Genomic DNA, 288,358 nt, shown 5'->3' on the forward strand with positions numbered 1-288,358 from the left:
CTTCTTCAGGGATTCTTTGTGCCACGGACTCTCCACCGCTACAACCTGCCAAGGCCTCAGGGACTCTTTCCTGTGGACGACCAGACCTTCCGTGACGCGCCGGCGCTGCACAGCTCCCTTCATCGGGCATCGACAAGACAAAGGTGAGCTGCCAGCGCTCGCCTCTCAGTGCTCCATCGCCATCATCATAGCCCTCGTACGTTACCTCCTCTAATACGTAAGCTGAAATCCTTAAAGAATTACAAGCTATCAGGGCAGAAATACTAACCTTGAAGCAAGAAAATGTAGCATTGAGACGCGAAAACAGCCTCCTAAAACAACAACTGCACACTAGTCCCGCTACCCCCTCTGTGCAATCAGAGCAGCAATCAACTCCGGCCTCCCAGGAGAGGTTTCCACTCCCCCACCAATTAAGCGGAAAGCCACGGCTAACCCTACTACCTCCGACACTACACCCACCCTAACAGACGATCGTTTCGCAGGGATCAAGGCGGCATGCAAGACAGCTCTCGCGCGGCAGAAAGAAGAATACTTACAGCTCCACCAAATTCTCTTAGCCAACCAGGCAGCCATGCAGGCCACCATTGAATCTCTTCGTGCTGAAATACACAGCTGCATGCGGGGAATCGTCGCCACTACCAGCGACCACACTTTGCCGCAAAATACCCCCCTTCCACCTAGTGAGTTTTACAATGAATAAGCGGGACGCCGAGTGTTCTGTTTGGCAGTGGAATTGCAGAGGCTTTACTCGCAAACGCCCCAACCTGCAATTACTTCTCTCCACTGAACAAAAAGCCCCTGTTGCAATAGCACTACAAGAACCTGGACCTAACGTCAAGTTGATGGGCTATCAGGCCTTCCAATCTCCGGATAACCCATACACTGCAGTATTGGTTCAACGTAATATTCCCGGTGAACACTCACAATTTGACAGCATTGATATTCCACATGATTTGGTTGTCCTCAACCCCCACCCCCCCAAGCGCAAAGCCTCCCGATTGTATATTCTCAACGTGTACAGTAGCCCCCGTGCGCACTCACACAAATTAAAGCAAATTTTTCACCTTGCTATTCAAGCTTCGCAACCTCACCCTTTGCTTGTGTTAGGTGATTTCAATGCCCCCCACACAGCCTGGGGTTACACACACACTACCCGCAAGGGCCGTCTCTTATGGGAGCTCACCCAGGGTCAGCGCTTTACAATCGAGTCCGACCCCTCCACCCCTACAAGAATTAGCAATAGCGTGCAAAAAGATACTTCCCCGGACCTTACTTTCTCACGCGGGATCCCAGAAGTTAAATGGCTCTGCACACCACATTCGCTCGGCAGCGACCACTTCATCATACGGCTCGATCTACGCCTCCAATCTGAAATCTTGCGCCGACCCCGACAGAAATACCTGACAGATTGGGATACCTTTAGGAAAACCTGTGCAGTGTCAGAGTCCCCTGAAATATCCTCTGAATCGTATCATACCTGGGTCAGCCAAATTCTCGATAACAAACGCACTCACGACAATCCCGTAGACCCCGAAATACCTGCGGAATTAGTAGATGCCCGCCTGTATCATCTGTGGGACGCTTATCGCAGCATACAGCGTAGATGGCGTAAGCAGAAACATAATAAGCGCCTTAAAGTTAGGTTAGCCTCTCTCGCTGCAACGATAGAGACTTATACCTTTGAACTTGCTCGTGCTCAATGGGGCCAGGTATGTGAACAGATGAAAGGTAATCTCAGCATGAGGCGTACTTGGTCCCAACACATGTTGGATCCCAGTCACTCGCGAATAGCTACTAATAATCGGCTTATGAAAATTATTCAACAATTTCCCGGTGAAGATACACAACTCCTAGACCGTCTTCGTACTCTCTACATAGCTGACGGGGATACCATGGAGCTGCCGTCATACACGGGCGATAATAATCCGGACTTAGACAGAGAAATCTCCGAAACGGAGGTCAGAGCGGCACTCATGAAGATTAGGCCTGGATCAGCTCCTGGGCAAGATGGTGTAACCAATAAACTCCTTCGAAATTTAGACAACTCCATCTACATCCTCACACAGTACTATAATCTCTATTGGACCACAGGCACTTTGCCTCCGTCATGGAAGCACGCTAAAATAACTCTAATACCTAAACCGGGCAAACCATTGAAATTGGAGTATCTCCGCCCAATATCACTCACTTCATGTCTAGGGAAAGTTCTTGAGCACATCATCCATGCCCGCTTAGTTCAACATCTTACCAAAACCAATGCACTTCCCCACACCATGCTAGGCTTCAGGCAGGGTCTTTCGACACAGGATCTCCTTTTGCAACTTCAACATGAGATCATTATCCCGGCGTGCAAAGTAGATACAGCTGCTATTCTAGCACTAGATCTCACCAAAGCCTTCGACAGAGTTTCACACCGAGCTATACTCCAAAATCTGGCAATGTGTAACCCCGGGCAACGGGTTTATACTTATATTAAAGAATTCCTTACTAATCGTACTGCCGTGATTCACATAGGTGATTTAGTATCGGACACCATTCACATACCCTCCTTTGGTACCCCTCAAGGTGCAGTCCTTTCTCCTCTCCTCTTTAATCTGGTCCTCCTTAATCTCCCTAAGCGTTTAGCTCAAATTCCACATCTTAGACATAGTCTATATGCTGATGAGGTGCGCCGAAGGTAGTGATGCACAAATTGAGGAGGCGCTTCAGTCAGGCACAGACATCGTCGTAGCAGAAGCGGCACTGGCCGGTCTTGAATGCTCCCCAAGTAAAGGGGTATTCACACGAGAGAGAAATCCGCCGTTTCGCTCCTAGGAGTGCGCGCCACGTGACCCCTACGTCACGGTTTCTCTCCGGCGCACCGCCTCCGATGGGAGATCGGAGCTTCTGCTCGCGAGCTACAAACACTCCGACGCTCGGCGGCGGAGGAGGCGGGATTTCGTCTGCTCGTCGGGCAGCTGGCCGCGGCGGAAGTTCTAGAGCGGTTGCAGGCACTCTATTTTTATCGCTTCTTAATAAATCGGTCGCGAAAATGCGTGGCGCACATGACAGGCGCCGCTGAGGGAGCCGCGTATACCACCAGCACGGGCGCTTGGCGAGCGGCGGCCGCGGCCGCGAAGTGGCGCAGGCCGGCGCCGGTAGCTCGAGCGACAGCTTGTTATTGCTCCCCAAGGCGCACACAAAGCTGCGTATACGAGAAATGGGGTAACGATGTGATGGAAAGTTGCTTTAAAAATCGTCACCTGAGCCGCTTGCCAGAGCGCCGATCGAATATTCGCCGCAGTGTTAAGCCTAACATCAGTATGCGGGCCTTTAGGTGGGCGGCCGGCTGCTACCACGTCGCGCGCCGTTCTCTGCGCGCGGCAGCACCTGCATCGCGTCGACGACCAATTTTTGGTCGGTTGACAAGATCAGTACGTATGAGCTTAACAGAAATGGCCGCCGTCGCAGAATCGGCGGTGCTACGGCAGCTCTGCTTTAGAGATAGGCGACTGCAAACAGTGATGTCCGTCCGAAAGTCGCATCCTCCGTGTGAGCGAAGGAGCTGGCCGAGCGGAACTCCGCCTGCGGTGACGTCACGACCTCCCTCGGATTTCTCCGCTGAAACGCTCCGTCGTGTGAATACCCCTCAAGTCGGAGCTCTTGACCCTCCCTGCCCACCGCCGGTCACGCTACACTCCAGACGTAACTATACGAATACAAAATAATCCCATACCATGTGTCCCTATTCTTAAAGTCCTCGGTTTGACCATACAGCGCAACAGAGCCAATACGCGATATATCTCTCAACTCACCTCACATGTCAACCAAACTATTGGCCTCATCCGTCGCATAACAGCTCGAAACAAAGGAATGACGGAATTTGAGCGCCTCCGGCTGGTTCAAGCATTCGTGCTCAGTCGCCTGACATACACCCTCCCGTACCTTAACCCAAGTAAAACGGAGCTGTCTAAAATCAACTGCCTCATACGAAAAATATACAAAGCGGCGCTTTTATACTCCCTCAAAGTACTTCCACTGCCAAACTGGAATGCCTCGGCATTTACAACACAGCTGAAGAGCTCATAGAAGCCCATTCTGTCAGTCAACTTTCCCGCCTTTCTACTACTTCTACTGGCAGATACATCCTAGAGTCGATCGGGCTTCATGCATCGATTGTTACTGACTCCAAAGTCTACATCCCACGCGACTTGCACAATCTCCTGCTTGTGCGGCCGATTCCCCGCAATATGCACCCGGAGCACAATATTAAACGCCGTGAACATCGCGCACGCGTCTTAGCCCGCAAATACCCCATGGGCCAGTCCACCGCCTATGTGGATGCCCCGAGTTATACCCATCACAACGCCTACGCAGTCACCGCCATCTTTGATCCGAAAGCAACCTCTTACCATTCACTCACTATCCGAACGCGCTCCCCTGCCACTGCGGAAGAGGCGGCTATTGCACTAGCGCTCACTCATCGGCCTACCCCAACAATTGTTATCTCCGATTCGAAAACGGCCATTCGAAATTTCGCCCGGGGGATTATTTCCCCGCAGGCTCTCAAAATTCTCCTTCAAAATTCTCCCACTTCCCATGCGGAGTTGATTTGGACTCCTGCCCATGCGGGGCTGGAAGGAAACGAAGCGGCTAACTTTGCAGCTCGAGAGCTCACCCACCGAGCTGCGCCAGGTCGCACCCCTTCCCATGGAGCCCAATCAACCCGCGACAGCCTCCTGACTTTCCAAGAAATTACCTGCCACTACCGCCTCTCTCGCCGGCGCTACCCTCCACCCCATTGGTCACTCTCTATTACCGAGGAACGGTGCTGGCGCCTTCTCCAAACCAACACCCTCCCCTGTCGCGCCAGACTACATGCAATTTATCCATCTGTATTTCCCTCTCCCCAATGTCCTGACTGTGGAGCCCACGAAACAGTTGCTCATATAATTTGGCAATGCCCTCAAAACTCATTCCCTCTCATCTCTTGTGTGGATCACTGGGAGGCGGCGTTAGGCAGCTCGGATCCGCGGGTCCAACAAGGACTCGCTGAACGAGCAGCCCAGGTCACCGGCGCCCTCCAAGCGCTGGTCACCACTCGTCGTTGAACCAACAGCTCCAGAATAAAGTGCTTTCTCTCTCACTCTCTCCGAGGCGGCATTTCCTTCACTTCTCGTGCGGCGTGTCATTTCTCGCGCGTGGTCGTGCGCCGTCTCGTTCCCGTTCACTCCCAGATGCGCTAAAGTCCATATGATCTGGATCTGTAACTGCGGCCGGTGGCGGAGTAGAACCGCGGGGATCGCAGCGTGGCCGTTCCGGCCTGGAAGTGCCGGCAGGCCTGTTGGCTGCCCGTCACTACAGTAGTAGCCTGGGTAGATGAGATGGCAAGTGCGATTGCCGCATCTTCAGCTTCAGCTGGTCAGAGTGTTTTGACAGAGGCAGGCCTGTCCTCCTTGGGTGGGGCTTACTGGCAACGTGAACGCTGGACAGGAGGAGTATGCGGCCGCGTCTGTGAGGACCGCGTCATCTTGACTGTACTGTCGTGAGATGGCCTCCACGCGAGCCTTAAGCCGTCCACTGTGGTGTTCAGGCTGCATATCACGCGGCAAGGGTTCGGGGGAGGGGCTCTAGAAGTGGGCCATTGTAGCCCGGTGTATTTATTCCCAGTCCTGAGAGAACCTGGCGGCCCGCGTTGGTGAGAGAAAGCCGTTGGTATTGAGATGTCCTTCAACTAGTTCAGTCAACGTATTGTGGATATCGAGTTGAAGGAGTACCCGAGTGGACGTGTTTGTGAGTAGGCACAGTGCGCGCTTCCATGATCTTTGGATTATTGTATTGACGCTTTCTTCTTCATGCTTGTTGAGCAGAGCATATGGGTCTGCATACGTGATGCGGGAAGTAATGAAGGCGTGCACGAGACGTAGCCCCGCATTCTCCCCGAAGCCGCGCCTCTTCGTGATGATTCAGCGCAGCATATGGGGCACCTGGTTCGTAGTGTGCTTCAGCCGGGTTATGAGGGGGAGTTCCGTTTATCTTGCTGGAAGTCCATCCCAAGTATCTTGATTTGAGGAGTGGATAGTGTGGCCCTCGAGGTGTATTTTGACCGGTGGAGGTGGGTCACGCTTGGTCTTCCTGGTTTGACCACGAGGAGCTCAGACTATTGCGGGGTGCACGAGAGTCCGCAGTATTTGGCGTACTGCTGTATGCGACCCATTCTACTTGGGGGTGCCGCAACGTTCGGCGGCCCCTGCCCACCCGGTAGCTGACATTCAGTCCCACAGGCACTGACATTTTCTTACATATATTAGAGACAGTTCATCATCATTATCATCAATAGAATACTGAGGTCCACTGCAGGACGAACGCCTCTCCCATTGACCTCCAACCGCTCCTCTACTGCGCTGCCCGATTCCATTCTTTGCTGCCGAATTTCCACATTTCATCCCTCCATCCTGTTATTGGCCTTCCCCTTCTTCTAGACCCGTCTCTTGGCATCCACTCTGTCACCATGGTGGTCCACCGGTTGTCATTTCTCACTACATGGCCAGCCAAAGTCTATTTCTTTTTCTTTATTTCAGCTATGATGCCTTCTACTCAAGTCTGTCCCCTGATCCAGGAAGCCGGTTTTACTCCTTCGTTCCACATCCCGTTGAGCTAGCTGTGCCACTATTCGCGTCTGTGCTACTATTCCCGTCTGTGCGCAGGGGGCTCTTTCACCGCCCCCTGCGCAGAGCCTTCTGTACAGTTACTGCGCAAGGGTAAAGCCTTCTATAGAAGGCTCTGCCCCTGCGCACACACCTGGAAATCTGCAACCAGCTGCTCCCCACCCTCTCCCCCCGGATGCCCTCACCACTGTGCTAATCTGCCCGCTGTCGCTGCCGTCTTATCAAGCTTCTGGGCATTCTGCCGTCTTATCAAGCTTCTGGGCAAGCTTCTGGGCATTTAAAAGTGACGACGTCTGCGTGCTGGCCACACTCTAGAAAGCGATCTGAGGCTGCGAAGCTGCCTTGGTTTTGCCGCTAGAGAAGCACCCTGCCTTGTCACAGGTAAAGACAAAATCCTTTGTTTATTGCCTGTTGAGTCACTTGCTGACGCCACCTCAGATCGCTCCTGATGGTATGGCGCGTACTTCTGCCTCCTCAGCTAAGGATTTTTAAAAGTTTAAGAATTCTATGGAAAAACAACTGCGTTCTCTTACTGATGAGTTGAAGGCTTTGAAGGCTGTCACTGTGTGCGATTCAGCTGAATTGAAAAAAAAGCTACAAGGTGATTTTTCGGAACTCGAAACATCTGTTGGATTCATGAGCGAGACACTTGATGCTTCTAAAGCCGAAAATGCGAGCCTGGTTGTGAAGAACAATGAACTAATCGCAAAAAATGATGCTCTCGAACGCAAGGTTGCTCAACTCGATCAGTACTCACGCGCGAACAACCTTGAAATCAGAGGTGTTCCCGTTACTAAAGATGATGATAACACGGGATATTACACCTGCTCGGCAACGATATCGAGCGCGCCCGCTGATGAAAGAGGAAATTGACACTGCCCTTAGAGTACCAACTCGAAAGACGAACGAAATGAACATAGTTATCAGATTCTGCTCCCGTGACAAGCGACCAGAATTTCTCGCCAAAGCCCGGAAGAACCGCCCAACTACAACTAGTCTCGAATTCCCTGAAACACTGCAGAAGCCAGTATACGTCAATGAGCATCTAAAGGCGGAAAACAAGGTTCCTTTTCTAAGGTGCACTTGCTCTAAAAAGCAGCATTACTGGCCTTATCTGTGGACCGAAAGTGGCATCATCAAGACAAGGAAACCTGCCGTGGGCCCTGTCTTTCGCATCTTTCGCGAAAATGATCTCAATGTCTTTTCGTCATAGTCCTCAATCAGTCAACTCTATTGCTTCCTAAGAAGCTAAATCAAATGTAACTTGCGGGAACGGATTTTCAGCTGTCCACTTTAATGCTCGCCGCTTGCGTAAAAACTATGATGATATCGCGACTTTTCTTTAATCTTTAGATCATTCATTTTTCACAGTCTGCTTCTCTGAAACTTGGCTCAGCCCGGCAGGTAAGAATTTGTATATCCCAGGCTATTCACGTGATTACGGTTACCCGTCTGATGCCCGTTTTGGTAGCACCGCTGTTTGTGTAGGAAACGATATTAGTTACCGTAGACGCCACGATCTAAAGAGTAATCGCAAACTGTGAATGCGTATTGGTTGAACTTGATTCTATCTATTCATCTCGAAATCATAAGAAAGCTGTTTGGGATGTATTTATCGGTCCCCTTCTTCTGACATTTCACAATTCTGCCGTGCTTTCTCTATCATTCTTGATAAATTTTGGCGTTCAAAAAAAGACGTAGTCATTTTAGGTGATTTAAATGACAACCTACTTGATTGTAATAGTTCTAGTACTTTGAAATACATAAGCTATTTTTGTAGTTACGGATTGCAGTCATTGCTTTCTGCTCCCACCCGCTGTCCTCCTAGTCACGGCCCTCATACGTTACTAGACCACATTCTTTCAAATTTGCCAATTTCTCCCAATGCTGATGTAATTAAATTTTTCCTTACAGATCATTACCCGATATTCTTGTTTTTCAAGCTGTCAAATCATACCACATCAAAAACCATGAATTGAACCGCGTTTTTGCGAAGGAAACATTCATTGACATTATTTCTAGTAGGGAATGGTCTCGTATTCTTAGTTTATGTGATACTGAAGACGCTTTAGATGAGTTATCGAACGTTGTGATTGCGGCAGTTGATGAAAGAACTACCTGCTGTTCTTCTAAAAGAAAATACAGTTTTGCCCATTCTCCTTGGCTTACTGATTCTCTTCTGTGCTCATTACGTAAAAAAGAGAACTTGTATAAGAAAACTAAACTCCAACCTTTCAATGAAAGACTGAGAAAACGATACTGAATATATTATATACTTTCTTCAGTAGTAAAAAAAGCAAAACGAATTTATTTTAAAAAATAAATTCAACAGTCTAACAACAACACTGCTCAGTGACTTCCTGAACGCGAGGAACCGTCCAAATAACGTATTGTCCTTGTGTTATAACAGCTTTGTTTGTATACAGGCTCTGTCGGCATTTCGAATGCCTTTAGTGACCATTTTTCCAAAATGTTCTGCAACACTCATACACCTCATGATATCCATCGTTATGAGAGGTGCGCATAATCGTTCTTCTTCGTCCAACCTGCCCCAGTGAAATCGAATCGATAATTTCTTTGTTAAAAACAGCAGGTCCTGGCCTTGATGGCAATTATTGCAAGCATATTAAGTTCGTTAGCGCGATTTTGTCACCAGTCCTCAAATTGAACCTGGTCTTTAAAACTTCCATTTTTCCGTTGCAATCAAAGGTTACGAAGGTTATATACCTATATTTCAACAAGACGACCCTTCACTCTCCCAATAATTATAGACCCACTGCAATTCTTCCGTTTTTTGATGAAAGTCTAGAAAAAGTAATCGAAGTTCGACTGACCAATTATTTTAACAAATTTACTGTTGTGTCCCTTTGTAAATTTGGCTTCAGGCAAGCACTATCTGCTGACCTTGCCATCGCTTGCTTCACTAGTATGGCAAAGTCTGTGGTCGATCACGGTGACGTGCTGGGACTGTTTTCATCGACTTCAGCAAAGCTTTCAACACAATTTATCATCACATTTTGTTCTTGAAATTAGAATCTTATGGTATTTCAGGACCCCATTATCGCTCCTGGAAAGTTTCTTGAGTAATAGATCCCAAGTCGTCTATGTCAATAACTCCAATTTTGTCGTTTTTATTGTTAACAAAGGTGTCCCGCAAGGCTCCATCTTAGGCCTTTTGTTATTCTTAATTTTTATTAATGATTTCCCTTCGTGCCTTCATCACTCCAGTTGTTTTGTGTACGCAGCATTCCATCGTAATCAACTTACTTTGATGTGCAATTTCCAGAATGACTTGTTGGTCATCCGAGAATTGTGCAATTGCAACCGGCTCTTTATAAATGTTAATAAAACTGTTTTTGTTCCGTTTCACTCCCCTCAAAAACATGTTGCTCGTCTCTAATTTATACATCAACGCTGACTGCATTCCGTCATCTGATCATGTGTGCTTTCTTTTTATTATTGTGGATAGCCATCTCAAATTCAAAACAAAACATTTTTTGGTTGAACTCTGGAACTGCCATATCAAACGTCAATGCGCCGTGTAAGTCATAGGCGCGATTTGTTCAGTTTTAAATTCGTGCTTTGTATATATATAAAGCCTTTCAGAGGACGGAAAGGCGTCCAGATGACGGGATACTGATGTGAGTTTCTTGCAAAGTTGGTATGTCTTTATATAGAGCAAGCGTAGTTTTCTCCCATCCACCTAAACAAGACGCAAAGTAGGCTTTGGGGGAAGGGGGGATATAGGTCCGCGGCCGGCAAGCAAACCATCCACAGATGTCAATCGGCTACACTGAGCACGTAAAAGAAGAAGGAGCAGCCTTTATAGAGATAAAAGGGGCTCCAGGCCATCAGGGGAAAAAGCGAGGGTGGAATACTTGTTTTGTGTTATCTGAATAGTCGAACAAAGAGGTAGGTGCGCACGGCCCCAAAATTCACACTACCGAGTCTTCGGATACCGCTCGTACTGTCTGTTACGGTGTGTCCAGTAGTGGATAATCACAGGGTCGCGTAGGGGTTTCCCGGAAAATAAGGGGGGAGTGGGAAATGGAATGCGCAATGCACTCTAAAAATTCCCCGCATTTCCCCGAGGGGAAGAATGTGAAAGTGCGAATGCACGAGTTGAATTTGCGCGGTTCGGTAATGTTCGCGAAAGAGAGATCACACACACACACACACAACTACAAAGAAAGAAAGATGCATTTATTCACAGACACCTATTTGTGTTGTCGTTGTACTTGATTGCTTGAGCGGATCTCAGCTTTGAAATTTCGTGTCAGTACTCCTTTAAGCAGGTGCATTAGCCCTTCTCACGCCCGATTCTTGGCCAATCCCCCACGTGGGTACGTGCCATGTCAGCGGCCAGGCAGCGCGCGCCCATCTCCCCCCGTTGCCAAGGAAGACGAGGAGATTCCTGGCCAGTCCCCCACGTGGGTATGTACCATGTCAGCGGCCAGGCTGCGCGCGCCCATCTCCACGTGCGCGGACATCGCCGGTGGACGCAGGTTCAGGGTCGCTTAAGAAGTGCATTGCACTTAAAAAAGGGGAAAACGACCGCTAGGTGGTTCGGTGTGGATGGCTGCCACATCGGCTCCGCCTTTGTGCTTTCTTAAGTGCGGACAAAGTGCCTTGAGACAACAAGGTATTTATAGGCGTGTTCCTGAAGTCATCGGGAGCGCATTTGTGCCATCCATTGGACAATTGGACCATCTGGGACTTTTCTACGGGCGTCGAAAATCTCAGGGCGGCTAAGCCTAACCGAAGCCACGGCGCCGCTGCCTCCTTCGTCGCGCGGGCCTGCAATGGCGGGCCTGCAGCCGGGGAGGCCGCCTGATGCAGCTGGTGCGTCGTCGCGGTCGACAATGCCTGTGTCGCAGCCGCGCCTCGCCATGGCGCAAACCAGTTCTCCTAACAGCGTTGACCGAAGCTCCACCGTGCCAAGAAATGAGTCGGCTGACCAAGATGACCTTATGGACCAAGACCAATCACAAGAGAATGCAAGAAACGACCTCCCTCACCCAACATGGCAACGAGCACCTCCCAACACAGCCAATGCCATCTCCAGAACGGACCGGGTAAGTCGCCCTCGCTTGACCCTCGCGCTTAGACCACTGACAAGGTTCAGCGTTCGTGACATTCCTAAATGTGCCTTTGCACATTTGATAGGTATAAATGCTCCACAAACTTTCCTAGCCGAAATCGCATCGCACAAGTATGACCTTGCAGGCAATTGCGCACTCATCACTGTGTATGACCAAGAGCACGCCCGGCGCATTTCCCAGACTACATCGATGCAGATACGCCATAACGGAAAAGTAGTCTCTGTCCCCGTAGAAGTCAAAACGTCGCAACATCGGCCCAACACCACTCGGGGCGTCATAGAAGTGGAACCGGAGGAATCTAATGAGGAAATACAACGTTGGATCCGATGTGAGCAAGCAGAGGTGATCCACGTACAGAGGATAGGCAAGACTAACAGAGCAGTCATCACATTCGACTCTCCCACCCTCCCCAAGGTGGTAAAATACTATATGGCAATAGTCAAAGTCACAGCTTACCACCCCAAACGCATGGTATGCTACAATTGCCATCAAATAGGCCACATGGCCAAACACTGCCCTCACGCCACGGTATGTCGAACGTGCGGCAGAAGCCATCCAGATACTTCTGAATGTGGCCCTACCGTGTACTGTGTAGCCTGTAAAGACGTCGGACACATCTCCGTCAGTTCGAAATGCCCGAGCCGTCTCCCAGCTAAGACCAATTTACCGGCCAACGACATCGCTCGCGGAGTATCGTGGGCAAACAGAATTGCACAAAGTGCGGGGTATAGCTCCATGCGAGGCGCCTCCAGTAACCTTCCTGCCTCAGACCTCCGACACGCGCAACAAATCAACCTTCAAAACGACAATTCCCTGAGCTCAGAAGTACTGACACAACTGGCATCCCTTCGTCAAGAAGTACAACAGCTACGAAAAGAAAACCAGGAACTAAAGAAGGCACTGGCAGAACGGAATTCCCAAGCGTCGACGCCACAAGAAACAGGGCAGCCCAAGGGCTCTACCCGTCGCAGCAGGAGCCAAAGTAAGAAACTAACACCTACATCGCAACCAAGAATTGAACCAGAACTAATGCAAGTGCTCAACATAATACGATCGGACATTTACAAGGAACGAGCTTCTCGGCAAGACGAAATAGGAAAGATTCGTATTCTTTTCGAGAGTTTCATGAAAGAGACGTCCTCCATGATCGAGTATATCACTAATAAACTACCAGATAAAGAGGAACCACCACGAAAGGTTCCCCCAAGAAACAACCCTACTCCTACGCAAAAATGAACACTCTCAACATATTACAATGGAATTGCCGTAGCTACGTTACATGTTCGGCAATCTTACATCAAAAAGTACAGCAAATTCGCCCCCTCTTCGTACTCCTGCAAGAAACTCGATGTGTTCCGACTATACGCGGTTACGTCACATTTTCTGACCCAGCCATTACTAATGCACGTAAAAGAACCATTAATGTCTCCAGTAACCCTACACCTTCGGCGCCGGGATACGCAATACTCCTGGCCAGAAGTGATATTGCTTGTAAACAAATCCGTTTAGCTGGTCTTACTTCAAAGCGACATGAGGTGATATTAGTGCATGCTCTTCTTCCATCCGGGAAGCCGATACTGGTGGCATCAGTGTACTACACACCAGTTAACAGTTCTGCATTTCAACCTTCATTCCAATGGCTGACAGATGTCATAAATCGGTATCCTAATGTCCCTATCGTGATAGGAGGTGATTTCAATGCTAGAAACACAGCTTGGGGGTACACTGATTCAAACAAGCGGGGTCGTGAAGTCGAAGAAGTTACGTCTATGAACAACCTCGCTCTCTTGAATGATCTCACGGTGGCTACTCGAGTTGGAGCACACCCCTCACAACGAGACACGACACCTGACCTCACCTTCGCGTCTCATGGAGTAGCATCAGGGTGGAAAATATACGATACCACGTGGGGCAGCGACCATTTTCCTATTGCGATTACGCTCAAAGGGCGACAGAAAATTCCAAATAAAACTTTACAAGTTACCAACTGGAACAGCTTCCGTGCAATACTAAATGAATCATCGGAGATGTCCACAGATTTTACGTCCTTCGTTCAGACAATCCGGTCTGCAGCAGAGATGTCGCAGGAAGCGGTCACCTGCTCTGAAGACACACCGGCGCTTGATGGTCACCTTGCCAACTTATGGAAAAGAGCTAAGGACCTGACATGCAGATACCGACAACTTGGCAAAAGACACTGCGACCTGATAAAACTTCGCAAGCAATTTAAAATTATTCGGGATTATCAGAAGCAGCTTGCATATGACAACTGGCAGGAACTGTGCTGCCAAATGGGGAAAGAGCGAGGCCTCTCTCGGCTTTGGGGCATCTATAGAAGCATGGCTGGAAAGGGAAAGAAACGGTCGCCGCTTCTCGCCACCCTAACGCTTAGTGCGCCTCCGGACCACGTAGAAAAAAACATTATTACAACCTTCTTCCCATCAGCTACTTCTACTCCCACTGATTATTTACCTCAAATTACGGTAAATAACCCGGACCCTTCTCTGGACACTCCTTTCACGCCTGCGGAACTTCGGGCTGCAATACGGCAAAGCAAAACGAAATCGGCACCAGGGCATGACGGCATAACGTGGCAACATATACGCAACTTGGATGAACCGCAACTTGAACATCTGCTCAGTTTAATTAACGACTCCTGGCAATCGGGGGATATCCCGGAAACCTTTAAGCATACTTTGATCAATCTCATCCCAAAGCCTGGCAAAGACCCCTCAGAAGTAACCAACCTGCGACCGATCTCTCTTACCCCTACTCTGTGTAAATTGATGGAACGACTAATAAACAACCGAATGCAATATTACCTGGAACATGTGAAGGCTTGGTTTCATCCAGCACAAACAGGATTCCGACCGAACCTTGGTACGCATGACTGCCTCTGGCTACTTAGAAGAGTAATCAACCGACAAGCGAATCGCCGTGATCTTCCAGACTATGTCCTCACTGTCGACCTCCGCAAGGCCTTTGACAGAGTCGACCAGGCGGCCATACTGAACGCTCTTGCCCAGGCGTTCCCCAGTGTGCGTGCACAAAACTGGATACGCAGCTTCCTCAAAAATCGGCCGGTTCAGCTCTGTGGCTCACTGCCCGGATGGGCACCAAATACATACTACAACAAGAGGGGAGTCCCACAGGGATCTGTACTGGGCCCCGTACTTTTTAACATAGTTATGGCCCAGCTCGCAAAGGCATTGGAGAAAGAAACGTCAACTCGGTTCGCAATATACGCCGACGATATTACTATTTGGACCGAAGGCAGTGACTACCACACTAAGCAGGACATGATTACAGAACTACAAGCTGCGGTGAACACACTCGAGGATGTTTTACCCAATCTAGGCCTTGAACTAGCCCCAGAGAAAACAGAGCTTCTGGTTGTGACAAACTCCAAAGCAAACGCGCACACGGAGGATGCCATTCTGCATATCGGCGGAAGGGTCATAGAGGCAGCGAGAGGATCAGTTCGACTCCTTGGCCTTCCCCTCTGTAGCAGTGGCAGTCCCAAGGCTTGGTTGTCACAATTAAGACAAAAATGGAAACAGATGCTCGCACTAATTGTTCGTTTGTCCAATAAGTACGGCGGAGCAAATCAACGTGCATGCCTCTCCATGGCTCGAGCTGTCGCGGTTGGCACAATGACATATGGCGCTCCCATTTATGAACTTAACAAGACAAACCTTAAAACTCTCCGTGCTCTACATAGAGCTACTCTGAGAGCAATTACCGGCCTTCCAAAACACACCCAAATCGACGCCCTCGAGCGTGCTGTCCCCATCCCTCCAATAGACAGTATTATGCACGGTACGCGATGTCAGGCTGAGGCTAAACGCAGCCTCACAAGACAGGGCATTGAACTTATGGCATGGGACGCCCAGAAGCCTCCCCCGGAAGTGCCTCTGCCGACTGTGTTGGCACCTTGGACGTTCACAGACAATGTCCTAGGACACAGTTCCAGAGCGATACCACAAACCAAGTGCCATGCAAGAAAACGGCGAATTCGGCACCTACAGGACATCAAACTCAAAGGGGAAGTTGACATTTTCACAGATGCAAGCATTACATCGAGTACTGTTGGCACCGCATGGATATGCCCGGAACAAACATCTTTAAATGGCAGCTCTACACTCCACTATAATAATGCCACAAGTCTGGAAGGTGAATTGCACGCTATAAATAATGCACTTAGTCATCTATGCTACGATCTCGACACCCGACCCCCTGGACACGTGCGTATCCTCACAGATTCGTTTGAGGCTGTACAAGAACTCCGGAAGCCTTTCTCATCCAACCCAATAGTGAACTCTATTTTGCTGCAAATGGAACTCCTCAGAGGACAGGGTGTACAAGGCCGAATTGACTGGACGCCGGGCCATGAAGACACGAACACAGGAAATCGGGCTGCCCACGAGGCAGCGCAGGAGAGCATCGCTCGTTCCTCTCCACCGAACTCCTCGTTGTCCTCTTCCACGCCCCCGGCTCTTCTCCTGCTCCGACTTAAGAAGGCACGACAACAGGAACAACGGATGGCCTCCCCCACAGGTTACTTGTTCAATGTCGGCACGCAACCAAGAGCGGCTGAAGTGTTCATAAATAAGTTTTGTGCTGACGCTGCGTATACTCCACATATAATTCAGAAATGGACCCGCAGACCTGAAGGACGGGAACATTGCCCTTATTGCAATATGGGCGTCAAATCTGATTTACACCATCTAATTTGGTCATGCGTATACTTCCAAAAGCATCGAACTCAGCTTCTATCCCGCCACACTCCGTTTACCTTCCCTGATATATCAGACAACATAGACCGCGGTGAGCTTCTTTCGGAGCTTGCTAGCTTCGCAATTAAGAGTGGTCTGGCGCGAGTCGTCTAGCAGGGCGACGCCTAACCCGTCACACTGACTCAAAAACTGTGAAGTGTGAATAAGTTTGAAATGTGAATTAAGTGTGAAATGTGAGCTGAGTGTGAACCAAGTGTGAACTGTGAAGTGCGAAGTGCGAACTAAGATCATATTCTATATACCCCCCTTCCCATCCCAACCCCAATCACCCCCTCATTGGCTATGGCCTTCCTTTCAAATAAAAGATTCAACTAACTAACTAACTTAAAAAAGTCCTTGTTCCGTACCGCGCGCAACCTTTCGGCTGCTATCGAAAGGCTATCGAACCGCTATCGAAACACAGAACACAAGCAAGGAGCTTTGCGCCGGTCTTCAGTGTCTAGCATGCATAATAATGCGAACGGCAATTAAATTTCAGAGTTCGATATCTGGGTGTACGAATTCGCTAGAAGAATTCTGCCAAAGGAAACTGCGTGGAAACATGATTGCGTCCAACTTTTCAATACAAACTGGCCTTCTTACTGCAGCCACTAAAAAAATAATTATTCAATTTTAGTTAACTAAGCCACCGACATCAATAATTCCCTCCTAATTATGTGTCCCCCTGGGTGCATAACCTCAAGGTAGAAATGGTCTTCACGTAAATGTAAGCACCTAATTTTAAAAAAACCTGTCGACCTAATTTTGATCACCCTTTATATGTCCGGTGCGTGCAGCTGTACTGCTCTACTCTACTGTCCAGGTCTACAGCACGCAACGCATATCCACATCTCATTCACTTTTGATAGCAATTTGCACATTCGCTCGAACTGTGATGGTGCTTTCCTCCTCGCCATTTTGTGCGTCTGTGCTTCGTACTTTCTGTTGTGTTACACCGAATGCCAAACAATAAGAACACTACACGACCACTCAGGCCTCAAAAGTGTCAGCAATGGGTGGACACCAATGGCCGCTCGTAAAACTAGGCGGAGGCACTTCGTGCGCTGGTCATCTTCGTTCTTCATTCCGACGAAGCAACCACATCGTTCCTGGACCCCAATCTTTCTCCACATTGCCCTATACCGATCCTCTCCCCAAATCTTTTGCACAGCATGGAATAGGCGGAGAATTTGTAATAAACGTTTCAAATACGCAAACAAACGAAATAAATATTTGGACAATATTTACCAGCCCTTTCGTGATCGCTAACCTAAGTAGTCGTCCTATATTCTGGCCGACTTATATTCAAATCAATACTTTACATTTAACGCATGCGGTAAAACTAGCGAACGGAAGTTAAATGTTACAAGAGCTTGCTACTTCAGAAAAATTAAAGAAACATGAAAAAGAAGGGCCCATCTCCCCGCGAGGGGGACTCGAGTAAATGCGTCGCATAGGGGGTGGGTGTATTGCGTTAACGTTTAGTGTTTGGGGAGTTTGTGGTAGTGAATGCGTTGTATCAGCAGCTTCTTGACGTAGTTTGAACGAGTCAAGGATATAAGGCGCGTTCGTAGCCTTTCATTCTGTGTCGGTTTTGTGGCGCAGTGGGAAGAGCACCATGTACCTCGCGTTCCGCCCACAGGTAGTGAATGCGTTGTATCAACAGCTTCTTGACGTAGTTTGAATGAGTCAAGGATATAAGGCGCGTTCGTAGCCTTTGATTCTGTGTCGGCTTTGTGGCGCAGTGGGTAGAGCACCATGTCCCTTGCGTTCCGCCCGCAGGGTCGTGGGATCGAAACCAGGTGCCGGTAAGTATTATTTTTTTATATAGTGTAGGGGGAGGGGTGCGGACCTGTTGTTGAGAGCGAGGAGGGTAGCGTGATGCGGGAGAGGAGGAGTGGGGGAGAGGGCGCACCTGGAACGTCTGTTGCGGACGCCGAGGCACGCCGACAACGCAGGGTGACATCGTGAGTTAAAGAAATGCTCTGCATTTAAAAAAATGTTAAAGAACACCCGAGTATAAAACCGGCATTGGAAGAGGGCAGATGCAGTCACGGAAGTATGACAATGACATTGTGATGAAGCCGTTTACCGACCGATAAAATCGAATTGTGAAGCTATTTTACGGTGCGAAAGAAACACATTGCGGGTCCACTTTCCAGTAAGATGCAAATAGTACAAACGGAAGTTAGAGCAGTAACCACAGATGAGGTAAACGCTCCACTGAAAAAAAAAATCACCAAAAGAAACGCCCACAGAGAATGCCGTAAGTGTAAATCTTTTGGGAGATGGAGGAACTGGGGAAGCCTAAAGCGTTACACCCAGAATGCTACTGAACCATAAAGATAGCAACAGCATTAAGTAATACACCAAAGTACAGATAAAATATGGTGTCAAAAAGCTGAGCTTGGCAGCTTCGCATTAATCTGGTGAAGCGCAAGCAAAATAACCAAGATCGCTGGCAACGACATACGCGCGCAAGTACCAATTTCCAGAAAATGCTGCTTTGATGAGTCGTCGGAAATTAATGTTATTAATCTTTATCAACAAAGGGGAAAATGTACAATGTAGTCGCAATTTTTTACAATAAGGCGTAAGGGCGTTAGAACGCGGACTATGACGACAGGTGACAGGGCGACACTTGGCACACACACATACCTATTTACGCATTAAGGAAGAAACATATGCGGTGATTATTAAAAGGGGCTGGATCCGTTATTAAAAGAGCCTTTGTGTATTAAAAGTCGTTAAGTAAAAGGTCCGTTCTGACGTCGCAATGCTCACACTTTGTGACATTCAATTTCGTAGATATGACTTTTTTGACCAGGGCAAGAACCCTGGCGGTTCCCTAAACAATCCTGGCGGTGTCACCTTTGTCTAAAAGTTAGCGCCTGTGTTGTGTCTTTCTTTCTGTCCTCGTCTTCTGCGCTGCGAAATTATGACTACGATAAAGTCGACTGTTATCGACATCACTGCGCGCAACGTTGCCTTTCTTTCCGTGACTTCAGTTTGCAGTAATGCTTGTACTGCTCCCATCGAGCTCCAGGTAACACGGCCCCCTCTTCCCGCAGCAAATAAATGTGCGTAATGCAACACAAAGCAACAAAAGACACTTCTACAAAACACTCGGTTGCTGAAAAGTCACTATTCTTGCGTATATTATGCGCGTTGTGCAGAATATTTCACGCGTGCTGAACAGTTCGAGTGGGTTAAGATAGGTACACCCAGCGTCCGGCAGCCTGACCTACCTACGTCGAACAATGAAGCTCCGACAAGCCAAGCATCACCCAATTCCTTGCCTACACAAGTCAGCGGATCCAACAGCTCAACCGAGCGACCACTTTGATAATGATTGGCATTCCTACATTTTATCCCGCCTCAATCGAACATGCTGCGGCCACTGCACACTCATACATTGGAGATTTTCTAACTTGTCTTCAAGCTATTATGTGTGCAGATGTTAAATCTCAGCCTATTGCTTTGGGAGACCAGGGCATACCTCAATGTTCAGTTCTTTCTTCACTCATTTTGAATCTCGCCCTCATGGATTTGCCCCACAAACTTCACACCACCTCTCACATACATGACGCACTTTACGCAGACATCACCATATGAACGAACATCGACTCCATGGGAAACATTCAAGACTACCTTCAGCAGGCTACCAGCGTCGTTCACAACTATGCCTTCTCCATGGGACTTCAATGCTCTCCCCGAAAATCTGAACTCATCATCATGCGTAAACATCAACCCGCTCCACAGAGGAAGCAGTCTCCATCTATTTCGATGGCCGCACTATACGGCCCAGCTCCTCACTTAATCAAATCAAATCAAATCAAACTTTATTTTCCTTGAGAATACAAGGAGGGAGCAGTCACAAATACCTGCACTACATGGCAGATTGAGGAGGCAGCTGTCCCTACATTCGACAGCAACTGGCGACACGAGTTTGTCATGCCAAAAAAAAAGAACACTTAGAAAATAGGTGTACAGATCGGAATCGGAAAATACAATAGGAATTGGGAGTGTAAAAAAGTGCACTAAACGAGAAAAAAAAAAACGAAACAAAGAAAGAAAGACACAGGTACGGGATATTAGCACAATCGCAAAGTCTGAATCGTAAATCGCCATTAATGTGTTGACGGGACACTTGACGTGTAGATATACATTACGGGGCAAGCATAATAAAAAACAAGAACAGTCGTCATGTTTCCTTAATTATGAAAAGAAACATGCATATAAAAATATAAACAACATCGGCGTTAACAGGCTAATAGGCGTTTGCAAGAATACAGTCACGCAAGGAGAAAGATGCACAAATTTAAATCCATCACTGAAACATAGTTATCACAGGACGTAAAGAATACAAATTACGGGGTACACAGATGCCGCAACCGTGCATTGTTATACAAAAAATTAAAAACTAAAGGAATAAAATTAAACGGATAATTCTCACAAGTGTCGCTTGAAGAGGCGTAAAAGGTGTACTTCAGCTACATTTAGCTTATTTAAAAGGACACGTAGGTTAAATGTGAATGAATGTAAACCATAGTTGTTTTTTGGAGTGGGCGTGTACCATGCATTTGTGAAACGTGTGTTGTACAGAATATGATTTTTTCGTAATATGGATAACTCAGCATAAAATGGGCTACTGATTTTAACTGCATTTTTATATGTTTGTGTTTTTAGTATTTAGGCCTTGTCATCCAGGTCAATACACGCAACAATAAAAGCTTTCTAAGGCGTTTAACAAAGTCTCCCACGTGCTTCGACGCGTTTTTAACCGCCGCCTTGGCATCAAGGAAAAAGGCATGGTCCGACTGGTCCAAGCTCTCCTCATCTCACGTGTCACTTATGTCACACCTTACCTTATCCTCACCAAAAGTGACAGGGACACCATTGACCGCTACACACGCGCAGCATTCAAACAAGTGCTGAACCTTTCTATGAACGCCTCCACGGCCTGTCTTTTAGAATTGGGTCTCCACAGCACGGTGTCAGAACTTATTGAAGGCCATTTACTTCGTCAACGTTTCCGTGTCGCGTAAACACCTGCGGGCCTAGACCTCCTGAAAACGCTCCTCGTCCAATGTCAGTCCACTGCCTCTCAGCCCTTCAAAGATGACTGGAGAAGCCTTATCCATGTTCGCCCCCTTGCCAAAAAATATGCACACTGACCTACATCCCGGCCGCCGTAAAGCGCGAATCCAAGCGCACGAGACCATCTATGAAAAGGATGCAGACGTGTCCAGTGCGGACGCTGGCACCTACCCCAACGGTCAGCATAGTAGCCGTAGTCACCACGAAGTCCACACCAGTAATTTCTGCAACAATCGAGACGTTGTCAACATGGATTGCGGAAGAGCGCGCCATCGCATTATCCCTCATTCACACGAAGAATCCAGTCATTATCACAGATTCTCAAGCAGCCTGCAGAAGCTTCCTAGCCGGGAGGATGGCCCGCTCAACTTTAAGCAGCATCAACCCTACCGGAAAGTCACCCTCATCTGCACTCCTCGCCATTCCTCACGGACGGGCGATAACTTTTCTCACCAGCAAGCCTGCGCCTTGTTACCCACTGAACATCTCACACATCGCTCTCGAAATTTACCCGGCACCCCTACTTGCTCGTTCTGCGGAGGTTACCCAAACATATTCCACACAATATGGGCCTGTGATCGACATCCAAAGTTGACCCGCATCCCGAATTCAACTCTGGCATCCTGGGAGGCAAGTCTGGCTGACCCCTGCGCTGCGACACACCTTCGGCTGACGTCCAGAGCGGAGGAAGCCATGTCCACAGCCTCCCAAGACAGTGCCCTGAACTAAGGGTGTTTAGGAAAATAAAGTTTACTTCCTTTGTTCCTTGTCCCTCCAGGCTACTAAGGATACCACACCGTCCATCTATCTAGTTACTTTCCAATATATCACTCAGGGTTCGCCAAGTCGAGCCAAGGGTGGGACACGTCGTCGCTCTTGGCTCCTTCGGTTTTGGTGATTTTACGTGTATCAGCCTTGGAACTGCTGCCCAGCTTGCTGTGACCCTCTCGAGAGACCCCACCTCACCGACCGGTCAGTGACGACGCCCGAGGCGCTGATGCGGCCCTCGGGCCAGCGTTGCCTCGTCGTCGCCTATAGCGTCCGCCGGCACCGCCGGCCCCAGATAGGCGCGCCGCGGTTGCTATGACAACATGGACGCGACGCTGCAGCGCGACAGCATGGAGACTTATACTACTGCCGTTCGACATCTTGCTGCGCCGGATCCGATGGAGGAACAACCAACTACCGTAACGGGTAACGGTGGTCTGAGTGGCTCTAAGAGGCGAGCATGTGAGCAACCATTGGGAGTGCCTGCTACGTCGACTCAGGGCACATTTGTTCGTAAACGTGACAGTGCATCTGCAGTGCCTGTGGTGGCGCCCGGGGTATCGCCGCTTTACAAAGTGGCGATTAAATTATGAGAGTGTTTCAACGTGACGACTCTGCCAAACCGGGTCCTTCAAGCCACCCTGGACTCCTGCTTCCGAACCAATTGGTTTCAAGGTTTCGCCACTCACCGTCTCACCAACACCATCTCCGTGTGGGTGCGTTCGCTAGCAGATGTTGACCGCTTTTGCTGCCTGAAAGAGATCCCCCTGCCTGCCCGTACTGTGGTGGGGGTTCAAGCGTACCTAATTTCGGGCTCTGACTTTCGAAGGTATGTAGTCTTCGTCTTCAGCGTCGACCCAGACGAGTCACCGGAAACCCTCGCGGCTACGATATCATGCACGTCTCACAAGATCTTGCAAGCCCGATACATGGGTAGCGGCCGAACATGCCTAGTCACCCTTCAGGGCCCGGCTTTTTCCCCAGCTCGCATCACATATTATGGTGGTATCCTGCGATTCCGCCCGTAGAAGTCAGGCGTGATCTATTGCTACCGGTGTTTTCGACCCGGCCATATGCGTTCCTCATGCCCGCAGCCTGAACAAGAAACAGAAAACTCGCAAGAAGCTGTTAAATATAAATGTGAAAGGACAACCACGATGTTACGTCCAAGGAGTGCCCCGTTAAGCGCAAGGATGAAGCTGCTCGTCGCCAGAATACTCGTGACCGCAAATTGAGACAGCAAGACACGTCCGATGGTGTGGTTGCGACGTCTAACCGATACGCTGTTTTGACACCCACCGATGAAGAGACGTTCCCTCCGTTAAGCCTGGAGACCGAGCCCGAGGACACCCTTACGTATAAGGAAGTACTCAAGCGGGGCAAGACACGCCGGAATAGTAAGGAACACCTGCATGAGCCAGCACTGCAAGCTTCTGGGGAGCTGGAAGAAGTCGAAAAGCGTCTCAGTACGCTTCAGGAGGAAGTACGACGTCTTCGCGCCAACGGAGAATTTTGCTCACCCGCTTGTCTGAACGGTCAGCGACCGCTGATAATCGATCTTTTGCTGCTGCTACGCCTGCCTTACTTGCGCCACCACCATCTGCCAAGCTATCTCCGATCGAGCTCCTCAATTTCGTGGCGCAGCAACCGCAACATCTGTCATCGGTTTTGCTGGCACACCTTCCATCGATGCAATGATTCAGAGGGTCTACAAGTGTGTGATGCAGCGGAACTGTAGAGCACTGACAAGCAAGGTGGGGGAGCTTCGCTACCGTATCATTATCGGGAGACTCCCTGCCTAGGCCTTGCTCCTACAACAAACTAATTCACTTCCGAATTTGCCTGGATTCAACGCCTATGGTTCACCTAGTATTTTGGATCGTCGGTGCAGTGCTGTGTCTCACCCACCCGGCAAAGCCGTAGTCCATGTCGCCAACTGTTACCCGCAGACTCCGGTTAACCTAGAACCGTGGTACATTGACTCTCAGGAAGTAGTGGTAGTTTTAGTGAGCCTTCCTCACAGTAAGGTAATACTAGTGTCCCGCTACGTGCGCCCGCACAGCGGGAGTTCTGTGTTGCGACTAGGTTGGATTCAGCATCTCCTCCGCGCGCTCCCAGGGTGCGCTGTGCTGGTCGGCGGATATTTCGATGCACCGCATCCCACATGGGGATATCTGTACTCTAGCGCCCGAGGAGCGATACTGTTGGACGCGATCGCGGATGCGCATTTCGCTCTCCTCAATTCTGTGGACACCCCAACCCGTCGACAGGAGCATCCGCGGAGCCCTTCATACTACCCCGACCTTTCGTGGTGGCTTGGAGCGCGGACAGTGTCTTGGGACCAGGAGCCGGACTGCTGGGGAAGTGGCCACTATCCCATTCGCCTCGGTTTAGCTCCGGATATAAAGCGCTCAAACAGACGCCAGTGCTTTGTCACAGTCTGGGACTTGTTTCGGAAGGGTCTAAACACGTCCGTCTGTGAAGAAACCTCGGATCCGCTGCGTGTGCTATGTACCGCGCTTCGGGATGCCATGCGCACTTTCTGGGTAGAAGAGAACAAGCCTGCACCAGACCTCCATCTTCTAAACCTGTTGGCAGCTCGACGTAGAGCGGAACTGGCGGCCAATAAACAGCCCACAAATCCGGAATAACGGACTTCGTTGCACCGCCTCACTGCAGCCGTGCGCCGTCATGAAAAATCGCTATCCCGTCAACGGTGGTTGGACTGGCGTGCCTCACTAGGCCGATCTTATACCTGCGCGTATGTATGGCGCGCTTTTCGTCATATGGAGCGTGGTGGCCGCCCCCAAGACCCAGCAGCCGCGGCCTGCCTTGCCTCTGGACGCACTCCGAGCCATTGTGCTCCAGATGTGGCCAAGCAGTTCTTTCCAAAGTACGACCAAGCTCCACCAGCATTTGTCAGCCTACCTACTCTTCCACCGGAGGCTGGGTCGCTCCCAAGCCAGGAAGATCTTGACGGGATACAGGCTCAATTTACCATGGCTGAGTTTCTTGCAGTTATTGATAAGGCTAAACTGCGCACAGCGCCGGGGCCAGATGGTGTGACATATGAAGTGTTTAAGAACATGGACAGTCCCAGTGTGCAGTGGTTACTTGACTGGCTCAATACTGTCTGGGCGAAGTGGTACCTATCCCAAAACCTGGGAAGCCCCTAGACCAGTTGAGTAACCTCCGTCCTATCGCACTGACATCCACTCTGTGCAAGCTACTTGAGCGGATGCTCGCCACGCGCCTTTCCTGGTGGCTGGAACGATACGGATGGCATCACCCAGCTCAGATTGGGTTTCGTCCACACCTGGGAACAGATGGCCTGGGCCATATGTCATCTATGGTGCTTTTAGGTGCAGGTCACGTAAGATCTGTACGATCTTGGCCATGGACGTTGAAAAGGCGTGTGGCAACGTGAGCCACTCAGCTATAATCAGTATTCTGCAGAGACTCCGCCTTCCGCCAGCAGTGTGCCACTTTGTCAAATCCTTCCTTCACAACCGCTCGTTCTCTATCCTCATAGGCAAGGAACGCGTGGGACACTGTTTCAGAGCGAGGCGTGCCTCAGGGCTCCGTACTGCCTCCTGTTCTGTTCAACGTGGCACTATTACCCTTGGCGTGGCAGCTGGATACCATACCGGACACGTTTTTCCTCGTTTATGCGAACGATATCACTGTGTGGTCGGTGCACGAAAAGTTGTCTCGTCAAGAAGCAGGTCTACAGCCTGCCGTGGACATTACCTCACAGTGGTGTTCGCTTATTGGCCTGAAGCTGTCTCCGCAAGAAAACATTTACATGTCTGTCACAAATCGTAAGGGTCGAGAACGGCTGTCGCGGACACCGATATCCCTGTTCTTGAATGGTGAACCACTTGCCGCCACTGATCATATGCGTATACTAGGACTGGAAATCAGTGCAGCTGGGTCGGCATCCTCATGGGTCCGCTCCACCCGACAAAAGGCCACCAGAATGTTACACTTGTTCCGCCGTATTGGCCAGAAGTGAGGGGGTTCCTGCTCTCGAGTCATGCGTTCGCTAGTGCGTGCAATCTTCCAGCATCGACTCGTTTACCAAGCCCAGTTCCAACACCTTACCTTGCGCGAATGGGATCGCTTAGAAACTGCAAATAGAGAAGCAATGTGAGTTATCACCGGACTCCCTCGCATGACCTCTATACCGACACTTCAAGCCGAAGCGCAACTGAACACGCTGGATTAAATCGTACATCAGCGTCGATCGGCTCGTCGTTTAAAAATTCAATCGATTCCCGCCGCGGCAGCACTGGCACACTACTACGATCGTGCTTCGCCTCTGCTACCTCGCTTAGCGGAGCCCCCTCCATGGCAGCGACCTCAAGCTACGGACAACCGGCCTCTAGGCTGCATTAAAAGCATTGACTACAAGAGAAGCAGGCCAACCCACCGCTCCCTTTTGACTCGCCAGAGAGCCTTCAAGCGCATGCCGACGCAGGGGTTGCCGATGGCATCCTCCACACAAGCCTTGTCGGCCCCACTATGCCATCCATCAACCAAACATGCTCGTATTTCACAGAGGCGACTCTTCCTTCTGTGTTGGCGGAGCTGATTGCCATTCGTGATGGCCTGTGTGCTTTAGCTTCTGAGCTCGGCGCTGCCGCACCACCGCGCTTGGTATTATACACCGATTCCACTCAGGCTGCTCGAGAGCTCCAGCGCGTCAACAGTACACTCTGGGCATTACATGCGAGGTGCACCAGATACTCCAATCATTCCCGTGCCCTGTTCGCGTCCTCTGGACCCGCCGGAGCACGACCACGCACGTTCTCGCCGACTCGGCCGCTCACCCGCAGCAAGTGGTGTACCCACTCCCATTTCTGCAGGTCTCACTGGAAGACACCCTACTCATCAAGGAAGATATTGTTCGGCGCTCCACGCGTGCCCTTCTCCCTCCGCGTGGGTCTGACCTTCCTTGCGGCTTAGCCCGCCGTGAAGAGGTCGTGCTTCGAAGAATCCGCCTGGGCGTCGTGCTGACGCCTGCTGTGCGAGCAAAGTGGACTTCTAGTCTTGCAGATCCCTCCCCGACCTGCCCCTACTGCCCTGCCCGACCTGCCCCTACTGCCCTGCCCCTACTGCCCTATTGCTGAGGCGACATTGGAACACTTGCTAGGGACGTGTCCTGGGCTTCAATCAACCCGAGCTCGACACATGGGGCCCACAGGACATCTCCCAGGCCGACCTCCCGATATTCATCGGTGGGCGCACGGTCCACTTTACAAGAAACAGTTGGAATTCATTTCCGAAACTGGACTGCATAGTTTTCTATAGTGCGCCCGCCTCACATTGTGTCTTTCTTTCTTTCTTTTTTTTTGATTTCGTTCGTTGTCGTACCCCTGTCCTGTTTTATCCATTGTTCTCCTGTTACCTATGCCCTGTGGCAAAACGGCGCAATAAAAAAAAATTAGTGTATTTTCTTTACCTAAGGCAACAAGAACCTTTCGAATATTGTTCTTATAGCACAGAAATTTTGCTATAAAACCGTTCAGTCTTTCCAATTCCTTTCGTGTAATTGTTATCTGATTGCTATTGATATCTGCCCGCCTAGGTGCCTTCCCGAATTTTTAGTCAATGCTTATTTCCCTGACTGAGGGCTAATTACTACCGGTCCTATTGATCTTGCTCTTTCATCCTTTCAGCGCAGTATCGTAGTTGCGAAAGACTAATTATCACCATGTTAGTTGCCCCTCCCCCGCCCCGCCCCCCCCCCCCCCCCCCAAAAAAAAAAAAACAGACACGTGCGGCTGCCGTTTCTACACTGGACAGCGGAAAATACAGGATCTGTCCCTACAGTTCCTGGGATGATTTTTTGCAGTCGGCAACGCCCCCTGGGGAGGCGGGGCTTCGGGCGGAGAAGTTAGTGGAGGACCTAAGCTTCGAACGGAGACGGGTCTCAGTTGCCCGCGGACAGTTGTTGAGGCAGATCACGCTCCGCGCGGGGGTATTTATGCACCCCTGTCGAGAAGAAAAATGAACCTTTTTTTGGAGCAGCGTTATGCAATCAAGTTTTGTGTGAAACCGGGTAAAAACGAGGCGGAGACGCTCCAAATACTTCGGACAGCCTTCGCTGACGACGTGATAAAACAAAGGCAAACTTGCACGTAGCACAAGAGGTTCCGGGAAGGTCGAATTTGTCAACGACGGCGACCGCTTGGGACGCCCGTTGACGTCACAAACGAACGACTCAGTGCAAAAAGTGCTTCAATTTTTAAACAAGCACCGGCGCATAAGTGTTCGGATGATCGAAGAGGAGTGTGGAATCCCCAAAGCAATCGTTCATTGGATTTTAACGGGGGATCTAAATGAGGAACGACAGCGTTAAAATGGTGAAAAATGTTCTGAAGAGTCAGTTGAACGAAGAGCGTTAGTGGAAGTGCCAGGAATTTCATGAACGCTATGAAACAGGTTCAGAATTTTTGGGCAGAGCGATTAAAGGGGACGAGAATAAAATATCCCTGAAAGGAACATGGCATGGGACGCTGGACACAGTAATATCAGCTGCGACGACCAAACGGAAGAAGGTTCCGGTTGAAGGCTTCCAGGATGCCTTTAATGATTGGGTGGAGCATTGGCAAGGCTGCATCGAAGCAGAGGAAGAATATTTGAAAAGGTATGAAAAGATCGGAAATTGATATAAAAATATTTTTAAACAGAAAATTCTAGAAAGTTTTGGGACAGACCTTGTATTTTGGTTTGCTTCAACATCGGCAATGTGACACTCTTTCGGCGACAAACGCATTCCTTTTTCGATTTATATGTTCAAAGGGCGGATTATTAACGCATTGGAATACCTTATTTTTTCCTACCAGCAGCGACCGTGCGCCGGTTGTCTTCTTTATAGCTGTCTCCCTAAGCGCAACCCGTCGTGTAGCAGGCACATAAGTATCTAATCAAGCAAAAAACACGGTTATCCCACTCCTCCTTGCCGAATTATCCTATAAGTAGGACTACAAATGTAACAAGCCTTAACAAAAATCTCCATGGAAACATTTAGTTTTGTGGTCCTTTAACCAAGAAAGACGAAATAAGTTCTTGGTGGAATCAGGAGTGCGCTAGGGACCATCGTCCGCAGAAGACGGCATGAAAAAATGTATTGTCAGAGCCCTGATAACACGGCGAATTTTAAAATAAAATTATTCGTTCTCTTTTCCTCTCAAATAGTACTCCGCAGTTTCCCGCTGAACCACATCAGCAGCGAAGCATGAACACTATAAAATTAGCTTCTCCTCGCTTTCGGAATAGAACAAACCAGCGTGCGCCGTTGGCGTTCCTAGTAAACCGGAAAAGTATTGACAATCGCAGTAATGATGTGTCAATTGTAGAGACCCGGGTGAAATTTTTGATTTGCCTAAAAAATTTGCCCGGGGCTTACAAAAACCTATACTTCTACCCTTTATTCAATGGTTCTTGAAAATGACGCAGTTTCAGACGTATCCACTTCACAATGAAGAAATGGTTGATGTAGTAATGCGCCTCCTAAAATCCTCTCCGGGCCCTGCTGGTATATTTAGTCTCTCCATAAAGCTTCTTTTCATGAATTACCTCATGACCTGTTAAATATTGTGATACTTCCTTGGAGTTATTCTGGGCAGATTAGTCCTGTCGCTTTGACTACCAACTGAGTTAAATTGATGGCAATAATTTTGCACGGCCATTCACTCGTTTCTCTCCGAGAAAGATCCACATCAAATCCATTTCCGGCCAGGATGTTCGATGTGTTTGACTCAAACTGACTTTGAGCGTTGAATTCTGTGCTGCGGTAAAAATAAACGGGTTCGCGCACTGTTCACACTGGACATTGCAAAAACATATCAGGGCGTGTAATTTAGCATTCTCAGTGCCAAACGCCATGATTGTTAGCTGCCCACAATGATCATTTCCTAGATAAGGCAACATTTATTTGACCAACAGTCTTGTTTTGTTCCTAATATTGTTTCCATTCACCGACCGGACAGCAGAAATATGGAGTTCCGCAAGGATCGATTCTCTATTGATCTTTTTTGATATGTTGATGAACTCAATTCCAATCGGTCAGAACGTTTTTTATGTATACCCTGATGATATTGCCTTGTTCTCTGCTGCGCTAATCCACGACTTGAATGTAGACTTACAAGCGTACTTGGGTTTCTGCTAAAGGTCGATTTAAACCGAGCTTGTCTTTCACTGTTGTTAAAGCGGGGCCTGCTACTCCCAGTAATCTCGCCTTTAGCCTTTCTGGTGACTTATCGGGAGGGGATCATTCTTAAGGCAAAGCCTTCGAAATACGATAGTGCGCTTGACTGGCACCCACACATAACTCACATTGCGACAAAAGGGGAACGCGCTCCTGCATTTTTCCGCAGATTAGCCGCAGAAAATTTAAAATGAGGAGGGAACCCTTACTTTTTATTTGCGGCAAATATGTGCTTGCCATGCGTCTGGTTTTTATTTCAGCTTTTAATAGTGCAGACTATTGTGAGAACTTTAAAAACTCCCCTGAGCCAATTTAATTCGATGGCTCAGCCTGCATTGTTTTCCAACACTCCAAGGAATCCGTTCAGTTGCCCTCCACGCGTATATGCCCAGAGCTCACTTTCGCCGCTCAGCATCAATCTTACGGAAATATTTGGCATGTCTTCTGAGATCCTTTCTGCCCCTATGACTTTCGATAGCGTTTTCCCAAGTAAAACCAAAATGATTTCAACACAGTTACTAATGGGTTTGCTGCACCGCCCAATTGGCGAGCTTGTATTTTCATGCGGTAGCTGTCACATCTGCATCGCAAAGTGCGGAGAGTGCGGGCGTGGGAATTTTCAGACAGCATAGCTGATGGCTTTCCAACCTTTTACCTGACTTCACTCCAATTTTTCAAGGTAATTTTTTAGTTGCCGCTGTCAGAATGTTATCTACCCATTTTTGAAATGTTGCGCTTATTTCTGATCCCATATCCGTTTGTTCCGTTCTAAGACCTGCAAAAAATTACTGCTGCAGAAACTACCTGTAAAAAATTACTATTTATTTTTATGCTTGGCTCTCTCATTCCTTCGCATTCACGTGAAATCCACCTCATTCGCGTTTCAGGCCAGCTGATCTATGGCTCAATAAAATTTAAGGACTGATACCACGGTCACATCAACTTTAGTGGCTCTCTGGTGGACCTCTGTCCTGTTCCGTCTCTCTTGGCTGGAGCAACGTTCCCCAAATACAAACGTCTAGGGGTAATACAGAAAAATGATATCACCTTCTTTGACGACTATGGCCATTTAGCTCATACTCTGGATTCATGGATTTCAGTACCGCCAGTGAAAGGTCACATAAACCAGCAGTAGATGGAGAATACTCCAGCTTAACGTTCATCTACATCGTGTTCACATCACTTGTTATCGTTGAGGTGAAAGAAAAACCATCAACCATTTTTTAACACCGAAGCTTTTTAGCAAATCATAAAATGGTGTCCCCAGTTAAAAATGCCAAGAAATTGCCGAGCGTACGCAAGTGAGCGCGGGCACCGCGGCGACCGCCCAGCGTCCCCGGCGCACCTTTGTATAGCCAACATACCCACATATGAAGATTGAGCAAGATTGGAAGAAAAAAACTGCAGCGTTTGCCGTACAGTGGAAACACTTGCTCGGAACGAGAAAAAGTCCAGCGTTCGCCGTATACGTGTGGCAACAGTTGCTCGGAGCGAGAAAGACACGTCATAGCGTCCGCCCTTTCAAGGGGATGTCAAATGATTATCGCTTCCAAAAAAAGAGAGAAAGAAGCTCACATTTATAGCAACAATGATGGAATAAAGGTCATTGCGGCAGCGAAGAAGCAAATCGGCTGCATTCGTGGGCTGCATTCGTGGACCAACCTTTGTGATAGTCGGGAAAGTTCTGTACAGCTTCCCTACTTTCAAGTCTTGCGCGTTAGTGTGAGCGCCCTGTACTTTTTTGTATATTGCCGCAGTTTTGTCTTGATTAGAAAGCTTTACCTATCCGCTAAGATGAAACCTACCGAGCCGCTCCTGGGTAGGTTAAACTTACGAAATTCAACTTACGCAGCAGATTCAAGCCCTCGGCCTTACTTTTTGTGATGCCTGCCCTGCGTTGGTTTGGGACCACTTCCCTGGGATTCTGTAACGGAGGTGCGGTTGCCATGCACGCGAGTATTTTAAAGGTTGGGTGCCTACCCTTGGAACCCCTGAAAAAATTGGTTTCTACCCCATTGACATGAATGACATTAATAAATAATTCTTTCTCGATTCTGTGTAATGGCATCGTCATTTTATGATTGCAATTCTACACACATTTTTATAGTGGTATCAGGCTACCTAAGCTACCTAATTTTTTTGGCAATCCTGCAAGCGGGAATTGCAGTGAGTGCAAGGTCAACGGCAACAACGACGTCAGAAAACAGTGACAAGTCAACACAAAAAGAAAATTGTTGTTATGCTGTACATCCACGGTGTGTCACACAAAGTGAAGAGAGTTGCCGAGTGGGTGAATCTTCAGGTGCTGCTATCTACCCCGCAAAAGTTGTCAAGGCTGTGTAAAATAAATAGGACCAATTCTAAACTGGATAGTGTTTGCCCCGTAAATCACCACACGAGATTTGTTGATTGTGTTGCAGCGGTTATCTACAAGATCCCCCTTTCATGTGACAAGAATTACGTAGAGCAGACCGGCCGCTGTCTGAATAACAGGTTGCGGGAGCATAATAATGTAACGCGCGGTTTTGAGGGGAATCTCAGCCGGCATTGTCGTTGGTGCGACCAGGCAGATTGTAAGCCATTGTTTGACGAGTGCGTTGTTGTCAGCCGTCATGGTCGTGTACTTACCCGAGAGATTATCGAAGCAGCTGTAATAGGAAGCAAATGAGATAAGTGCATAAGTGTCTGTTCATTCCATTGCCAAAAATGAGATTAGTTATTCGAGCACTCAATTGTGAATATTTCCATGACTGAACGTTTTCTTTTCATTTACTAACAGTCTACCAACAGCGGGTCTTAATTTGTTGTGTACAGGTGGCTGTTTTGCAGCTATAGTATCTGCCATGACGTTGCGATAGAATGTATATTTAAGTTTGTTTCTTTTTAAAATTAGTTGAAAGTCAGCGCTTGTTAGCAGTTCCTCTTCTTGTCGGCCCTGGTCTATTTTCCCGCTGTGAGGCTCTCTGATTACTGTTTTCTCACCATTGTCCAAGCTTCACAGTTCTCTAAATAATATACATACAAATATATGCACGCTGGTCTTGCCATTTGTCAACAGTATGTTGCACCTAGAGCGTACCTGCTTTGATACGGGAAGATTTCTTAGATGACAGAATTTTGTTGTTTTGCATGGGTCAGGGGGCCGTATATGCAGGCTAATTACACTGGGAGGAATTCAGAAAGCATTTTTCGCGCAAAATATAGGTGAACAATATTACACGGCTTCCTTGTTTGTTTGGTATTCGAGCTCAACGTGACCAGTTAGGGCAGTTTCATAAGTGCTGCGATTGCTCAAGCATAATTCATGTTGCAGGCTTGGAAATTTAGCGTACCCACTAGCCAGAGGTCGACGGACTCACTCATGAGTCCACTCACTCAGACTCATTTGGACTCAAACTCACGCGTGAGTTTGAGTTTGAGTGAGCGCGAGGCTAGTATGGCATGGTGAGTTTGAGCTTGAGTGAGTTTGAGCCCGATTGAGTTTGAGTACGCCTGAGGCCGAGTGAGGTCTGAGTCCATTTTGAGTTTGAGTACATTTTGAGTTTTGCGTACATTTTGAGTTTGAGTACATTTTTAATTATGAATACATTTTGAGTTTTGAGTACACTTTGAGTTTGACTTAATTTTGAGTTTTGAGTACATTTTGAGTGTTGAGTACATTTTAAGTTTTGAGTACATGTTGAGTTTTGAGTAGATGTTGAGTTTTGAGTACATGTTGAGTTTGAGTATATTTTGAGTTTGAGTCCATTTACGAGTTTTGAGTCCATTTTGAGTTCTGAGTACATGTGTGTGTTTGCTGTTACGTTTCATATCTGGCATTGGGCTCGCAATTCAGGTTACCTGCGGGTACGGCAGCGATCGCGATGCGCATGATCGGTTGGTGGGGAGGGGGTGGGGTGTGTGATTTAGCAGCTGGGCGTATGAATGGTAATCGACTGGTGAGGTCATAAAAAAGGGTTATTCCTCTTTATGGAACCTGTAAGAAGGTGGGAGAGGGTGGTGGGAAAGCACACGGCGACGCCGCCAGCACGACACCGCGAGGGAGGAACTCCGGACCGCATTCCAGTGACTCGGTGTACCAAGCCACAAGCTGGAAGACTTCCTGTTCCCCACGGGATCGGACGCTTTACGACGGGAGGTCTTCCAGCACCTCCCCAACTTCCTAGTTGTGATAGGATTAGTGCAGCGCTTGTAGCCGTCGCGCCTTGGACGAAAAGAACGCGACATAGACTGTGCCCCACTCTCTTCCTTCCTTCCTCTTTCTCTCTTCCTACCCTTTGAAACCCCTCTTCGCTTCCCTGGACGGGGTTGTATGAGGGTGAACTCCCCGACTGAGTTCAATAATATCCCCAGTTCTTTTCTCTTCCCTTCTTTCTTAATAAATCACTACCACTACCACCACCGCTTGCTTGCTGGTTGTTCGCCTGCTTCTGTTAACGGTTTGATATTCTAGGGTCAGAAACGAAGGGTGAGCCCTGTGGGAAGGAGGGGGCGGCGGCTGTCCCCTCCGCTGTTTCAAATGAGTTATCAACTGAATTGACTGGGCGACGCCAGTTTAGATAGAATAATGACCGCATTTTGTAATAGATTGGGTGACATTCAAACTGATGTCGCTAAGGCGTATAAGGTACCAAGTTAAATGTCCCGATTGGCGGAGTAACGCGAGGTAAATTGAAAAATGCTTCCTGTGTATAGTAATTAGGCAGTCGTAATAAGTGATAGATTGGGTTAAAATCCAAAATGATGCCGCGAGGGCGTGTGGGGAATCATATTCAAGGTCTATATGAGGGGAATCACGTGGGGCAAAAATGCGTTATGTTTATAGCATGACCTCGTCACGGATAGTCATAGATTGGGTTAAAGTTCAAATTCATAGCGCTAGGGCGTGTGGCGTATGAAATTAAAGGTCTCGATAAGGAGAATTACGTGGGACAAATGCAAAAATGCTTCCTGACTATTATCACGACATATTCACGGTGGGTCATACACTTGGTTAAAATTAAAAATGGCGCCACTAGGGTGTGGGGGCATCAAATTGAAGGTTGCAATGAGGGAAATCACGTAGGACAAAAATGCGGTGTGGCTATATCATGAGATAGTCATTGTTATGCATTGTATGGGTTAGCATTCAAATTGATGCCACTAGGACGTGTTGGGTATCAAATTAATGGTCTCGATGAGGGGAATCACGTGGGGCAAATACAATAATGCTTCCTGGTTATTTTCATGAGATAATCATGGGGAGTCTTGTATTGGGTTAAAATTCGATGAGACCCCGCTAGGGCGTGTAGGGTATCAAATCTACGGTCTTGATGAAGGGAATCACGTAAGACAAATAAAAATTGGATTCATGGTTCTAATCATGAGATAGTCATGATGAGTCATAGATCGGGATAATATTCAAGGGCGGCGGCTAAAGCATGTGGGGTATCAAATTGAAGGTTTCAGTTTGGGGGAATCCCGTGAGGCATATAAATAATGCGTACTGCCTACAGTCAAAAGAGTCATGGTTTGTCAGATTTGATTAAAATTCCAAATGATCCTGCTAGGGTGTGTGGGGTATCAAATAAAAGGTCTCGTTGAGGGGAATCACTTGGGACAAATATAAAAATGCTTTCTGGTTATAGTTAGGAGATAGTCGTGGTGAGTCATGGATTGAGTAAAATTCAGTGACGCCACTAGTGCTTGTTGGGTATTAAGGTAAAGGTCTCGATGAGGGAAATCGCGTGGAATAAATAACAAAACGCGTCCGCCTTATCATCGTAATATAGTCACGGCTAGTCATAGATTGGATTAAAATGGAAAGTGATGCCAATAGGGTGTGTAGGGTATCAAAATATTTGTATTGATGAAGGAAGGTGGATCGGATGCAACCATCGGAAATCATGGCACTGAATAATGACCAGTAAGTAAAAAAGTCTTATCAGTGCCCTATAGATATAATTGTGCTCGTTAATTGTTAGCACGCCATCTTGAAAACGTGGTTGGTTCGACACATTACAGCACTCAACATCCGTCAAGATGTCTGCGTTCCGATGAAACAGCTTAGGAACCATTGCGCTGAAATGCCTCCTACGTACCGCTCAGAAGTAAGTGGGTTGACGCAATCAGTGAATGCCTCCGATCGCGCGCGCCGTCATGCAAATTTCCAAGCATGGCTTGCTGCTGTCGCTGCGCGAACGTGTCGACATTTGTTACGTGCTCCCATACCTCATTCGTAGTTGGTTGTAAAACAAGGACATCAAATACTCTTTTACTGTGCAGGTCATAGACGTACATGCTCATAAAAATAAAATATTTGCCACCGCATAACACTATTTCCTGCTGCCAAACAGGGGCAACTTATTTGACAGACAAAGATTGCACGGCCGCTTGCTTGCTTAAAAGAACCTTAGCGTTTGAGCGGCGGGTGGGAACCACGAACAGCTATTTCCTGACCCGACCGGGCGTTCTCCGCCACCGCGACGCTTTTATTTCGCTTTCGGCTCGACTTTTCCGCATGCCCGATCTGCAGCATAGGTATCCAGATGATTTTTGTCGGCTTCCCATCGATGAAATCAACAGAATACCCCCAGAGAACAGAAACGTGCGATAGGGATTGAGCATGAGGGTGAATAAGCAGCGCTTCCAGAAGCAGCGTACGACAGTACGTATTCTGGCAAATTTGCTTGGTTCGAAGTATTTTCGATGAAGCATGACGACCTATTCACGGTGACAGTTAAGGGGCGCAGGAAATTTGTGCAGCGAATAGATTCCGCGCGTGCAGACACTTCTTTTTTATTGTGGTGCACTTCACACGTTTCTTGCATGAGCACTTTGCCCTAACACTGATTGTTGGTGCAGCCAACAACGGCGTAATCACGCCCGGACGAGTAGCTTGTGAACATCACCAAGTAAAGGTAATGACGACAACCTGCCTACAATTAAGAAAAATCAACAGGGGGTAAGTCCGGCGTCCTGCTGGCACGGTGAAACGTACCCAAACAGGTAACCCCCGTCAGGGCAAAGCGCGTGTGGGGTGGCCCACCGCCTTAACGGGTTGGGAACGGAATTTATGGGTAAATCTGACAGCTCTCGGTCGCTTTGAACGTTGTCCTTAGAGCACTGTTTAACCTGTCGCTGCTGACGTACCGAATAAATGACACTTAGCGATTTTCGATGCCGCCTGGACGTCTGATATCCACGCGCGGCAGGGAGCAACACCGTGGGACTGCGACGTCGTCTGCTCGCCCCGCAGTCCCCAAGAAATGCCGGCCAGGTGGCGCCTCGATCGTTAGAAAATGGCTGACCCGGAAAAATTCGGGTCTATACAAGTTATACAAGCGCGGTACAGTGAGCAGTGGGCGGCTGCGAATGTTGACCATTTCCGACATTTAAAAAAGTTTCCCCGTTCCATCTTGCCCCTGGGGCTGTCCACCAGCGTTGTTTTGGTGGCGACGCGGGCTTTTTTCCAGAAATTGCGGGCCCCAGGGTTTCGACCAAGCCACGTCTTAAAGATGGCCTGGTCAAATGCCGAAGCGCGATTGATCACTCTGAAGCACCAGATGGGGCCCGTTTTTTTGAATACTGTCACGAAGCCAAATACGACCTCGTTGTCTTGAAGGAAAACAAGTTTATCGGAGCGAACTCCCTTGTGCTCCCCTAACAACTCAAGAATACAGTCGGCGAAGCAGCAGTCAACAAAGTGACGTGCGTAGGTGAGTGTCGGCGAGTCGAATGCCGCGGCGTCTGCTCTGCAGGAATTTATCTTTTGGCGCGAGTGTTTCTTGATCCCTCGAGTTCATACAGAACACTGTAGGTCAAAGAAGATTATTCTAGGCTGTTGACGTTAGTTCCAAACGCACTCCATATCAAAAGAGATACCACGCGCCGCATAAAAATAAAGAATGGAACACGGGCTTCAGTTGCCACATGAATAACACAGATAACACACGCCGGCGCAGCCGGTCGGCCAAAACATAAACAATCCCAATGCACGGTTCGCGGTACTATTGTAAGCGCCTTGGGTACTTGGTGAAGTAGAACGTTTATTCTATGACACAGCCATCTCCGAACACTGGTACAGGCACTAACGATGATCAATCCAGAAGTAGACGAAGTGTTCCTCGATGTGTTTGATGATGGGGATGATGTGGAAGTGAAATAAATGAGTTTCCACGCTTCGAAGCTTCGCGCTTACAGTATTGCCGTCGTTCAAAGCTAAAGTCGCCATTACTAAGCAGCATGTGCTTGCTTTAACTACACGGGAATCCCGACATGGAAACAAATAATTATACAGACCCCATGAGCTTACGACGCAACTCCTGATTTTTACTCATGAGGTGACTGCACATAATGATCTTATGATGCGGTCATTGCCTGGTTTAAATTTGCTCCCTCAAACCCTTCCCTTTGACACCGCAATTCCTTTTTTGCTACCATTCTAGCATCTGCGATGAATTTGCGCAGCTTATCTTCTTATAGCTAGTACTGACCAGCCAGCGGGATGCCCTTTTTATCTTCCCTACATGACTTTATTCATCAAAACCTTTATTTGGATACTCCACACACCCTGGCGGCATTTATTTGAATATAAACCTAATTTTTTTGTTGCCTTCTGCGAAGGCGATTGTAGGGGTCGGTGTCCTAGAATAGTCGACTGTGACCGGTTGATTGTCCAATCAGTTGAGCTCGGCGGCCAAAACACGTCTCAGCTGGAAGACTATAGTGCCCGCAAAAGGACTAAAGTGTAAGCGGCCCTGCTCCTTTCCCCCCTTTTTTTGCCCGCCTTCTGTTCCATCCCCTGCACACCCCTTCCCCAGTGTCGAGTAGCAAATCCGGGCTCCAAGCCTGGATAACCTCTCGGCCTTTCCGTTCCCTTTTCTCTCTCTGTTTCTTAACCTAATTTATGACTTACCACTACTATCCCATGAGGTTAATGAGGAAGAATCTTTTATTTGTCCCAAGTGATTCCCCTGACCAAGGCATTCAATTTGATACTGCACTCCCCATGGCGGCATCACTTTAATTTATAACCCAATCGATCACTCACCATGACTATGTCATGATTAAGACCAGGAGGAATTGTTATTTGTCTCATGTGATTTCCCTCATTGATACCGTCTATTTGACACCCCAAACGCCATAGCGGCACATCACTGTGAATGTTAACCATATATACGACTCACCATTACTGTGTAACGATTATAAGCAGGAAGCCATTCTTTTTGTCCCACGTGAATCCCCTCACCGAGATCTTTCTATTTGGTCTAGTGAGCAAAACATTGTGGTCGGCGGTGACTTCAACTAACATCATGTCAGCTAACGCTTTAAAACAGACACCTGTGGCTGGAGTTTCTTAGACTGGACATCCAAGAATAGTCTTCTTTGTTTCAACACGGGCAGTTCGACATTTTTTCAGAGGCAAATGCCCTCAGTCCTGGATTTAACGTTTGCAAAGGAGGTGTATCGGTCTTTTTGTGGAGTACAGTAGATTTTCCCGCGAGTGGCGATTATATCCAAGTAGTTTCTAAATAGCGCTTACCCCAAACACACCGCAAGTGGTATTGGGGACGTTGGATAATTAAGAAGTTATAAGAAAAAATTGCGTTTAGCCCTTATATCTATGCCGAATGAGTGTAAGAAAAATAGGGCTGTGAAGGTAATAGTCGTATTGAAAACCTCCCTAAAAAGTCGGAATTTCCTGTAGCTTCAGCCAAGAAAGATCGTCTAAGCCCTTTGTGGAATCAGGACTGCGCTAGAGATTATCGGCGAAATTAAAGTGGCGTGGAAGGAGTTTATACATAATCACAGTACTGCTAACTGGTCAAATTTTAAATTTAACTCCGCTGTTTTCCGCCGAACTATCTCTACGGCGAAGCAATTGCATCATTCGCGGTTCTTCTACATGCTTTCAGAAACAAAAATTCCGCCCGCTCTCTTTGCTTTCTTGCGCAACCGCAAGAGTTTCGATAACAGAACTAACGATGCTTCAATTGTGGGAAAGCCTGGTGAAATCTTGAATTCGCTCGAAAGGTTTGTCCAGGAATTACAAATCAGATTCTGCTCTACTCTATCACCAATGGCCGTGAAAGTGTCCCAGTTTTAGACTTCTCCAAAGCCACCACGGGAGAGATGGGGGATGTGATTATGCGGCTGCCAGTAGCCTCCCCGATGCCAAGTGGTGGTGTGGTGGTGGAAAAACATTTATTGAAGCGAAAGAGGTTCGCGCTTGAAAGCGGGAGAAGCCCTCAGTCCAGGGTCCATGCGGTGGTTGCGGTTCTGCGTGCCCGGTCCATCAACTGTCGCTGGTCCTCAGGGTCCGAACGGCACAGCGCGGCCTCCCACTGTTCGAGGGTGGGGGTGCGAATAATGGGGGCTGCTGGTGTGTTTTGGCAAGCCTACGTGGTGTGTTACAGTGTTGGATGTTCGCTGCAGTGTGGGCATGTTGGTGGATACATTGTGGGGTGTATGATGTGCAGGAAGCTAAGGTGGGGGTATGTGTTTGTCTGTCTTACTCCCACGTTGAAACTTCCGTTGGAGAAGTTTCCCACCTGCACACCCATCCCTCAGTTAGCGGAATTAGGTGGTCTGGTGTCTCCTACAGATCCACTCGTATCCAAGCCCACTTGTGTATAGCTATTGCTACCCAGGGCGCTACTCCCCCGAGTGTCATAGATGTCAGGAATGAGTCGACCTGGCGCACATGTTATGGCAATGTCCGCAGGCGATCACACATGATCGCACAATCACTTAAAGTGAGCAGTGGGAGACCGTGCTACTCAGCTGCTGCCCTGAAGATCAACTCTGGGCCGTTGAAGTGGCTGAGGACGCTGCCAGAGCCCAAGGGCTCACGGCCGACGACTACGCATCCGTGTTGGCAAACTGAATAGTTTATTCTCTCTCTCTCTCACGAGGAGTTACTAGTGACATTACGCTACGACTCCTCTGTGACACGTTTAGAGAAGGCAATGCCTTTTACCAGATATCTAAGCGCGTGTAAAGGAGATTGTAAGCGCTTGCGAATCCCGTATTTCTGGCTGAATGATGATGATTATTATAATTTAGGGTTCGTCTTTTGAATATGGGTAACGGATAATGCCCTCTACTCTGCATAATTCTGCTACTGATGTTTATGTTTTGAAATGTGAGGCTGCTGATGTATACACTTTTGATTAACGCTGCAACTCGCTTTGGTTGTGACATCGCGATTACCTCCCGTCCCTTGCTCGTTCCGCCAGCAAAACTGAAATGATTTTTAACTAATGTACAGTTCACAGCCATTAAAACTCTTCATTACTTTTTCAAAACCGAGGTTTTCTGGGAAGCAGACTGGCTAATTCCTAGCTGGGTGGACATTTCCGCATTTCATTACTACGTGCTCGAGTGTTTCGGCATCTTTGCCACAGCATACACAAGCCTTGTCCTGTAGGGTGTATTGTCTAAACACTCAGTTTGGGTTAGCCACCTGGCGCCTCCGGGAGTAACTTAGCAATTATGTCTGGTACCTTTCGGCCCCCTGATACTTCGCAGCCGCTGCAGTCGCTGCGGCCGTTTCTGACTGCAAGCTTGCAACTCAGAAGTTACAACTACCCCGCTCAAAGCCTCAAGGGCGCGAAAAGGTTGACGTTTAAAGAGATTTGTTGCGTTCAAACTGTCTTCTGTCCAGGAGAATTGATAGAAGCACGAGTAGTACACGTGTTTACCCGTCTCGCTTTAAGCAGACGGGACTGAGGTGGAGTTACGGGCGAGGACCTCGAGGCTAGAACGTTAGTGGCAATGGACACGGGAGGCCATGCTGAAAAGATAGAGGTGGGTACTACCACTAATTTTCACCACGCCGTGACAACCTTGATTAATAACAATAAAACGAAACATTTGTCGTTGCAATCACGCGGAGAAAGCATTTGCAATTTACACAAATGGAGCAATCGGTTCGCTTTGCGCTTCGCACCTGATGCATGCCTCATTTTTCTTTCACTAGTGGCGCATGCCCGTCTCCCTCAAGTGGTAATTGCTGGGTGGTATTTGCTAGCAATGACGCCTGGAATTTTAATTCTGGCAGCTCAACGCATGGCGCAGTAATGAGCTGACGTGCTTGGAAGCTATACTCGGGGGTTCACAATTGCTCCGTGGACCATGGACATGGTACCGACGCTGAAATTGCGTTTGTCAGTGAAGGCTGGCGGCATTGTATCGGATCGTAAGTTCTGTTACCCTTGCGAGGAGGTGCCGTTGTCATTATTATCCTTTAGCGCAGAGTGTACGTATGCGGCTAGCTTATTCGTTCAGCGTGTAATGTATTGTGTTTGTTTATCGCTGTTTTCCCACTAGATATAATTGTTCCTTACTGCAAGGTTTGGGCACCGAAGCGCGGCCTAGTGGATTGTTCTGGATATGTTTAACGTGGACTGGAATACCGGAAGTACGGGTTGCGTGGACTCATTCACTTTAATACAAACAAATTAGGGCCGATACTCCACTGTAGGGGATTGAAAACCATGCACGTACCGACTACACAGGAACTTGTATCATGGCTGCCAGCCCAACTCCTGCACCCTTAAAGGGGCACTGACACAAAAATTTTGCATCTTGTTTTTTTTGTTGCGATAAGTAGCTAGTGATCTATTTATAACCTGTAGAAACCTCATTTGCTTCAGCGTGCGACGGTTGTTTAATTAGAGGCATTGTCAATGCGGCCAGTCGCAGTTTCGGTTTCAGCGAGTGCCGCGAAACGATGGATTTTGTGGATTTTGTGTGAACAAGGCTGACCACGTGACCGTCGGAGGGATATCACAGAGCAGAGCCGCCGTAGCACTGTCGAATCCGCATCGACGGCAGTTTCTGCGAATGCCCCCACGTACTGATCTCGTGAGGCGCTTAATTAAAAAGCGACCGTGGATGTGACGCAGGCGCTGCGAGTGCAAATGCTACCGCGGCTAAAGAACGACACGCGACGCTCGAGACGGTGGGTGGCAAGACGCGCGCTGGGAGCAGCCGGCCGGTCTGCCTACAGGTCCGCCTACAGATGTGTTCGGCTCAGCACTGCGGCGGATATTCGAGTGCCGCTCTCGTAAGCGGTGCCGATGACAATTTTTAATGCAACCCGCCATCGCATCATTAACTCCTTTCTCATGTAAGCCACCATGGTCGGGACTTGGGGACAATTTCGTGCAGCGGTAACAAGCTATCACTCGAGCTACTTGCGCCGGCCTGGGCCACTTCGCGGCCGTGGCCGCCGCCTGCACAGCGACCGTGCGGCTAGCTCAGTAAGCTTTTCGTGCCTCCGCGCGTTTTCGCATCCAATGGTAATTAACAGTAATAGAAACAGAGTCCCTGGAATCGCTGTAGAACTTTGGTCCCGGCCAGCTGCCCGATTAGCTGACGAAATCACGGCGCCTCCGCCGCCAACGATCGGGTCGTTCGTTCTCGAGAGCAGAAGCTCCGCCCTCCGGCCCTCCGATTGGAGCGGCGAGCCGGGCGAGCCGGCTAAAAACGCCGGTAGTGCGGAAGCGGCAAACACAAACTCGTGACGTGTTTGGATGTTGTTTATTTACAATTGCGCGTGGTCCTCTGCTGGCTGCTCGGTTGCGTTTCGCACACTTCAAAATTGATTTTAAATATGTTCTAGGCTGTATTCGCCACTGATATTTTGCAGATGATGTATATGTGTTCCCACCAATCTATCTCCGAAGTTATCTCGCCTTCAAAATTTTGTGTCAGTGCCCCTTTAATTTGAAAGCAGGCTGCCTCCACATCGTCGGCTGCCGGGAAGATGTAGAATCTCTTTGAAGAGGTCACAACCGCACCGGTATCCGCTGCCATAGTCTCTGCTTTTAAAAAACGCATGTCAATTTTCCTTGGTAGGAGTCATCGTCATGTCTTGTGCTTCACGAGCGCATGCATTGCTTCTTTGTCTTCTCTCTTACCACTCAACGTCCCACTAAACAGACTTCGACGGTCGCTCCTCTCCCCCTTGACGCTCAAATCTTGTACTTGGGAGGGAGTCGATGGATCACACACACAGCATCCATAGTTGAATCGCAATCGTAGCGATTTATTTTCAGGCAGTTCCTTCGTATTGCACTGAACGGCTTGAGCTGAACACGTGGCAAGAAAATATCTAGCTAATGCCTGCTTTACGCGCCATGTGGTGCTGTTCTATCCTAAGAACAGGAGAAAGACTTGTGTGCTCTGGAACAAGTGGTGTGATCGCTACGCGAAACTATCGCGAATCGACCAGACATACTAGGGGAGCTCGTCGCGACTGGCCGAGGTTGCAGTGTCTCCAGCAGCCTGACCACATGCGGGGTTGCCTGTTTATTAAAGACAACAGTCTTTCTTGAGCTACCAAAACGCGGATATGTTGCTGTGTCTGTCTGTCTGTGTGTCTGTCTGTGTGTCTGTCTGTCTGTCTGTCTGTCTGTCTGTGTATGAATGTCTTTCTGTCCCTCCCTTCAGCCGCCCGGCGAAACCTTAAATAAATTCATGAACAAGAGGTACATAAAGGCAGAACCTTTACAAACTATTCAATGTGGAAGCCTGCGTCATATTTCTTAATATTGTTGGACAAAAAGTAAACGGTGTACATATCTGGGGCGAAAATAGAAACACGACTGATACATCTAGTGTTTCGAAATTAAAAATAGATGTGGGCTTGATTTTTTCGAATAGCACACATAAAAAACGCGTTAGAACAATGCCTTACGCAAAAAAACATGGCAAACATATCGAGCTCGAGCTTCGAGCTTGCGGCGGCACACCGAACACAACAATAACGCGAGGTCCCAACAGGTGGCGCACGAGAAAATTAAATGAGGATTTGCTCAAAAATTGAATTAAATTCACCAAACCTTCATCCTGTTTATTACGGCAGGAGCAGATGGGATGCCAATAACGTAAGGTTGGGCGGCCCCGGGGGGGGGGGGGGGGGGGGGAGGGGGGGAGGCAGTTGCGTCGGAGCGGCGGCAGAAGACTATAGTCTTTCGACGACACATGCAGCGAAGAGGGCAGGTGGTGGGGCCAGACGATATCGCTCATACCCACTCAGGGGGATTTGCCAGAAAAGGGGCGTTCACCGAAAGAAACTATATACTCAGTACGTAAAGATAAACATTTAACGAATGACATTAAAATAGGCGTTTAGGGGGGAAGTGTAAACGGAAAATAAACTGCCCGAACATGAAATGTAGCTCCAGAAAGTGTTGGAACCAATATAACTCAAAACTAAAAAAAGGGAGTGGGGAAACATGAGAAGTGTGCAAAGAAATAGAACAAGAAGAGTAGTTGGTGAAGGGGAGGCAGTGGGCGGGACGGCACTGACATCAGAGATCATAAACGCTGGGATGTTTTTGAGAGAAGCCCGGCAAAGCCATCTGGAGGCTGGCATGGGAGACGGCCAGATTCCGAAATTATGATGATGATAATGATGATGATGATGATGTTTGAATTTTACTGGCGCAAGGCCAACTAAGGGCAAAGAGCGCAAAACGAAAGTTAAATTGTGAGAGTGACATGACAGTAGAAGTAAAGCATTTAAGTAAACATAAACGAAGTAAAACACAATCTAATGAAGATGACTGGTGTAAAGGGCCAGGTTGTCATGATGCATGACAAGAAACGAGCTGTACGAATTTTACATCGGTAAGAAACTCAAAAACGCGTTCGATTGAAAACATGGGCTCGTCTCCTAAAAATATGATGGGTGTTGTGGAATATGTCGTATGTACAGCTGTTGGAAGTGTTTGCGTCGTGTTGTATCAAGTGCCTTGCATCGAATGAGTATGCGGATTGCGGGCAGGCCCTCTCCACACCCGCTGCACATGGGTCTTGAGGGTCCAGTGAGCAGGTAGAGTGTGTTATATGTGTTTGGCCTATCCGTAAGCTTGCCAAGACAACTTCTGTGTGTCCGTTGTGTGTCGTCCCAAGTGTGGTGTTACAATGTGTAGTTTGTTCTCTAGTCTGTTCACTCCAATGTTTTTGCCATGTTTCACGTAGCTGTTGTTTTATGTGTGGCTTGAGGTCGGCGTAGGGTTAACTCGCCTACCAATGAGAGCGTACTGGAGAACGATGCTGAGTTAAAAGGAACAGATAACAGTACTCCAACAGAGGTATCACAATTTGTCCACGATTAGAGAAAGGAATTGTACAGTTTGCACATTAGCGTAGATAAGAAAGGTTGCTTCAAAGGTCGATGCATTGTCCTTCCGGGATCGGCGTTATCAAGTAGATAGCGCAACAGCGACGGCTGCTTCCGAAGAATGGCCACTTCATATGCCCAGAGTTGCATAAAGGCTCGTGCGAGGTCAATCGACTGCGAAGGCATGACGAGTACATGTGCCGGTTTTGATAAGTTTTCACATATTTAAATGATTGATTGATTGATTGTGGGGTTTAACGCGCCGACGCAACGCAGGCGATGAGGCGCGCCGTAGTGGAGGGCTCCGGATTAATTTTGACCACCTGGGGATCTTTATCGTGCGCCGAAATCTCGTACACACGGGCGTTTTTGCTTTTCACCTCCATCAGAAAAGCGGCCGCCGCGGCCGGGAATCGAACCCGCGACCTCGTGCTCAGCAGCGCAACGCCTTAGCCACTGAGCCACCGCGGCGGGTACATATTTAAATGAACGGAAATGGCCTAAAAAATGGCAGCATCTCCACCCCGTGGATGATGGCGAGGATGCGGAGTACGGGGACTTGAAATGACATCCAAGTTGCGCCCCGAGTAACATCCGATTTGATCCCCGACCGTCATTAGATTTGAGCCATGAGTTGCACCTTGATTATTCCCTAAATGAAACTGCAACTCACGGCTCAAATAGAATTTCACTTGATTTCGCTTGATGGCGGTGTGCGCACGGATGGACGTGGACGGACATTGGGAGGTCCTAAGCTACTCCGCACCGTTACAGGCGACGAAGTAAGGCGTTTGACTGTCTGGTACTAACTCACGGTCGTAGATCAATGGGTAAGACGACTGACACTAGTCTGGTCTACCAGACACAGGCTCGAATCCTGCCGGTGCCTGTGTGATTTTTTGTAATTGTAAATGCTATGCGCACGGACGCGGACGGACATTGTGCGGTCGTAAGGTACTCCGCACCGAAAATAAAAAAGGCTGGTCGAGCTGGCAGATATGTAGCAGTGTGGTTTACCTGTGTACATTGAATTTCGCACACCTAACTAATGAATCTATACTAAGCACTAAATTTTTTGGCGCTGGGCGGTATTCCAGATAGTGATCGGCACAGTCGATAGTGTTTGGGGCGACCGTTATACATTTCATTCCGGCAGTCGCAGGTCGGAATGCGAGCGCGGCGGATGTGGCGATCTTGGGGATTAAACGTAGCAACACCTGAGGGAGGTGCTGCCCCTACACAGCAGTCTTACGGTACGCTGGCTCTGATTGTCGCTGGCTGCTATGGGCAGGTTGCTATAGTATCTGTGAAGCCGGTCGTAATCTGTTCTGAAGATATGCGAAGCAGATAGCTATGCATCATCCTCCAAAACCACAAACCGAATAAATGTACCAGACAGACAACATACCTTTTTGTGGCGCCTAAAAAGAACAAGCATGCAAAACAACATCCTGATAAGGCATATGCCCCGTTAGTAGGGGCGCCAATTCACAGATCCTCGTACGCCGATGGATCGTTCGCCTGGTAGTGTTCAACGCGCATGGTTGCGGTCTTTATTTTGAATTAAAAGAACCAGAATGTCACCACTGTGCCCTACATAATAACAGAAACAGTTATCAACAGCCCAGCGACGAATTCTTTCGAGGACTGCGTGCCTGAGATAACGTCCCAGAACAGTATCAGTGACAAAATTGCTAATCCTTTTTTCAAGCCACAAAGACATAATCTTCTGATAAGATCTTTACAGCGGTCAAATATGTTGCGCGACAAAGACAATTGGGGAAGATACGGTACTTATCCAGTCATGACGTTTTTTTTTAATTTTCACAGGGTGATACGAAGTGGCACTCATTCAGGCAGCTGATGGTAGTGCAGACCGTCAAACGCTGGGAGATTGGCGGTTGAGACATCGCTCATAGCATTGAGCATTGCAGCCACCGAATTTTGTATTATCGCCGGAGCGTCGACCACTGGGTGGCTCAGCGCTTTATCACTGTATAAAGCGGCAAAACGGTCGACGCTATATCGCACAGTTCGAATGGGCAGAACGCAGCAGCCAGTGTAATGCCCGTCTGCTAGGGTGTTGCCAAAAACGCGGTGCAACCGCTTTCCGCTTGTAATCAGCCGCATATCTTCATTGCCGCGAAGAAGGGGCGCGAGAAATCGCTGTGACCACCCGACAATGAAGAAAGGCGGTTGGTTATCAGCGGAAAAGGGTTGTGTAGCGATTGCGCGAACAGCCTAGCAGACGGCTGTTGCACTGGCGCCTTCGTTCTACGCATGCGTACTGTTCGATATACCGTGGCTCGTTTTGCCGCTGTCTACGTTGATAAGACGGTGAGTCACCCGCCGGTCGAAGCTCCCGCGATATCATTAAAAAACTTCAGAGGCTGTACATGGCTTTATTTTCAGCAGCTGGGTTCCACAGCAAGAGGCATATTTATAAATAAGCACAGTGGAAATTTCCCTTAGCAGAATTCAGAGAGCGGTTGTACTTTTGCCATCTGTTGCAAACCCATTAAGCCTGATGGGTAAGACGTGCCTTGCCGAGATATGCTACCAAGCGGTTTTCGCTCCCGTCTCTCTACTCCGTGCCGCGTTACGGCCATTTTTTGCTGATTGTACTGTCTTAACAACTTCATCTTGCATTCATTGGCAACTAGAACTAGCGCAGCTATCAGAGTCACGTCCTTACGCTAAGAAATCATTTGAACGAAGCCGAGCTGCTCAGTTTTTCCCGGAGTAGAAATGGGCGAAGTTCTTGCACCCTCAGGAATTCCAAAGGCTCGAATTGAGGCAAAGCCCCCCATAATGCGCCAACAGGAAACTGGGCTGGCCACTGCAATACTGACCGCAACCCGGTGTAAAAGCTCTCCTATCTCTTACTACGTCGTAAACAAATTGAGGGCCACCAGTCCCTCCAGCGGACCTGAGAAACACAAGCTGCATAAAAAAACAGCACGCTATCTTATCAGGTGCTTGAAAGGCCTTCTTCGGACCTACCACTTGGCTAGGCAGCCCAGGCCAGTTCGGGCCTATTTGTTCTTCGCCCTTCGCACTTGCAGTGACATCGTTTTCACGTGTTATGCATTGTTCAGCATGCAGCTCCGTACATTGTGACCTCAGCAGAGAAGGCCAACAAAAAAAGAAAAAAAACCGTCGTGATGCAGCGCTTCAGGCTCCTCACCTCCGTGTAACTTTTGAGCGCTGCTGCTATCAGATGGTGGTTTCGCGTGTGGGCCCCATATCCCGGGGAAATCATACTGGGGGTGCTGCCTGCACGAAAAGACAACTTACGCTATGAACGGACATCTCCCTGACCATCTCTGCTGCAACGGCAACCTATCCGATGCTGTGAGTCATAAACGTATGCTCGTAGTGTTCACAAAAGAGCGCATGCATCACACCTTTGATAGAACGTTCGCTTGAACACTAAGGTGCATGTAATGCAGTCACAACTCAAAGTCCCAGTACTAATGAACAGCTTATAGTGCCAATGATTATGTTCGCGCTCCCCACTGCAGGCGTGAATGCATCAAATAAGAATTTCTTGAATAATTAGAGGTCGGTGTAAGTACTAAACACTGTTAATCTGCCAAAAAAGTCTGAGCTTAGCTGATGAACATACCTGTCTTGCGCTTTTTGTTCCCACTATTTCTGTTGTGATGTGTTATATATTTGGTTTTTCTTCCAGTGCCCAAAATGTTTGGTACATTCTTGTACCGCCACAGAACATGACCATACCGCGAGACGCGGGCCATGTTTAGGTGCCAGGCCGCAGCTTTTTTCCACAGTCCTCCCTTTATTGTCACTCTTGTTAAAGAGTAACATAGACCTTTCATTGGGGGATTGGTAGATTGATTGAAACAGGCAGAGCATGAAACAAGCTTTTACGAGTTCCGAAACGTCAAAAGATTGTTCAATATAGTAGTGTCAATGTTAGTTCGGTTACGTGTGCATAAAAAGAGGCAAATAGTATTCACGTTTTACTGGGACATGTCACGTCAGGATATCACGTAATAATGACTCTGTAATCAATTCTAAAATGTCAGAAATTAGTAAAGCACATGTACAGTCATGAACAAATAGAATCGAAATGAGAAATTATGAATAGCAACACAAAAATGGCGCATTTTATTTTCACACAAGCTAAATGGTCGCATGGCTCCATAACAGAAGCGAGATTTAGGAATAGGATTTTAAAAATATAACACCACTGGGTCATTATGTAATCTCCGCTAACTATATTCTTCAATTTTACGTGATCTGGTTTATATTCCCGTGTTCACGTTTACATTGTCCATAACTATACCTAGTATCTGTATATACAGTTAAACCTGGATATAACGTGTGAAAAATTGACAAATTCGAAATTTTCCGTTGCATGCATGCTTTCATTACATGCAGGTTTCGACTTCAGGCTCGCGTGAATGGAGCAGAAAATAAACTAAAATGCAAGACAGCAGTGATGCTAAACTCCCCCTTCCTAAATTTATTTCATAGTGAAAAACTGCGTGAGTTGCGCTTGCTGCTTTACCACGAACTTAGTCACTACACGGCACTCCAAGGAAACAAGGTGACTTACTCCGCGTCCACAAGAGTTAACCTAAGTATCACTTTTGCCTGTCGATATTTTGGTGCCTTAACTTGTTTCAAGGGGAGAGAGAGATATATATATAGAGAAAAAATATGTTTATTTCTCCAGCAGGACAAATTTATGCTGCAAGGGCGCCTTTTCGCGAACTTGAGGCTGCTTTGTGCACCCTCAAAATTGTTGAGGGTGTTAGCTGGGATACTGTGCCCGGCGGCGACAGTCTTCTTTCTCGCCGGCGGAGGCGGCACTTCAAAATGCAAGCTCGTCTTGAAGAGAGGAACTTTGCATTTTCTGGAAGCAGAACTCATCACCAACAAGCGGGAACCACAGATAGCGGTTGAGACGCGTGACTGCGTGTCGACAAACCTAATCGACATCGCACTCACACCGTAAACGCGCGGTAGTTTGCGGTGCAGGCAAATTTCGCTAAATTAGTTCATTTTCGCATCCGAATTTAAAAACAAGTGCAAAAACTATGGCTATTTAGGGTAGCGAATTCGTTGCATCAAGGTTAACCATCAGAACGCCTTCGTTATATAGAGGTTGCGAGTACTTGGGTTTCTATGGTGCTGGCAATGGGGAATTAGAAACCTTTGTTAAATGCAGGAATTCGTTACATAGAAGTTCGTTACATCCAGGTATAACTGTAAAGGCAAACGTCAATGCGAATTGATCGAGAAACATTGTCGCCCGTGAAATGAGCGCAGACTGCTTTGCTACATAAATACGCATAAGTATAAGTGCCGCGAAATAGATGTCAAAGATTCCTGCGAACTTCTCGCGTTATACGTGTTTATAATTCTAAAGACGAAGGGTAATATTTGCTGCCAGCAGGATATTTCGCCAGCGCGTTCACCTGCTCGGTTATAATTAAGGCATATTACGGTGTTGGGTGGGCGCAAAATATGCTGCGATAAGGTAATGAGAGAGAGAGGCTGAGAAAGAAGGCTTTCTATGAAGAAATTGGAGCAGCTTGCACTAGCAGTACAAAGCTGAAGAAACAACAGAGCTGGGGGTCGACCTAGCTTCTGCACAGACTGACAGAGCATCCCAGGAAAGAGGGAGCAGAAAGAGCAGGTCTGTGCACTGTCCTGGTACGGTGAGCGGCAACCCAAGACTGTCACCCTCGACATAAACGGCAGCCAAGATGTCGTCGCCGTCGACCGAGTCAAGCCCGTTTGCGTCGCCTCCCTCCGATCCATCCAGGGCTTCCCCGACTCAACAACTCCGCTCCGGAATTTCCAAGCTCAACCGATCAAAAACGTCATCTAGGCAACGCAACGGCCTCCAGCTCTACGAGATGGGCACTGTAGCGACCGGCGCGCCACGGGTCCGCCGCGCCGAAGACGATGAGGGCGGGAGCTCCTCACGTGACGCAAGCCACGCGCAAGCCTGGAAGACGCCGGGCACTCCTCACGTGCAGTCGGTATTTTTTTTGCTAAAGTTGCTGCGCGAATGTCGGGCCGGGTGGCTCGCGCCGGGGGAGTTTTGAAGACGATAGTCTTTCTTGGGCTACTCAAACGCAGAAATGTTGGCCTGTCTGTTTGTCTGTCTGTCTGTGACTGGATTCAGCCACCCGGCCAAAGTGATTCAAGGTCTGCGCTATAGTCTTATATACTCGCAGCCAAATCTGAACGTCTAAGTGTTCATACTTGTCAACATTCTTGAACAAGAACAAGGCATTACGGAAATATCAGAGAACCAACTAATACAGAAGTGATATTTGCAGTGTTCCTTTATAAAAAACCATAGATGCTTGATTTTTGCGAAATGAAATACTACATCCACTGCAAAAAAAATGCACTCCGCCGTCACCTGCTGTCGCCCGCGCCACTGTAGCTTCTTGCGGCATTTTAAGAAATTAAGGGGCAACAGTTACGAAAGGTTCCGCTAGATAGGTTCCACGTTCTGCTTGGAACGCACGTGGATTAGGGCAACGTGGTTCTATAAACGTTGAAGTGGGGCGCCTTGAATCACGGGCGTCCCCGCCGTACGTCAGCGCTGGCATAGAGGCACCCGGCCTGGAGGAGTGGAACGCGGTAAATTTAAATCGGCTTGAGCAAACTTTTAGCGTGGTTACCTTGAAAGGAGAACGACGGAGGAGGAACAGCATGACACGTGAGCGGGAAAGCGAAGGGAGGCATTTTCTTGGCCAATGTCGACAAAGACTGTCGTCTTCTATCGATATTTGCAACCAAAGGAGCAGCTACGCGGCAAATTTTTTCTAGGTATTTATTTTGCTAACGCCGACGGACCAAGAGCAAACTTAAAAAGCTCTGCTGTTAAAAAGGGGTGCATTCGTTGGATGCGTAGCAGGTTGCCCTCCTAGGAAAGACAGAGTTTCAAATACGCGTCTGAAAGAGGTGGCAAATAAATCCGATTGTATTGGTGTACGAAATGATGCAAAACACAGAAACAATCAAAAAGCAAGCAAAGACGCCATACCCGGAAAGAACGTCTACAGTCACGCGCGGCTTGTTAGAACAGCGTTTTAGGTCATAATATATAAACTAACCGCTTATACTTAGTAGCGTTAAACCCCATTCTTCTAACAGCGCTAAAATGACGGGAACTAAGAAGAATGATGCGCTAGAGCCTTGAAGGACAGGTTGCCAGGTTACTACAAGCAGGTTTTCCGTCCTTGTCAGTTGTAGATGCGTGCGAGGAAGCTTTCAAAGCATTTAAATCACCCCTACAATGTGACAAGTTTAGGGACGCGAGGATGGAAATGATTGTAATACCGCACGCTCGTGGGCTTTCCCATCGTATGAAGAAGATAGGCATAAAGTATAATGCAAATGTTCCTTTTCCGAAAAAAATGGACTAAACAGAGTTTTTCCCACTGTTGAGCGCATGTACAAAGAGAAAACCAAAATGAAAGCTCCGCAAAAAAATGTGATATGAAGCTACTCCCGTTTGTTGATTGCAATAAAAAAGGGGTCGTGTATCAGATACCATTGAATTGTGATCGCGTGTACGTGGGGCAGTCGGGGAGGTGTGAGGGGGAGGGGAGACTCAGAGAGCATCTGTCGTCACTAAAAAAAAGTAGGCCTTGCAGCCACTTGTCACTTCATTGCAAAAAATGCAAGTGTACCCCGTCCTCTAATGACACAACGATACTATACGAACACAGCAATGAAACAAGAGAAGTGGTGGAAGTTTTCCACATTAAGAGGTTGGGAGAGGACTGCATAAGCCACTCATCCTTATGCATGTCAGATAAAGAAGTTAGTTTACTGGTGTCTGGTTTGTGAGAGGGAAAGGGCGAACGAACAATATTGCAGTTTTTTTTATCGATGCACGCATTCATTGCACATGACCAGATCTATGTGTATATGAGTGCTCTTATTCATTGAGTAAATTTTAGTTGATAATCAGCACCTGTGTTTGTGTTTCTTTCCTTTTGCCCGTTACTTTATCGCTGTTAGAATAATGCAAACGTACCAAATAACCCGACTTTCGTTACTGCCTAAATCTCAATCACCCGGCCGTGGTGGCTCGGGGACTAGGGCGTTGTGGTGCTGATCCCATCGTCGCAGGTTCGATCCCTGCCGCTGTGGCTGTTCTTACAGTGGTGGAAAAAAGCGAAAACGCCCCTGTGTCGAAACGTCGACTTACGTAAGAATTTACCTGTGGTCAAAATTATTCCGCAGCCTATACGGCACGCCTCATAGGGCAGGTATAGCTTCGGATACCGCAAAAGCTCGAGAATTTTCTAAACTAGCGAAATCCTCGGAAACTTTCTGCGGGGCAAAAAGATTTTAACGGCACGTGGGCGAAAGAAGTTTATATCAAATACTAAGCAGGAAAATGTATGCTCAGACTAAAGATTGGTGTATATTGGGATACAACAATGGATCAGAGATAACCCTGCCGCAGTCTCGTTGGCAGAAAAGGTAAAGTATAGGGCCTGTAAGTGGCCTAATTAAACTATTTTTCTATTTTTAAACAGTCATCACAGATATCGAGCCCGTCCGTAGTGGTGCCTTCTCGGGTGCACCTCTATGAAACGTAGAAGTGGGCACGGCTTGCATCTGCTGCCATAATAATGAAGGTTATCAGGTAAGACAGGGTGTGTAATAATATAAAATATGATGTGGAATGTAAGGGTACACCAATACACTATTGTTTATGAACCTAATGAAATTAAGTGTTCTTGAGCTCCATCCAAGCGCTGGCTTTTATGATTAATGAAAACGTTATGGGGGCTGTTGGATTTTATTTTTCTGTCACGGTCACATACATTTTCGTATCATTTTTTAAATCTTCCCTAACAACAGCAACATTAAAGATGGGGTGGAAATCTCAGAAATTTTCCATAAATCTCTGATGACGCAGTTACTCCTGCAAATTGAACTGAACCCCAAGCAGAAAAACTCACTCGGAAAAGCACATGTTAAAAATGTCCATAGAACGAAGCCACATTGTGCGCTGACGTACCTGGTACGTTTTTTTTAACAGCTGTTGAGTGCACTGCTGTGCTGTAATTTATGTTGTTCATTGGGAAAACCAGTTTCATTGGTAAATTGGATGTAGAAGTAGTGTTAAAATCTCACAAGCTGTAATGTACGGCCCGCCACCACAGCGCGGCAAAAAGAAGCTAGGAAAAGAAGGGTGATGCACCATGGCGACCCTGCGAGAGTGGATGCGCAGTGAAGCTTTGGAAAACCACAACATCTGCTGATGGGCGCATGCTGTGCACCATTGCTTTCGAGTAATGGCTGTAGCAATCGCTTTTTTGTCTAAGTTCAATCTATACTCAATCAGTGCCATGTGTTTGTTGATTGCAAGTTGTCAAAGACCAAAGCCGGAAACAAGTCCTTGCCGCGTTTTGGAATGCCAACATTAAAGTCGCCGACAATAACCGCTCCTGTGTCTCGTTCTCCTCCAAGTCACGTAAACTGGTGGGCGTGGAAATGCCGATGTCTGTTGCATTCTGCAGGGGTGAAGCGAATATTAGCATTCCGTAATTGGTGCTTACAAAACTCATAGGCCCAGTCGAAAGCATTGGTTCCTGTCTACAGAGGCGAAAACACGCTCACGTAACTTCTTCAAAACGTGCGCTGCTCCTCTAAATACGCATACACATTCAAGGAGCACAGAGGGCCGGCGAACGGAAATTTATACGCAACCACTAGCCTACGCAACCACAAGTACTCCTACAAATGTCAAGATTTGCTACAGAGAGTGATAGTTTCCTTGAATCAATATGAGGCTTCACAGCCCGGATAGTCAATTGCGAACAGTTCACACGCATAGTATGAACCATTTAGTTACTATACCCTCACACTACATGCACAGAATTATTCTAGACCGCTTTAGCCCTCATGTGGCCTACTACAGCTCGACAAAGCTACACATACGAACCACATATCACCTCGAATGTGCCCAAGAGTTCCATTAGGTGAACAATTTTGACATGTGTAAACGTTGTATCGATGCTTGAAGTTGCAAGGTTAGCTTTATATGTATCATATTCTTAGATGTGTGCTTATGGAAGTGTTTTTTGGAATGGTAACGTCACCCAGAATAGAAGTAAGCCTCTAAAACAGGAACACAAAAACCAGCCTTTCTTTGCGGTAATTTGTTTTACATGAAAAAAAGTAGGGCGGCGCTGAAAGCGTTATATCAAGTTTCGCTTCACGTACTCTTTGTACAGCCGCAGTTGAAAGTCGATGCCCGCACGGTTGTGGGTGGCGCCGTGGCATCCAGGGCCGAGAAGCTGCACTCGGTGGGCCGCTTCCTGTGGGACCACCCGGAGACCCGCTTCGAGGAGCACAAGGCGCACGATGCGCTCTGCGATTTCCTGGAAAGCGAGGGCTTCGAGGTTCAGCGGCACTACGTCCTCCAGACCGCCTTCCGAGCAGAATATGGAGGTTAGCATCCAAGGTGCACGGATGAGTGGAAGATTACAGCTTTCCGAATAGCATAAAACTCTGGTTACGATTAATAATTTTCGTGGCTTCTCGGCAGCTAGACAGCTGCTTGTGAAGGACCCAATTGAGCGTTTGGGGTTGACTTTATCGGGTCCACTTATATTATCTATTGGCGCAATAAATTTCGGGTATGCAATATATATATATATATATAAGGTTAGTAGAGACAGAGACAAACGAGAAAGACGTAGAAAATAGAAATAAGTTTACTGACGTTTCCCGGAGAGGACTCTATTTTCTACGTCTTTCTCGTTTGTCTCTGTCTCTACTAACGTTATTTATATATATATATATATAATTGTATTCAAGCTTTTCTTTCAGCTGCAGGTCGGTTGAATTCCCGAAGGGTAAGAATTAATGGGTAATTCGGGTTTTAATAATAACGAAGTTTCATTTTACGGCCTCGCTCCTTCTGGTAATTATTTAGCATTTTGAGGTCCTCGCGAATTTCAGATGTTTATTTAGCCCTGGCAAGTGCCCGCTTGTGTGTACGTGTCAAAAGCTTTGAAGGTATCATCATCATCATCATCATCGTCATCATCAACCGAGTGCAGTGACAAACGATCTGCTTCGCTCAGAAAAGGGTGACTTCAAGTGGATGAGACAGCAATGTGTGCGAATCTGGAGCTGTCTGCGCCCCTACCGTAGTCCTTTTTTTTGTTTTAGGATGCGTCAAGGTGGCGGAAGCGCGACGCCGCCTTTTTTGTATCTTTTGGATGTGTCCCCGCTTGCAGTCGTCCGTGTGTAGCGTAAAATGGAATGTGAAACGAATGCAGAAGACAGTAGGCAGGAACATAGCATAAAAAAATTCACCCCACCTCCCCGATGGGAATCGTGAGGAAATGCGAATGCACCGGGATCGGCCCGGCGCGGCTGCCGCTTGGTCTCGGCCTCGCGCCTCTTCACCTGAGGATCGACCGAGCGAACGGGAGAGTGGGGCGAGCGTCGAGAGGAGAAGCACCGAAGCACCGCGCCTACCCTCGCCTACACTCTCCCACACACGCGGGAGCTCCGGCGAGCTCCCGCGATGTGAGCGCCCTCACACGCCCGAGCGCGCTCCTCCTCTCCACTGACTCGCCGCTGATCCGCCCGCACCACCTGCTCCGGTTGCTAGGGGAGAGGAGGAGCGCGCGCGCTCGCAGCTGTTGCTATGGGAGAAGGGGTGAGAGCGGAGAGATAACACCTGCGGGCGCGTGGACGCCGCACGGCGCCTGACATGGCTCGACTAAGAAATGCATTCGCATTTAAAAGCAATGCCAGCAAGAGAACAAAAACTGTGCAAACTACAACGATGGGGGGGGGGGGTAGTCCAGGAGGGAGAAGAAGGCGATGCGAACGCATTCATACCCACTCACCAATAGGCACGTTGGGAACGAAAAAGAGACGCCGACCAGTCCAAACAAAACGTACTGACGTTTCGGCTTCCAGCACGGCAGCCTTGTTCACAATAAATGCATCACAAGAAGTGGGTCGTTTAAGTGGGCTTCAGTAATCGCTGCAAAGAGCGTGCGTGATCGGGTTTAGATTTCCGTCCTTACGATTGACTGTGTTAGATGTGGTCTGAATGATTAGAGATTAGATGCTGTCACTTTTTTCTGTTGCGACGATTCTTGCATTTTCCCAATCAATCTTGTGGTATTCACGACGGCGTGTTCCGCTAAAGCATTGTTGCGGACGTTCTTATTCTTTATGTCACGTGCGTGCTGCTGCAAACGATTCTTATAATTCCCTGATTCCCCGATATACACGCCGCTGCAGTCTGCACAAGGTATCTCGTATACCACACCGGGGAAGCGCTGCTTGGGCAAGCCGTCCTTGACTCTCACGAGCTCATGGCGCATCTTTTTGACTGGAACGTGGGCCACCGGCACGTCATATTCCCGTAGGACACGTGCTAAACATTCACTTGTTCCTGGAAGGTAGGGCACAGGAGCTCGCTTCATCGGGGCAGGAAACGCGTCCAGTTGTCCCCGTCGGGTCAGTTAGCGTTCCGTTGCGCTTATAAAGTGCCTCGGGTAACCTCAGCTAGCCAGGTCGTCCCGTACCTTTGCCCAACGTTTATAGAACCAAGGTCTGATTTTGGGTCCTTGTTGTCGGGTTCAAAGTATGAATACTACTCTACTACTGCACACCGAACATGTACACCCGCCCGATTTTTTTGTCAGTATCAGGGGAGCGTCGACCGTTCGGTTGATCAGCGCCATATGACGGAGAGACAAGGCAATCAGAACGAGGGTTGCCGCGTGCGCACTAAGCACTGGTGGCGGCAGCCCTAGTATACTAGGCTCTTCCAGGAACTGAGCGCAGCCCCGAATCGTTTCGTTCGCTTATCACAGTGCTTTGCATATACTGGCCGTCTTTGTTCTCGAAAAGGTCCGTTGTGCTACTACTTAGTAAATCGCCAGTAGCGCAGATTTCGAGATTTGCACGTGGAATGCTCAGGCTGCTGCTTTCAGTGACTTTCACTTGCCCGCTTTGCACAGTTAGCGGCTGCTCGGCAGGCAGTGTGATAAGCGAAGGAAAAAAATGGGGGCAGCGTTCCGCTCTTGGAACAGCCTAGCAGACGATGGCCGCCGCAACAATTGCTTAGTGCGGATGCGGCTACTCTCGCCAAGTTTGCCATGTCACTCTATTATATGGCGCAGGTCACGAGAATGGTCGACGTTCCCGTGACATTGATAAAGCATTGGGCAGGGGTACATTCTCATCCCAACCCGCTCCCACTGCGGCGATTCCGCGTTTAAGTAAGACCAATGACATCAAAGTCAAAGTTAACGAAGCCTGCGTTACAGTTCTCTCTGACGCAGCATTCGAAGAATATGCCCATATGATCTTAATAGCCCGTGAACGGTCACGTAAATAGGCCCATACCGCGAAACAGAGCTCAAGTTTGCTTAGGGTACAACAAAATTGAAGTCACGTTATCTTGTATTGACCACATGACCGTAGTTCGCCTCATTTGCGATCCGGCCTTCTCCTCCGATTGCAGCCGGCTTTCCTGTGGTGGCACTGCTCTGCGAATACGACGCCCTTCCCGGTCTTGGCCATGCGTGCGGGCACAACCTCATTGCCGAAAGTGCGCTGGCTGCAGCGGTTGCCGTGCAAGAGCTTATGAACTCCCACGAACGGCTGTTCCCCGGGTCTCCTCTGCAGGGAAAAGTGAGTATAGTCTTGGCAATGCCTTGAAATGCCATGTGTACGATAAAGAAATGCTTGTTCCAGTTCTTTACTTCACTTCAGAATATCGCTCTATGGCGGAATTGGCCGCTACAAGGCTCCGGCTATGGCCGAGTGATTGAGTGCGCGTATTGGGAGCTTCACATTTAGTCCGAATACCGAGACCCGACAAAAACGTCCTAGTTGCGAGAATTGAATACAGGCTGTATTGAGTCCGAGCTGACATTTCCAAGCAAAATTTTAACACGGCACAAAGCTATGAAAGAAAGATAATTCAGTGATTGTGTGGCGTCAAGTGCAGATCGACGTAAACCGTTCCTCACGTCATGGAGGTGTCAGGCGTTCAAGCAGACAAAACCAGGAGCGTATCTGCTCACATTGCTGAAAATGCTGTAGAAAGAGGCCTTTTGTGGTCTCTGCCAGGTAAATGTCTCTCTTTTATCCTCCGCCCACCTCTCAGTCTCTTCCCCTTCCGTCTCGCTCCTCCCAGGAAAAACACGGAGGAGGTTCACTACAGTCAATTCAATTTTCCCGTGTTCCACTGCTCACACCAATCTACTCGAACCTTGTGTTACTGTTGAACTTGGAACACGGCCACGAGGCCCAGGTTCGCGCGTGCTTTTTTGTAGTTCTGACTGAAAATATTGTTTTCGAAGCGTATTTGTTATTCAAGCATTTATTCCTAATTAAAAGAACACTGCGAGTACCAGTGTGCATTGATGTTATATCTCAAGTATGTACAAAGTATGTTTCCAGACTGAGAGGATCTGAACGGTTTTGGCTATTTAACCTTCTCGTTCAAGGATACTTTTAAGTTTTGAAGTAGGCCAGACAAAGAGGACAGACCAAGATTTTCGGGTTAAACAGTCCAAGAAATACTATCGTCTCTAATACCGCTGGGCATTGTAGATCGAGTGCCTCAGCATCGATTATGTAACTTTGAAAGCTATTCTCAGGCCATGGCTTTCACCCTCATCTCAGCAGTGGGCGCGAGCTGCCTTAGTTGATTATCATCAAATATAGTCGTCACCGACCCTTATGAATATATGAAAATGGTGATGTTTTCATGTCAACCGGTCTTTTCATGTTACACACTTAAAACCAGACGACAACCCCTTTTTTTACATTCCAAAGTTTCCTACTCGCTTCCGTTCTACTCCATTTTGTGGGGACGTAATACCCTCCGCTCGGGGACCGGAGGCGCTGATGACGCCCCTTGCTTACTGGGGAGAGGGTATCCTCGTGCGCCTCCCTCCTCTCGCTACCGGGGAGACTCGGGATGCGCGCGAGCGATCAGCCGGCAAGACAGACATAGGAAGGCGCAGCATTCGGTATGTCATTCATTCTGGGCTACCCATCCTCTTAACGCAGTATGTAGGCGAACACAGACCACCCGACTTTGCTTTCTTTTAATAAAGAGCTCTCTCTCTCTCTCCTTTCAAACGGCATCTCAAACGACAGCCAACTTTGCCCATAACATATTCCCAGAATTAATCTCCCCGACTTTATTTCCACAATTCACATCGCGAAAATATGTGCTGTGAGGCGTCGGAACCTACAATTTCCCAAAATAAGGCCTGACCTGAAAGCTGTCTTTGAGACTTAGCCCAACTCTACAACAGATTCATAAATGGTGCCTGGTAGCAGACCAGCCGCTTTAAAAGAGCAACATTGTGGTTATAAGCGTCATGCGCAAGAGTAATGCCTTAGCAACGGACGAGACAGCGCATGGGTAGAACGGCGAAAACCAGAACTGAGAAGGTGAACCCACAGTTTGAAGGGCGCAGTAGAGGGAGCAGTTTCCCTTTTCTGCCATGGGCCTCCATTATAGCCGGTGGAAAACTGGTAGGCGGCCATGGATTTTTATTGAGGAAACGGTCCGTGATTCCGCTACCGAATCGTTACAAGAAAGTGTCATTTTGCTTGAGTGTCTACTCATCCACGGGTGTATCTTACGACGAACACGATTGTGCGCCGGATTCATTTTTCTCGTAAACGTCACATGATGCGACCCTCCCGTGACACACACGAGGTTACCGAGGAGCGCGTCTGGAAAGTATGCTGCCGATAATGTAACGCTGTTACCTGAGCCCACCCTACAAACGTTTTCTCGGATCTAGCAAAGGCCGTTTAAAAAACTGTCATCAGATTTCAGGGAATATCAGACTTCCAGGTGGTCTAAATCATTCCACGGACATCCGCTGCACAGAGCCTGACAAGCCCAAGTGCAGCTTCACCGCGGAAAGCACATAACTGAACAGGTTTCATAGAAGACGGAAAAATAGGAATTGGTGAAAGGCCATTTCAGACGGCAGCAGTCGTCCTTACTGGCCACTACACCTAAGTGGTTTTGTTGTTGTGCCTACATTCAATTTTAACCTGAATTTACCACACTGTTGAGCCTAACGACATGTCAAAATTGTAAAACTTGTACGTCCACCTGTGTGTGCCGATTGTCGACGTTTTCTGATTCGAAGTCCACAACGCAGGAGCTAGGTGCACATTTGTGAAGCTAAAATCATAAAGTCGAACTAGTTCAGGGATGCTAGCTCAACTAGCACATCTGAGGCCTCAGTTTAATTTCTATCCAGCCCTCAATTTACGTAATTTTTACTGCGAAACAGTATATGTCTCACCCCTCCCCCCTTTTCATACGCGTGAAGCCGATTTGGCGCCGCGCCGGGGCTTCTCCTCGCCACCGCCGACTATTCTTTCAGAATGGTTATCACAACGGCTGTTCCCCTCGTCACCACCGATGCCTTTTTCACAAGTTGCGCAGTGGGCTGGCAGCGGCCGTAGCGTTGTTATCCGATGATTGTGGAGAATCAAGAGCAGCGCCAATTGGTGTAAAAACGCACGAAATCCGCCGTCACCGCGGCCGCTGAGAATGTAGCCGCGGGCGTGGCCGCCTCCAATTCGAACTCGCCCATTAGCTGCGGGTCCCTGCCGGTGAAACAACTGGCCCCATTGGAACGCCGGCGTGAGCACATAATTCTTCTTTAGCTTGAAAGCCATTCAGAGCGACATTGTCGCGTCGGCGGCCCTCGTTGACCGGCTAGTCATAGGTCTTGTGGCGGACGAATAATGATATATAAAGTATAAAGTCTGTCTCTTTTTGCCGGTGTGTTTCACGCCTAATTATGCGCCAATGCCCGGTTGCGGGTTTAGGCGTGTACGGCTTGTTTTTGGAGGGAGGTGGAATGCACGCACAATAGGGCTTAATGCGGCTACCCGTTGTGGTGGTGGGACATTTAAACGTGGGAGCCTCATTACTCAGTGCGTCCTGTCAGCTGTCCTCCGCAACCGAAGGGTTTGGGTCCGGGTTGGTGTGTTGCACAGACAATAAGAGCCTACGACTTGGCAGCGAATGGGACAGGCAATTGTGTGTTCGCTAGAATAAGAGTCGATCGAGGCCATCCAGGTGTTAACTCGCTTTTTGTCGGACGCAAGGCGTTTGCTTGGACAAAGAAGAGTAGAAGCTTAAGAAGCGTCAGCCCGCACAGAAGCGTGAATGGGCCTGAAAACAACGGAAAGCCGCTGCCACCGCCGCTGTGGCCTCAAGTTATAACTTGTCGAGTAGCTGCGAATCCCTCTCGTATTAACAGCAACTGGCCCGTTTGGAACGCCGACCTGGGACAATATCACTTGTTCAGCTTGAAGTGCTTTCAGAGCGAAATGCTCGACAGTGTCTTTCACTTCTAAGCACCCGCTCATGACCGGTTGGCAGTTTATGCGTGCAGGGGTTGGGAGTGAAGAGAGGGGGGTGGGGGCGGGCACGCGCCGCTAAAGGTTTTATACACTTACTAATGACATGCTTGTGTTAGTGCGAGGTTTAGACGTGGCCGTCGAATAGTTCAATGAGACTGGCGCGGTATCATAAGAGGTAGAGTGTGTTGGGTTGGTGTGTTACATAAACAGTAGATGCCTACGACGTGGGAGGGAGAGACAGCTACGCTCGTTCGCTAGGATAAAGCTCGGGACTTTCTAAATTTCGTTCAGGTAATAGGCTAGGGAGTATGATCAGTTGTAAATGACAAACAAGCGTGTTTTGTTTTGTGCACTCAGTGGAGGGCGTGCAGCTTCGCAGGTCATCCGTTTTCACAGAGTAGAAGGGCACTTTTTTTTTCGACTCATTACTTATTCTGTTTGCGTCTTCCGCAAGTTTATGCGCCGTTTTGCTGCACGAGACGGCGGTGGCGCACGCTGGCTTCTTTACCTAATAGGCCACATAATTTTCTCGCATTATTATAGCAAAATGGGGCGACAACAACTGGGGAGGGAGAAAGGCCTATTAACTATTAGGAATTTGCCCCCACGTGAGAACTAGCAAACGCTCAACGGCGACCACTCTTCCTTAAAAGGAGGCACCACGGCCGCGCGCTAAGATGGCATCTCTCGCCGACTGATAGCTGTCGCCAGAAGTCTGCTAAGTTAATAAAACATAGCCCTGAGCGGGTGTGGTAGATTAGTCGTGACGGCTCCTTGGAAGTCGTTCATGGCCGAGGCACTTGTTTCGAGTGCGACGTGGTGAGGAGCCGGGCCTGATAATATTATGGAATGAAAGGAAAAGACGCTATAGATAACACTTCAAGCTGTTCGAAAGGGAAGGAAGTGCTTTCGTCGATAGAGATAAGCAGTGTCACGAGAATTTTAACCCAACATCTAAACCCTTTTACAAGCGGTGTCAGCAAAATCAGTCCTGATATCCATGTTCTGTATAATCACTCCGGATATTCCTGTTGCATATCTGATCGCCTTTAGTTCTATGGTCGTTTGAAGCCGCTGTCAGATGCGCGTGGGCGTGCATGTGTTTAAAGAGCTTTTCCACAAGTGGACCGCAACACATTTCGGGCGTGATCCGTGATTGATTGTAGGGTTTAACGTGCCGACGCAACGCAGGTGATCAGGCGCGCCGTAGTGGAGGGCTCCGGATTAATTTTGACCACCTGGGGTTCTTTGACGTGCGCCGAAACTTCGTACACACGGGCGCTTCTGCTTTTCGCCTCCATCAGAAAAGCGGCCGCCGCAGTAGGGAATCGAACCCGCGACTTCGTGTTCAGCAGCGCAACGCATTAGCCGCTGAGCCACCGCGGCGGGTGTCAGATCCCTATTGAAGGGCATCTTTATGTAAAGGGCGTTTCAGGCTAACTGATAAACAAAAAAAAAAGGCTTTCCGAGGTAAGATTGTTCATGCGCTAAGTCATCAAGGGCTAATGCTGGTGCTGTAAAACGGGTTCCAAGTGTTAATTAGGGGTATAATAACTAGAATATGTTAATTAACTTTTTATATATAGCAGATAGGCATCTGATTGTACTGTGGAGATTGTAGAGGATTGTCAGTCAAACCGATCAGCATCATTCGATTTATGAAAATTTAATTGCTTCTAAAACTAGGGGCGCAGAATTTCAGTCCTCCGGAAGCGCGCAACTCTATCCCGGCGGCTTCAATGCACTGCAAACCCATGCCAACGTGTTCATGTCATTCAGAGGTTTACACGTCACACGCCCGCCGTGATTGATCTTTGGCTAGAGCGGAAAGTGTTACGTCGTGGGCCACGAAGCATGCCCAAGTAATATAAAAGAAAATAAAAAGTGAAATTGATAATATAGTAACCTACAAACACGTGCTATTAGATGCCTTTAGAGCGGATCAGCATCGGCTGTTTTATCCTTCCCTCCACGCAACATAGCTGCAGCGGCGTATGGCATTTTTTGACTACTCAGAAAGTCGACATGGTTATTGCATACGTGAACGCGAATAGAAGCTTCAATGTAGCCGCGCGTCTGTATGCGGAACGACACCCTGGTCGTCGCGTACTATCACTTCCTACGTTCAAAGCGGTGTTCAACCGCTTTCGCACCGGCGGTGCGCTACCTCCTCCAAGAAGAAGGCGTTTTCATGTTCTTAGCGAAAATTGCAAGACCGGCCACTTAGCGCGTGTCAACTGGAAGCTACACGCGAGCGTAAGCAAAATGGCTGATACAGGTCAAGCCAATGTCGATTCAGTTTGGAGAGTGTTGTCGAAACACCCGTTTTATCCGCATCGCCTATCGCTGCACCAGGCACTCACGGACAGCTACTTCCAGCGGAGGCTATACTTCTGCAACTGGTGTGACCAAGATGAAAAGTTTCTGAATAATATGCCTCGAATCCACCAGGCGCTGTTCGACAGAGGTGCTGGAGTCAACTTATACAAAGCGCACTATAGAAAACACGCGCTGGCTGCAAGAGTACAGGCACCAATGGCAATGGTATGGAAAACTGTATGTTTGGGCTACGCTTTTTAAAAGAAACAGGAAAGGCGAGCGCTACACTCTGCATTCCAAAGGAAGTGGTTGGGGAGTTTGCGTGGAAACTTGCACACAGCGTTTTGCGTTCCTCGGGAGCAGATGCGCTCGCATCGAGGCACCATCTGTGCCAACACGATGGAGCGCCACTACATTCGCTTTCTGCTGCTGTGCGGTTTATTAATGTGAACTATTACTCGCAGTGTATTGGACGCGGCGGGCCCATTCCCCAGCCACCGAGGTCGCCAGATTTGACGCAAGTGAATTTTTTACATTCGGGCACATAATAAGTGAAGTGTACCAAACAGCTCCAACGAGCCTCCAGGATATATCTCAAGGAAGGAATCACCAGAGCGCTAGCCAACGTTCCAGAGGACATGCTAGTGCGTTCTGCACGCTCAGTGAAAGATCGCTCGCAGTTATGTATTAGCTACGAGCGAAACATTTAGAGCATTTCAGCTACTCAGCGTTCCTCCTGAAATAAAGTTTCATGTCTGCACCGAAGTGTTTGTTTGGCTGCGATGAGAGAGGTCAGTACCGAAGTTGAGGAGTGCTAATGCCGTAAAACCGTTACAAAAGCTACCTCAGCGGTTTCACAAAGCAAAACGCTTTCGCATCGGGCAATCCATTCGCGGGGTCGCATGTCGAGGCCGCACTCCGTGCTCGTAATGAAAAGTCGCATTTTGGAGGGCCAGGAGGTTCCAGCGGATGATGAGCACGAAGCTGCTTGCCTCTGTTTGGGCGGTAGAAAACGAGCGGGATGCGTGTGACGCGCAAAGCGCCGAGTGACATCAGCGCGTGGGCGTGGCTTTACGGCGCTTAGTTGTCGCACGGAGCCCGTTGCGCGCATCGGGAGAGCGGAAGTTGGGAGCGCTGTAGATCTGCACGCAATTAAAATTTCGCAAGTGTAACAGTCGACACCGGATGGACTCCTGATTCTCTAAATTTTCTTCATTACAATCCAACATCTAACTAGAATAATTGAAAAGGAAATTAACAAATTCTAGTTGTTATTCCCCTAATAACACAGAACCCGTTTTATAGCGCCCACCTGATCACATCGCGCAAGAAAAACAATTTTACCTCCGAAAGCCTATTTCATAAAATTACTTTGTCTTCCCTGAAACATCCAGTAGGTGGGGGTACAGGGATTTTTTCTTTTGTGCGCGCAATGACCCTATAACGGCGGCAATGCCAACTTTATCGCGAATGCTCAGCAGGAAACTGCAGTAACTTCCGTTTTCTCAAATCTTGGAAAATAATTGCTAGAATTTGTCACCAGGACAAGTTTATTGTTGCTTCGAGTGTAATTACCCGGTCATATTTAGTTTCCTTTACAGTAGTAAACATTACGGAATTTCGTCCACTGTAATACACGGGCATTGCGGGAGGAATAAGGTCACCGAAAACGGCTGTAACTGTTCTTTTGTCAAACTTTTCCACACTTTTTATGACAATCGGCCGCTAAGATGGATGTATAATTACGCCAAGTCTCATTTACTTGTTTTAATGAGGTAGCAGACAGTTAAGTGCGAAAGAATTCATGTCTCCCTTCTATTCGTGGTTCTCTGCGGGAGGGCACCGGACAGCCCTACGTTTGTCTGCTGGGATAAAGCTAGTCCTTCTAAGTTCCATTGGGTAACGACGGAACCATGGTCACTACCGCCACCAAATGACGCGAAAATTGGCGACCTGTATAATCCTTAGCTGTGTGCGTAATTTCTATTTTACACAGCTTCAGTGGTCCTCCACCTTCGCAGATTGAAATGACTGTCAATATTTAACTGGGCATTAGTTTATTTTCTTCTATAAGCATTAATCCAAGGCGTAATACTAGTTATAAGAACGCTTATACTCTTAAGTTAGTAGTTATAGGTTGACTCAAATATCCCTACGGGTCCTTCACGCAAACGTGGACATGCATTCGACATGGAAGCAGTTTTAAAAGTTAAGAAGTCTCGTCAATGCATTCGTTTTGTGCAACCATTCTTTTACCTGTTTTTTGGCCGGATGGGGGAGTGTAGTGACAGACACAAAGAGACAGACAGCAAGACACGGCCGGACAGACGGACGGACGGACGGACAGACAAACAGACAGACAGCTAGACAAACAAACAGACAGACAGACAGACAGACAGACAGACAGACAGACAGACAGACAGACAGACAGACAGACAGACAGACAGACAGACAGGCGGGCCACAATATTTTCATTTCGGAAGCACGAACACGACTTTCTTTTACAACACAGCTTAAGACCTTCACGCTCACGGCCCCAGTATGTCTACTGGTGGGTAAGACCACACGGATGAATAGAGTTTTAGCCTCGTGGTGTGTTACTAAGACGTCGCTGTTAGTTTGAAATCTACGGTCGTTTAGGGCCAAGGTCCCCACATTTCGGACTCATGGTTCAACAGCTCATTCTTCCTTCGATGCTGCCCAAGTGATGCTAGCTGAGCATAGGCAAAGAACAGTAGAGCAAGAAGCACGATAAAAAAGGACTTTCAAGTTAAGCAACGTCCATGCTACAAGTTGTTTTTTGGTTCTAACTCGCGTGTGTTGTCTTACCGCAACAATAAATGTTTAGAATAAAACACGGCACGAGCTTTCCTATTCATGGTTGAGTCTTTGTAAACACCAACGACTTTACCAAAGCTCGGCAATGCTTTGAAGTAAAGGAAGGTGCATCTTATATTTTATATTTATATTTCTCGCTGTTTGCAGGTCGTAGTGCTCGGAACACCTGGTGAAGAAGGTGGAATGGGGAAGGAGCTCCTGTTACGGGCCGGAGCTTTCAACGACGTAGAAGCGGCGCTCATGGTTCACCCAGAGAACAGGACCGTTCTGCACCTTGGTCTGTCCGCAAGATGCACGGTCGGTGGCAGAGCACAAACGGCGTTGCAGAAACGAATTTTTTCTATATCATTTTCACAAATGTAGCAATAAGGCCCTGGAACAATAACAGCGAAATGTTTACCCTCGCACAGCTCGGTAAAAAGGTTTTCTAAAACAAAGTTGTGCAACTACGACCATTGTCACCGTAATGTGCAACGTATGCGGAATTTGATTGAGTGTTTCGAAGCATGACAATAAGATTCGAGCAGTCATACCTTTATGGGAATAAAATCCGCAACAGAGCTGCAGTACTCTCCTATTCTGCAGTGTGGCGTGGTCGAAGCTGAACAGATGTGGGCTCCTTAGAGCGGCACATAATGCCCCTATACGCCTCTTAATACGCAATAGAAGTGACCGCCTTCGGTGCTGGAGGATAGCCGCCGGCAGTGCCACAGCGAATGCTTGTGATTTCGGATTAGGAAGTGCAGTGGGGCCATGGCACGGCACTGTGCACTTACTGATCACTTCATTTTTTAATCCCTGCGCTGATACTGTCCACTCAGACGATCACTCGCACAGAGAAAAATGCAATCATTTGTTGACTACTGCTAAGCGATTTTAACAGCGGAGCTATTTTTGGTCGAGTCTTTTCGTCCGTCGGCTGTAGGTCGTGCGTCACGCAAAGGTAGGAGCAGGCACCCAGAACAGCCGGCGACCTCTTTCGGTGGGTCTAGAAAACGCCTCGCCGGAGGTTCCAAAACCCACCGATAGAGGGCCCGGTGCTCTCGCAAAGGCGAGTTCCTCTCCATCCCACTAGTGGAGGGAGATGGGGGCAGCTTCCCACCGCTCACGTTGGGCTGCCGATTCCCTTGCGGTAGACGACAGTTGATATTTGAGCAGACACAAGAGAACCACATCTCTGCTGTTTCAATAGATTTCACAATGGGTGGAACTGGGCTTAATTTTCTATGCATATGGCGTCAAAGAATGAGGATATTCGTGAACGAATTTTGCTTGTTGCGCGCAGGTTGAAGTTGTCTTCGCTGCCCCCGACACGGAGGCAGGCAAGGCACTGAGTGCAATGGACGCCGCCGTTCTGGCTTGGACCAACCTGTCTCTCTTGAGAGCACGCCTTGATCAAGAATCTCGAATGCATGGTAAGGGTACTTCTAATAGCTTCTGTTTTCTGTTTAGTTAGCAGCTTATTACTATAGTCGGGTCTTCTGAGTGCCGGCAGTTTTTGAGGTGGGTTATCGGTTTTTTAAAGGAAGACAGAATATTGTAGAAAAATGGCTTGTGGGTGGATTGTACAGTAGACTGCCGACAAAAGGAACTTCAAGGGGCCGAAAAAATGTGTTCCCATTAGCAGGAATTCCGTTTATTCAGACAGATATGCAAATGTGCAAATTTATGTGCGCACACATTCTTAGTACAATTTCATAAAACTCTAAACACTAGAAGGTGCATGTACCTTATAGTTTTTCTGAAAGCAAGAAAATAACATGAGGTTTATGCGCAAAATTCGCAAAGTTTACTTCGCCCAAATTAGTCAGTGTGCACTAAAAAATGTATCAAATATTTTTTGTTTGTTATCTTCCAACTGCGTCTTCAAAGTCGTTTTTACATGGCCATTAAACTGTGGACTAGGTTTTAGATCCTTCTGCCTTCCGAAAAAAAAATGTCTTAGATACTGCACAGCTGACTGTGCTCCTTCAGGTGTGGTATCATCTGGGATAGCTATCTCTTCATATCCACTTTCCGCCTCATCTTCCTCGTCTGCCTCTTCATCATCGCACACGCTTCTGTTGGGGCCCGAATCAAGAAGTTGGCCACGGCGGCCGTTTTTCCGATGGAGGCGAAAAGCAAAAACGCTGGTGTGTACGAGATTTCGGCTCACGAAGATCCCCAGGTAGTCAAAATTAATCCTGAGCCCTCCACTACGGCGCGACTTATCGCCTGCGTTGCGTCGGCGCGTTGAACACTACAATCAATCAATCAATCAATCAATCAATCAATCAATCAATCAATCAATCAATCAATCAATCAATCAATCAATCAATCAATCAATCAATCAATCAATCAATCAATCAATCAATCAATCAATCATCCCGCAGCTTCTCCTTGTCGTTCGGGATCCTCGTGAAGCTGCTTTTCGGAACACCGTGCGTCGTCGCGAGTGTCGTCTTCGTGTAAGAGCCACTTCTGATGTAATGAATGGTGCACGTCTTGTTTTCTAACGTAAGCGCACGATGTACACGCTTCTGTGCCGCCACTGAAACTGAGGCTAGCGGCCTCAACTTCGCGAGTGCTGACGAGCCACCGAATTTAGAAGACTGCAACGTTGTAATGGAGCACAAATAGCACCACGATGGCATGAACGAGGCGGCAGGAGTAGGCCTTGCGACTTGAATCGAGATCGAACGACGAGAACAAGAACTGCGATGTCGTATTCGCCGCGCTAACACGGCTGGCTACTAGCGAGGTGAGGTTTACGAGGTCAACGAGGCTAAGAACAACGAAACAGCCGAAACCGAAAAAAGCCGATGCTCATGCAAAGGGTACGACAAGAAGTTTTATCTTAGGTTTTCTTTACACGGAGACGCAGAAATTTTAGTCCGCATAACTGAAATGTTTTTTACGTTATCTGAATACAAACCCAACCAACTTAAAGGCTGCTGCTCCGCTTAAGCGGCAATTCCGTTTAAGCAGTTTACGCTTATTCTACTGTATAGCGTATAACAAGATATTTCTCATCTGTGTAAATGGAGTATATATAGAACCTGACCTCGTTTGTAGTGGTCGTAAGATGAGGAAGAATACTTGTATTTTGCGGCGAAATCGGCAAGTACCACAGTGAACTCATATATGTTCATGTAAGCGTGTAGGGCTGTTTTGTTCCTAAAGATTTTGAGATAAAAGCACGCAATTTATGATTTTTTATGGACATGTTATAAAATGATGTCACCATTCATTGCATTTCCTCTTTCCGACTATGGAAGGATTGCCGCCATACCGACGTCAGCTAATGAACAGTAAAAACGGCGTGACAAACAGAAAAATCAGAGGACGTCTAAGCACTTCTGATGGGTTGTGAATGCGGAACTATGCATGTCCAGCTGAACGCCTTCTGTGGCCTCGCATTGTCGACGGGCTTTTGAATCTTGCCGCTGAATATATGCTTTGGCTTGCGATCCGCCTTAACGCTTTCGAAGGAGCGCTACTACTCACCTGCCTTGGCATGTTACCACCGTTGGAACAAAACATGTTGTTCCTTTCTTCAGGCCATATGCCCTTTTTGGGTATAGACCAGTAATCGGCCCAGCAATTAGCATTGGGGGTATAAAGCGCCCGCTCTAAAGAAATTTACGTTTACATAACGTGGAAAAGCAAAAGCTTAGAAGGATAGTGCGCGCCGCGTTACACCTAGACGTGGTGGGACGCGAGTAGAACAGTGCACACAGGTGGCCGCAGATCCCTGAGTCCAGGGAAGCTCTGGGGTGTGCCAGTCTGCTTGATGACGTAATTCGCGCCGCAAAACGAAGACCCGAAAGCGAAGAAAGAGGAGAAACGCGGTGTAGAAGAAAACTAGCTGGCAGCAATTTGCGCCAAAATATGAAGAAACGAAAGCGAAGAAAGATGAAAATACGATGTTAGCGGTGAACAAGTCGCGAATAAGTATCGACAGGCTTTCTCCTTTATTGCAAAACACCTAAAGACTTGTGTGCCCCAAGGAGTATCTTTTTGGTAATAATACACGTTATGCTCGACGCGTTCCTTAGATTGCGCATTTAAAAGTTGAAAACCAATCTGCAAACAAGTCGCCGCTAGTGAAACGGACCTCGCAGCGAGCCTTTCAGGATTGTAGTGTGGTTCCCATTTCGCATTCACCAACTAACTATACAAACCCAGCGCACTAGAACTCTCACTAGTGGTTCCTCTTAAGTGCTGGCACAAACACACTGCTGTTCATCCTCTGGGGGTTCAGTAGCAGGTCCACCTTGGCGCAACCAAAGTAATAAATGTTGACCGCGTGCACCTCACACTCTTTATGCAGGAGTCATAATGCAAACCGAAGCGACTAATGAACTGGAGGTTCTGCGCAGCCGGCTTCAGTTCAGCGTGCGGTCGTCGAGCACCAAGCGGCTATTGAACATTCGCCGTGACCTAGAGGCCTGCATGGAGGCGGCAGCAAGGGCTACGGGATGCCAGGTCAGCGTGACTGATCGTGGCTCCATCTGCAAGCACATGAATCTGAATGAACCTCTGATCAGGCTTTATCAACGACACGCCGAGACGTACGGTAGGTATTTAAGGAGCTCGGAGGGAGGGAGGGAGGGCGCGGGATCGCGCGGGACGGTATTGAGAGCAGGTAATGCTACACAAATTTTAATTATTGAATTAAACGCAAAAAACAAGAATAAAGAAATCGGGCGGTACAAAATCACTTGTTTATTTTTCAAAAGGCAGAATTGGGTGCTGCGTTCTGTTTGAAGTTCTTAAAAACCGCCGTTGTTTTTGCAGTGGACGCTGAGGTAAAGAGTATACAAATTAAAAACAGATGTGTGATCCGCTGAGATTTGAACCCTTGTCTTCGCAGTAGCGTGACACGTCAGCGTGACGCCACATCAGCAGAAGAAAAGAGGCTGGTCGATGTAATTTCCTTTAAAAGAGACAGAAACGATACCGATGAAAGAAAAAGACAGCAATACGTTGTACCAGTAAAAAAGCTGTCAATAACTATCGTAGGGCTGGAGCTCTCAAAGCACAAATGCAGTAAATGCTTGGTTGAAATGGTGCGAAACTGTACGTATACTTACTCAGAGCTATGCATATCGTGCAGGAATGATATTTGAGGACGCTGAAAGCGCACGTACGGTGCTCACGGGATCCTCCTCCGACGTGGGAAATGTGTCTCACCGGCTGCCGACCCTCCACCCGACGTTCCGCATAGAGTCCACGGTTATGAACCACACGGAGGAGTTTTGCCGCGTCGCTGGTACCAGGGAATCCCAAGAGACTGCTTTGGACGTGGGGAAGGCGCTAGCCCTGACTGCGTACGACCTACTGCGCAATCGAAGACTGCTGGAAGCGGCCTGGGACTACTTTGAAGGCTGCTCTGTCGGTGTTCCGTTGTGCAAACACACCCAACGCGGCGATAAAGGAGTGAACACTGTCTGACATGGAAATACAAGCTCATTTAAGTGGCGGTGTGTCATAAATCTGCCACTACAGCTTCCTTATTGCAATCACAAAATAAAATGTTGGCGGGCCTCCGGGTTAAAGTTATTTCCACTTGTCACGCGTTAATGTCGCCATCCTGAGGACTCTTTGCTAAAATGAATAATGAAGTGAAGGTCACAATTTACCCCCTAACACAATGAAGGGCTGCGCCAAACGCTAGTGGGAAGCTGCATGACGGCAGGGCATTCCCGTGGATAGTTACACTCAGTGGTGGATCAGAGCACACTATAGAGTAGAGCAACACCGCTGATCTTCTTTCGGAAGAAAGTCACGGTATACCTTCTCATGAGAGACAAAAATGGGTTGCGAATTCCTCAGCCACTGGTCATGCAACTTTAGTCGTAACTACGTCCTTCAAAGAAACATCAGTTCTCAATTTTGTGGATGTGTAAATACGGACTTCCACATCCGGACACAACATTTGTCTGGTGATGAACGCCGGCCGCGACGGCCCCACCTTCAAAAAATACCGGCAGGCGAAGGGACACCCTAAACACTGCGCGTTCCACTTCTCGTGCCGAACTACCACAAATATGCTACGAACTTCTACACAAAAAGAACGAAAAATGCATTGCAGGCGAAGGTGAGCCTTAGTAATTATGCGATATGTACTTAATCCTAACCTAACTGTGACCGTGATAGCTACGAGCTTGCAAAGAACAGCGCAATATATGGAAAAGAAAATATAGGGTTGACACATGAAATTAGTCTGTGTAGATACAGTACAACGCCAGGAATGTAGATATGCCGGTCTCAGTAGAAGCTTGCAAGCGTCTGCAGAGAATTGAAAAGTCTGTGAAATGGCACTGCAAGACGCTATGTATTTGCATCTTACGACCAGAAATGTCGCAAATCCTGAAAGGTGAAAACAAAATGGGACGACAAATTTTTGTTCTGACAAGACAGGTAAATAAGCGCTGGAGAAAACGTTGTGGCGGAACGTAAGCTTTTTCTTAAGATGTCAGAGCGGGTGCGTGGGTGGCAGCTGTGACAGCGTACCGACGGCCTCTTCGTCAAGTGTCTCGCACACTGCAGGTTCCCAAGCAATAGCCGTCATTCTGCCTGACACTTCGCATGTAGATTACGGGCACGGCGTCTTCGGTCAGGAAAGACGCGTCACCGGAAGCAAGCCTGCATCGGCGCCAGCCCCCTACGAGCCTGTATAAACGCCCAGCGACCGTCAGAGGGGGGCCATTCGCCTGCTGTGACAGCGTACCGACGGCCACCTGAAACAGTGTCTCTCGCATCGCAGGTGGGTGTATGGAAATTTCGCAACTACGTAGCTTTTTTTTGCCGCTGTTGCAGTTGCCAAAACAATGTTTTGTGTTTCTTGCCTTATGTTTCTTGATACAAGATGTACCAAAAACACGCGTGTAAATGACAGGGAGTCTAGAATCAAATTCGTGAACTCCGAACGAAACTAAAAGACATAAAGGAAAGCATAAATTTCTTTAACAAGGCTTTGGAAGACATGAAGAAGTTCAGTATTGGCCACGAAGAGAAAATGAACCTTCTTCGTTGGCGTGATCGCCACGCATGCACACCGGTCCGTTGAATACCTCTCAATCATATAATATCTCATTGGAATATTCTCCACTGGACTGGAGCAAGTGCCGGATCATCTCCGAAGGCCGTCTACGAATTTGGAGTGACCTCGGATCATTTTTCGGGTTTTTACGACCAAAAGTCGTGTTCCAGGATGGGAGACTGACCTTGGCCTAACGCCGAATTCTACCTTTTTGGCCAGCGCCGGCCCCGTTGAAGACCTTACCATGCGATACCAAGCGATGGAGGATGGGCGGAGTCACCCTGTATAACAGCGCAATCAAGGTGAGCCACGGAAACGTATTTTCCGAGCGGCTGGATGTCTCAAACTCAGTCAAGTAGTACCTCTGGCTTTACACCGACTACTAAGCTAAACATTCGATTCCCGGCCGCGGCGGCCGCTTTTCTGATTGAGGCGAAAAGCAAAAACGCCCGTGTGTACGAGATTTCGGCGCACGATAAAGATCCCCAGGTGTTCAAAATTAATCCGGAGCCCTCCACTACGGCGCGCCTCATCGCCTGCGTTGCGTCGGCGCGTTAAACCGCAGAATCAATCAATTACTAAGCTAAACAGGAGATATCACACTGGAAGAAGCAGCAGGCATGATGGCGACGATCGAGCCTTTCAAGGATATCCTGGGAATCACTAGCGACAACACTAACACCATCAGAAGCTACCTAATATCATTCAACTAAGCTTCAAACAAGTGAACCACACCGTCAACGTGTATGCCTCAGCGGCTCGTGCAACGTCCAATGGGGTCATCCACTGTGTGGAAACAGGGAGCCCTAGAGCAGCTCCTCATAGGGCCGCAAGGATATAACACACTCAGGAACCTATGAGCCTCGGTGGTGCAGTCCACAGCTGTAAACCGCACCACCCCAAATCTCAGATCTGCCATACATGCCTAACACTAGAAGAGAGAGCAAATGTGTGTACCCGCTCAACCCTCGCCAGGTGCCCCAATCGCGGCCATTCCAACAAGGACGAGGTTCATACGTGCATCATCAAGTGTGTCATCAGCTTCGGACCACACCGATAGGATGACGCCACATGCCACAAGAAACTCGTAGCAGACGCTGTTGTAAGTAAACAAGTCTATCTGGAACGTCTCAACATCGGCGAGCACGCTACGGGAACACTGGAACGGGCTACCTGCACTGGGGATTTGGCGCCACTGGAAAAAGATGTACCGAGCTACAGGAAACACGAAAACGCACAACAGAGAACACAAAAACAACTTCAAGACCCATTTCGCACACTTCGGGGAGAAACTACACCGCCACCGCACAAGGAATCAAAGCCCAAGTAACCCAAACTACCGAAGAAGGTGAGTCAGCCACTCTCTCACAACATTCACCGTACATACAGGGACGCCCGTACTCCACGAACAAGTCCCACAATCCCAATATATATAACTCGCGAGCATACCAGCAAACGTAGAATCACAACCAGCACGTCCCCCTAGCGCTCAACCCATGGAAAGTACTTCTATGAATACATCATCCGAGGATAGAGAAGATACCGGCCCTAAAACAAGCGAAGTCGTACAGAGAACGAACAAACACACGTTCCCTCCGAAGAAGTGACTCGCACCTTCCAGGTAGTGAAGAAATATGTTACGAAATGCAGCTTATGAAACAACAAACAACAGAAACCAATCACACTGTGAAATGAAGAATAGAAACTTATGCAAAGGAACTCTTCCAACGTATCTAACAGCAAATGCAGGCACTGAAGTTCGAACTCGATGCCATCATGCAGAAACATAATGTACAGTAAAAACACAATGTCTGTACTAAATGGAACTGCAGAGGTTTCAGACAAAAACAACAATTTCATTCTTGGACAGGAAAGCTCCAAATCCGCCCAGACACAATCGCCTTTCAAGAACCAGGGAGGAACCCGAAACTGTATGGCTACCCTACACACCAAGTAAGTCCCACAACAGCCTTTCGTATGCGAAAGCGAAAAGATCTTCTGGCGTCACAAGGGGACGCGGCTGGAATTAGCATCACCTTAACAATAGGAACAGGAAAAGAGTGTTTATACGTTACAAATGTCTATAGTCCCCAAAAGACGACCTGAGCGTGATCGGTACCTGTCTGCACCACCTCAACTCGAAGCGAAAACACATTATCATAGGCAAATTTAATGCACCATATACAGCGTGGGTATATACAAATAACACCAGAAACGGTCAGCGCCTCCTGTAGATGATTGAAGATCGGCAGTATATTCTCCATAATGACCTGAAAGAACCCACACGACTATGTAACTCGGTGGACAGAGATACAACCCCAGATCTTACGTTCTGCTCAAAAGGCATAGGCATACAATGGTAGCACACCCAAGAGTACCTTAAGAGCAGTAAACCCAATCATCAGCCCAATAGTCTGAGACACCACCTTTCCCTCATTCGCAACGAGGCATACAAGAAGGTGCAGCACTATCTCCCACTCTGTTCAACCTTGCAGCCCTTAAAATTCACAGGGCGGTCAAACAGGTGGAAGACGTACATCACCTCATGTACGCAGTCGACATCTCCCTATGAATCAAGAGAGGCTCCCCTGGACATTTTCAAACACAACTACAAGAGGCACTGAATAAAACCCAAGAATAAGCCGAAACAATTGGCCTGACATGCTCCACAGAAAAACGGAGCTACTCATGATCACCAACAAAAGATGAAAGCCACCCCCCCATTTAGCTTACACTGCAAGGCACAGTCATCCCTACCTCGTCAACTATCAAGATACTTGGCCAACATTTTCAGAATGATGGTGGGTGCCACACCACTATAAACTGGATTCTAAAACAAGAACAATTACCCCAGCTTATGAAACGTGCCTCCAATAGGGAGAGAGGACTTAAAGAAATAGAGTGTTCGCTCTCACCTGGGCACGCGCCGGCGCCAGTGCGTCTGCCGCGGCTATGACGCAACACAATCCAACACAATCCACTTTAATCCAATCCAATCTAAATTTTATCCAATCCAATCCAAGCAAAGCCAAGCCAATCCAATCGAATCCAATTCAATGCCCCTCGCGAGAGAGTGTTCGCTATCGGAGTGAAGAGGGGGTGAGCGGAGGAGAGTGCGGACGCCGACGAAGACGACGGACGTACGCAGGAAGGACAGGGCCACCGACAAGAGATGCTCTCAGCGTCGCATCTAATAATTCATTGGACTGATTCTCCGCAGATTCATTTAAGCATTTACTGCTGGTCGGAGAAAGCCGGTTGCGCACTGCTCGCTCCAACTTTTTACCACCGAGCTGTTGAAGCATTCTTCTGTTCGTGCGGATGTGGCGAGGAGGCAAGCAGCTAACGAGCAGGTGTTGGGAGTGCGCTCCTCCAGGAATAAGTCGGCTGGGGAGATACTGGGAATCGGTCCCGGGACCTTCACGGCGTCAAGCCGGCCACCTAACCACTGGGCTATTCGAGAGGTCCGAAGGGTACGAGGTCGCTAACGGGGAACAATACCATGGGCACCCAATTCGAAAGAAAACAAAAATACGTTTTCTATGCACATGGGAAGGGTGTGTAATAAAAAAAATTTGTACAAGTGCGGCACGCACACACACAGCTTGCTGGCGCCGCATCTTTTCAAAGTGCTACGAGTTGTGCCGCGCCTCCGCCAGATGGCGCCACGGGTCCCGCGATCGAGAGAAGGGGAAGTGAAACATCCCCCTCGCGAGGGGCACGATCAAATGCAGAGCATTTCCGGGGGTGCACGCCGTTAAGTAGTTTGCGTTACGTTAATGTTGTTGCACTTGTGGCAACTGCTGACGAGCGCTCGTCAGCAGTAATTTGAATGAGTCAACGATATAAGGCGCGTTCGTAGCGTCCCATTCTGTGTCGGCTTTGTGGCGCGGTGGGTAGAGCACCATGTACATTGCGTTCCGCCCGCACGGTCGAGGGATCGAAACCGGGCGCCGGGTAGTATTTTTTTTATATAGTAGGGACAACGACGGTGCGGACTACGGACGTCAACGCGGGTGACATCGTGAGTTACTGAAATGCTCTGCATTTAAAAAACCTACTCCGCCTTAAGGAAGCAATCATCACATCTCGCAGAAGATATTTTAATCCTTATACAAATGTCAGCAAGACCCAACTGCAGAAATTGAATACTGTATTAGGATAAGCCGCAAGGATATATTTAGGACTACCGATAACCACCTGTAATAAGGCCACCGAGGACATGGGCATCGCAGCCACATTAGAGAAAATTGTGTCAGTCCACAACTACAACCAACATAGGAGACTGAGGCCAAGCAAGGCCGGGATACCACTTCTGCAATGGATGGGCTACGATTCCCAAACAACGGTGGACGAGTACTGCAGGTTACAGCCCGTAGACCGGCAGCAGTTATAGATAGCACACATTCCCGGTAATATGGACCCCACTAGACGCGCAGAACCAAGAGCCATCAGGGGTAAATACTTCAACAAGAAAACCGGAAAGGGTACACTAGCAAATGCATGTATACATGAACGCGGCGGGAAACAGCACCTCGTGGGCTGTCCCGTACAAAACGGGACTCAACAGAACCTACATAGAAGGCAGCAAACAGTCCAACGCAGCAGAAGAATCAGAACTAAACGCAATTGGCAAGCTCTTATCCACCTCTCCCAACCAGCCCATCCTCTCAATATCTATACCCGACAACAACGGGGCAAGTCGACTGTTAGACTCCGCTCATATATCCCGCTCGGTGGCACACGTATTCAAACATATTAAAAGAACAGTGAAGCTGTACTGGATTCCTAGGTCACACCGGGGTACTGGGAAAAGGAAAGGCTAATCAGCTTGCCCGTGATCCCATTAGAAGCGACGAGATAGTAGCCTGTCACCGTGTGCCTACTCGAGAAGCTGCAAAAAAAGCACTGTTGTCGTGCAGTTCAAAAGCAGGTAATAAAGAGACGCTCATCTTGAGGTGGCGGGAAAAAAGTGCGTGAAAAATAGCCAGGTTTGAAATCGAATCAACCAACCTGCTCTGCATTAAATCCGAAAATGACCTGGAGAGATTTGTCTTTACGCGTCGCAGTTTCTTTACAGCTTCTTGACCGGTAGCATTCATTATCAGGAATACTGCTCGCCTACAGACGCCATAGCAACCGGAACCACCTTGAAGACTTCATCTTCCATTCATATAACTGCCACTCACCCGCTACCCCTCTCTTAAGGAAGACCAAATCAAAATATTTTAGACGAATTCAAGCTTCTTAACACCAAGCTGGACTTTGCGCTCACCGATAGACTGGTTACAAGATTTCAAGGATAGTTGTACGTCGTCCACATAGATTGACCAGAGCATTGATGGTGACAGTGCCTCCCTAAGGGAATTCATTTTCACATGAACAGGGTGCAGCTCGAAACTCTACCTTGCGGCACGCCATTTTCCTACCCGTGAGCCCTAGAGAGTGCAGTTCCACCTCTTACGCGAAAGTTTCTCTCCTCCATGTAACTGGCAAGCGTGTTTATTATGTTACCCGACATGCCAAACGTTTTCATGTCCTTGAGATTGCCATATCGCCAAGCAGTATCATACGCTTTTTTAAGATAAAATATCGATATACAGTACTGGTTGTAGAGGAAAGTATCTCTGATATATGACTGTAATGCTACGAGTTGATCATTGGTAGATCGCCGTACCCTGAAGCCTGCCTGGCAGCGTTCGAGAAGACCATTGTACTGCTCTAAGAAGTACACAAGTCTCCTGTTTAGCATCTTCTCGAGGGGATTTCACAGCCGGCTTGTGAGGGCGATGGGTCGATAACTGGCAGGAGAAGTTGTGTCCTCCCCTCCTTCAGGAAAGCCACTACTATGGCCTCCCTCCAAGACCTTAGAACGTGCCTTAAAAGCCATATTTGTTGTAGAGGTGTATGTGTTCAAGTGTGTGCGTGCAAGTGTTGTATCATAGCGTATGTAATGTCTCGACCTGGAGATGAAGGCTTACAATTGATCAGAGCCATCTTGAACTTATAAATTAAAAACGGTGAGTTATACGGGGTGTCGGACTTGTTATTAACCCGCAAGTACTTATTTTGATCGTTAGTTTTGTGTTCAATAAAAGTGTTTGTGTAGTGTACATAACTGGACAGTGTTGTGCAAGTTTGTTGGCGTAGTGTTCGAGTGTTTCCCCAGTTGTGCTGATTAGGGGCACGCTGTGTATCTTTACCTTTCAGCTCACGTATTCGCGTCCAGACTTTGTGTGTGCCAGTGCATGAGTTTACAGATTGTCAGATTCGGCGGAATTCTTTAAACGATACTGTGCTTTATACACCCAAAATCCAAACTACACACAATGAACAAAATAACGGGGAACTAATAAACAATGGGGAACCGCAACAAAGCAATATAGGAAACGGTCAACAGTTCGAACAACCGCGAAAGAGTCAAAGTCGGGAAATGAAAAAAGTCACACTACGTGTTCGCTGCTGGAACGGGGTTGCCCCACACGCTCTAGAAGCACTGCCATGTTGTTACGGTGTTGCAAGGTCCACGTGACGTGTCGTGGCCCCAGTGATAGAGTGCGCTCCGAGGTAGCGGGCGAAGCTGTCTCGGGGCTTTGCTGTTTTTACCGATGTCCAACGATCCGCCCTGCTTGCCGAGATGTCCTGGAGGTTGCGTTTATGGATAACCTCTTGGGGCACAGTATGGGTCCGGACGTCCGACCACCGTGCACCCCTGTTACGCTCCATCCCCCAACACCCTGTTCTTCTTCATGGGGTCGCTTCTCTTTCGGCAAAACCGCGGCCACCATGATCAACTAACTGTTGGTTGGTTGTTTGTACCCTTAAATCATGGGTATACCCACACGGGGGATTGGCCAGGAAGCTGCCTGTAATGATTAGGCTGTGACCCGGTTTATTTTGGAGAGACAGAAAAAAGAGAGTGAAGTAAGTGAAAAAGATTTAGAGAAGAAAAAAATCATTATTATAACATGATTGTCAGGAAAAAAAATCTAGAATGAAGACATAGCTTTCCAGCAGGGTATCCGACGTTTTTTCTTCGTCCGTGCTGGCACCTTGCGATTGGCAGGCTCGTGAGTGTGGGGTAAGTGACCTCGCTAGACGACGATGATTATGGTACTGTCTGAGTGGCTGGAATGTTCCTCGTAGCGCGCGTCTTGGTTATCGTGGTCGTGTTCTTTTTTCACTTTACTTCACGTGAGGATGTGAGGCAGGTGCGCCAACTGTCTCGTTTTGCCTCACAGCAGATGCGCTTCCGCAGTGTTTTGGCCCGTCTGAAAGATATAATCTTATCGGGCGTCGGTACCGGCGAAGGACACCTCCCGCCTTGCTCTGGGCCTCTCGCGCTCGCTTGAAATCCTCGTTCCGCCAGGGCTTCCTTGGTTGCGGGGAGCACCAGAGACCTGGGGAATAGACTTTTCGGTGGCGTCGAAGATGTCAGCCGTTTGGAGTTGGACAGCCTCTTCAACGTGTAAATGTTTTATAGACGTTTGGTGAAGTTTAGATGTGTGTGTAAATGTATTCCAGTTTGCTCTTGCCTCATTGAATCTTTTATGGGAAGGGGAACTATTTATGCCTTTGCCTATGTACGTTAAAGTGGTACAAAAGTGGTCACTACTATGTGGGTTCGTGTCCACGCTCCACAGAAGAGATCGACAGAGAACTGCAGACCAAACAACCAAGACAAGGTGTGAATAAGTGTTGTGTCCTATGCTATGGCATACAGGCTGTTTTCTGTTCGACAGGATGCTCCTGATGATGTTAGCATCTTTTCAATAAGGCGACCTCAGGAATTTCTGAGGGAGGAGCCCCAAAGAGAGTTATGCCCATTAAGGTAGCCTATGTGAATGAAAGAATTGGGTAGGTGATCCACCAGCCCCTCGAACTCAGAACTCAATAGCGGGAAGTCAGGAGGTATGTAAAGGGAGCATACAGTTATTAACATATTAAATATTATAGTGCAAATTGCTGCAGCCTCAAGGACGGTGTTCAAAATGATGGTACTATAGTAAAAGCTAGTAATTCACCAATAAATAATTTGAATTTTTGGATAATTCTAACAAAGTGTCGTTGTCCGGCTATGCTTCATAAAGCCCCATGTATTAAAAATCTCATAAATTTGAAAGCCAATTCATTCCGCCGCGGATAACTGGAACTGCGCGCCGCCATAACTAGCTTGCAGCGGCTGTCTATGGATGGCGCCGGGTTGGTAAAAACTGGATTCGAACGCCACTTCAGTCCGCCAAGGATAATTCGAACTGCGCGCGGCCATAACTAGATTGCAGCCCTGTCGAAAAATGGCGTTGGGTCAAGAAAAATCGCGAATTGTTTCCGTCACTGTGCCTTTCATGACGGTAATGCTGCGACACGGAGATTGGTGAAGTTGTGGAGGAGGCTCCCGTTCATGTGCGTGCGGTGCTCGGGGATACCGATTTTGGCGACTACGCGAATGTCGGAAACTGCGCCGCTGTCTGCGGGGCAGTCAAAGATGACAAAAATATCGCCAAAGCCTTCGCCGAAGGCGAACCTGCCATGGACGTTGGCGACCCGAGTGAAGATGATGAGGCGGAGGTATGACCTTCATTGTCCACAATGCACCTCCTTGATTATCAGTCCCAGATCGTCCACGGACTGCCAGAGACGCGATCCGGTGCTCGATTTTCCCATGTATTCCTATTGGACTTCAGGACTGGTAAATCGAGAAGGCCCAATAATCGAAGGACTCAGTCACGCCCGACTGCTCTTCAGATTCAAAATGAGACAAGAAGCAAAGAACCATAACCGATTCCTTTTATAAATAAAGGTAGCACATGGAGGTGCTCCTGATTTTCTTTTTTGTCAACTGTTGCCGTTTTTAAGCCCATTTCGTTAGTTCTAATTTCGGTTAATTTGAAATCGGTAGATGCCCCCGTGAAATCCAAATTAACCAGCTTTTGCTGCATTTGTGCATAATTTCCGGGTGACAATGGCCACACCGCCGGAGGAGTGTGTGCAGCCATCCCTATCCTTTCTGAAAAACATGTCACTATTTAAGAAGTTTGTCTGTTTGATATTAAGATGTGTTTCTTGGAGACACATCACACTTGGCTGCTTAGAGCGGAAAATCTCATAAGAATCATCGAGATTTTTAAGAATTCGTCTACAATTCCATTGAAGGATATTTTCCTCCGCATTATTTAGTCCGGAGGAACCGTGATATGTGAATGTTTATGTGTCGTCTTTCGGGGCTAGGACTCTCGGAGGGACTTTTCTTACCTTCTATACTGACCTCAACGCTGCAGCCCGTTTCCTTCGATGCGATGCAGCCCGGAACGGCTCGACGTCCATGTCGTCCGAGGTCCTGGGGGTGCCTGGCGGATCGGGCCCCCTGGACTTGGCAACCGTTATGGTGTGCTTTGCCTGCGCTGCCACTGCCGAGGGCGTCGAGAGCGCCACAGATGGCACATGCAGTGTGGCGGGGGTGGGAGCGCTGCGGCTTCCTCCACGTTCATCGTCTCAGCACCCTTCGATGTTTTGGGGGCCGGGGAAGCAGAGAGGGGTGAAGCGGTCCCTTCGGTGCTTGTTTCCACCGCAACCGCTGCGGGCTTGCCCTGTGGTGTGATGGCGAGTTGGGCTGCCAGAGATAACAACCCAGCGGAGGGCGGGGCGGTGTCAGGTCGTCTCGCTAGCTTGAGTCTCCGCCAAAATCAGACGCAGCTTCGGCCCCCGGCGAGCTGCATCGGCGTACCCTCCCAAAGGGAAAGAACAGATCTTCTTCGCGCCTCTGGGAACTGAAGTTTTTCAGTGATCTTAACGATGATCTGCTTGTCCTGCTTAAACTTTTCACATTTTTGAGAGTAGGCCGCGTGGGGTTCCCGACAGTTGGCACAGATGAAGACTTGCGATTCGCAGTTGTCAGATGGGTGGTCATGCTGGGCGCCCTTTCCACTAGTCGGTCGCCCACGGCAAGAGCTAGTACCAATGCAAAACCTCTGGCACTTATACCAACGCCGCGAGTTAGGGATGTATGTCCGCACTGAACATCGAATGAATCCTTCGTTAATGAATTGATGGAGTGTGGACCGGTCAAAGGTTAATATCAGGTGTTTGGTAGAGACTTCTTTGTTTTCTGAGTATGCTTATGCGCCTCACTGATACTACGCGCTGACTTTGCAGGCCCTCGAGGACATCGGTTTCGGTTTCGTTTCTGAGGCGTGACCCTGATGTCAAGATCTGCGATGTGTGTCTGGCTGAAGAGATATGTTGCCTGCTGCTTGGTATTGACTCCCACCTGCAGTTTTCCAGTTCTCTGTTTCTTTGCTTTGTAGGACTTCGATTATTCCTTCTATGAATTTCGCGATCAAGAACACGGGCAGTGATGCAACAGGCTTTTCTTTTTCAACAGATTGAATTATCAAGAAGCGGGGATACTTGTCAGGCTTCGGAGAAGGAATTGTTGGTAGGGGCGGAAATGATACTTCGGTGCAGACCCTTTTCAGGGCCCTACCAGGCGGGGGGGGGGATGTTCGGTTTACCATATGGCATAGGAAAAGCAGGGGAAGGGGGTACTTTCTCTTGTAACCTTGCCCTGATAGTCACAGAGGTACCGGAGCTCCCTGCCTGCAAAACAGACTGGGAGCCCATCGCCCGGACCTGCACCATGCCTCCGACCGCCACCGTTCGTGCTTTCTTGCCCTCCACCTATGAGCTTATGCTTGGGGGCTCGGGACCCACTGTGTCACCAATACCGTCATCATGATTACTCAATGTGCCCCGTGCGGGGAAACGTATGTAATAAATGGGGAAGCCCCTTACTTCATGCAACATGGGCCTGCCCTATCATCGGGTGTTTAGTGAACACCGCCACAAATACCTTGGCTCTAGGGGAGGCAGCTCTGGCTAGCTCCAAATGTGGCATTCAGGACTTGATACTTCGAGCCCTGAGTGGAGCAGAAGGCTCTGGGGCCCTGGAAGGAGGTCACCATCCCTAGGACAAGCGCGACCGCCATTTTTAATAAACGTTTTTCTCTCCCTTTCGCTCCTGGAAATTCGGGCGATTGCTTACGGCATTTTCGGTGGCCTTCACTAAACCACGAGTCGAAAAGATTTTATCTTTTTCTCGGCACCATGGAGTAGTCTATTTCCGTTTTCATGATTGCGCTGCGGATCAGTCAAGGCATTGGTGCCTACTCGGAAGCGCACCCTTAGGCTGTTAGGGCATTTTTGAAGCAATAAACGTCCATTGTTAAGTGGTCTGGTTGAAAGCGAAGTCTTGAGTTCGTTACCTCCGCGCGCACTCGAAACACAGAAATCGCCAAAACTGTACGTAGATGATCAGACATAGAAGAGGTTGATGCACAGCGATGACGAATGCGAATCGGAAGTGCCAGAATAAATTTTCTTTTGCCCTGTTTATATTTTTAAGCAACAAGTTCAGGTGGAAAAAGATAATTTTATCAAATGTGCAATTTTACTCATGGCAGTATTACCTTTAATGAACAGTGCCCTTATCGAGCAACAGCCAATAGGATAGCCACCGTTGTAATGACGCATTTAAATCTGTGAATAATGATAGAAGGTGATAAGAGTGTCATTAGTTTTATTGCATCTTTGATAGCCATTTACGGAATTACCGCTTCTTGTGCACGTCTGCTTCGTTCCGGTATTCCTGTAAGCCTACAATGAAACGTCTCGCCGGTTTATTAGCGCTGTCAAAGCGTGCTGCAAGGTCCCGTTAGGACGAAAGATTTCATTCATTCATTCATTCATTCATTCATTCATTCATTCATTCATTCATTCACAAAAGAGGACATTACAGGTCATAACATATTTCTTGATTTTGTTGCGAGGAGCAGCTCAAAGTTATACATAAAAATGAAATGCGCATGCGTGCAATGCGCACCCGAAAAATTGAAAAATTGTACGTAAGACATTTCAAGCGGCATTCTTGCACCGCCCCGGAAACTTTCATCTAAAAACAAGTATGGCAGCTTCATTCTATCAACCAAAAGAACACACGCACACAAAAACGGAGCGAAATTCATTTATCACTACCCTTGAAGAAAAATCCGTTGTACATTCCGTTCAAATGATGTACGCGAGGAACAACCTCAGGCAACTAATGCCAGGCAACAATACACTCAAACAAGATATTCCAATCTTCATTCTAGGAATATTCCATTCTGGGAAAAATCGTCGTCGTAATTCTCCGGTAAAGGAAATGGCCGCCGCCGTAACGAGTGAATAAAACACAATGCGATGTGCAAAGGGATTCGAACCCAACGAACCCCACAGTAGAAGCCCAGTGCGCCATCACTGACTTAGCGTGCGGTGCACCAACAGTTGCCACCGTTGTTACCTTCTTCATGGCACATACCCACTTGGGGTAAAGAACCCGGAGCATCGGCGCACTAACGTGCTTGCGTCCCAGAACAAACAAACCTATCAATAGAAAACGTACAACCTTCAGAACAGCGCGTGCAGAGTGACACCTGCACGTGCTGGCACAAGACTTGAAAGGTGCATAAACCCCGTTTTTGGGAAGCGGTGACGTTTGTCAGTCAGCTTGCTGACGTAATTCGCACAGTAAGATGAAGAAGCGGAATCCGGGAGACGCAAACACGCTGTACCAGACATGAACCCGGTCAAAACATTTCGCGCCAAAATATAAACAAAGAAACGCGAAAAGAACACGCAATGTCCACGTAAAAGTAAAGAAGTATTAGATGCGAACGCATCTCATTCACTCGCCTTGTCCCTGCATCCATCCGGCGTTGTCGGCGTCCACCCCTCCCCCATTCTCCTCGCCGCGCCGACCCCCTCTCCTCTCCGATAGCGAACACTCTCTCGCGAGGGGCATTGGATTGGATTCGATTGGCTTGGCTTGGCTTGGCTTCGCTTGAATTGGCTTGGCTTGGATTGGATTTGGATTGGAATAAAGTGGATTGTGTTGGATTGTGTTGCGTCATAGCCGCTGCAGACGCACTGGCGCCGGCGCATCCCCTCACCGTTATGCGCCCTATAAAACGCGGTGCCTGCGCCGCTCCGCTCCATCGTTCCAGCGCCGTTCCCCCGCTGTCCAACGCTGCAACGTGAACCCCGTATGCGTCGCATCTACACAGGAGTTCCCGCGAGGGGAAGTGGGAGTTTTTTTACAAGTATAGCCAGGTTTTCGCCTTCAATACTGGTAAGCAGACATTAGAGCCCTAAGAATTGGTTTTTTGTCTTTGCAGATGCTGCCGCTTTCTGTACCGCGCAGCAACCAAGGTTTTCCGCAGCATATAACACAATTATCGCGGCATCTCCCTCAGAAACACTGGGAATGGGAACTGCGACAGTCCAATGCCACTGCTGCGGGAAGCTGAAATCCTTAATAGCGTTAATAAGGATAAAAAAGGTGTGAAGAAGTGACCAGCTTCGTTTCTATTCACCGCAGAAACTGTTATTTTACGCTGTTTGTATTATTGCTGAAGCGTCATTAGTTCGTCCCAAACGAAGCGCCTACGTAGCACATTTTATTACTGTTTCCATACCAGTTTCCGTACATTTTCCCTACCCCTTAGGCAATTAAACTGGCCCTAACCCCGCCGCTAGCAACGCGCCTTAATCCTTTTCTGAATAAAGTATTTCTCCCTCTCGCTGAAGGACGCCGATTACACGCTGCAGCGGAATAATTTTAGTCTGGAGTAAAGGGAAGTCGCTTCGGGAACCTGCGTATGCCGGCGTTGTGGGTTGCTCTTTACGTTGCTGCCAGACCTAGCCGAGAACTTCGGTTGCGAATTTTATTTAGGTTTCGCAAAATATAATTTCCCTCGGACTTTTCCGATCATGTATGAAATTTTCTACAGAATCCGTTATGTTCGTCTTTGCTTTGTCTTAGAACATTGTCCTGGATTGGTGACCCTGAACTACGTCCGATCTCCCTAACTGGGTGGGTGCTGTTATCCTTATATGTGGAAACTAGAAGGTCAATGTTTTCTTCTGATTAACCAAGCAAAATCTTTCCCGTACTTTATTTTTACAACGCGATTTATTGTACTTCCTTTCCGCCCTTTGTGAAGATCATACTGCCATGGCGCCTCAGTTACGGAAAAACGGAGAAAAAAAAATTCCTGCAAAGTGTCAGCATAATGATGATGCGAATTAGAAGTTGAAGCCGGCAGCCCCCACTGTGCCTGTTTGGAACAGCATCGGCGACTTTCACGGCATGGACCTCTTCTATCGGCATCCCCCTAACAACCGCAACTTCCTACTCAGCGAGTCGTTCGACTGCTTCGACGGCTTCGGGCACGGTAGCTTTCAGAAGCGTACGCTGCTCATCTGCATCGTCAGCGTGATTGTTGTCGGCAGCCACAGCTACCTGCAGTCTGTCATCGCCGGGGACGTCGACCACTGGTGTGGGCGACCACCGCACTCTAACATGTCGGCGCAAGCTTGGAAAAACGAGGCCATCCCGCTCGAAGCCGATGGACAACTAAGCCGATGTCAGTACGAGATTCCCGAGGAAACCAACAACAGCCGCACAATCGCTTGCAAATATTGGGAATACGACGAAGACCAGGCGATGACCACCCTGCGAAGTACATGGGACCTGGTCTGCGGCCGACAGGAGCTGTTTCGAATGGCTCTCCTGACTGAAAGAGTGGCTTCGGTGGTGTTTGGAGTCACCGCAGGGTCCGTTTCCGACAGGTTCGGTCGTATGCCTATTCTACTGGCAGCAGTTTCTGTACTTCTGGTGTCAACGATGAGCAGCTGCTTCGCGCGTAGCTACCCATATTACGTCGTGGGTAGGTTCTTCGCACAAGGCAGCGCCACAGCTACGTATCTAATCAATGGCATTATGCTCTTCGAGGTGACAACCCACGGAAACCGGCCGATACATGTCGTGCTTGCAGGAGTAGTTGCCTCTGTGGTGTTCGACTTGTGGGTTGTGATGATAAATGCAGGAAAGGCAAGTTGGCGAGTTAAGCAAGGAATTTTTATATCGCCAACGTTCCTCATGCTAACCACATTTTTCTCTCCACTGGAATCACCACGCTGGCTGGTAGCGAAAGGACGACTTGAAGAGGCAGAAGAAGTCATGCTTGCTGCCGCAGAGCTGAATAACTTTCCTCTGCAAAGCGCCGCTTGTGTAGTGGAAGACCTAAGAAAACAAGCGGAAAAGTTACCCGACTTCACGCTTACTGAAACCGAATCTATGCTAGGTGGTGTTTCCATTCGAAAACGTGCAGTTTCAGCATTCGCTCTCTACTTCTGCATCGCTTATGCCGTGCGTGTAGTGCTTTTCCTCGTGGTGACGAGAGCGAGTTATGTAGTCCAGTGGGCCGCCTTCGCCGCTACCGTGCTAAGCTTTCCACCGATGCTGCACCTGCTCAAGACGGTCCCAATGCTTAAATATATGAGGACGTGTTTTGCAGCCCTCGGAACACTTACCTGTTTACTGAGCCTCCTAATCGCGGCCGAACTCGTCATCATAAGCGACGCTTTTCTTGTTGCTGCAAAAGCGCTGGCCACTACAGTAAACATTGTCTTTATAGTGTATACACAGGAGCTATTCCCGACAGCCGTACGTGGCACAGCTTGTGGTTGGATCCTCGGATTCGGTGCACTGGGCTCTCTATGCGCTGACTTTAGCGTGAGACTGGAGGACGGAAAACGCATAGACGTGGCCTTGGCCGTCGCCGGAAGTCTTCTTTATGCCTCAATGCTTGGTCGGCTGGGCCTGCCGAGGAACACGACAGTTGAGTGCGCGAAGATGACCGCTAAGCGCGCCTCCGTTTACACAAGGAAAATGTTGGAACACATGAAGAGGACGCTGGAAAAATCGGGCACGTCTAGGTCTCATGCGACCAGTTCTCTAGGCTGCAAGACGCCGGTTTCTATGAACGATTAAATTTAATCGCCGGGACCGGCGAAATGAGTTTGTGTGGTGTTAAGGACGATTTTTTCGGATTTTTTTTCGGATCCTCATTTCAAGCATACACGATCAGCACTATACTCTCTTTGAAACAATAATAAACACTGTCCTTAGGGCAGAAACTTCCTCCTGTGCCCGAGAGTATCCTAATGCATGCCTTAAATGTCCTTCTCCGCAGCGAATTTCTAAAGGAACATACCGTTCCGGCTAACGTGTATTTTACAAATTGAAGGAAATAAGCTTCGAGCTGTGGCGAGTTAGTACTTCTGATAATGTGATGTGCTCTTCTCGACTAGTGAAAATGAATGCTACAATAAAGTTCAGTGTTTTAGTTGCAATATCTTCAAATCCGAACCCAGAAAATGTGATTCACAGTCTATCGAAATTGCTGGCTGGCATGCAGGGGAACTCCCCGCAAAATCACGATCCAAGTCTGAAGGTACGGCTGCATTGCACTTGCGTATCTTCAGGGCAAAACTAATCATCACCTTTTAAAAATTGCCCCAGTTACTGTTGCCGTAATAAAAAAATTCCCCGCATTTCCCCGAGGGGAAGAATGTGAAAGTGCGAATGCAGGAGTTGAATTTGCGCAGTTCGGTAATGTTCGCGAAAGAGAGATCACACACACACACACAACTACAAAGAAAGAAAGATGCATTTATTCACAGACCCCTATTTGTGTTGTAGTTGTACTTGATTGCTAGAGCGGATCTCAGCTTTGAAATTTCGTGTCAGTACTCCTTTAAGCGGGTGCATTAGCCCTTCTCACGCCCGATTCCTGGCCAATCCCCCACGTGGGTATGTGCCATGCACAGACACATATTTGTGTTGTCGTTGTACTTGATTGCTAGAGCGGATCTCAGCTTTGAAATTTCGTGTCAGTACTCCTTTAAGCGGGTGCATTTGCCCTTCTCACGCCCGATTCTTGGCCAATCGCCCTAAGTGGGTATGTGCTAAAGAAATTAGGAACTCTTCTTGGCCAATCGCCCTAAGTGGGTATGTGGTGCGGACGAACGGACGGCGGTGGACGCGTGATTCAGATTACTTGGCCAATCGCGCTAAGTGGGCATGTGCTAAAGAAATTAGGAACTCTTCTTGGCCAATCGCCCTAAGTGGGTATGTGGTGCGGACGGACGGACGGCGGTGGACGCGTGATTCAGATTACTTGGCCAATCGCCCTAAGTGGGTATGTGCAAAAGAAATTAGGAAGTCTTCCTGGCCAGTCGCCCTAAGTGGGTATGTGGTGCGGACGGACGGACGGCGGTGGACGCGTGATTCAGGGTCGCTTAAGAAGTGCATTCGCACTTAAAACTTCTGCGCTTATATTATACATTGGCTTTTTACGTCCCGCGGTTACGGTCATAAAAACCGGTCTGCTTTCGCCAAACAGCCGGCTGTCCAACACCCGAGATAGGAGAGAGAGCGGCAAAATCAACTGCCTTGGCAGACCGGCCGTCGCCAAATTAAAAGGTTCGACTATAGTTGGATTTTTGGTGGCGCACGGTCAACTAGGGCAACGAACGCCAAACCACTTGCTATGCGAGAGATGTTTAGATAGATAATAAAATCGATAATGAAGACGAAAATTACGTTCAAATAAAGACAATGAAGATGGCTGGTGTAGAGGGCTAGGTATTGATTACGGGCAGAGGTCGGCGAACTCGCTCATGAGTCCACTCACTCAGACTCATTTGGACTCAAACTCATGCGTCAGTTTGAGTTTGAGTGAGCGCGAGGCTAGTGTGGCATGGTGAGTTTGAGCTTGAGTGAGTTTGAGCCGAGTGATGCCGACTGAGTTTGAGTCCGATTGAGTTTGAGTACGCCTGAGACCTAGTGAATTCTGAGTCCATTTTGAGTTCTGAGTACATTTAGAGTTTGAGTCTATTTTGAAGTCTGAATAAATTTTGAGTTTTAGTCCATTTTGAGTTCTGAGTACATTTTGAGTTTAAGTGCATTTTGAGTTCTGAGTGCATTTTGAGTTTGAGGCCATTTTGAGTTCTGAGTACACTTTGAGTTTGAGTACATTTTGAGTTGTGAGTACATTTTGAGTTTGAGTCCATTTTGAGTTCTGAGTACAAGTTGACTTGAGTTCATTTTGTGTTCTGAGTACATTTTGAGTTTGAGTCCATTTTGAGTTTGAGTCCATTTTGAGTTCTGAGTACATTTTGAGTTTGAGTCCATTTTGAGTTCTGAGTACATTTTGAGTTTGAGTACATTTTGAGTTTGATTACATATTGAGTTTTGAGTTCATTTTGAGTTCTGAGTACATATGAGTTTTGAGTCCATTTTGAGTTTGAGTACATATGAGTAGCCTAGCAGGCAGCTATGTTTGGCTGTTAAGTTTCATGCGTCACTGTGGGCTCGGAATTCAGGTTACCTGCGGTTACGGCACCAATCGCGATCTCCATGATCGGTTAAGAGGGAGGGGGTGTCTGATTTTTTTTAGTTTCTTGTTGAATTTTCATGGCCATAAGCACTTGTTGTATACCTAATTTTCGCGGCTGGGCGCGTGAGTGATAATAGACTGGTGAGGTCATAAAAAAGGGTTGTCTTAACTTTTCCTCCTGACGGATCCACTAAGAGCGTGGGAAAGGGTGGTGGGAAAGCACACGGCGACGCTGGCGTGCTGGTTGTTCGCCTGCTGCTGTTAACGGCTTGATATACTAGGGGTCACAAAGGAAGAGGTGAGAGCCGAGGGGAAATGGGGTTGGGGGCTGTCCTTTCTGCTGTTTCAAATGAATTAGCTGAATTGACTGGGGAGCGCCCCTTAAGATAGAGTAATGACCACATTAGATTGGGTGAAAAGTGAAACTGATGAGGCTAAGGCGTGTAAGGTATCCAATGAAAGGTCCGGATTAACGGAATCAAGCGGGGTAAAAAAAAATGCTTCCTGATTGTAGTCATCAGGCAGTCATAATGAGTCATAGATTCGGGTAAAATTCAAAATGACGCTGCGTGCCCTCGCAGGAGAATCAAATTCAACAAGGTCTCGATGTGGAAAATCATTCGGGACGAAAATGAGTTATGGATATATCATGACGTATTCATGGTAAGTCATAGATTCGGTTAAAATTCAAGTTCATGACGCTAGGGCGTGTTGCGTATCAAATTAAAGGTCTCGATGAGGGTAATCACGTGCTTCCTGATTATTATCATGACATAGTCAAAATGGGTCATAAATTAGGTTAAAATTCACAATGATGCCACTGGGTCTCTGGTGCATCAAATTGAAGGTTCTGATAAGGGAAATCACGTGGGACAAAAATGTGGTAGGGCTATATCATGAGATAGTCATGGTTAGTCATTGATTGGTTTATATTTCAAATTTATTCTGCTAGGATGTCATGGGTATCAAATTAATGGTCTTGATTAGCGGAATCACGTGGGAGAAATACAAAAATGCTTCCTGGTTATAACCATTAGATTGTCATGGCGAGTCTTATATTGGGGTAAAATTCGAAGTGACCCCACTGGGGCGTGTAGGGTATCAAATTTACGGTCTTGACGATGGGAATCACGTGGTACAAATAAAAAAGGCTTCGTAGTTCGAATCATGAGATAGTCATTATGAGTCATAAATTGGGTTAAATTCAAGGTGAGGCCCCTGAAGCATGTGGGGCATCAAATTGAAGGTTCCAGTTAGGGGAATCACGTCGGACACCTAAATAATGCGTCCTGGTTACAGACATGAGAGTCATAGTTATTTTGACTGGTATGAATTCCATATGACCCTGCTAGGGTGTGTGGGGTATCAAATTAAAGGTCTCGTCGAGGAGGATCACGTGGAACAAATATAAAATGCTTTCTGGTTATAATTATGAGGATATACCAAAAGGTATACAGCAAAAGGTACACACTCACACGCTCACTCACACTCTCACTCTCACTCAAACTCCCACTCACTCTCACACTCTCACACACTCACACTCTCACTCACACTCACACTCTCACTCCACTCAAACTAACACTCTCACTCTCACTCAACTCACACTCACACTCACACACACTCACACTCACTCTCACTCTCACTCCACTCACACTCACACTCTCATTCACACTCAACTCACACTCAACTCACGCTCACACTCACACTCACACTCTCACTCTCACACTCTCCCTCACACTCACAGTCACACTCTCACTCTCACTCACACTCACACTCACACTCTCACTCTCACTCACACTCACACTCTCACTATCACTCTCACTCACACTCGCATTCGCATTCGCACTCGCATTCACCCTCTCACTCTCACACACACTCTCACTCTCACTCACACGCACACTCTCAATCTCACTCTCACTCTCACACTCACACTCTAACTCTCAAACTCTCACTCTCACTCTCACTCACACTCTCACTCTCACTCACAGTCTCACTCTCACTCACACTCTCACTTACACTCACACTCTCACTCTCACACTATCACTCTTATTCTCACTCTCACTCTCACTCACACCCGCACCCACACTCTCACTCTCACTCTCACTCACACTCATACTCACACTCATACTCTCACTCATACTCTCTCTTACCCTCACTCACACTCACACACTCACACTCACACTCTCACACACTCATACTCACACTCTCACTCACACTCTCACTCTCACTCAGTCACACTCTCACTCAGTCACACTCACACTCACTCTCACTCACACCCACACTCTCACTCTCACTCTCAGTCACACACTCACACTCTCACTCTCACTCACACTCACACTCACACTCACACTCTCACTCTCACTCACACTATCACTAACTCTCACTCACGCTCTCACTCTCACACTCTCACTCTTACTCTTACACTCACTCTCACTCACTCTCACTCCACTCACACTCACACTCACACTCTCACTCTCACTTACACTCTCACTCATACTCACACTCAACTCACACTCTCACTCACAACCATACTCACACTCACACTCTCACTCTCAGTCACACACTCACACTCTCACTCACACTCTCACTCTCACTCACACTATCACTCTCACTCACTCTCACACTCACACTCTCACTCTCACACTCACACTCTCACTCTCAATCTTACTCTCACTCACTTTCACACCCACACTCTCACTCTCACTCTCACTCTCACTCACACTCACACTCTCACACACACACTCTCACTCTCACTCTCAGTCACACTCTCACTCTCAGTCACACTCACACTCACACTACACTCACACTCACACTCACACTCTCACACTCCCCCTCACACTCACACTCACAGTCACACTCTCACTCTCACTCTCACTCACACTCTCACTCACACTCACACTCTCACTCACACTCACACTCTCACACACACTCACCCTCTCGCTCTCACTCTCCCTCAAGTCACACTCACACTCTCATTATCACTCTCACTCACACTCGCTTCGCACTCGCACTCACACTCTCACACTCTCATTATCACTCTCACTCTCACACTCACACTCTCACTCTCACTCACATTCACACTCTCAATCTAACTCACTCTCACACTCACACTCTCACTCTAACTCTCACACTCTCACTCTCACTCACACTCACTCTCACTTACACTCACACTCTCACTCTCACTCTCACACTCACACTATCACTCTTGTTCTCACTCTCACTCTCACTCACACCCGCACCCACACTCTCGCTCTCACTCACACTCAAACTCAGACTCATATTCTCACTCATACTCTCACTCTCACCCTCACTCACACTCACACTCTCACACACTCACACACTCACACTCTCACTCACACTCTCACTCTCAGTCACACTCTCACTCCCAGTCACACTCACACTCACACTCCCTCTCACTCTCACTCACACTCACACTCTCACTCTCACTCTCAGTCACACACTCACACTCTCACTCTCACTCACACTCACACTCTCACTCACACTATCACTCACACTCTCACTCACTCTCACTCACGCTCTCACTCTCACACTCACACTCTGTATTACTCTTATACTCACACTCACACTCTCACTCTCACTCACAGGAACACTCATACTCTCACTCTCACTCCGCTCACACTCACACTCTCACTCTCACTTACACTCTCACTCTCACTCACACTCAACTCACACTATCACTCTCACTCACACCCATACTCACACTCACACTCTCACTCTCACTCACTCACTCACACTCACACTCTCACTCTCAGTCACACACTCACACTCTCACTCACACTCACACTCTCACTCTCACTCATACTCAAACTCACACTATCACTCTCACTCACTCTCACACTCACACTCTCAGACTCAAACTCACACTCTCACTCTCACTCTTATTCTCACTCACACCCACACTCTCACTCTCACTCTCACTCATACTCTCACTCACAGGCACACTCATACTCTCACTGTCACTCACTCTCACTCTCACTATCACTCTCACTCACACTCACACTCGCATTCGCACTCGCACTCTCACTCTCACACTCTCATTATCACTCTCACTCTCACACTCACACTCTCAGTCACACTCTCAATCTCACTCTCACTCTCACACTCACACTCTCACTCTAACTATCACACTCTCACTCTCAATCTCACTCTCACTCTCACTCACACTCTCACTTACACTCACACTCTCACTCTCACACTCACACTATCACTCTTATTCTCACTCTCACTCACACCCGCACCCACACTCCCACTCTCACTCACACTCATACTCAGACTCATACTCTCACTCATACTCTCACTCTCACCCTCACTCACACTCACACTCTCACACACTCACACTCTCACACTCTCACTCACACTCTCACTCTCAGTCACACTCTCACTCTCAGTCACACTCACACTCACACTCCCTCTCACTCTCACTCACACTCTCACTCTCACTCTCAGTCACACACTAACACTCTCACTCACACTATCACTCACACTCTCACTCACTCACTCTCACTCACGCTCTCACTCTCACACTCACACTCTGTCTTGCTCTTAAACTCACACTCATACTCTCACTCTCACTTACACTCTCACTCTAACTCACACTCAACTCACACTCTCACTCTCACTCACACCCATACTCACACTCACACTCTCACTCACTCACACTCACACTCACTCTCACTAACACTCTCACTCTCACTCAGACTAATACTCTCACTCACACTCACTCTCACACTCACACTCACACTCTCACTATCACTCTTACTCTCACTCTCACTCACTCTCACTCTCACTTTCACTCACACTCTCACTCTCACTCACACTCTCACACTCACGCTCTCACACTCACACTATCACTCTTATTCTCACTGTCACTCTTACTCACACCCACACCCACACTCTCACTCTCACTCACACTCATACTCACACTCATACTCTCACTCATACTCTCACTCTCACCCTCACTCACACTCACAAACTCACACTCTCAGTCACACTCTCACTCTCAGTCACTCTCACACTCACACTCACTCTCACTCACACCGACACTTTCACTCTCACTCTCAGTCACACACTCACACTCTCACTCTCACTCACACTCACACTCTCACTCACACTATCACTCACTCTCACTCACGCTCTCACTCTCACACTCTCACTCTTACTCTTACACTCACTCTCACTCTCACTCACAGGCACACTCATACTCTCACTCTCACTCACTCTCACTCCACGCACACTCACACTCTCACTCTCACTTACACTCTCACTCATACTCACACTCAACTCACACTCTCACTCTCACTCTCAGTCACACACTCACACTCTCACTCACACTCTCGCTCTAACTCACTCACACTCTCACTCTCAGTCACACACTCACACTCTCACTCTCACTCACACTCACACTCTCACTCTCACACTCACACTATCACTCTCACTCACTCTCACACTCACACTCACACTCTCACTCTCACACTCACACTCTCACTCTCACTCACACTCACACCCACACTCTCACTCTCACTCATACTCTCACTCTCACTCTCACTGACACTCACACTCACACACACACTCTCACTCTCAGTCACACTCTCACTCTCAGTCACACTCCTACTCACACTCACACTCACACTACACTCACAACTCACACTCACACTCACACTCACACTCTCCCTCACACTTACAGTCACACTCTCACTCTCACTCTCACTCACACTCTCACTCACACTCCCACTCTCACTCTCACTCACACTCACACTCTCACACACACTCACCCTCTCGCTCTCACTCTCACTCCACTCACACTCACACTCTCACTATCACTCTCACTATCACTATCACTCTCACTCACACTCGCATTCGCATTCGCACTAGCACTCACACTCTCACTCTCACACTCTCATTATCACTCTCACTCTCACACTCACACTCTCACTCACACTCACACTCTCAATAATCTCACTCTCACTCTCACACTCTCACTCTAACTCTCACATTCTCACTCTCAATCTCACTCTCACTCTCACTCTCACTCTCACTCTCGCTCTCACTCACACTCTCACTTACACTCACACTCTCACTCTCACACTCACACTATCACTCTTATTCTCACTCCCACTCTCACTCACACCCGCACTCTCACTCACACTCATACTCAGACTCATACTCTCACTCATGCTCTCACTCTCACCCTCACTCACACTCACAATCTCACACACTCACACTCTCACTCACACTCTTACTCTCAGTCACACTCTCACTCTCAGTCACACTCACACTCACACTCCCTCTCACTCTCACTCTCACTCTCACTCACACTCTCACTCTCACTCTCAGTCACACACTCACACTCTCACTCTCACTCACACTCACACTCTCACTCACACTATCACTCACACTCTCACTCACTCACTCTCACTCACGCTCTCACTCTCACACTCTGTCTTACTCTTACACTCACACTCACACTCTCACTCTCACTCACAGGCACACTCATACTCTCACTCTCACTCCACTCACACTCTCACTCTCACTTACACTCTCACTCTCACTCACACTCACACTCAACTCACACTCTCACTCTCACTCACACCCATACTCACACTCACACTCTCACTCTCACTCACTCACACTCACACTCTCACTCTCAGTCACACACTCAAACTCTCACTCACACTCACACTCTCACTCTCACTCACACTCTCACTCTCACTCGCACTCACACTATAACTCTCACTCACACTCACTCTCACTCACACTGTCACTCTCACACTCACACTCTCACTCTCACTCTTACTCTCACTCATACTCTCACTCTCACTCACAGGCACACTCATACTCTCACTCTCACTCTCACTCACACTCTCACTCTCACTCACACTCTCACTCACTCTTACTCTCACTCTCACTCTCACTCACAGTCTCACTCATACTCTCACTCTCACACTCACTCACACTCACACTCGTACTCACACTCACACTCACTCACTCTCACCCACGCTCTCACTATCACTCTTACACTCACACTCTCACTCTCACTCTTACTCTTGCACTCACACTCTCACTCTCACTCACAGGCACACTCATACTCTCACTCTCACTCACTCTCACTCTAACTCACACTGACACTCACACTCTCACCCTCACTCTTACTCTCACTCTCACTCATAATCTCACTCTCACTCACACTCTCACACACTCACACTCTCACGCTCACTCACTCTTACTCTCACTCTCACTCACACTCACACCCACACTCTCAATCTCACTCATACTCTCACTATCACTCTCACTCACACTCACACTCTCACTCTCACTCTCAGTCTCACTCTCAGTCACACTTTCACTCTCAGTCACACTCACACTCACACTCTCACTCTCACTCTCAGTCACACTCACACTCTCACTCACACTCTCACTTACTCTCACTCTCACCTTCAGTCACACACCCTCACTCTCACTCACACTCTCACTCACGCTCTCACTCTCACTCTCACACTCTCACTCTTACTCTTGCACTCACACTCACACTCTCACTCTCCCTCTCACTCACAGGCACACTCATACTCTCACTCTCACTGACACTCTCACTCTCACTCTCACTCACACTCCTACTCACACTGTCACTTTCACACTCACACTCTCACACTCACACTCTCACACTCACTCTCACTCTCACTCTCTCACTGTCTCAATCTCTGTGGGGCAATTTGAGTTCTGAATTCATTTTGAGTTCTCAGCCCATTTCGAGTTCTGAGTTAATTTTGAGTTTTGAGTACATTTTTAGTTTTGAGTCCATTTTGAGTTTGAGTACATTTTGAGTTTTGAGTACATTTTGAGTTTGAGTCCATATTGAGTTTGAGTACATTTTGAGTTTGAGTACATTTTGAGTTTTGATTACATTTTGAGTTCTGAGTACGTTTTGAGTTTTGAGTCCGAGTGCATTCTGAGTTTTGCGCTCAATGTGAGTTTGAGTTTGCGTGAGCGCGGACGTGCTGCTCAGCATTGAGTCTGAATTTGAGTGAGTGGTGATTCGAAAAAAAAAATTGTGAGTTTGAGTGAGCCGCGCCAACTTTGCCCAGGTATGATTACGGGTGATAAGAAATGAGGTGTAAAAGTTTGATATTGCCTAGGAACATAAAAGTGCGCTTTAAGAAGATCATTTTGATGATCCGCTGAAAAGAATGCTTGCTGGAGTGTAATCTGCTGTCTGTTGAGTTCCGGAGAGTGCTTGTGTCGTGTTGTGTGAAGCGCCTTATTTTTGAATTACTGTGTGAATTACGGACATGCATTCTCCGCAGATGCTGCACACGACTCGTGAAGATCTAGTGAGCAGATGGGAGTGTGTTGCGTGCGTCGCCTATCCATTAAAGTGCTAAGGCCACTTCCGTGAGTTTATTGTGTGTCATTTGTGTATCGTCGCAAGTGTGTTTTTACAGTGTGCAATTTGTTGTCTGTGTATTCCATGCTTGCTGCCAAGATTGTTGGATAGCCCTTCATACCAGTTGTTTTAGGTGTTAAAACAGGGAACACATAGCACGCCCACGCAGTCGTGGAGAGCTGCCAAAGCGGCATTCTGGTCAGTTATTTCGTTTTCCAGAACGCCGCTGTGTGCCGGAACACACAACGGATGCGCAGCATCCGCAGCGCTCGTTGGCCGTTGGTACTTCTGGTTACAACTAGGTGCTTTCAGCGAGCGTCGTGCAGTGCTCTGGAGACTGTTGCAGTACGTTACTCTGCGCGTTCGAGTCAACTACTGGAAAAACGGCAGTTTGCTACTGCCCCTATCGTCGCTGTTCCCTACTCGCTATTCATTAAGCAAGTTAAGTTTGGCCCTATGCACTTCGTCGTTAGGAACGGAGGCAACTCCTCCGAAGGCTGCTTGTCGACCACGCTACCACGACTTGATGAATGTCGACTCTCGCACGCCTTCGCGAACGTAACGGTGCTCTGCCTTACTTCGAAACGCTCACATTCTCCAGTTTACCCCGTCAATCGCGGAGGTTACTGACTTGATGTTATGTCTGCCCCCTTTAGTAGCCCGAAAAACAAGGATTGAGCGGCACGCACGGCGGAGTTTTGTGTACGGGGGGGGGGGGGGGGTGAGAGGTTAGTACTTGTGACGCCCAGTGTAAAGGCCACAGCAAGGGCGACCATGTGGTCTGATTCCAGCCTTTGCAGCTGCGGTACTTCCACTAGAAAGTATTATAAGGAAATGGCAGGCGAGGGAAATTTATGGCCATGCCGTCCTGTGCTGGCGTACGCAAGGGAGAGCTCCGAAGGCCGAGACCCCTGTGAAAAGTTAGGATTCGAGAGTAGGGTGCTTACGAGGGCGCTTATAATTTATGTGGTATTTAAAGGAGCCATGAAGAGAACACACGAGTTTGGTTCATTCAAAAGATTGTCTCGTTAGAATCATACTGACACCACTTTTAACGTAAACTTCGCTCAAATAAGCTACATAATTAGGAAAAACGGGAATGGTCATGCGACCCACCAGCTCATTTTCCGCAACAGAACCTATGATGTCACATGAGCTAAGCTCTGCGATTGGCGGAGGCTGGCAGAAGCAGACGAAAATTAGGTAGAGCTTACAAACTAGACGAACGAGCGATTTGCGCTTAAATTTAGGGCACATTCTTTACAAAGCAATAAGAATGATGGGACAAACAGTGGAAGTTACGAAAGCACATGCAAACATAGAAGTACTGATGCGTTCTGCTGTTCGTACTGCGCACAGCATGCTTGGTTTAGCTGCACAGCACTACGGGGCTTGGGGTACGGGGCTTAGGTCAGACGACACTGGCCGATTGACGCAAGCAACGGTGTCTTACGTGACCCCATTTGTCGAGCGAGCACTGTTTCAGGGAACGAATATTTTCTCCCAGAACAAAAATAAGCCAGGTTTAAATGCAGGCAAAAACAAACCAAACGCTTGCCACGGTATGGTGGCGCCATCTAGGTTACGGAACGTAAAGAAACGCGGGAACAAAACAACCCCGCTGTACAGGGTGGAGACAACCTTTGAACGGTCCCGTGCCGCCGCAATTGGGCCAACGGGCTCAACGCGTTATTCTGTTCATATCCCACGAGACCTAGCAACGCGAAACAGACAATATGATTCAAACTTCTTCAGTAAACCGCGTTGAGGCGATAATTTTAGCGCGGTGTTGACACAATGACGTGTTTCGGCGGCGAGCGAGCAACCAAAAATGGCGGCGCCAGCGTATACGTGTCTCTACCCTGTACGGCGGATGCGTGAATGAAGGGATTCTAGGCTGCAGAGCGGTCGGTTCCTGTGATGTCGTTTGGGACCACGAAAACGCACGATTGAACGGGAAAACCAAAATTTTAACCTAAATTGTTTAATTTCTCAGTGAATAAAGCACCGTTTGTATCCGGACAAGCGCTGGGGGCGCTATAAAACACCAAATCTTTCGAATAAAACCAACTTGCATTTTCTCTTCATGGCTCCTTTAAAGATTCAGAGTATTTGTGACTCGTAATGATTTATATGCGTGTTCTTGCGGCCGTACATTGCGCTGAGCTCATCTGACGAAATGAACCTGGTTTGGTTTATTCATATACTGCGCCCTATATTTACTTATTTACTTATTCCAATCTTTGTGTATTCTGCTAGCTCGCAAGTGAGGGAATGGAAAGTTGGTACGACGACAGAACCGGGGCTGTTCATTCGGCAAACGTATTCTACAAACTCCCGGTTGGCTTCTCTTTCTACGGTATATTTTACCGGGTCAATCCTTCTATTTCCTTCGTATATGTACAGTCGATTCTCGGTAATTTGAAGTTCCTTAAATAAAATATTTTGTGAACTGTAAGCGATGTGCTGGTACTAGCAATGTTACATGCAATTTAGTGGGAGAAATTGCTCCACACCTTTGCATCTGAAAGCCATTGTTTCATTCAGCAATTTGGAAGTCATTTCAAATTACCATCACTGAGGCCGCATAATATCTGATAATTCTTATTTCTTGCACTTCTTATTTCAAGGGCGTTAGAGGCAATCAGAAGTTACTTTGATGATGCTAACGCATTTTAATGTGCTCCAGACGATATTTTCTGTATTCTAGAATATCAACAACAATAATCCCGCCCGACCATGCTCTCACCTGCTGTTCAGCGTGTACATTGAAATTGCAAGGGAACATTAGCGATAAAGGGTGCGCCCCGTCGCAGTCAACAATACCCTACAAATCCAGGCGCCGAAATCTGAAGCGCAGTACGCGACAAGCATTCGTGGCGGGTTGAAGTCTGATGACACGGCACGAGTGATAAATCAGTAAGGGCACGCGCAAAGCAAATGTGGGCCTACGTTCACTTCACGGTCAGTGACACCAACAGTGCTTGTTTAGGCAAATAAAACATTTGTAGCAGCGGCAGTCAAAGCAGAAGCGGTGGTCAAAGCGGCGGTCAGAGGCAGCTCAAAGTCGTATTCATTTATTTTCTGAATACATATGTAAGTGATGTCGCCTGCCTAGGTGGCAAAGAAAATAAACTGCAGACTGTAATAGTCGTGCCAAAATTGAAGCGAAACAAAGAAGCGGTTTGTTCCCAATTTTTTTTTACTGAGACGCAGTATATGTCTAACCCCCACAGTCTTCATTCCGGTGAAGCCGATTTACTCGGCGCTGCTCCGGGACTCCTCCTCGCCACCGCTTACACCTCTTTCACAACTATATTTCCCTCGCCTCCATGGATGCCTCTTTGATAAGTTCCGCAATCAGCCCTAACGGCGGTACTGCCGTTATCAGATCGTAAAAGAATGCACTGACGATTACTATACTCCCTAATACGAAGCTTGTGCGCAGCGCCACCTGCAGTCTTCTCGGTCACGGCGCATATCTGCTGCGTCTGGGGAAGTGATTGCGTGATCCGCGAAGGCACGCCGGCGCCCGCTGCTCTGCCATTAACCTGCAGCGCGCCGCCGCCGCCGGCCAGCGTGCTGTTGCAAATCGTGTTTGTACCTCCCGCGCGAATGTTACGTGTTTCGGATTAGCCACGCACGAGGGAGAAGCGAGCCTCCTGTTGAAAATCGTGTTTGAACCTCCGGCACAAAGGCAACGTGGTTTGTATTAACGGCGAACGGAACAGCGTCTGGGGAAATGGCCAGGGGGAGGGCGTTCCTTGGTGGCTACGCATGGAAGAAGTATGAGGGTGAGCATGTCAAGAGATGACGCCATAGCCGCGCGTTAGGATTATCAAGCACGTCAGTCGAGATGCACAGCTTGAGGCGCGTAACGGCGCTGATAGCCCTGTTAAAAAAAAGGCTCGCTGTGATTCCGTAATTTTATGACCTATCACATCGGCTGAAGAAGATTGGTGCAAAGGCTGAAGTGAATGTTGTGTTCTCTCCCCTAAAGAAGTTGTTAAGCCTTTGCCGCATAAATGACCGCGCAGCTCCCCGGCAGCCAATGTGTGACAAGAATCACAAAAAGCCGTTCATTCCATGCATGCGAAACGTTGTGTACGCCATTCCCCTGAAGTGCCATAAAGTAAATGTCGGGCAAACAGGTCGGTGCATGAACGACCGGCTGCGTGAGCATGACATTAATGTTCATAAGGTTGTCAAGGGCCACTTGGCCATTCATTGTCGTGATTGCGGTTGTACGCCCCTCTTTGACAGTTGTACCGTCATCGCTCGTCACGCCAACCAGAAGACAAGGGAAATAATTAGGGCGGCCGAAATAGCACTCCTGGGGGATCGTTGCCTGTCCGCACCATCCCTGGCCTTGTCTGATAAGGAGATTGGCTATCTGAGTGGGGGACACCTTAGTTAATGCTTCGTGCTGCCTTTTGTTCGACGTCACAGCGTTGTGCGAATTATTTTGTGTGGAAATTTTGTCATGACCTGCTTTTTTCTGTTCTTTTCAACCTTTGTTTCTTTATGATAATGTCCCACACCAGTGTTTTAAATTCACGCATTTTTTAAATAAACTCAGTTGGAAGTTAGCGCTCGTACCCATCGCCTCCATGTGTCCTCTGCTGTTTTTTTGCGCTACACAAAGTCATGGATTACTGCTACCAACTAGCCCAAACCCAAACTCTGACAATTTCCCTTATTCTGGAACACCCAACCAAGAAAACAACAGAAATGAAAGAAGAAAAACGATAAGACTGACGCAGCCACTGATCATGATCCTGATAATGAAGAGGTTACCGTAGGTCACACTTACACGCAACGAAGAAATACACGTAAACAACGTCATCAGTTCAGCGTAAAGGACAGCCCTCTAACTAGCAATTTTTACCGTGAGACAAACTGACACGCGGTGGACAACCGGCGGAACACAATGAACAACCAGAGGTGGGGCTAACAAAGAAAAGTTCATTAACTCGGTGGGGAGACGAAAGAGAAACATTCGGAGCCAAAGGATGAACTCGGGCGGCACTGGGCAGGAGTGGCTGAAGGTACATCGGAGAGGCGTTCGTCTAGCACAGGAACTAGAACAGGTTCCTGATGATGCTGGCGATGGACAGGTGCTTAACTTGCGTCAATATTAAGCATTTGAAGCATTAAGAGAAACCATTATCCTAGCTCCAAAGGAGCGGGCGGGAATATAAAATCGGAAGGGGTCATTTTATAGAAGACAGGCACCCCCAACCCCCCATAAAAAAAAAGACTGATCCCTGTGATGGACGTATCTCCGATTGAGCGACTCGACATAAAACATCTCCTCTACCGAAAATATGAGTCCAAGTGTACAGAAGTACACGCGAGCGTTGCAAAATCTTGAGAACAGGATTTCAAAACCCTAAGATCAATGTACAGCAATTGTCGTAGTTAGCCGTTCCGGCAATCGATTTGACTACGTGACTCTCCTGCATGCTGGAACTAAGAAATCATTACAGACTCCCAAACATGGAGAAAAGAATACTCAGGAGAGGCCCCTAACACCCCAATGCATTGCGAAAAGTGTGGAGGAAGTCACGTGATTTTTCTTGAGCCCATAGACAATGTTGCTTACTTGTTTACAACTGCGGCGGCCAAATTTGGGCGAATAGAACGGACAAATGTTTAAGGCGCTTGGTATGGAGCTGCCTCGCTACGCTTGCAAACCAGCGCAGTCGCTACGAGAAACGTTTTTAGATTAGGCCAGTTTGAAAACTCTGCCGTCGGAGGCGTCTGCGTTTGCCATCCCGCGAGCCTGTTGCTATGACGACGACACACGCTACTTTGCCAGGCTTAAGAGCTGAAAAATAGTCCTTCTATCTCAAAAACGAAGGCCGTTTTTCGATTGAAACTTTGGGTGAGGGTTAGAATGGGCAAATTGAAGGCGAAATCAACAGCTTAGAAGATGATATCGCACCGAGGAATTAGCGACGAAGCTGTTTTCGCTTCGAAGCGGGAGGGCAGGGCGACGCCATGTTAGTCAAATCAAACCAGAGACAGCAAAGGATGTTGGGATAGAGTGCTGGGCTCCGTGGGCTCAAGTCATGGCGGGAATCGGCTTCACAAATGTGACGTCAGGGCCTCTCCTAACCTTTTCCTTCCTCCATGCTCCCAAATGTCTTACACTGTGACGGGACACATAGGCGGGCAATGTCCCATACTGCCTGTGTTCAGCCAGTAGACGATGAAGACGACGAGGAAGTGGCTGGGTCCTGCAGCGCACCATCTTACGGCCGGCATGTAAATACTGTAAATACAACGTTCATCGTTCTTCGCCATGGTTCATGTTATCTGTCGTGCCGCCCAGTCATATTTTGGTGGAGTGTGTGGGTCGATCGTCCTCATCCTGCCACAGCATCGTACCGTCCAGGTCTGGACGGGATTGTCGGTGGTACGTGGACCATGTCGGAGAGAGAGAGAGAGAGAGATAGATAGATAGAGAGAGAGAGAGAGTGAGAGAGAGAGAGAGAGAGAGAGAAATCACTTTATTTTTCAAGCAAGTTGGCTGGGAACGCGTGGAGGCTGCCGGCCGAAGGCTGGCGGCGACGGTGGTAGCTCGGTCAGCCAAAAGTAGCTGGACCCGCGGTTGCGAGCTCCCCAGCGCGTCCTCCCACTGCTCGACGCTCGAGATTGGGGTGGGGGTGGGGAATGGGTTAAGGGGACAGGGCCACATGGCGCGGATTAGTGTGTCCAGGGAGTCACAGAGGGGACAATTGGGTGATGGGAACTCAGAGGGATATATCTTGTGGAGGAGGGAACTACTACCGAGGGAGTTGGTCTCAAGGAGTCACCACAGGCGCTCCTGATCGTTGGTGAGAAATGTGTGGGCAGGGGGATAGCGGCGGCGGGAGTGGCGGTAATGCTCCGTGACTGCTTCGTACGAGAGCAGTCGATCGCGGGCTTACCTAGCACCGTGGTAGGGAGCAGGAGCGAGCCCAGCACGGCTGGTGAGTTCTCGTGCACTTTATGGGCCGCCTCATTGCCTCCTCCGCCCCCCCCCCCTAGTGTGGGCAGGGGTCCGGACGATGTCGACTGGTTGAGTAGGGGAATTTTGGAGGATAATTTTGAGTGTCGCAGCCGAAATGCTACCGCGAATGAAGTTTTGAACGGCCGTCTTCGAATCAGTGATTATAATGTGTGGTTGTAGCCTAGTGATAATTAGGGGCCAGGCCTATTGCCGCCTCTTCCGCCATTGCGGGGTAAGATGTCCGTACGGTGACGGAAGTGACTGCGAGAGAGTTAGGTTGAGTGACCACTGCGAGAGCAAATCCTTCCGCGTGTCGATACTCCGCGGCGTTTACATACATGGTGGTGGGGGAGATGGGGTATTTATCCATAAGGGCACGGGCGCGCCGGCACCTGCGCTCCGCGTCCTGATGTACTGGGTGCATGTTGCGCGGGAGTGGACGTATGCGGAGGCAGTCTAGGATGCCTCGAGGCAACGAAGCTTCGTTATCTACCATTGCCGGGATGCCCGTTCGTAAGCGGTGAAGAATGTGTGCCCTATTTAAGTGGTAGAGAGGCGGCGTAACTGATTAATACGCTGGGCCTCTAGTAGCTCATGGGCAGTATTGCATACTCTCAATGAGGTGAGTCTAGCAGTAAACGAGTGGAGGGGTATTTGTAATGCTGCCGTGTATGCCTTTCGGATGAGGCAGTAAATTTTGTCTATTTCGGAGGTAGTAAGCTTAAGGTAGGGGAGGGAGTACGTGATCCGACTGATGATGAAAACATGAACAAGATGGATTCGTTGTCTCTTCTTGAGCCCGCGGTGACGGCTAGCGATTCGTCGAGTAAGGCCAATTGTTTGATTGACTCCAGGTAGGCGAGCTCCGTTCTGATCGCATCCGACTTCCTTCCATAGGTACACCCCAGGGTTCAGTATTGTCTCCTCTTTTGTTCAATTTGGCAATCCTGAACATCCCCAAAAAGTTAGATTCGGTACCTGGCCTCCATACAGTCTATATACCGACGACATTACGGTGTGGGTACCTGGAGGTAGCGATGATCAGATAGAAACCATCCTTCAACAGGGTGCCCAGACAGAGGCGCAACTCGCTCGGTTATCCTGTTCTCCAGAACTTGAGAATGGAGGAGATACGCGCATGCGCAGTGGAGGTGTGGACACCGGCGCAACAACTCGGGACAAGGCTCGACCATAAGACGCTTCGCATCTAAAAACCTGCCCTGCTCATTCTACCTCCCCGGTCTTGTCATGATTCGCCGAACATACAGGTTTCCCTCAGACACCGAATCATCCCAGAGGTGGAAACGCTTAAGGTGCTAAGCCTAATTATACAGCGCAATCGAGGTAAGGCTAAATTCCTCTCCCTACATCACTCTCCAGTCAAAGAAACAATTAGACCATGTCGGACACCCCCGCCCCGCCGTGACCGCCGCTTGACCAGATCCCCCGCCACGTGCCGCCAGCCCGTGAGACGCCGATCAAGACCTGCCAAGAACAGACGTGACGAGACGAGCCGCGGATGTAACCCCAGCCCTCTCATCCGGCGTAGCTCCGGTCACCTTCGACTCTTCGTGGCCGCTGAATACGTCGGTGCTGCGGGGCCAGGCACCGCCAAGCACGTCATCATCACCCCTGGCGGCAAGCTATTCTTCACTGTATGTTTCCATCCCATTGCCCATCCGCATCACAATCATCCCTATTGGCGGTGAGATCTTTGAGTGGCGCCCCCTGGCTCTGACGTCGGCTTAGGGATTCGCGCCGCTGTCGTCTGCTACACTCCGCTTGTGAGGGGCAACAGTGCCTGGGCTAGAAATCGCCCGCTTCGTTGCTGTAGTGCGTTAAAAAGCGTATTCTAGCGACTCAGTTATTTTGCCAACTTCTGACGCATATGAATAATTTGAAGCTGTATCCCCCACAAGTTTGCAACACACGAAGAGATAGAGAACAACTTTCTTCAGAGTATCGGTCAGAAGATCGTGTGTAACTCGTCCTTTCTTGCTTATTCGCGAGGATCAGCGATCAGAGCTTCTCGATAAGTATTCAAAATGCGTAGGCTTCCCTGCAGTATTTTTGAGATGCTCCTATGAAGACTCAACAGTCTAATACTACGTACCAAGCAGCGGCCTCTACACGCTCATCGCACAGCAGGAAATAAAGCGGCTTTCTTGTGTTTCTTTCGTTGTTGTCTTGTATCGGATTAATGTTTCTTGCTTTTTTTTTCTGTCCAACGCATTAATTTTTCTGCTCCGTCACCAACTTCTTATTAGGAGGTTTCGGGATGTTTGGGAGCCTCACAAATGTCGTGTAGATATTTCCTTCATTTTGTGTGGCATACATTCCCTTCTTCACAAATTGGCTTTCATTACGGCTGCGTGCAAGAAGGTGCATATCCGCAGCGTGCTTTGTTTATTCGCATGCAAATAAAATGAGACAGTTTGTGCTACGCCACCGCGATCGCGCCCTAAACAACGTGGTCCACAGTACTCGAAGGCGGCTTTTGTGCTCCGAATTTCTATCGTAATTATATCGTTATCATAACGAACTGACTCTCAACTCGAACAATGATGACATGATTACGGTGTTGAAGGCATGATATACTCGCTAACTAACGTAATAAATAGTATACCTGCATATATTATAAGACTCGAAACCGAAGAAGAATTTCAAGTAGCTCTTTATTGCTTTTCAACCCTTCCAGGCGCGAAGAACAAATCCTATTCTACTCGGGATGGCGTTCTATGATTTGAAGAAAATTACTTTTACTCTCTTGTCCTGGACTGAGGACCCGGCCCACTAACCAGATCGATTTAATTGTTAAACAAAGTTTTCCCCTCCTCCCCTTACTCCTCCTCCTCTTCTTGAGTGCAGTTTTCCTATAACCCATATCCGAATATCTGGAAGATATGGCTGTGCAAAATGTTCCGAAATATCCCTCCAGGTCTCAACAAACATATATCTGTTACTATAAATTTAACTATACGTGACTCGTTTTGCTCAATAAACCTCCATACTGGTTAGATGCCTGGTATAGAATCAACACGCGCGTATATACACAATGGAACTCAACCTACAGTTTTTGCAGTCTATAGTGCATGTCGGCAAACTTTCATGCCTTGACACCGTAAAGTGATGTGACAAAACGCGTCCGAGCGTTCGGCAAGGTTGCAAAAACTGTTTTACCTTACATATGATTACCGGGAATCGTGATGCCTTCTGCCAAAGCCGACAGCCCTGAAGGCCTAGAATTTGTTTTGGTCTTGTATTCTCTCTGTTGTCGGTTACTAGCAGCTGGCTCGAAACATTGCTTAATACAGAAGCTGACGCCTAGCTCCGACTCTTCGCGCTCCGCACAGGACCGGCTTCGCAAGGAATGGGGTGGCGCCGGCAATGTTTCTCCCGTAGCGGTATCCAAAACTATACTTTAATTGACACCATGAGCTAGTGTATGCGATTTTAAGCCTATTATTATGATAAAAACCCACACGCCAATTCTGGTGCGGACAAGCATCAGACGTTGACCGAGCGCAAAGAAACAGCAGGGAGAGCAATCCTGAGTGAAGCAGACGACAAATGCGAGGATCCCTAAGCTGACGTCACGGAGGCGCGCTTCGTAGCGCCGCCTGTGTTCGCGCTCACCGCCAATCCCGCGGCTTCGACCGGGACGGTCGCCGTCAACCGGGGGGTGAGGACACGGGACACATAAGCGGGAATTGTCCCATACTGCCTTTGTTCAGTCACGAGACGATGAAGACGACGAAGTGACAGTGTCCTGAAGCGTGCTATCTTATTGCCGCTATCTAAATACTGTAAATAGATCGTTCATTCTTCGCCATGGTTCGTGCCATCTGTCGTGCCGCCACGTTACAATACTGTTGGCTGCAGGCAGAATACCTAAATGACCTGGTAAGACACTCCTATCCGCAATAAAAAAGATACCGTTACCTCGACACCCGGACAGAAGTGTCTGGAAGAGAACGAGGAGCTGACCGAGAGGCAAACGAACTCACATACCTTGCTCCTCGCGACCACGATTACTGCAGAACTTCTGGTCGCGACGATCCACCACCTAAAAGCATTAGAAACGTCTCCTTATCCTACTCCAAAACACTATCCTTCACCGTGCCGCAAGGGGTCTCAATGGTGAAGAATCGCAAGCTCTGTGGATGACAGCAACAGAAGTATCTACAACTCTATGGGGGCGGAGTTTTTTGGTCGGTACATAAAACGTAACCTTTAAACTCTGCTGAATTAGGGAGCACAATCATTCTCCTCCACGTGCACAACCTAGCCATTTCCAAGGGTATGCTCTGGGAGAACAGCCCAAACAATATATATTCCACTTCCATCAACATATGGAAGGCAGCTTGGACCATCTCGTCACAGCGCGAGCTGATTGAGAGGCTACGGAAACGGAAAGGAGCACCTGCCTATGGGACCCTAGACGTCAGGTTCCACTTTGAGCTCCAGCTCCCTACCATCTGTTTGCCTTATTATATTATACTCTTAATACTACTTCTATAACCAACCTCTTCACTCTCTCCCTACGCAAAAAAGCTGCATCATTCAGTCCGGCCTAGACAATATAGAATACACACTTTGAAACAGTGACAATATCGCTTTCTCGCTCAAACTGACCAGTACCCCGCTTTTATAGATTCGGAGCGTATTATGCTCGGGGGTATGTCCCACGGCGTCGGCGGTGGTCCGGCGTCCACACACCACAGTTTCTTGGCCAATCCCCCACGTCTTATACTAGGGGGTATGTCCCGCGGCGTCGGCGGTGGTCCGGCGTCCGCACACCACCGTTTTTTGGCCAATCCCCCACGTGGGTACGTGCCATAGAAGAGAAACAACAACAACAACAACAACTCCGGTTGGGCGTGCGCTTGATTCCGTGATTCTTCAGATGAAGTAGGATGGAAGCAACAGCCCCGTCAGTGAGTGTGCTGACGCAATTAAGTGAGAGCATCAGCGCAAACACTAACAGCAATTACACCCAACTACGATCCACGGAACGTGTATCGATCTCGTCTTTACCAACTGCAACGGCGACGACTGCATACAACCGCTGCTACGAGATCCACTGACTGTGCACTTCAGCGACCATTAGGCCGTCATACTCAAAGTAAGAAGACGTGCAAACCTAAATAAAGACCTTTAGATACCACTTCAATCTCGTCTCACTCGCGTATATACGCATACAATAAGGAAAATTACACCCATCTCCCCGGAGGGAACCATGAGTAGGATATATGAGCATTACGGGGTTCACTACATTTCCACCAAATTTGGCTAACAAACATAACGGAAACGCAAACGGAACCCCCATGACGCTCCTTCATTAATGACGACCACCCCGTAGCCACATTTTACGGTTACCCCTTAAGCAACAGAGGCGCAGAGGGCCTCTGTCTCTCTTCAGAAGCAGTGACTTAAAACGTTTGTCTTTGCGGACCTTCAGTGCTCGTGAAGCGTAGGTATTAAATGCAGTAACGTTGTTCCAAAACGCTTCCTTGGCGCCACTTTAACGCTATCGCGTCCTAGATCTTTCGAGGCGAAATAGCCTGTGCAACTCCTTGATATCTTACCTTACTCGTGCTTCCGCAACATTAGCGGCTTGTGTGAGGCTTGATTATCGCCCGAGCATTGCGCATTTTGCTACAATAATAAGGCTACATACCAGCGGGACAATGCAGTTACGATAGGTTTGGCAACACTCTCCAAGAGCTCGTGAAAATAATTCATTGGACTGATTCTCCGCAGATTCATTTAGGCATTTACTGCTGGTCGGAGAAAGCCGGTATGCGCACTGCTCGCTCCTACTTTTTACTACCGAGCTGTTGAAGCGTTCTTCTGTTCGTGCGGATGTGGCGAGGAGGCAAGCAGCTAACGAGCAGGTGTTGGGAGTGCGCTCCTCCAGGAATAAGTCGGCTGGGGAGATACTGGGAATCGAAACCGGGACCCTCACGGCGTCAAGCCGGCCACCTAACCACTGGGCTATTCGAGAGGTCCGATGTGTGCGGGGTTGCTAACGGCAGGGACAATACCATGGGCCGCCAATTCGGAAGAAAACAAAAAACTTCCCGCGGTCGGAGTCAAACCAGGGTCCCTCGTCTTACAAAAGCGGCGTCTATTCCATTGCGCTACCACTGCATTCGAGTCTCACAGCATTTACATTGCGTTCATAGCGCGGGCGTTGGCTTTTGACGTTGGCTGAGTTTAAGAGGGCTCGGGGAGTTTGTATTTCGGATTGAGAGAGAGAGAGATGTAACTTTATTCAGGCATCCGGCGTGCAAAGGACACGATTCCCGGCCACGCAGGGCTCGGTCGCGTCCCCTCTATCTAACCACCCTAAGTCGCAGAAGTCCTAGGGCGTCGGGCTTAGACCCCGAGGCGGTTGGTCTCGGCGTCCGCTCGAGCTACTCGGAGCGCTCCCGGCCGCCACCGTCGGCCCCCGACCCCCACCTCCCGCATGGGAGGGCGGAGTGCCGGGAGGGACGGGCGGGCGCGGGGCCCCCTTTCGCATTTGCAGAGCCAGAGCCGCCTCGAGCCGCTGGATGGCCCTCCTCTGTTGTTGGGGCTCCGCTGAGCCCACGCATTCGCGCACGTCCGGTGGGTACGGGTCCTGTGGGTCCTGTCTATCCCCCCCACCGTCGCGCACTGCACAGTCACAGCCCCACATGATATGGGTCAGGGTCGCAGTTTCGCGTTCACACACACTGCACCGAGCACTCTCGTAGAGGTCCGGACACACGTGCCGCGCGAGCGCCGGCGTCAGAACAGTCTCTGTCTGTAATTGCCTGAGCTTCACCGCCTCCGCCCGAGACAGGTCCCGGTGCGGGAGCGGAAAAGCACGCCTCTGGTCCCGATGCCAACGAAGCACCCCGCCGTAGTCGGTGAGGGGCTCCGCTTCTTCGTCGTCGTCGATGTCAGTTGTTTCACCGCAGTCCTCGAGGGATGACGACAGCGGACGGGATGTCGCGACCCGGCATGTGGCGAGACCACGGGCCGCAGCGTCCGCCTCCTCGTTGCGGTTGCATAGTCCGGGTGCCAGCTCCCGGCCCGCGTGGGCCGGGAACCACTTGATGATCGTAGTCTTCGTGACCCCCTGCGCTGCAGCCCCCGTCGTCCGCCAGGACTCCAGGAGCCGCGCAGTGCCACCACACACCACGCCGCGAGCAAAGTTGCGGATGGCTGTCTTTGAGTCACTGAGCACCGTGCGCACACCGGGCAGGCCCAGGGCCAAGGCGATCGCCGCCTCCTTTGCCTGGCTCGCCGACCGGGCGCACACGCTGCCCGCCGTCAGTAGTTCACCGGTGGAGGCCCGCGCGGCCACTGCCACGAACGTGCACGGTCGCCCACGGCACTTGGCCGCGTCCACAAACACCGCACCGTCGTCCTCGCTGTACTGGTGAGCCAGCGCGCGCGCGCGCGCGGCCCGTCTGCCGGCATCCCTCTCTGGGTCCACGTTCCTCGGGAGCGGGTACACGATCAAACTTGTGGCGATCTCGTCCCGAAGAGGGACCAGCTCGTCCGCCTCCGAAACGCCGCCGGCAGCCGATGATGCCGTGGGCCCTCCGCAGCCACCCGTGTCAGGAGGCTGTAGGCCCGCTCGTGCCAGGATACGGCGTCCCACGGCAGTGCTGCCCAGGCGCGCCAGTTGCGATGCTCGTTGCGCCTCGCTAATCTCCGACAGGGTGTTGTGCACCCCAGAGACAGCAAGGCCGACGTCTTCGTGCCGTTCAGGAGCCCCAAAGCCCCCGTGTAGGCCTTGCGGATGGCCGCGTCGATGCGCTGCCGCTCCCCCTTGGTCCACCGGTGAAAGGCCCCCGCGTACGCCGCGTGGCTGACCACGAAGGCCTGCAGCAGCCGCAGGAGACTCGCCTCCCGCATGCCTCGCGAGCGGGAAGACACCCGCTTCACCAGGCGCGTCGCGATGCCCATCTTCGTCACGATGTGCTTGACCGCCGTGCCGTTGGTCCGGTGCGCGTCCACGAACATGCCCAGGACCCGAAGACCCGAGACGTGCGGAATTGGCGCCCCGTCGCCGGCACGAACCACGATGGTGCGTTCCGCCTCCTCGGCGGCCCGCTTCCTCCACCGACCGGGCGGGGGCAGGATCAGGAGCTGCGACTTCTGCGGCGAACACCGAAGGCCCGTGCCCGAGAGCGCGGCCTCTACGGCGTCCACCGCCGACTGCAGCCCGGCCTCGACTTCGCCGTCGCTGCCGCCCGTTGCCCAGATAGTCACGTCGTCCGCGTAGATGCAGTACTTGATGGCCGGCCCGAGCTCCTCCAGTCGCCGCGCCACCTTGATCATGACTAGATTGAAGAGGAGCGGCGAGATCACCGAGCCTTGCGGGGTCCCCACGCTGCCCAGCTCGCGCTCCTCCAGCTTCGCTCCGCCGACCTCCAGCCGCGCCGTGCGCCGGGACAGGAACGAACGGATGTACTCGTAGGAACGGTGCCCCAGACCGAGGCGCGACGCCTGAGCCAGGATCGCAGAGTGCCGCACCTTGTCGAAGGCGCTCTGCAGGTCCAGGCCCAGAATCGCACGATTGTCCTTCTTCGGGAGTCCCCCGGGGGGCTCCAGGACCTCCCGCTGTAGCAGTAACATGGCGTCCTGAGTGCCAAGCTTCGCGCGGAAGCCCAGCATCGCGTTCGGGTACAACTCCTCTTGCTCCAGGTACCTCTGCCACCGGGTGTTCAGGACGTGCTCCAACACCTTGCCCACGCACGACGTGAGCGAGATGGGGCGCAGGTTCTCGATGCCCGGCGGCTTGTTCGGCTTCGGTAGCAGGATGGTCGTGGCCGTCTTCCACTGGCGCGGGAGACGGCCGCTGCGCCAGCACTCGTTGAAGTACCGGGTCAGCGACGAGATGGCCGCATCACTCAGGTTCCGGAGCGCCTTGTTGGTCGCCCTGTCGGGGCCGGCGGCCGATCGACAGTTCAGGGACTGCGTCGCCTGCCTCACTTCCCACTCCTCGATGTCTCGGTCGAGGGCGGGGTTCGGCGGGCCCGCGTATTCCGGGTGGTCTTCGTGCGGGGTCGAAGGGAGGTAGCGCTCGTTCAGGCGCTTGTGCATCTCTTCTTCGCCCAGCTGCTTGGTAGCCGTGTGTAAGATCTGCGCCATGCGGTTGCGCTGATATTCCTCGCTCTTGCTCTCGTCCATTAAGTGGCGCAACAGCTTCCACGTTCCTCCGCGGTGGAGCTGTCCGTCGGCCTCGCTGCACAGCGCGCACCACTGCTGCGCGCTCAGTTGACGGCTGTAACGCTCGATCTCGCGACCGAGAGCCGCCACCCGCTTGCGCAGCGTGCGGTTGTGGCGCTGGAGTTTCCAGCGGCGCTGCAGCGAACGCCTGGCCTCCAGCAGGTGCGCGAGGCGAGGGTCCACGCTCTCCGTGTCGTTCGACGTCTCGATCTCGGTCGTCGCGCCCTCAGTCGCGGCCACCAAGTCAGCCGTCCACTTCTCCACGTCTTCGACTTCGCCCAGCTCCGCGTCCCGGAACTTGTGCCAGTCGGTCAGTCGATGCTTGATGTTCGTGCCGGCGCCGCCGCCGTAGCCACTGCCCTCGCGGGGATGGCTCAGCGGCACCGTCACCTCCACGATGTAGTGGTCGCTGCCCAGGTTGTGGCCCGTGTTCCGCCACCGCGCCACGCCGCCGTCAGGCAGGAGCGCGAAGGCGAGGTCCGGGTTGGTGTCCCAAGCAGTCGACGTCCCTATGCGCGTCGGGTGCGCCGGGTTCGTCAGTAACGTGAAGTCGGCCTCGCTCGCGTCGTCCAGGAGGCATTTGCCCTTGGCCGTCGTGCGCGTGTAGCCCAACTCCATGTGCTGCGCGTTGAAGTCGCCGCAGACGATCGCCGCGGCGTCTCCTCCTCCCACTCCGTCTCTCCCGGACTGGTGGACCGCGTCTCTGATCTTGTGCAGCAGGGTCTTGAACTTCTGCTTGCCGTGCTGCGGGTTGCTGTAGACGTTCGCGACGAAGACCGTGGTCGTCGTCGTCTTCCTCCCTTTAGCGTTCTTGTCTCGACCTCTGCTGTTCCTGCCGGCTAGCACCAGCTCGGTGACGCAGAGCTCGATCGCGGTGTCCTTGTTGCCCAGGAACTTCTCGTGCTTGATACAGGCGATGCCCTTGCGGACGAACGTGCACACGCCCTGCGCCGCCCCCTTCCCGCATGCGCGGGCGCTCGGCGGGCTGGCGTGCGCACGGTAGCCGGGCAAAGTCATCACCTTCGGGTCTTCGGCGTGCGTTTCCTGCACCGCTATCACGTCGGGAAGCTCCGACGGATCCAGCGAGCGCAGGTGCTGCTGCAGTACTGCCTTCCGACACCGAAAGCCGTTAGCGTTCCAGTGCCAGACGCGTAGCACTCCTTCTCCGCGGCGACCCCCCATTATGGCGATGGCAGTGGAGACTCGGATGCGTTGCAGTAACGTTGCACGGCGGTGTCGACGAGCGCCTGACCTCTCGGGGCTAATTTGCTGTTGGATCTGCTGTTGGAATTGCTGGAACTGCTGTTGCATCTGCTGTTGCAGCTGTTGTTGCTGTTGCTGCATGACTTGGGTGATCTTGTTGAGGAGACGGTGCTCGAGGTTCTCGAGATTCTTCCCCCAGTAGTTTGTGATGTTGGTCAGTTGACGGATGCGGTTGTTCAGCCCCGCGTAGCCCAGGGGCTGTTTCGCGGCCGCGGCATCGACCGCAGTCTTCGCCATCGCTGCCGACGACGTCGACGTCCTGGCAGCGGCGTCCCCGCCGTCGCCGTCCTCGCCATCGTCGTCGCTTGCGCTGAACACCTCCTCGTCGTCTTCTTCTTGGTCTTCTACCTTCCTCCTGTCCTCCCGCTCCGTCTCCTTCTTCTTGGAAGACGATACGGTTGCGGTGAATTGGAAGGCCCTTGACGTGGTCGGTTGCGGTGACGGTGCACCCGAGGTAGAATCCCTCGTTACAACCGCCATCGCCGGCTTCTTCTGCTGTTGTTGGACCGCCGCAGTCGTTGCGACGGCTGGGCCCGGGCTCTTGCCCGCCTTGAGTTGCGTGATGGTGTTGCGCTGCTGATTGATCGTCAGCTGCATCGTGTTTATCTTCGCTTGTTGGCGCTGCATGGCTGCGCGCATTTCTTTCATGGCTTCCCGCATCTCCTCCATGGCTGCTCTGTGGTCTTCGTCGCTGCTGCTGCCTCCGCCGCCGCCACTTTTATTGCCAGCGCGGCGCGACGTCGGGCCGGAACTGCTGACGCCTCTTCCCCTCGGCGCGGACCTCTCTCTTTCCCATTGTTCTGCTCTCGTCGCAGCTGCAGCCGTGCCGCCGGAGCTCTTCTTCCCCGCTCCCTGCTGCTGCCTCCGCCGCGATGCGGAGCGCTGCCGTCGCGGCGCTGCGGTCGCAGTCATCGCCGCAGTAGCCGCCCCTCCGGTAGTGACGTCGGCCCACGTGGGGCCGCCTTCTCCTGGTGTCAGTTTGCGCCAATCGCGGCTCTCCGCCCTGCTCCCGTCCCTGTGGTTCCTCTCCAGTTTCCGGAACTCGTCCCTTCTGGAAAGTCTGACCTTCAGGGCCGGTTGCAAGGGCGCCGGCGCCATCTTGGTGGTCGTTCGCTCTTCGGCCTGCTGTCGGGCCCACTGCCGTTTCTTGATCTGCAGCGGCGTCTTAAATTTGTTCTTGCAGCTGCCGGCGCCCGTAACGTGCGAGCCGCCGCACAGTCTGCATCTTGGTCGGCAATATTCGGCGTGGTCCGCGCCCGGATTTCTCCTGCCGCAGGCGAAACACACCCGGGCGTTGGGCGTAGGACACACGTCCTTTCTGTGCCCCACCTGTCCGCAGGTCTTACAGACTTCTCGGTGTTGGCGGTACAGGGTGCATTTGGTAATAAAGCCGCCGTACTTGACGTAATGCGGTACCTTTTGGCCTTCAAACAGAATCACCACCGAGGTGGACCCACCCAGGCGGTGCGCGGCCATGGCCGTGGGGTTGTGAGCATTGACCACACGGCGCCGGATGTCTTCCTCCGATTCCTCGTGACCTACGCCGCGTATAACGCCGCGGGACGTGTTCTCGGGGGTGGCCCAGTATGCGTACGTTTCGTACATCACTTCCCCGACTGTGATCGCTCGGGTCGATCCGTACTTGTTAGCCCGCTTCTCACTGGGAGTACTGATGACGATAATATTTTGGGCAGCATTCGGGGACACAGAATCCTCGTCCGCCTCCTCTTCACCGACTCCCGCCGCGGCGAAGATGGCTCCCCGCAACGCAGTCATCGGTGTTTTAGCGATAACCAACCCGCCGCGCGGCCGGACGACCACGCGGATCTCGTCGCGAGACGCGAAGCTCGGCATGCGAGCCGCCCTCGCAATCTCGGCATTCACCTTAGCGGCGAACTGAGCCCGCGTGGGCTGATGTCTTCCGACCGCGCGCGCGTTGCTATTAGAATTCGAAGCTGAGCCCAAGGTGCTCGGCTTACCTGGTTGCGAGGAGCCCTGCTGCGACGGGGCTCCCGATGCCTTCAAATTCTTCTTTGCGCGGCGGGAAACCACTTGAGTCCACCCGGCACACAACACCACAGAGTCCTCCCCACCTTCCGCGTCGTCGGCGAGTGTCACGGCGGCGGCGGCAACGGAGTCGTCGTCGTCGACGCTGGCGGCACCCCCGGTAGCGGTCCGGCGAGAGGTAGGAGCAGTAATGGCGGCCGTCTTCCTCGCCGCGTTGCCGGCGTCGTCGCGGCCGGTCGGGTCGCGGCGACACTTGCAAGTCGGATCCGCCGTCGTCGTGGCAGCGGGCGTAGTGTCCATTTCTTGGAACTCGTTGTCTTCGTTCTCCATGGCTCCGCGAAAATCCGCGGAGCCCGCCGGGGCGAGGTGCGAGGCCTCCCCGGTAGCGGCGGCGACCGTACACGTGGCCGCCGTGGCCGTAGTCGACGTTAGGCTTAGTCGGGCCGGCCTCGCCTCACACACGAAAACACTCGCTAATTCGCCAAAAATGGGCGAAATGGCCCAAACTTGGTGTCCACGGGTTCCGGAGATCAAACGGAACACTCACGTGTCGAAGTGGGCCAGGTGGGGTGAGATGGACCGCCGAAATTTGGCATATTTCACGGAGCCGATGCAAGGCACGTCCGCTCGCTCCGGCGACCGCAGCGCCCCCCATTTCGGATTGAGGATGGTATATTATGGAGTGATTCAAACTCAGTTTCCATGAAGAAAGCTTCGCTTTTCGATGCGAAGCACCTTATGGTCGAGCCTGTTCCCTCCGCCGTTGTGTGGGCGCCGTTGTGCGGCGTCCACGCCCCCACTGAGCATGCCTGGCTAGACAGCGCTGATGATGATTGTGGCAGGATGCCCCTGTGGATTGGCCAACCAAAGTATCCATCCCAGATAGCTTCGCGTTCAACCACGGTCATCATCTTCCCGTAGGGAAACCCTTAGTACCACACCCCCACTGCGCATGCTTGGCAAGGCACCGCTGATGATCATTGTGGCAGGATGCCCCTAGGGATTGGCCGACCAAAGAATCCATCACGAGATAGCTTCGCCTTCAACCACCGTCGTTATCTTCCCGTAGGGGAACCTTGAGTAGTATGCGAGGCATTCCTCCTCTCCTCTTCGACGCTCCTCTCCTGTCCGCCGTTCCTCCTCTGCTCTCCGAAGCTCCCCTCCTCTCCGGGATTGCGCAACGAATGGCAACACCTGCGGCTCCGCGCGCGATAATGTGAAGCAGCTTTATATTAGAGACGCGACGGTAGCCACTGAATACTCCGCTGGGGGCGCCACTGTAGCTCCGCGGTATAAATGACGCGCGCGCGCGCTCCGCTCCACTCATTCTCCTCCCGCAACGCCGCGATCGAACTGAAAACTAATGGGAACTTGAGTCGACCCCATGGCTGCTTCGCATACTACTCAGGGTTCCCGTACGGGAAGATGGCGAAATTTTTTAACCATCTTTCCGTTAAGAAAGGAGCAGACGTGAGAAAAGCCAAGTTAAGGCTAGTGAAGGTCACCAGCACCGCTGATTTCTCAGTCTTCGCTGCACAACTGCGATTGTGGCCGACGTTTTAAAATCCCATCGTAGCTTCCGGGGCGGTTTGCTTTGAAGCGTTACCTATAATCAAATATCACTCCATCATAGGTGAGCTTCAAGAGCAACCTGTGCGTGCTGTTTTAATATGCAGGTACAAAGCATAACAGCCCCTAAGCTAACGCAGCACCCCTTCGGGAAAAGAATCAAGCTACCTTAACAACTCGCAAACTTATAGTACTTTGGTGCTACAGAGATGTATTTTCCCTTTCCTGCCAAGTAGTGACTTTTCGCGGCGTGCATACTTACAAAATAAGTAATGTTGTGCTCTTGGGTCTTTTACTTGGAATGAACATAGATTACTCTTTGCCGGAAGAGAAGTTCAATCGCGATTGAATCTTGTTTTACTTTCGTAACAGTCGATTAACCCGCCCCGCGTTAACCAGGGATTATATTCCAGAAGGCACAAGTTTGAGCGAAACTCGGGCAAGGCGGAGCTGTGGTGATAATAATAAGCTCATGATAATATTTCGGGGCAGGGTTAAAATGCATTAAAAATGCGATTCATGCTATTTTCGGATTATTGAGCTGACGTAAACGGCCCATGGCAGCGTGCACCAAGGATGCGCGACTAGGGCGTGGCGCATCTTTCAGTGGTTACTGGGGGCCCGCAAATCCAATTACTTCATTTTATTGTACTTTTACTTTATTAATCTGTATTTCAATGCAAAGTCCACTTTGTTTTTCATTTTATGCGTTTATATGAGCTTTTTGTTTGGAATTTTTCGTCCTAAGAAGTAGTGTCTGCTGTTGGTGGCACACAGTGCAATCACGTGAATATGGCCGACTGGCAAAAAAAAAGTGGGTGATGAAAGCGCGCCACATTCAAAACAGTTGCTGCTCGCATTACATTATCGAAACCCTTTGATTTTCAACAAAACATTTCCTCGGCGCGGTCCAGTCTGCTTACGTGCTTTTAAGGCGAAATCCTGGTGAGATGTATTAGCAACTTCTTTTATAATTTATTGTACTTGCGCCTTTTTCCTCGCTTTTGTTTCATTTCTTTTGGAACGGATTACTTTAAAGGGCTTTTTTTTCTGTTGTTGCGTGTTTGCGTCAGTTTCTTCTGTTGCATTTGTTCGTCTTAGTGGGCAAGCAGACTGGAACACGCCACAGCCTCCCTAGAATCGGGGGGCTGTGCGAGGGTAGTGTGCACCTGTCCTACTCCCGTGACATCACGTTCAGGCTTCACGCTGTACGCACTATCCTACAAGTGTTACTGTTCGAATCCACAGTGTTACGAATTTGGCGAACCGGCACGTTAGTTCCTCAAAGGTCCAAATTCAGGGCCCATCCCCCAAGTGGCCATGTGTTACAAAGGAAGCAATAGCAACAAGGAAAAGGACTTTTGAGGTTTGGTTGCTTTACTTTATTTTGCTGTTCACCGCTCTTGTTCGAAGAAGCTCTCCACAGTCATTTTTTTTTTCGTAGAGTTCAATCCCCTCACAATACTCTCTTCCTTCACGCCCTTCCCACTCCCGCTTACCCTCCTTCTGGCGTCACACGGTTGCTTTAATTCTTAGCTCTCCCCTTTTCTTGCTTTCCATGCTCGGCTTCCTACCACACGACGGCGAAGCTGAACAAAACCCGTTGAAAGGTGTTAAGATCGCCTCTCACAATAGGCACGCGCAGTTCATTGTATTGTAGAGAGGATAATGAAAAGATGCAACAAGCCATCAAGCTATCGGGGTATTTGCCGTTACAGCCTCGACCATGTGGAAGAGGAAGGCTGGATTATGTCCAATCCACACACGGGGACATGCGCCAAAGACGTTCCATGGGAATAATATGAACCCCATAAGGTGCATGCGCGAGAAACAAGCTGGGTTGTCTCAACGCTCGGACCTGCTTTCCTATCGGCTTCACCCCTGCGAATAAACCACGTCAACCGACTATCGGTGCATCGACTGTCTCCTTGACAGCATATGTAATACGTATAAGCTATCCTGTCAGTAGCGTTTTCGCAAGAAATGCGCGCACCGAAACCCCTCGAGGAAGACTGTCCGCCGCGCTGATGATAAACAAAACACACGGTCATGCAACGCTTCGTTCGAAACTGCTTTGCGAGCAGACCATAACTGAAGCGCACGCTCAGGCTGCAGACGGATAGACGTGCGGTAGGAACCTGCGGCAGCCATGTCCGCCAAACCACCTAAAAGAAAGGCGAGGTCTGCAAAACACGTATCCACTGATTATATTGCGCACACACCCGCTGACAGTCGACTGGTGACGGTCGATGGTCGGTCGCTGCCAAGGCTTCTGTAAAAGCTGCCCGCCGCGTAAAAACACAGCGCACACTACACTTGCTCCTCGACGCTCATGGAGCTAAAGCCACCTCTATGTCATAGCAAACAGAGGTCAGTCGCCAAACGACTGCACAGCCAATGCAAAGCAAATTTCGAGAGAGAGAAACGGGCTCGAAATTCCAATTTCGTGTAAAAGACCTGTCGGAGCAGAAATATGCGTGGTACGGAGACCATAAATATAAAACACGCCGCAGCAGCGGCCACCACGGGCGTCCCGAGTTCAACTCGGCCATGCAAAACCATACCCGAGTTTCCTCCGAGTTCTAATGTCAGTCAAACACATCCAACCTCTTCGGTGGCGCCGCGTAACAACCGAAGCCACACCCACCCCTGGCGTCCGCTTTGTGGGGGCGTAGCGTAGTAGCCACTAAGTCGTCACTTGATTCCCCCTAGCAGCGACAACAACTTAGCAGGAAACAAAAATGAAGTCCCCAGGCCACCGTCAGCTAACGGTGTCACAGTCGCGAGGGTGTTCGGTCCGAACTGGAGTTCACTATTGTACAAGCCAACAGGAGAGGCAAAAACGGCACGATTTTCCCATGGCAGCCTTCTTCATACACCGTGAAAACATAGTCGATGACTAATGACACAACTTCAACGCCTAAAACACCATCGCCATTTCTCAAAAACGCTCTTCAAATGACCGGGGCGATTTCTGATCAGCGCCCGCCATGCCCACTCAAGCAAGCCGTGAACAAAAGCCATATTTGATGGTCGGGGGCAGGGCGCGTTCCATTCTCTACAGTGGACCCGCTTGATTACTTGGTTTACACCCGCCGCGGTGGCTCAGTGGCTAAGGCGTTGCGCTGCTGAGCACGAGGTCGCGGGTTCGATTCCCGGCCGCGGCGGCCGCTTTTCTGATGGAGGCGAAAAGCAAAAACGCCCGTGTGTGCGAGATTTCGGCGCACGTTAAAGAGCCCCAGGTGGTCAAAATTAATCCGGAGACCTCCACTACGGTGCGCCTCGTCGCCTGCGTTGCGTCGGCGCGTTAAACCCCACAATCAATCAATCATTACTTGGTTTACGCTTGCGCAGAGCTGCACTGGGACTGCCCTCAGGCCACGTTGCAAACATAATTCAGTGGAAGAACAGAACACCCAGAAAAACGAACTGCCCCTTACCGGGCGTGGCCAACAGCCACGCTTGGGATTTCAAAGTAGCAGTGTGGTTATCTAGTTTATGCTCGGGAATGAGCATTGCAGAGCGATTTCAGAGGGTGCTGCTTGCGGAAGATAGCAGGCGCCGTACTTTATCAACGTAAGCGGCCCCAACACAGCGCGCTGAATATGCCAGGCGTGCTGCGCACGATCCCGGCGGTTTCGCTCGAGGTGCATCGAATGCTCCACTATCTCTACTTTCATAACCCAACCATCTGAAAACTCGGGAGCACGGAGCTCGGGAGTAGGCGAAACTCGGGCCTTCTGGAATAGCGCCCCAGTTCAGGGGGTTACGCACTTCATCGTTTGTTTCAGTTGCTTAGCCCGCAGCACCTGAACTGCGTTGTTCGATTCACTGGTGGTGCCGACGAGGGCAGGAGGAGTTCATGACTTTGTCTGCACTCCCTGCCGGGCAGGTGCAGAAGCAGACGAGAAAGTGCAGGTCTGATACCGCCGACTATGCAGGATGGCGGATCCGGCTTTCCACTACTGTACACTGGTTTTCAAAGTGCAGGCTGAATCTAACGCACTTGTATATTAGGCTGTTGTGTGAACATTTTGATTGAGAACGACCCCACTCGTCACAAGCCCACTCGTCACCAGAGAACTCGTCATTGGCCAGATCGTCGCACCGCCGTTTTGATTCTATGCCTCCCATCTCAAAATGGGAATTTTCTGGCAAAATGACTTTTTGTCGCATAGATTTCTTCGCACCGCAACCGTGTGAACGAAAACCCTGATTCACGCTGCCCTGAAATTGACACTGAAAATTTGTCTGAGGTTGCTTTTGACAATGTACAACTCATCACAACTGTGTAGGACGGGTCAAGAGGTCTGTGCGACATGAACGTTTGCTTTTTGTGTGTGTGAGGGGGGGGGGGAGTTCAGCGCGACGTACATTTGTTTGAACCGCTTTTCATAGAGGGGCGCTTTCGTTGGCTACCTAGCTGCTTTCGAAAATGGTACTCTGGTTAAAGCTGTACTTGGAGAAGAGAGGAAGAGGTCTGTGTGGTCATGCGATGGTGTGACCTGCACATGTCACTGGAGCAGCAAAGGGGCCGCAATGGCTCAAAAACCGCCTCTGCTTGTATCACAGGTCCTGCTTCCGCTCCTAGCCTGTGCTGCGTTCCGGCACAACAGCAACGCAAGTTGTTCGTCGCTTTTTGCCTTCGCTCCGCAGCATCAAAGTCACGGACCGTCGCTGGATGCTACTGCGCACATGCCCTGGCTCAGCGACACTCTTCATATCAAGCACGTCACCAGAGTGTCATCAGAGGCACCCGCAGCATCGACTACAAAGGGCTGGCGTTCCCCCGGCATCGTCAGTGGGCACTGGAGCAGCAAATGGGCCACAATGGCTCAAAAACCGCCTCTGCTTGTATCACAGGTCCTGCTTCCGCTCCTAGCCTGTGCTGCGTTCCGGCACAACAGCAACGCAAGTGGTTCGTCGCTTTTTGCCTTCGCTCCGCAGCATCAAAGTTACGGACCGTCGCTGGATGCTACTGCGCACATGCCCTGGCTCAGCGACACTCTTCATATCAAGCACGTCACCAGAGTGACATCAGAGGCACCCGCAGCATCGACTACAAAGGGCTGGCGTTCCCCCGGCATCGTCAGTGGGCACTGGAGCAGCAAAGGGGCCACAATGGCTCAAAAACCGCCTCTGCTTGTATCACAGGTGTGTAACAACATCCCATTGTACGCGAAAAGAAGTAGCAACCGATGTTTATTGCTGTTCCCGCGCCCACGGGTGCTTTGTGCTGTTCTGACAGAGTGTATATGTTGTGCTGAACTTTTGTTGCTGTCCGGGGACGTCGAAACGAACCCTGGTCCAACTAGTAAAACTCGCGCTGGTTCTAGTAGTGTTACTGACGACAGTAGTACTGGTGATGGCAGTGAGATTTTGAGCATTTTAAAGGCTGTGCAAGCGCAAGTAACGACAATACAAATAAGCAATAACGAATTAAAGGAAACTGTTGCGCAGGTTCATGCAAGTCAAAAAAGTATTGAGGCTGGACTGGCTGCTATCGGAACTAGACTGACAGTCGTTGAAAAGAAACTGCAAGCTTTAGAAGAGATCGAGGTTGATGTGCAGTCTACAATTGACGACCTTAAAAAGCAAAATCATTTTCTTCAGTCTCGAGTTGATGAACTTGAAGATAGGGCTAGGAGGGATAACCTTATTTTTCATAGTTTGCCAGATGGAAAAGAAACTTGGGATCAAACAGAACAAAAAATCCTTGGCTTGCTCTCATCTTGCCTTCAGGGCGAGATATGTGGCATTGAACGTGCGCATCGTCTTGGACAGTTTTCACCTTCAGGATGCCGTCCAATAATAGTTAAGTTTTCTAGCTTTAAAACAAAAGAAAAAATTCTACACGAAAAGAATAATCTGAAAGTGCGCAATGTCAACGTTACCGAAGACTTCTCGCCTGCAACACGCCTACTTCGCAAAAAACTAGTCCGATTTGCCAAATCACAGCCCAACTCTCCGTCCTTCAAACTAAAGTATAACAAACTTCTTCTAAACGATAAATACTACGTTTACGACCACGTAACAGATTCCGTGATGGAAGCAACCACGCTTTATTCCCATGAGAACAATACTCCCGGTGTATCCGCCCCCCTTCCCGAACAACCTCCGGTTTCACCAAGATAGCGGGTAGCGAGGGGTAGTGGTAGTAGTTCCCATTCTGCGCATGCTTCCATTTTATTCACGAATATCAGAAGCTTAATCAGTAAGCGCACTGAAGTGTCAGCAGCAATTAATTCTTCATCTGCAGATATTGTAGTGTTAACGGAAACTTGGCTCCATAGAAATATACGTGATAGTGAACTTTTTGATTCATTTAACCAGTTCCATCTTTATCGCCGTGATAGGGACGCAAGGCAAGGGGGCGGTGTTCTCGTGGCTGTTAAAAAACAATTCGAATCCTTTTCACTTAACATACCGTCGGTTTTAGAAATCGTGTGGGTATCTGCTAAGCTGTCGTATCGCAGAATAATTTTCGGTGCATGCTATCGTCCACCATATTCATCGCTGACGTTCGTTAGCGACCTTCACGACGCTATAAACATGGTTGTATCCCGATAACCAGCATGTCCTATTTTCTTACTGGGTGATTTTAACTACCCAGGAATTGAATGGTCGGCCTCAATACCATTTTCGACACCGTTTTCATCCAGTACTCAGCAATTTATTTACTTATGCTTAGCCTTTAACTTAACACAATTAGTATCACAACCTACGAGAGTGACGCCAACTACCGCGAATATATTGGACATTGTTCTTACAAACTGCCCCGATCTGTGTTCGCAAATACCGTACATGCCCAAACTGAGTGATCATGCCCTTTTAAACTTAACTGTAACAATTCCAGTGCAAAAACGTTCCAAAAAAACAAAAACCATTCGAAATTATAACAAAGCCAATTTTGCGAAAATAAATAGTGAATTGCATTTATTTTAGTTGATTACTCAGATGGGTTCGATGAACGATCGCTAGAATGCAACTGGGCGTTATTTAAGAACAAGATCATTGAATTAACAGATGGCTTCATACCTACTCGGGAAATACCGTTTAATTCGAATGCTCCCTGGTATAACCCAAATATTAGGCGCTTATCAAACCGAAAGAAGCGGCTGTACCGTCTCGCCAAGACATCTCACAGTATTTATCGGTGGTCCTTGTACCGCTCAGCAGTTAATGAGTATATTGCAGCGGTCAAAACTGCAAAGCAAAACTTTTTGACAAATACGATGCCTAGCTTTTTGCAAAATAACCCGAGGAAATTTTGGCGCGTCGTCAACCCTACGGAAGATTCTCGAATAACGTTAATTGACGCAAACGGCGAACCAATGCTCGATAATGAGTGTGCTAGCGCGCTGAACAAAGTATTTTCAGATGCTTTCTCTTCCAGTTCCACTTCTTCTTTACCCAACTTTAAGGGTCGGGCCTACGTAGCGATGTACCCTCTGCAAATTGACCCAAATGGAATAATTAAGATTATTGACTCACTTAAAACTAGTTCTTCCGCTGGCGTTGATGGTATTAATTCAAAATTCCTTAAAAGTACCAAACACAACTGTTCTATTATCCTAGCTAAACTTTTTCAGCAATCACTAGAACAAAGTAATATCCCTGATGATTGGGAAATAGGCAAAGTGGTACCTGTCTTTAAATCTGGAGATAAACAGTCCCCTTTCAATTACAGGCCAATATCTATCACTAGCATACCGTGTAAAATCTTTGAACATATAATTTATTCTCATGTTGCCAACTTTCTTGAATTTAATTCATTTTTTGACCCCGCACAGCACGGCTTTCGAAAGTCTTTTTCATGTGAAACCCAGTTAATTTTATTTACTAACAAGCTTCACTGTATTCTGGACAACCGTTCCTTTGCCGACTGCATTTTTTTTTGATTTCGCAAAAGCGTTTGATAAAGTACCGCACCAGTTACTTCTTCACAAACTAAGAAATATAGGTCTCGCCACCGGCATAATCAAATGGATTGAGTGCTTCCTCGTGCATCGCCAGCAATTTGTCATAGCCAATGACACCATTTCATCTTTAAGCCCGATTATTTCAGGTGTACCCCAGGGCACCGTTCTGGGTCCACTACTTTTTCTCATCTACATCAATGATTTGCCTGAGTGTGTTTTATCATCAGTGCATTTATTCGCTGACGATTGTGTCATTTTTAGGAAGATTGATAACAATAATGACATATGCACACTTCAGTCCGACATCAATTCCATATCCCATTGGTGCAGTACATGGCAAATGACATTAAATACTAATAAATGCAAATCAATGCGAATTTCCCGTATCGCTACTAACCCGCACCCGTACTTACTTAATGGGAAAATCCTCGAAGCTGTTACTTCATATAAATACTTGGGCGTTCATATCACTGCTGACCTATCTTGGAATCTTCATATTGACTATATCACTAATAAAGCCAATCGAATGCTTGGCTATGTAAGACGAAATTTTCATTCCGCTCCTTCTTCTGTAAAACTGCTCTTTTTCCAATCCCTTGTCCGTTCACAACTTGACTATGATTCATATATAAGGGACCCATCTACTGAAGTACTGATTAACCAGCTAGAAATGATTCAGAATAACGCCGCACGATTTATTCTTTCTAACTACCAGCGAGCAGCCAGTGTCTCCAGAATGAAAACTAACTTGAATCTCCCATCTCTGAAGTCACGACGAAAAATTGCACGTTTGTGCTTATTCCATAAAATATATTCACCCGGCATGCTTCACAACGCACTACTTAGTCCCCCTTCATTCGTATCTTCTCGTTTAGACCATGCTTACAAAGTTGGTATTCCTACTTGCAACACTAAAACCTTTTCTCACTCTTTCATTCCACGTACCTCTAGGGACTGGAATCATCTTCCTTCTGATGTCGCTACGATTAGCAACCCAGACTTGTTTCATTCCGCTGTGTGCAACATCATCACCTAGATTTGTCTATTGTCTGTAGCGATACAATGGTTCCTGCCAATCCCACTTGTTTTGCTGTTTTGCTTATATTGTTTTTATTTTTTTTATGAGTCTTGCCAGGAACGCCAGAACTGACACGAAATTGCAACTGAGCTCCTGTATTACTCCTTACAACATGTATACCTTAGCTACGTTTCTCACGTTGTAAAAGAATGATTACAACCTTATTTACTGTTTTACGTTTGTTTTAGAGGTGATATGTACTCGCAATGTGTTCGTTGTACTGCATTTTTCTTATTTCTTGTTATGTAATCACCCACTCCCCTCTTCAATGCAATTGCCTTGAGGGTATTCCAAATAAATAAATAAATAAATGTGTTTACACCATTTAAATGTGGGTGAATCCGTGTATCATTATTTGTTGATCTGACTCATTGCACAATATTGGGTTGTTGTTGCAACTTAGTTGTGGCATTGAGGAAAACCTTGCTCCTGTCACTAAGCTGGAGGAGATGCTTTTACTTGTCACTGAGATCAAATCTTGACCACAAACTCTGTAAACTGGCCTACAGGGCAATATTGCGTTTAGAGAGGCCACTATTGCCGAGTACCACGAGAAGGTTGGTGATTTTGTTGAAGCAAAAACTGCCTTTCGTTGTGAGGTCAAAGGTATGAATAAAAATGCATGATTTAGAGAATCGTAGTCGTCGGAACAGCCTTGTTGTGCATGGCGTAAACAAAACGCAGGACGAAGGTCATGGCGCTCTTGTGGAAAGTGCCGTGGCCAACATCTTTGCAGACGTGCTAGGGGTAAAAGTAAGCGCTTCGCCCCGTGGTCTTTCTTGTCCAAGTTTTGTTTTGCGCTGTTCCCAACATGCAAAACAAACGTTGGTTGAGCAAATACATCGCGTTGGCTAGAAAAGTTCCACGCGAGAGCGACGTGTAGTGATTCAATTTTATGACTTCACAGAAAACAATGGCAGCGCTGCGGAACTGTTTCAAGCTGATGGGTTCGACTACATCTATTTCGGAGGATTTTTCACTGGCTCTCCGTGAAACGCATCGGAATCGCTGGCAATCGGCAAAAGATAATCATGACAACGGCGATAAAGTTACTCTGGTGAGTGACAAACTTGAAAATAAATAAAAAATTGAATGTTTGGGACCATGCGCAGAATAAGCGAGTGGGAATAAAACAATCCCATGACGATTTGCGTGTTGATGCCCCGACTTCTGACGCGTTACGCATCGGGAATACTACACCGCTTCCATTACTGTGTTTCCACGCGCGAAGTATTGTTAAGAAAGCAGGTGACTTCAAAAATTGTTTGCTGTACTCCCCTGATATAGTTGCCAACAGAAGCGTCGCCAAATACTAACATACATGACTGCGAAGTAATCCCTTGGTCCTATACACTTACGTACGGAACGTGACAGTCGAGAAGGAGGCCTTATCATTTTTATGGCCCATTGCCATAAAAAATGGTGCTTCATTTTTCGCCCTACATGACATCCCTAACTATGGAAGCACCCAGCGCCCTATTAAGGTTAATAATAAATTAATTCTTATAGGTGAAATCTATAGAAAACCTAACGCCCACGAATAATACCTGATTCAAATGCACGATTTCTTTTACCAGAATGTTACTGAGCGCACAACACTTGTCATAACTGATCAGTTGAACCACGGTGGCATTGACTGGGACCAGCTTACAACCGCAGACACGAAGTAAACAGCTGTGAGCGGCTTTGATATATAATGATAGCTTCTCGCTATATCAATAGAACCCACCAGCATAGAAGTTAGCGCCCATTCAGTACTTGATCTCGTGTTTGCATCCCGTCAATTAACACGTGAAGTAAGTGTAAAAGACGGCACGTCTGATCATCAAATGCTTTTACTTACCAAAATCAGAATGCCAGCCGCAACAAAAAATCTCTCACGTGTTAAGCGCACAGAGGCCCCTGTGAGCGCAGCACTTTTCTTACTAAAATTGTCTGCAGCGCACGCAAGGGAAATCGGTAAAGGAGTGGCGATTCCTCCACCTGTTATCACCCACTGTCTGCAGCATGCCCTGCCAACGATCCGTGGGGTTGACACTGAGACACAGTGTAAAGAGAGGCGGCCGTGATGAATGCATCGGTTCCTCCTTGCCATTTGTATTATCTGCACTCTGACTGGTCGGCTATAATATCAAGAGCTAACGTATTTTCGTATTCGCCACATAAAGTGTTACTTATTCTCGGCATTGTTATCAAGACGTTAGCTTAGATGCCTCCTTTGTGTAAGCGCCCGTGCGTGACTCGTGATAATCTCGACTGTTGCTGTCTAGGACAGGGCGCCGACACTTACGTAATATGAATCCTGCGAACCGAACCCGTGAAATACGTGGCACCTTTCCTACAAGAAGTGAGTCCCCGAACCACCAGGATACAGAAAACGTCGCTGCTGCTTGCGAGGCAAACATCAGCGCAACGTGCCTACAACAGGGCAAGCGACGAAAGCAATATTGATTATCTAGATATAGTGCCTGAGGAATTTTGATGCGATTCTCACACTAGCAGTAATGACTTATGGTTAAAGTATAAGCAAACACTGCAGTTTCGCGAAGCCAACTACAATTATAATAAATGGAAGCATACACAGCGGAAGGAACCTTGGATTACACGTGGTATCATTCATATTAAAAGAAAGTTACAAAGAATGCGAAAAAAAGAGAAATAAAACAGTAGGCATACGACTGCGCGTATAAACATGAAACGTCGAAATAGAAAGTCAGAGATAATTCCTGTTCATCAGCGCTAGCAAGCTTTATGATAAATCAGCCACGGACGCTTTGGAAATATTTGTCAAAGCCAGTTGCCCCCATCACGACGTTGGTTGTAGCAGGTGCTGCTGTAAGCGACGAAAAATCAATTCCAAACTGCTTCGGTAACTATTTCTCATGTGTTTTTACACGTGTTCCTGCCGTAGCAGCACGGCTGACAACGCCTCCCTCAGCAATGCAGGGGACAGAGATAACACAGTCGAGCAATCTAAACTTGCTTTCGCAGGTTTTAGTACAAAAAAGTGCCGCTCCTGATAAAATATCAAATGTTTTCCTTAGACGATATGCTGAACAGCTGGCTCCATTTTTGTGTGCAATCTTCACGGCTTCCCTCATGACGGCCACCCTGCCCGAAGATTGGTTTTGTGCAAAAATTACTCCCATACATAAAGGCGGCAACAAACTGCAGGCACAAGTGTACAGAAGCCAAAACTGCTAGCAACGCGCGAACCTGTGGCGTTCGATACGTGCAGCGCAGCCTGCTGAGAGCCACCGGCGTGACAAACGAGATTAGGGGAGGGCTGTGCAGCAGCTAGGCACGCGACAGCTATTGACGATGCTTTCTTGTTTCGTGGTGAGAAGTTCGACGCCGAGAGTCCCTCACCACTACCCCCACCAACGCCTATATTAAACATCATCTGACGCTGATAACCAGCGCTGTCTCGTGTTCGTCTTTGGCTTGGTTCCAATATAAAAAAGAAGTTGAATGTAGGCCAGTCATGGCCATTGTAACGTAGGATGTGCAGGAAAAGTGGAACCATAAGCTGATGCAGCCGGGGACTGCTTTTATTAAAATAATATTGCGAGCCCATATGGTCGTGCCAGTAGTGCTCAGCGGTAGCACACCATACGTTCTTTAATCTACGCCAGCCTGGGATGACGTCACCGGCATCGGTTCAGCAATGACCGACTAGTATCAATAAATGATTGCGTATTGTTAACTGTTTAAAGAGAGCAGGTTCCACAACCGAATGATACTACAAGAATTTTCCATCCAATTAGAGTTCGCGTTGTATCGTTATAAATGGAGAGCGGTCTATGGTAACTATGGCATCTGTGGTGGCATTTTGCCACAAATGACCAGTTCTAGCACACCTAGAACGGTCTGTTAGATCTGCGCTGGAGGAGCTGCGAATTTAGGTTCTTCCATGGCCTGCGAAATCGCCAGAGTTGCACATAACACAGAATAAATGGGTAATGTTGAAGATTAGCCTTGGCAAGCAGGGCCTGCACAATGCATCAGAAGATGAACTGTGGGAAGCAGTTAAAAACGAGTGGGACAGGATGCAGAGCCGCAATGACATAATAGCTTCCTTGTATTCTTCGCTGCCACGAAGAATAGAAAAAGTTGTTCGGAGGCGAGTGGAAATGCGCCGGTATTCAGCGCATATGTGAACGATTGTTTCTATCATAAAAGTAGTTGCATAAATTATTTGCATTTCTTTAACTTTTTTCTTCGAGGACAGCTAGTGTCAGTGTCTTCTTTGCGGGCGAGAAAATAAAAGGAACCAAAGCCTAAATAATGTTGCTGGCGATTTCTCTATTAAACATTAAACCATCTTCCCGTGGGGAACCCTGATGAGGATGCGAAGTATCATGGGGGTTCGGTGCGGTTTTATTGTGTTGCCGTTATGTTGAGTGATCTTGTGTTTAGTAGCGCCAGAGGGAATTCCGCGTCCGGGTCCACACCGGTGGCAAAGGCACGCAAGTACTGTTGTGTTCAGTTCAGTAACACAGTTCAGTAACTTCCCAACCAGACAGAAGTCTGTCAAAATGTTCACCTTAAAGTCTATCAGCCAAGGCTTGGCCACGACACCATGCAGCTCGTCAAGCACTACATACGCATCAAGGAAGGCATCTCCGTCTTTAAAACTCATCTTGACTTCAATCGCACCTGTAAAGAAAGGAAGGTCATCCCTCAGTGCCTGCGCCTGAAACGGCCCGTGTCGACTCCAAAAGGCATGAATATCATCACTAAAGCCGAACATCGACTCGTCAATGCCCGCCTCCACGAATGCAACGCCACCATCAGGAAGAAAGAACTGGACCTGTTCTTTGGCAAGCGCCAGCTGGAGCAACGCATCCCCGGAATGATGGCCTCCGTCGACGAATTTGGTGACAGCGTGGCGGCATCGACTGCGGACAAGCACCGGATCACGCAAGGTAAGAAACTTTCTTGTTTGTCGATAAGGCGCTCGCCCGAAATTGCCCAAGATCAAGGTTTTGTAACCAACCTGTCATCCCGCACTCTCACTCAAGAGCAAACTTTCGTTCTGGCCGAAGGACACAGCTAGAATGTGGCTACGAGCCCCGCCCTTGCAAAGATCGTTGCTGCGGTAGAGGAAGCCGTTCAACAAGTACAGCCGCACGCCCGAGATGAAATAAGACTTAAATCGATTGGCCTCCTACAGAAATTGCCGTTGAAAATGGGCAAAAATGTGACCTCAGAGGAAAAACGTGCATTCCAGGAACTTCGAAAAGACGAAAGCATTGTAATCCTACCTGCCGACAAGGGCAACTCGACGGTGTTGTTAGACCGCCAGGACTACGACCGGAAGGTTTCGGCTTTCTTGGATGGAAACGCGTATACGAAGTTAAAGAGGGATCCTACAAACCAAACGCAGACGCAGCTGAACAAGTTACTCGCGGCGATTTTGAAGAACCACCCGGAACAAAAATACTCTACCTTCGTTTGATCTGCCGAAACGGCTCCGCACCTAGTTTCTACAGATTGCCGAAGATCCACAAACCTGGCATCCCCCTTCGCCCGATCGTGGTCTTTATTCACATCATCTCCGCGCGAAGCCCTTTCAAGAGAGAGAACAGGACTTTATTTCATTTGTCCGGCGCACAGGTGCGGATCAGGCCACTCAGGGCTTCACCGCACCCTATCTGTGTAACCTGTCCGGTTACGTGGACCTCGGGTATGAGCCTGTGGCCCGGTCCCGGCTACTAGGCGGGACCGCTCCCGTTGGAGGGCCCCCCGTTCGCTCTTGCCGGGCCAGGGCGTTCCCGAGCCGCTGGACGGCGAGCAGCTGCACCGACGGGTCCGGCGAGCTGATGTGATTGACTACCTCCGGAGGCAGTGAGTCCGGCTCAGCACTGTTCGGCGTCACATCACAACCCCACATGATGTGGGCAAGCGTTGCGGGTCCATTCGCGCACACACTGCACCGATCACTTATGTAGAAGTCTGGGCACACATGCCGAGCGAGGGCCGGCGTCAACACCGTACGAGTTTGTAATTGGCGTAGGAGGACACCCTCGCGTCTGCTTAGCCTCGGGTGAGGCGGGGGCAGCGTCCGGCGTTCTTCTCTGTACCACAGCAAGATGTCGCCGTAGGCAGTCAGTGGTTCCGTTTGGAGGTCGACACCTTCCGCAGTCGGGGTGCAGGGGGGCGCCGCACGGTGCGCGAGCTCGCGTGCGACGGCGTCTGCCCTCTCGTTACGGTTGGCCGTGCCTCCGGCGATGGGTCCGACGTGGGCCGGGAACCATCTGATGGTGGTCGCTGTGGACTTCTGTACGGGGAGCAGGCGGGCCGCCGTTTCCCCAATGTTGTTTTTGGCAAAGTTGGCGACGGCCGACCGGGAGTCGCTCAGTATAGTCGTGGTATTGTGGTCGCTTCGCAGCGCCAGTGCGATGGCGGCTTCTTCTGCCTGCTCCGCATTGGGTGCGCGGAGACTGCAGGCGTTCGCTGTGCTTCTATCTATGGCGCGGATCACGACGGCCACGAAGGTGCGAGGTTTGTCCGGAATCTGGGCGACGTCCACGTACACCGCTGTGTTATCTGTGTCGTATGTTTCCGCGAGCGTGCAGGCTCTGGCTTGCCTTCGCTCCTTGTTGCGGTCCGGGTGGACGTTGCGCGGGAGCGGTGAGACCACCAGCTGTCTGGCGATGGCAATGGGAATTTTCCTTCTGTGTTCTTCAGTGTCTTCCTCGAGCGGTGGGCGGAGGCCGACTCGCTGTAGGATCTGGTGGCCCGTTCTCGTGGTTCTGAGGCGGACGAGCTGTGCGGTGCGCTGGGCTTCGCATACCTCTTCCAAGGTATTGTGTACGCCGAGGGATGTCAGGGCCCGATTGCTCGTGCATGATAGGAGTCCCAGAGCGGTCTTGACTGATTTGCGTATGGCTGCATTAATTTTGTCCCGCTCGTGCTGCAGCCATCGGTGAAATGCGCCGACGTACGAGACGTGGCTCATCACGAATGACTGCAGCAGTCGCAAGAGATTGGGCTCCCGCATGCCTTCGCGGCGGGTGGAGACCCGCTTGATTAGACGGGTCGCAATGCCCATCTTCGTTATCAACTTGTCCAGGGCCGTGTGGTTGGTGTTGCCCGAGTCTATGTGGAGGCCGAGCACTCGGAGGTTGCTGACGTGTGGTATTGTCATGCCGTCCTCGGTGCGGAGGGTGATGTTGCGAGCTTCTCTCTCGGCTATTTTCTTTCGGTGTCCAGGAGGCGGTAGTATGAGCAGTTCCTATTTCTGCGGGGAGCAGCGGAGACCCGTGTTCTTCAGGCAGTCCTCGACTTCGTAGATCGCTTCCTGCAGTGCTTCTTCAATGTGCCCGTTGGTGCCGCCGGTCACCCAGAGGGTGATGTCGTCGGCGTATATCGTGTGATGGACGTTCGGCAGTCGGGCAAGGCGTTCGGCTACCGGGATCATGATGATGTTGAAGAGGAAAGGGGAAATGACGGACCCCTGTGGCGTGCCGACGCTTCCCAGCTCCCTCTCGTCCAGTTGCAGATGGCCGACATGGATGCGTGCCGTTCGGTGAGACAGGAATGCCCGGATGTAGTTGTATGTCCGCTCTCCCAGCCCTAGTCGGTTGACCTGTGCCAGGATAGCGGAGTGAAGCACGTTATCAAATGCGCTTTTGAGGTCGAGGCCGAGCACTGCCCTGCAGTCGGTTCTGCTGGGGGACTCGAGCAAGTCGTGTTGTAGGAGGAGCATGGCATCCTGCGTACTTAGTTTCGCTCGGAAGCCAAGCATCGTGTCCGGGTAGATGCTGTGATCTTCAAGGTAGCTCTGCCAGCGGTTGTTAAGGACATGCTCGAGCACCTTACCCGCGCACGATGTCAGAGAGATTGGGCGCAGGTTTTTGATGCCAGGCGGCTTGTTGGGCTTCGGTATTAGTATTGTTCGGGCAGTCCTCCATTGTTTGGGTAGCGAGCCCGAGCGCCAGCAGTCGTTGTAGTATCTGGTAAGGGCCGTTATGGCAGTATTATTTAGGTTCCGGAGAGCCTTGTTGTGGATTTGGTCTGGCCCGGCCGCCGACTTCCAGTTGAGTTCTTGTACTGCGCGGCGGACCTCCCACTCCTCTATGTCGCCGTCTAGCTCAGGGTTGGCCGTCCCCCGATAGTTCGGGTGCTCGACGCTCGGGGTGATGGGCAGGTATCGGTCGTTTAGGCGTTTACGGATCTCCTCTGTGCCTAGGGTCTTGGACGCCGTGTGTAAAATCTGATACAGCCGGTGTTGTTGGTACGATTTGCTCTGTGTCTCATCTCTGAGGTGGCGGAGCAGCTTCCACGTTCGGCTCGCGTGGAGTTGACCGTCTGCCTCATTGCAAATTGCGTGCCATTGTTGGGTGCAGAGCTGCCGGCTGTATTGTTCAATCTCGCGGCCGAGGCGGGCGATCCATTTGCGTAAGTTACGATTGTGTCGGCACTTTTTCCACCTCCGTTGTAGGGATCGGCGTGCCTCTATCATGTGTGCTAGTCGAGGGTCCATGCTTGGTATGGAGTCATCCGTCACAATCTCTGTGGTAACACGCTTTGCGGCGTCTACCAGGCACTCCGTCCACCGTTCGATGTCGTCGATGGTCGGCGGGACGTCTTGCTGACGAAAGGCGTGCCAGTCTATCATCTTGTGAGTACGTTTAGCCACGGATGCTCCCGTTACCCAAAGGGGGATCTCGACTTCAATGATATAGTGGTCGCTGCCAAGGTTGTGGCCCGTGTTTTTCCAGCTCGCCGCTCTGTCGTCTGGCAGATGGACGAAGGCGAGGTCGGGGGTGGTATCTCGGGCTGTCGAGGTGCCGATGCGGGACGGTTGTTGTGGATCGGTGATGAGCGTGAATTCGGCTTCTCCGGCATCTTCAAGTAGGTTCCTACCCTTGGCCGTGGTAAGCCCGTACCCAAGCTCCTTGTGGTGGGCGGTAAAATCGCCAGCTATGAGTATTGGATGGCCCGAAGCCTTGCGTAGGGTCTTGTTGAATAACATTCGGAAGCGCTGACTTCTGTGCTGCGGGTTGCTGTATAGGTTGATCAGGTATAATGTTTCCTGTGTCTTCTTGCCGACCACCACCTCGGTCGCGCTTAGCTCGAGGGCCGTGTCTTGATCGAGGAAGCGGTCGTGTGGAATGTGGGTGATGCCTTTCTTGATGAAGGTGCAGACTCCCTGCGCCGCGCCCTTGGAGCTGGTGCGAGCACTGGGGGGTGTAGCGTGCGTGCGGTAACCCGGGAGTGCCGGTACCCGCTCCATGTGAGTTTCCTGCACCATGATGATGTCCGGCGGGGAGTCCATGGTCTGTAGGTGTTGTTGTAGGAGCGCCCTGCGGCACTGGAGGCCGTTCGCGTTCCAGTGCCAGATCTTGAGTCTTGCTTGGGCGGACCTGTTCATGATGACTGTTGGGGCGTGTGTGGGTTGCAGTTGACTGTGACGGGGGTCGGGGACCCCAGCTTCTCATATAGGAATCGTTCAAGTTCGTTGAGTCGTGCATCAAGCCGGGCAGCGAGTTGGTCTATCTTGGCGTTTTGCCGCCTCTCTATGTTGTCTATTCGTTCCGAAAGACGACGTTGTCTCACTGTGAATTTGACTCCGCCCCTTGCTAGCAGAGGGGATAGTGAGCTAACTGATCTTGGTGATGAAGAGGAGCGGCTCTCCTGCTCGACCTCGTCTTCTTCCAATTCTTCTTCTTCGTCATGTGCCTCCATTGCATTGACCCGTTCCGTCGGGGCGGTGGTGGTGGCGTGCTGTTGTGATGACTGGTGCGGCGTTTGAGCTGTGTTCGTTTGGATGACCGGCGCACGGCTTGGTTGGGGGGCCGGCAGTAGGTGTTGCGGCGTGAGGGACGCGGGTCTTGGTACCTTCTCGAGCACTCCCGATGTCTTCGTAGGTTTGCGGTGCCCCGTGTTGAGGATTTCCTCTAGCTGCTTGGTCAGCTTGGCTATCACGTCCTGTTGGTCGCGCACCATCTTTTCTAGAGCTTGCACTCTACTGTTTCCGCGGCTAGACGAGCGCGGGCGAGTCGTGTTAACCGATTGCTTAGCTCCACCTCCGTCGGCAGCTGCGACGTTGGCCCACGATGTGGTGTTGTGCGTCACCGGGACTCGTGACTTGCTGCGCGATCTGTCGCGACTCTCGCCGCGTGACGGATTGCTCTTATTGTTCGTCCCCGGCAGCTCCGGGAATGCGTCCTTTCGGGATAGCCTGACCTTTAACGCCGGCGGCGGTGACGGTCGGGCCTTTTCCGCCGCCGTGGCATTCTTGATCGCCCACTGGCGCCTCTTCACTTGGAAGGGCACCTTGAATCTGTTCTTGCAGTGTCTGTCGCCTGTGGGGTGGCGACCGCCGCACAGCTTGCATTGCGGCTTGCATTCCGTCTCGTGGTCCTGGCCTGGGTTGATTTTGCCGCAGGCAAAGCACACGTTTTGGTTGGGCGTGGGGCACACGTCCTTGCGGTGGCCGACTTGTCCGAATGTTCTACAGACTTCTCTATGTTGTTTATATATGGTGCACCTGATAAAGACGCCCGCATAGTTGACGTACATGGGCACCTTACTGCCTTGGAATAGCACGATGACGGCTTCGGACGTACCAATGCGGTGTGCGCCGATGACTGTGGGGTTGTGCTTGTTTGTGATGTAGTTGTGAATGTACTCCGGGGTATCTTCGAGGGAGATGTTTCTAATGACTCCCTTGACTGTGTTGTCCGGAGCTGCGTGATATGCGTATACTTCGAACACTTGCGTGCCGAGGGTGATGTTTCGGATGTCCGCGTAGCGCACCGCTCTTTCGTCGTTCGGTGTGCTTATGACGACGATATTCTGGGCTACGTTGGGACAGGCGGTGTCTTCCGTGATGATGGCTTGTGGTTCCATGCCCGCCGCCCGCGCAATAGCTCGCATGAGGTCGGTGGGCTTCGTTCTTCCGACGATGAGTCCGCCGCGAGGACGGATCACTATCTTGTATTCGTCGCGGGCCGAGTTACGTGGCATACGGGCGGCCTTGTCGATGGCGGCGTTGACTTTCCGGGCAAACTGGGCCCGTGTGGGGGCGGTAGGTGGCCTACCTTGACCGGCATGGCTTGCCGGGGACGAGTGCTGACGTGGCTCTCCGGCGTTAGTGGGTGATCGCTTGCCACGCCGGGTCGCGAGGATCCAGCCGGCCTGGGCGTTCGGGGTATTCTCGACCTCGTCGGTTCCTTGGACAGTAATCGTCATTAGCCCGCCTCTGATGTCCAGCTCGGGGCCGGATTCTGGGGCGGGGGTCGTGTCCATCGCAGCGAGCGCGGGAGTGGCCGTGGTCGTCATCGCCGCCGGTGTGGAGCGAGCGGCGGGGGCTCGGGGGCCCGGAGTAGAGATGTCACGAGCTCCGCACGTGGGATGCAGCCGGCAGCTGAAGGCAGCTGCGGCGCGAGGCGAGGCCGATGCTGTTCCTCGCTGTGGCGTTAGGGTTAGCCCTCCATTGGCGGTCGTGAATTTTGCAATAGACAGGGCGACTCGCCTGTTGGGTGGATCACGACGAAAGTGGTATAAGAAGAATCCGTGCATCGTACCGGTTCGATTGGTGGCGAAATCAGGTGGGCAGGAAGTGCCCATCCACGGGTGGCGAAGCGAGAAGCGGGAGCCGAAACGAAGCGCGTGTGGCTGTGTCGGCCCCCTAGCGGCGAACCCCAGCCCTTTCAAATTTTCTGCACCACACCGTCGCCCCCCTCGCCGGGAAGACATCGACTCATGTACGCAACTCTAGCCACTTCGTGCAACCTGCGTCACAGGTGTGTATTGACGAACACGAGAGCCTGGTCTCGTTCGACGTCGTGTCATTGTTCACTAGTGTTCTTGTACCTTTGGCTGTATCCGCGGCCCGAACTGCCCTCAAAAATGACGCAACCATAAAAGAAAGGAGGCCGCTCACTGATGACGAGATTTGCCGTCTACTGGAGTTCTGCTTGGCCAGCACATATTTTTCGCACAATGGGAAAATTTCAAACAAGAAACCCGAACCGCAATGGGGGCTGCCATCTCTGTAACAAGGGCTAACTTGGCGATGGAACACGTGGAAGGGAAGGCTTTGAGCTCCTTCCTGCCGCAACCTAAACTTTTTCTTCGGTATACGTAGACGACTATTTCTGTATAGCGAAGACCTCCGCAGTTGACAGCCAGGAAAAACGCCTAAATTCCGTTCACCCCGCCATCCAGTTCACGGTTGAATGTGAACGAGACGGCTCCATCCCCTTTCTTGATGCCCAAGTAGCAAGAGAAGGCAGGGGCCTCGTGTTCTCCGTTCAGAGGAAGCCGACGCACACCGGCCGATACCTTCATTTTAATTCGGCCCGCCCCGCTAACCACAAAGCCTCTGTTGTGTCCTCTTTATTCAACAGAGCTGATGCATTTGCTCGTCCTTATTCGAACGTAAAAAAGAAGTAAGCCGTGTATCTGCGGACCTCCAGAAAAACGGTTACCCGAAAAAGCTCATTCACTCCGTAACCCGCCGCAAAGAGCAGAAAAGGGTTACAAACCCTTCAAGGACATCAACCCTCGGACCCCTGAAACGAGTGCCGGTGCCATATATCCCAGGAACGAGCGAGAGCTTGGCCCGCATTATCAGAGGTGTAGGAGTGCGCATCGCCCACAAGCCTTCGACAACAATAGGCCGCCTAATCCCCCGCCCCAAAGACCGCCCGACAATAGAGAAAGCACCCGGGGTCGTTTACAGCATTCCGTGCGCTGAGTGCGACGCCTCGTACATCGGTGAAACCAAAAACCTACCGGAGAGGATTAGGCAACACAAGAACGACGTACGGAAACAGAATAGAGAACGCAGCACAGTCGCCGAACACTGTGAAGTGGCCGACCACAAAATTGACTTCTCCGGAACGGCCATCCTCGAAAGGCAAACGAACTGGCGGAAGCAGGTTTCCCTTGCTTGAATGGTGGCACATCCAAGGCACCTCTGGGAACGTTAATCGCTCGCTTGGCACTCTCCCTTCGGTGTACAGACACGGATTATGTGGCGCTGCGAGGGGCTTTGTGCGAGGCCAGCCAAAATAAAAGACTGTAAGACGCAGCTGCAGCGTGGCCCCAGTCACCCCTGAAGAAGAAGCCGAGCGGGCTTCGAAACATCGGGTTTTTGTCTATGTATTGGTTGGAGCATAATTAAATCTCAGTTCAGTAACTTCCCAATCATACAGAAGTCTGTCAAAATATTTACCTTCGATTTAAATGGTCCAATGTTTTCTGCATTGTAGCGATTGTGAGATCGGCGCTGCCGCTTCTTTATAAGGCCAGGCCGAGGATTCCTACGCGAGTTTTTTCGGGGATCATATTCTGGCTGATTTTTATGCTGTTTGAGTTTTCGTGCGTGGCGCCATTCATCGTTTGCATGACAGAGCTTGTGGCGGGACAAGACCTCAGAAATTTTGTTGTTATTATACAATTCATGTAATTAGACGCCAATTACTACTGAGATTTGTTTCTTATTGGCACACATTTTAGTTCTTCTCTAGTTACAATGTAGGTTTTCCTTGATTTTGAGAGCCTAGCGTTAATATATTGCCCACTTTTTGAGCTCGTTAACACAATATTGGCGCCGGCCTCATTTTAGGTCATACGAGAGGCGCCTCGGCGTTGTCTTAAGTTACGGGCATGGCTGGCGACCGTGTCTGCGCAGCGTGCGACTCCACAGAACGAACGAATGCGGCGACTGGCCATTGTCTGGCCAAAGTTTTAGCTACCGCACACATCCGTGGTATACCGGTGACAGCCCGGCTACCTGTAGACCAGAATGTAAGCCGCGGGTTCGTGTCCAGTGTTCATTTGTAACTACAAGTGCCCCAGATCTTAGAAGGACTGTGGTCCTCAGTACGTGTGGCTCCATACTGCTGCACTGATGATGATGATTTTTGTTGATTAGAGCAAGGCCAGCTAGGGCTAAGAGCTCAAAAGACATGGTTATTAATGATACACTTGTAAAGAAAGGTGAACCGAAAAAAAATCCAGTGAAGATGTCTGGTGTATAAGACCAGCTGTTGATTGCACACGATATGAGATGAGTGATAACAAGTGAATCTCTGTCAAAAATTTAAACGTATGTTTACCCAAAAACATGGGGTTACCTCCCAGAACGTGTGCTTGATGCAGCGTAAAGTTGTATATATATATACATAGCTCTGGAAAGTGTTTATGTCGTGTTGTATCTAGTTCGGTGCATTGTGTGAGGATGCGCGTTCCACTACGTGTTCCACCTATTGCGTGTTCCACCTATTCCACTACGATCTTGAGGAACCAGTGAGCAGGTGTGAGTGTGTCACATGTGTGTGGCCTATTTGTAATCTACCCAAGGCAACTTGAGACCCGCCGCGGTGGCTCAGTGGCTAAGGCGTTGCGCTGCTGAGCACGAAGTCGCGGGTTCGATTCCCGACCACGGCGGCTGCTTTTCTGACGGAGGCGAAAAGCAAAAATGCCCGTGTGTGCGAGATTTCGGCGCACGTTAAAGATCCCCAGGTGGTCAAAATTAATCCGGAGCCCTCCACTGCGGCGCGCCTCATCGCCTGCGTTGCGTCGGCGCGTTAAACCAAAAAAAAAGGCAACTTGAGTGTGTCTGTTGCGTGTGTCGGTGGTGTATGATCCCAAGAGTGGCTTTACTACCTGTAGTTTGTTCTCTGTATCTTCATTCCAGTGTACTTGCCATGTTTTGCGAAGGTGTCTGATATGTGGTTTCAGGTCGGTGTACGGTAGCGTTGAATTGTTCACTGTATGTGCAGCAGTAGTCGCCATTTGATCTGCCGCCTCATTACGGGTGATCCCAGAGTGACCTGGGACCAAGGAAACAACCAAGTCAAGTTTTTGAGAATATACAGACATGACGGCGATGAAGACAAGATTGAGAACACGGTTCTTGGAAGGCTTTAGAAATGCCATACTGCGTCACTGCCATAGAGACACACGCGCATGCGCTGTGCGAGTGTCAACAACATTCGCAGGCTTGATAAGCGCTTAGAACGCCGTATGCGAAACTGGGACTGCCTTTTAGCACTTCTTCAAACCTTACGTTCCCGGAATGCTACCCTTCAAATTACGAACAAGCGTTCCATGCCCTGCTCGACTTTTTAGAGGGCACGGGACTCTCCGAGCGGCTATGATGCTGCCGGCGCTGTGAATGCTGCGCGGCTTGTGAATCGTCTTTTTATTCCCCCTTTCTATCTCTTTTTCTGTCTATCCTCTTTCCTCTCTGTCTCCTCTTAGCCTCAGTCTTGATTGAGGAGCCCTCAACCCGAGAGGCAGTTATCGACAGAGTCGACATTCGTTTCTCTTCAAATACAGCAACTGACTCTCTCTCTCTCTCTCTGCCTTCAATAATGACATGTGCCTAGTGCTGTCAGGAGGTTTACACGTGCACGACGAACAGCGGAATCCAACCTGTCTGGTTTCTTCACTGGTCAAGCGGATTGGGTTGTGTTACACAGTGAGATGCCTACAACGCAGGAGGAATACAGGCCGTCACATGTTTGTTCCCTAGCATAAAGCTCGAGTCCTTCCAAGTTTCAGTCAGCTAAATTGCTATAAGTACCATCAACAATAAATTACGAAAGCTGTATGTTTCCGGCACCCCGTCGACTGCGTCCAGCTTCGCATATCATACATCTTAGCAAAATGGAAGGGCACTAATTTTTTATCTTCCTCGGCGAAGCACAACGATTAGACGCTGAAGCGGAACAATTTTGCTCTGGAGTAAGGGAAAGTCGCTTCGGGAACCTGCAAATGCCGGCGTTGTGGGTTGCTTTGCACACTACTGCCCGACTAAGCCAAGAACTTCGGTTGGGAATTGTTTTTAGGTTTCTCAAACGATAATTTCCTTCACAGTTTTTCCAAATTTTACATAACATTTTCCAGAGACTCTGTTATCTTCGTCTTTGTTTTGTTTTAGAACATTGTCTGGGATTGTTGACCCTGAATTAGATCCAATCTGCCTAATTCGGTGTGTGCTACTATCCTTATATATAAAAACCACAAGGCCAATGTTTTCTTCTCTTTAAACCAGCTCTCTTATCCATACGTTATTTATACGATGTTTTGATTCATTGTACTTCCTTTCCTCACATTTTCAAAGCCATATTGCCAAGGCGTCCGAGTTACGGCCAATCGGCCTAGATTTTGCAGGAAAGTGTATACATAATGATGGTGCAAATTAGAAGTTAACGACGGCCACCCCCACTGTGGCGGTTTGGAACAGCATCGGCGACTTTCACGACATGGACCTCTTCTACCGACATCCCCCTAACTACCGCAACTTCCTACTCAGCGAGTCATTCGACTGCTTCGACGGCTTCGGGCACGGTAACTTTCAGAAGCGTGCGCTGCTCATTTGCACCGTCAGCGTGATTGTGGTCAGCAGCCACAGCTACCTGCAGTCTGTCATCGCCGGGGACGTCGACCACTGGTGTGGGCGGCCCCCGCACTCTAACATGTCGGCGCAAGCTTGAAAAAACAAGGCCATCCCGCTCGAAGACGACGGACAACTAAGCCGATACCGTCAGTACGAAATCGCCGAGGAACCCAACAACAGCCGTAAAATCCCTTGCAAAGATTGGGAATACGACGAAGACCGGGCGATGACCACCCTTCGAAGTACATGGGACCTGGTCTGGGAACGACAGGAGCTCTTTCAAATGGCTCTTCTGACTGAAAGAGTCGCTTCCGCGGTGTTTGGAGTCACCGCCGGGTCCGTTTCTGACAGGTTCGGTCGTACGCCTATTCTTCTGGGAGCAGTGGCTCTACTTCTGGTATCAACGCTGAGCAGCTGCTTCACGAGTAGTTACCTATATTACGTCATCGCTAGGTTCTTCGCACAAGACAGCGCCACAGCTACGTATCTAATCAGTGGCATTATGCTCTTCGAGGTGACAACCCACGAAAACCGGCCGATACATGTCGTCCTCACAGGAGTGATTGCCTCTGTGGTGTCTGACCTGTGGCTTGTAGCCATACATGGAGAAAAGACAACTTGGCAACTTAAGCAAGCAATTTTTATATCTCCAACGTTCCTCATGCTAACTACATTTTTCTACCCACTGGAATCGCCACGCTGGCTGGTAGCGAAAGGACGATTTCAAGAGGCAGAACGAGTCATGCTTGCTGCCGCCGAGATGAATCACTTTCCTCTGCAAAGATCCGCTTTCGTTATGGAAGAACGAAGGAAACAAGTCGAAACGTTACCCGACTTCACGCTTACCGAAACCGACTCTTTGCTCGGTGGTGTTTCTATTCCAAAACGTGCAGTTGCAGCATTCGCTCTCTGCTTTTCCATTGCTTATGCCGTGCGTGTAGTGCTTTATCTTGTGGTGACGCGACAGAGTTATCTGGTCCAGTGGGCCGCCTTCGCCGCTACCGTGCTATGCTTTCTACCAATGGTGCAACTGCTCAAGAAAGTCTCCATGATTAAATATATGACAAAATTCTTCGCCGCCCTCGAAACACTTACCTGTTCACTGAGCCTCCTGATCGGGACCCAACCCGTCATCATAAGCGACGCTCTGCTTGCTGCCGCAAAAGCGCTGGCCTCTACAATAAACATTGTCTTTGTAGTTTATACACAGGAGCTATTCCCGACAGCCGTGCGTGGTACCGCTTGTGGTTGGATCCTCGGCTCCGGTGCACTGGGCTCCTTATGCGCTGCTCTTAGCGTAAGACTGCAGGAAGGAAGACACATAGACGTGGCCTTAGCCATCGCCGGAAGTCTTCTCTTTGACTCAATGCTTGGCCGGCTCGCCCTTCCGAGGAATACCACAGTGGAGTGCGCGAAGATCACTTCCAAGCGCGCGTCTATGTACGCAAGAAAATCGTTGAAACATATGAAGAAGACGCTGGAAAAATCACGCACATCTGGGTCTCGTACGCCCACTCCTAAGGGCCACAGAACGCCGGTTTGATTGTACGAGTAAATTTAATCGTGAGCAGGCGCAAAACACTTCGCATGGTGTTAAGGACGTCTTTTTGTCAATTTTTACCACACAGCTTACGCCTTTACGTTATTACCATAATTTGAAGCACGTGCGGACAGCAGTATACGGTCATTTAGGAAATAAAGTATCCATAGCGCAATAAACTCTTACTGTGCCTCAGAGTATGCTATACCATGCCTGAACTGTCCTTGTCTGAAGCGTATTTCTAAAGGAACATACCGTTCCGGCTAACGGTTATTTTGGAGGGGCCTCACAAACAAAATGGAAGTTTATTTTATTCAAAAAAATTAGCAGTGGCTTAGCTCCGCTATGCCAGGATATACGCACCGTGAGCTAAGGCTCAGTTGGTTATTCTTAGGTTTCCTAGTTGTCTGGGGTTAGCTGATTATCATGCTTACTGCTGATAAAACGATTTACAATCCAATCCAATCCCGTCCAGTCCAGTCCAATCCAGTACACTCCAGTCGGGTCTAGTCCAGTCACTGCTCTTTGCGTATGCGCAGCACGGCTCTCCAGGAGCCACGCGAAACGGCTATGAAGCGGATCCGGCGCAGCGTCAGGCTTGGCGGCTGCGAAACCGAGGCGCACAGATGGGCACGCGCCGGCGCCAGTGCTTCTGCCGCGGCTATGACGTTTCTGGAATGCGCAGGCCGGCGAATGTGCAGACCCAATTCTGTACACACTCGTACTCCAATTGGATTAGATTATCCAATCCATTACAATCTAATTTATTCCAATCCAAGCCAAGCCAAGCTAATTCAATCCAATGCTCCTCGCGCTTGCGCAGAACGGCTATTCAAGGTCCACGCGAAACTGCTCAACCTCGGCCAGTGAGCTTACGTAGAAAGTTTTGTGTTATAGGGCCCTTAGCGCTTCCTTGACAGCAAACGATGCTTTATTCACTGAGAAATTTGTGATTTTGATTCTCCCGCCAAATCGTGTGTTTCGTTATTTATGCGCTGACGTAGAAGGACAGGTCTTCAAGCGAACGTTAGTGCGCTGTTTAATTGGCAGTGGAGTGTGGGGCAATTTTTTGTTGCCGTTAGTCCCCCTATATGGCGCTACCATACTGCGCAGGGCCGCTGTCTGCCTATTGGCGGTGAGCGCGACCACGGGCGGCGCTGCGAAGCGCGCCTCCGTGACGCCGGCTTAGGGATTCTCGCATTTTTCGTCTGCTTCACTTCGGCTCGATCTCCCTGCTGTTTCTATGCGCCTGGTTGACGTCTGATGCTCTTCCGCACCTGATTTTGCGTGTGCGTAACTTTTTACCATAATAACAGGCTTAAAGTCGCATACACTAGCTCAGAAAGTGAGTTAAAGTATAGTTTTGGATACTGGTATGGAAGAAACATTGCCGGCGTCGCCCCATTCCTGCCAAGCCGGTCCTGTGGGGAGCGCGAAGGGTAGGAGCTAGGCGTCAGCTTCTGTATTAAGTAGTCTTTCGAACAAAGGGCAACAGCCAGGTATTAGTAACCGACAACAGCGAAAATACAAGAGCAAAGCAAATTCCAGGCATTCGGGGCTTTCGACTTTGACAGAAGGCATTACGATTCCCGGTAATCACATGCCAAATAAAACAGTTTTTGAAACCTTCCCGAACGCTTCAAAGTTTTGTATCACATCACATTACGTTGTCATGCATGAAAGTATGCCGACATGAACTATGGGCTGCAAAAACTGTGGGTTGAGTTTCAAATAACCCACTGTGTGTATAGGCGCGTGCTGGTTTAATACCAGGATTCGCACCAGTGTGAAGGTTTATTGAGCAAGAGGAGTCACGCCTATGCTAAAGATACAGCACCACGTTGCTTGTTCAGACCTAGAGGGACGGTTAGGTACATTTACCTCAGCCATATCTTCTAAATATTCAAATAAGCGTCACAGGAAAACTGCACTCAAGAGGAGGAGGACGAAGCGCAGGAGGAGAAAACTTTATTTACCAGTAAAATCGAGCTGCTTATTGGGCCGGGCCCTCAGTCCAGCCCAAGAGAGTAAGATTAACTTTCTCGAATGCATAGAACGCGATCCCGAGTAGAACAAGATTTGTTTTAACGCCTGGAAGGATTGGAAAACATAAAAGAGCCGCTTGGGAAAATCCATCGGTTTCGGTTCTTGTAATATATACACGTATACTATTTATTGCGTTAGCTAGGGAATTTATCAAGCCTTCAACCCCGTAATCATGTCATAATTGTTCGAGTTGAGAGTCAGTTCGTTATTTTTATGATTGTTACAATAAGAATTCGGAGCACAAAACTCGCCACTACTCGATACAACGTTGTCTGGAGCGCGATCGCGGTGCATAGCAGAAACCTGGTCATTGTATTGGCATGTCAATAAGCAACGCACGCTGCAGGTGTGCCCCTTCTTGCATGCAACCATAATGAAAGCCAATTTGTGAAGAAGGGAATGTATGCCATAAAGCCTGAAAAAAATATTCACACGATCTTTGTGGGCCTCCCAAACATCCCCAAACCTATTTATAAGACGTTTGTGACGGTGCAGAAACGTTAATCCGTTGGGCATCGAAAAACAACAAAAAAACATTCATCTGATACACGTCAACAACAACTAAAGAAATACAAGACAGCCACTTTATTTCCTGCTGTGCGATGCGTGTGTAGGAGCTCGCCGCTTGGTATACGTATCGTATCGTTAGAGGGTTGTCTTCATAAGAGCAAAGAGCATCTCAAGAATACTGTACGGAAACCTACGCATTTTGCATACTTATCGAGGAGCTCTTAGCGCTGAACCATGCGAATAAACTAGAAAGGACGAGTTAGACACGATCTTCTTGCCGATGCTCTGAAGAAAGTTGTTCTTTCTCTCCCAGTGTGTTGCAAACTTGCGGGGGATACAGCTTGAAATTATTCAGATGTGTCATGAGCTGGCAAAATAACTGAATTACCAGAAATACGCTTTCAATGCACTAAAGCATCAACGCGGGCTTTTTCTAGCACAGGCACTACTGCCCCTCACACGCTGAGTGTATCAGACGGCCGCGGCGCGACTCCCTAAGCCGACGTCATAGCCAGGGGGCGTCACTCAAACATCTCAGCGCCAATACTCAGTTTGCCACCGTATTTTCATCTAGCGCGTGTTTGCTACGGCAGGTAGTCATCGTTTCGTGAAACATGGGGTATGCTCGACCAACAGAATCCCGTAGGACAATCTCGCTTACGCCAATCTGCCTGTATCGTGGGTGAAAACCCGAAAGCGCCTGACTGCTGTGCACTATAACAAACACAGTGCGCGCAGTGCCAACGAATATAGATACTTATACTTCTGTGTTTACGTGCAATTTTACAACTTCCATAGTTTACCCCATCATTGTTACTGCTATAAAATTAAAGAAACTAATCAATTTAAGTTAAAGTTTGATTTTGCCGCCAAATCGTATTTTCGTGTCGTTCGTAATGACGTCACAAGAACAATTAGGCTCTGCACCTACTGCGGAGCCTTGCCTACCTTCTGCCGCGCATCTCGACCCGCCGCGGTGGCTCAGTGGCTAAGGCGTTGCGCTGCTGAGCACAAGGTCGCGGGTTCGATTCCCGGCCGCGGCGGCCGCTTTTCTGATGGAGGCGAAAAGCAAAAACGCCCGTGTGTACGAGATTTCGGCGCACGATAAAGATCCCCAGGTGGTCAAAATTAACTCGGAGCCCTCCACTACGGCGTGCCTCATCGCCTGCGTTGCGTCGGCGCGTTAAACCCTACAATCAATCAATCAATTAATGCCGCGCATCTCGGCTCTCCAGGAGCGTCGCGAAACGGCTACCGAGCGGCTCCGGCGCACCGTCAGACTTGGCTACTGCACAACGGAGGCGCACATCTGGGCACGCGCCGGCGGCAGTGCGTCTAGCGCGGCTATGACGTCACTCCTCTGGAATGCGCAGACCGGCAAATGTGCAGACCCATTTCTCTGCACACCCTTACTCCAATTAAAGTGTATTTCCAATCCAATTCAATGCAATCCAATTTATTCCAATTCAATCCAAGTCCAAGTCCAATCCAAGCCAAGCCAATTCAATCCTATGCTCCTCGCGCTTGCGCAGCACGGCCCTTCAAGGTCCACGCGAAACTGCTCAACCTCAGCCAGCGTAGCTTACACTACAAAAAGGAACTCCACCGCTAATGCTAAAGTTGAAGAGACACCCTGATTGGGAAACGTCACGGCAGCCACCGGATGCTCTAGAAGCCATTAGGGATAATTGGAGGACCAGGAGGAGTACAACATTTATTGTTTCCAAACGTCTTCTGGGTGGAGCCCTCAGTCCAGGGCGCCATTGGAGTAACCCGACGTTTTCGCCCGTTAGATCAGCTGCAGCTATCTAACCGGGGGAAGAGCTGGCGAGTTCTTTCTCCCAATGCTCTCGAGAGGGGTTTGGGAAAGGGTCAATGTGGGGGTTAACTTGGCATTCCCATACCATGAGGTAAAGTGTGGCAGGGACGCCGCAGAGTCTGCACAGGCGATCGCAGATTATGGAGTGTATAGCGTGCAGCCTGGTAGGGTGTGGGTACGTGTTCGTCTGGAGTTGACGAAAAGCAGGGACCTAGTTAGTTGCTCAGCAACTAGAGGGTTTCGCATTCGGCCAAGCCGGTAATGCTGTCTGATATCCTTGTACGTGCAAAGGGGGTATACTGTCCTTTTCTCTTCTAACGGTGCTCGGTTGACCAAATCTCGAGCGAAGGCGTGCGCCGCCTGGTTTACGCAGAGAGAAGAGTGGGCTGGGGTACAGATTATTCTTATGTTTCTCCGAGGTGGGCCTTGAAGGATGATACCGGGAGCGAGCGCGGAAATTCTTCCTGCCGCATAATTTCTGAATGCCGCTTGGCAGTCTGTGATTATGGTAGATGCCCTGGTTTGGGCGATTACGAGGTCGATATCTGTCTCTTGTGCTTCCAGCGTTCTTGCCTTCCGTAATGTTAAGCTACTTAGGACGGAGTAGGGTGTGGCGGTTACCGCAGCTTTTACTTTATACCGGGCATAGTCCGCGGCTTCAGTGTATACGACTTTCTAGTGTTTAACGTATTCATGTTGAAGAGCTTCTGCCCTAGCCGCTCTTCGTGCTTGATGGTGTTCGGGATGCATGTTCCTCGGCAGGGGGTGAAGTTTGTCTTGTCCTGATTTCTAGAGGGACTATGGCCGCGTCATCCGTCTACGCGAGAGCGTTAAGCTTTTAAGAGGCCAGAACGGATCGACCAGTGCTCGTGAGGCCGAGCCAGACTTGCTGTGCCATGAGATGGGCTTCTACGATTTCTTCTAAGGTGTTGTGTATCCCTAGTGCTGCAAGACGTTCGGTGGACGTTGTCGGTGGGAGGGCCAAGGCTTGTGTGTAAGCTTTCCTAATAAGGGTGTTGAGCTTTAATTTGTCTGCTGCTTGGAGGATCGTGTTGGCGGTAACGCAGGTGCGGCGTGCAATTATAAATGCTTGAACGAGCTTAATCGTATCTTGTTCTTTCATGCCATACTTCTGAGTCGATACTCTGTGGATAATTCTCGTTAACTGAGCAGTGGATGAGTCCAGGTTTTGAAGTAGGGCGGTGTTCTTGAAGTCTTCTTGATAAGTCATGCCGAGAATTTTAATGTGATCGGTGGGCTGTATGCGTATACCGTCCATCATTATGTAGAACGACGTTGCTGGGTCATGACGACGTTTTGGCACCAGCAGGAGTTCGGATTTTTGGGGAGCGCAGGCGAGTCCGCGTTCTTTCGAGTACGTGTGTACAGTATCTGCAGCCTGTTGCAATCTCCTGCATTTCCCCTTCCGATGCTTTGGCTATTCATATTGTGATGTTATCTGCATAAAACCATGTTTTATGTCCGGAATGCTTCCAAGTTTTAGGGGCAGGTTTATCACTGCGATGTTGAACAGCATCGGAGATATACAGCGCATTGCGGCGTGCCACTGCTTCCATATTTCTGGGGGTCGGACTGCAGGTCACCTACTTTCACGATCGTCTGTCTGGCTGTTAAAAAATCTCTAACGTAGCCATATGTCTAAGGAGTCTAAGGAGGCGACATTTCTGAGTACGGCTGTGTGGGCTACATTATCAAATGATCTCTTTAGATCAAGTGGGAGAATTGCCTTGGGTGCATTTTTGCTTCCGGTCTCGAACATTTCTTTTTTTTAATTTCATTTCATTTCATTTCATTTATTTACTTTCAGGGCCCGAGGGCATTACAGAAAGGAGGGGGGTTTGAGAACAAAAAAAATGTGCAAACAATACATTCAAAGCACTTCTTGTTGGGTGATGATTTTGAAGTTATTTACGTCCGTGATGGAGGCGATGGCGGCGGGAAGGTGGTTCCAGTCCCTGCTAGTTCGTGGAATGAAAGAGTCATGATAAAGATTAGTTCGACTAGATGGCACACCAACTTTTAAACCATGATCCAAACGGGATGAAATATAGGAGGGGTTTGTGAAAAGTTGTTCTTTTAAAATGGGGTTGTGATGAAAGACATTGTGAAAGAGGGAAAGCCGTGAACACGTAGGACGCAATGACAGATCAGGCAAATTTAGCGACTTCTTCATAGCAGTTACGCTAGAATGGGGAGAATAGTTAGAAAATACGAAACGAGCTGCACGGTTTTGAATCGATTCGAGGGCGAGGATGAGAGTATGTTTGGAAGGATCCCAGATGGCGCATGCGTATTCTAATTTCGGACGTTGTAGTGTTTTGTAAAGAGTTAGTCTCAGTGATGAAGGTGCAGATGAAAAATTATGACGTAAATATCCGAGCATGCGATTAGAATTGTTAGTTATACATTCAACATGCACCTGCCAAGACAGATTATTTGTGATATGAAGACCGAGGTATTTCTATGAATCGACGTGTGATAAAGAAGCGCCATGAAGACTATAAGTGCACGTGTTAGCAGCAATATCACGACGCGAAATTCGCATGTATTTGCATTTCGCCACGTTAAGTCGCATGAGCCATTTATTGCACCAATCGGATAGGTGGTTAACATCGGTTTGAAGTTTCAAGATGTCAGCTGGGGTAGAGATTTTCAGATGCAATACACAATCATCACCGAAGAGTTTAATGGTTGAAAAAGTGATGCAGTCGGGAAGATCGTTAATGTAAATAAGAAAGAGCAATGGCTCCAGCACTGACCCTTGAGGTACGCCAGACGTTACAGCAAAGGAGGGGAATAAACAGTCATTCGCGGTTACGTACTGGGTTCGGTTAGAAAGAAAGTCTTTAATCCAAGAGAGAACATTAGGGTCGATGTTATGTTTGCTAAGCTTCAGAATTAGTAAGTCGTGAGATACAGTGTCAAAGGCTTTCGCAAAATCAAGAAAAATGCAGTCAGTATCGAAGCATTGATCAGCGTTAACAAACAGGTAGTTATTAAAAGACAAAAGCTGGGTTTCGCATGATACCGTCTTCCTGAAGCCGTGCTGACAGTTGTTGAAAAAGCAATTTTCTTCGAGAAAACTAATTAAATGTGAATATATTATGTGCTCTAACATTTTACATGGAATGCTCGTCAACGAAATGGGACGGCAGTTCTAAGGCGAATTAGTGTTACCTGATTTATGAACGGGAACCACCTTGCCCTTTTTCCAGTCGCCAGGTAGGGATGAACACTGCAAAGACTGGTGAAAGATCTTGGAAAGAATTAGTGATGAGTACAACTCTGTACATTTCAAAATTTTAGAATTTATGGCATCAGGAATGCGCCACATGAGAGGCGAAGGCAAAGATGCAGCACTGGGTCGAGCATTTTCAGTGCTGTTTTTGTAGCCGACCCATACATGACACTGCCGTAGTCGAGCCGAGACCCCACCAACGCTGGGTACAGGCGCAGCAGGAGTTGTTTGTCGGCCCCATAAGATTGATGTGAGAGAACCTTAAGAATATTCATTGTTTTTAAGCACATGTATTTGAGCTGTCTGATATGTGGGATGAATGTAAGTTTTTCGCAGAATAAAATACCTAAAAACTTGTCCTCCTTGTTCACAGGAATTGGCACATTCGCAAGAGTGATGTCTGGGTCCGGGTGGACGCCACGCCTCCTGGGGATCAGAACACAAGAGCTCTTCGCGGGATTAAGATTAAAGCCATTCTTGTCAGCCCAGCCGGCAAGTTTCTTGACGCCGAGCTGGACTTGACGTTCGCAGATGGACAGGTTACACGATTTAAAGGATATCTGCACGTCATCTGCATACATAGAATAAGAGATTGTAGGGTGCAGTGCCTTTCCAAGAGAGTTCATTTTTACTATGAAGAGGGTGCAGCTCAACACTCCACCTTGCGGCACGCCATTTTCTTGCACGTGAACATTTGACAGTGTACAACCAACTCTGACGCGAAAGGTTCTCCACGACATATAACTACAAAGGATGTTCAACATGTTGCCCGCAACACCGATTGACTTTAGGTCACTGAGGATACCGTACCGCCAAGCGGTGTCATAGGCTTTCTCTATGTCGAAAAACACCGTAAGACAAAATTGTTTATGCACAAAGGCATCCTTTATATATGTTTCAAGAGCTACGAGTTGATCGTTCGTTGATCGCCCCGCCCTGAAGCTTGCCTGGCAGCTCTCGAGAAGACCGTTGTACTCAAGAAAGTACACAAGTCTTCTGTTTGTCACATTCTCGAGGAGCTTGCACAGGCAGCTTGTAAGGGCGATGGGCCGATAGCTAGCGGGAGAGGAAGGGTCCTTCCCTTCCTTCAGGAAAGCCACTACTATGGCCTCCCTCCAAGAGCGAGGAATGTGCCCCGAAAACCATATGTTATTGTATAGATCTTTGCCGATCTTTGTTCTAATTCACCAGAGGTGATGAGGATATTAGCATTCCGTAATTGGTGCTTACAAAACTCATCCGCACAGTCGACAGCATTAGTTTCTGTCTTCACAGACGAAAACACGCTCACATAACATCTTCAAGACGTACGGTACTATTCGTACGCTACTAGAGGGAGCATACCGTTATTAACCTATCATAAGTAATTGTTCGAATCGCGACAGCTCCAAGCATGGTGTTTAGGTGTATGGTGTGTCACGCTAAGGATTTTCGGGCTACTATGGCCACACCACCTGAAGAATCAGTGCAAGTGTGCCTGTCTTTTCCAAAAACCAAGTAGCTATTCAAGAAGTTATTATGTTTACTATTTAGGTGTGTTTCCTGAAGACACATAAGACTTGGCTGATGTGAATGAATTATCTCGTACACATCATCTTGATTGTTGATAAGGCCTCTACAGTTCCATTGAATATGTTGTCCCATTATTTACATTTAATAATGACTGGAGTGTGTGTGTGTGTGTGTGTGTGTGTGTGTGTGTGTGTGTGTGTGTGTGTTCATGTGTCGTCTTTCGGGGCTGTTACTCTGGGATTGGGCTTTTTGGGCCTGTCTTTAGGCTTGGAAGTCGGTGGCCGCTCCTTGCGCTGCGTTGCAGGCAGGAACGGCCCGACATCCATCTCGTCGTCGGATGTCCGAGGGGTGCCCGACGGACCGGGGCCCCCGGACTTGGCCCCCCCACGGGAGCCCTTCGTTTGAGCCGCCACCGCCGAGGGCATCCGGGGCGCCAGAGGTGGCACGGGCGGTGCGGTGGCGGTGGAAGCCGGTGCGGGGCCCGTGGTGTCCATCACCTCGGTACCCTCCAACTAACTGGAGGATGGGGAGACAGGGGCGGGAGCGGCACCGGTCCCGACGGAAGACGTTGCCACCACAACCGCTGCTGCCTCATCAAGCGGCGTGGTGGCGGGTTGGGCTGCCAGAGGCAAAACCAGGGGGGGGGGGTGGGAGGGACCAGGTCAGACTCGCTGAACTGAGTCCCTGTGGAAACCAGACGCCGCTCCGCCCCCCGGCGAGCTGCGTCGGCGTACCTCCCCAGAGGGAAAGAATGAGCAGCACAATGGCTTAGCCACTGAGCCACCATGGCGGGTCTATTTCCAGCTTTTCATCGTATTTTGCAAAACGGATCAGGCAAATACTGAAGCTCATTAAAGCAGGATTTTTTTAAATTTCGTGTGCACTTTACAGAAAGCATAATCATCACACGTACATTTCTCACTCGCACTGACTTTCTTTATTTTTCAAATCCAGAAGATTACCTAATTGAATGCACGACTACATTAACCAACGCATGTGCGCACGATAGTAGCGTGCTATTGATAAGAAAACTACGCGCAGGAGGTTACTCAATCACATTCACAACCTCGTTGACCGCGCACATTCGTACGCGAGCAGCGTGCTATTGATAAGAAAATCACGCGGACGAAGAACGCGGTAGAGCATTGCGGGGCATCAGACTTCTACGAAACAGCGCTAACGAGAAACGTCTGAGTATTCACGTAGGGCCGGATGAAAATGAAATATATTAAAAAAGAGGGCCTTGATTTTTTACGGTAACTGTCCGAGCAATACTCTGTATTTAAATTAGTGCGGAAAAACAATTTGCGGCCCAAATATTTACAAACATGTGATTTCCCGCAGTCAAGTGACGACAGGACCACCACAACTACGAGCGAAAACATTCGCACATCGGCGTAAACAAGCGCGTACGGTATGCTCAGTAAGTGGACCGAAGGTGCTACGGCGAATTTTCCCTTTACATCACGCACAAACGGCGGGCAACTGTGCACTTATAACGTTATAATACTAGTAATGCCCTCGAGACCCAAAACAAACAGAGAGCTTCAGCACTTACAGATGAAAGGTGATCCCCGACGCCTTCGTCGCGCGATTAGCGCAGCCAAACGCGACACACGAGCAGACCATTTCTGCTTTTTACACCTTTGGAGAATGCATCCGCGAACGACGATTGAACGAACACGAGTTCTGCTCTTTAGCAAGAGAGGACTCGGAAGAACGACACATTAGAAAGAAAAAAAAATGTCATTGTGTCTTCTGTTTATTTTAGTTGTTTGCGCCCAAGAATGTAAATAATTAGCAGATATGAGCGGCCACCGGCGCACGCACAAGAGACGTGCATAGCGCTTAACCAGAAACACGAAAAGCGGAGCTTAACCAAAACCTCATGCGTCGTAATGAAAGCGCGCAAGAAAAGGTCGGTTCGGTTAAATCTAGCCGCATAAGAAAATCAAAGTGCAAGACAAGACAAAACAAAACAAAAACAGAACGGAAGCAAAAATATAACGTAAGCCGCCGCAAAAACAAGTACATGATGCGACTGGTGCAATGCGTCTGCTACGACGGAGAGTTTTCTGCCCACGGCAAGATGGCAGCCGTCGGCGTCAGTTTTTGAGCGCCGTCTCCACTCCAGAAGTTTTATGCAACCTCCTTGGTGTGGTATCATGGTGTATGTGATTTTGTCTGCACCTGGAGCTGAAGGCTTACATGTTGTCAGGCTGCCTTCAGCTCATGAATTGAAAAAGGAGAATTGTAAAAAGTGTGCGACTTGTTGCTATCTCGCAGTGACTTCTCCGCAGATATTTTGTGTTTCATGAAAGTGTTTGTGTAGTGTGCTGAACTGGACACGTGTTCGAAATGTTGTGCAAGTGTGTTAGCCTGGTCTTCCAGTGTGTCCCCTGTTGTACTAACCAGGGGCAGGCTGTGTGTCTGTTGTCCTTTGAGCTTACGTATGTGTGTCCAGACTGTGTGTGTCTGTGTACGAGTTTGTGGATGCCAAGAAGGAGTGCCAACTCTCTCGTTTTGCCCCACGGCGCACGCGTTTTCCTAATGCCTTGGCCCGTTTGAACAAGAGGAGGTTTCCCGACGTGGGGTACCGACGAAGGATACCCCACGCCTTGTTCTGGGCCTCCCGCGCCCGCCTACAGTCCTCATCCCACCACGGCCTCCGCTGGTTGCACGAGGCACCAGAGGCGTGGGGAAAGGACCTTTCGGCGGCGTCGAGGATGTGCGCCGTGAGCAGTTGGGTAGCTTCTTCAACGTGTAGGTGTCCTATGGATGTGTGGTGTAGCTTGGATGTCTCTGTAAATGTATTCCAGTTAGCTCTTGCTTCATTGAACCTGTTTTGGAAAGAGTGACTGCATGGGCCTTTACCTATGTATGTTAGGTGGAGAAGTGGTTACTGCTATATGGGTCAGTGCCCACACACCACTCGAGAAGAGGAAAGAGAACTGCGGAGGCAATCGCCAAGTCAAAATATGAGTATGTGTTGTGTCCTATGTTATGGCATGTAGGCTGTTTATTGTTGAAAAGGCATGCTCCTGAAGATAAGGAATTTCTCTATCAGGCGACCTCGGGCATCCGTGCGAGAAAAGCCCCAAAGAGAGTTGTGAGCATTAAGGTCGCCTGTAAGGATGTACGGTTCGGGAAGCTGGTCAACCAGCGCCTCGAAGTCAGAGCTCGAAAGTGAAACATCAGGAGCAATGTATATGGAGCATACCGTTATCAACCTTATTATTGTTCGAATAGCTACAGCCGAAAAGGCCAGTGTTCAGAGTGACAGGGTGGCAGGCTAAGGATTTCCCGGCAATTATGGCCACACCGCCAGAAGAGTGCGTGCAGCCATCCCTGTCATTTCTGTATATCAAGTAACTGTTCAAGAAATTTGTGTGTTTGGAATTCAAATGTGTTTCCTGAACACACATTACACTTAGCTGATAAGCATGCAGTATTTCGTATACATCGTCAAGATTATTAGGAAGGCCTCTGCAGTTCCATTGTATTATGTTTTCTCTTCCCATTATGATGTGTTCGGAGCTACTGGAGTGTGACTATTTATGTAGGGTCTTTGGGGGCTTGGAATCTTGGAAGGGGTTTCTGGCCTTCTCTATTGACCTGGACGTCGCAGCCCGTTCCTTCCGCTGCGATGAAAGCCGCAAGGGCTCGAAGTCCATGTCGTCATCTGAAGGCAAGGGGGTGCCCCGCGGACTAGGCCTCTTTGACGTCGTACCCTTTCGGGTGTTCTTTGCCTGCGCTGCCAGTGCTGAAGGCGTGGGGAGCACCACAGATGGCACAGGCAGTGAGGCAGGGGAGGGGGTCGCTGCGATTGCCTCCATCTCCATCTCCGTGCCCTTGCGTGTGCTTTGGGCCGGTGGAGAGGAAGCAGTGGATGCAGCGGCATCCCCAACAGACGTTGTTGCCACCTTAGCCGCTCCTGGGTGAGCGAGCGGTGCGGAGGCGGGTTGGGCTACCATAGGCAACCCAGGAGGGGGCGGGGACGGGACCAAGTCCGACTCGCGGTACTGGGTCCCCACCGAAACCAGACGCCGCTCCGCCCCCCGGCGAGCTGCGTCGGCGTACCTGCCCATAGGGAAGGAGGCCAACCTCTTCCGCGCCTCTGGGAAGGTGATGTGTTCGTTGACTTTCAAGGCAATGATCTCTTTTTCTTGTTTGAACTTTTCACAGCTCCTAGAATAGGCAGCGTGTAGTCCCTGGCAGTTCGCATAGGTGAAGTTCTCGGATTTACAATTGTCAGTTAGATGATCATGTGCTGCACATTTTGCGCACGTCAATTTACCACGACAAGACGTTGTGCCGTGCCCAAACCGCTGACACTTGAAACAGCGGCGTGGGTTCGGCACGTAGGGTCGGATTGGACATCTCAAGAAACGTGCGTTGACCGACTCAGGAAGGTTTGAACGGTCAAGTGTGAAGATTATGTGCTTCGTAGGAATTATTTCATAATTTCGGCGTATGGTGATTCGCCTCACTGCTGTCACGCCCTGATCTCGGAGGCCCTCGAGCAGATCTGCTTCGGTCTCATTCATTAGATCCCGATCAGAGATCACGCCCTGGCAGCTATTGAGGCTGCGATGGGGCTTGATTTTGATGTCAACATCTACCATGCGCGTTTGCTTGAGGAGGTAGGAGGGTTGTTGATTTTCTACTTCTATCAAAACTTCTCCCGTTGTGAGTTTCTTAGCCTTGTACGACTTTCCGATAAGGCTTTCAAGAAACTTGGAGATTAGAAACACAGACTGGGAAGTGATGGGCTTTGTCTTGTCAAGAGATTCCATGAACAAAAACCGCGAGAAATTATCAGGCTTTGGGAGAGAGATTAATTGCAACGCAGGAAAAGAAACTTCGGCGCGGCCCCTTTTCGGGGGCCGATCACGTTTGGGAGGGGTGGGGGGGGTTAGAAAATGCCATATATCATAGTATAGAAGCAGGGGACGGGGGTACTTTCTTCTTTGACTTTACCGTGATGGTCAAAGAGGTCCCGGACCTCCCTGCATGGTGAACAGACAGGGAGCCCATCCGCCGGAGCTTGACCTGGGCTCCGACGGCCACCGTTCGTGGTTTCTAACCCTCCATCTATAAACACATCGCCACGATTGGATCCAGCTGATGTTTGTGGGCTCGGGGTCCGCGGTATCGCCAGTACCATCACCAAGATTGCTCAAGGTGCCCCGTGCGGGGGCAGCTAAACCAAGCATAGTGCGCGCATTACCATGATGATGATTATGTTTGGAGTTTAATGGCGCAAGGCCGACTAGGGGCAAAGAGCGCCAAACAATAGTGATTACATAAAAGTGGCATGGAAGTAAAAGTAGAACATTTCAGTAAAAATAAACAAAGTAAACACAACGTAATGAAGATGACTGGTGTAAAGAACCAGGTTGTCAACATGCATGATAAGAAATGAGATGTAAAATTTTACGTCGGTAAGAAACTCGAAAACGCGTTTGATTGGAAACATGACTTCATCTCCTAAGAAGTATAACGGGTGTGGTGACGCGCGCATTACCAACAGCAGTACGCATCGGTACTTCTATTTTTACGTGTGCTTTCAAACTTCCACTTTTTGTCCCACTAGTCTTAGAGATTAAAAAAAAGTGCCCTAAATTTAAGCGCGAATAGCTCTCTCGGCAAGATAATAAACTCTGCCTAATTTGCGTTTTCTTTTCCGCCATCCGCCAATCGCAGAGCTGTCTGGTATGACATCATATGATCTGTTGCCGGAAATGAGCTAGTGGGTCGCATGGCCATTCCCTCTTTTCCTAATTATGCAGATTATTTGAGCGAAGTTTACGTTACAAGTGGTTTCAGTATGATTCTACACAGGCAATCTTTTGAATGAACCAAACTTGTGTTTTTCCTTCAGCACTCTTTTAAAGGACACGGGACTCTCAGACCGGCTATGATGCTGCCAGTGCTGTGAGTGCTGCGCGGCTTGTGAACCGTCGTTTTATTCTCCCTTTCTATCTCTTTTTCTGTGTATCCTTTTTTCCTCTATGTCCTCCTCCTAGACTCAGTCTTGATTGAGGTGTCCTCAACCCGAGTGGCAGTTATCGGTTCAGACGACTTTCGTTTCTCTTCCAATAAAAACTCTCTCTCTCTCTCTCTCTCTCTCTCTCTCTCTCTCTCTCTCTCTCTCTCTCTCTCTGCCTTTACTAATGATATGGCCGTTGCGCTGGCGGGAGGTTTACACGCGGACAACAAACAGTCGAATGCGACCTGTCTGGTTTCTTCACTGGTCAAGCGGGTTGGGTTGTGTTACACGGACAGTGAGACCTACAACGCGAGAGGGAAACAGGCCATCCCATGTTTGTTCCCCAGCACATAAGGGACCCTGCAACACTCTTCGTGCAGTGTAAGTAAAGCTGCGCGACGTTTAGATTAGACTTCCAGGAACGCCCGAGCCAAATAGTACACGTGCACGTGAAGCGGTAAGCGCGCAAATCGCCGTGAAAGACGAGAAAAAACCAACCGCGATCTCTCCAATTCTCCTCATTATGCACCCCTGGCATGGCCTCTGCGACGTCAATCGGGCCATGGCTGTCCTGGCTGTCCTATTGGCTGTCGCTGGTCAACGTCGCGGCAAAATTCTGGCATTTCCTGTGACGATCAGCCGTCGTGGGCGCTGTGTATGAACGTCTTCTATGTCTGAACCTGTCCGCATGCTTTTGGTGTTTCTTTTGTTTTGAGAGCGCGCGGAGTTTGAGTGACGAACTAAATATTCCACTTTCAACGAGCCCACTCGAAAACAAACATTTATTGCTCCAAAAACGCCCTACCAGCCTCAGCGCTGGCTTGAAAGCAGGCCACCATGCCTGCTTTTTTGTGGCACCAGACCGGAAATAATCCTGTCCACGTTGTGGGGGAAAAGGACGAAACTCCCCCGCCTGTGACATATCGAAGGCCGCCCAACAGAACGCCGCGCGCCGCCCCCCTCTCTAGGAGAGAGCGCGCAGCTTTCATCGCGTTGTCCGCGGTTGAGTTGAGAGGGAACATTTATGCGCGATTTTTCATCCCGCGTAGTTTCGGGGATAGTGAACGGATTTTCATAATTCTTGCGGGAGGAGATTGCTGGGGAAATAGACTTTACCCCAAATTACATTCCGAGTCATCGATGGTAAGTGTTGCAGGGTCCCTTTAAGCTCGAGTCCTTCCAAGTTTCATTCAGCTAAATGGTTAGGAAGCATCGTCAAGAATAAATTACACGAGTGGTTTGTTTCGAGCACCCCATCGACTGCGCCCAGCTTCGCATATCATACATCTTCGCAGAATGGAAGGGCACAAGGGCACTAATTTTTTATCTCCCGCGCGAAGCTCTCCGATTAGACGCTGCAGCGGAATAATTTTAGTCTGAGTAAAAAAAATTCCCTTCAGGAACCTGCTTATGCCGGCGTTGTGGGTTGCTCTGCACATTGCTGCCGGGCTAATTCAAGAACTACGGTTGGGAAATGTTTTTACGTTTCTCAACTAATTTCCCTCATAGTTTTTTTTTCAAATAATGTATAACATTTTCCAGAGAACCCGTTATCTTTGTCTTCGTTTTGTGTTCGAGCATTACATGGGATTGTTGACCCTGCGTTATGTCCAATCTTCCTAATTCGGTGTGTCCTACTATCCTTATATATAAACACCAAAAGGCCAATGTTTTCTTCTTTTTAAACCAGCAGTTTTTTTTCTACTTTATTTATGCGATGTTTTGATTTATTGTACTTCCTTTCCTCACATTTTGAAAGCCATATTGCCAAGGCGTCCAAGTTACGGCCAAATGGCCTAGATTTTGCAGCAAAGTGTATACATGATGATGATGCGAATTAGAAGTTACAGAGGGCCACCCCCACTGTGGCGGGTTCGGAACAGCATCGGCGACTTTCACGACATGGACCTCTTCTATCGGCATCCCCCGAACTACCGCAACTTCCTACTCAGCGAGTCATTCGACTGCTTCGACGGCTTCGGGCACGGTAACTTTCAGAAGCGTGCGCTGCTCATTTGCACCGTCAGCGTGTTTGTGTTCAGCAGCCACAGCTACCTGCAGTCCGTCATCGCCGGGGACGTCGACCACTGGTGTGGGCGGCCGCCACACACTAACATGTCGGCGCAAGCTTGGAAAAACGAGGCCATCCCGCTCGAAGCCGATGGACAACTAAGCCGATGCCATCAGTACGAGATCGCCGAGGAACCAAACAACAGCCGTACAATCCCCTGCGAATATTGGGAATACGACGAAGACCAGGCGATGACCTCCCTGCGAAGTACATGGGACCTGGTGTGCGACCGACAGGAGCTCTTTCAAATGGCTGTTCTTACTGAAAGAGTCGCTACCGTGGTGTTTGGAGTCACCGCCGGGTCCGTTTCCGACAGGCTCGGTCGTATGCCTATTCTACTGACAGCAGTGGCTCTACTTCTGGTATCAACGCTGAGCAGCTGCTTCGCGCGTAGCTACCCATATTACGTCGTGGGTAGGTTCTTCGCACAAGGCAGCGCAACAGCTACGTATCTAATGAATGGCATCATGCTCTTCGAGGTGACAACCCACGGAAACCGGCCGATACATGTCGTGTTTGCAGGAGTAGTTGCCTCTGTGGTGTTCGACTTGTGGGTTGTGATGATAAATGCAGGAAAGGCGAGTTGGCGAGTTAAGCAAGCAATTTTTATATCTCCAACGTTCCTCATGCTAACTACATTTTTCTACCCACTGGAATCGCCACGGTGGCTGGTAGCGAAAGGACGACTTAAAGAGGCAGAAGAAGTCATGCTTGCTGCCGCTGAGCTGAATAACTTTCCTCTGCAAAGCGCTGATTGTTTAGTGGAAGACCTTAGAAAACAAGTCGAAACGTTACCCGACTTCACCCTTACCGAAACCGATTCTTTGCTAGGTGGTGTTTCTATTCGAAAACGTGCAGCTGCAGCATTCGCTCTCTGCTTTTCCATTGCTTATACTATGCGTATAGTGCTTTATCTTGTGGTGACGCGACAGAGTTACCTCGTACAGTGGGCCGCCTTCGCCGCTACCGTACTATGCTTTCTACCAATGCTGCACCTACTCAAGAAATTCCCCATGCTTAAATATATGACGACGTGCTTCGCCGCCCTGGGAACACTTACCTGTTTACTGAGCCTCGTAATCGCGATCGAACCCGTCATCATAAGCGACGCTTTGCTTGTTACCGCAAAAGCACTGGCCACTACAGTAAACGTTGTCTTTACAGTGTATACACAGGAGCTATTCCCGACAGCCGTGCGTGGCACAGCTAGTGGTTGGATCCTCGGTTCCGGTGCACTGGGCTCCTTCTGCGCTACTCTTAGCGTGAGACTGCAGGAAGGAAGACACATAGACGTGGCCTTAGCCATCGCCGGATGTCTTCTGTTTGCCTCAATGCTTGGTCGGCTAGCCCTTCCTAGGAATACCACAATGGAGTGCGCGAAGATGACTTCTAAGCGCGCTTCCATTTACGCAAGAAAAATGTTGGAACATATGAAGAGGACGCTGGAAAAATCGGGCACATCTAAGTCTCGTACGCCCACTCCTAAGGGCCACAGGACGCCGGTTCGTTTGACCGAGTAAATTTAATCGTGTGCACGGGAAAAACACTTCGCCTGGTGTTAAGGACGTCTTTTTATGACATTTTTACCACTGCTCATGCCATTAAGTCGGTTATCCTAATTACAAGACTGTACGGACAGCAGTATACGGTCTTTTAAGCAATAAACAGCGTCCATAGTGCAGTAAACGCTTCCTGTGCCCCTGAGCACCCTGCACCATGCCTCAAATGTCCTTACCTGAAGCGAATTTCTAAAGGAACATACCGCTAAGGCTAACGGTTATTTTGGAGGAGCCACACAGACGAAATAAAAGTTCATTTATTCAAAAATTTTGTTGTTTTATAGGGCCCGTAGCGCTTCTTCGGCAGCAAATGATGCTTTATTCACTGCGAAATTTGTGAATTAGAAGTTAAAATTTTGATTCTCCCGCCAAATCGTGTTTCGTGATTTCTGCGGTGATGTAAGGAGCACAGGTCTTCAAGCAAACATTAGCGCGCTGTTCAATTGGCAGCGGACTGCGAGACAGTTTTTTTTACCGTTAGTCCTCCTAGATGGTGCTACCATACTCACACGGCCTCTGTGTGCCGTTGCTTATTTTGTCATCGTATATGCATCTGGCTCGTTTTTGCTACGGCAGGTAGTCATCGTTTCGTGAAACATGGGGTAAGCTCGACTGACAAGGGTCACGTAGGAAAATTTCGATTCATTGTAAGGTTTAACGCACCGACGCAAAGCAGGCGATAAGGGGCGTCGTAGTAGAGGGCTCCGGAATAATTTTAACCACCTGGGGATCATTGACGTGCGCAGGAATCTCGAACACACGGGCGTTTTTGCTTTTCACCTCCATCAGAAAAGCGGCCGCGTGGCCGGGAATCGAACCCACCTCCACCGTTGGATAATCTCGCTTACGCTAATCTGCCTGTGTCGTGTCAAAAAAAAAACCGAAAGCGTCAGACTACTGTACATTATAACAAGGACAGTGCGCGCAGTAACAACAGTAAGTACTGGTGCTTCTGTATTTGCGTGTACTTTCATAACTTCCATAGTTTACCCCACCATTCTTACTGCTGTAAAATTATTTTAAACAAACTAGTCAATTTAAGTTAAAATTTTGATTTTGCCGCCAAATCGTGTTCTTGTTTCGTTCGCAATTCCGTCACAAGAACTAGTCTTAAAGCAAAACCTAGCGCAGAATTAGGCTCTGCAGCCTACTGCGAAGCCTTGTCTACCGTTCGTCATCCGTGATAGCCCTTTTCGTGAAGCGTGGCTCTCGCTCTACAAATATTGTCACGTAAGACACCGTCGCTTACACCAATCACACAGGGTCGTCCGAGACAACCCCAAACGCCGCACTGCTTTACAGCTAAAACGAGCATAGTGCGCGCAGTGCCAACAGCACTACGCACCGGTACTTCTATTTTTGCGTGTCTTTACATAACTTCCGCTGTTTACCCCACCATCTTACTGCTGTAAACAGAATGTGCCTTAAAGTTTGCCACAAGATGCGCGTTCCGCAAGCTTTTAAGCCCTGGGTAATTTGCGTTGGCTTTTGCCGTCCTCATACAATATCAGAGCTGGGCATATAACATCATAGGTTGTCTTGCGGGAAATGATGGAGTGGGTCGCATGGCCACTTCCTTTTTTGCTAAATATAGCTTATTTAAGCGACGTTTACGTTAAAAATGGTGTCTGTATGATCCTTACGAGGCAGTCTTTCGAATGAACCAAAGATGTTTTGTCTGCATGGCAACTTTAAACTTGCGCTGCATTACGGCCTGCCCACGCTCCTGGAACCACAACACGTAGTCAACTGCCCACCTAGCAAAACCTAGCGCGGAATGAGATGATGATGATGATGGTTAGTGTTTAATGGCGGAAGGCCAACGAGGGCAAACAGCGCCAAAGAAGAGGTTATTTTATAAAGAGAAGTGATTACCACACAAGGGTAGGTATAACAACGTGTAAGCCGAACATAGTAAAATCAATTAAAGATAATGGTGATGGCTGGTGTATAGGGCCAGATTTGATCATGCGTGTTAGGAAATGAGGTTTAAAAACTTTACGTCTGATAAATACTCAAACACACGTTTCACGGAAACCATTGCATCGTCACCTAGAAACATTCATGGATGTAGGGGAATATTTTGTCTGTAGAGTTCTCTGGAGTGTTTGTGACGTGATGTGTGAAGTGCCTTGCATGTGATTAGTATGTGTACTACGGATAGGGCCTCACCGCACCTGCTGCACTGGGGTCTAGAAGATCCCGTCAGCAGATACGAGTGCGTTGCATGGGTGTGCCCTATCCGCAGCCTACTCAAGGCGACTTCCATGTGTCTGTTATGTGAGTCAGATGTGTACTGTCCCAAGTGTGGCTTTATTACATGCAGTTTGTTGTCTGTCTGTTCATTCCAGTGTGTTTGCCATGTTCAGAGCAAGTGCTGTCTTATGTGTGGCTTGAGGTCTGTGTTAGGTATTGTTATGTCTACTGTGTTTCGGAGTGCAGCATTGGTGGCCATTTCATCCGCCAGTTCATTCCGCCGATGCCAGAGTGGCCTGGCACCCAACACACAGTCACCTCAAGGTTTGAAGAATATGCCAGCACAATTGATTTGAAGACAAGGTTAACTACATGGTTTTTCGAGGACTCTTCGGATGACAATGTACGGACGACACTCAGCGAATCTGTATAGATGATGGATTCAGGAATATGATGTTCAACTATGTGACTTACAACAAGAAAAATGCCTTATGCTTCTGCCGTAAAAATACTTGTCTTTACATTCATTGTTCTATATACTTCAAAATTCGGCCCCTGTGCCACACAAGACACTGCAGTGAACGTTTTTGATGCATCGCTGAAAAACTCTGCAGCCTTGTATTTATCCTGCACATACATGAAATGCTGCAAAATCCCACTTTTTGGTGTCCTGTTCTTGTTGTATTTTAAGAAAGACAAGTCACATGCAACAGGACGAAGATGCCATGTTGCTACAAGATCAGTGATAGATGACTTGAATGTGTCTACAAAGGAGACCTCATGAATAGTGACCTCGTCCCTCACTCTGTGAGAGAAGGGAACAGGAATGAATGGGCGATTTAAAAAGCGCTTTGATGTGAATGTATCATTAAAAACCGGTTTAAAAGGATGGTTGTCCATTGATGAAATTTTAGAGGCATATAACAAGTCAACATAGGTTCGCTGGTGTGATAAGCACCATTTGTGACACTCTGCATAAGGACTCTGTACAGGGCTCGTACGGTATCCGCCACAAGAGAGGCGAAGCCCCACGTGAAGCACTGGGTCGAGCATTTTAAGTGCTGTTTTAGTGGCTGACCCATACACAACAGTCCCATAGTCCAATCTAGACCCCACTATGCTTGTGAAAATACGTAACAGGAGTTGCTTATCCGTTCCATAGGACTGGCGGGACAAGATTTAAAGAATGTTGAGAGCCTTTAGACATTTATGTTTCAATTGTTTAATGTGAGGGATGAACGTAAGCCTTTCATCCAACACCCCACTTAAAACTTGTGTTCCTTCCTCACAGGAATCGATACGCCGTTAAGGATAATGGCTGGGTCCTGATGGATCCCACGCTTCCTGGAGAAGACAACACAGGTGCTTTTTTCTGGGTTAAGTTTAAAACCGTTCTTGTCTGCCCAGCTGGCACGTTTTTTGACACCGAGCTGGACTTGACGCTCACAGATGGACATATTGCATGATATAAAAGATACCTGGATGTCGTCTACATACATTGAATAAGAAATTGTAGGTGGCAATGCCTTCCCAAGGGAGTTCATCTTAACTATGAACAGAGTGCAGCCTACAACTCCACCGTGCGAAATGCCGTTTTCTTGCACATGAACTCTTGATAGTGCGCTACCTACTCTCACGCAAAACGTTCTTGCGGGGAAATAACGAGCAAGGGTGTTGAGCATATGGCCCGAAACACCGAAAGACTTTAGGTCACTGAGGATCCCGTAACGCCAGGCGGTGTCATAGGCCTTCTCAAGGTCAAAAAACACCGTTGTGCAAAACTGTTTGTGAATGAAAGCGTCCTTTATGTATGATTCAAGGGCGACAAGTTGGTCATTTGTAGATCGCCCCCCCCTGAAGCCTGCCTGGCAGCCCTCTGGAAGACCGTTGTACTCAAGAAAGTACACAAGTCTCCTGTATATCATCTTCTCGAGGAGCTTGCACAGGCAGCTTGTAAGGGCGATGGGCCGATAGCTAGCGTGAGAGGAAGGGTCCTTTCCTTCCTTCAGGAAAGCCACTACTACGGCCTCCCTCCAAGAGCAAGGAATGTGCCCCGAAAGCCATATGTTGTTGTATAGATCTTTGCCGATCTTTGCCGATCATTGTTCTAATTCACCAGAGGTGATGAGGATATTAGCATTCCGTAATTGGTGCTTACAAATCTCATCCGCACAGTCGACAGCATTAGTTTCTGTCTTCATAGACGAAAACACGCTCACATAACCTCTTCAAGACGTACGCTACTATTCTCAATACGTGTACACATTCAAGGAGCACAGAGGGCGTACGAACGAAAATTTATAAAAAAGCATAGGCCACCAAAATACTCCTACGAATGTCGAGTTTTGCTCCAAAGACAGCTGCCTTGAGTCAATGTGAGGCTTCGCAACCCAGATAGTCAATTTCGAACAGTTTGCAGGCATGGTATGAACCATTTATTCGCTATACTCTCATACCACATACACATAATTATTCTGGTCCGCCTTGGTCCTCATGTGGCCTGCTGCTGCGCAACAAAGCTACGTATGCCAACCACGGTAAACAATATTGACCTTTGTAAATGTTGTATCGATGCTTGAAGTTAAAAAGTTAGGTTTATATGGGTCATGTTCTCAGATGCGTATAAAAAAATAAAGTGACACTGAAAGCCCTCCAGCAAGTTTCGCCTCGCATATTATTTGTACAGCCGCAGCCGAAAGTCGATGCCGGCACAATTGTGGGTGGCGCCGTGGCATCCAGGGCCGAGAAGCTGCACTTGATTGGCCGCTTCCAGTGGGAAAACCCGGAGACCAGGTTCGAGGAGCACAAGGCGCACGATGTGCTCTGCGATTTTCTTCGAGGTTCAGCGGCGCTACGTCCTCCCGACTGCCTTCCGAGCAGAATACGGAGGTAAGCACCCAGGGTGTGTGGATGAGTGGAAGATTACAGCTGTCTTAATAGTTTAGAAACATGGTTACGATTATAATTTTCTTGACGGCCTACGCACCATAACCCCTTCGCGGATAGTACACAGCCAACCTTCAACACCTGTACAACTGCCGCACTCGGCAAGATTACAAGGGCCTGTTCTGATTGGGCATGTTACACTAAATCTCACGTGGCTTTAAGAAGTAAGTCACATCATTCCTATGTAGACGCCCATGAAGTAGAACCAGTCAAACTCCATAAAATAAAAAAAAAAACACTCAGAAGCAGTTCACTACAAGTGGAAGAAATGCTGGGTCGGCACTGTATCCCTTAGTATCACTCGTAACACAAAAAAAAAAAAAAATCGGGGAAGCTTGCACTCACGCGCAAGACTTAAATGGCGGAACTGTTGTGGGTGACATTGTGCGACACAGAGTTAAGTTTTAGTATCATTGTTTATTTGCATGGCTACGGTGCCAGTAGTAGCCGTCATGTGCATCCAAGAGGTCGTCGTCTTCTTGCCGGCGAGTTGTGGATGCAAAGTCATCCTCACCATTGCAGACTTCCACCAGCTCTTCGTGATGGACTCAGGAAGAATATGCACACTCGTAGCCATGTATCGAATCATCAAGAATGTCTTCTGGATAAGGCGGCTGCCGCGATGACCTCTACCTCTCAGAACGTCTTTTCATATGTAGCATTAGCGGTGGAGTTGTTTTTCTACATGCGCAGTAGCGTGTGCGACATCGCTTTAGTTTTTCTTTTTTTCCCAAGGCCATTGCGCGATACGGGGACTCGGCGGTCGCTGTGAGGCACGCGCTCGTGAGTGCTGGGAATTTTCTCGCATCTCAAGCTTTCTGCCAGTTTCGTTTTTGATAGTTTTTGGGGGCGTGCCGAGGACGCTGGGCGGTCGCCGCGAGGCACGCACTCACGAGCACTCGGATTTTCCTTGCTGTTCTTTACCCGGGGAACGTACGGCTTGTACAACAGTTCCGATGTTAAAAACAACTCTTCACAGGCTGGGTGATGGATTGACAGTTCACCTCCTACTTCCTTGCTTGCATTGCGGCTTTAGTGACGTACGGGTTGCGTGACAAAACAGACGCTGCCGTTGTACCGCGAACGCGTGAGTGAGTGAGCGCTTTGTTAATTCAGAAAGTGAAGAAAAAGTGGACTGGAGATATTTTGAACTTCTTTGGAGTTCACCAGCATACAACCCAGTCCGGTGGAAGGAGAGAAGGGGAATGAAAAAGTATAGGCGAGAAGAAATGGGGACAGAGAAAGAGGGAGATAGAGGAAGAAAGAGTAAGCAGTGCGTAAGACTGGCTGCAGGCATTGGCCTACAGGCGTTGTATGAGGTTCGTCTCCTCGAGGAAAGCCAGGAGAAGTTGGAATGCTTCTTGCCGGATGGAGCTGGGTCCCGTCCGAAAAAGCTGGTCCATCAGTGTGCGGCCGAGCAGCCCGAGACGCTGGAGTGCGACCCGAAGCTCTGCTCGCCGGGCGATGCGAGGAGCAAAAGAGGAAGAGGGAAATAAACGGGACTGATACAAAGCTGGGCGGCTGAATTCCCGGCACGTGAAGTAGGTAGGTTTGGCTTGGGTCCCTGGTCATACGGACATCAGGAGGAACGAGCTAGCGGATCATTTAGCGTATCTCGCTGTTACAGCTCCCATTCAGTTCGGCATACCTAATCTGGCTCTTTTTGCGTCTTCAAAAGATTACGACGTTATTGATATTTAGACTGTACTCATTCAGACGCACTCCTATCGTTTCAAAAGTAACAACATTTAAATTTTACTTTGAATGTCCAGTTTCGTAGTTCCCCGCAATGGGAAGTGACCTTCTCCGAGCTGCGCTGCAGGATTCGAAGACTAAATATGTATTTTTTAGAACAGGGTTTTAACCTACGGAGCAATGTGTGCGGTGCCAGGTCCCGGAAACAATCGAACGTTTTTTGCTCCCCTGTCGCCGCTTCTCGGCAGCTAGGTAGCTGCTTGAACCCAATTGAGAGTTTGGAGTTGACGTTATTGGTTCCACATATTATCTATTGCCGCAACAAATTTTGGCCATGTAAAAAGGGATATATATATATATATATATATATATATATATGTATATATATATATATATATATATATATATATATATATATATATATATATATATATATATATATATATATATATATATATATATATATATATATATATATATATATATATATAGTCTGAAAAGATAAAAACTACCCGCCGCGGTGGCTCAGTGGCTAAGGCGTTGCGCTGCTGAGCCCGTGAGCCCGAGGTCGCGGGTTCGATTCCCGGCCGCGGCGGCCGCTTTTCTGATGGAGGCGGAAAAGCAAAAACGCTCGTGTGTACGAGATTTCGGCGCACGTTAAAGATCCCCAGGTGGTCAAAATTAACCCGGAGCCCTCCACTACGGCGCGCCTCATCGCCTGCGTTGCGTCGGCGCGTTAAACCCTACAATCAATCAAAAGATAAAAACTCACACAGAGCGCGAAAAAAATAAGGTTAGTAGAGACAGAGACAAACTAGAAAGACGCAGAAAAAAGAAATAAGTTTACTGGCGTTTCAGGGAGAGGACTCCCTTTCTTCAGAGTACAAAATAAGTTCGTTTCAGAGCTATATGTATACAGAAAATGTTGCAAGGGCGAGGGCAAGGTAAAAAGAGAGAGAGTTTGTGCAAATGGATCATGGTTGGTGGGTAGCAAAAGAATGAAGAGAGAGCGTTAAAATAAATTTTAAACAGGATAATAAGAACACACAGTCACGCGGTACGAACTTGGAAAAAAAGAGAGAGAGAAGAACCAAACACAGAGAAAAAAATAAATAAGTAAAAAATAAAAAATAATAAATAACAAGGTAATCTTCCTCCCTCGTGGCAACGGGGGTGAAAGAGGGGTCAAAACAAGATATGCCCATGCCCATGTTTGCAATGGGCAAAAAGATTAGTCACGCGGAACGAAGACGTTCCAAAGAAGATATGCACACAAAGGGCGAACATCTGCCCATTCACACCCGTTCTAGGAATCCAAGTAAGGTCATTGAGACAAGAGACACGTGGCTTCTGTTGGTGGGAGGCAGGGGTCGCGCCCAAGAGCAGTAGGACCGAAAGGCGCTTCATTGACCACGGCTTCCAGCACTTTCCCGCCCGCCGAGTCCTTGCTGGGGATGGCCTGCACCCCAGCTTCGAGGGTGTGGCTGTGCTTGCTAGCCACATCCGCGAGCTTTGCTTCACGCAAAAGCGCTGCAACCCACCTGGGTGGCGCGAGGTCGCATGCACCGCCACCCAAGCTCCCGCAGGGGCCTCTTACGACCATGACTTCCCACCGCTGCCTCTGGTCCCTCCAGCCCAACGCCCTCAACGACGTCCCAGAACACACGGTCCAACCGGCCAGCCCCGCGTGCCGCCGTAACCACCGTGGCCACGGAACTTCAGCTGAGCGCCAGGGACCCACACCCAGAGTCTCCGGACGCCCGCCGCAGCCTGCAGCCCGTACGTGCTCCTGCGACCACGGCCTCGGAGCACCGACGCATCGCCTGCAGCCCAACCCCGAGAGTGCGCCGCGCCAAGAGCGTGCCGCGCCCCCCCCCCCCCCTCGGGGACTACAACGGCCACTGGAGCCCCAACCACAACCAAGCCACTGGAAAATGCGAGCAGCGGATCCGCACTCCTATCGGACGCCCCAAAGCCAGCCTACAACCTCCGCAAGAAAGTGTCTTCTGCGCCGACAAAGTGACTAGGCTCCAAAAAACCCGGTAATGCAGCTTCCTACCCAGTATCAAAACAGTTCCTAAAATTAAGAAAGATTACTGAAAAACGCATACGTTCCCAAATGAACGTTTCCGCACTTTCACAGTATTTGTCTGCTGAGGTAGCTCCCATGGGTTTGAGGGTTAGACTGAGACCTGCAACTGCCGAACTGTCCCATTCCAACAAAAAAAGTGGCAACAAGTACTAGACAACGCATCCTTGCAATTAACGCAGATAATTCTAGATCACTACGAGACTATGTCCCATTCCCTCCGCCAGGGAGAGAAAAATCTTAGTAAGGATCTAAGCGGAAGAGAATCAGGCCTTCTACGCAGCTACGAAACCAAAAAGGCATCCGCTATATCCGAAACAAAAGTCCGTAAATTTTCCTGAGATAATATCCCTAGCAATGACAACATCCGCAAGAATAAAGTTAGCCCCATTACTAATGGCTGTTCATTATCCGGGAATGCACATGAAAATCGCCCCTTAAGCGCGCCAAATACTAACCATTCACAAGCTCTCGTTAGTCTCAGTACTAGTGAGTCGGCCAACGCAAACCCAAATTTTTATTCCCCTTCTGTAACTTCTCCCCAGGCTACTAAAACTAACAAAAATCTCACCGGAAATGTGATGAACCTCTCTAGTCTTACCCTGTCACCAGATCATAAGAGCGCCTTGTCAAAAGGTCTGAATTTTTGACCGGCAACTGGCGGTTTCAACGAATTTCAACTTTTTAAGAACTTAGACAGTTTCGCCAGAAATATGAGACAGCGAGAATACTTCCATGACCGTCCCCCAACCGACGAAGCCCGAACCGCATTACCTAGCCATAAGCACTGGACCCCTCCCACGCATCGCGATACATGCCTCGACATGTATATTAAAGCCGTTCATCGCGATGTACGAGCAGAATACCAAAAGCAAATCCCTTTCCGCTGTAACATCAGAAACAAGGAAAAGAAAGCCCTGGAGGAACTCGCAAGTTGCCCCGAAATAGCAATCAAACCGGCCGATAAAGGAGGCGCCATCGTGATACGCGACAAAGCTGACTATGTCAACGTGGCTCATAGACAACTATCAGAATCTGCGTTCTACAAAGTACTCCCTAGGGATCCCACTAATGATTATAATCTAATTGTCAAAGAAAAACTCACTGAGCTTGTCCAAAATCAGGAAATAACTGAAACAACTGCTAGTTCTCTTATCCCCTTAAGCCCAGTAGCCGGTAGATTCTACCTTCTTCCTAAGATTCATAAAAATAACAACCCAGGTCGCCCCATTGTCTCTGGAATTGGTACTGTCACTGAGAACCTCTCCCGGTATGTCGACTCTCTCATTCGCGACATTCCCCCCAGCTTTCCATCCTTCATTAAGGATACAAATGATTTTCTCTCGGATATCATGAAGATGGAAATTCCCAACAACTGTCTACTTGTTACCCTAGATGTCGTGTCGCTATACACTAACATTCCGCATGCCGATGGGATCACCGCTGTATCATGTGCGTATGTGGGGTCGGCGGGTGACACACCTATCGATTCTCTCACCCCTGAAACTTTCCTTCACCTTATCCTTGAACTTAACAATTTTGAGTTTGATGGTGTCAATTACGTGCAAGTCAGCGGAACGTCAATGGGAACCAAAATCGGGCCCAACTACGCGAACATCTTTATAGGATGTCTACAGACAAACTTCCTCGCAACCCAAAGTTTGAAGCCATTGTACTACAAAAGGTATATAGATGATATATTCATGATTTGGCAGAACGGTGAAATGGAACTTCTGGCGTTTATTGCGGCTTTTAACCTTGCACATCCTACCATCTCGCTCTCTCATTCCTACTCTACGCACAGCATACATTTCCTGGATGTTACTGTCACAGTTTCTCAGGGAAGACTTCAGACTAATCTCTAAACGGCGCTGCTAAAACTTAAACGGCGCTGCTGCTTGCAAGGCAAGCATCAGCGCAACGTGCCCATAGACCTGCAATTAATTTTTACCCCTATTCCCCCTCGTACCCATGATTTGCCCCAATCTGATTGTGGGTCCTTTTTGTCGGGTTAAAAGTATGAATACTACTCTACTACTGCACACTGAACATGTACACCCGCCCGATTTTTTTGTCAGTATCAGGGGAGCATCGACCGTTCGGTTGATCAGCGCCATATGACGGAGTGACAAGGCAATCAGGACGATGGTTGCCGCATGCGCTCTAAGCACTGGTTGCGGCAGCCCTAGTATGCTAGGCTCTTCCAGGAACTGAGCGCAGCCCCGAATCGTTCCGTTCGCTTATCACAGTGCTCTGCATACTGGCCGTCTTTGTTCTCGAAAGGCTTGTTCTGCCAATACTTAGTAAATCGCCAGTAGCGCATATTTCGAGATTTGCACGTGGAATGCTCACGCTGCTGCTATCAGTAACTTTCCCTTGCCGGCTTTGCACTGCCTGCTCGGCAGGCAGTGTGATAAGCGAAGAAAAAAATCGGGGGCAGCGTTCTGCTCTTGGAACAGCCTTGCAGACGATGGCCGCCGCAGCGTTTGCTTAGTTCGGATGCGGCTATTCTCGCCAAATTTGTTTTGTCACTACATTATACGCGCGGGTCACCATGAATCGTCGATGCTCCCGTGATGTTGATAAAAAATTGGGCCGGTGTACATTCTCATCCTAACCCGCTCCCACTGCGACAATTGCGCGTTTAATTAAGACCAATGACAGCAAAGTCAAAGTTAACGAAGCATGCGTTAGTTCACTCTGGCGCAGCATGCGTAGAATATTCCCGTATGATCTTAATGGCCCTTGAACGGTCACGTAAATAGGCCCATACCGCGAAACAAGGCCCAAGTTTGGTTAGGGTACAGCAGAATTGAAGTGACGTTATATTGTATTGACCACATTACCGTGGTTCGCCTGGTTTGCGATCCGGCCTTCTCGTCCGACTGCAGCCGGCTTTCCTGTGGTGGCACTGTTCTGCGAATATGACGCCCTTCCCGGGCTTGGCCATGCGTGCGGGCACAACCTAATCGCCGAAAGTGCGCTGGCTGCAGCGGTTGCCGTACAAAAGCTCATGTATCTCCCACGAACGGCAGCTACCCGGGTCTCCTCTGCAGGGAAAAGTGAGTATAGTCTTGGCGAGCCCTTGAGGTGCCGTGTGTACGATAAAGAAATGTTTGCCAGTTCTTTACTTTGCTTAAGAATGTCGCTCTATGGCGGAATTCGCTGCTACAAGGCTCCGGTTATGGCCGAGTGATTGAGTGCGCGTATTGGGAGCTTCACATTTAGTCCGAATACCGAGGCCCGACCAAAACGTCCTAGCTGCGGGAATTGCATACAGGCCGTATTGAGGCCGCGCGGATGTTTTCAAGCGAAATATTCATCATCATCATCATCATCACCAGCCTATCTACGCCCACTGCAGGGCAAAGGCCTCTCCCATTCTTCTCCAATTACCTCGGTCCTCTACCAACTGTGACCAATTTATCCCTGCAAACTTCTTGATCTCACCTGCCCATCTAACTTTCTGCCGCCCCCTGCAACGCTTGCCTTCTCTAGGGATTCACTCTGTTACCCTTAAAGTGACACTGAAGTGATATGTAAACGTTGCGAGATTACTAGCGCAAATTCTAGTCCGGAGTCCCCAGGCCATGTTTCGACCACTCTGGGCGCGTTTACGCGATTTTATTTAGTAGAAAAATTAATTCGAAAATGCTGTCCTCCTCTCTTCACGCTCGCCCATTTTCTGTGGCGTTTTCGTGTGACGTCGGGAGGAGCCGAGCTCGCAATTGGCTGCGCCCCGGCCTTCAGGCAGTCAGTCGACCCAGCGTTTCGTCCGCCGGCCGCTGACGGGTCGTCGCAATTCGTTCGCTCAGTTGAAAAGAAGCCAGGACACGTTTGTGAATGGAAGAATGTGCCTTTCTTTACTTGGTTAGTTTGTACACTGTATATAGCTCTAAGTCAAGGTCGCTTCACACAAGCGCTGCACAAGCGCACATGCGACGCTTCGCTGGCTGGTACGCCAGTAGGAAAATATAAGGACTCTTGAAGGCAGGAGAAGAGTCAGCGAAGTCAATATAGGTACTAAGGAAATAAAATCAACTGATATTTTTACCGTACAGCGTAAAACTAGGGTGCGGGAAGCACTTTTTTGCACTGGTCGAACAACCACAGCGGTCAGCAGCACGACTACGCATCTGCGAACGCTTTTCCGTCTAAGAAATGCAATTGCTAGATGTGATATATTGTGGAAACTAGGGAGATGCTTACTGCACGAGCGCAAAACAACAAATAGTCACCTAAGCTGCTTGAAATGCCAAAACTAAATAAAAGTGTAAACTGGTTATACAATATATACCTTATATTACCAAGGTCAGCGGAGCCCGCCCTGTAGCCTAGTGGTCTAGAGCGCTGGGTATGTCATTGCAGGTGTTTTGCAAGTCGTGAGTTCAAATCCGCGCGGGTGCGTGCTTTTTTTTTTAATCAGTTAACTTTTTCGTTTTCCGCCGCTGTTTTCTATACTGAGTTCACCTTATTTGGGCCGTTCACTGCTCCACAAACTAGTTCAGAGAACGCGCGGAGGCTTACACTGGCGCGCTAGCGAGTTCTTGTTGGCGTGCTGTTGCCATCAGCACCGACTGCTTGCGGGCAGTGGGCACAGGCCAGAATCAACAGACCCTTGGCCTGGTGCGAACACGCTTTTTACGATACAGGCATGAGTGAGGCAAGCTCCAAATATGGGGGAAAAGCGCATGGCATTTGAGCGCCTGCGGGGACGCGGAGGGCGTTCATGCACTGCGTAGGTCTCGGTTAGTGAATGCTACGATTCCAAGCCGTCCTGGGAGGCTTATGTTACGCATTTTACAGCCGACAACATCGCAGAAGCGCGGTACGATGATTACTGAGATATACAGAATGCCCATCCAACAACGCCATCGGTTGTGTTTTACAGAACCGAAACTGAAACTTGTTTGATTGCTAACCTTGGGCATCGTCAAATAACGATGCTCCCTCCTCCCAACGTCACAGCTATAGTTGGTGCGGCCGCCGCATACCGCGCATAGTAGTGTTTCTTCTTTCGCGCTGTGTAAAATAATTACCGATTTGTCAACCGGATAAACGATGAAAAGTGGGCTAATTTGAGCCAGTCTACGCAGTGCAAGCAAAAACAGGAGCTTGTCAAATTCACTTCAGTGTCCCTTTACTGACCAGCGGTTATCTTGCCTTCGCATTACATGCCCTGCCAACGTCCATTGCTTCTTCTTAATTTCTACTAATACGTCTTAACGAAATCTTAACACGGCACAAATCTATGAAACAGAAATCTTTCAGTGATTGTCTGGATCGTCTGGTCTGGTCAAGTGCAGATCGACGTAAACCGTTGCGCGCGTCCTGGAGGTGTCAGGCACACAAGCAGACAAAACCAGTCGCGTATCTGCTCACATTGCTGAAAATGTCGTCGAAAGAAGCCTTCTGGCGTCTTTCTCTGCCAGGCAAATGTCTCTGTTTTCTCTCCCGTCCACCCCTCGGTCTCTTCCCCTCCGGTCTCGCCCCTCCCGCAATAAACACGGAGGAGGTTCACTACAGTCAATTCAATTTCCCGTGTTCCACTGCTCACACCAATGTACTCGAACCTTCGGTTAATGCTGAACTGGGAACACTGCCACGAGGTGAAGGCTCACGCGTGCCTTTGTTTTTGTAGTTTTGAGTGGAACTATTGTTTTCAAAGCACGTTTTTTATTCACTCATTTATTCCTAATTAAAAAAAAACACTGCGAGTACCAGTTGTGCATTGATGTTATAGCTCAAGTGTCTACAAAGTACGTTTCCAGATTTAGAGGTGCGGAAAGGTTTTGGCTATTTAAACTGCTCGTTCAAAAATACTTTGAACTTTAGAAGTTGGCCGGATTGCTGTATCGGGGCAGAACAAGGGGGCAGACCAAAAGTTTCCGGTTAAGCAGTCCACGAACAATTATCGTGTTTGAAACTGCTGGTCATTGTAAATCGAGTGCCTCAACATGAATTATGTAACTTTCAAAGCTATTCGGAGGCCGCGGCTTTCACCACTACCTCAGCAGTAGGCGCCAGCTGCCTTAGTTTATTATCATTAAATACCGGCGTCACTAAAACCTTATGAATAAATGAAATGGTCAAGTTTTCATGTCAACCGGACTTTTTGTGTTACATACTCAAATCCAGATGCCAACCGCTTTTTCGCATTTCAATATTTCTGTCTCGCTTCCGTCCTACTTCATTCTGTGGGGGCGTAAAACCCTCCGTTTGGGGCATGGCGGCGCTGACAACGCCCCCTCCTTACCGGGGCCAGAGCTCTCCGATGTAGGCAGTTGAGAAACTCCGCCTCACAAAACAGCCCGCACCACTCTGGGCTGGAGGGCAACGAACTTGCCCACCAGTTCGCCCGAGAGATGGAACACCGGGTAGAGGAAGGTGAGCCACAGTCCATAATTAGTTATAAGGACATTACGAACCACTACAGGACGGAGAGGCGACGTTACCCCGATCCTCACAAATCGCTTAGCAGAGAACAGCAAGCGATTTACAGGCAGATGCAAGCAGGATCCTTCCCGCACCCTTACCTTCAAAACAAGATGTATCCGGAAAGGTACGACAAGGAATGCAATTTTTGCAAGATTCAGTTAGGCACGCTCCAACACGTCATTGGAGTATGCGATTTCTACAAGCCAATCCCACCACCTTTCACCTGTCCCACTACCCCACCCCATTCATCATCCACCCTTACCGAGCGATGGGAGACCTTGTTAACAAGCCCCGCCCTGGAAGACCAGCTCGTTCTGATCTCCAGGGGCCAGGCGGCTAGAGAAGCATATGGGTCCCGTGAAGAGGGAACCACTTCCATCGACGGCGTCTAAGAAGATGTCGTAGTAGCTCGATTCAATAAAAGTTGTTTCTCTCTCTCTCTCTCTGGACCCCCCCCTCGCCCAATTTTTGTATGATGATTATTGATGATCGCTATTAGTTCCCATTTGTAGCGGGGTGATGATGTGTCATCTTACGAGAAAGGACTAATATACCTATGTTTAATACTCTTGGTGTAACACTAGTTCTGCTTAGGGAAGGCACAAAAAACTTATTAGGCACAAAATACTTGTTTTTCCTGTTACCCGTGTTAACTGTCCTAGGCAATTTTCCTCTCTCTGCTTTTCGTCCACCAGCATTCTAATCTTCTTTTCGTCGCCTCAACAGCCTCGAAGTTAACTTCCTCTGTGCTACCCTTCTTCTGGAAGCATAACTTTTCCCTCGTGTAGATTGGCATGGATACCCTCGCATTCTAACACTGCGTGCCGCATAGTTTCTGTTTCTTTTCTGCAGACCACGCATACCATATAATTTTGTGAATACACTAGCGCCACTGTGTCCACCATATGTATTATCCGAAAAACCCATTAATTATTACAACTGACAACTTAATGTTATAACTTTATTTTAAAGGTGCATAACTCTTTAATTTCGTGCTTTCATATCTTGTTCATTGCTTTCGCAACTCCGGTTATTACGTTTGCGACTGTTTTGGCGCCTGCACAACTGCCCCTACCAATTGCCGCTTGCGCGGTCATTCGTGTCCATAATAGGTCCTACCTGAAGTAGTTGTAGGAAGCAGGCGTGAAGCGGATGCGGCTCCCCACATTTATTTAGTTCGCGCAGGCCCAGCCAGAACGAGCGGCCACCCAGCTGCTGAGTCACGTTCCAACTGTCTGTGGCATGTGGCACCGCTGATGATGCCGAGCAAGCACCACTGATGGCGATTGTGGCGCTCATGATGACGATGGCGATGGTTTCGCTACATACTACATTTGCCGTTGTCGCTCGGCCTACAGCACACTGTATACGCCAAAACTAATCCAGTAGCTGATAAAGCGGCTCTAAAAATCCTTTCAGGCTTGCTTTAAGCCGTCGAGGAGAAATTTTAATCCTTTTTTGCCGCAGTAAGACCGCCGATTACACGCCGCAGACGACAATGAGCAAGCGACGACGCATCTCGATGACCACACGGTCGCGTTTTTCCCCCTACTCTTGCTTCGAATGCATATAAAACACTTGCATGTTTGAACCCATTGGCCTCCTTCGGTACAACAAATTTCCGTAAGCACCGAAATACCATTTTTCGCCCAGCTAGTCGAGCGGCGAAGCACGTTGTACAGTTTATGTTGTCACCAACAGATGGCGGCACTCTACAGAAAATCCACTACAGTGAACCAATCGAAAGGACGTTTTTTGATGCATGGGCCCTAGGAGAGTTTCGCAACTCTTATATCATGTAACTCTGACTGGGGAGAGGGAATCCTCACGCGCCCCCCTCCTCTCTCTACTAGGGTACCTCGCGGCACCTCTCCCAGCTCGGGTAGCATTCAGTATGTCATACAATCTCTCCTACCCATCCTCACAACGCAGTATGTTGGCGAACAGTGACCGCCTGACGTCTTTGCTTTCTTTAAATGGACCCCGCAACACTCTTTTGAACTTTTTTTGAAATTCCTAATGCTTGCAGAACGCAGTCACCCAGCACATCCAGCACTTAGATTAGGGGGTCGCAAAGTATCTCAGCCAAAAGGTATTGCTCTATACTCATCAGACAACTTGTAAACTCACTCAAAAAAAGTTTTCCCTCTTTCCTAGTCTTGACTTTCTTCGACGGCCCGGATCACGTCACTATTTCTATGTAGCGGCTGTTGGCCGGTTTTCATTCAGTTACATCAATGAACGCTTTTCGATAGCAACTTAAAATAAACCCACAAATACAAAGCAGAAATGGAAGCCGTATCAGGTGCGACGAGCAAATCACGCAGTGCCGCTCAGTGGGTACGATAACTATAGCTTTCGAAGTGGTTCCAGATGCGAAGGAAATACTAGTGAAAGCGCTTCTCGAAAGTGGTACAGGTTGCCTTTAATAAAGAGTTCTCTCCCTCTCAAACGGTCGCCAAACTCCTTATCCCAACTCTAACGCAGATATATAAATGACGCCTGGTAGCAGACCAGACGCTTTAAAAGAGATATTAGCAACATTGTGGTTATAAGCTTCATACCGAAAAGTAATGAATTAGCGACGGACGAGACATGAGCCGAAAGGCGAATACCAGTTCTGAGAAGGTGAACCCACAGTTTGGAGGGCGTAGTAGAGGAAGCGGTTTCCCTTTCCGGCCATGAGTCTCCATCGTCACCTGAGCGAAACTGGAAAGCGGTCATGAATTTTCGTTGAGGAAACGGTTCACGATTCCCCTACCAAATCGATGCAAGAAAGTGTCCTGTTACTTGAGTGGGTATACTCATCCAGGGGTGTATCTTACGAAGAAGAATATCATGCACCGGCCTCTTTTTTTTTCTGGAAACGTGAAATAATGCGGCACTCTCGGGACACACACCAGGCTACTGAAGATTGATTGATTGATTGATTGTAGCGTTTAGTGCGCCGACGCTTCACAGGCGATGAGGCCCGGCGTAGTGGTGGGCCCCGGATTAAATTTGACCACTTGGAGATCTTTAATGTGCGCCGAAATCTCGGACAAGCAGGCATTTTTGCTTTTCGCTTTCATCAGAAAAGCGGCCGCAGCGGCCGCGAACCGACCCGCGTCCTTGTGCTCAGCAGCACAACGCCATAGCCACTGAGCCACCGCGGCGGGTCCAAGCCACTGAGGAGCGCGTTTCGAAAGTATACTGCCGATAATTAAACGCTGTCCCTAGCAAGCCCGACGAGCGTTTTCTCGGATCTAACAAAGACCGTTTAAAAGAACTATGTCGTCAGATATCAGCGAATGTCAAAGACCTCCAGGTAGCCGAAATTATTCCAAGGACATGCACTGCACAGAGCCTGATAAGCCCAGGTGCAGCTTTGCTGCGTAAAGCACCCAACTGAGCAGGCTTCATAAAAGACGTCAAAATAGGAATTGGTGAAACGGCCTTTTGTGACGGTACCGGTCATCGTTACTGGCCACTGCGCCTGAGTGGGTTTGTTGTTGTGCCTACGTCCAACATCAACATGACGTTACCACAATGTTGAGCCCAACAACATGTCAGTAATTGTAAAGCTTCTACGTCGACCTGTGCATACCGGTTGTCGATGTTTTCTGATTCGACGTCCACAACTCACGCACTAGGTGCACATTTCTGAAGCTAAATCATGCTATCGCGAGCTACCAGGGATGCTAGCTCGATTAGCATTTCTGAGGCCATAGTCTTACTTGTAACGACACCCGAATTTACTCTGTTTTCTTTTCGTCTCATTACTCCTTATTCTGCTTGCGGCGTCGGCAATTTTATGCGCCGTTTCGATGCAACAGACGGCCATGGCCCACGCTGGCTTTTTTAATAGGCCGCTTAATGTTCTCGCACTATTACAACAAAATGAAGCGACAACTGGGGAGGGAAAAATGCCTATTACTTATTTCGGGTTTGCCCCCACCTGTGAACTAGATAATGCTCAACCGCGACCACTCTTCCCCTATACCACTCTGCCCCTATACGCCTCTCAAGGCGCAACAGAAGTTACCGCCTTCGGTGTTGGAGGATAGCCACTGGCATTGCCACAGCCAGTGGTTGTGAGTCCGGATTCAGAAGTGCGGTGGGGCCATGGCACGGCACTCTGAACTTACTGAGCACTTCATTTTTTAATCCCTGCGCGATCCCGTCCACGCAGACGATCACTCGCGCAGACGAAATACAATCATGTGTTGGCTACTGCTGCTCGATTTTTACAGCGCAGCTGTTGTCGGTCGAAGCTTTTCGTCCGTAGGCTGTAGGTCGTGCGTCACGCATGGGTAGGAGAAGGCTCCCAGACCAAACGGTGGACTCTTTCGATGAGTCTGAAAAACGCCTCGCCGGCGATTCCAAAACCCACCGATAGAGGGCTCGGTGGTCTCGCAAAGGCAAGTTCCTCTCCATCCCACTAGGAAAGGGGGATAGGGGGAGCTTCCCACCGCTCACGTTGGGCTGCCGCTCCCTACCGCAAGGGAGTGGTAGCCGTAGAATTTGCACGGCGATGGAGCTGCCGTTGTCGGGTGAGCGCCCGTTGATGTTCGGGCAGACACAAGAGAACCGCATCTCTGCTGTTTCAGCAGATTTTACAATGGCTGGAACTGGGCTTAAGGTTCTATGCCTACTGTGTCAAAGGTGAAGATATTCGTGAACTATTTCTGCTTTTTGCGCGCAGGTTGAAGTTGTCTTCGATGCACCCGATAAAGAGGCAGCCGAGGTACCGAGTGCAATGGACGCCGCCGTTCTGGCTTGCACCAACCTGTGTCTGTTGAGAGCACGCCTTGATCAAGAATCTAGAATGCATAGTAAGGGTGCTTCTAATAGCTTCTGGTTTCTGTTTAGTTAGCAACTTGTAACTGTAACCCGGTTTTCCTAGTGCTAGCAGCTTGAGTTTGGGTTGTCGGCTTTTTAAAAGAAGAGGGAGTATTTTAGAAGAATGGCTTGTGCGTGGATTGTACAGTAGACTCCCGATAAAGGGAACTTCAAGGGACCGAAAAATTTCGTTCCAATTACCAGGAATTCCGTTTACTGAGACAGAAGTGCAAAAGTGCAAATTTATGTGCGCACACACTCTTAGTACAATTTCATGAAACCCTACGCACTAGAAGGTGAATGTACAGTATAGTTTTTCAGAAAGAAAGAATATAACATCAGGTTTAGGCGCAGTATTCGCAAAGTTTACTTTGCCTCAATTAGTCAGTGTGCACTCAAATGCATCAAATATTTTTTTGTTTGTCTTCTTCCAACTGCATCTTCAAGATCATTTTTCCACGGCCAGTAAACTGTGGACCAGGTTTTCGATCCTTGTTCCTACCGAAAAAAATGTCTTAAATACTACACAGCTGACTGTCCTCCTCAGGTGTGGTATGTTCTAGGATAGCTATCTCTTCATATCCACTTTCCGGCTCATCCTCCTCATCCGCCTCTTCATCACACACGCTTTTTTGGGCCCGAATCACGAAGTTTCGAAGGCATCCCGTAGCTGGCGCGGCGGCCGTTTTTCTGATAGAGGCGAAAACAAAAACCCCCGTTTGTACGAGAATTCGGAGCCCGTTAAAGATCCCCAGATGGTCAAAATTAATTCGGAGCTCTCCACTACGGCGCGCCTCATCGCCTGCGTTGCGTCGGCGCGTTGAACGCTGCACTCAATCAATCAATCAATCAATCAATCAATCAATCAATCAATCAATCAATGATCAAAATTAGTTCGGAGCCCTCCACTACGGCGTGCCTTATCGCCTGCGTTGCGTCGGCGCGTTGAACACTGCAATCAATCAATCAATCAATCAATCAATCAATCAATCAATCAATCAATCAATCATCCTGTAGCTTCTCCTTGTCGTTCGGGATCCTCGTGAAGCTGCTTTTCGGAACACCCTGCGTCGCCGCGAATGTCGTCGTCGTGTAAGAGCCACTTCTTATGTAAAGAATGGCGCCGGTTTTGTTTTATAACGTAAGCGCATGATGTGCACGCTTCTGTGGCGCCACTTTAACTGAGGCTAGGGGCCTCAACTTTGCGAGTGCTGATGAACCACCGAATTCAGAAGACGGAATCGTTGTAATGAAGCACAAATAGTACCACGATGGCATGAACGAGGCGACAGGAGGTATGCCCTGCGACTTGAATCGAGATCGAACGGCAAGAACAAGAACTGCGATGTCGCACTCGCCGCGCTAACACTGCTGGCTACTAACGAGGCAAGGTTTACCAGGTCAATTGGGCTAAAAACAACGAAACAGCCGAAACCGAAAAAATCTTATGCTTATGCAAAGGGTATGACAAGAAGTTTCATCTTAGGTTTCGTTTACACGGAGAAGCAGAAATTTTAGTCCGGATAACTCAAATGTTTTTTACGTTATCTGAATACAAACCCAACCAACTTACAGGCTGCTGCTCCGCTAAAGCGGCAATTCTGTTTAAGCAGTTTACGTTTATCTAGATTCTACTTATAGCGTATTACAAGATATTTCTAATCTATGTAAATGGAGCATATATAGAACCTGACCTCGTTTGTAGAGGTCGGAAGATGAGGAAAAATATTTGTATTTTGCGGCCAAATCGGCAAGTACTACAGTGAATCCACAGTTGTTCGTGGAAGCGTGTAGGGCTGTTTTATTCCTGAAGATTTTGACATAAAAGCACGCAATTTATGATTTTTTATGGACGCGTTATAAAATGCGGTCACCATGCATTGCATTTCCTCTTTGCGACTAGAAGGATTGCCGCCATACCGACGTCAGTTAATGAACAGTAAAAACGGCGTGACAAACAGAAAAATCAGAGGACATCTAAGCACTTCTGATGGGTCGTGAATGCGAAAGTATGAATGTCCAGCTGAACGCCCTCTGTCGCCTCTCATTGTCGACGGGCTTCTGAATCTTGCCGCTGAATATATGCTTTGGCTCGCGATCCGCCTTAACACTTTTGAATGAGCGCTACTACTCACCTGCCTTGGCATGTTACCAGCGCTGGAGCAACCCGATCCCCGAGCGACTTCTGGCGGATCTTTAGCACGCGCACAAGAAAGGCCCCTGAGCGGATTACTCTGCAGGATGGCGACACCATCGTTTCCGACCCAGCCAGCATTGTTGAAATATTCACAAAACACTTCTTGTCCGCGTACTCCTCGTCACGGGACAGCGGCTTCCCGCTTCTGCTCGCGCAGATAGGTGATGTCATACACACGCCCAACATAACCGTTGAGGATGTCACGGCTGCTATCCGCAGCCTACCTTCGAAGAAATCCTCAGGCCATGATAACATCCCATGCTTCATTATAAAAGGCTGCTCTGCCATTTTCGCGCCGTTGCTCTGCCACATTTTTTTTCTCTCGCTTGAAGAGCGGCACTTTCCGACAAATTGGAAACCCGGCGTTGTTTTTCCTCTCCATAAGTCCGGAAATGCGTCTGTGCCTGGGAACTATCGACCAATATCTCTCCTTTGTTCTTTCTCAAAAGTTTTCGAAAAAGTAGTACACCGTTATCTCTTGTCCAAAATCCGGCCCCTAATTCATAGTAATCAGCACGGTTTTATACCTGCCCGGTCCGTCGAATCAAACCTTGCCTGCTTTCTGAGTGACGCCAGCAAGTACATACTTTCACGTCAACAAATGGATGCCATCTACTTCGACTGCAGCAAGGCCTTCGACCGCGTAAACCATGATTTGCTCCTTCGCAAACTGTCTGCTTATGGCTTGGCTCCTGCTTTCTGCGAGTGGTTTGCAACCTACCTCAAACCGAGAACAAACTTTGTTCAGTACGCTGGTGCTAAGTCTCGCAGCTTCACTGTACCGTCCGGGGTTCCCCAGGGCTCTATTCTCGGTCCTTTATTGTTTAACTTATTTGTGAATGATGTGCAGTTAATTATAAAGCATTCATCTCTATTGCAGTTTGCAGACGACATGAAACTCTATCGCGCAGTGGGATCACAGGCGGACTGCGCCCAGCTTCATCGCGACGTACAAGCAATCTCCCTCTGGTGCAAAACTAACTACTTAGATTTGAATCCATTGAAGACCGTTACAATTACATACACTCGAAAAACCTCTCCTTTAACCTTCCCGTACCACCTCGACTCTCTGACGATAAGAAGAGTAAGCGAAACAAGTGATTTGGGCGTTCTGATGGATTCGAAACTACGATTCACACCGCATGTTAACTACCTCGCACGCTCATCTCTTCGGACTTTGGGCACTATCTCTCGTGCAACAAGGGACTTCTCAGGAGGTTTGTGTTTCCTTGCTCTGTACAAAGCCCTTGTACTCCCAAAGCTGGAGTTTGCATCGGCAGTCTGGAACTGCATGAGTGCGTCGTCGTCTTTGCGCTTGGAAAGGGTTCAGAAAAGGTTCACGCGCATCTTCTCTAGCCGCTACACCCTACACGAGAAATAAGCTTACAAGGATGTCATCAAGCGGCTGAAGCTCGAAGAACAGCAATCTAGACGCACAAACCGCGATTTAGTGTTTTTGTTCAAGTGTATCCACTCCAGATTCGACAGCCCGAAATTAGTGAGCTCTGTTCGGCTAAGGGCACCAATTCGAGTTCTCCGCCCCCACCTTTGCTTTGATGTGACCACCTCAGAGATGCTGTCTCCAGTGTGCCGTGTGCAACGTGTGTATAATGATGACTTTCGTGCATCTTTGGACGTCTTTTCCGGCAATGTTAACTCTTTTAAACGCGCCCTGAAAAATGCATGCTTTTGAAGCCGCTCTTGCCCATTCAGTATACAAGTTATCTCGTGTTCGTGTTTTCCGTTCCCTTCCCATTTTCTACACTTGCACCGTTTACCGTACACATACTCCCGTGTACCTATGTATGTGTGTCCGCACGTGTGTGTGCATGCATGCACGTGCGCATGTGCCTACACTTGTTCACCTTCACATGCACCCGCGTGGGCATGCGTGTATGTATGTTTTGTTTGCACTCACGAGCGTATGTGCCGTGCATTTATATAAATTTTGCTTTATATGCACTTATTTCCAGTATCCATGTTCCCCAGTAAGTTACGACGGTGGATTGTACTGAACTTGCGTGTATGCCAATGTACTTTGTAGTATACCTTGTCACAAGCCCTGTCTCAGCGCGTGCTAATGTACCTGACTGTAATCTTAATTCCTTAAATGTATAAATTGAGTGTGTGTGTGTGTGTGTGTGTGTCTGTGTGCGTGTGTGTGCGTGTGTGTGTGTGTGTGTGTGTGTGTGTGTAAGTGTGTGTGTGTGCGTGCGTGCGCGCATGCGTGCGTGCTTACGTGTGTGTGAGTGCGTGTGCGTGCCTGCGAGCACGCGCGTGTGCGGTGGTACTATGTACTTTGTGACCCCTGCACTTCATAACCAGTCACCATGTCTTACAGTTTGTTTATCTGTGTGTCGCCCTGTCCTTTTTGTGTGCACCACCAAGAAGGCCTAGTGCTGTTGGTGGGCACCACCCAATAAACAAGAATAAACAATAAAACTTGTTCCTTTCTTCAGGCCATATGCCCTCTTAGGGGGTAGACCAGTAATCGGCCCAGCAATTAGCATTGAGGGTATAAAGCGTCCGCTCTAAAGAAATTCACTTATACATAACGTGGATAAGCAAAAGCTTAGAAGGATAGTGCGGGCCGCGTTACACCTAGACGTGGTATTACGCGAGTAGAACAGTGCACACGGGCGGCGCAGATCCCTGAAGCCGGGGAAGCTCTGGGGTGTGCCAGTCTGCTTGATGACGTAATTCGCGCCGCAAGACGAAGACCCGAAAGCGAAGAAAGAGGAGAAACGCGGTGTAGAAGAAAACTAGCTGGCAGCAATTTGCGCCAAAATATGAAGAAACGAAAGCGAAGAAAGATGAAAATACGATGTTAGCGGTGAACAAGTCGCGAATAAGTATCGACAGGCTTTCTCCTTCAGTGCAAAACACCTAAGTAGACTTGTGTGCCCCAAGGAATATCTTTTTGGTAATAATACACGTTATGCTCGACGCGTTCCTTACATTGCGCATTTAAAAGTGTAAAAATAATTTGCAAACAAGTCGCCGCTAGTAAAACGGACCTTGCAGCGAGCCTTTCAGGATTGTAGTGTGGTTCCGATTTTGCATTCACCAACTAACTATACAAAACTAGCGCACTAGAACTCTCACTAGTGGTTACACTTTACGTGATGGCACAAACACACTGCTGTTCATCCTCTGGGGGTTCAGTAGCAGGTCCACCTTGGCGCAACCAGAGTAATAAATGTTGACCGCGTGCACCTCACACTCTTTGTGCAGGAGTCATAATGCGAACGGAAGCGACTAATGAATTGGAGGTTGTGCGCAGCGGGCTTCAGTTCAGCGTGCGGTCGTCGAGCACCAAGCGGCTGTTGAACATTCGCCGTGACCTAGAGGCCTGCATGGAGGCGGCAGCAAGGGCTACGGGATGCCAGGTCAGCGTGACTGATCGTGGCTCCATCTGCAAGCACATGAATTTGAACGAACCTCTGATCAGGCTTTATCAACGACACGCCGAGACGTACGGTAAGTATTTAAGGAGCTCGGAGGGAGGGAGGGCGCGGGAACGCGCGGGACGGTATTGTGAGCAGGCAATGCTACGCAAATTTTAATTATTGAATGAAACGCCAAAAAAACAAGAATAATGATATCGGGCGGTACAAAATCACTTGTTTATATTTCAAAAGGCAGAATTGGGTGCTGCGTTCTGTTTGAAGTTCTTTGTGTTAGGGCGGGAGCCTCAACTGCCCCACTCTGCAAAAAACCGCCGTTGTTTTTCCAATGGATGCTGCGGTAAAGAGTATACAAATTAAAAACAGATGTGTGATCCGATGAGATTTGAACCCATGTCTTCGCAGTAGCGTGACACGTCAGCGTGACGCCACATCAGCAGAAGAAAAGAGGCTGGTCGATGTAATTTCGTTTAAAAGAGACAGAAACGATAGCGATGAAAGAAAAAGACAGCAATACGTTGTACCAGTAAAAAAAGTTGTCAACCAGCAAAAGTTGGGAGCTCTAAAAGCACAAATGCAGTCTTAAATGCTTGGTTGAAATGGTGCGAAACTGTAAGTATACTTATTCAGAGCTATGCATATCGTGCAGGAATGACATTTGATGACGCTGAAAGCGCACGTACGGTGCTCACGGGATCCTCCTCGGACGTGGGAAATGTGTCTCACCGGCTGCCGACCCTCTACGCGACATTCCGCATCGAGTCCACCGTTATGAACCACACGGAGGAGTTTTGCCGCGTCGCTGTTACCAGGGAATCCTAGGAGACTGCTTTGGACGTGGCAAAGGCGCTGGCCCTGACTGCGTACGACCTACTGCGCGATCGAAGACTGCTGGAAGCAGCCTGGGACTACTTTGAAGGGTGCTCTGTCAGTGTTCCTTTGTGCGAACACACCCTACGCGGCGATGAAGAAGTGAACACTGTCTGACATGGAAATACAAGCTCGTTTGAGTAGCGTTGTGACATAAATCTGCCACTACAGCGTCCTCATTGCCATCACAAAATAAAATGTTGGCGGGCCTCCGGGTTAAAGTTATTTCTACTTGTCACGCTTTGATGTCACCATCCTGAGGACTCTTTGTTGAAGTGAATAACGAATTAAGTGAAGGTCACAATTTACCCCCTAACACAATGAAGGGCTGCGCCAAACGCTAGTGGGAAGCTGCATGACGGCAGGGCATTCCCGTGGATAGTTACACGCAGTGGTGGATCAGAGCACAGAATAGAGTAGAGCAATACCGCTGATCCTCCTGAGGAAGAAAATCACGGTCCACATTCTCATGAGGGACAAAAATGGGTTGCGAATGCCTCAGCCACTGGCCATGCAACTTTAGTCGTAACTACGTCCCTCAAAGAAACATCACTTCTCAATTTTGTGGATGTGTAAATACGGATTTCCACATCCGGACACAACATTTGTCTGGTGATGAACGCCGGCCGCGACGGCCCCACCTTCAAAAAATACTGGCAGGCGAAGGGACACCCTAAACACTGCGCATTGCACTTCTCTTGCCGAACTACGAGAAATATGCTACGACCTTCTACACAAAAAGAACAAAAAAGGCATTGCAGGCGAAGGCGCGGTTTAGTAATTGTGCGATAGGAACTTAATCCTAACCTAAATGTGACCGTGATAGTTACGAGCTTGCAAAGAACAGCTCAATATATGGACAGGAAAATGTAATAAGGTTGACACATGAAATCCGCACTTTAATAGTCTGTGTAGATACAGTACAACGCCAGGAATAAAGATATGCCGGTCCCAGTAGAAGCTTGCAAACGTTTGCAGAAAATTGAAAAAACTGTGAAGGGGCACTACACGACGCTATGTATTTCCATTCTACGACGAGAAATGTCGCACATTCTAGAAGGTGAAAACAAACTGGGAAGATTGTACAAATTTTTGTTCTGAGAAGACAGGTAAATAAGCGCTGTAGAAACGTTGCAGCGGAAAGTAAGCTTTTTCTTAAGATGTCAGAGTGGGTGCGTGGGTGGCAGCTGTGTCAGCGTAGGGACAACCACGTCATTCAGTGTCTCGCACACCGCAGGTTCCCAAGCGGTAGCTGTCATAGTGCGTTGCACTTAACCCATAGATTACGGGCACGGCGTCTTCCGTCAGGAGTGACGCGTCACCGGAAGCAAGCCTGCATCGGCGCCACCCCCCTACGAGCCTGTATAAAAGCCCAGCGACCATCAGAGGGACGGGTCATTCGCCTGCTGTGACAGCGTACCGACGGCCACCTGAACCAGTGTCTCTCGCATCGCAGGTAGCTGTATGAAATTGCCTTGTTTTCGCAAGTAATAAGCTTTGTTCCGCGCTGTCGCAGTTGCCAAAACAATGTTTTGTGTTTTTTTTTCTTATATTTCTTGATAGAAGATGTACAAAAACCAGCGTGTAAGTGACAGGGAGTCTCAAAATTAAATTCGTGAACTCCGAACGAAACTAAAAGACATAAAGGAAAGCATGGATTTTTTTAACAAGGCTTTTGAAGACATGAAGAAGTTCAGTATTGCCCACGAAGAGTAAATGCTTCTTCGTTTGCGTGATCGCCACGCAGGCACACGGGTCCGTTGAAATACCTCTCAATCATTATATATCTCATCGGAATATTGTCCACTGGACTGGAGCAAGTGCCGGATCATCTCCGAAGGCCGTCTACCAATTTGGAGTGACCTCGGATCATTTTTCGGGATTTTACGGCCAAAAGTCGTCTTTCAGCCTGGGAGACTGACCTAGGCATAGCGCCAAATTCTACCTTTTCGGCCAGCGCCGGCCCCGTTTAAGACGCTACTATGCGATACCAACTGAAGGAAGATGAGTAAAGTCTCCCGGTACAACAACGCAATCAAGGTGAGCCAGAGAAACGTATTTTCCGAGCGGCTGGATGTCTCCAACTCAGTCAAGTAGTACCTCTGGCTTTACACCGACTACTAAGCTAAACAGGAGATATCACACCGGAAGAAGAAGCAGGCATGATGGCGGCGATCGAGCCTTTCAAGGATATCCTTGCATTACTAGCGACAACACTAACGCCATCAGAAGCTACCTAATATCCTTCAACTAAGCTTCAAGCAAGTGAACCACACCGTCAACATGCCCTAGCCGCTCGTATGCCCTAGCCGCTCGTGAAATGTCCAATGGGTCATCCACTGTGTAGAAAAAGGGAGCCTTAGAGCAGCTCCTCATAGGGCCGCAAAAATATAACATACTCAGGAACCTATGACCTTCGGTGGTGCAGTCCACAGCTGTAAACCGCACCACCCCACCACCCCAAATCTCAGATCTGCTATACATGCCTAACACTAGAAGACAGAGCAAATGTGTGTACCTGCTCAACCCTCACCAGGTGACCCAATTGCGGCCATTCCAACAAGGACGGTGTTCATACGTGCATCATCAAGTGTGTCAACAGCTTCGGACCACACCGATAGGATGACGCCACATGCCACAAGAAACTCGTAGCAGACGCTGTTGTAAGAAAACAAGCCTATCTGAAACGTCTCAACATCGGCAAGCACGCTACGGGAACACTGGAACACTGGAACGGGCTACCTACAGAGGGGACCTGGCGCCACTGGACAAAGATGTACCGAGCCACAGGCAACACGAAAACGTACCACAGAGAACCCAAGAACAACTTGAAGACCCAAGCTTGATGTGGGCGAGTTGGTACATACTGGTAAAAAATTAATCGGCGCTAAAACAGGGACGAAGAAGAAACACCGTGTTGTCGACACCGTGTTGTGTGTTACGTGTTTCTTCTTCGTCCCTGTTTTAGCGCCGATTATTTTTTTTAACTTGAAGACCCATTCCCCACACTTCGGCGAGAAACTACACCGACACCGCACAAGGAATCAAAGCCCAAGTAACCTTAACTACCGAAGAAGTTGAGTCAGCCACTCCCTCACAACATTCACCGTACATACAGGGACGCCCTTACTCCACGTACAAGTCCCACAATCCCAATATATAAAACTCGCGAGCATACCAGCAAACGTAGAATCACAACGGGCACGTCCCCCTAGCGCTCAACCCATGGAAAGTACTTCTACGGATACATCATCCGAGGATAGAGAAGATACCGCCCCTAAAACAAGCGAAGTCGTACAGAGAACGAACGAACACAATTTCCCTCCGAAGAGGTGACTCGCACCTTCCAGGTAGTGAATAAATATGTTACGAAATGCAGCTTATGAAACAACAAATAACAGATACCAATCACACTGTGGAATGAAGAATAGATACTGATGCAAAAAAAACTCTTCCAACTTATCTAACCGCAAATGCAGGCACTGAAGTTCGAACTTGATGCCATCATGCAGGAACCTACAGTAACAATACAATGTCTGTACTAAATGAAACTGCAGAGGTTTCAGACAAAAACAATTTCATTCTTGTACAGGAAAGCTACAAAACCGCCCAGACACAATCGCCCTTCAAGAGCCAGGGAGGAACCCGAAACTGTATGGCTACCCTATCCACCAAGTAAGTCCCACAACAGCCTTTCGTACGCGAAAAGATCTGGCGTGACAAGGGGACGCGAATGGATTTAGCATCTACTCAACGATACGAATAGAAAAAGAGTGTTTATACGTTACAAATGTCTATAGTCCCCAAAAGACGACCTCAGCGTGATCGGTACCTGTCTGCCCCACCTCAACTCGAAGCGAAAACACATTATCATAGGCAACTTTAATGCACCATATACAGCGTGGGGATATACAAAGAACACCAGAAACGGTCAGCGCCTCCTGTCGATGATTCAAGACCGCCAGTATATTCTCCATAATGACCTGAAAGAACCCACACGAGTATGTAACTCGGTGGACAGAGATACAACCCCAGATCTTACGTTCTGCTCAAAAGGCATACGCATACAATGGTAGCACACCCAAGAGTACCTTAAGACCAGTAACACAATTATCAGCCTAATAACCTGAAACGCCACCGTTTCTCATTCGCAACGAGGCATACCACAGGGTGCAGCACTATCTCCCACCCTGTTCAACCTTGGAGCCCTTAAAATTCACAGGGCGCTAAAACAGGTGGAAGACGTACATCACCTCATGTACGCAGTCGACATCTCCATATAAATTAAGACAGGCTCCCCTGGACATATTGAAACACAACTACCAGAGCCACTCAATAAAACCCAAGAATAAGCCGAAACAATTGGCCTGACATGCTCAACGGAAAAGCGGAACTACTCATGATCACCAACAAAAGATGAAAGCCACCCCCCCTTTAGCTTACACTACAAGGCACAGTCATCCCTACCCCGTCAACTATCAAGATACTTGGCCAACACTTCCAGAATGATGGTGGGTGCCACACCACAGTAAACGGGATTCTAAAACAAGAACAATTACCACAGCTTATGAAACGTGCCTCCAATAGGCAGAGAGGACTTAAATAAAAAGACCTACTCCTACTTCAGGAAGCAATCATCACATCTCGCAGAAGATATTTTAATCCTTATACAAACATCAGCAAGACCCAACTGCAGAAATTGAATACTGTATTAGGATAAGCTGCAAGGGTATATTTGGGACTACAGATAACCACCTGTAATAAGGCCACTGAGGGCATGGGCATCACAGCCACATTAGAGAAAATTGTGTCCGTCCACAACTACAACCAACATAGGAGACTGAGGCCCAGCAAGGCCGGGATACCACTCCTGCAATCGATGGGATACGATTCGCAGACAACGGTGCACGAGTACTGCAAGTTAGAGCCTACAGACAGGCAGCAGTTATATATAGCACACATTCCCGGTAATATGGACCCCGCTAGATGCGCAGAACCAAGAGCCATCAGGGGTAAATACTTCAACAAGAAAACCGGAATGGTACCCCAGCAAATGCATTTATACATGGACGCAGCGCGAAAAAGCACCTCGTGGGCTGTCCCGTACAGGACTGGACTCAGCAGAACCTACACAGAAGGCAACAAACATCCAACGCAGCAGAAGAATCAGAACTAAACGCAATTGGCAAGCTCTTATCCACCTCTCCCAACCAGCCCATCCTCTGAATATCTATACCCGACCACAGCTGGGCAAGTCGACTGTTAGAGTCCCGTCATACATCCCGCTTGGCGGCACACGTATTCAAACATATTAAAAGAACAGTGAAGCTGTACTGGATTCCTAGGTCACTCCGGGGTACTGGGAAAAGGAAAGGCTAATCAGCTTGCCCGTGATGCCATTAGAAGCGACGAGATAGTAGCCTGTCACCGTGTGCCTACTCGAGAAGCTGGAAAAAAAGCACTGTTGTGCAGTTCAAAAGCAGGTAATAAAGAGACGCTCATCTTGAGGTGGCGGGAAAAAAGTGCGTGAAAAATAGCCAGGTTTGAAATCGAATCAACCAACCTGGTGTGCAAGAAATCCGAAAATGACCTGGAGAGATTTGTTTTTACGCGTCGCAGTTTCTTTACAGCTTCTTGAACGGCAGCATTCATTATCAGGAATACTGATCGCCTTCAGACGCCATAGCAACCGGAACGGCCTTAAAGACTTCATCTTCCATTCCTATAGCTGCCACTCACCCGCTACCCCTCTCTTAAGGATGACCAAATCAAAATATTTTAGACGAATTCAAGCTTCTTAACACCAAGCTGGATTTTGCGTTCACTGATAGACAGGTTACACGATTTCAAGGATAGTTGTACGTCGTCCACATAGATTGACCAAGGCATTGTTGGTGACAGTGCCTTCCTAAGGGAATTCATTTTCACATGAACAGGGTGCAGCTCGAAACTCTACCTTGCGGCATGCTATTTTCCTGCCCGTGAACCTTAGAGAGTGCAGTTCCACCTCTTACGCGAACGTTTCTCTCCGCCATGTAACTGGCAAGCGTGTTTATCATGCTACCCGACATGCCCAACGTTTTCAGATCGTTGAGGATGCCATACCGCCAAGCAGTATCTTACGATTTTTTAAGATAAAATATCGATATACAGTACTGGTTGTAGAGGAAAGTATCTCTGATATATGACTCTAATGCTACGAGTTGATCATTGGTAGATCACCGTGCCCTGAAGCCTGCCTGGCAGCTTTAGAGAAGACCATTGTATAGTTCTAAGAGGTACACAAGTCTCCTGTTTATCACCTCGAGGGGCTTGCACAGCCAGCTTGTGAGGGCGATGGGTCAATAACTGGCAGGATAAGTTGTGTCCTCCCCCTCCTTCAGGGAAGCCACTACTGTGGCCTCCCTCCAAGACCTTAGAACGTGGCTTAAAAGCCATATTTGTTGTAGAGGTGTATGTGCTTCAAGTGTGTGCGTGCAAGTGTCGTATCATAGCGTATGTAATGTCTCCACCTGGAGCTGAAGGCTTACAGGTTGTGAGAGCCATCTTGAACTTATAAATTAAAAACGGCGAGTTATACGGGGTGTCGGACTTGTTATTTACCCGCAAGTACTTCTTTTGATCGTATGTTTTGTGTTCAATAAAAGTGTTTGTGTAGTGTCCAGAACTGGGCAGTGTTGTGCAAGTATGTTGGCGTAGTGTTCGAGTGTTTCCCCAGTTGTGCTGATTAGGGGCACGCTGTGTATTTTTACCTTTCACTTCACGTATTCGCGTCCAGACTTTGTGTATGTCAGTGCATGAGTTTACAGATTGTCAGGTTCGGCGGAATTCTTTAAATGATACCATACTTTACACACCCAACACCCAAACAAACTATACACACTGAACGATATAACAACGGGGAACTAATCAACAATGGGAAACCGCAACAAAGCAATATAGGAAACGGTCAACAGTTCGAACAACCGCGAAAGAGTCAAAGTCGGGAAATGAAAAAAGTCACACTACGCGTTCGCTGCTGCAACGGGCTTGCCCCACACGCTCTAGAAGCACTGCCGTGTTGTTACGGTGTTGCAAGGTCCACGTGACGTGTCGTGGCCCCAGTGATAGAGTGCGCTCCGAGGTAGCGGGCGAAGCTGTCTTGGGGCTTTGCTGTTTTTACCGATGCCCAACGATCCGACCTGCTTGCCGAGGAGATGTCCTGGAGGTTGCGTTTATGGATAACCTCTTGGGGCACAGTATGGGTCCGGACGTCCGACCACCGTGCACCCCTGTTACGCTCCATCCCCCAACACCCTTTTCTTCTTCATGGGGTCGCTTCTCTTTCGGCAAAACCGCGGCCACAATCATCAACTAACTGTAGGTTGGTTGGTTGTACCCTTAAATCATGGGCATATCCACGCGGGGGATAGGCCAAGAAGCTGCCTGTAACGACTAGGCTGTGACCCGGTTTATTTTGGAGAGACAGAAAACAGAGAGTGAAGTAAGTGAAAAAGATTGAGAAAAGAAAAAAAATCATTATTATAACATGATCGTAAGGAAAAAAATCACGAATGAAGACATAGCTTTCCAGCAGGGTATCCGGCCTGTCGCTGCAACAAAGGAGTGAAAGGCGTTTCTTCTTCGTCCGTGCTGGCACCTTGCGATTGGCCGGCTCGTGAGCGTGGGGTAAGTGACCTCGCTAGACGACGATGATTATGGCGCTGTCTGGGTGTCTGGAATGTTCATCGTAGCGCGTCTTGGTTATGGTGGTCGTCTTTTTTTCACTTTACTTCACGTGAGGATGTGAGGCAGGCGCCCCAACTGTCTCGTTTTGCCTCACGGTGGACGGGCTTCCGCAGTGTTTTGGCCCGTCTGAAAGATATAATCTTATCGGGCGTCGGTACCGGCGAAGGACACCTCACGCCTTGTTCTGGGCCTCTCGCGCTCGCTTAAAGTCCTCGTTCCGCCCGGGCTTCCTTTGGTTGCGGAGAACACCAGAGACCTGGGGAATAGACTTTTCGGTGGCGTCGAAGATGTCAGCCGTTTGGAGTTGGACAGCCTCTTCAACGTGTAAATGTTTTATAGACGTTTGGTGAAGTTTAGATGTGTGTATAAATGTATTCCAGATTGCTCTTGCCTCATTGAATCTTTTATGGGAAGGGGAACTATTTATGCCTTTGCCTATGTGCGTTAAAGCGGTATGAAAGTGGTCACTACTATGTGGGCTTGTGTCCACGCTCCACTAAATAGATTGAGAGAGAACTGCAGACCCAACAACAAAGACAAGTGTGAATAAGTGTTGTGTCCTATGCTATGGCATGCAGGCTGTTTTCTGTTCGACAGGATGCTCCTGAGGATGTTAGCATCTTTTCGATAAGGCGACCTCAGGAATTTGTGAGGGTGGAGCGCCAAAGAGAGTTATGCGCATTAAGGTCGCCTATCAGAATGAAAGGTTTGGGTAAGTGATCCATCGGCCCGTCGAACTCAGAACTCAATAGCGGGAAGTCAGGAGGTATGTAAAGGGAGCATACAGTTACTAACATAATAAATATTATAGTGCGAATTGCTACAGCCTCAAGGACGGTGTTCAAAATGATAGTACTACAGTAAAAGCTGGTAATTCACCACTACATAATGTGAATTTTTGGATAATTCCAACAAAGTGTCGTTGTCCGGCCATGCTTCATAAAGCCCCATGTATTAAAAATCTCATAAATTTGAAATCCAATTCATTCCGCCGCGGACAACTAGAACTGCGCGGCGCCATAACTATCTTGCAGTCGCTGTCTATGGATGGCGCCGGGTTGGTAAAAACTGAATTCGTACGCCACTTCAGTCTGCCGCGGATAATTTGAACTGCGCGCGGCCATCACTAGCTTGCAGCCCAGTCGAAAAATGGCGTTGGGTCAAGAAAAATCGCGAATTGTTTCCGTCACTGCGCCTTTCATGGCGGTAATGCTGCGACACGGAGATTGGTGAAGTTGTGGAGGAGGCTCCCGTTCATGTGCGTCCGCTGCTCGGGGATACCGACTTCGGCGACTACGTGAATGTCGGAAACCTCGCCGCTGTCTGCGGGGCAGTCAAAGATGACGAAAATATCCCCAAAGTCTTCGCCGAAGGCGAACGTGCCATGACGTAGGTGACCCGACTGTAGATGATGAGGCGCAGGTAAGACCTTCATTGTCAACAATGCACCTGCTTGATTATCAGTCTCGGATCGTCCGCGGACTGCCAGAGACGCGATCCGGTGCTCGATTTTCCCAAGTATTCCTATTGGACTTCAGGACTGGTAAATCGAGGAGGCCCAATAATCGAATGACTCAGTCACGCCCGACTGCTCTTCAGATTCAAAATGAGACAAAAAGCAAATAACCATAACCGATTCCTTTTATAAATAAAGGTAGCACATGGAGGTGCTTCTGATTTTCTTTTTGGTCAACTGTTGCCGTTTTTAAGCCCATTTCGTTAGTTCTAATTTCGGTTAATTTGAAATCGTTAGATGCCCCCGTGAAATCCAAATTAACCAGCTTTTGCTGCATTTGTGAATAATTTCCGGGTGACAATGGCCACACCGCCGGAGGAGTGTGTGCAGCCAACCCTATCCTTTCTGAAAAACATGTCACTATTTAAGAAGTTTGTCTGTTTGATATTAAGATGTGTTTCTTGGAGACACATCACACTTGGCTGCTTAGAGCGGAAAATCTCATAAGCATCATCGAGATTTTTAAGAATTCGTCTACGATTCCACTGAAGGATATTTTCCTCCTCATTATTTAGTCCTGAGGAACCGTAATATGTGAATGCTTATGTGTCGTCTTTCGGGGCTAGGACTCTCGGAGGGACTTTTCTTACCTTCTATACTGACCTCAACGCTGCAGCCCGTTTCCTTCGATGCGATGCAGCCCGGAACGGCTCGACGCCCATGTCGTCCGAGGTCCGGGGGGGTGCCTGGCGGATCGGGCCCCCTGAACTTGGCAACCATTATGGTGTGCTTTGCCTGCGCTGCCACTGCCGAGGGCGTCGAGAGCGCCACAGATGGCACATGCAGTGTGGCGGGGGTGGGAGCGCTGCGGCTTCCTCCACGTCCATCGTTTCAGCACCCTTCGATGTTTTGGGGGCCGGGGAAGCAGAGACGGGTGAAGCGGTCCCTTCGGTGCTTGTTGCCACCGCAACCGCTGCGGGCTTGCCCTGTGGTGTGGTGGCGAGTTGGGCTGCCAGAGACAACGACCCAGCGGAGGGCAGGGCGGGATCAGGTCGTCTCGCTAGCTTGAGTCTCCGCCAAAATCAGACGCAGCTCCGGCCACCGGCGAGCTGCATCGGCGTACCCTCCCAAAGGGAAACAGCAGATCTTCTTCGCGCCTCTGGGAACTAAATTTTTTCAGTGATGTTAACGATGATCTGCTTCTCCTGCTTAAACTTCTCACATTTTGGAGAGTAGGCCGCGTGGGGTTCCCGACAGTTGGCACAGATGAAGACTTGCGATTCACAGTTGTCAAATGGGTGGTCATGCTGGGCGCACTTTCCACTAGTCGGTTGCCCACGGCAAGAGCTAGTACCAATGCAAAACCTCTGGCACATATACCAACGCCGCGGGTTAGGGATGTATGTCCGCACTGAACATCAAATGAATCCTGCGTTAATGAATTGATGGAGTGTGGACCGGTAAAAGGTTAATATCAGGTGTTTGGTGGGGTCTTCTTTGTTTTCTGAATATGCTTATGCGCCTCACTGCTACTACGCCTCGACTTTGCAGGCCCTCGAGGACATATGTTTCGGTTTCGTTTCTGAGGCGGGACCCCGATGTCAAGATCTTCGATGTGTGTCTGTCTGAAGAGATATGTTGCCTGCTGCTGGGTATTGACTCCCACCCGCAGTTTTCCAGTTCTCTGTTTCTTTCCTTTGTAGGACTCCGATTATTCCTTCTATGATATTCGCGATCAAGAACACGGGCAGTGATGCAACAGGCTTTCCTTTTTCAACAGATCAAATTATCAGGAAGCGGAGATACTTGTCAGGCTTCGGGGATGGAATTGTCGGTAGGGGCGGAAATGATACTTGGATGCAGACCCTTTTCGTGGTCAGACCATGCTTGGGTGGCGGATGTTCGGTTTACCATATGGCATAGTAAAAGCAGGGGTAGGGGGTACTTTCTCTTGTAACCTTGCCCTGATAGTCAGAGAGGTACCGGAGCTCCCTGTCTCATAAACAGACCGGAAGCCCATCGCCCGGACCTTCACCATGGCTCCGACCGCCACCGTTCGTGCTTTCTTACCCTCCACTTATGAGCTTATGCTTGGAGGCTCGAGATCCACTGTGTCGCCAATACCATCACCACGATTATTCATGGTGCCCCGTGCGAGGAAACGTATGCAATGAATGCGGAATCCCCTTACTTCATGCTACATGGGCCTGCCCTATCATCGGTTCTCTAGTAAACACCGCCACAAATACCTTAGCTCTATGGGAGGCAGCTCTGGCCAGCTCCAAATTTGGCATTCAGGGCTTGATGCTTCGAGCCCTGAGTGGAGCAGAAGGCTCTTGGGCCCTGGAAGGAGGTCACCATCCCTGGGACAGGCGCAACAGCCATTTTTAAAATCCCAGTGCGCTATCACTGACGTTGCGTGCGGTACACCAACAGGTGCCACCGTTGTTACCTTCTTCGTGGCACATACCAACTTAGGGGGTTCCGTAGGAACCCAGAGCATCGGCGCACTAACGTGCTTGCTTCACAGAACACACAAACCTATGAATAGAAAACGTAAAATCTTCAGAACAGCGTCCCGCACGTGCTGGCACGAAACTGGAAAAGGTGCATATAAGCTGGGAAAATCCCGTTTTAGGGAAGCAGTGACGTTTGTCAGTAAGCTTGCTGACGTAATTCGCACAGTAAGATGAAGAAGCGGAATCCAGGAGACGCAAACACGCTGTACCAGATAAGAACGCGGTCGAAACATTTCGCGCCAAAAGATAAACAAAGAAACGCGAAAAGGGACACGCAATGTCCATGTAAAAGTAAAGAAGTATTTAACAAGTATAGCCAGGTTTTCGCCTTCAATACTGGTAAGCAGACATTAGAGCCCTAAGAATTGGTTTTTTGTCTTGGCAGAGGCTGCCGCTTTCTGTACCGCGCAGCAACCAAGGTTTTCCGCAGCATATAACACAATTATCGCGGCATCTCCCTCAGAAACACTGGGAATGGGAACTGTGACCGTCCAAAGCCACTGCTGCTGGAAGCTGAAACCCTTGCTAGCAATTATAAGGATAAAAAAGGTGTGAAGAAGTGACCACCTTCGTTTCTCTTCACCGCAGAAACTGTTAATTTTACGCTGTTTGTATTATTGCTGAAGCGTAATTAGTTCGTCCCAAATGACGCGCATACGTGCACGTTTCATTACTGTTTCCATACCAGTTTCCCTAAATTTTTCCTACCCTTTAGGCAATTAAACGGGCCCTAGTCCCACCGCTAGCAACGCGCCTTAACCCTTTTCTGAATAAATTATTTCTCCCTATCGATGAAGCACGCCGATTAGACGATGCAACGGAATTTATTGTAGTCTGGAGTAAAGGGAAGTCGCTTCGGGAACCTGCGTATGCCGGCGTTGTGGGTTGCTCTTTACATTGCTGCCAGACTAAGCCAAGAACGTCGGTTGCGAATTTTATTTAGGTTCCATAAAATATAATTTCCCTCGGACTTTTCCGATCATGTATAAAAATTTTCCGCACATTCCGTTATCTTCGTCTTTGCTTTGTCTTCGAACAATGTCCTGGATTGTTGACCCGGAACTACTATGTCCAATCTCCTTAATTGGTTAGGTGCTGTTATCCTTAGATGTGTTAACCAGAAGGTCAATGTTTTCTTCTGATTAACCAAGCAAAGACGTTTCCGTACTTTATTTTTACAACGCAATTTATTGTACTTTCTTTCCACACTTTCTGACGATCATATTGCCATAGCGCCTCAGTTACAACCAAAATGACAAAATATTGCTGCAAGGTGTCAACATAACGATGATGCGAATTAGAAGTTGAAGCCGGCAGCCCCCACTGTGCCTGTTTGGAACAGAATCGCCAACTTTCACGACATGGACCTCTTCTATCGACATCCCCCTAACAACCGCAACTTCCTACTCAGCGAGTCATTCGACTGCTTCGACGGCTTCGGGCACGGTAACTTTCAGAAGCGTACGCTGCTCATCTGCATCGTCAGTGTGATTGTGGTCAGCAGCCACAGCTACCTGCAGTCTGTCATCGCCGGGGACGTCGACCACTGGTGTAGGCGACCACCGCACTCTAACATGTCGGCGCAAGCTTGGAAAAACAAGGCCATCCCGCTCGAAGCCGATGGACAACTAAGCCGATGTCGTCAGTACGAGATTCCCGAGGAAACCAACAGCAGCCGAACAATCCCTTGCAAATATTGGGAATACGACGAAGACCAGGCGATGACCACCCTGCGAAGTACATGGGACCTGGTCTGCGGTCGACAGGAGCTCTTTCGAATGGGTCTTTTGACTGAAAGAGTGGCTTCGGTGGTGTTTGGTGTCACCGCAGGGTCCGTTTCCGACAGGTTTGGTCGTATGCCTATTCTACTGGCAGCAGTTTCTGCAGTTCTGGTGTCAACGATGAGCAGCTGCTTCGCGCGTAGCTACCCATTTTACGTCGTGGGTAGGTTCTTCGCACAGGGCAGCGCCACAGCTACATATCTAATCAATGGCATTATGCTCTTCGAGGTGACAACCCACGGAAACCGGCCGATACATGTCGTGCTTGCAGGAGTAGTTGCCTCTGTGGTGTTCGACTTGTGGCTTGTGATGATAAATGCAGGAAGGGCGAGTTGGCGAGTTAAGCAAGGAATTTTTATATCGCCAACGTTCCTCATGCTAACCACATTTTTCTCTCCACTGGAATCACCACGCTGGCTGGTAGCAAAAGGACGACTTGAAGAGGCAGAAGAAGTCATGCTTGCTGTCGCAGAGGTGAATAACTTTCCTCTGCAAAGTGCCGCTTGTGTAGTGGAAGACCTAAGAAAACAAGTGGAAACGTTACCCGACTTCACCCTTACTGAAACCGATTCTATGCTAGGTGGAGTTTCCATTCGAAAACGTGCAGTTTCAGCATTCGCTCTCCACTTCTGCATTGCTTATGCCGTGCGTGTAGTGCTTTACCTCGTGGTGACGCGAGCGAGTTATGCAGTCCAGTGGGCCGCCTTCGCCGCTACCGTGCTATGCTTTCCACCAATGCTGCAACTGCTCAAGACGGTCCCAATGCTTAAATATATGAGGACGTGTTTTGCAGCCCTCGGAACACTGACCTGTTTACTGAGCCTCCTAATCACGGCCGAACTCGTCATCATAAGCGACGCTTTTCTTGTTGCTGCAAAAGCGCTGGCCACTACAGTAAACATTGTCTTTATAGTGTATACACAGGAGCTATTCCCGACAGCCGTACGTGGCACAGCTTGTGGTTGGATCCTCGGATTCGGTGCACTGGGCTCTCTATGCGCTGACTTTAGCGTGAGACTGGAGGACGGAAAACGCATAGACGTGGCCTTGGCCGTCGCCGGAAGTCTTCTCTATGCCTCAATGCTTGGTCGGCTGGGCCTACCGAGGAACACCACAGTTGAGTGCGCGAAGATGACCGCTAAGCGCGCCTCCGTTTACACAAGGAAAATGTTGGAACACATGAAGAGGACGCTGGAAAAATCGGGCACATCTAGGTCTCATGCGACCACTTCTCTGAGCTGCAAGACGCCGGTTTCTATGAACGATTAAATTTAATCGCCGGGACGGGCGAAAGGAATTTGTGTGGTGTTAAGGACGATTTTTTCGGTATTTTATGGGGATCTTCATTTGAAGCATACACGATCAGCAGTATACTGTCTTTAAAGCAATAAACAGTGTCCTTAGGGCAAAAACTTCCTCCTGCGCCCGAGAGTATCCTAATGCATGCCCTAAATGTCCTTCTCTGCAGCGAATTTCTAAAGGAATATACCGTTCCGGCTAACGCGTATTTTACAAATTTAAGGTAATAAGCTTCGAGGTATGGCGAGTTAGTACTTCTAGTAATGTGATATGCTCTTCTGGACTAATGAAAACGAATGCTGCAATAAAGTTCAGTGATTTAAAAAAGTTGCAATATATTCAAATCCCAACCCAGAAAATGTGATTCACAAACACTAGTGTATCGATATTGCTAGCATGCAGGGGAACTCCCCGCAAAATCACGATCCAAATCTGAAGGTACGGCTGCATTGCACAGAACTAATCATGACCTTTTAAAAAGTGCCCCAGTTACTGTTGCCGTGATAAAAACTTTCGCGCTTATAATATTTATAGGCTTTTTACATCCCGTGGTTACGGTCTGTGGCATCATAAAGACCGGTCTGATTTAGCCAACCAGCCCGCTGTCGAACACCCGAGATAGGAGAGAGCGGCAAAATCAACTGCCTTGGCAGACCGGCCGTCGCCCAATTAAAAGGTTCGACTATAGTTGGATTTTTGGTGGCGCACGGCCAACTAGGGTCACGAACGCCAAACCACTTGCTATGCGAGAGATGTTTAGATAGATAATAAAATCGATAATGAAGACGAAAATTACGTTCAAATAAAGACAATGAAGATGGCTGGTGTAGAGGGCTAGGTATTGATTACGGGCAGAGGTCGGCGAACTCACTCATGAGTCCACTCATTCAGACTCATTTGGACTCAAACTCACGCGTGAGTTTGAGTTTGAGTGAGCGCGAGGCTAGTGTGGCATGGTGAGTTTGAGCTTGAGTGAGTTTGAGCCGAGTGATGCCGACTGAGTTTGAGTCCGATTGAGTTTGAGTACGCCTGAGACCTAGTGAATTCTGAGTCCATTTTGAGTTCTGAGTACATTTTGAGTTCTGAGTGCATTTTGAGTTTGAGGCCATTTTGAGTTCTGAGTACACTTCGAGTTTGAGTCCATTTTGAGTTGTGAGTACATTTTGAGTTTGAGTCCATTTTGAGTTCTGAGTACAAGTTGAGTTTGAGTCCATTTTGAGTTCTGAGTACATTTTGAGTTTGAGTACATTTTGAGATTGGTTACATATTGAGTTTTGAGTTCATTTTGAGTTCTGAGTACATAGGAGTTTAAAATCCATTTTGAGTTTGAGTACATATGAGTAGCCTAGCAGGCAGCTATGGTTGGCTGTTAAGTTTCATGCGTCAGTGCGGGCTCGGAATTCAGGTTACCTGCGGTTACGGCACCAATCGCGATCTGCATGATCGGTTGGGAGGGAGGGGGTGTCTGATTTTTTTTATAGTTTCTTGTTGAATTTTCATGGCCATAAGCACTTGCTGTATACCTAATTTTCGCGGCTGGGCGCATGAGTGATAATTGACTGGTGAGGTCATAAAAAAGGGTTGTCTTAACTTTTCCTCCTGACGGATCCACTAAGAGCGTGGGAAAGGGTGGTGGGAAAGCACACGGCGGCGCTGGCGTGCTGGTTGTTCGCCTGCTGCTGTTAACGGCTTGATATACTAGGGGTCACAAAGGAAGAGGTGAGAGCCGAGGGGAAATGGGGGTGGGGGCTGTTCTTTCTGCTGTTTCAAATGAATTAGCTGAATTGACTAGGGAGCGCCCCTTAAGATAGAATAATGACCACATTAGATTGGGAGAAAAGTTAAACTGATGAGGCTAAGGCATGTAAGGTATCCAATGAAAGGTCCGGATTAACGGAATCAAGCGGGGTAAATAAAAATGCTTCCTAATTGTAGTCATCAGGCAGTCATAATGAGTCATAGATTCGGTTAAAATTCAAAATGACGCTGCGAGGGCATGTGGGGAATCAAATTCAACAAGGTCTCGATGTGGGGAATCATTCGGGACGAAAATGAGTTATGGATATATCATGACGAAGTCATGGTAAGTCATAGATTAGGTTAAAATTCAAGTTCATGACGCTAGGGCGTGTGGCGTATCAAATAAAGGTCTGGATGAGGGTAATCACGTGCTTCCTGATTATTATCATGATATAGTCAAAATGGGTCTTAAATTACATTAAAATTCACAATGATGCCACTGGGTCTCTGGTGCATCAAATTGAAGGTTCTGATTAGGGAAATCACGTGGGACAAAAATGTGGTAGGGCTATATCATGAGATAGTCATGGTTAGTCATTGATTGGTTTATATTTCAAATTGATTCCGCTAGGATGTCATGGCTATCAAATTAGTGGTCCTGATTAGCGGAATCACGTGGGAGAAATACAAAAATGCTTCCTGGTTATAACCATTAGATTGTCATGGCGAGTCTTATATTGGGGTAAAATTCGAAGTGACCCCCGCTAGTGCGTGTAGGGTATCAAATTTACGGTCTTGACGATGGGAATCACGTGGTACAAATAAAAAAGGCTTCGTAGTTCAAATCATGAGAGAGTCATTATGAGTCATAAATTGGGTTAAATTCAAGGTGAGGCCGCTGAAGCATGTGAGGCGTCAAATTGAAGGGTCCAGTTAGGGGAATCACGTCGGACACCTAAATAATGCGTCCTGGTTACAGTCATGAGAGTCATGGTTATTTTGACTGGTATGAATTCCATATGACCCTGCTAGGGTGTGTGGGGTATCAAATTAAAGGTCTCGTCGAGGGGGATCACGTGGAACAAATATCAAATGCTTTCTGGTTATAATTATGAGGATATAGCAAAAGGTATATAGCAAAAGGTACACACTCACACTCACACGCTCACTCAATCACTCACACTCACTCACTCTCACTCACTCACTCACACTCACACTGTCACTCACACTCACACTCACACTCTCACTCACACTCCCACTCACACTCACTCTCACACACTCAAACTATCACTCACACTCACACTCTCACTCCACTCACACTAACACTCTCCCTCTCACTCAACTCACACTCACACACACTCACTCTCACTCCACTCACACTCACACTCTCACTCACACTCACACTCTCACTCTCACACTCTCCCTCACACTCACAGTCACACTCTCACTCGCACTCACACTCTCACTCACACTCTCACTCTCACTCTCACTCACACACACACTCTCACACATACTCACACTCTGGCTCTCACTCTCACTCCACTCACACTCTCACTATCAATCTCACTATCACTATCACTCTCACTCACACTCACACTCGCACTCGCATTCGCACTCTCACTCACACTCTCACTCTCACACTCTCATTCTCACTCTCACTCTCACACTCCCACTCTCACTCACACTCACACTCTCAATCTCACTCTCACTCCCACACTCACACTCACACTCTCACTCTAACTGATACTCACACTCACACTCTCACTCACACTCTCAATCTCACTCTCACTCACACTCACACTCTCACTCTCACTCACACTCAACCTCACACTCTCACTTACACTCACACTCTCACACCATCACTCTTATTCTCACTCTCACTCTCACTCAAACCCGCACCCACACTCTCACTCTCACTCACACTCATACTCACACTCATACTCTCACTCATACTCTCACTCTCACTCTCACTCACACTCACACTCTCACACTCACACTCTCACCCTCACTCACACTCTCACTCTCACTCACACCCATACTCACACTCACACTCACACTCTCACTCTCACTCACTCACACTCTCCCTCTCAGTCACACACTCACACTCTCACTCTCACTCACACTCTCACTCACACTCTCACTCACACACACACACTCACACTATCACTCTCACTCACACTCACTCTCACACTCACACTCTGACTCTAACTCTCACTCTCACTCTCACACTCACACTCTCACTCTTACTCTCACTCTCACCCTCACTCACACTCACACCCACACTCTCACTCTCACTCATACTCTCAATCTCTCTCTCACTCTCACTCACACTCACACTCTCACACACTCACACTCACTCTCCCTCTCAGTCATACTCACACTCACACTCTCAGTCACACTCACACTAACACTCTCACTCACACTCTCACTCTCACATTCAGTCACACACTCACACTCTCACTCTCACTCACACTCTCACTCACACTCACACTGTCACTCACACTCACACTCACACTCTCACTCACACTCCCACTCACACTCACTCTCACACACTCAAACTATCACTCACACTCACACTCTCACTCCACTCACACTAACACTCTCCCTCTCACTCAACTCACACTCACACACACTCACTCTCACTCCACTCAAACTCTCACTCACACTCTCACTCTCACACTCTCCCTCACACTCACAGTCACACTCTCAGTCGCGCTCACACTCTCACCCACACTCTCACTCTCACTCTCACTCACACACACACTCTCACACATACTCACACTCTGGCTCTCACTCTCACTCCACTCACACTCTCACTATCACTCTCATTATCACTATCACTATCACTCTCACTCACACTCACACTCGCACTCGCATTCGCACTCTCACTCACTCTCACTCTCACACTCTCATTGTCACTCTCACTCTCACACTCCCACTCTCACTCACACTCACACTCTCAATCTCACTCTCACTCCCACACTCACACTCACACTCTCACTCTAACTCATACTCACACTCACACTCACTCTCACTCACACTCTCAATCTCACTCTCACTCTCACTCACACTCACACTCTCACTCTCACTCACACTCAACCTCACACTCTCACTTACACTCACACTCTCACACTATCACTCTTATTCTCACTCTCACTCTCACTCAAACCCGCACCCACACTCTCACTCTCACTCACACTCATACTCACACTCATACTCTCACTCATACTCTCACTCTCACTCTCACTCACACTCACACCCATACTCACACTCACACTCTCACTCACTCACACTCTCACTCTCAGTCACACACTCACACTCTCACTCTCACTCACACTCTCACTCACACACACACTCACACTATCACTCTCACTCACACTCACTCTCACACTCACACTCTAAGTCTCACTCTCACTCTCACTCTCACACTCACACTCTCACTCGTACTCTCACTCTCACCCTCACTCACACTCACACTCTCACTCTCACTCGCACCCATACTCACACTCTCACTCTCACTCACTCACACTCTCACTCTCAGTCACACACTCACACTCTCACTCTCACTCTCACTCACACTCTCACTCACACTCTCACTGACACACACACTCACACTATCACTCTCACTCACACTCACTCTCACACTCACACTCTGACTCTCACACTCACTCTCACACTCTCACTCTTACTCTCACTCTCACCCTCACTCACACTCACACCCACACTCTTACTCTCACTCTCACTCATACTCTCACTCTCTCTCTCTCACTCTCACTCACACTCACACTCACACTCTCACACACTCACACTCTCACTCTCAGTCACACTCTCACTCTCAGTCACACTCACACTCACACTCTCAGTCACACTCACACTAACACTCTCTCACTCACACTCTCACTCACTCTCCCCTTCAGTCAAACACTCACACTCTCACTCTCACTCACACTCGCACTCACACTCACACTCACTCACTCTCATACACGCTCTCACTCTCACTCTCACACTCTCACTCTCACTCTTACTCTTGCACTCACACTCACACTCACTAACTCTCACTCACAGGCACACTCATACTCTCACTCTCACTCACTCTCACTCACACTCACACTCTCACTCTCACTTTCACTCACACTCACACTCTCACTCTCACTCACACTCACACTCACTCTCACTCATACTCTCACTCTCACTCACACTCTCACTCACACTCACACTCACACTCTCACACACTGACACTCTCACTCTCAGTCACACTCTCACTCTCAGTCACACTCACACTCACACTCTCAGTCACACTCACACTAACACTCTCTCACTCACACTCTCACTCTCACCTTCAGTCAAACACTCACACTCTCACACTCACACTCTCACTCTCACTCACACTCTCACTCACACCCATACTCACACTCACACTCTCACTCTCACTCACTCACACTCTCAGTCACACACTCACACTCTCACTCTCACTCACACTCTCACTCACACTCTCACTCACACACACACTCACACTATCACTCTCACTCACTCACACTCTCACACTCACGCTCTGACTCTAACTCTCACTCTCACTCTCACACTCACACTCTGACTCTCACACTCACTCACACTCTCACTCTTACTCTCACTCTCACCCTCACTCACACTCACACCCACACTCTTACTCTCACTCTCACTCATACTCTCACTCTCTCTCTCTCACTCTCACTCACACTCACACTCACACTCTCACACACTCACACTCTCACTCTCAGTCACACTCTCACTCTCAGTCACACTCACACTCACACTCTCAGTCACACTCACACTAACACTCTCTCACTCACACTCTCACTCACTCTCACCTTCAGTCAAACACTCACACTCTCACACTCACACTCTCACTCACACTCTCACTCTCACTCACACCCATACTCACACTCACACTCTCACTCTCACTCACTCACACTCTCACTCTCAGTCACACACTCACACTCTCACTCTCACACACACTCTCACTCACACTCTCACTCACACACACACTCACACTATCACTCTCACTCACACTCACTCTCACACTCACACTCTGACTCTAACTCTCACTCTCACTCTCACAATCACACTCTCACTCTTACTCTCACCCTCACTCACACTCACACCCACACTCTCACTCTCACTCTCACTCATACTCTCACTCTCTCTCTCTCACTCTCACTCACACTCACACTCTCACACACTCACACTCACTCTCCCTCTCAGTCACACTCTCACTCTCAGTCATACTCACACTCACACTCTCAGTCACACTCACACTAACACTCTCACTCACACTCTCACTCTCACATTCAGTCACACACTCACACTCTCACTCTCACTCACACTCTCACTCACACTCACACTGTCACTCACACTCACACTCACACTCTCACTCACACTCCCACTCACACTCACTCTCCCACACTCAAACTATCACTCACACTCACACTCTCACTCCACTCACACTAAAACTCTCCCTCTCACTCAACTCACACTCACACACACTCACTCTCACTCCACTCACACTCTCACTCACACTCTCACTCTCACACTCTCCCTCACACTCACAGTCACACTCTCACTCGCACTCACACTCTCACTCACACTCTCACTCTCACTCACACACACACTCTCACACATACTCACACTCTGGCTCTCACTCTCACTCCACTCACACTCTCACTATCACTCTCATTATCACTATCACTATCACTCTCACTCACACTCACACTCGCACTCGCATTCGCACTCTCACTCACTCTCACTCTCACACTCTCATTATCACTCTCACTCTCACACTCCCACTCTCACTCACACTCACACTCTCAATCTCACTCTCACTCCCACACTCACACTCACACTCTCACTCTAACTCATACTCACACTCACACTCTCACTCTCACTCACACTCTCAATCTCACTCTCACTCTCACTCACACTCACACTCTCACTCTCACTCACACTCAACCTCACACTCTCACTTACACTCACACTCTCACACTATCACTCTTATTCTCACTCTCACTCTCACTCAAACCCGCACACACACTCTCACTCTCACTCACACTCATACTCACACTCATACTCTCACTCATACTCTCACTCTCACTCTCACTCACACTCACACTCTCACACTCACACTCTCACTCTCACTCACACTCTCACTCACACCCATACTCACACTCACACTCTCACTCTCACTCACACTCTCACTCTCAGTCACACACTCACACTCTCACTCTCACTCACACTCTCACTCACACACACACTCACACTATCACTCTCACTCACACCCACTCTCACACTCACACTCTAAGTCTCACTCTCACTCTCACACTCACACTCTCACTCTTACTCTCACTCTCACCCTCACTCACACTCAAACTCTCACTCTCACTCGCACCCATACTCACACTCACACTCTCACTCTCACTCACTCACACTCTCACTCTCAGTCACACACTCACACTCTCACTCTCACTCTCACTCACGCTCTCACTCACACTCTCACTGACACACACACTCACACTATCACTCTCACTCACACTCACTCTCACACTCACACTCTGACTCTCACACTCACTCTCACACTCTCACTCTTACTCTCACTCTCACCCTCACTCACACTCACACCCACACTCTTACTCTCACTCTCACTCATACTCTCACTCTCTCTCTCACTCTCACTCACACTCACACTCACACACACTCACACTCTCACTCTTAGTCACACTCTCACTCTCAGTCACACTCACACTCACACTCTCAGTCACACTCACACTAACACTCTCTCACTCACACTCTCACTCACTCTCACCTTCAGTCAAACACTCACACTCTCACTCTCACTCACACTCTCACTCACACTCTCACTCACACTCACACTCACACTCACTCACTCTCATACACGCTCTCACTCTCACTCTCACACTCTCACTCGCACTCTTACTCTTGCACTCACACTCACACTCACTAACTCTCACTCACAGGCACACTCATACTCTCCCTCTCACTCACTCTCACTCACACTCACACTCTCACTCTCACTTTCACTCACACTCACACTCTCACTCTCACTCTCACTCACACTCACACTCACTCTCACTCATACTCTCACTCTCACTCACACTCTCACTCACACTCACTCACTCTCATTCACGCTCTCACTCTCACTCTTACTCTTGCACTCACACTCATACTCTCACTCTCACTCACAGGGACACTCATACTCTCACTCTTACTCACTCTCACTCTCACTCACGCTCTTACTCTCACTTACACTCTCACTCTCACTCTCACTCACACTCACACCCACACTCTCACTCTCACTCATACTCTCACTCTCACTCACACTCACACTGACACACACTCTCACACACTCACACTCTCCCTCTCACTCTCAGTCACACTCTCACTCTCAGTCACACCCACACTCACACTCTCTCTCAGTCACACTCACACTCTCACTCACTCTCACTCTCACCTTCAGTCACACACTCACACTCTCACTCTCACTCACACTCTCACTCACACTCTCATTCTCACTCTCACTTACACTCACACTCTCACTCACACTCATTCACTCTCACTCACACTCTCACTCTCCCACTCACACTCTTACTCTTGCACTCACACTCACTCTCACTATCACTCTCACTCGAGTCACAGACACACTCATACTCTCACTCTCACTCACTCTCACTCACACTCTCACTCTCACTCACACTCTCACTCTCACTCACACTCTTACTCACACTGTCACTCTCACACTCACACTCTCACTCTCTCACTGTCTCAATCTCTGTGAGGCCATTTGAGTTCTGATTTCATTTTGAGTTCTCAGCCCATTTGAGTTCTGAGTTCATTTTGAGTTCTCAGTACATTTTGAGTTTTGAGTCCATTTTGAGTTTTAGTACATTTTGAGTTTTGAGTACATTTTGAGTTTTGATTACATTTTGAGTTCTGAGTACATTTTGAGTTTTGAGTCCGAGTGCGTTCTGAGTATTACGCTCAATGTGAGTTTGAGTTTGAGTGAGCGCATATGTGCTGCTCAGCATTGAGTCTGAATTTGAGTGAGTGGTGATTCGAAAAAAAAAAATTGAGTGAGTTTGAGTGAGCCACGCCAACTTTGCCGAGGTATGATTACGGGTGATAAGAAATGAGGTGTAAATGTATTTCTGTATATGTATTTTTACACACTGTATTTTCAAAACGAGAATAAACTGAAACTGAAACTGAAACTGAAAAGTTTGATATTGCCTAGGAACATAAGAGTGCGCTTTAAGAAGATCATTTTGATGATCCGCTGAAAAGAATGCTTGCTGGAGTGTAAGCTGCTGTCTGTAGAGTTCCGGAGAGTGCTTGTGTCTGTAGAGTTCCGGAGAGTGCTTGTGTCGTGTTGTGTGAAGCGCCTTATTTTTGAATTACTGTGTGAATTACGGACAGGCATTCTCCGCAGATGCTGCACACGACTCGTGAAGATCTAGTGAGCAGATGGGAGTGTGTTGCGTGCGTCGTCTATCCATAGAAGTGCTAAGGCTACTTCCGTGAGTTTATTGTGTGTCATTTGTGTATCGTCGCAAGTGTGTTTTTACAGTGTGCAATTTGTTGTCTGTGTGTTCCATGCTTGCTGCCAAGATTGTTGGATAGCCCTTCATACCAGTTGTTTTAGGTGTTAAAACAGGAAACACATAGCACGCCCACGCTGTCGTAGAGAGCTGCCAAAGCGGCATTATGGTCAGTTATTTCGTTCTCCAGAACGCCGCTGTGTGCCGGAACACACCACGGATGCGCAGCATCCGCAGCGCTCGCTGGCCGTTGGTACTTCTGGTTACAACTAGGTGCTTTCAGCGAGCGTCGGGCAGTGCTCTGGAAACTGTTGCAGTAGGTTACTCTGCGCGTTCGAGTCAACTACTGAAAAAACGGCAGTGGGCTACTGCCCCTAACATCGCTGTTCTCTACTCACTATTCATTATTAAGCAAGTTAAGTTTGGCCCTAGGCACTTCGTCGCTAGGAACGGAGGCAACTCCTCTGAAGGCTGCTCGTCGACCACGCTACCACGACTTGATGAATGTCGACTCTCGGACGCCTTCGCGAACGTAACAGTGCGCTGCCTTACTTCGAAACGCTCACATTCTTCAGTTTACCCCGTCAATCGCGGATGTTACTGACGTGATGTTATGTCTGCCACCTTTAGTAGCCCGAAAAACAAGGATTGAGCGGCACGCACGGCGGAGTTTTACGTACGGGGGGTGAGAGGTTAGTACTTGTGACGCCCAGTGTAAAGGCCACAGCAAAGGCGACCATGTGGTCTGATTCCAGCCTTTGCAGCTGCGGTACTTCCACTAGAAAGTATTATAAGGAAATGGCAGGCGAGGGAAATCTATGGCCATGCCGTCCTGTACTGGCGTATGCAAGGGAGAGCTCCGAAGGCCGAGACCCCTGTGAAAAGTTAGGATTCGAGAGTAGGGTGCTTACGAGGGCGCTTATAATTTATGTGTTATTTAAAGATTCAGAGTATTTGTGACTCATAATTATTTATATGCGTGTTGTTGCAGTAGTGCATAGCGGTGAGCTCATCTGACGAAATGAACCTGGTTTGGTTTATTCATATACTGCGCCCCATATTTACTTATTCCAATCTTTGTGTATGCTGCTAGCTCGCACGTGAGGGAATGGCAAGTTGGTACGACGATAGAACCGGAGCTGTTCATTCGGCAAACGTATTCTACGAAATCCCGATTGGCTTCTCTTTCTACTGTATATTTTACCGGGTCACTCCTTCTATTTTCTTCGTATATGTACAGTCGATTCTCGGTAATTTGAAGTCGCTTAAATAAAATATTTTGTGAACTGTGAGCGATGTGCTGGTACTAGCAATTTTACATGCAATTTAGTGGGAGAAATTGCTCCACACCTTTGCATCTGAAAGCCATTGTTTCATTCAGCAATTTGGAAGTCATTTCAAATTACCATCACTGAGGCCGCATAATATCTGATAATTTTTATTTCTGGCACTTCTTATTTCAAGGGCGTTAGGGGCAATCAGAAGTTACTTTGATGATGCTAACGCATTTTAATGTGCTCCAGCCGATATTTTCTGTATTCTAGAATATCAACAACAATAATCCCGCCCGACCATGCTCTCACCTGCTGTTCAGCGTGTACATTAAAATTGCAAGGGAACATTAGCGATAAAGGGCGCGCGCCGTCGCTGTCAACAATACCCTACACATCCAGGCGCCGAAATCTGAAGCGCAGTACGCGACAAGCATTCCTAGCGGGTTGAAATCTGATAACACGGCACGAGTGATAAAGCAGCAAGGGCACGCGCAAAGCAAAGGCGGGTCTACGTTCGCTTCACGGTCAGTGACACCAACAGTGCTTGTTTAGGCAAAGAAAACCTTTATAGCAGCGGCAGTCAAAGCAAAAGCGGTGGTCAAAGCGGCAGTCAGAGGCAGGTCAAAGTCGTATTCATTTATTTTCTGAATACATATGTAAGAGATGTCGCCTGTTTCGGTGGCAAACAAAATAAACTGCAGACTGTAATAGTCGTGTCCAATTCGAGGTCAAACAAAGAAGCGGTTTGTTCACAAATTTATTTTTACTGCGAGGCAGTATATGTCTAACCCCCACAGTTTTCATTCTGGTGAAGCCGATTTACTCGGCGCCGCTCCGGGACTCCTCCTCGCCACCGCTTACACCTCTTTCACAACTATTTTTCCCTCGCCTCCATGGATGCCTCTTTGACAAGTTCCGGAATCAGCCCCTAACGGCGGTACTGCCGTTATCAGATTAATGCGAAAAAGAAACGGAAGCACGGGTGGTCGTAAAAAAAATTAGACGCGATATGAGATGAGTTCTAAAAAGTGAATCTCTGTCAAAAATTTAAAAGTATGTCTAACCGAAAACATGGGATTATCTCACAGAAAGTATGCTATTCAGCGAAAAGTTATATCTCTATACCTTAGGAAAGTTATGTCGTGTTGTGTCTAGTGATTTGCATTGACTGAGGATTTGTGTTGCAGGGTTTTGAGGAACCAGCGAGCAGGTGTGGGTATGTTACATGTGTGGCCTATCCGTAATCCAGCCAAGGCAACTTCAGTGTGTCTATTGCGTGTGTTGGTGGTGTATGGATGGTCCCAAGAGTGGCTTTATTACGTGTAGTTTGTTGTCTGTATGTTCATTGCAGTGTACTTGCCATGTTTTGCGAAGGTGTTGTCTGATATGTGCTTTCAGGTTGGTGTACGGTAGCGTCGTAATGTTCACTGTATTTATATGTGCAGCAGTAGTCGCCATTGGATCTGCCGTGTCATTACCGGCGATGCCAGAGTGACCTAGGACCAAGCAAAAAACCGCACCAAGTTTTTGAGAATATACAGACATGACGGCGATGAAGAGAAGATTCAGAACATGGTTTTTGGAAGGCTTTAGGGATGCCATACTGCTCCACTGCAATGGAGACACTCGCCCATGCGCTGTGCTAGTGTCAACAATATTCGCAGGCTCGATCAGCGCTTAGAGCGCCGTATGCGAAACTGGGACTGCCTTCAAGCACCTCTTCAAACCATTTGTTCCCGGAATGTTACCCTTAAAATCACGAACAGGCGTTCCATGCCCTGCTGGACTTTTTAAAGGAGCCATAAAGACAAAACACAAGTTTGTGTTATTCGAAAGGTTTCGTTTTTTCTAGTGCCCCTGCGCTTGTCCGAATGCAGCGATTTTTTATTCATCGAGAAATTAATACATCTAAGTTAAAATTTTGATTTTCCCGCTACATCGTGCGTTTCGTGTTCTGCAATAACATCACAGGGCCTTGTTTACCGTAAGTGAACCTAGATGGCGCCACCACACCGCGGCGACCCGTTTTTTGCCTTTGGTTTGTTTGTGAACGTATTTGTCCCTTGCTTGTTTTGTTCCTGGAAACACTCGTTTCGGGAAACATGGTGCTCCCTCGACAAATACGTAAGGCACCGTCGCTTCCGTCAATCGGCCAGTGTCGTCTGAAACAATGCCAAAGCCCGCAGTTCTGGGCAGCTAAACCAATGATGATGATGATGGTTAGTGTTTAATGGCGCAAGGTCGAGGGCAAAGAGCGCCAAAGAAGAGGTTATTTAATAAAGAGAAGTGATTGCCACTCAAGGGTAGGTATAACAACGTGTAAACCGAACATAGTAAAATCAATTAAAGATAATGGTGATGGCTGCTGTATAGGGCCAGATTTGATTATGCGTGATAGGAAATGAGGTTTAAAAACTTGACGTCTGAAAAACACTCATACACACGTTTCACGGAAACCATTGCATCGTCACCTAGAAACATTGATGGATTTATGGAAATATGTTGTCTGTAGAGTTCTCTGAAGTGTTTGTGACGTGTTGTGTGAAGTGATGATGATGATGTTAATGGTTGGTAATGGTTGGCTGTTAATGGCGCAAGGCCAACTGGGGCAAAGAGCGCCAAAACAGTGGTTAAATATGAGAGGTAAGAACGTAGACACAAAAATCAGTAAGCAAGAACAAACGTAAAATCGATAAAAGACAGCGAGGATGGCTGGTGTAAAAGGCCAGGTTTTGATGGTGCATGGCATGAAATAAGGCTTTAAAAACTACGCGTGATTGGAAATGAGATGTAAAAACTTGATGCCACTGAGAAACTTAAAAGTGCGTTGCACAGGAATCACGGGATCATCCGCTAGAAATAGTGCTGAATGTAGTGGAATGTGTTGTCTGTAGAGTTGAGGGAAGTGCTTGCGTCTTGTTGTCTGGAGTGCTTTGCATGTAATGAGGATGTGAAGTACGGTTAGGCCCTCCCCACACCTGCTACACAGGGGTCTTGGAGATACAGTGAGTAGACGGGAGTGTGTCGCGTGTGTGTGGCCTCTCCGTAATCTAGCTAGGGCAACTTCGATGAATCGGTTCTGTGAGTCACTAGTGTATTGTCCTAACTTTGGCTTTATTATGTGTAACTTGTTTTCTGTCTGTGTATTCCAGTCGGCTTGCCATGTTTTGCGAAGGTTTTGTCGGATGTGTGGCTTGAGGTCAGTGTAGGGTACTGTTGTTATGTCCACTGTGTTTGCTAGTGCAGCAGCGGCGGCCATTTGATCCGCGGTCTCATTTCCTGCTATTCCAGCATGGCCTGGAACCCAGCACAGGATTAGTTGAAAATTATTTGCATATATAGACATTATGAAATTAAATACAAGACTGACAATGTGGTTTTTGCTGGGTCTGTGTGAAGACAATGCACGCACAATGCTCAAAGAGCCTGTGAAGATGACGGACGTAAGAATTTTTTTTTTAAGAATGTGCTGAACGATGAGTAAAATGCCATATGCTTCTGCAGTGAAGATAGTGGTGTGTACACTCATGGGTCTGCAAGCAATAAAGTTGGGACCATGAGCGGCGCACGACACTGTAGTTGAAGTTTTCGAGGCATCGCTATAGAATTCGGCAGAATTATATTTATCCTGAAGCGACAAGAAATTCTGCAGAATCGCAGCTCTCGGAACCTTGTTTTTATCTATTTTCATAAAAGAAACATCACAACAAACAGGCCGCAGTTGCCATGGTGGTATGCCATGGTGCTATGCCACGCAGTTGCCATGGTGGAAGTACAGACATATAAAAACCCAACGGAAATACCTGAAGCTTCCTCTCTCACCCTCAGAGAGTAGGGCAAAGGAACAGATGGACGATTTGAGAATAGCTGCGTTGTAGATGTATCGTTGAGGACAGGTTTAAAAGGATGGTTATTGAATGATGACACCTTAAAAGCATATAATAAATCTATGTACATTTTGTTGATGTTCCAGGCACCATTTGTTACTTTCAGAGTACAGAATCTGGGCCGGGCAAGTGCGGAACGCACCACATGGAAGGCGCAGGCCCAAATGGAGCACTGGGTCAAGCATTTGTAGTGCTGTTTTGATGCTGACCCATACACAACACTACCCTAGTCTAGCCGAGACCCGACTAAGGCGGTAACGACGCGAAGAAGGAGTTCTTTGTCTGCACCATACGACTGGTGGGACAGGACTTTGAGAATGTTTAGTGTTTTCAGGGATTTATGTTTAAGTTGTTTGATGTGTGGAATGAATGTGAGTTTTTCATCAAATATGGCACCTAAAAACTTGGGCTCCTTTTTTACAGGGATAGAAGCGCGATGAAGGGTAATCTCAGGGTCTGCCTTAATCCCGCGCTTGCGGGAGAACACAGCACAAGTACTCTTTCCAGGGTTCAGTTTAAAACCGTGTGAGTCCGCCCAGCCAGCAAGCTGGTTTACCCCAAGCTGGACTTGGCGTTCACCAACTGAAAAGTTACAGGACTGAAAAGGTATCTGAACGTCATCTACATATATAGAACAGGAACTGGTTGGTGGCAATGCCTTCCGAAGTGAGTTCATCTTAACAATAAAGAGTGTGCAGCTCAAGACACCGCCTTGAGGGACGCCATTTTCCTGCACGTATACATTTGAAAGAGCACTACCAACCCTCACTCGAAAGGTCCTTTCCGACATGTAGCCGCTGAGCGTGTTCAGCATGTTGCCGGAAACACCAAACGACTTGAGGTCACACAAGATGCCGTACCGCGTTGCATGTGATTAGTATGTGCACTACGGATAGGGCCTCTCCGCACCTGCTGCACTGGGGTCTAGAAGATCCCGTCAGCAGATACGAGTGCGTTGCATGGGTGTGCCCTATCCGCAGCCTACCCAAGGCGACTTCCATGTGTCTGTTATGTGAGTCAGATGTGTACCGTCCCAAGTATGGGTTTATTACATGTAGTTTGTTGTCTGTCTGTTCATTCCAGTGTGTTTGCCATGTTCTGCGCAAGTGCTGTCTTATGTGTGGCTTGAGGTCTGTGTAAGGTATTGTTATGTCTACTGTGTTTCGGAGTGCGGCATTGGCGGCCATTTCATCTGCCAGTTCATTTCCGCCGATGCCAGAGTGGCCTGGCACCCAACACTTTGTCACCTCATGGTTTGAAGAATATGCCAGCACAATTGATTTCAAGACAATGTTAACTACATGGTTTTTCGAGGACTCTCCGGATAACAATGTACGGACGACACTCAGCGAATCTGTATAGATGATGGATTTAGAAATACGATGTTCAAACATCTGACTTACAACAAGAAAAATGCCATATGCTTCTGCCGTAAAAACACTTGTCTTTCCATTCATTGTTCTATATTCTTCAAAATTCAGCCCATGCGCTGCACAAGACACTGCAGTGAACGTTTTCGATGCATCGCTGAAAAACTCTGCAGTCTTGTATTTATCCTGCACATATATGAAATGCTGCAAAATCCCATTTTTTGGTGTCTTGTTCCTATTGTATTTCAAGAAAGACAAATCACATGCAACAGGACGAAGTTGCCGTGGTGCTACAAGATCAGTGATAGATGACTTGAATGTGTCTACAAAGCAGACCTCATGAATAGTGACCTCGTCCCTCACTCTGTGAGAGAAAGAAACAGGAATGGATGGGCGATGTAAAAAGAGCTTTGATGTAGATGGATCATTAGAAACCGGTTTAAAAGGATGGTTGTCCATTGGTGAAATTTTAGAGGCATATAACAAGTCAACATAGGTTCGCTGGTGTCATAAGCACCATTTCATGATGATGATGATAGTTGGGTTTAATGGCGCAAGGCCGACTATGGGCAAAGAACGCCAAAAAGAAGTTACTGAATTGTGATGAGACCGTAAATACTAGACCATGGGCCTAAAAGTAAAAGTGATGCAAAACAAAAGACAATGGAGATGGCTGGTGTACAGGGCCAGGATGATTACACGTGATATGACAAGAGCTGCAGAAAGTTCACCTCAGCTAAAAACTTAAAAACACGCTGACTAGAAAACATTGGTTCGTCGGGTAAAAAATATGATGGGTGCAAAGGAATGTGTCGTCTGTATAATTCGGCAAAATGTTTGTGTCGTGTTGTGTCAAGTGCTCTGCATGTGATTAGTATGTGGACTACGGACAGCCCCTTTCCACACTTGCTACACGTGGGTCCCGAAGTTCCAGTGAGCAAGTGGGAGTGCGTCGCATGTGTGTGGCCTATCCGCAGCCTAGCCAGGGCGACTTCAGTGTATATGTTGTGTGAGTCAGTTATGTAGCGTCCCAGTTGTGGTTTTGTTACGTGTAGTTTGTTGTCTGTTTGTTGACTCCAGTGTAGTTGCCATGTGTTACGAAGCTGTCGTCTGATGTGTGTCTTTAGGTCGGTGTAAGGTACTGTTGTTATGTCAACTGTGGTCATGAGAGCAGCAGCACCAGTCATTTGATCAGCGATCTCATTGCCAGGGAGCCCACAGTGACCTGGTACCCAGCATTTGGTTATTTCTAAGTCTGAAGCATATGCAGTCATTATGACCTTTAAAACAACATTGATTACATAGTTTTTGACGACCTTCCTGATGACAATGCCTGCACAACGCCTAGAGAATCTGTGTAGACGATGGACTTTGGAAATCTATGTTCGAGGATGTGATTTGACACGAGTAAAATGTCATACGCTTCTGCCGTGTAAATACTGCTGTGAAAATTCATTGTTTTCATAACTCTAAAATTTGGTCCGTGCGCTCGACAAGAGACAGTAGAACCAGTTTTGGACGCGTCGCTATAGAATTCTGCGCACCTGTACTTGTCCTGCAGGAACAGGAAGTGCTGCGAAATTGCATTCCTGGGTACCCTATTTTTTCTACAAGAGTGAATGACAGGTCGCATGTTACAGGACGAAGATGCCATGGTGCGATGAAATTATGAATGGGTATCTTGTGCGTGTCTGAAAGGGGGACATTGAGTGCAGAAGCCTCCTCCCTAACTCTGAGAGAGAATGGTAAGGAAATAGATGGCCTGTTTTAAAAGAGTTGTAAATTTGATTTATCGTTCATGATGGGATTAAAAGGATGGTTGGTCAGAGACACGATCTTGGATGCATACAGCAGGTCAACATACTCCCGCTGATGCCCTAGGCACCATTTGTCGCACTCGACATAAAGACTTTCAACAGGGGTAGTGCGAAATGCGCCACATGAGAGGCGAAGGCAAAGATGCAGCACTGGGTCGAGCATTTTCAGTGCTGTTTTTGTAGCCGACCCATACACGACACCGCCGTAGTCGAGCCGACACCCTACCAACGCTGTGTACAGGCGCAGCAGGAGTTGTTTGACGGCCCCATAAGATTGATGTGAGAGGACCTTAAGAATGTTCATCGTTTTTAAGCATTTGTATTTGAGCTGTCTGATATTTTGGATGAATGTAAGTTTTTCGTCGAATAAAATACCTAAAAACTTGTGCTCCTTGTTCACAAGAATTGGCACATTCGCAAGAGTGATGTCTGGGTCCGGATGGACGCCACGCCTCCTGGAGAACATAATACAAGAGCTCTTCGCGGGATTAAGATTAAAGCCATTCTTGTCAGCCAAGCGGGCAAGTTTTTTGACGCCGAGCTGGACTTGACGTTCGCAGATGGGCAGGTTACACGATTTAAAGGATATCTGCACGTCATCTACATACATAGAATAAGAGATTGCAGGTGGCAGTGCATTAACAAGAGAGTTCATTTTTACTATGAAGAGGGTGCAGCTCAACACTCCAACTTGCGGCACGCCATTTTCTTGCACGTGAACATTTGACAGTCTACAACCAACTCTGACGCGAAAGGTTCTCCGCTACATATACCTACAAAGGATGTTCAACATGTTGCCCGCAACACCGATTGACTTTAGGTCACTGAGGATACCGTACTGCCAAGCAGTGTCATAGGCTTCCTCTATGTCAAAAAACAGCGTAAGACAAAATTATTTATGCACAAAGGCATCCTTTATATATGTCTCAATAGCTACGAGTTGATCGTTCGTTGATCGCCCCGCCCTGAAGCCTGCCTGGCCGCTCTCGAGAAGACCGTTGTACTCAAGGAAGCACGCGAGCCTGCGATTTATCATCTTCTCGAGAAGCTTGCACAGGCAGCTGCTCAGGGAAATGGGTCGATAGCTAGCAGGAGAGGAAGGGTCCGTCCCTTCTTTCAAGACTGCTACAACTATGGCCTCCCTCAAAAACTTTGGAATGTGCCTCGAAAGAAATATCTTGTTGTAAAGGCGAAGGAGTGTTACAAGAGTGTCTGTGTGTAAGTGCTGTATCATTGTATATGTCATGTTGTCTAGGCCTGGAGCTGAGGGTTTACACGTGCTTAAAGCAGCCCTTAGCCTATGTAGTGAAAACAGGGAGTTGTTAGAAGTCTTTGATTTGTTGTTGTCACGTAGGGACTTCTTTTCACAAGAGGCTTTATGTTTCAGGAAGGTGTTTGTGTAGTGTGCAGAGCTTGACACGTGTTGAAAGTGTTCTGCAAGTGTGTTAGCCTGATCTTCTAGTGTGTCCCCAGTCGTGCTGACCAAGGGCAGGCTATGTGTATTCGTGTCTTCGTGTCCATACCTTGCGTATTCGTGTCCATACCTTGCGTGTGTATGTGTATGCATTTACGGATGTTATGAAGGAGCGCCAACTATCCCGTTTTGCCTCACGGCGCACGCGCTTTCCCAAGGCCTTTGCTCTTTTAAAAGAAATTAAGTTAGCCGACGTGGGGTACCGGCGAAGGACACCCCACGCCTTCTTCTAGGCCACTCGCGCTCGCCTGCAGTCCTCGTTCCACCAGGGCCTCCTTGGGTTGCGTGGGGCACCGGAGGCCTGGGGAATGGACTTTGTGGCGGCGTCGAGGATGTGCGCCGTGAGCAGTTGGGTCGCCTCTTCTCCGTGTAGGTGTTTTATAGATGTGTAGTGCAGTTTAGATGTTTTTGTGAATGTACTCCAGTTTGCTCTTCCCTCATTGAACCTTTTAAAAGAGGGGGAAGTGTTTGTGCCTAGGCCTATGATGTCAATTTGGTGGGGAAGTGGTCACTACTATACAGGTTTGTGTCCACATGCCACTCAAGAAATGGGAAAAGAACTGCAGAGCCAAGAGCCAAGTCAAGATCTGAATAACTGTTTTGTCCTATGTTATAATATGTAGCTTGGTTTTTGTTAAAAAGTCATGCTGCCGATGATGTTAGAAAATTTTCAATTAGGCGACCTCCGGCACCTGTGCGGGAAGAGCCCCAGATTTAATTATGTGCATTGAGGTCGCCTAAGACTAAGTACGATTCAGGTAGTTGATCTATCAGGTCCTCAAAATCAGTGTTCGATAGTTGGTAATCCGGAGGGATGTAGAGGGAGCGTACCGTTATTACCTATCATAAATAATTGTTCGAATCGCGACAGCTTGAAGCATGGTGTTTAGGTGGATGGTGTGACACGCTAAGGATTTTCGGGCTACTATGGCCACGCCACCTGAAGAATAAGTGCAAGTCTGCCTGTCTTTTCGAAAAACCAAGTAGCTCTTGAAGAAGTTAGTATGTTTACTATTTAGGTGTGTTTCCTGAAGACCTATGAGACTTGGCTGATGTGAATGAAGTATCTCGTACACATCATCTAGATTGTTGATAAGGCCTCTACAGTTTCATTGAATCTGTTGTCTGTTCCCATTATTTACATTTAAGAATGACTGGAGTGTGTGTGTGTGTTCATGTGTCGTCTTTCGGGGCTGTTACTCTGGGATTGGGCTTTTTGGGCCTGTCTGTAGGCTTGGAAGTCGGTGGCCGCTCTTTGCGCTGCGTGGCAGGCAGGAACGACCCGACATCCATCTAGTCGTGGGATGTCCGAGGGGTGCCCGACGGACCGGGCCCCCCGGACTTGCCCCCCCTCGGGAACCCTTCGTTTGAGCTGCCACCGCCGCGGGCGTCCTGGCCGCCAGAGGGGGCACGGGCGGTGCAGTGGAGGTGGAAGCCGGTGCGGGGCCCGTGGTGTCCATCACCTCGGTACCCTGCAACTTACTGGAGGATGGGGAGACAGGGGCGGGAGCGGCACCGGTCCCGACGGAAGACGTTGCCACCACACCCGCTGCTGCCTCAGCAAGCGGCGTGGTGGCGGGTTGGGCTGCCAGAGGCAAAACCAGGTTGCGTGAGAGAGGGACCAGGTCAGACTCGCTGAACTTGTCCCTGTGGAAACCAGACGCCGCTCCGCCCCCCGGCGAGCTGCGTCGGCGTACCTCCCTAGAGGGGAAGAAGCGAACCTCTTCCCCGCCTCTGGGAAAGTGATGTTTTCTGTTACCTTGAGATTGATTATTTTCTTTTCTATTTGGAACTTTTCGCATTTCCTGGAGTAGGCCGCATGTGGGCCCCTGCAGTTTGCACAAGTGAGGATGTCAGAATTACACTTGTTTGGTTGGTGGTCCTGCGCGGCGCATTTCGCACACATTGTTTTGCCGTGGCAAGAGGTTGTACTGTGCCCGAACCGCTGGCACTAGAAGTAGCGGCGCGGGTTCGGTACGTAAGGACGAATGGAGCATCGAATGAAGCCTGCGTTGATATGTTCAGGAAGTGAGGAACCGTTAAAGGTCAGGATAATATGTTTCGTGGGGATTATGTTATCATCCCTGCGGATCGTGATGCGGCGCACAGCTGTGACGCCCTGATCCTTTAAACCTTCAAGCAAGTCGGCATCTGTTTCCGTAAGAAGATCTGCATCAGAAATCACACCCTCAGAGCTTTTGAGGCTCCGGTGGGGTGTGACCCTGATGTCCAGATCATGGATGCGGGTTTGTTCAAGAAGAGTGCGGGCTTGTTAATCGGCATGGAGTTCTACAAGGATTTCTCCAGTCCTAAGCTTTTTAGCTTGATACTTTCCACCTATTGTGTTTTGCAGGAATTTCGAAACCAGGAATACCGACAGGGAAGCGACAGGTCTTGCTGAGTCAGCTGACTCTATCACAAGGAAACAAGCATAGTTATTCACGGTTGTTTGAAAGACTGTTGTTGGAAGGGGTGGGAATGAAACTTCGGTGCGGCCCCTTTTCAGGGACCGATCACGTTTGGGGGGGGGGTTGAAAATGCCATAAAGCATAGTATAAAAGCAGGGAGACGGGGGTACTTTCTTCTTTGACCTTACCCTGGTTGTCAAAGAGGTCCCGGAGCTCCCTGCCTGGTGAACAGACAGGGAGCCCATCCGCCGGAGCTTGACCTCGGCTCCGACGGCCACCGTTCGTGGTTTCTAACCCTCCACTTATAAACACCTCACCACGGTTGGACACGGCTTATGTATCGGAGCTCGGGGCCCGCGGTGTCACTGCTCACAGTCACCATGAATAATCATGGTGCCCCGTGCGGGGGATAAGCACCATTTGTCACACTTGCGTAAAGACTCTGTACAGGGCTCGTACGGAATGCGCCACAAGAGAGGCGAAGCCCCAAGTGAAGCACTGGGTCGAGCATTTTAAGTGCTGTTTTAGTGGCTGACCCATACACAACATTCCCATAGTCCAATCTAGACCCCACTAGCTTGTGAAAATACGTAACAGGAGTTGCGTGTCCGTTCCAAAGGACTGGTGGGACAAGATTTTAAGAATGTTGTCAGCCTTTAGACATTTATGTTTCAATTGTTTAATGTGAGGGATGAACGTAAGCCTTTCATCCAACACCACACCTAAAAACTTGTGTTCCTTCCTCACAGGAATCGATACGCCATTGAGGATAATGTCTGGGTCCGGATGGATCCCACGCTTCTTGGAGAAGACAACACAGGTTCTTTTTTCTGGGTTAAGTTTAAAACCCATCTTGTCTGCCCAGCTGACAAGTTTTTTGACACCGATCTGAACTTGACGCTCACAGATGGACATATTGCATGATTTAAAAGATACCTGGATGTCGTCTACATACATTGAATAAGAAATTGTAGGAGGAGGAGGAGGAAAAACATTATTGTGAGCCTGGTGATGTGGGAGTGGCTCCTCAGTCCAGGAGACCATGGGACGACCTTGCTGTCTCAGCCCTGGACACCAGGAGTTGCTGTGCATCCAAGCCGGCGCTGGTCGTCAGGTTCTCCCACAGCTCAGGGAGGGGAACGGACGTGGGTAAAGGTGGGAGGGCTGTAGGCGGCAATGCCTTCCCAAGGGAGTTCATCTTAGCTATGAACAGACTGCAGCTTAGAACTCCACCTTGCGGAGTGCCGTTTTCTTGCACATGAACTCTTGAGAGTGCGCTACCTACTCTCACGCGAAACATTCTTTCGGACAAATAACTAGCAAGGGTGTTGAGCATATGGCCCGAAACACCGAAAGACTTTAGGTCACTGAGGATTCCGTACCGCCAAGCGGTGTCATAGGCCTTCTCAAGGTCAAAAAACACCGTTGTGCAAAACTGTTTGTGAATGAAAGCGTCCTTTATGTATGATTCAAGGGCGACCAGTTGGTCATTTGTAGATCGCCCCGCCCTGAAGCCTGCCTGGCAGCCCTCGAGAAGACCGTTGTACTCAAGAAAGTACACAAGTCTGCTGTTTATCATCTTCTCGAGGAGCTTGCACAGGCAGCTTGTAAGGGCGATGGGCCGATAGCTAGCGGGAGAGGAAGGGACCTTCCCTTCCTTCAGGAAAGCCACTACTATGGCCTCCATCCAAGAGCGAGGAATGTGCGCCAAAGCCATATGTTATTGTATAGATGTAGAATTGTTTCAAGGGTGTCTGAGTGTAGGTGTTGTACAAGGAGGTCGTATAAAACTTCTGGAGTGGAGGCCGCCCATAGCGGGCAACGCGGGGAGGTGAAGCCGGGCAAACCGGTGGGCGGCCATATTGCCTTGGACAGAAAAGGTGCTGAGCCGGCAGGGACGTTGAAGTGCGGTCGTGTTTTTTTGGCTGTACAAAGGAGAAAACGATGGGTAAGCTGGTTTATCGATTACAATATTTTAGGGCATCCTGAATTTTGCTTTACGCGGAAGGCATTGACGTAAGATATGGTTCAAGCAGCGAGATCGCGTGTGTATATCTTACGGTGGCGAACAGAGCTGTCGCCGCGGGAAAACGCGTAGCGCTTGGCTAAAGACACCACCCCTGCTTTTATTTCAATAAAAGTTTATTCTGTATAACTAAGGCTATATGCCGCCCACCTTAACTATAAAATTATCTCATGTTGCACGCCAGGGCAAGCGATGCCGCGTTATAAGGTTACTATTGGCCGTGATTTCCCGCCGAAAGTGCAAGACACGCGACAGCGCGGTTATTTGACGCTTGTTTCTTTTAGCGGCGTTGCGTGGATTAGTGAACTCTTATTCATTAATGATTAATGCATAAAAATGCAGCTCTCACACCCAAGCAAGCTCTCTAGACATAGTGTTGCGGTTCGAATAGTTTTTAGGCAGTACTGCAAGCAACCATGCATTCGGATATTGCAATCTTTGTGTGTACTGCACATGCACGTTTTCTGGTTTAAACAACCTGGCCAGATTTACCCTTGCCAAACAAGACCAAATTAAGCACGAGCTATTGATTGATTGATTGATTGATTGATTGATTGATTGATTGATTGATTGATTGATTGATTGATTGATTGATTGACTGATTTATTGTGGGGTTTAACGTGCGGGCGCAACGCAGGTGATGAGGCACGCCGTAGTGGAGGGCTCCTGAATAATTTTGAGCACCTGGGAATCTTTAACGTGCGCCCAAATCGTACACACGAGCATTTTCGCTTTTTGCCTTTATCAGAAAAGCTGCCGCAGCGGCCTGGAATCGAACGCGCGTTCTAGAGATGAGCAGCACAATGGCTTAGCCACTGAGCCACCACGGCGGGTGTTTTTCCAGCTTTTAATCGTTTTTTGCAAAACGGATCAGGCACATACTGAAGCTCATTAAAGCAGGTTTTTTTTTTATTTCGTGTGCATTTTACAAAAAGCATAATCATCACACGCACATTTCTCACTCGCACTGACTTTCTTTATTTTTCAAATCCAGAAGGTTACCTAATTGAATGCACGACTACATTAACCAGCGCATGTCCGCATGATAGTAGCGTGCTATTGATAAGAAAACTACGCGCAGGAGGTTACTCAATCACATTCACAACCTCGTTGACCGCGCACGTTCGTACGCGAGCAGCGTGCTATTGATAAGAAAATCACGCGGACGAAGTACGCGGTAGAGCATTGCGGGGCATCAGACTTCTACGAAACAGCGCTAACGAGAAACGTCTGAGTATAGAGGTAGGGCCGGATGAAAATGAAATATATTAAACAAGAGGGCCTTGATTTTTTACGGTAATTGTCCGAGCAATACTCTGTATTTAAATTAGTGCCGAAAAGCAATTTCCGGCCCAAATATTTAAAAACATGTGATTTCCCGCAGTCAAGTGACGACAGGACCACCACAACTACGAGCGAAAACATTCGCATATCTGCGTAAACAAGCACGTACGGTATGCTCAGTAAGTGGACCGAAGGTGCTACGGCGAATTTTCCCTTTACATCACGAACAAATGGCGATCAAGTGTGCACTTATAACGTTATAATACTAGTAATGCCCTCGGGACCCAAAACAAACAGAGAGCTTCAGCACTTACAGATGAAAGGTGATCCCCGACGCCTTCGTCGCGCGATTAGCGCAGCCGAACGCGACACACGAGCAGACCATTTCTGCTTTCTACACCTTTGGAGCATGCATCCGCGAACGACGATTGAACGAACACGAGTTCTGCTCTTTAGCAAGAGAGGACTCGGAAGAACGACACATTGGAAAGAAAAAAAAATGTCATTGTGTCTTCTGTTTATTTTAGTTGTTTGCGCCCAAGAATGCAAATAATTAGCAGATATGAGCGGCCACCGGCGCACAAACAAGAGGCGTGCATATTGCTTAACTAGAAACACGAAAAGGGGAGCATAACCGAAACCACATGCGTCGAAATGAAAGCGCGCAAGAAAACGTAGGTTCGGTTAAAGCTAGCTGCATAAGAAAATCAACTTGCAAGACAAGGCAAAACAAAACAAAAACAGAACGGAAGGAAAAATATAACGTAAGTAAAGTAAGCCGCCGCAAAAACAAGTACGTGATGCGACTGGTGCAATGCGTTGCTACGACGGACAGTTTTCTGCCCATGGCAAGATGGCAGCCGTCGGCGTCAGTTTTTGAGCGCCGTATCCACTCCAGAAGTTTTATACAACCTCCTTGGTGTTGTATCATGGTGTATGTGATTTTGTCTGCACCTGGAGCTGAAGGCTTACATGTTGTCAGGGCTGCCTTCAGCTCATGAATTGAAAAAGGAGAATTGTAAAAAGTGTGCGACTTGTTGCTATCTCGCAGTGACTTCTTCTCCGCAGATATTTTGTGTTTCATGAAAGTTTGTGTAGTGTGCAGAACTGGACACGTGCTCGAAATGTTGTGCAAGTGTGTTAGCCTGGTCTTCCAGTGTGTCCCCTGTTGTACTAACCAGGGGCAGGCTGTGTGTCTGTTGTCCTTTGAGCTTACGTATGTGTGTCCAGACTGTGTTTCCGCTTCGAGTTGAGGTGGTGCAGACAGGTACCGAACACGCTCAGGTCGTCTTTTGCGACTATAGACATTTGTAACGTATAAACACTCGTTTCCTGTTCCTATCTTTAAGGTGATGCTAATTCAATTGGCGTCCCCTTGTGACGCCAGAAGATGTTTTCGAGTACGAAAGACTGTTGTGGGTCTTACCTTATGTGTAGAGTAGCCATACAGTTTCGGGTTCATCCCTTGCTCTTGAAGGGTAATCGTGTCCGGGCGGATTTTGAGCTTTCCTATCCAAGAATGAAATTGTTATTTTTGTCTGAAAGCTCTGCAGTTCCACTGTACTGCAGACATTGCATTGTTGCTGTCCATTGAGTTTGTGCATGATGGCATCGAGTTGGACCTTCAGTGCCTGCATTTGCTGTTGGATGCGTTGGAATTGTTCCTTTGCATCAGTTTCTATTCCTGATTCCACAGTGTGATTGATTTCTGTTATTTGTTGTTTCATAAGCTCCATTTTGTAACACATTTCTTGACTACCTAAAAGGTGCGAGTCACCTCTTCGAAGGGGCTTCTGTTTCTTCGTTATCTGTATGACTTCGTTGTTTTAGTTCCGAATCCTCGGATGATGTATCCATAGAAGTACTTTCCATGGGTTGAGCGCTAGGAGGACGTGCCGGTTGTGATCCTACGTTTGCTGGTGTGCTTGCGAATTATATACAGTGGGATTGTGGGATTTGTACGTGGAGTAACGACGTCCCTTTATGTGCGGTGAATGTTGTGAGAGAGTGGCTGACTCACCTTCTTTGGTGGTTAGTGTTAGATGGGCCTTGATTCCTTGTGCGGCGGCTGTGTAGTTTCTCGCCAAAGAGAGGGGAATGGGTCTTCAAGTTGTTTTCGGGTTGTCTGTGGTGCGTTTTTGGGTTTCCTTTGGCTTCGTACATCTTTGTCCAGTGGCGCCAGGTACCCTCTGAGGGTAGCCCGTTCCAGTGTTCCCGTAGCGTGCTTGCCGATGTTGAGACGTTTCAGACAGGCTTGGTTTTTTTTTACAACAGCGTCGGCTTCGAGTTTCTTGTGGCATGTGGTGTCATCCTATCGGCTTGGTCCCAAGTGGTTGACACACTTCATGATGCGCGTGTGAGCCTCGTCCTTGTTGGAATAGCCGCGATTGGGGCACCTGACGAGAGAGAGAGAAAACATTTATTGCCCAGTCACCGGCCTAAATCCAGGTCAGCTAACCGATGGATCCTGAGGCGTCACTGCCTTCATAGTAGTCCAGAATGTCCTTGGAAATCTTCTGAATATGAAGGCAGAGAGCCTCCTGGGCGGCCCGAACGTCTGTTCCGGGCAGGGGAGACAAGGGTTGAGCGGGTACACACATCAGCTCTGCCTTCTAGTAATAGGCATTTATAGCAGATCTGAGCTATGGGGTGGTGCGGTATGCAGCGGTGGACTGCACCACCGAGGCTGCCCGCGAAGGGTACATAGGTTCCTGCCAATGTGATAATCGCTGCCGTGGTATTGCGCATCATTCAGCTGAGAATACGTTATATCCTTGCGGGCCCTATGAGGAGCTGCTCTAGGGCTCCCACGTACCACATAGGGGATGGCCCTATTGGACGTTTCACGAGCCACTGGGGCATACACGTTGACAGTGTGGTTCACATGTTTGAAGCTTAGTTGAGTGATATTAAGTCGCTTCCTAATGGTGTTATTGTTGTCGCTAGTGATTCCCCGGTTATTCTTGAAAGGCTCGATCATCGCCATCATGCCTGCTGCTTCTTCCATTGTGAGATCGGCTGTTAGGCTTAGTAGTCGGTGTAAAGCCACAGGTACTACTTGACTGAGTTGGAGACATCCAGCCGCTCAAAAAATACATTTCCGTGGCTCACCTTGATTGAGTTGTTGTACCGGGTGCCTACACCCATCCTCCATCAGTTGGTATTGCATGGTAGGGTCTTCAAAGGGGCCGACGCTGATCAAAAACGTAGAATTCAGCGTTAGGCCTAGGTGAGACTCCCACGCTAAAAGACGTTATTGGCCGTAAAATCCCGCAAAATGATCCGAGGTCACTCCAAATTGGTAGACGGCCTCCAGATATGATCGGCACTTGGTCCATTCCAGCGGAGAATATTTCAACATGATATTTCATGACTGAGGTATTTCAACAGACCGGTGTGCATGCGTGGCGGTCATGCCAACGAAGAAGACGCATTTTGTCGTCTTGGAGAATACTGAACTTCTTTATGTCCTCAACAGCCTTGTTAAAGAAATCCATGCTTTTCTTTATATATTTTAGTTTAGTTCGAAGTTCACAAATTTAATTTTGAGACTCCCTGTCACTTACACGCTGGTTTTTATACAGTTTGTAGCAGGAAACCCAAGGAAAAAACACAAAACATTGTTTTGGCAACTTCAACAGTGTGGAGCAAAGCTAAGTACTTGCGAGAACAAGGCATTTTCATACACCCGCCTCCGATGCGAGAGACAATGGTTCAGGTGGCCGTCAGTACGCTGTCACAGCAGGCGAAAGGCCCGTTCCCTCTGGCGGTCGCTGAGCTTTTATACGGGCTCGTTTGGCGCCGATGCAGTCTTGCTTCCGGTGACGCGTCACTCCTGATGGAAGACGCCGTGCCCGTTATATATGTGCGAAGTGTCAGGCTGAACGACAGCTGTCGCTTGGGAACCTGCGGTGTGCCAGACACTGGATGACGTTGCCGTCGGTACGCTGTCACAGGTGGTACCCACGCACCCAGACGGACATCTTAAGAAAAAGCTTACGTTGCGCCACAACGTTTTCTCCAGCGCTTATTTACCTGTTTTCTCAGAACAACAATTTTGTACCATCTTTCCATTTCGTGTTCACCTTTCAGGATTGCGACATTTCTCGTCGTAGGACGGAAATACATAGCGTCTTGTAGTGCCGTTTCACAGACTTTCAATTCTCGGCAGACGTTTGCAAGCTTCTACTGAGACCGTCATATCTATATTACTGGCGTTGTTATGTATCTACACAGACTAACGGTACTCCCTCTTTAAGGTGCGGATTTCATGTGTCAGACCAATTATATTTTCCTGTCCATATATTGAGCGGTTCTTCGCAAGCTCGTAACTATCACGCTAACCCTTAGGTTAGGGTTAAGTTCATATCGCATAATTGCTAAGGCTCACCTTCGCCTGCAATGCATTTTTTGTTCTTTTTGTTTAGAAGCTACTAGCATATTTCTGGTAGTTCGACACGAGAAGTGCAATGCGCAGTGTTTAGGGTGTCCCTTCGGCTGCCAGTATTTTTTGAAGGTGGGGCCGTAGCGGCCGGCGTTCATCAGTAGTCGAATGTTGTGTTCCGATGCGAAAATCCGTATTTCATCATCATCATCATCATCATCATCACCAGCCTATCTACGCCCACTGCAGGGCAAAGGCCTCTCCCATTATTCTCCAATTACCTCGGTCCTGTGCCACTAGTGGCGAAGTTATTCCGCAAACTTCTTGAACTCATCTGCCCATCTAACTTTCTGCCGCCCCCTGCAACGCTTGCCTTCTCTAGGGATCCACTCTGTTACCCTTAATGACCAACGGTTATCTTGCCTTCGCATTACATGCCCTGCCCACGTCCATTTGTTCTTCTTAATTTCTACTAATATGTCTTTAACACCAGTTTGCTCCCTGACCCACTCCGCTCTCTTATTGTCCCTTAATGTTACACCTAAGTGGTTCCCAATTTAAGTTGAACCCCATTAGGGAGCCTCCAAGTTTCTGCCCCGTAGCTGAGTACCGGTAAGATGCACCTGTCATACACTTTCTTCTTCAGCGACAATGGTAGGCTGCTATTCATTATCTGAGAATGTCTGCCGTATGCACTCCACCCCATTCTGATCCTTCTAATTATCTCTACCTCATGGTTCGGATCCTTGGCCACAACTCGGCCTAAGTAAACATGTTCGCTTACAACTTCCACTACCTCGCCCCCTATCCCAAATGGCTGAGCTGTCCCGAGGTTATTGATCATTACTTTGGTTTTCTGCATATTAATTTCTGCACACATCCACAAAATTGAGGGCTGATGTTTCTTTGAGGGACGCAGTTACGACTCAAGTTGCATGACCAGTGGCTGAAGCATTCGTAACCCATTTTTGTCCCTCATGAGAAGGTTGACCGTGATTTTCTGCCGCAAGGAGATCAGCGGTGTTGCTCTAATGTATACTCTGCTCTGATCCACCACTGCGTGTAACTATCCACCGGAATGCCCTGCCGTCATGCAGCTTCCCACTAGCGTTTGGCGCCGCCCTTCATTATTTTAGGTGTTAAACTGTGACCTTCGCTTCGTTATTCACTTTAGCAAAGAGTACTCAGGAGGGTGACATCAAAGCGTGACATATTGCGTACAAATAACTTTAACCCGGGGGCCCGCCAACATTTTATTTTGTGATTGCAATAAGGACACCATAGTGGCATTATTATGACACACCGCCGCTCACGCGAGCTTGTATTTCCATGTCAGACAGTGTTCACTCCTTTATGGCGCGTTGGGTGCGTTCGCACAAAGGAACGCCGACAGAGCAGCCTTCGAAGTAGTCCCAGGCCGCTTCCAGCGGTCGATTGGGCCAGCGCCTTTCCCACGTCCAGAGCAGTCTCCTGAGATTCCCGGGTACCAGCGACGCAGCAGAACTCCTCCGTGTGGTTCATAACGGTGGACTCGATGCGGAATGTTGGGTGGAGGGTCGGCAGCCGGTGAGACACGTTTCCCACGTCCGAGGAGGATCCCGTGAGCACCGTACGTGCGCTTTCGGCGTCCTCAAATGTCATTCCTGCACGATATCCATAGCTCTGAGTAAGTACGCGTACAGTTTCGCACCATTTCAACCAAAAAGAATTTTTCATGGCATTTAGGTATGCATTTGTGCTTTGAGAGCTGCAGCCCCACGATAGTTATTGACAATAATTTACTGGTACAAAGTATTACTTTCTTTTTGTTTCATCGACATCGTTTCTCTCTCTTTTAAATGAAATTACTTCGACCGGCCTCGTTTCTTCTGCTGATGAGACATCACGCTGATGTGTCACGGGGCACGCACCATTATATGACTTACATTTCCTTCTAAATGATTATTTTTGTGAATTTTGTGAAACTGGCACATTATCCTCTCAAAGCTACAAAGTCTTGGCCAATACCCCCGAGCGTGTTAGTGCCAAAAATGATGATGATAAATTCTTTTATAAGAAAGGGGAGGACCGAATGTCGCTGGAGGGGGAAGAGAGGGAATAGGGCGGGAGGTAGACGCCGACTAAATCATGCTCACCAGGCCACTGGCAACGCCAAACTGGGCTAAGGTTGTTGAGGATTTTCGAGAATGTCCCTATGTAATGCTTCTATATCTGAATTTTGAAAAACATTATGGTCCAGTGTATGAATATCAAAAGCGGAGCAGTGCAGAACAAGATGGTCTATGTTTGCTTCACACAGTGTGACAAAAGGTATATGTGGGCAGCGGTGCCAATGCCCTTCTTCCTGTCAGAAAGTGTCTGCCACTTATGGATGATATGAGGTGTAGTGGCCGTGTTGGCAAGTACTTTGTTAATAAATATTTCTTGCGATCGGCTGAGGGGTAAATTCTTAAAGATTTTCGGAGGGGTAATGCTTTTTAATCTCTCGCGGTGAAGAAACCAAAAATAAAGGAAAAACGACAACTTTTTTTTATCGAAGGCAATGTGCGATGCTACTGCGAAGACCGGGGTTCAAATACCATCGGGTCACACATCTGTTTTTCATTTGTATACTCTTTACCGCAGCGTTCATTTTCTTAACCGAACAGCAAGAACAACGGCGGGTTTTTGCTGAGTGGGGCAATTAAGGCTCTCGCCCTAACACAAAGAACTTCAAACAGAACGCAGCACCTAGTTCTGCCTTTTGAGAAATACCACCCGATTTCTTTCTTGTTTTTTTTTGCGTTTACTTCAAAAATTAAAATTTGCGTAGTATTGCCTGCTCACAATACCGTCCTGCGCGACCCCGCCGACTCCCTCCCTCCTCCCTCCGGTGAAATACTCACCGTACGTCTCGGCGTGTCGTTGATAAAGCCTGATCAGAGGTTCGTTCAGATTCATGTGCTTGCAGGTGGAGCCACGATCAGCCACGCTGACCTGGCATCCCGTAGCCCTTGCTGCCGCATCCATGCAGGCCTCTAGGTCACGGCGAATGTTCAACCGCCGCTTGGTGCTCGACGACCGCACGCTGAACTGAAGCCGGCCGCGCAGAACCTCCAGTTCATTAGTCGCTTCGGTTCGCATTATGACTCCTGCACAAAGAGTGCGAGGTGCACGCGGGCAACATTTATTACTTTCGCTGCGTCAAGGTGGACCTGCTACTGAACCACAGAGGATGAACAGCAGTGTCTTTGTGCCAGCACGAAAAGAGGAACCACTAGTGAGAGTTCTAGTGCGCTGGTTTTGTATAGTTAGTTGGTGAATGCAAAATCGGAACCACACTACAATCCTGAAAGGCTCGCTGCAAGGTCCGTTTCACTAGCGGCGACTTGTTTGCAAATTATTTTTCAACTTTTAAACGCGCAATGTGAGGAACGCGTCGAGCATAACGTGTATTACTACCAAAAAGATACTCCTTGGGGCACACAAGTCTACTTAGGTGTTTCGCAATGAAGGAGAAAGCCTGTCGATACTTATTCGCGACTTGTTTACCGCTAACACCGTATTTTCATCTTTCTTCGCTTTCGTTTCTTCGTGTTTTGGCGCGAATTCCTGCCGGCTAGTTTTTTGTTACACCACGTTTCTTCTCTTTCTTCGCTTTCGGGTCTTCGTCTTGCGGCGCGAATTACGTCATCAAGCAGACTGGCACACCCCAGAGCTTCCCTGGACTCAGGGATCTGCGCCGCCCGTGTGCACTGTTCTACTCGCGTCCCACCACGTCTAGGTGTAACGCGGCGCGCACTATCCTTCTAAGCTTTTGCTTTTCAACGTTATGTATCAGTGAATTTCTTTAGAGCGGACGCTTTATACCCTCAATGCTAATTACTGGGCCGATTACTGGTCTGTCCCCAAAGAGGACATATGGCCTGAAGAAAGGAATGACATGTTTTGTTCCAGCGGTGGTAACATGCCAAGGCAGGTGAGTAGCAGCGCTCATTCGAAAGTGTTAAGGCGGATCGCAAGCAAAAGCATATATTCAGCGGCACGATTCAAAATCCCGTCGACAATGCGAGGTGACACAAGGCGTTCAGATGGACATTCATACGTTCGCATTCACAACCAATCAGAAGTGCTTAGATGTCCTGTGATTTTTCTGTTTGTCACGCCGTTTTCACTGTTCATTAGCTGACGTCGGTATGGCGGCAATCCTTCTAGTCGGAAAAAGGAAATTGAATGTATGGTGGCCACATTTGACAACGCGTCCTTAAAAAATCATAAATTGCGCGCGTTTATGTCAAAATCTTTAGGAATAAAACAGCCCTACACGCTTCCACGAACAACTGTGACTTCACTGTGGCACTTGTTGATTTCGCCGCAAAATGCAAGTATTTTTCCTAATCTTCCGAACACTATAAACGAGGTCAGGTTCTATATATGCTCCATATATATGGGTGAGAAATATCTTGTAATATGGTATACACAAGAATCTAGATAAACGGAAATTGCTTGAACGGAATTGCCGCTTAGGCGTAGCAGTGGCCTGTAAGTTGGTTGGGTTTGCATTCAGATAATGTAAAAAACATTTCAGTTATCCGGACAAAAATTTTGCGTCTCCGTGTAAACGAAACCTAAAATGAAACTTCTTGTCATACCCTTTGTATGAGCATCACCTTTTTTCAGTTTCGGCTGTTTGGTTGTTTTAGCCTAGATGACCTCGTAAACGTCGTCTCGTTAGTAGCCAGCAGTGTTAGCGCGGCGACTGCGACATCGCAGTTCTTGTTCTTGCCGTTCGATCTCGATTCAAGTCGCAGGGCATACCTCCTGTCGCCTCGCTCATGCCATCGTGGTACTATTTGTGCTTCATTACAACGTTTCCGTCTTCTGAATTCGGTGGTTCGTCAGCACTCGCGAAGTTGAGGCCGCTAGCCTCAGTTTCAGTGGGGGCACAGAAGCGTGCAGATCATGCGCTTACGTTATAAAACAAGACGGGCGCCATTCTTTACATAAGAAGTGGCTCTTACACGACGACGACACTCGCGAAGACGCAGGGTGTTCCGAAAAGCAGCTTCACGAGGATCCCCAACGACAAGGAGAAGCTACGGGATGATTGATTGATTGATTGATTGATTGATTGATTGATTGATTGATTGATTGATTGATTGATTGATTGATTGATTGATTGATTGATTGCAGTGTTAAACGCGCCAACGCAACGCAGGCGGTAAGGCACGCCGTAATGGAGGGCTCCGAATTAATTTTGATCATCTGGGGATCTTTAACGCGCTCCGAAATCTCGTACAAACGGGGGTTTTTGCTTTTCACCTCTATCGGAAAAACGGCCGCCGCGGCCAGCTACGTGATGCCTTCGAAACTTCGTTATTCGGGCCCAAAAAAGCGTGTTCGATGAAGAGGCGGAAAGTGGATAAGAAGTGATAGCTTTCCTAGAACATACCACACCTGAAGGAGGACAGTCAGTTGTGCTATATTTAAGACATTTTTCTCGGTAGGAACAAGGATCTAAAATCTAGTTCACAGTTTAATGGCCGTGGAAAAACGATCTTGAAGATACAGTTGGAAGAAGACAAAAAAAAAATATTTCATGCATTTGAGTGCGCACTGACTAATTGGTACGAAGTAAAGTTTGCGAATTCTGTGCCTAAACCTCATGTATTTTTTTGCTTTGTGAAAACCTATACTGTACATTCACCTTCTAGTGCGTAGGGTTTCATGAAATTGTACTAAGAGTGTGCGCGCACATAAATTTGCACTTTTCCACATCTGTCTATTAAACGGAATTCCTGCTAATTGGAACACATTTTTTCGGTCCCTTGAAGTTCCCTTTATCGGGAATCTACTGTACAATCCACCCACAAGCCATTCTTCTAAACCACTCCCTCTTATTTTAAAAAGCCGATAACCCAAACTCATAAACTGGTAGCACTGGGAAAACCGGGTTACAGTTGCAAGTTGCTAACTAAACAGAAACCAGAAGCTATTAGAAGCACCCTTACCATGCATTCGAGATTCTTGATCAAGGCGTGCTCTCAACAGAGACACGTTGGTCCAAGCCAGAACGGCGGCGTCCATTGCACTCGGTGCCTCGCCTGCCTCTGTATCGGGGGCATCGAAGACAACTTCAACCTGCGCGCAAAAAGCGGAGTTATTTCACGAATATCTTCACCTTTGACACAGTAGGCATAGAACCTTAAGCCCAGTTCCAGCCATTGTAAAATCTGCTGAAACAGAAGAGATGCGGTTCTCTTGTGTATGCCCGAACATCAACGGGCGCTCACCCGACAACGGCAGCTCCATCGCCGTGCAAATTCTACGGCTACCACTCCCTTGAGGTAGGGAGCGGCAGCCCAACGTGAGCGGTGGGAAGCTCCCCCTATCCCCCTTTCCTAGTGGGATGGAGAGGAACTTGCCTTTGCGAGACCACTGAGCCCTCTATCGGTGGGTTTTGGAATCGCCGGCGAGGAGTTTTTCAGACTCACCGAAAGAGTCCACCGGCTGCTCTGGGAGCCTTCTCCTACCCATGCGTGACGCACGACCTACAGCCGACGGACGAAAAGCTTCGACCGACAACAGCTGCGCTGTTAAAATCAAGCAGCAGTACCCAACACATGATTGTATTTCGTCTGCGCGAGTGATCGTCTGCGTGGACGGGATCGCGCAGGGATTAAAAAATGAAGTGCTCCGTGTGTTCAGAGTGCCGTGCCATGGCCCCACCGCACTTCTGAATCCGGACTCACAACCACTCGCTGTGGCACTGCCGGTGGCTATCCTCCAGCACCGAAGGCGGTAACTTCTATTGTGCCTTCAGAGGCGTAAAGGGGCATTATGGGCCGTTCTAAGGACCCCGCATCTGTTCACCTTCGGCCACGTCACACTGCAGAACAGCGGAGTGGTGTAGCTCTGTTGCGGATTTGATTCCAATAAAGGTATGACTGCTCGAATTTTATTGGCATACTTCGAAACACTGATTCAAATCCCGCATACGTTGCACATTACGGTGACAATGGTAGTTACACAAGTTGGTTTTAGAAAAGCTAGTTACCGAGCTCTGCGAGGGTAAACATTTCGCTATTGTTATTTTTCCAGGGCCTTATTGCTAAATTTGTCAAAATGATATAGGAAACGTCGTTTCTGCAACGCCGTTTGCGCTCTGCCACTGACCGTGCATCTTGCCGACAGACCAAGGCGCAGAACGGTCCTGTTGTCCGGGTGGACCATGAGCGCCGCTTCTACGTCATTGAAAGCTCCGGCCCGTAAGAGGAGCTCCTTCCCCATTCCACCTTCTTCACCGGGGGTTCCCAGCACAACGACCTGCAAACAGCGAGAAATATAAATATAGCATATAAACCCACCTTCCTTCACTCCAAGGTGTCGCCAATGTTTTTGCTGAAGTCGCAGCTGTTTATAAAGACTCAACCATCAACAGGAAAGCTCCTGTCGTGGTCTATTCTAAACATTTATTGTTGCCGGAAGACAGAACACTGGAGTTGGAACCAAAGTCAACTTGTAGCATGTATGCTACTTAACGTGAATGTGCATTTTTATTGCTTATTTACTGTGATGTTATTTTCTTGTGCTCAGCTAGCGTCGCTTACGAACCATCAAAAGAAGAATGAGCTGCTGCACCATGTGCCCGCAATGCGTTGACCTTGGCCCTGAACGTTCGCAGAATTAAAACGAACACCGATGTCTTAGGAACACACAACAAGGCTAACTCTGTTCATCCGTTTGGTCGTCCCCACCAGTATACATACTGATGCCGTGAGCGTGCAGATCTTACGCTGTGCGTTTTAAAGACGACACCCTGTTTGGGCTTCCTAAACGAAAATATTGGGGCCCGTCTGTCCATCCGTCCGTTTGTCCTGACGCGGCAACAGGCTCCGTGTGAGAACTACACGCCACAAAGCCACGCCCGCGTGCTTACGTCCCTCGGAGCTTGGCGCGTCACACACACCCCGCTCTTTTTGTATGGCAACGTCTTCTTTGAGGATGTACCGCACCGGTGGTACCACAGTGGTACACTGCTTGGAACGTAGGAAGTGAGAGCACGTAACAACCAGAGTGTCGTTCAGCATACCGAGTGCGGCTAAAGTGAAGTTTTATTTTATTTGCGCATGCGACATGGCCGCCGCTCGCCAACGGCGGCCACAAACGGTGGCCACGGCGCAACGCTTTCCGCTCTAACTGAAGATAAAGCGCTGCGTGCGCGTGACGGGTACGGCTGTCATTGACACCAAAGCGTTGGCATGGCTTTGCAGTGCTTGACAGCCGCCTGGCTCCAGTTGAGCGCTTCCGGGTGGCTGAAGCTGTGGGTCTACAGCTGTGGTGGCTGAAGTGGGCCTACAGTTCTAGAGACAATTACATGCTCGTAAATTTAATGACGCTTATCGGTTTGACTGATGACACTACAATCACCACAGTACAATCAGATGCCTACGTGCAATAATTATTAACATCAAATCAATTTTTATTTTCAGACAAAACTGGATGATTTCCTGGGTAAAAGCTGCATTAGCAGCTTGACGGAGTCCAACAAATCTATAAAAAGGTAATTAACAAATTGTAGGTAATTATTCTCATGATCAACATTTGAAACCCGTTTCATAGCGCCCGCATGGCCCTTGATCACTTCGCGCAAGAAAAACAATATTACGTCAAACCTTTTTTTTTCATTACCTAAAATTGTTCCTTAAACACCCATTACATAAAGCTGCCCTTCAATACGAATCATGCGGGCGATCCACTTGCGATCCACTTATGGAAAAGTTGCCGTAAAGACAGGCGTACACACATCTGGCAACTGCTTCAAATCATTACGGAACGACAGGCGGTCAGATATGGAACACGAGTACTTGAAGTGATTATACAGAACACAGATATCCAGACTGATTGTGCTGAAAGCGCTTGTATATAGTTTTAATTGCTGGGTTAAAATGCTCAGGACACTGGTTATCTCTATCGATTTCTTCTCTCTGGAACACTGTGAAGTCTTATGTACAGCGTCTCCTCGATTCATCCATGGTGTTATCAGGACCTCGCTCTCGAAAGAAGTACTTCAGCCATGAACGATTTCCAAGGAGCCGTCACGACTTATCTACCACACCCGCTCAGGGCGATCTTTTATTAACTTAGTAGAATTCTGTCGACAGATATCAGTCGGCGAGAGATGCTATCTCAGCGCTCGGTCGTGGTGCCTGACACGGAAGAGTGGTCGCGGTTGAGCATTATCTAGTTCTCACGTGGGGAAAAACCCGAAATAAGTAATAGGCATTTTTCCCTCGCCAGTTGATTGATTGATTGTAGGGTTTAACGCGCCGACGCAACGCAGGCGACGAGGCGCGCCGTAGTGGAGGGCTCCGGATCAATTTTGACCACCTGGGGATCTTTAACGTGCGCCGAAATCTCGTACACACGGGCGTTTTTGCTTTTCGCCTCCATCAGAAAAGCGGCCGCCGCGGAGGGGAATCGAACCCGTGACCTTGTGCTCAGCAGCGCAACGCCTTAGCCACTGAGCCGCCACGGCGGGTCCCTCCCAAGTTGTCGCTCCATTTTGTTATAATAGTGCGAGAACATTAAGTGGCCTAATAAAAAAGCCAGCGTGGGCAATCGCCGTCTGTCGCATCGAAACGGCGCATAAAATTGCCGACGATGCAAGCAGAATAAGAAGTAATGAGACGAAAAGAAAACAGCGTAAATTCGGGTCTGGTTACAAGTAAGACTATGGCTTCGAAATTCTGATCGAGCTAGCATCCGTGCTAGCTCGCGATAACATGATTTAGCTTCAGAAATGTGACCTAGTGCGTGAGTTGTGGACGTCGAATCAGAAAACATCGACAACCGGTACGAAAAGGTCGACGTAGAAGCTTTACAATTACTGACATGTCGTTGGGCTCAACATTGTGGTAACGTCATGTTGAAGTTTGATGTAGGCACAACAACAAACCCACTGAGGTGTAGTGGCCAGTAACGATGACCGGTACCGTCAGAAGAGGCCGTTTCGCCAATTACTATTTTTAGGTCTTCTATGAAGCTGCACGTGGGCTTATCAGGCTCTGCGCAGTGCATGTCCTTGGAATAATTTCGGCCACCTGGAAGTCTTTGACGTTCGCTGATATCTGACGACATAGCTCTTTTAAACGGTCTTTGTTAGATCCGAGAAAACGTTCGTCGGGCGTGGTTAGGTAACAGCGTTTTATTATCGGCAGCATACTTTCGAAACGCGCTTCTCAGTGGCCTGGACCCGCCGCGGTGGCTCAGTGGCTATGGCGTTGTGCTGCTGAGCACAAGGACGCGGGTCGGTTCGCGGCCGCTTTTCTGATGAAAGCGAAAAGCAAAAACGCCCGCGTGTCCGAGATTTCGGCGCACATTAAAGATCTCCAAGTGGTCAAATTTAATCCGGGGCCCACCACTACGCCGGGCCTCATCGCCTGTGAAGCGTCGGCGCACTAAACGCGACAATCAATCAATCAATCAATCAATCAATCAATCAATCAATCAATCAATCAATCAATCAATCAATCAATCAATCAATCTTCAGTAGCCTGGTGTGTGTCCCGAGAGTGCCACATTATGTCATGTTTCCAGAAAAAAAAAGAAGCTGGCGCATGATCTTGTTCTTCGTAGGATACACCCCTGGATGAGTATACGCACTCAAGCAAAAGGACACTTTCTTGTATCGATTCGGTAGCGGAATCATGGACCGTTTCCTCAACGAAAATCCATGACCGCTTTCCAGTTTTGCACAGGTGACGATGGAGACTCATGGCCGGAAAGGGAAACCGCTCCCTCTACTACGCCCTCCAAACTGTGGGTTCACATTCTCAGAACTGGTTTTCGCCTTTCGGCTCATGCGCTGTCTCGTCCGTCGCTAATTCATTACTTTTCCGTATGAAGCTTATAACCACAATGATGCTAATATCTCTTTTAAAGCGGCTGGTGTGCTACCAGGCGCCATTTATAAATCTGTGTTAGAGTTTGGCTTAAGAGTTTGGCGGCCGTTTGAGAGGGAGAGAACTCTTTAGTAAAGGCAACCTGCAACACTTTCGATCAGCGCTTTCACTAGTATTTCCTTCGCATCTGGAACCACTTCGGAAGCTATAGTTATCGTACCCACTGAGCGGCACTGTGTGATTTGCTCGTCGCAACAGATACGGCTTCCATTTCTGCTTTGTTTTTGTGGGTTTATTTTAAGTTGCTATCGAAAACCGTTCATTGATGTAACTGAATGAAAACCGACCAACAGCCGCTACATGTAATTAGTGACGTGATTCGGGCCGTCGAAGAAAGTCAAGACTAGGAAAGAGGGCAAACGTTTTTGATTGAGTTTACAAGTTGTCTGATGAGTATAGAGCAATACCTTTTCTCTGAGATACTTTGCGACCCCCTAATCTAAGTACTGGGTGTGCTGGGTGACGGCGTTCTGCAAGCATTATGAATTTAAAAAAAAGTTCAAAAGAGTGTTGTGGGGTCCATTTAAAGAAAGCAAACACGTCAGGCGGTCACTGTTCGCCAACATACTTCGTCGTGAGGATGGCTAGCAGATTGTATGACATACCGAATGCTACCCCAGCTGGGAGAGGTGCCGCGAGGTACCCCACTAGAGACAGGAGGGAGGCGCGCGAGGATTCCCTCTCCCCAGTCAGAGTTACTTGATATAGGAGTTGCAAAACTCCCCTAGGGCCCATGCATCAAAAAACGTCCTTTCGATTGGTTCACTGTAGTGGATTTTCTGTAGAGTGCCGCCATCTGTTGGTGACAACATAAACTGTACAACGTGCTTCGCCGCTCGACTAACTGGGCGAAAAATGGTATTTCGGTGCTTACGGAAATTTGTTGTACCGAAGGAGGTCAGTGGGTTCAACCATGCAAGTGCTTTATATGCGTTCGAAGCAAGAGTAGGGGGAAAACGCGACCGTGTGGTCATCGAGATGCGTCGTCGCTTGCGCATTGTCGTCTGCGGCGTGTAATCGGCGGTCTTACTGCGGCAAAAAACGATTAAAAGTTCTCCTCGACGGCTTTAAGCAAGCCTGAAAGGATTTTTTAGAGCCGCTTTATCAGCTACTGGATTAGGTTTGGCGTATACAGTGTGCTGTAGGCCGAGCGACAGCGGCAAATTTAGTATGTAGCGAAACCATCGCCATCGTCATCATGAGCGCCACAATCGCCATCAGTGGTGCTTGCTCGGCATCATCAGCGCTGCCACGTGCCACAGACAGTTGGAACGTGACTCAGCAGCTGGGTGGCCGCTCGTTCTGGCTGGGCCTGCGCAAACTAAATAAATGTGGGGAGCCGCATCCGCTTCACGCCTGCTTCCTACAATTACTTCAGGTAGGACCTATTTTGGGCGCGAATGACCGCGCAAGCGGCAATTGGTAGGGCAGTTGTGCAGGCGCCAAAACAGTCACAACGTAATAACTGGAGTTGCGAAAGCAATGAATAAGTAATGAAAGCCCAAATTTAAGAGTTATGCACCTTTAAAATAGGTATAACATTACATTGTCAGTTGGAATAATTAATGTGTTTTTCGGATGCTGCATACGGTGGACACGGTGGCGCTAGTGTATTCACAAAATTATATGGTATGCGTGGTCTGCAGAAAAGAAACAGAAACTATGTGGCACGCAGTGTTAGAATGCGAGGGTATTCATGCCAATCTACACGAGGGAAATGTTAGGCTTCCAAAAGAAAGGTAGCACAGAGGAAGTTAACTTCGAGGCTGTTGAGGTGACGAAAAGAAGATTAGAATGCTGGTGGACGAAAAGCAGAGAGGGGAAAATTGTCTAGGACAGTTACCACGGGTAACAGGAAAAACAAGTATTTTGTGCCTAATAAGTTTTTTGTGCCTTCCCTAAGCAGAACTACTTGTACACCAAAAGTAATAACCATAGGTATATTAGTCCTTTCTCGTAAGATGACACATCATCACCCCGCTACAAATGGGAACTAATAGCGATCATCAATAATCATCACACAAAAATTGGGGGAGGGGGGGGGGGTCCAGGTGCGGGCTGTTTTTTGAGGCGGAGTTTCTCAACTGCCTACATCGGAGAGCTCTGGCCCCGGTAAGGAGGGGGCGTTGTCAGCGCCGCCATGCCCCGAGCGGCGGGTTTTACGCCCCCACAGAATGAAATAGGACGGAAGCGAGACGGAAATATTGAAATGCGAAAAAGCGGTTGGCATCTGGATTTGAGTATGTAACACAAAAAGTCCGGTTGACATGAAAACATGACCATTTCATTTATTCAGAAGGTTTTAGTGACGCCTGTATTTATGATAATAAACTAAGGCAGCTGGCGCCTACTGCTGAGGTGGTGGTGAAAGCCGCGGCCTGCAAATAGCTTTGAAAGTTACATAATTCATGTTGAGGCACTCGATTTACAATGACCAGCAGTTTCAAACACGATAATTGTTCGTGGACTGCTTAACCGGAAACTTTTGGTCTGCCCCCTTGTTCTGCCCCGATAAAGCAATCCGGCCAACTTCTAAAGTTCAAAGTATTTTGAACGAGCAGTTTAAATAGCCAAAACCTTTCCGCACCTCTAATTCTCGAAACCTACTTCGTAGACACTTGAGCTATAACATCAATGCACAACTGGTACTCGCAGTGTTTTTTTTTAATTAGGAATAAATGAGTGAATAAAAAACGTGCTTTGAAAACAATAGTTCCACTCAAAACTACAAAAACAAAGGCACGCGCGAGCCTTGACCTCGCGGCAGTGTTCCCAGTTCAGCATTAACCGAAGGTTCGAGTAGATTGGTGTGAGCAGTGGAGAACACGGGAAAATTGAATAGACTGTAGTGAACCTCCTCCGTGTTTATTGCGGGAGCGGCGAGACCGCAGGGGAAGAGACCGAGGGGTGGACGGGAGAGAAAAGAGACACATTTGCCTGGCAGAGAAAGACGCCAGAAGGCTTCTTTCGACGACATTTTCAGCAATGTGAGCAGATACGCGCCTGGTTTTGTCTGCTTGTGCGCCTGACACCTCCAGGACGCGCGCAACGGTTTACGTCGATTTGCACTTGACCAGACCAGACGATCCAGACAATCACTGAAAGATTTCTGTTTCATAGCTTTGTGCCGTGTTAAGATTTGGTTAAGACGTATTAGTAGAAATTAAGAAGAAGCAATGGACGTGGGCAGGGCATGTAATGCGAAGGCAAGATAACCGCTGGTCATTAAAGGAACACTGAAGTGAATTTGACAAGCTCCCGTTTTTGCTTGCACTGCGTAGACTGGCTCAAATTAGCCCACTTTTCATCGTTTATCCGGTTGACAAATCGGTAATTATTTTACACAGCGCGAAAGAAGAAAAACTACTATGCGCGGTATGCGGCGGCCGCACCAAGTAAAGCTGTGACGTTGGGAGGAGGGAGCATCGTGATTTGACGATGCCCAAGGTTAGCAATCAAACAAGTTTCGGTTTCGGTGCTGTAAAACACAACCGATGGCGTTGTTGGATGGGCATTCTGTATATCTCAGTAATCATCGTACCGCGCTTCTACGATGTTGTCGGTTGTAAAATGCGTAACATAAGCCTCCCAGGACGGCTTGGAATCGTAGCATTCACTAGCCGAGACCTACGCAGTGCTGAACGCCCTCCGCGTCCCCGCAGGCGCTCAAATGCCATGCGCTTTTCCCCCATATTTGGAACTTTCCTCACTCATGCCTGTATCGTAAAAAGCGTGTTCGCACCAGGCCAAGGGTCTGTTGATTCTGGCCTGTGCCCACTGCCCGCAAGCAGTCGGTGGTTATGGCAACAGCACGCCAACGAGAACTCGCTAGCGCGCCAGTGTCAGCCTCCGCGCGTTCTGTGAACTAGTTTCTGTAGCAGTGAACGTTGCGGCCCAATAAAGGTGAACTCAGTATAGAAAACAGCGGCGGAAAACGAAAAAGTTAACTGATTAAAAAAAAAAAGCACGCACCCGCGCGGATTTGAACTCACGACTTGCAAAACACCTGCAATGACATACCCAGCGCCCCAGACCACTAGGCTACAGGGCGGGCTCCGCTGACCTTGGTAATATAAGGTATATATTGTATAACGAGTTTTCACTTATTTATTTTTGGCATTTCAAGCAGCTTAGGTGACTATTTGTTGTTTTGCGCTTGTGCAGTAAGCATCCCCCAAGTTTCCACAATATATCACATCTAGCAATTGCATTTCTTAGACGGAAAAGCGTTCGGAGATGCGTAGTCGTGCTGCTCACCGCTGTGGTTGTTCGCCCAGTGTAAAAAAGTGCTTCCCGCACCCTAGTTTTACGCTGTACGGTAAAAATATTAGTTGATTTTATTTCCTTAGTACCTATATTGACTTCGCTGACTCTTCTCCCGCCTTAAAGAGGCCTTATATTTTCCTACTGGCGTACCAGCCAGCGAAGCGTCGCATGTGCGCTTGTGTGAAGCGACCTTGACTTAGAGCTAGATACAGCGTACAAACTAACCAAGTAAAGAAAGGCACATTCTTCCATTCACAAACGTGTCCTGGCTTCGTTTCAACTGAGAGAACGAATTGCGACGACCCGTCGGCGGCCGGCGGACGAAACGCTGGGTCGACTGACTGCCTGAAGGCCGGGGAGCCGTGCAGTAGCGCAGCCAATTGCGAACTCGGCTCCTCCCGACGTCACACGAAAACGCCACAGAAAATGGGCGAGCGTAAAGAGAGGAGGACAGCATTTTCGAATTATTTTTCTACTAAATAAAATCGCGTAAACGCGCCCAGAGTGGTCGAAACATGGCCTGGGGACTCCGGACTACAATTTGCGCTAGTAATCCCGCAACGTTTACATATAACTTCAGTGTCCCTTTACGGGTAACAGAGTGGATCCCTAGAGAAGGCAAGCGTTGCAGGGGGCGGCAGAAAGTTAGATGGGCAGATGAGATCAAAAAGTTTGCAGGGATAAATTGGTCACAGTTGGTTCAGAACCGAGGTAATTGGAGAAGAATGGGAGAGGCCTTTGCCCTGCAGTGGGCGTAGATAGGCTGGTGATGATGATGATGATGAAGATTTCGCTTGAAAACATCCGCGCGGCCTCAATACGGCCTGTATGCAATTCCCGCAGCTAGGACGTTTTGGTCGGGCCTCGGTTTTCGGACTAAATGTGAAGCTCCCAATACGCGCACTCAATCACTCGGCCATAACCGGAGCCTTGTAGCAGCCAATTCCGCCATAGAGCGACATTCTTAAGCAAAGTAAAGAACTGGCAAACATTTCTTTATCGTACACACGGCACCTCAAGGGCTCGCCAAGACTATACTCACTTTTCCCTGCAGAGGAGACCCGGGTAGCTGCCGTTCGTGGGAGTTCATGAGCTTTTGTACGGCAACCGCTGCAGCCAGCGCACTTTCGGCGATTAGGTTGCGCCCGCACGCATGGCCAAGCCCGGGAAGGGCGTCATATTCGCAGAGCAGTGCCACTACAGGAAAGCCGGCTGCAGTCGGACGAGAAGGCCGGATCACAAACCAGGCGAACCACGGTAATGTGGTCAATACAATATAACGTCACTTCAATTCTGCTGTACCCTAACCAAACTTGAGCCTTGTTTCGCGGTATGGGCCTATTTACGTGACCGTTCAAGGGCCATTAAGATCATACGGGAATATTCTACGCATGCTGCGCCAGAGTGAACTAACGCATGCTTTGTTAACTTTGACTTTGCTGTCATTGGTCTTAATTAAACGCTGAATTGTCGCAGTGGGAGCGGGTTAGGATGAGAATGTACACCGGCCCAATTTTTTATCAACATCACGGGAGCATCGACGATTCATGGTGACCCGCGCGTATAATGTAGTGACAAAGCAAACTTGGCGAGAATAGCCGCATCCGAACTAAGCAATCGCTGCGGCGGCCATCGTCTGCAAGGCTGTTCCAAGAGCAGAACGCTGCCCCCGATTTTTTTCTTCGCTTATTACACTGCCTGCCGAGCAGGCAGTGCAAAGCCGGCAAGGGAAAGTTACTGATAGCAGCAGCGTGAGCATTCCAGGTGCAAATCTCGAAATCTGCGCTATTGGCGATTTACTAAGTATTGGCAGAACAAGCCTTTCCGATAACAAAGACGGCCAGTATGCAAAGCACTGTGATAAGCGAACGGAACGATTCGGGGCTGCGCTCAGTTCCTGGAAGAGCCTAGCATACTAGGGCTGCCGCAACCAGTGCTTAGAGCGCATGCGGCAACCATCGCCCTGATTGCCTTGTCACTCCGTCATATGGCGCTGATCAACCGAACGGTCGATGCTCCCCTGATACTGACAAAAAAATCGGGCGGGTGTACATGTTCAGTGTGCAGTAGTAGAGTAGTATTCATACTTTTAACCCGACAAAAAGGACCCACAGTCAGATTGGGGCAAATCATGGGTACGAGGGGGAATAGGGGTAAAACATTAATTGCAGGTCTATGGGCACGTGCGCTGATGCTTGCCTTGCAAGCAGCAGCGCCATTTTCTATATACTGGTGGTTTGGGGGGTCATTTCTGTTGTGAAAGATGCCAGGCATATCACGGGCTCGGCTTGTAGCCTTCATATTACGTAAGTGTCGGCGCCCTGTCCCAGAAGCCGACACCCGGGATTATCACGAGTCACGCCCGGGCGCCGACACAAAGAATGCATCTAAGGTAACGTCATGATAACAAGGCGGAGAAGAACAAACAGCTTAAGTGGCGCAGGCAAAAAAACAAATGGCAGGGAGGAAACGATGCAACCATCACGGCCGTCTTTCTTTACACCGTGTTTAAGTGTCAACCCCCTAGATTGTTGGTACGGCATGCAGCAGGCAGTGGGTGATAACTGCTCGAGAAATCTCCGCTCCTTTATCGATGCCCTAGCCTGCGCTGGAGACAACTTTAGTAGGAAAAGTGCTGCGCTCACAGCGGCCTCTGTGCGGTGCAACGTGCCTGTTGGTGGGTAGTTAGGTATGCGTTCACATCGCGTTCTTCTCCCTCCCGGACTTGAGAATCGTCGGGACGTGCACGCTCTGCTGCAGCCTCAGAAGATCGCAGCTGAGGATCTCGTGCTGCGCTAAAACGACGCATATTTGCATCGTTCTAGCCTTGTTTCACGGCGTCATTTGCGGCCGGCCGCCCCCCTCGTAGTTTGCACAGTTTTTCGTTCTTTTGCTGTCATTCGTATTTTATGCAACGTTTCTGCCTACTGTCTTCTGCACTCGTTTCACACTCCATTTTACGCTACACACGGACGACTGCAAGCGGTGACGCATCCAAAAGCTGCAAAGATGCAGGCGTCGCGCTTCCCCCGCCTTAAGGCGTCCTAAAACAAAAAAAGTACTACCGGTAAGGGCGCAGACAGCTACAGATTTCCACACATTGCTGCCTCATGCACTTGGAAGACACCCTTTTCTGCGCGAACCAGATCGCTTGTCACTGCGCTTGGTCGATGATGATGATGGTGATGATGATGATACCATCAAAGCTTTGACACGTACCCACAAGGGGTGATTGGCCAGGGCTAAATCAATTGCTGAAATTGCTCGGCAGCTAGTTAGCTGCTTTTGAAGGACCCAATTGAGCGTTTGGTGTTGACTTTGTCGGTTCCACTTATATTATCTATTGCCGCAACAAATTTTGGCCATGTCAAAAGGGATATATATATATATATATATATATATATATATATATATATATATATATATATATATATATATATATATATATATATATATATATAGTCTGAAAAGATAAAAACTCACACAGAGCGCGAAAACAATAAGGTTAGTAGAGATAGAGACAAACGAGAAAGACGTAGAAAAAAGAAATAAGTTCACTGACGTTTCAGGGAGAGGACTCCCTTTCTTCAGAGTACAAATTAAGTTCGTTTCAGAGCTATATATATACAGAAAATGTTGCAAGGGCGAGGGCAAGGTAAGTGGAGAGAGAGTTTGTACAAATGGATCATGGTTGGTGGGTAGCAAAAGAATGAAGAGAGGGAGTTAAAATAAATTATAAAAAGGATAATAAGAACACACAGTCACACGGTACGAACTTGGAAAAAAAGAGAGAGAGAAGAACCAAACGCAGAGAAAAAAAATAATTAAAAAATAAAAAATAATAAATAACAAGGTAATTTTCCTCCCCCGTGGCAACGGGGGTGAAAGAGGGGTCAAAACAAGATATGCCCATGCCCATGTTTGCAATGGGCAAAAAGATTAGTCACGCGGAACGAAAACGTTCCAAAGAAGATATGCACACAAAGGGCGAACATCTGCCCATTCACACCCGTTCTAGTAATCCAAGTAAGGTCACTGAAACAAGAGACACATGGCTTCTGTTGGTGGGAGGCAGGGGTCGCGCCCAAGAGCAGTAGGACAGGCAGCTCCGACAGAAGAGTGTGTACATTGGTATACAAAGAGCGGAAAAAAAATAACCAGGTAATTTTCCTCTCCCTCGTGGCAACGGGAGTGAAAGAGGGGTCAAAACAAGATATGCCCATGCCCATGTTTGCAATGGGCAAAAAGATTAGTCACGCGGAACGAAGACGTTCCAAAGAAGATATGCACACAAAGGGCGAACATCTGCCCATTCACACCCGTTCTAGGAATCCAAGTAAGGTCATTGAAACAAGAGACACGTGGCTTCTGTTGGTGGGAGGCAGGGTTCGCGCCCAAGAGCAGTAGGACAGGCAGTTTCGACAGAAGAGAGTGTACATTGGTATACAAAGAGCGGAAAAAAAATAACCAGGTAATTTTCCTCTCCCTCTTGGCAACGGGGGTGAAAGAGGGGCCAAAACAAGGTATGCCCATGCACGTGTTTGACATGGGCAAAAAGATTAGTCACGCGGAACAAGGAAAAGAAGATATGCAAATGCACACAAAGGATGAACATCTGCCCTACACACCCGTTCTAAGAATCCGGGTAAGGTCATTGAAACGTGAGACACGTGGCTTCTGAGGTGGGGGAGGCAAGGATCACGCCAAAAAGCAGTAGGACAGGTAGTTTCGGCTCGAAATGAGTGTACGTTGGTATGAAAAAAAAAGACAAGGTCAAACGTGTCATGAAAAGAAAGAAAACAGGCACGCGTATGACGCGGCAGCAAGTGGTATTCATCTGCCCGGCGCATGGTGCCGGTCCAGGGAATGCCGAGGCGGTCAGCAACGCATATTAGAGAACAACAATACAAAAAAGAAAGAGGACACGAAAGCAATCACACACGCTCGCGTTCACAAATTAATTACAAGGTGAGAATATCAAAGCTAAAAATGGTACTGCAGCCTTCTACCCAGAACACAATGTCCAGACTTGTTCATCAAATTTGGTTCAGTGAAGCCATTGTGCTAAAAAACGTCGTGCTAGCACGAAACTATACCCAACTACGGGAGCTCGCCAACTAATGGGAGAATATTATTCAGGGAAAGAAGTGAACAGGCATAACACTAGCCCGAGAAATGCAGCCGAAATTTTAATCGAAGGAAAGACAGGTTAATTTCCCATAACTTTCATTTATGCCAAACGACGCTGATTTAAACTTATAGATAAGGTAAGACTCACGAACCTCGCGATCGTGATGCGTTTTAAAACTAGATTCAAGAATTGTGGCCTTCAGTTGTTCAAAAGGGAACGAGCCCACTCGTCACAAGCCCACTCGTCACCGGAAAACTCGTCGTAGGCCAACTCGGCACACCGGCCTTTTCGTACAGTGCCATCTCGAGATAGGAACTCTCGTGCCAGGTGCCTTCTCGTCACATGGATTTCGTTACACGGCGGCCGTGTGAACAAAAGCCTAGAAGCCCTGACCGGAAATTGGCGTTTAAAGCCGGTCTGAGGCTGGTTTGTACAATGGTAAATTCGTTACGGCTGTGTGAGCAGCAGGTGTGCATAAATAGCTGTTTTTTTTTCTTTTGCTGGGGAGGGGGGGAGATATCAGCGCGATTTGCTTTTCTTCAAGTGCTGATCGCAAGCGGTGTTGAGGTGGTGTACGTCCGTATTTGCGCGCGTATAACCTGTCCTTGCATACAATCCGCACCCCCGCTTTCAGTCTGCGAATAAAAAAAATAAAAATTGGCGAAGCTTGCACCAACTCGCGCAAGGCTTGAACATAGCTAAGCTGGAGGATTTCTTTCTACGTAAACACTGAATGACACACCACCAGACATTGCATTAGTTTTGAAATTGTTTATTTGTTGATTTGATTGATTGTGGGGTTTTAACGCGCCGACGCTACACAAGTGATGAGGCGTGCCGTAGTGGAGGGCTCCGAAATCATTTTGACCACCTGGGGATGTTTAATATGCGTGTGTAGAAATCTAGAACACACGGAGGTTTCCGCTTTTCATCTACATCAGAAAAGCGTCCGCCGCTACCGGGAACCGAACACGCTTCTTCGGGCTCAATAGCACAGCGTCATATCCAGCTGCGCCACCGCGGCGGGCAATTGTTTTTTAAATAATAATAATCTTTATTTCACTGCACTGAATACATATTCGGGCCAGCCCAAGCCAAAAAATCTTGTGGGGCTATTTGCTAACCGGTTCCGTTGTCGCTTTTCACAGTGGTGGTAGTAGTCATCGTCGGACGGCACCCCCCACGGCTCGCTCGCAAATACCAAGATATCAACGATCGCGTCGCAAGAATCCTGGCTGATCACGACGGCTGAGCCGACGGCTGAGCCTGACTGATCACGACTGTCAATACGCTTCGGAATATTGCCCGCAACATTCGCTTCCGGTACTGATGAAGTGAACAACGTCGCAACCCAGCGTTGAAGACGCCTACACAACGAGACAACAGTGCAATAATACAAATAGTACAACAGTACAAAGAGAGTGCAGTAAACATTTTTTTACTTCAAGTACAACCTGTTCACTGCGTCATTTATAACAATTTGTTTACTTTTTTTGCATGCCATGTAATACAAATTTGCAGGCTATTATCATTTTAATGTACCTCGGTATGGCGGCATATTTACCTAACTTCCTGCGTTAAAAACTTTGAAAGAACACTCGCTCGCCTGCATCATTTTGAAGTGGGTGATGTATATATAGCAGGCGGAAACATCGCTTTAGAAAACAAGCTCGTAATGCGAGTTTTCCGTGTGACGAACATTCCGGTGATACGAGAATTCCTCGTACGAAATGCCCTGTGACGAGTTGGCATTCCTGACCAGTTTACCTGTGACGAGTTGGCCTATGACGAGTGGACTTCTGACGAGTGGGCCTAGACCCCAGATGTTCGCCCTTTGTGTGCATATCTTCTTTGGAACGTCTTCGTTCCGCATGACTAATCTTTTTGCCCATTGCAAACATGGGCATGGGCTTATCTTGTTTTGACCCCTCTTTCACCCCCGTTGCCACGGGGGGGGGGGGGGGAATTACCTTGTTATTTATTATTTTTTAATTATTGATTTTTTTCTCAGTGTTTGGTTCCCTCTCTCTTTTTTTCCAAGTTCGTACTGCGTGACTGTGTGTTCTTATTATCCTTTTTATAATTTATTTTAACGCTCTCTCTTCATTCTTTTGCTACCCACCAACCATGATCCATTTGTACAAACTCTCTCTCCTCTTACCTTGCCCTCGCCCTTGCTACATTTTCTGTATATATATAGCTCTGAAATGAACTTATTTTGTACTCTGAAGAAAGGGAGTCCTCTCCCGGAAACGTCAGTAAACTTATTTCTTTTTTCTACGTCTTTCTCGTTTGTCTCTGTCTCTAATAACCGTATTTTTTTCGCGCTCTGTGTGAGTTTTTATCTTTTCAGACTATATATATATATATATATATATATATATATATATCCCTTTTTACATGGCCAAAACTTGTTGCGGCAATAGATAATATAAGTGGAACCGATAAAGTCAACTCCAAACGCTCAATCGGGTCCTTCAAAAGCAGCTACCTAGCTGCCTAAAAGCGGCGACAGGGGAGAAAAAAACGTTCGATTGTTTCCGGGACCTGGCACCGCACACATTGCTCCGTAGGTTAAAACCCTGTTCAAAAAAATACATATTTAGTCTCCGAATCCTGCAGCGCAGCTCGGAGAAGGTCACTTCCCATTGCCGCGAACTACGAAACTGGACATTCAAAGTGAAATTTAAATGTTGTTACTTTTGAAACGATAGGAGTGCGTCTGAATGAGTAGAGTCTAAATATCAATAACGTCATAATCTTGAAGATGCAAAAATTGCCAGATTAGGTATGCCCAACTGAATGGGAGCTGTAACAGCGAGATCAGCTAAATGATCCGCTAGCTCGTTCCTCCTGATGTCTGTATGGCCAGGGACCCAAGCCAAACCTACCCACTTCACGTGCCGGGAATTCGGCCGCCCAGCTTTGTATCAGTCCCGTTTGTTTCCCTCTTCCTCTTTTGCTCCTCGCATCGCCCCGCGAGCAGAGCTTCGGGTCGCACTCCAGCGTCTCGGGCTGCTCGGCCGCACACTGATGGACCAGCTTTTTCGGACGGGACCCAGCTCCATCCGGCAAGAAGCATTCCGACTTCTCCTGGCCTTCCTCGAGGAGACGAACCTCATACAACGCCTGTAGGCCAATGCCTGCAGCCAGTCTTACGCACTGCTTACTCTTTCTTCCTCTATCTCCCTCTTTCTCTGTCCCCATTTGTTCTCGCCTATACTTTTTCATTCCCCTTCTCTCCTTCCACCGGACGGGGTTGTATGCTGGTGAACTCCAAAGAAGTTCAAAATATCCCCAGTCCACTTTTTCTTCACTTTCTGAATTAATAAAGCGCTCACTCACTCACTCGTTCGCGGTACAACGGCAGCGTCTGTTTTGTCACGCAACCCGTACGTTACTAAAGCCGCAATGCAAGCAAGGAAGTAGGAGGTGAACTGTCAATCCATCACCCAGCCTGTGAAGAGTTGTTTTTAACATCGGAACTGTTGTACAAGCCGTACGTTCCCCGGGTAAAGAACAGCAAGGAAAATCCGAGTGCTCGTGAGTGCGTGCGTCGCGGCGACCGCCCAGCGTCCTCGGCACGCCCCCAAAAACTATCAAAAACGAAACTGGCAGAAAGCTTGAGATGCGAGAAAATTCCCAGCACTCATGAGCGCGTGCCTCACAGCGACCGCCGAGTCCCCGTATCGCGCAATGGCCTTGGGAAAAAATAAAAACTAAAGCGCTGTCGCACACGCTACCGCGCATGTAAAAAAACAACTCCAGCGCTAATGCTACATATGAAAAGACGTTCTGAGAGGTAGAGGTCATCGCGGCAGCCGCATTCTCTAGAAGACATTCTTGATGATTTGATACATGGCTACGAGTGTGCATATTCTTCCTGAGTCGATCACGAAGAGCTGGTGGAAGTCTGCATTGCTGAGGATGACTTTGCATCCACAACTCGCCGGTAAGAAGACGACGACCTCTTGGATGCACATGACGGCTACTACTGGCACCGTAGCCATGCAAATAACCAATGATACTGAAACCTAACTCTGTGTCGCACAATGTCACCTACAACAGTTCCGCCATTTAAGTCTTGCGCGTGAGTGCAAGCTTCCCCGATTCTTTTTGTGTTACGAGTGATACTAAGGGATACAGTGCCGACCCAGCATTTCTTCCACTTGTAGTGAACTGCTTTTAATTTTTTTTTATTTTATGGAGTTTGACTGGATCTACTTCATGGGCGTCTACATTGGAATGATGTTACTTACTTCTTAATGCCACGTGAGATTTAGTGTAACATGCCCAATCAGAACAGGCCCTTGTAATCTTGCCGAGTGCGGCAGTTGTACAGGTGTTGAAGGTTGGCTGTGTACTCTCCGCGAAGGGGTTATGGTGCGTAGGCCGTCAAGAAAATTATAATCGTAACCATGTTTCTAAACTATGAAGACAGCTGTAATCTTCCACTCATCCACACACCCTGGGTGCTTACCTCCGTATTCTGCTCGGAAGGCAGTCGGGAGGACGTAGCGCCGCTGAACCTCAAAGAAAATCGCAGAGCACATCGTGCACCTTGTGCTCCTCGAACCTGGTCTCCGGGTGGTCCCAAAGGAAGCGGCCCAGCGACTGAAGCTTCTCGGCCCTGGATGCCACGGCGCCGCCCACAATTGTGCCGGCATCGACTTTCGGCTGCGGCTGTACAAATAATATGCGAGGCGAAACTTGCAGGAGGGCTTTCAGCGTCACTCTATTTTTTTATACGCATCTGAAAACATGACACATATAAAGCTAACTTTTTAACTTCTAGCATCGATACAACATTTACAAAGGTCAATATTGTTTACCGTGGTTGGCATACGTAGCTTTGTTGCGCAGCAGCAGGCCACATGAGGACCAAGGCGGACCAGATTAATTATGTGTATGTGGTATGAGAGTATAGTGAATAAATGGTTCAAACCATGCCTGTAAACTGTTCGAAATTGACTATCCGGGTTGCGAACCCTCACATTGACTTTGGAGCAAAACTCGACATTCGTAGGAGTATTTTGGTGGCCTATGCTTTTTTATAAATTTTCGTTCGCCCGCCCTTTGTGCTCCTTGAATGTGTACGGGTATTGAGAATAGTAGCGTACGTCTTGAAGAGGTTATGTGAGCGTGTTTTCTTATCTGAAGACAGAAACTAATGCTGTCGACTGTGCGGATGAGTTTTGTAAGCACCAATTACGGAATGCTAATATCCTCATCACCTCTGGTGAATTAGAACAAAGATCGGCAAAGATCTATACAATAACATATGGCTTTCGGGGCACATTCCTCGCTCTTGGAGGGAGGCCATAGTAGTGGCTTTCCTGAAAGAAGGAAAGGACCCTTCCTCTCCCGCTAGCTATCGGCCCATCGCCCTTACAAGCTGCATGTGCAAGCTCCTCGAGAAGATGATAAACAGGAGACTTGTGTACTTTTTTGAGTACAGCGGTCTTCTCGAGGGCTGCCAGGCAGGCTTCAGGGTGGGGCGATCAACAAATGACCAACTTGCCGCCCTTGAATCATACATAAAGGACGCTTTTATTTACAAACAGCTTTGCACAATGGTGTTTTTTGACCTTGAGAAGGCCTATGACACCGCCTGGCGTTACGGGATCCTCAGTGAACTAAAGTATTTCGGTGTTTCGGGCCATATGCTCAACACCCTTGCTAGTTATTTGTCCGAAAGAATGTTTCGCGTGAGAGTAGGTAGCGCACTCTCAAGAGTTCATGTGCAAGAAAAGGGCGTTCCGCAAGGTGGAGTTCTAAGCTGCACTCTGTTCTTAGTTAAGATGAACTCCCTTGGGAAGGCATTGCCACCTACAATTTCTTATTCAATGTAGGTAGACGACATCCAGGTATCTTTTAAATCATGCCATATGTCCATCTGTGAGCGTCAAGTCCAGCTCGGTGTCAAAAAACGTGCCAGCTGGGCAGACAAGAATGGTTCTAAACTTAACCCAGAAAAAGCACCTGTGTTGTCTTCTCCAGGAAGCGTGGGATCCATCCGGACCCAGACATTATCCTTAATGGCGTATCGATTCCTGTGAGGAAGGAACACAAGTTTTTAGATGTGGTTTTGGATGAAAGGCTTACGCTCATCCCTCACATTAAACAATTGAAACATAAATGTCTAAAGGCTCTCAACATTCTTAAAATCTTGTCCCACCAGTCCTATGGAACGGATAAGCAACTCCTGTTACGTATTTTCACAAGCCTAGTGGAGTCTAGATTGGACCATGGGAGTGTTGTGTATGGGTCAGCCACTAAAACAGCACCTAAAATGCTCGACCCAGTGGTTCGCGTGGGGCTTCGCCTCTCTTGTGGCGGATTCCGTACGAGCCCTGTACAGAGTCCTTATGCAGAGTGTCACAAATGGTGCTTATCACACCAGCGAACCTATGTTGACTTGTTATATGCCTCTAAAATTTCATCAATGGACAACCATCCTTTTAAACCGGTTTTTTAATGATCCATCCACATCAAAGCGCTTTTTAAATCGCCCATTCATTCCGGTTCCCTTCTCTCACAGAGTGAGGGACGAGGTCACTATTCATGAGGTCTCCTTTGTAGACACATTCAAGTCAACTATCACTGATCTTGTAGCACCACGGCATCTTCGTCCTGTTGCATGTGACTTGTCTTTCGTAAAATTCAATGAGAACAAGACACCAAAAAGTGGGATTTTGCAGCATTTCATGTATGTGCAGGATAAATACAAGGCTGCAGAGTTTTTCAGCGATGCATCGAAAACGTTCACTGCAGTGTCTTGTGCGACGCATGGGCCGAATTTTGAAGCATATAGAACAATGAATGTAAAGACAAGTATTTTTACGGCAGAAGCATATGGCATTTTTCTTGTTGTAAGTCACATAGTTGAACATCATATTCCTAAATCCATCATCTATACAGATTCGCTGAGTGTCGTCCGTACATTGTCATCCGAAGAGTCCTCGAAAAACCATGTAGTTAACCTTGTCTTGAAATCAATTGTGCTGGCATATTCTTCAAACCTTGAGGTGACTGTGTCTTGGGTGCCAGGCCACTCTGGCATTGGCGGAAATGAACTGGAGGATAAAATTGCCGCCAATGCTGCACTCCGAAACACAGTAGACATAACAACAATACCTTCCACAGACCTCAAGCCACACATAAGACAGCACTTGCGCAGAACATGGCGAACACACTGGAATGAACAGACAGACAACAAACTACATGTAATAAAGCCACAATTGGGACGGTACACATCTGACTCACATAACAGACACATGGAAGTCGCCTTGGGTAGGCTGCGGATAGGGCACACTCATGCAACCCACTCGTATCTGCTGACGCGATATTCTAGACCCCAGTGCAGCAGGTGCGGTGAGGCCCTATCCGTAGTGCACATACTAATCACATGCAAGACACTTCACACAACACGTCACAAACACTCCAGAGAACTCTACAGACAACATATTCCCCTACATTCATCAATGTTTCTAGGTGACGATGCAATGGTTTCCGTGAAACGTGTGTTTGAGTATTTGTCAGACGTCAAGTTTTTAAACCTCATTTCCTATCACGCATAATTAAATCTGGCCGTATACACCAGCCATCACCATTATCTTTAATTGATTTTACTATGTTCGGCTTACACGTTGTTATACCTACCCTTGTGTGGTAATCACTTCTCTTTATTAAATAACCTCTTCTTTGGCGCTGTTTGCCCTCGTTGGCCTTGCGCCATTAAACACTAACCATCATCATCATCATCATCTCATTCCGCGCTAGGTTTTGCTTGAAGACTGGTGCTTGTGACGGCATTGCGAACCACACAAAAACACGATTTGGCGGCAAAATCAAAACTTTAACTTAAATTGACTAGTTTGTTTAAATTAATTTTACAGCAGTAAGAATGGTGGGGTAAACTATGGAAGGTATGAAAGTACACGAAAATACAGAAGTACCAGTACTTAGTGTTGTTTGTGCGCGCACTGTGCTTGCTATAATGTACAGCAGTCCGGCGCTTTCGGTTTTTTTTTCACACGACACAGGCAGATTAGCGTAAGCGAGAATATCCTACGGTGGAGGTGGGTTCGATTCCCGGCCACGCGGCTGCTTTGCTGATGGAGGTGAAAAGCAAAAAAATTTCCCCGCATTTCCCCGAGGGGAAGAATGTGAAAGTGCGAATGCACGAGTTGAATTTGCGCGGTTCGGTAATGTTCGCGAAAGAGAGATCACACACGCACACACAACTACAAAGAAAGAAAGATGCATTTATTCACAGACACCTATTTGTGTTGTCGTTGTACTTGATTGCTAGAGCGGATCTCAGCTTTGAAATTTCGTGTCAGTACTCCTTTAAGCGGGTGCATTAGCGCTTCTCACGCCCGATTCCTGCCCAATCCCCCACGTGGGTATGTGCCATGCACAGACACCTATTTGTGTTGTCGTTGTACTTGATTGCTAGAGCGGATCTCAGCTTTGAAATTTCGTGTCAGTACTCTAACCCTTCTCACGCCCGATTCCTTGCCAATCCCCCACGTGGGTATGTGCCATGTCAGCGGCCAGGCAGCGCGCGCCCATCTCCCCCCGTTGCCAAGGAAGACGAGGAGCGCGCGCACCCGCAGCTGTTGCTATGTGGACGGACGGCGGTCGCCGGAATTCAGGGTCGCTTATAAAGTGCATTCGCACTTAAAACGCCCGTGTGTTCGAGATTCCTGCGCACGTCAATGATCCCGAGGTGGTCAAAATTTATCCGGAGCCCTCCTTTACGGCGCCCCTTATCGCCTGCTTTGCGTCGGTACGTTAAACCTTACAATGAATCGAAATTTTCCTACGTAACCCTTGTTGGTCGAGCGTACCCCATGTTTCACGAAACGATGACTACCTGCCGTAGCAAAAACACGCCAGATGCATATACGGTGACAAACTAAGCAAAGGAAGACAGAGGCCGTGCGCAGTATGGTAGCGCCATCTAGGAGGACTAACGGTAAAAAAAACTGTCTCGCAGTCCGCTGCCAAATAAACAGCGCGCTAATGTTCGCCTGAAGACCTGTGCTCCTTACATCACCTCAGAAATCACGAAACACTGTTTGGCGGGAGAATCAAAATTTTAACTTCGAATTCTCAAATTTCGCAGTGAATAAAGCATCATTTGCTGCCGAAGAAGCGCTACGGGCCCTATAAAACAACAAAATGTTTGAATAAATGAACTTCTATTTCGTCTGTGTGGCTCCTCCAAAATAACCGTTAGACTTAGCGGTATGTTCCTTTAGAAATTCGCTTCAGGTAAGGATATTTGAGGCATGGTGTAGGGTGCTCAGGGGCACAGGAAACATTTACTGCACTGTGGACACTGTTTATTGCTTAAAAAACCGTATACTGCTGTCCGTACAGTCTTGTAATTAGGATAATCGACTTAATGGCATGAGCTGTCATACAAATAAAAAAAAAGACGTCCTTAACTCCAGGCGAAGTGTTTTTCCCGTGCACACGATGAAATTTACTCGGGCAGTCGAACCGGCGTCCTGTGGCCCTTAGGAGTGGGCGTACGAGACTTAGTTGTGCCCGATTTTTCCAGCGTCCTCTTCATATGTTCCAACATTTTTCTTGCGTAAATGGAAGCGCGCTTAGAAGTCATCTTCGCGCACTCCACTGTGGTATTCCTAGGAAGGGCTAGCCGACCAAGCATTGAGGCAAAGAGAAGACCTCCGGCGATGGCTAAGGCCACGTCTATGTGTCTTTCTTCCTGCAGTCTCACGCTAAGAGCAGCGCATAAGGAGCCCAGTGCACCGGAGCCGAGGATCCAACCACAAGCTGTGCCACGCACGGCTGTCGGGAATAGCTCCTGTGTATACACTCCAAAGACAATGTTTACTGTAGTGGCCAGTGCTTTTGCGGTAACAAGCAAAGCGTCGCTTATGATGACGGGTTCGGTCACGATTAGGAGGCTCAGTAAACAGGTAAGTGTTCCCAGAGCGGCGAAGCACGTCGTCATATATTTAAGCATGGGGAATTTCTTGAGTAGGTGCAGCGTTGGTAGAAAGCATAGCACGGTAGCGGCGAAGGCGGCCCACTGTACCAGGTAACTCTGTCGCGTCACCACAAGATAAAGCACTATACGCATAGTATAAGCAATTGAAAAGCAGAGAGCGAATGCTGCAACTGCACGTTTTCGAATAGAAACACCACCTAGCAAAGAATCGGTTTCGGTAAGGGTGAGGTCGGGTAACGTTTCGACTTGTTTTCTAAGGTCTTCCACTAAACAAGCAGCGCTTTGTAAAGGAAAGTTATTCAGCTCGGCGGCCGCAAGCATGACTTCTTCTGCCTCTTTAAGTCGTCCTTTCGCTACCAGCCACCGTTGCGATTCCAGTGGGTAGAAAAATGTAGTTAGCATGAGGAACGTTGGAGATATAAAAATTGCTTGCTTAGCTCTCCAACTCGCCTTTCCTGCATTTATCATCACAACCCACAAGTCGAACACCACAGAGGCAACTACTCCTGCAAACACGACATGTATCGGCCGGTTTCCGTGGGTTGTCACCTCGAAGAGCATAATGCCATTCATTAGATACGTAGCTGTGGCGCTGGCTTGTGCGAAGAACCTACCCACGACGTAATATGGGTAGCTACGCGCGAAGCAGCTGCTCAGCGTTGATACCAGAAGTAGAGCCACTGCCGCCAGTAGAATAGGCATACGACCGAGCCTGTCGGAAACGGACCCGGCGGTGACTCCAAACACCACGGTAGCGACTCTTTCAGTAAGAACAGCCATTTGAAAGAGCTCCTGTCGGTCGCACACCAGGTCCCATGTACTTCGCAGGGAGGTCATCGCCTGGTCTTCGTCGTATTCCCAATATTCGCAGGGGATTGTACGGCTGTTGTTTGGTTCCTCGGCGATCTCGTACTGATGGCATCGGCTTAGTTGTCCTTCGGCTTCGAGCGGGATGGCCTCGTTTTTCCAAGCCTGCGCCGACATGTTAGTGTGTGGCGGCCGCCCACACCAGTGGTCGACGTCCCCGGCGATGACGGACTGCAGGTAGCTGTGGCTGCTGAACACAAACACGCTGACGGTGCAAATGAGCAGCGCACGCTTGTGAAAGTTACCGTGCCCGAAGCAGTCGAAGCAGTCGAATGACTCGCTGAGTAGGAAGTTGCGGTAGTTATGGGGATGCCGATAGAAGAGGTCCATGTCGTGAAAGTCGCCGATGCTGTTCCGAACCGCCACAGTGGGGGTGGCCGTCTTTAACTTCTAATTCGCTTCATCATCATGTATACACTTTGCTGCAAAATCTAGGCCATTTGGCCGTAACTCGGACGCCTTGGCAATATGGCTTTCAAAATGTGAGGAAAGGAAGTACAATCAATCAAAACATGGCATAAATAAAGTACAAAAAAGACTGCTGGTTTAAAAAGAAGAAAACATTGGCCTTTTGGTTTTCATATATAAGGATAGTAGGACACACCGAATTAGGAAGATTGGACATGACGCAGGCTCAACAATCCCATGTAATGCTCGAACACAAAACGAAGACAAAGATAACGGAGTCTCTGGAAAATGTTATACATTATTTGAAAAAAAAACTATGAGGGAAATTAGTTGACAAACGTAAAAACATTTCCAAACCGTAGTTCTTGAATTAGTCCGGCAGCAATGTGCAGAGCAACCCACAACGCCGGCATAAGCAGGTTCCCGAAGGGAATTTTTTTTACTCAGACTAAAATTATTCCGCTGCAGCGTCTAATCGGACAGCTTCGCGCGGGAAATAAAAAATTAGTGCCCTTGTGCCCTTCCATTCTGCGAAGATGTATGATATACGAAGCTGAGCGCAGTCGATGTGGTGCTCGAAACAAACCACTCGTGTAATTTATTCTTGACGATGCTTCCTAACCATTTAGCTGAATGAAACTTGGAAGGACTCGAGCTTAAAGGGACCCTGCAAAACTTACATCGACTACTCGGAATGTATTTTGAGGTAAAGTCTATTTCCCCAGCAATCTCCTCCCGCAAGAATTATGAAAATCCGTTCACTATACCCGAAACTACGCGGGATGAAAAATCGCGCATAAATGTTCCCTCTCAACTCAACCGCGGACAACGCGACGAAAGCTGCGCGCTCTCTCCTAGAGAGGGGGGCGGCGCGCGGCGTTCTGTTGGGCGGCCTTCGATATGTCACAGGCCGGGGAGTTTCGTCATCTTCCCCCGCAACGTGGACAGGTTTATTTCCGGTCTGGTGCCATAAAAAAAGCAGGCATGGTGGACTGCTTTCAAGCAAGCGCTGAGGCTGGTAGGGCGTTTTTGGAGCAATAAATGTTTGTTTTCGAGTGGGCTCGTTGAAAGTGGAATATTTAGTTCGTCACTCAAACTCCGCGCGCACTCAAAACAAAAGAAACACCAAAAGCATGCGGACAGGTTCAGACATAGAAGAGGTTCATACACAGCGCCCACGACGGCTGATCGCCACAGGAAATGCCAGAATTTAGCCGCGAAATTGACCAGCGACAGCCAATAGGACAGCCAGGATAGCCATGGCCCGATTGACGTCGCAGAGGCCATGCCAGGGGTGCATAATGACGAGAATTGAAGAGAGCGCGGTTGGTTTTTTCTCGTCTTTCACGGCGATTTGCGCGCTTAGCGCTTCACGTGCACGTGTACTATTTGGCTCGGGCATTCCTGGAAGTCTAATCTAAACGTCGCGCAGCTTTACTTACACTGCACGAAGAGTGTTGCAGGGTCCCTTATGTGCTGGGGAACAAACATGGGATGGCCTGTTTCCCTCCCGCGTTGTAGGTCTCACTGTCCGTGTAACACAACCCAACCCGCTTGACCAGTGAAGAAACCAGACAGGTCGCATTCGACTGTTTGTCGTCCGCGTGTAAACCTCCCGCCAGCGCAGCGGACATGTCATTAGTAAAGGCAGAGAGAGAGAGAGAGAGAGAGAGAGAGAGAGAGGGAGAGAGTTTTTATTGGAAGAGAAACGAAAGTTGTCTGAGTCGATAACTGCCTCTCGGGTTGAGGACACCTCAATCAAGACTGAGTCTAGGAGGAGGACAGAGGAAAAAGCATAGACAGAAAAAGAGATAGAAAGGGAGAATAAAACGACGGTTCACAAGCCGCGCAACACTCACAGCACCTGGCAGCATCATAGCCGGTCTGAGAGTCCCGTGTCCTTTGAAAGAGTCCTGAAGGAAAAACACAAGTTTGGTTCATTCAAAAGATTGCCTGTTTAGAATCATACTGAAACCACTTGTAACGTATACTTCGCTCAAATAATCTGCATAATTAGGAAAAGAGGGAGTGGCCATGCGACCCACTGGCTCATTTCCGGCAACAGATCATATGATGTCATACCAGACAGGTCTGCGATTGGCGGATGGCGGCAAAAGCAAACGCAAATTAGGCAGGGTATATTATCTTGCCGAGCGAGCTATTCGCGTTTAAATTTATGGCACTTTTTTAAATTCCTAAGAATAGTGGGACAAAAAGTGGAAGTTATGAAAGCACACGTAAAAATAGAAGTACCGATGCGTACTGCTGTTCGTAATGCGCGCGTCACTACACCCGTTATACTTCTTAGGAGATGAAGTCATGTTTTCAATCAAACGCGTTTTCGAGTTTCTTACAGACGTAAAATTTTTACATCTCATTTCTTATTATGCATGTTGACAACCTAGCCCTTTACACCAGTCATCTTCATTACGTTGTGTTTTACTTTGTTTATTTTTACTGAAATGTTCTACTTGTACTTCCATGCAACTTTTTTGTAATCACTATTGTTTGGCGCTCTTGGCCCCTAGTCGGCCTTGCGCCATTAAACTCGAAACATAATCATCATCATGGTAATGCGCGCACTATGCTTGGTTTATCTGCCCCCGCACGGGGCACCTTGAGCAATCTTGGTGACGGTACTGGCGATACCGCGAACCCCGAGCCCACAAACGTAAGCTGGATCCAATCGTGGCGACGTGTTTATAGGTGGAGGGGTAGAAACCAAGAACGGTGACCGTGGGAGCCCAGGTCAAGCTCCGGCGGATGGGCTCCCTGTCTGTTAACCAGGCAGGGAGCTCCCGGACCTCTTTGACCATCAGGGTAAAGTCAAAGAAGAAAGTACCCCCGTCCCCTGCTTCTATAGTGTGATATATGGCATTTTCTAAACCCCCCCCCCCCGCCCAAACGTGATCGGCCCCCGAAAAGGGGCCGCACCGAAGTTTCTTTTCCTCCATTGCAATCAATCTCTCTCCCAAAGCCTGATAATTTCTCGCGGTTTTTGATCATGGAATCTCTTGACAAGACAAAGCCCATCACTTCCCCGTCTGTGTTTTTAATCTTAAAGTTTCTTCAAAGCCTTATCGGAAAGTCGTACAAGGCTAAGAAACTCACAACGGGAGAAGTTTTGATAAAAGTAGAAAACAAACAACAATCCTCTAACCTTCTCGAGCAAACGCGCATGGTAGATGTTGACATCAAGATCACGCCCCATCGCAGCCTCAATAGCTGCCAGGGCGTGATCTCTGATCGTTATCTAATGAATGAGACCGAAGCAGATCTGCTCGAGGGCCTCCGAGATCAGGGCGTGACAGCAGTGAGGCGAATCACCATACGCCGAAATTATGAAATAATTCCTACGAAGCACATAATCTTCACACTTGACCGTTCAAACCTTCCTGAGTCGGTCAACGCACGTTTCTTGAGATGTCCAATCCGACCCTACGTGCCGAACCCACGCCGCTGTTTCAAGTGTCAGCGGTTTGGGCACGGCACAACGTCTTGTCGTGGTAAATTGACGTGCGCAAAATGTGCAGCACATGATCATCTAACTGACAATTGTAAATCCGAGAACTTCACCTATGCGAACTGCCAGGGACCACACGCTGCCTATTCTAGGAGCTGTGAAAAGTTCAAACAAGAAAAACAGATCATTGCCTTGAAAGTCAACGAAAACATCACCTTCCCAGAGGCGCGGAAGAGGTTGGCCTCCTTCCCTCTGGGCAGGTACGCCGACGCAGTTCGCCGGGGGGCGGAGCGGCGTCTGGTTTCGGCGGGGACCCAGTACCGCGAGTCGGACTTTTTCCCGTCCCCGCCCCCTTCTGGGTTGCCTATGGCAGCGCAACCCGCCTCCGCACCGCTCGCTCACCCAGGAGCGGCTGTGGTGGCAACAACGTCTGTTGGGGAGGCCGCTGCATCCGCTGCTTCCTCTCCACCGGCCCAAAGCACACGCAAGGGCACGAAGATGGAGATGGAGGCAGTCGCAGCGACCCCCTCCCCCGCCTCACTGCCTGTGCCATCTGTGGTGCTCCCCACGCCTTCAGCACTGACAGTGCAGGCAAAGAACACCCGAAAGGGCACGACGTCAAAGGGGCCCAGTCCGCTGGGCACCCCCTTGCCTTCAGATGACGAGATGGACGTCGAGCCCATGCGGCTTTCATCGCAGCGGAAGGAACGGGCTGCGACGTCCAGGTCACTAGAGCAGGCCAGAAAACCCCTTTCAAGAGTCCAAGCCCCGAAAGACCCTACATAAATAGTCAGACTCCAGTAGCTCCGACCACATCATAATGGGAAGAGAAAACATAATACAATGGAACTGCAGAGGCCTTCTTAATAATCTTGATGATGTATACGAAATACTGCATGCTTATCAGCAAAGTGTAATGTGTGATCAGGAAACACATTTGAATTCCAAACGCACAAATTTCTTGAACAGTTACTTGATATACAGAAAGGACAGGGATGGCTGCACGTACTCTTCTGGCGGTGTGGCCATAATTGCCGGGAAATCCTTAGCCTGCCACCCTGTCACTCCGAACACTGGCCTTTTCGGCTGTAGCTATTCGAACAATAATATTTAATAGGTTGATAACGGTAGGCTCCATATACATTCCTCCTGATGTTTCACTTTCGAGCTCTGACTTCGAGGCGCTGGTTGACCAGCTTCCCGAACCGTACATCCTTACAGGCGAGCTTAATGCTCACAACTCTCTTTGGGGCTCTTCTCGCATGGATGCCCGAGGTCTCCTGATAGAGAAATTCTTTACATCTTCAGGAGCATGCCTTTTCAACAATAAACTGCCTACATACCATAACATAGTGCACAACACATACTCATATCTTGACTTGGCGATTGGCTCCGCAGTTCTCTTTCCTCTTCTCGAGTGGGGTGTGGGCATTGACCCATATGGCAGTGACCACTTCCCCACCTAACTAACATACATAGGTAAAGGCCCATTCAGTCCATCTTCCCAAAACAGGTTCAGTGAAGCAAGAGCTTACTGGGATACATTTACAGAGACATCCAAACTATACCACACATCCATAGGACACCTACAGATTGAAGAAGCTACCCAACTGCTCACGGCGCACATCCTCGACGCCGCCGAAAGGTCCATTCTCCACGCCTCTGGTGCCTCGCGCAACCAGCGGAGGCCGTGGTGGAATGAGAACTGTAGGCGAGCGCGAAAGGCCCAGAACAAGGCATTGGGTATCCTTCGTCGGTACCCCACGTCGGGAAACCTCCTCTTGTTCAAACGGCCCAAGGTGTTAGGAAAACGCGTGCGCCGTGGGGCAAAACGAGAGAGTTGGCACTCCTTCTTGACATCCACAAACTTGTACACAGACACACACAGTCTGGAAACACATACGTAAGCTCAAAGGACAACAGACACACAGCCTGCCCCTGGTTAGTACAACAGGGGACACACTGGAAGACCAGGCTAACACACTTGCACAACATTTCGAGCACGTGTCCAGTTCAGCACACTACACAAACACTTTCATGAAACACAAAATATCTGCGTAGAAGAAGTCACTGCGAGATAGCAACAAGTCGCACACTTTTTACAATTCTCCTTTTTCAATTCTTGAGCTGAAGGCAGCCCTGAGAACATGTAAGCCTTCCGCTCCAGGTGCAGATAAATTAAATACACCATGATACAACACCAAGGAGGTTGTATGAATCTTCTGGAGTGGAGACGGCGCTCAAAAACTGACGCCGACGGCTGCCATCTTGCCATGGGCAGAAAACTGTCCGTCGTAGAAGACGCATTGCACCAGTCGCATCATGTACTTGTTTTTGATGCGGCTTACGTTATATTTTTGCTTCCGTTCTGTTTTTGTTTTGTTTTGTCTTGTCTTGCAAGTTGATTTTCTTATGCAGCTAGCTTTAACCGAACCTACCTTTTCTTGCGCGCTTTCATTTCGACGCATGTGGTTTCGGTTATGCTCCCCTTTTCGTGTTTCTAGTTAAGCAATATGCACGTCTCTTGTTTGTGCGCCGGTGGCCGCTCATATCTGCTAATTATTTACATTCTTGGGCGCAAACAACTAAAATAAACAGAAGACACATGGCATTTTTTTTTCTTTCCAATGTGTCTTTCTTCCGAGTCCTCTCTTGCGAAAGAGCAGAACTCGTGTTCGTTCAATCGTCGTTCGCGGATGCATGCTCCAAAGGTGTAGAAAGCAGAAATGGTCTGCTCGTGTGTCGCGTTCGGCTGCGCTAATCGCGCGACGAAGGCGTCGGGGATCACCTTTCATCTGTAAGGGCTGAAGCTCTCTGTTTGTTTTGGGTCTCGAGGGCATTACTAGTATTATAACGTTATAAGTGCGCACTTGCCCGCCGTTTGTGCGTGATGTAAAGGGCAAATTCGCCGTACCACCTTCGGTCCGCTGACTGAGCATACCGTACGCGCTTGTTTACGCAGATATGCGAATGTTTTCGCTCGTAGTTGTGGTGGTCCTGTCGTCACTTGATTGCGGGAAATCACATGTTTTTAAATATTTGGGCCGGAAATTGTTTTTCCGCACTAATTTAAATACAGAGAATTGCTCGGACAGTTACTGTAAAAAATGAAGGCCCTCTTGTTTATTATATTTATTTTCATCCGGCCCTACCTCAATACTCAGACATTTCTCGTTAGCGCTGTTTCGTAGAAGTCTGATGCCCCGCAATGCTCTACCGCGTACTTCGTACGCGTGATTTTCTTATCAATAGCACGCTGCTCGCGTACGAACGTGCGGGGTCAACGAGGTTGTGAATGTGATTGAGTAACCTCCTGCGCGTAGTTTTCTTATCAATAGCACGCTACTATCATGCGGACATGCGCTGGTTAATGTAGTCGTGCATTCAATTAGGTAACCTTCTGGATTTGAAAAATAAAGAAAGTCAGTGCGAGTGAGAAATGTACGTGTGATGATTATGCTTTTTGTAAAATGCACACGAAATAAAAAAAAACCTGCTTTAATGAGCTTCAGTATGTGCCTGATCCGTTTTGCAAAAAAACGATTAAAAGCTGGAAAAACACCCGCCGTGGTGGCTCAGTGGCTAAGCCATTGTGCTGCTCATCTCTAGAACGCGCGTTCGATTCCAGGCCGCTGCGGCAGCTTTTCTGATAAAGGCGAAAAGCGAAAATGCTCGTGTGTACGATTTGGGCGCACGTTAAAGATTCCCAGGTGCTCAAAATTAATCAGGAGCCCTCCACTACGGCGCGCCTCATCACCTGCGTTGCGCCCGCACATTAAACCCCACAATAAATAAATAAATAAAAAAATAAATAAATAAATAAATAAATAAATAAATAAATAAATACATAGCTCGTGCTTAATTTGGTCTTGTCTGGCAAGGGTAAATCTGGCCAGGTTGTTTAAACCAGAAAACGTGCATGTGCAGTACACACAAAGATTACAATATCCTAATGCATATGATTGCTTGCAGTACTGCCTAAAAACTATTCGAACCGCAACACTATGTCTACAGAGCTTGCTTGGGTGTGAGAGCTGCGTTTTTATGCATTAATCATTAATGAATAAGAGTTCAATACTCCACGCAACGCCGCTAAAAGAAACAAGCGTCAAATAACCGTGCTGTCGCGTGTCTTGCAATTTCGGCGTAAAATCACGGACAATAGTAACCTTATAACGCGGCATCGCTTGCCCTGGCGTGCAACATGAGGTAATTTTAATGTTAAGGTGGGCGGCAGATAGCCTTAGTTATACAGAATAAACTTTTATTGAAATAAAAGCAGGGGTGGTGTCTTTAGCCAAGCGCTACGCGTTTTCCCGCGGCGACAGATCTGTTCGCTACCGTAAGATATACACACGCGATCTCGCTGCTTGAACCATATCTTACGTCAATTCCTTCCGCGTAAAGCAAAATTCAGGATGCCCTGAAATATTGTAATCGATAAACCAGCTTACCCCTCGTTTTCTCCCTTGTAAATCCAAAAAAACACGACCGCACTTCAACGTCCCTGCCGGCTCAGCACCTTTTCTGTCCAAGGCAATATGGCCGCCCACCGGTATGCCCGGCTTCACCTCCCCGCGTTGCCCGCTATGGGCGGCCTCCACTCCAGAAGTTTTATACAACCTCCTTGTACAACCCCTACACTCAGACACCCTTGAAACAATTCTACATCTATACAATAACATATGGCTTTCGGGGCACATTCCTTGCTCTTGGATGGAGGCCATAGTAGTGGCTTTCCTGAAGGAAGGGAAGATCCCTTCCTCTCCCGCTAGCTATCGGCCTATCGCCCTTACAAGCTGCCTGTGCAAGCTCCTCGAGAAGATGATAAACAGCAGACTTGTGTACTTTCTTGAGTACAACGGCCTTCTCGAGGGCTGCCAGGCAGGCTTGAGGGCGGGGCGATCTACAAATGACCAACTCGTCGCCCTTGAATCATACATAAAGGACGCTTTCATTCACAAACAGTTTTGCACAACGGTGTTTTTTGACCTTGAGAAGGCCTATGACACCGCTTGGCGGTACGGGATCCTCAGTGACCTAAAGTCTTTCGGTGTTTTGGGCCATATGCTCCACACCCCTGCTAGTTATTTGTCCGAAAGAATGTTTCGCGTGAGAGTAGGTAGCGCACTCTCAAGAGTTCATGTGCAAGAAAACGGCACTCCGCAAGGTGGAGTTCTAAGCTGCACTCTGTTCATAGCTAAGATGAACTCCCTTGGGAAGGCATTGCCGCCTACAGCCCTCCCACCTTTACCCACTTCCCTTCCCCTCTCTCAGCTGTGGGAGAACCTGACGACAAGCGCCGGCTTGGATGCACAGCAACTCCTGGTGTCCAGGGCTGAGACAGCAAGGTCGTCCCATGGTCTCCTGGACTAAGGGGCCACTCCCACATCACCAGGCTCACAATAAAGTTTTTCCTCCTCCTCCTCCTACAATTTCTTATTCAATGTATGTAGACGACATCCAGGTATCTCTTAAATCATGCAATATGTCCATCTGTGAGCGTCAAGTTCAGATTGGTGTCAAAAAACTTGTCAGCTGGGCAGACAAGAATGGTTTTAAACTTAACCCAGAAAAAAGAACCTGTGTTGTCTTCTCCAAGAAGCGTGGGATCCATCCGGACCCAGACATTATCCTCAATGGCGTATCGATTCCTGTGAGGAAGGAATACAAGTTTTTAGGTGTGGTGTTGGATGAAAGGCTTACGTTCATCCCTCACATTACACAATTGAGACATAAATGTCTAAAGGCTGACAACATTCCTAAAATCTTGTCCCACCAGTCCTTTGGAACGGACAAGCAACTCCTGTTACGTATTTTCACAAGCCTAGTGGGGTCTAGATTGGACTATGGGAATGTTGTGTATGGGTCAGCCACTAAAACAGCACTTAAAATGCTCGACCCAGTGCTTCACTTGGGGCTTCGCCTCTCTTGTGGCGCATTCCGTACAAGCCCTGTACAGAGTCTTTACGCAGAGTGTGACAAATGGTGCTTATCCCCCGCACGGGGCACCATGATTATTCATGGTGACGGTGAGTAGTGACACCGCGGACCCCGAGCTCCGATACATAAGCCGTGTCCAACCGTGGCGAAATGTTTATAGGTGGAGGGTTAGAAACCACGAACGGTGGCCGTCGGAGCGAGGTCAAGCTCCGGCGGATGGGCTCCCTGTCTGTTCACCAGGCAGGGAGCGCTGGGACCTCTTTGACAACCAGGGTAAGGTCCAAGAAGAAATAACCCCGTCTCCCTGCTTTTATACTATGCTTTATGGCATTTTCAACCCCCCCCCCCCCCAAACGGATCGGTCCCTGAAAAGGGGCCGCACCGAAGTTTCATTCCCACCCCTTCCAACAACTGTCTTTTCAACAACCGTGAATAACTATGCTTGTTTTCTTGTGATAGAGTCAGCTGACTCAGCAAGACCTGTCGCTTCCCTGTCTGTATTCCTGGTTTCGAAATTCCTGCAAAACAGAATAGGTGGAAAGTATCAAGCTAAAAAGCTTAGGACTGGAGAAATCCTTGTAGAACTTCATGCCGATTAACAAGCCCGCACTCTTCTTGAACAAACCCGCATCCATGATCTGGACATCAGGGTCACACCCTACCGGAGCGTCAAAAGCTCCAAGGGTGTGATTTCTGATGCAGATCTTCTTAGGGAAACAGATGCCGACTTGCTTGAAGGTTTAAAGGATCAGGGCGTCACAGCTGTGCGCCGCATCACGATCCGCAGGGATGATAACATAATCCCCACGAAACATATTATCCTGACCTTTAACCGTTCCTCACTTCCTGAACATATCAACGCAGGCTTCATTCGATGCTCCATTCGTCCTTACATACCGAACCCGCGCCGCTACTTCTAGTGCCAGCGGTTCGGGCACAGTACAACCTCTTGCCACGGCAAAACAACGTGTGCGAAATGCGCCGCGCAGGACCACCAACCAAACAACTGTAATTCTGACATCCTCACTTGTGCAAACTGCAGGGGCCCACATGCGGCCTACTCCAGGAAATGCGAAAAGTTCCAAATAGAAAAGAAAATAATCAATCTCAAGGTAACAGCAAACATCACTTTCCCAGAGGCGCGGAAGAGGTTCGTTACTTTCCCTCTAGGGATGTACGCCGACGCAGCTCGCCGGGGGGCGCAGCGGCGTCTGGTTTCCACAGGGACCTAGTTCAGCGAGTCTGACCTGGTCCCTCCCTCACCCCCCCTAGTTTTGCCTCTGGCAGCCCAACCCGCCACTACGCCACTTGCTGAGGCAGCAGCGGGTGTGGTGGCAACGTCTTCCGTCGGGACCGGTGCCGCTCCCGCCCCTGTCTCCCCATCCTCCAGTAAGTTGCAGGGTACCGAGGTGATGGACACCACGGGCCCCGCACCGGCTTCCACCGCCACCGCACCGCCCGTGCCACCTCTGGCGGCCAGGACGCCCGCGGCGGTGGCAGCTCAAACGAAGGGCTCCCGAGGGGGGGCCAAGTCCGGGGGGCCCGGTCCGTCGGGCACCCCTCGGACACCCGACGACGAGATGGATGTCGGGTCGTTCCTGCCTGCAACGCAGCGCAAGGAGCGGCCACCGACTTCCAAGCCTACATACAGGCCCAAAAAGCCGAATCCCAGAGTAACAGCCCCGAAAGACGACACATGAACACACACACACTCCAGTCATTCTTAAATGTAAATAATGGGAACAGACAACAGATTCAATGAAACTGTAGAGGCCTTATCAACGATCTAGATGATGTGTACGAGATACTTCATTCACATCAGCCAAGTCTCATGTGTCTTCAGGAAACACACCTAAATAGTAAACATACCAACTTCTTGAATAGCTACTTGGTTTTTCGAAAAGACAGGCACACTTGCACTTATTCTTCAGGTGGTGTGGCCATAGTAGCCCGAAAATCCTTAGCGTGTCACACCATCCACCTAAACACCATGCTTCAAGCTGTCGCGATTCGAACAATTATTTATGATAGGTTAATAACGATATGCTCCCTCTACATCCCTCTGGATTACCAACTATCGAACACTGATTTTGAGGACCTGATAGATCAACTACCTGAACCGTACTTAGTCTTAGGCGACCTCAATGCACATAATTAAATCTGGGGCTCCTCCCGCACAGGTGCCGGAGGTCGCCTAATTCAAAATTTTCTAACATCATCGGGAGCATGACTTTTTAACAAAAACCAAGCTACATATTATAGCATAGGACAAAACAGTTATTCAGATCTTGACCTGGCTCTTGGCTCTGCAGTTATTTTCCCATTTCTTGAGTGGCATGTGGACACAAACCTGTATAGTAGTGACCACTTCCCCACCAAATTGACATCATAGGCATAGGCACAAACACTTCCCCCTCTTATAAAAGGTTCAATGAGGGAAGAGCAAACTGGAGTACATTCACAGAAACATTTAAACTGGACTACACATCCATAAAACACCTACACGTAGAAGAGGCGACCCAACTGCTCACGGCGCACATCCTCGACGCCGCCGCAAAGTCCATTCCCCAGGCCTCCAGTGCCCCAGGCAACCCAAGGAGGCCCTGGTGGAACGAGGACTGCAGGCGAGCGCGAGTGGCCTAGAACAAGGCGTGGGGTGTCCTTCCCCGGTACCCCACGTCGGCTAACTTAATTTCTTTTAAAAGAAGAAAGGCCTTGGGAAAGCGCGTGCGCCGTGAGGCAAAACGGGATAGTTGGCGCTTCTTCATAACATCCGTAAATGCATACACAGACACAGGCAAGGTATGGACACGAATACTTAAACTTAAAGGACAACATACACATAGCCTACCCTTGGTCAGCACGACTGGGGACACACTAAAAGATCAGGCTAACACACTTGCAGAACACTTTCAACACGTGTCAAGCTGTGCACACTACACAAACACCTTCCTGAAACATAAAGCCTCTTGTGAAAAGAAGTCCCTACGTGACAACAACAAATCAAAGACTTCTAACAACTCCCTGTTTTCACTACATAGGCTAAGGGCTGTTCTAAGCACGTGTAAACCCTCAGCTCCAGGCCCAGACAACATGACATATACAATGATACAGCACTTACACACAGACACTCTTGTAACACTCCTTCGCCTTTACAACAAGATATTTCTTTCGAGGCACATTCCAAAGTTTTCGAGGGAGGCCATAGTTGTAGCATTCTTTAAAGAAGCGACGGACCCTTCCTCTCCTGCTAGCTATCGACCCATTTCCCTGAGCAGCTGCCTGTGCAAGCTTCCCGGGAAGATGATAAATCGCAGGCTCGCGTGCTTCCTTGAGTACAACGGTCTTCTCGAGAGCTGCCAGGCAGGCTTCAGGGCGGGGCGATCAACGAACGATCAACTCGTAGCTCTTGAAACATATATAAAGGATGCCTTTGTGCATAAATAATTTTGTCTTACGGTGTTTTTTGACATAGAGGAAGCCTATGACACCGCTTGGCATTACGGTATCCTCAGTGACCTAAAGTCAATCGGTGTTGCGGGCAACATGTTGAACATCCTTTGTAGGTATATGTCGCGGAGAACCTTTCGCGTCAGAGTTGGTTGTAGACTGTCAAATGTTCACGTGCAAGAAAATGGCGTGCCGCAAGGTGGAGTGTTGAGCTGCACCCTCTTCATAGTAAAAATGAACTCTCTTGTTAAGGCACTGCCACCTACGATCTCTTATTCTATATATGTAGATGACGTGCAGATATCCTTTAAATCGTGTAACCTGTCCATCTGCGAACGTCAAGTCCAGCTTGGCGTCAAAAAACTTGCCCGCTGGGCTGACAAGAATGGCTTTAATCTTAATCCCGCGAAGAGCTCTTCTGTTCTGTTCTCCAGGAGGCGTGGCGTCCACCCGGACCCAGACATCACTCTTGCGAATGTGCCAATTCTTGTGAACAAGGAGCACAAGTTTTTAGGTATTTTATTCGACGAAAAACTTACATTCATCCCAAATATCAGACAGCTCAATTACAAATACTTAAAAACGATGAACATTCTTAAGGTCCTCTCACATCAATCTTATGGGGCCTTCAAACAACTCCTGCTGCGCCTGTACACAGCGTTGGTAGGGTGTCGGCTCGACTACGGCAGTGTCGTGTATGGGTCGGCTACAAAAACAGCACTGAAAATGCTCGACCAAGTGCTGCATCTTTGCCTTCGCCTCTCATGTGGCGCATTCCGCACTACCCCTGTTGAAAGTCTTTGTCGAGTGCGACAAATGGTGCCTAGGGCATCAGCGGGAGTATGTTGACCTGCTGTATGCATCCAAGATCGTGTCTCTGACCAACCATCCTTTTAATCCCATCATGAACGATAAATCAAATTTACAACTCTTTTTAAACAGGCCATCTTTTCCCTTACCATTCTCTCTCAGAGTTAGGGAGGAGGCTTCTGCACTCAATGTCCCCCTTTCAGACACGCACAAGATACCCATTCATAATTTCATCGCACCATGGCATCTTCGTCCTGTAACATGCGACCTGTCATTCACACTTGTAGAAATAAATAGGGTACCCAGGAATGCTAATTTGCAGACTTCCTGTTCCTGCAGGACAAGTACAGGTGCGCAAAATTCTATAGCGACGCGTCCAAAACTGGTTTTACTGTCTCTTGTGGAGCGCACGGACCAAATTTTAGAGTTATCAAAACAATGAATTTTCACAGCAGTATTTACACGGCAGAGGCGTATGACATTTTACTCGTGCCAAATCACATCCTCGAACATAGGATTCCAAACTACATCGTCTACACAGATTCTCTAGGCGTTGTGCATGCATTGTCATCAGGAAGGTCGTCAAAAACTATGTTATCAATGTTCTTTTAAATGTCATAATGACTGCATATGCTTCAGACTTAGAAATAACCAAATGCTGGGTACCAGGTCACTGTGGGATCCCTGGCAGTGAGATCGCTGATCAAATGGCTGGTGCTGCTGCTCTCATGACCACAGTTGACATAACAACAGCAGCTTACACCGACCTAAAGACACACATCAGACGACAGCTTCGTAACACATGGCAACTACACTGGAGTCAACAAACAGACAACAAACTACACGTAACAAAACCACAACTGGGACGCTACATAACTGACTCACACAACATATACACTGAAGTCGCCCTGGCTAGGCTGCGGACAGGCCACACACATGCGATGCACTCCCACTTGCTCACTAGAACTTCGGGACCCACGTGTAGCAAGTGTGGAAAGGGGATGTCCGTAGTCCACATACTAATCACATGCAGAGCACTTGACACAACACGACACAAACATTTTGCCGAAATATACAGACGACACATTCCTTTGCACCCATCATATTTTTTACCCTACGAACCAATGTTTTCTAGTCAGCGTGTTTTTAAGTTTTTAGCTGAGGTAAACTTTCTGCAGCTCTTGTCATATGACCTGTAATCATCCTGGCCCTATACACCAGCCATCTCCATTGTCTTTTGTTTTGCATCACTTTTACTTTTAGGCCCATGGTCTAGTATTTACGGTCTCATCACAATTCAGTAACTTCTTTTTGGCGCTCTTTGCCCATAGTCGGCCTTGCGCCAATAAACCAAACTATCATCATCATCATAAAATGGTGCTATGACACCAGCGAACCTATGTTGACTTGTTATATGCCTCTAAAATTTCATCAATGGACAACCATCCTTTTAAAGCGGTTTTTAATGATCCATCCACATCAAAGCTCTTTTTACATCGCCCATCCATTCCTGTTCCCTTCTCTCACAGAGTGAGGGACGAGGTCACTATTCATGAGGTCTCCTTTGTAGACACATTCAAGTCATCTATCACTGATCTTGTAGCACCATGGCATCTTCGTCCTGTTGCATGTGACTTGTCTTTCTTAAAATACAATAGGAACAAGACACCAAAAAG

The 288,358-nt window shown here is 48.5% G+C and overlaps 1 protein-coding gene across 2 annotated transcripts; it reads left to right on the top strand.

Moving 5' to 3' along the window:
* The first annotated feature begins 49,631 nt into the window (after positions 1-49,631).
* LOC144169152 (peptidase M20 domain-containing protein 2-like) lies at positions 49,632-196,505 on the top strand. 2 transcript variants are annotated; one of them, XM_077698184.1, is made up of 7 exons: positions 49,632-50,078; positions 56,978-57,194; positions 60,244-60,413; positions 69,444-69,593; positions 70,582-70,711; positions 195,339-195,584; positions 196,161-196,505. In XM_077698184.1, exons 1-7 carry the CDS (start codon positions 50,025-50,027, stop codon positions 196,331-196,333), a joined length of 1,140 nt encoding a protein of 379 aa, XP_077554310.1. In that variant the 5' UTR covers positions 49,632-50,024; the 3' UTR covers positions 196,334-196,505. The 2 variants fall into 2 exon arrangements, with proteins under 2 accessions (XP_077554310.1, XP_077554309.1); XM_077698183.1 differs by lacking the exons at positions 195,339-195,584; positions 196,161-196,505 and adding exons at positions 73,609-73,854; positions 74,395-74,847 and having other exon boundaries at positions 49,711-50,078.
* Positions 196,506-288,358: the final 91,853 nt, after the last annotated feature.

The sequence above is a fragment of the Haemaphysalis longicornis genome, unplaced genomic scaffold (genome assembly GCF_048455015.1).
Source record: "Haemaphysalis longicornis isolate Haplotype H1 unplaced genomic scaffold, Haemaphysalis longicornis Haplotype H1 scaffold_2, whole genome shotgun sequence".
In the NCBI taxonomy this organism is placed as follows: domain Eukaryota; kingdom Metazoa; phylum Arthropoda; class Arachnida; order Ixodida; family Ixodidae; genus Haemaphysalis; species Haemaphysalis longicornis.

Excerpts from the sequence above, each read along its gene's own strand:
- LOC144169152 (XM_077698183.1), top strand. The coding sequence starts at position 50,025 with ATGAACGGACATCTCCCTGACCATCTCTGCTGCAACGGCAACCTATCC. Across the intron at positions 50,079-56,977 it reads ACGGCAACCTATCCGATGCT|CCGCAGTTGAAAGTCGATGC; the intron begins GTGAGTCATAAA and ends CTCTTTGTACAG. Across the intron at positions 57,195-60,243 it reads CTTCCGAGCAGAATATGGAG|CCGGCTTTCCTGTGGTGGCA; the intron begins GTTAGCATCCAA and ends CTCCGATTGCAG.